We start from the raw sequence: 243793 nt of genomic DNA, 5'->3' as shown, positions 1-243793 counted from the left end.
TTGTGACGGCATGAGCATGCATGGCTTCCACTGGCACTGGGTCATTGGTGTTTATTGATGATGTGACAGAAGACAGAAGCAGCCAGATGAATTCTGCAGTATTTAGAGATATAACGTCAGCCCAGATTTAACCAAATGCAGCAAAGATGATTTGGTGGCGCTTCACAGTACAGATGGACAATGATCCAAAACACACTGCAAAAGCAACCGAGGAGCTTTTAAGGAAATGAAGTGGAATGTTCTGCAATGGCCGAGTCAATCACCTGATCTCAACCCAACAGAGTATGCATTTCAGTTGCTGAAGGCAAAACTAAAGGCAGAAAGACCCACAAAAAGAACTGAAGACAGCTGCAGTTAGTGCCTGGCAAAGCATCAGAAAGGAGGAAACCCAGTCTTTGGTAATGTCCATGGGTTCCAGACTTCAGGCAGTCATTGCCAGTAAAGGATTCTCAACAAAATATTAAAAATGAACATTTTATTTATGATTATATTCATTTGTCCAATTACTTTTGGTCCCTTGAAAAAGGGGGGATGGCTACTCTTAAGAGCTGTAATTCCTAAACCCTTCCTCCAATTTGGATGTACATACCCTCAAATTAAACCTGACAGTGTGCACATTCAGCCCATATCCATTATAGAACTATAGCTTGAATATGCTTTGGTAAATACCTGAAAAAAATCTAAAACTGTGCCTGTGTCCAAATATATATGGACCCAACTGTACATACTCACAAACAACTGTAGTATCAAAGGCATATCAATATCGAGAGAGACCGAGTCACCAGGTCAGCTCCCAAACACAAGAGGACCCTCAAATGGCTGATGCCTTTCGAGGGGTGATCCCTCTTCCTCAGAGCCAATGACTCTGGCTCTGAGGAAGAGGGGATTACCCCTCTAAACGAGTCAGCCATTTGTGGGTCCTCTCGTGTTTGGGAGCTGACCTGGTGACTCAGTCGCTTTGGATATTGATATGCCTTTGATACTACAGTTGTTTGTTAGTACATATCTCATTTGGATATAATAAAGTTACTTCTCAGGTAATGCACTAGGCAGGTGCGCCCTTTCTTCATTTGTTTTACACATAAAAAGGTATGCTTGCTAAATGGTGACAGTTACATTTATTTGCCAGAAATCTAGCAATACTAAATAGAATGATGGATGATATATTAGATAATGGCGGTACATGACCATAATGTTCCAGACACATTTATTCATTTATCACATTAACATATAGCTGAAGAATAACTCCAGGAACGTATGTACATTAAAAATGTGCTGACTTATAATGGGTCAAGTCCAGCAAGATGTAGGCTGCCTTGTGAACTTATCTTTTGTTTACACTTTTACAGAGTGTTGAGACTATAGCTATCGGTATACATTCGGATCTAAGACATTGGACCGTCATGTCTCTTCCACAGAAGCTGTATATTGTTTGGAGAAGCTCTGCCCGCCCCTCCTTTCTTCCTGTCCAATCACAAAGCACTTTACCTCATGTGAACCCATTCACAAAATATAAAGTATTCTGTGGTTATGCAGCAGAGGGGAGGAGAAGCAAGCAGAGCAGCTGCTGTGTAGCAGAGTTGGGAGTATAGTGATAGTATACTCCTGGAACTCTATAAAAGAGCAAATTGTAAATAAAAGATAAGTCCATGAGGTGGCTTACACATTCTTGGACTTAAACCCATATAAGCCAGCACATTTTTAAAAGTGCATACTTTCCTGGAGTTCTTCAATTTACACAAATCTAATAGAAATCATCATCTCCTTTCTCTGCAGTTGTGTTCTGTATTTGTTGTTGTTTCTTATAAAGCTCAGCAACCTGAAATAAAAAAAAATATAGGAAATGTTATATTTCAATGAGAAGCCAGTTCTCAATAAAATAGTTCACAAATAACCCCCCCCCCCCAAATCTTACATAAACAACAGGTTTACATTAAGCGTGACCTGCACAGCAGCATAGACACCCCTTTCCTTCACTCACCCACTGTTCATTTGCCTATGGTACCTTAGAGAGAAACATTGGGTACTTCTAGGTATGTGACTTTCTCCCCTTCCTCCCACATGACAGCACTGATACTTGTCAAGTGGCAGCTTAGGCATCCAGTGTTTTCCCATTGGGGCAGGAAGATAGTCTGCAACCTTGAGAAAGCTTAGACTAGACCTACTTGCTGCAAATGAAAGAGTATAAGCTGCTGTGGGTGGCTGGCTTTGAAGCAAACTTACTGCTTTGTCCGAAGAAAGCACAGGTTCACATCTATGCAGTTTGCGGGTTGATGCGTTTTCATTTTTTCACAATAATTTTTAATGCATTTTGGGGAGGTGCCTGTTGTCTTGTGGGAGAAACCAGCAAAAACATGCAAGCACTGCATTTTGCTTTGTTTCCATTAAAGTCTATGTATCCAAGAGCAGAACCAGAACCTGCTGTGGGAAAAAAGTCCATGATCCTTTTTAACCACTTCCCGACTGCGCTTTAGCCATGGATGTCCTCCCAGAAGGAGGACTTGTTGCTTTGTCCGAAGAAAGCACAGGTTCACTTTAAGCACTTTTATCCCCTTCCTGTCCAGGCCAATTTTCAGATTTCAGCGCTGTCACATTTTGAATTGCAATTGCGCAGTGATGCAATGCTGTACCCATATGAATTGTTTTGCATTTTTTTGAGCCAGATAAAACTCTATTTTGTTAGTATTTATTCACCACTGGGATTTTTATTTTTTTTGCTATATAAATGAAAAAGTCCAAAAATTTTAAAAAGAAGTGTTTTTCTTATAAAGTTTTGCAAATAATCTTTCTTCATGAATCTTGTCCAAAATTTATTCAATTATCTTTTTAGTAAAAAAAAAAAAAATAACCCAAATTAGGTTATAACCAAATATTAAAAATTTTCAAAAAATTTTTTTTACATTTTTATATGTTTTTTTTTTACATACTGTCACCCTAGCAGTAGAGTCATCATAGGGACTGTACTACTTGTGGGAGGTGATGAAGATTTTTTTTTTTACACTGATTGCTTTTATACCCATAAAGGCTGTAAAAGCAATAATTTCTCCTGATCTCTGGCTGCATTCTTGCAGCCATTGAGAAATGCTGTGTGAGCTGGTGATTGGTGAATAGCCTTGTAGCATTGTAGCATGTGATCTCTGTGATCATTCACAGATTTCACTAGTAGTAAGCAATGATGTCAGAAGTGACATCATTGCTTACTACTCTTCATGTGATCACTGATTGGTCAATCAGTGATCACATGATCGGGACCTCACACTGAGGTCCCGTACAACGATCGGTGCTGTGCGCTCCCAGGGAGTGCGCACAAGCAGGGAGGACGTTTATAAACAGCCACCCTCCCCTGCACTGCTCCCGTCCAGCCGTTTATATACATGGGCCGGGTGGGAAGTGGTTAAGGCCTGGTTCACATCTATGCAGTTTACGGTTGATGCCTTTGCATTTTTCTACAATGGTTTTTAATGCATTTTGGGGAGGTGCCTGTTGTCTTGTGGGAGAAACCAGCAAAAACATACAAAATGCTCTTGTATTTATTTTTTGTATTTTTGTACAATTGCAATAAACGCAACTGATTAAAAAAAAAAAAACATAAAAAATGCAAGCATTGCATTTTCGATGCGTTTCTGGTGCGATTTCCATTAAAGTCTATGTAACCAAGACCATAACCTGCTATGGGAAAAAAGTACATGATCCTTTTTAACCACTTCCTGACTGTGCTATAGCCATGGACGTCCTCCCAGAACCCCCCGGGAGTGCCCATCAGTGCCTCCCTAGTGCGGCCTCCTCAGTGCACATCAGTGCCGCCTCCTCAATGCACATCAGTGCCGCCTCCTCAATGCACATCAGTGAAGGAGAAAAGTCACTTATTTACAAAACTTAACACAAACTAAGAAAAACTTTTTTTTTTTCAAAATGTTTGGCCTTTTTTTGTTTGTTTAGCAAAAAATAAAAACCCCAGTGGTGATTAAACACCACCAAAAGAAAGCTGTGTCTCAAAAAAAAAAAAAAAAGATAAAAATTTAGTTTGGGTACAGTGTTGCATGACGACGCAATTGTCATTCAAAGTGTGACAGCGTTGAAAGTTGAAGATTGGCCTGGGCAGGAAGGGGGTAAGAGTGCCCAGTAGGCAAGTGGTTAAAGAATGTGACCCATAGGAAACCATGTTAAATGGACTGTAGTGCATTTCTGCAATGTTGAAAATGCACTGAAAAAGGCATAGGTGTGAACCAGGCCTTAAGCCCATTCAAAGCTTAAAAAGGGAGGTAAATGCATTCAATCAAGTAATCTTGAACAAAAAACTAAACATAAATGTGTCAAAATTCTATGTAGGTAAAATTTTCTGCAGCACAAAAACTGAAATCACAGAAAACAGGCTACAGAAACGGACTACCCTGAGTGAATGCAGTGTTCTACCTGCAGTGGTCCAACACACCCCCTGCTGCATCCAGAGCTAAAGCACTGCAATGAGGGACATGTCAGACTGCTGCAGAAAGACCAATACTCTTAGGGCTGTTCACACCAGGTACTTTGTGACTGTGCTTGAGTCATATGAGACCAGTTCAAACCATTGTGCTTTGGTGGTATGTGCTGAAAGATAGTACAACATGCATGGTGCAACGCGACCCACCACACTGCACTTCGGTCAAAAGAACATAATAAAAGGAACCAGCTGATGCACAGGAATCGGTGCATCAGCATTATTCCTTCCAGCACACACAATCAGTTGTGCATTTAAAACAGCTGCTGGTTTTAAAATTTAAATTTAGGATCTTTTATAGATTAAAAAAAGCATGCAGATATATTCCGTAGTCTTTAAAGGGATTTAAAGATTTCTCTATACATAGTTATCAAGTCATTTGTGTGCACTTTTTTTATGCAGGAAATGTTTTGGATGCAACGGTTAAGTCATAAATGTGAAGAAAAAAAACCAAACACAAATGTGTAACTATTCAAAAGCAACATTTTAGCTTAACACTTCCCCAAATAGATATAAAACTGTCCAGTCATAGACTGGAAGAAGGCCAAGGCCTGTAAGTGTTACTTAACTTCTTGCCGACCAGCCACTGTAGAAATACGGTGGCAGGTCGGCACGACTGGGCAAAATCACGTTTTAAAACGTGCGTTTGCAAAACAGGTAGAGGACGCGCGCAAGGCGCGTGCCCGCCCTACCCGTCCCGCTGATCACGGCCGTGGGTGTCAGTCGCCGGGTCACGGCAATTAGCGGCAAGCACTGACAGAGAGGACAGCTGCAGTGTTTACACTGCAGCTGTGCTTTCTGTCAGTCCCATCAGCTCCTGACATGCTGATCCGGAGAGAAGAGTATCTCTCCGGATCAGCCTTGTTCCTGTGCAGTACACACCCCCGCCCCCTAGTAAAACACTCCCTTCACACAGTTAACCGTTTCAGTAAATAAAAAAGTTAACCCCTTCCTCCCCAGTGCCATTAGTACAGTGTCAGTGTTTTGTTTTTTTTGTATTGATCACTGTATTGGTGTCAATGGGGATGTCAGTGACCCCAAGTCAGTTCCCCCCTCAGTGTCAGAATGTCCGCCGCAGTCCTGCCATAAGTTGCTGATCGCCGCCATTATTAGTATAAAAAAAAATTAAAAATCCCAGTATCTTTCCCGCCATTTGTAAACGCTATAACTTTCACGTAAACCAATTAATTTACACATTGTTTTTGTTTTTGTTTTTTTTTTTTAGCAAAGACATGTCACAGAATACATTTTGGCAGAAATTTATGACTAAATTTGATTTTTACATTTTTTTTTACTGGACATGTTTTATAGCAAAAAGTCCAAAATATTTTTTTTCCTCAAAATTGTCAGCCTTTTTTTTTTTTATAGCGCAAAAGATAAAAACCGCACAGGCGATCAAATACCACAGAAGGAAAGCTCAATTTGTGTGAAAAAAGGACGTAAATTTCATTTGGGTGCAGCATTGCATGACCGCGCAATTATCAGTTGAATTAGTGCAGCGCCGAGTAGCAAAAAGAGGCCTGGTCATTAAGGGGGGTAAATCCTCAGGAGGGCAAGTGGTTAATTTCAACAAGCAAAAAACAGGTCCCCTATCCTGTCAGATAGTGCTGTTCTGTGTGGCAGAGCATGTGTAAATCTCAGAACTGGATGGACAGAAGTACAAATCCTGTGACAGATAAAAGCACCATATATGTATACAATGGGGAAAATAATTATTTGATCCCCTGCAGATCTTGTAAATTTGCCCACTTAAAATTAAATGAAGAGTCAATAATTTTTATCATAGTGTTATTTTAAATGATAGAGGCAGAATATCAACCAAAAATCCAGAAAACACACACGATTCAAATGTTAAAAAACTGAGTTGCAGTTCAGTGAGTAAAATAAGTATTTGACCCCCATGCAAAACATGACTTAGAACTTGGTGAAGAAACCCTTACTGGCAAGCACAGAGGTCAGATGTTTCTTGTAGTTGGTTACCAGGTTTGCACACATCTCAGGAGGGATTTTGGTCCACTCTTCTTTAGAGATCTTCTCTAAATCATTAAGTTTTCTTGACTGTCACTTGGAAACTCGAAGTTTCAGCTCCCTCCATAAATTTTCTATAGGATTAAAGTCTGTAGACTGGCTAGGCCACTCCATGACCCTAATGTGTTTCTTCTTGAGCCACTCCTTTGTTGTCTTAGCAGTATGTTTGGGTCATTATCATGATGGGAGACCCATCCACGACCCTTCTTCAGTGTTGTGGCTGAAGTTCTCATCCAAGATTTTACAATACATGGCTCAGTCCATTGGCCCCTCAATGCGGCAAAGTTGTCCTGTACCTTTAGCAGAGAAACAGCCCCAAAACATAATGTTTCCACCTCCGTGCTTGACTGTAGGGATGGTGTTCTTAGGGTCATTGTCAGCATTTTTCTTCCTCCAAACACGGCGAGTCGAGTTAATGCCAAAGAGCTCAATTTTGATCTCATCTGACCACAGCACTTTCTCCCAATCCTTCTCTGAATCATTTAGATGTTCAATCACAAACTTTAGAAGGGCCTGTACATGTGTCTTCTTGAGGAGGGGGACCTTGCAGACACTGCAGGATTTCAATCCATAGTGGCGTATTGTGTTACCAATGGTTTGTTTGGCGACTGTGGTCCCAACTGTCTTGAGATAATTCACAAGCTCCTCCTGTATAGTTCTGGCTGATCACTCACTTTTCTCATGACCATCCTTACCCCATGAGGCGGAACCTTGCATGGAGCTCCAGACCGAGGGCAACTGATCACTATTTTGGATTTCTTCTATTTGCGATCGTTCCAACAGTTGTCTCCTTCTATCCAAGCTTCTTGCTGATGGTCTTGTAGCCCATTCCAGCCTTGTGCAGGTCTACAATCTTGTCCCTGATGTTCTTTGACAGCTCTTTGGTCTTGCCCATGATTGTGAGGTTTGAATGGAAGAAAGATTCTGTGGACGTGTCTTTTATACACATAACATGTTGCTGTTAGGAGCAACTTCTTAAATTAACAGGATTAATCTGTGTACCACATGAGCACATAGCCAGTCTGTGGGAGCCGGAATTATTGTTGGTTGGTAGGGGAACAAATACAAATTTTACTCACTGAACTACAACTCAATTTATAACATTTGTATCCTGTTTTTTTCAGTATTTTTGGTTGATATTCTGTCTATCATTTAAAATACACCTGTGATAAAAATTATAGACCACTAATTTCTTTGTAAGTGGGAAAAATTACAAAATCTGCAGTGAATCAAATAATTATTTTCCCCACTGTACTTAGCCGTTTGCCATGAGTTTAGCTTGTATTAAAAAAAAAATCCTGATCAGTTGCATGCAAATTACTATTAATACATGTGAAAGAAAGCATCATACTGTATAAAGACAAAACAGTTCAACAGAGTACACATACAGTAGTCCACACAGTTCCTCTATCTAGATAAACTAGAATATATTTTTTATAGATCACGGAAGAGATCAAAATAAAAAACCCAGAAAAAAAATCTTCAGCTCACATGCGAACACTCAGGATGAGGGAGAGGCAAACCTCTCTCTCAAATGAGATTACATTTTCATTTCTATATTTAGGAGGGCAGGACTGTAGCCACTGGAAGTAGAAATTGACTTGGCGTCAGTGAGAGTAAACAAGTCATCTTTGATATTAGGGGGAGGAATAGGGCTCCATTGTTGGTGTCCATGGGAGAAATAGTGCCCAATCATTGGTGTCATTAGAAGAAATCGTGCCCCGTTGTTGGTGTTAGTAGGAGAAATGGTGCCCTGTTGGTGTCAATGGGAAGAAAAGTTCCCTATTGTTGGTGTCAGTATGCAGAATTGTGCCCTATTGTTGGCGTCAGTAAGTGAAATAATGTCCCACTCGTTGGTGTCAGTGGGAGGAATAGTGCCCTATGGTTAGTGTCAGCAGGAGGAATCATGCCCTATCGTTGGTGTCAGTGGGAGGAATCATGCCCCATTGTTGGTGTCAGTGGGAAGAATAATGCCCCATTGTTGGTGTCAGTGGGAGGAATCATGACCCATTGTTGGTGTCAGTGGGAAGAATAGTTCCTCATGGTTGTTGTCCGTGGCATGAATGACGACTCATGGTTGGTGTCAGTGGAAGGAATAGTGCCCAACTGTTGATGTCAGTGGGAGGAATCATACCCCAACATTGGTGTCAGTGGAAAAAATAATGCCTGTTATTGATGTCAGTAGCAGGAATAATACCCCATTGTTGCTGTCAGTGGGATGAACTGTGCCCCGTTGGTGTCACTGGGAGGAATAATGCCTCATGGTTGGTGTTGGTGGAAGAAATTGTGCCCCATCATTGGTGTCAGTGGGAGAAATAATGCCTCATGGTTGGTGTCAGTGGGAGAAATAATGCCTCATGGTTGGTGTCAGTGGAAGAAATAATGCCTCATGGTTGGTGTCAGTGGAAGAAATAATGCCTCATGGTTGGTGTCAGTGGGAGAAATAATGCCTCATGGTTGGTGTCAGTGGGAGAAATAATGCCTCATGGTTGGTGTCAGTGGAAGGAATAATGCTCCATCGTTGTTGTCAGTGGGAGGAATCATACTCCATCATTGGTGTCAGTGGGAGGAATCATGCTCCATCATTGGTGTCAGTGGGAGGAATCATGCTCCATCATTGGTGTCAGTGGGAGGAATCATGCTCCATCATTGGTGTCAGTGGGAGGAATCATGCTCCATCATTGGTGTCAGTGGGAGGAATCATGCCCATTGTTGTCAGTAGCAGGAATTATGCCCCATTGTTGGTGTCAGTGAGATAATTCATGTCTGTAGTTTGGAGACCACTACAATATATGGTTCCAGCAGCTGTATTCATGTAATTACCCGCTTACACACTGATGTTGTGATTTGGGTGTGCATTAGCTTACCATTTGTTTTACTATCACTACTTGCACCAGAAAGCATACTGTACTTTTAGCCTGTTTACTTCTAAAAAAAAAAATCACGTTAGGTTTAAGTTATTTGGCACGAACTAAAAAGTGTATCTAAGCCAAATACAAAAATGTATTATTGAGGCTTATCAGTCTTTAGATGTGACAGTTGTACTGTTTCCCTTTTAATAAAATACAAATTGCTCTTCATCTATGAAATCAGTCAAAATTATTGTGTATTTATTTTAAATCCTGCTGTGTCTGAAATGTACCTGTGCTAGCCTCCCATAATACTCTAAACATCAGAAAAATGGAAGAATGGACGTGGGAAGGTTTACATGGAGACAATCCTCCAATTGCACGGAACAGAACGGTCAATCCGACCTGTATTACATTATTGGAGCTGAATAGGGTATTTAGGCAATGGGCAGTTGGGGAAGTACACTGAAGGGACAGAACTTCACCTGCATGGCGTTGCTCATTAACAATGCATCAAATAGGTTATATGTGAAGCTGTGACACAATAAGCTGCAGAGCAGCGAACACGAAATAGTGTTTATGACAGGTAAAACCGTTCACATATATGAACTTTGACCATGTATTCAACTGCATAAACGAAAACTCTGTTTTTACATAGTTACAATCTGTGATGCTGATATAAAGATTCCAGTCTCTGAGACCCAGCAGGAGTGAGAGTAACTATGGAACAGTATAGAGGCAAGAAAGATCACATACACAGATATTTTACAGTACCTGATAACTGTTTGTTGCTTCTTCTGGTTTCTTATCATCTCGAATTCTAAGGAAACGTGGGAAACGTAGTGAAATTCCCTTTTCATCTTCCACCTAAAGCAGAAAAAAAAATAAAATTACTCTACCCACTAATAATTTTTTAAAATGACAAACTAAATTCAGAATCTGCCTTACAGATTAACACAATGCAAATACACATGGAAGCAATCAACTCCAAGGGAATATATTGAATACAAAATTCAGGTTAGTAATACTGTAGACAGCAGCAGCAGGACTGAGCTACAAACCTAATCTCCATGGTTCTAGATCAGAAGTTAATTCTTCACAACGTTCCGCACCAAGTACGTCCTCTGACTTACGAAAAAAAAAAATCGAGTCGGGATACAAAGGCAGTAGCTGTAGCTGGAATACAGTAGAGGTAACCAGTGCCACCTCTTCTAAGGAATCAATTACTGCAATGGTTGCACCCCATCTTATCTGTACGATTACCAAGACTGGAACATGGAACTATATACAACCCATGTATATGGTATACAATATTGCCATATTCTAGGGATGGAGATCCAGTAGCCAGAATTCCAATGCTAATGATCATCATGGCAGAAGCTAGTGTCATCAATATGTGCTGTGAACAATGCTTTTACAATTCCCTTTGTTTTTAATAGTGCTCTCTCACTATGATGATAGCTGGTGCACCATGCTGGTATCTTTGTTAGAGCCAACCAGAGCAATCAAACTGCTTGTCGGGCAGAATTTTCAATTGTTCATTCACATCCTTTTATGAATTTGTTTTCACCTTTACTAATAGGTAATTCTACTTACAGCGAGCAAGAAATAGTTAAATCTGTCTCCTAATGTCATCTGACTGGATGGCCCCTGCAGCTGTACTATAAGCTGCTGTCAACACGTCGCTCAGCAGCAATGGTATTCCAGGCCTCCATGTTCATAGAAGCAGAAGACACAAAATTTATTCTGACCAGACCAAAACATGTTTATTCATGTTTTACGAATATAGACAGTTCTGTAGTGCACTTTTTTTTATCAGGTGGTACAAAAGGAGAATAACGAGGTAAATAAGAGGTGCATGTACTGCATAGTAACAATGCCATAGTATAGAATATCCTACTTGCATTCCATGAATATATGTTCAAAAAATACAAAACATTAAAACAAAACTTTATTTAACAGGTTTTCGGAATGCTTTCCACACGTCATACTCAGATTTAACACTATATTAACAATGACTGTAAAGATACTGCTAGGTGCGTCTCCGGCTGACCTAAGATCTCTCCTCATAAGTCTGTACAAAATAGAGTGATTAAATCAAATGGACAGATTACAAACGATTGCATATTTTACAAGACCTTCTGGGCAAGTCCTTGTGAGTACAGATACATAGTAGCACTGATGTTAACAATCCAATATTATTTCATTACTGGTAATGCAGATAATGCAATTTTTGGTTGACATGTAAAATCATTTTTTGGGAGTACACCACGGGACACAAAGTCTTTCTATTCATTATGAAAAGAGTTATGCTGCCACCTTCAGGTGATTGGACACTGGCAAAAAAGCCATGAACCATAAAGAAAGAGGGGTGGGATCTCTGTGTCCTGTGATGTAATCCAATAAAAAGATTTTATAAGTTAACCAAAATCCCATTTTCATTCTCGTACATTACAGGACGCAGGGTGCCTTTATATTTATTACAAATAGGGATATCCCAAAGCACTGAATAGAAGAGGAGAGCAATATGGGAACAAGCCATCTGGCCCCAAACTAAACCAAAAATCAGGCTAAAATCCTTTGCAGTATCCTGCTAACACACTGATCAAAGGTAGTATCCTAAGTGGTTTTAACGTCCACGTGGTCAACACTTCATAAACACCAATTTTCCCCAGACCCTTTCACTAAGCTCTGGGGAAAATCCCCATTGCATAGTACACTTCCCTTGTAAAACAAACAGTCTATTTGCCTTTAATAAATCAACCCCTGTGTGCGTAGGCAGCGTTTTTCAACTGTCAGGGGCCACACCTGGCCAATGCTATTTGACTGTGTGAATATAACCTTAGGCCTCTTTCACATGGGCATTCCGTATGTCCGTTTTTTACCTGTCCATTTAAGGATGAAAAATGGATGTCCGTGTATTTCTATGGACTAGCAGATGTAAACAGATGATCATCCGTTTAGATCCGTTAATGCCCGTATCCATTAACATCTGTTTTTTGAAAGAAAGAAAACCCTCTTTTTCTTCCGGGAAAAAAAAACGGAATGGATGTAATCAGACAAAACGGATGAAATTGAATGAAAACACTAATGTAAACTGATGAAAAAAACGGATGTTAATTGATCCGTTTTTTCTTTGAGAAAACATGACTGAACTGATGAAAAAACAGGAACACCCATGTGAAAGGATCCTTAACCTCCCTGGTGGTATTCTCGAGTGTAGCTCGGGGTAAAGTTTCAGTACCACAAGCGGTAACCCCGAGCTACACTCGGGCTTACCATGCAGCGCTGCTCCGCGATCCCTCGGTCACTTACCTTGTCCTGCGCTCCCGCGATGTCCCTGCTGCAGTGTCCCCGGCAACGTAATCCGGCGGATGCCGGCATCTGTCATCTGGGTTCCGTCCTCTGCGAGCATCGGGACGTACAGGGGACGGAACGGCGGGAAATTTGAAAATTACAAAAAGTGACAGTCACAAAAATCACTAAAATCACATAGTAAAACATTACTGTACCAAACCATTTCACATACATTTTGTCCCTAGTGCTTCGTCCTGTGCCCTGCCTGCATTTTAACTGTTCTTTCTACCTGGAAACTGAGAAATGTCCATGGCGTCCAAAAAGCGTCCCTTTAGGTCAAAAGCAGACCAGCTAGAGAACAGCGATAGTAAATTAGAACCACTTGCAGAACTGAGTGATAATGATTTGTGGGGAAATTCGTCATCAGACACTGAAAACGATTTTGTGACTTTGCTCAGTGATGTGCGAACTTGGCGCTATATTTCAAATTTCAGTGTGTTTGGTTTGATTATATTATTGAATTCAATTTATTATTATTATATTATTTTTTATGATTATTTATTAAATTATAATTTATGATTTCGTGTTTCAAATTTTATCATACCCGGGATGTTTACTAGACTCTTGTTCGGACAGATTTCAGTGAGTTATTCCTAAGAATTACAGGCCTACAATATAAAACGCCAAATTTCCATGCAAAATAATGGTACCGCTTTCAGCACTAAAAATCTGAAATAATCATACAGCCAGGGAGGTTAATCCTCACAATAGGTGGTTGCTGTTCAGCTAAAGCAGCAAGTTCAGAGCCGCAAAGCAATAAGGATGACCAAAGCTATATGGAGATGCATTTCTGAGTCTGCCAAAGGATGATGCAGAGCTGGCCTGAACTTCATGTGCATTTTTATGTACCATAGGGTTGAATGGCTGCAACTCAGCAAATGTAGACCTGCATTTGGGTACGATGTACAGGATGGCATGCCATATTCTCCAGTGACATGCCTTTCACATATATCAAGGGTCACATGTCACAGAGGTCTGGTCAAAAGACTTTTATTCCAGCGGAGTTCCAAATCTCATGTTTGTGTGATGACTCTTCACAGGCCCCACTCCACCAACCCCCTTACATCAATGTCCTCAGCTCCACGTCCTATTAACCAATCACCCATGTGTTACCTGAAAAAGATTGGCACCTCCAATCCTCTCCTCTGCCCTATCATGGAGTCAATAGCAGCAGTAGGGAGACCCGGGAAAGGACACCCAGGCTGCTAAATGGTGCAGCTGCAACAGTCCTGATTAGACTGTCCCTCAGTCTGGGCCTGAAACACTATTTAGTGATCCCTGGTAGATATAGAATTCTTCCCTGTTTTATGCAAACTAAACAAAATACATACCAATCCCACTGCAGCTTTATGAACTGGAGAAATTGAAAGATCTGCACACTTCACTTCCCAAACTTGCATAGGTTCAAACCAGTGATCTGGCTGTGCTGCACTGTCCCAGCGGTAGTAGCTGCGTGGTCCGTCAATGACATAGTCCTACAATGAAGATTTATGGAGGAATAGTGTTAAGATACATAAATGATCTCTGAAAACGCTTAACAATTCAAAGTTGTTACATCTTAACTGTACTTGCTTGCTTCTATTCAGTGAAGTCTAGAAAAGCATCTCATTGTTTTACATATTGGATTACCTTTAGGAAATTGTAGTGGTTTTCTAAATCCTCATCTGTAAACCCTGTTCCAATCTAAAACAAAACAACAAACATAAGTACATTAATTATGGCACAATAGAAAGCTCAATTATAAATGTCTGCATATGTAGAAAGTAAAGCTCATGTAAGTAAATACATAAGTAAACTTAGGCCAAATCAAGACAACACTACTTTAAACTTTATTTTAAAACTGAAGTCCAGGCAAATGTAAAAGTAAATACATGAAAACAGGCCATTTTAGTTACCAATGGATTTGCATTTCTGTCTATTCGGCCCTAAAATTTACAAAGCTCTAAATGACATACACTATATTACCAAAAGTATTAGGATGCCTGCTTTTACACACACATGAAATTTAATGGCATCCCAGTCTTAGTCTGTAGGGTTCAATATTAGATTGGCCCACTCTTTGCAGCTATAACAGCTTCAACTCTTCTGGGAAGGCTGTTCACAAGGTTTAGGAGCGTGTCTATGGCAGGGGTAGGCAACCTGCGGCTCTCCAGCTGTTGCAGAACTACATGTTCCATCATGCCTCTGCAAGTCAGTCTTAGCTGTAACTGTAAATTTTGCAATGTTTAATGGGAAATGTAGTTCCACAATAGCTAGAGAGCCGCAGGTTGCCTACCCCTGGTCTATGGGAATGTTTGACCATTCTTCCAGAAGCGCATTTGTGAGGTCAGGCACTGATGTCAGACGAGAAGGCCCGGCTTGCACTCTCTGGTCTAATTCATCCCAAAGGTGTTCCATCGGGTTGAAGTCAGGACTCAGTCAAGTACCTCCACCCCAAACTCGCTAATCCATGTCTTTCTGGACCTTGCTTTGTGCACTGGTGCGCAGTCAAATTGGAACAGGAAGGGGCCATCCCCAAACTGTTCCCACAAAGTTGGGAGTGTGAAATTGTCTAAAATGTCTTAGTATGCTGATGCCTTAAGGGTTCCCTTCATTGGAACTAAGGGGCCAAGCCCAACCCCTGAAAAACAACCCCACACCATAACCCCCCCCCCCCCCTCCAAAAAACTTAACACTTGGCACAATGCAGTCAGGCATCTACCGCTCTCCTGGCAACCGCCAAACCCACACACATCCACTGGATTGCCAGACAGAGAAACATGATTTGTCACTGCAGAGAACACATCTCCACTGCTCTAGAGTCCAGCGGTAGCTTGCTTTACGCTACTGCATCTGACGCTTTGCATTGCACTTGGTGATGTAAGGCTTGGATGCAGCTGCTCGGCCATGGAAAACCATTCAATGAAGCTCTCTGCACACTATTGTTGTGCTAATCTGAAGGCCACACAAAGTTTGGAGGTCTTTAGCTATTGGCTCTGCAGACAGTTGGCAACTTCTGCACACTGTGCGCTTCAGCATGAGCTTACCCCACTCTGTTATTTTACGTTCTTTCTGTTGCTGTTGTCCCCAGCTGCTTCCACTTTGTTATACTACCACTAAATGGAATATTTAGTAGCAAGGAAATTTCATGGATGGACTTATTGCAAAGGTGGCAACCTATCATGGTACCACGCTTGAACTCACTAAGAGAGCAACCCAATATTTCACAAATGTTTACAGAAGCAGTCTGCATGCCTAGGTGCTGATTTTATCCATGGAGGTGATTGGAACACCTGAATCCAATGATCTGGAGGGGTGTCCCAATACTTTTGGCAATATAGTGTAGCACCGCCCTTTCTGGCAAGGAGGGATATCCAGGGTTTCTTTATTGCACCTAAGTAACCCTTAAAAGGTATTTACACCCCCCCCCCCCCCCCCCAATGTGTAACTGTACAGTGACTGGAAAAGCTGACTGATAAGCTCATCTCTTTGTCACTGTTCTCTTCTCTGATCAGCATCCCCCTTATTAGCCCACAAACAGTGCAATACTACTACTACTTGTGCTGCTTTTTCCATTCTCAGTCTGAATTGTACAAGGACAGTAAGGTGCTGAAACCAAGTCAAAATTCCAATACTTATGATGGTTGCAAAAAAATATTCCGGCTCTCAAGCTATATTTATGATCGCAGCTCCACTACCTAATGAGTCACTGATCTAGAATGGGCACACAGCAAAAGAAGGCAGAATGTACATCCTACACAGTGTTCCCAGATAAACACTAGATAGTAAAAGAAAAATCAGCATAGTAAACCTACTATGGCAAGTTTTTATTTTTTATTCCTCACAGAATCATTTTAAAGGATACTTCATATATGTAGATATCCTTTAGGTTACCTCTGCAATCCACCAGCACCACTCCAATATTTTATACTAATTTTTCCATGCTTCTGGCAAATCTAGGCAGTACAGCCCATGGGGCACTACACAGCCACTGTTCCAAAATTTCCCAGATGTTACTTTACTTCTTTTGTGCATGCATGAAAATAAATCAAGTAAATTCCCATGGAAAGGTCATCTATCCTTAAAATACATAAGAGTTGGCTTCTCCTTTGTAATGAGTGGGATTTTTCCACAAAACAAAAGAGGATCCCATTGAACACTGTTGCCCTTAACTGACCTCTGGATACAGTAATATTTCCAGGGTAGAAAGGTCACTATGAATAATACAGCTCAGGAAATATCACTGCTTCTTGATGTGTAATGGCAGCTTCCAGTACTGGATTGCAGCCATGGCTTCCTTCAAGACATTTGATAAAATAAGCACATCTTTGAACATTTGAAACGCCTATGTTATTAGATATATACAGTTATACTGGCCGGCAGATTTATTTTTAAAATGTGGCATAGATCATGTTAAGTGATTAGTCTCAAGTTCATTACACAGAAGCCATTTAATATTAGAAAGTATCAGTCCCAATTTTTTTTTTTAAGAACGTTTAAACAGAAATTTATCTTTAAATAACTTTAATACACTCTCTACTCTATTCAAAACTAAAGAAAAAAAATTATATATATATATCTGGCTTTACACAAACGTTAAAACTCCTTATCCGCTACATTCCCAAATTTGTGGTTTTAAAAAGTGTAAAGCTGGTAATACATTTAAAATTTTTTGTCTGCAAGCTGAAGGAAAAAAAAACACCCGAGTCCTTCATCCATGTTATACAGTCTGGATGGACGACACTCCCATTGTGCTTATTCTATATTGACAGCCAGCCCCGCACGCTGCCAAAACACCCGAACAGTGGCTACATCTGATGAACCAAGAATTTTTTTTTAACCCAGCTCCTTTGTTTTTTCAGTCAAAAGATATCAGGAGGGAGTGAATTCTGGCCAGCTTAATCAATGCTAAGCAAGCCTTGGATTTACACATATCATGCAGTTTGACTGAGCAATGTATTAAGAAACATGTAAACCATTGCAGATTCCAGCTACATGGTATGTACAGTATATTTGGTTTTATTTTTATAATATATGTTTATTTCTCAAAAGTATAAAGAGGAATTTTGATGTACATGTAAAATATGTATCTTTGAATACAGTAGAGGAATAGACCATGGGTTATATGCCACTACCATCTGGTGATTGGACACTCAGAAAAGCTTTGCTGGGACTGCTCCTTAATGTCCCCATATAACTCAGCCCACTCCACAAGACTTCAGTTTCGTTATCAAGCAATAGAGAAATCACAGAGAAGTGAGGGGAGGGACCCGTGTCCTGTATATATAGATATCTTAGCTTATTAGTACAAGACATGTCCCCAAGCATACAGAAGGGGAAGGCAACAAGTCAGTTAAGCAGTAGCAATAGGCCCACAGGAGGAAAACAGGAAGAACAGTGGGCCCCAAAACAATCTGTTAACAGAAACACCTTGCTGCATGAGCAAAAGTAGAGACCAAACAGCTGTTTAGCAACCAAAGATAAAGATAAATGCAAAAGATAGAACTTAGGTGGTGACTCCGCTCAAAGGAGGACTGCAGAACCCTAGATGTTGTAGAGGCCCGAGAACCTGATTTTAACAGAGCATACACTAGGGAGGGGGAGGGTTGGACTCATTCCCAGAGGGTAGAAGCCACTAGAAGAAGAAAAACAAGGGAATACAAATCATCACACAGGTGGGTAGGAGGAGCAGTCCCAATGGGGATACTCTGTTAAGAAAATAAAAAAAAGTGAGAAGCAGGTTCACCTAAAGACTCGGCAAGGCCATAGATTTTAAACTTTATCCCAACTGTTAAGGGGATTACTGGTGAAATGTTGTGCTGGTCAGCAGGACATGTCAAGAAAATGAAGGTGGTTTTAAGAGAAAAACCAGAATCATCATGAAGGTAAGAAGAATTCTGGTCTCCAGGCTACCTTTTCCCCAAGTGGAAAAGGGGTCTAAAGAAGGCCAAAGCTCTTGGACAGAAATAGAAGCGGATTGGATCTTATGAGGTTCCCCCAGATGTGAACCCCTCTATTTAGAGTGATAGGTCTTGATGGCCACAAGGACCTGTAGGTGTATCATTAAGTGACAAGGAAGAATAATATGAAGTAGAATATTGCACAAGTGCAAGGTGTCAAGAGATAAGATAAGAGATTTTTAACCTCACTAGGCAAAGCTGTTTTCCTAAAGATTGTCAAGCATTAGAAACATCTTGTGTCCAAACAGGGATGTTAAAAGGAGGCATCCAATGTAAAGCTAGAATCCACCTGGTGCTAAGGAAATTAGTCAACTGCCTGCCCTGACAGTCATGCACCCTTAGGCTTATGAGGATGGCTGAGCATGGGAGGGAAAGTGCAAAAACTGCTTGTGAGCCATAGGTGGCATGGAAGGGGAACCGCCCAACAAAACATGGGAAAATTCAGATTTAAACCAATTTTTGATACAATTTGGCAATAGCGTACCCCATATGGAGGTCAAGACAGAATATTACCCTATTCAGAAGTAACTGGCAAACTGCAGCCATGGAAGGGATGGGTTAAGCCAGGGAGGTCATATCATGGCTGAATGGGATTCCAGGATGTTTAAGTAACTTAATGTAGAGGGGATTAGGGGCCGTTTGCCGAAGAGAAAGAACAATCTCATAAAAGGACAATGGAGCATGCCTAGAGGAAGGGATAATTAATATGAATTAGACAGACAAGATCGTCATGCTGGAGAAGTTGCCTGAAAAGATGGTAATACTGTCCACCATATGTAGGCACAACCTTTGGGGAATATGCAAAAACAGCAGCTGTCAGATTTTGGATGACTAAATTTTGACATTTGGAGGCCTATAACCACAAAATCAGAGGGATCCTACTAGCTAATCCAGGGGTTGAGAACATTGATGACAATCAGGGACCCCAAAGATATAGTGAATGGCAGTAGTCATTCATGTCAACAGGAAAAAATGGACAAGAAAGTAAAAACATCCTCTGGCATCAGAGAATTTAATGAAGATGAACAGGAGTATCATGAGGTTAGCTATAGATTAGATAAACGGCTGGGCCAGGGGGCACTTAGTTAAAGCCTGACTACCAAGATAATCATACTGATGCATCTTGTTCAAAGAGGTAATTGAACCTTTAAAGGCAGGAGTTCCTAAGTAATGGTTGGTGACCCCTGAAATCCTTTCATAAGTAGGAAAAGGAGAGAAACACTGATTGTACCAATAGGAGAAAATAGAGCTGGAAATCAAACAGGATCATCCACAGGATACAAGAATTTGAAATTACCAAGAAGAGGACATAACCTCTCTGGGTTTGGCCAGTCATTGTACAAGACCCAACTTGCCTGATTCAGAACGGGAAAGGACTTTCTTTTACAGTAACTTATTATGTGATTACATAGGACATCATATATTTTCTTCTTACAACAGGGTAGAATAAAGAGGAAAGAGAGGCAGTTATATCATTCCAAGATAACAATATAGTAAGTTGAAAACCAAGGTATCCAGGGTATTCAGACATGAACACGGACCTATCATTCCACCGGCCTAAATGTTGTCATAATAGATGGAATTACTCAATTGCGCATTTACACTGAACCAACTGACCTTGCTGTAATCAAGGTCAATTTCGGATCATAGGTAAGGTGTATTCCAACTTCTGACAGCCCAATTAGGAGTTCGCCACAATACCAAAAGTTATTGCCTAGAATCCCTGCTCCCCATCCCACATATGCATCTTGTATTGTCATCCCTGAGCATCAAGGGACTGGACAAAAATAGGTGAAAAAGTAGAGAGAGGAAAGAAGAGAGTGTACAGGGGTGTGCAACCCATCCAATCCAGGTACGTGCCATCACAAGCATATTAAGTGGTTTCAGATGGAAAGGGCTTTCTACAGAAGGTCCTCTTCCTAAAACATTGTTGAGTATGTGGGGCTTGTGCAGTGCTAGAAATATATATTCACCATCATACTACACACTGGCTTGGTCAATGAAACCACAGTAATCAGCATATGGCAAGAAGTTAAGAAAGTTAACTTCCTTAACCACTTGATCCCCAGAAGGTTTTACCCCCTTCAGAGCATTTTTTTTTTGCTATTCAGCACTGTGCTACTTTACTTTTTCATACAAACAGAGCTTTCTTTTGGTGGTATTTGATCACCACTGGGTTTTTTTTATTTTTTGCGATATAAATAGAAAGACTGAAAATTAAAAAAATAAACAATTTCTACTTTCTGTTAAAAAAAAGATCCAATAAAATCAAATGTCTTCATAAATTTAGGACAAATCCCAATAAGTATATATTAATTGTATTGCATATAAGTTATAGCATCTACAAATGATTGTATATATGTTTGAAAATTGATTAATCCTGATGTACTGACCTGTTTGTTGCTTTTGTGAGGCCCTAAAAATGCCAGGACAGATATTTTTCACCTGATCTGGCCAATAGTGCCCCCACTTTGGATGAAGGAGCACAGGGGCACCTTTGGAAAGCAACATTGTCAGAATGAGGGGGGGGAGAGTGTTAGATGCACTAGCAGATTTAGATACACTAGCAAATTGAAGCTAAACTCCAGCTAACACTTTTTATGCAATTACAGCCACAGTTTTGTTCCTTTTGGGATTTTCTGTTCCCCTAAATAAATAAAAACTGACCATTGTAAGAGACCCTCAGTGGTAAATAATTTGTCTCAAATTTCTAACTGCTACATCTGCAGGACAGCTTGTTCTTTCAAAAACAACAGACATACTTACAGGATCAACAAGTTAAAAACAAATGTAAAGAAAACCTAAAAAAGCAAACTAATGCAGCCATCCCATCTAAGAATTGGTAAGCTGCAGTATAACAAATGTTTGCTTTTGGGTTTAATACCACTTTAAATATTGGAGGAGAGAAATCTAGAGGTGCCGCTGGTGGAAAAAAATGCATTCCCTTTGGTATATATGGCAGCAGGTGCATCAGGCAATTCTACTTTTTGGCTAAATTATATTCGGGGGAGGCGAGACAGAGAGTGCTTGCAGTTAATAATCCCCTTTGATTTCAGAGGTGGCAACAGCTTCCAGGATAGGTCAGACATGGTGGCTGTGAATTCAGCCTTCGCCAAACAGGTCGCATGCAGCGAGTGTGTAACAAAGCTGGAGTTTCGCTTCACGTGAAATTGATTTGACAGAGTTTATAAAGTGCTAAACACTAACCAAATGGTATTTAAATTGCTATAGCACTTAGTTTAAAGTTATTTTTTCATCTTTTGTTGCATTCTCAGCACTGTTGGTTTTCTACATCCTCCTTCAGCTACTTCTGTCTACATACAATCCCAACAACTACAGATTTTCATTTCTCAATACAGGTTTCCTGATGGGGATAACAGCAGAACATGCCTTTTCAATGTGTGATAGCACATCTTCTTGTCCCTCTATAGCCGGGAAATGACAGGTCAATCTTGTTATTTTAGTGAAAAATGCGGAATTAAATATTGAGAATAACTTTTTAAACTATATTAACACATTAATGCTTATATGGGATTTTAGTAATTGGGTTTACACTGTAAAATTAGCAGAGCAGTAACTTTTGATTAAGGAAAGAAAAATCAACAGAGCGGACTTTCAGTTTAGAACTGAGCTGCAAAAGGAGCTGAAACCACCTCAATCTCAGGGCATACTCTTGTTGTTCCACCACAAACAGCTGAGGTGGCAAAGTTCAGTTATAGGATTAAACTTGCATTACCGAAGCTTACACAGCTAAAACCGAATTTTACAAGACTGACATATAGGAAGGTATATTTTACAAAAATATAGACAAACCTTGCAAATGGTTTGATATTCTTCACTCTCTTCATCATATGATGCTAGTAAAAAGCCTCCATATTTTCCAGTTCGCTTTCCTTTTCCCAAATAAGCACCAATAACAACCAGATCCAAAGTGTCTCCTACACCATCCAAATAATCTTTCTTTAGCTGGAAAGGAAATAAGTTGACCGTTAACAGAAGCCTTTAAATACAGTAGAATGAGAGTAGAAAAGAACCATACTTGGTATAAGAAGAAATATCTGCTGCTTCATAAGGACTCTTCATAAGGCCGCATGCACACTGGGACATTATTCCTGAAGCGTAAGGGTTCAGGAGGTTTAGGTGTGGGCCAAAGGGACAAGTGCACCATCTAACCCTGCTACCAGAACCAGAAGCCCCTCAATCTCCATGAGAGACTCACAGCTCCTGGGGCTTGATGGCGCACCCAGGGATGAATGCTTGGACCACAAGCTGTCTTCATGCTAAGCATTCGTCCCTGGGTGCATACTGCCCTAAACACAAATACCGCTAGGTGCACCGTTCAGCACTGTCCAGCAACAGCAACTATTACCCTCTCCTAGAATTTGGCAGGCTGCTGGCAGCATGGCCGGATGGTGCACCTTTACCTCTGCAAGCACCTAAGCACCAGAGCCTCATGCTAAATGTCCAGTGTGCATGACGCCTAATACTTATACTGTTCATCTGCTCTATACCTTCAGGAAAAAGACATACAGGCACTTCTGAAAATGGGATTTTTGGTTGACCTATAAAATTCTTTCTTGTCCTTGGAACACATCCCAGGACAAAGGGTATCCTCACATTCATTACAATAGGATTATGCTACCATCCTCAGGTGAATGGACACTGGCAAAAAGAAGGGAAAACCCCTCCCAACTAGGCAAAGCTTCAGTTTATGTAGTAAATCATAAAGCACAAAGGAATAAATTAGGGAGAACTAATCCCACGGTGTCACAAGACTAATCACTGCAAATGAGAGAGGATCACTAGTCCCTAAAACAAATCTGTCCAGTTTTGTATTGAACCTGGAAGCAGAAGATCCACATCCAGGTTTCCCCACCTTTGACAAAGCTCCTTGAATACCTCTGGGTGGAAACCCCACTCCCCTGAAGACAGTTGCTGACATATAAGAAAATCCATCTGACAATTTTCCACATCTGAAATGGGGAAGGCTGACAGTGCGGGAACTTGAAGCACCACCAAAGACAGAGCGCAATACACTTCCTTCTGAGCAGTTTGACCTCTTTTACCTTTCTGATGATTTATGTATGCCACCACTGTGGCACTGTCCAACTGAACCTTTACAGGGAGGCCCCTCAGCTATACCCAACAATGCAGCAGGCCAGGGTGAATTTCCCTAAATTACAGGATGTTGATGAGCAATGGTCTTTCCTGCAGTGACCAAGATCCCTGGACCATGAGATTGTCCAGAACTCCACCCTAGCCCAACAAGATGGTGTGCATTGTCAAGACCCTCCAGAACAGAGAAAAATGACTTCCCATCTACAGCATCTTTGAACGGATCCACCCATCCAGGAACAGCATTCTTCTGGGGTGTAACTGCATTAGGGAGTACAAAGACTGTGCCCTCCTGTCCCATGTCAACAAACATTCCATTGGAGGGGCCTGAAATTAAACTGGGCAAAAGGAACTGCATCAAAGGAAGCTACTATCTTTCCCAGAACTCTCATGCAAAGTCAAATAGAGGGATTTGTCATAGCTCGGAGTAACTCCACCTGAATTCTCAGACCAAGGCATTTGTCTTGAAGGAAGAATTCTCTCAGCTGGGTTTAGGAGTCCAGGGTTTTTTATGAAACTGGGAACGGGGCTTTTGCTTTAAGCCCAAGGCTTGAAGTTTGTGATAGGGTTACTTTTTGGAAGTGGAAGGCATGGCATGCTTTTACACAGCAGCCTTAAACGTCTTCTTAAGAGTCAACAGGGCACTCATACTCACGGTCACCTTATGGATGCAATCATCCAGAGAAGGACCAAACACTTCAATTGAAAAGGCAAATGTTCAACATGCTTCTTACAGGGTAACTCCGCTAACCCACACCGCGCAGGTGACAAGAGACCAAGAATAAAAAGCTGCTGAATAGAATTTTTTAAGGGGTCCACTGAAAGCCTAAGGACACGTTCTGTCCCCTACATACTACATAGCACTCAAGTAGCAGTTTTGCTGTGCTAAAAACAGGAAACATGTAAAAAAGAAGCTTAACTAAAATGGGAAGCCTACAGAATAGCCCTTGGCCCATCACTTGGGCAGGGGGAGGCTCAGGTGGAGGGAGACAGAACTAGAAATGCCAACCACCAGGGCACTCACCATTCTTGGTTGCAGGACTCCCTTAGGGGGACTTTAATCTTTACACATCACAGTGGGCCATGCCAAGGGACTTAATTTTCCCAGCTAGGGATCACTGCCGTGGACCTGTATAGCACCTGCTGGTTCGCAAGGCGATATAAAATTGCTTCCATCACGCAGAGTCCAGTGTGGACCGGCAACATTACAGGCCATCCCTGCTTGTCTGGTGCCGGGTCCAGGTGCCATTCCTCTGGGTATAAGGCAATGGATTTGGAATAGCGAGTCTCCTAATCCCAGATGGAACTGTTGAGAAGCAAGCGGATTGCATGCAAAGGCTGCACAAACATGGCCATCAACTAAGACACTAACAAAAAAGTGAAGCCTCACCTAGCTGGGAGGAGTTATATCCAGAGGGGGATTTTTTTGCCAGTGTCCATTGAAGATAAAGAAAAATGTTTTCTTAATCAAACATCACAGGACACATAGGATTTCATATTCATGATTACTTATTCTGCCACCTTCAGATGGACATCAACAAAAAAAATTAGATCAATAAATACAAAAAAGGCACGATTCCTCAGGCATAACCTGTCCTAATTTACCCAAGCCTGTTTTTAGCTAGGTTCCCAAGATGATGGGTGTGCCTACAGATGTCTCTCTGAAAATTTACTTTCCTGGTCTTTAGTTTCCTACTCTTGGTCTCTTCTAAACACCCCTGCTGGGGCAGAGATGGGCTTTATCTGTTTTGGCCACCTATGGCCTAAAGGCAAAGAGGGACTGTGTCTGGACCCCGCGGACAAAAGCAGGACAGCCTGTTGTGTTGGAGGTTGGCTCCGGTTGGCAGCTATATCCAAATGTAGTTTGTACCAGGTAACTTGATGGCAGGATGCTTTACAGGTCCAGGAAAGTGATCTTCCTAGGGGACCAAGAAAAACATGGTATGCACACATATACACTTTTTGGCAGATAAACACAGGGCTCTTTCAGATTGGCCACATTTACAGTCACGGGGTCCGACGGCCCATCCTGCTTTACAGTCGCTGGTGTGGATAGCATGGCTTTTCAAGTCCATATCCTGAGCAAACGGGTGTTTTTGACTCTGTAGTACCTACCCTCATCAAGGTAAGAAAGTCCACCTCCAGGAAGGTGTGCCATCGTACATAGAAGGCTTGTTTGGCTTGATGTAAAGCTCATGCAGTTCATCCCTGACAGTATGTGGTGGGATGAAGTTTGGCTTTTCTCCAGTAAGGAATGCATTAAGGTAAAACTGTTTAGACTTTATAACCAGTTGAAGGTGGCAGCATAACTCAAGTAATAATGAATATGTAGTCCTCTGCGTCTTGTGATATACTCTAACAATAGAATTTTACAGGTAAACCAAAAATCCTAATATTTTTTAATTTGTGTACTCAAGGTAAAGCTATAATAGTAGTAACAGCTCTGTTATCATGAATGGAAACAAACTAAAATGAAGCTATATTACTTTAGCAATATAATGCAATTATTATGTGCAGTGCTATGATCACAGTTAGATCACTCCCGCCTGCTCTGGGAACCCCCTGTAAAGTAGTGACCAGGGTATCCAATATAGCAAGACAGAGCAAAAGGGAGCAAATAAGAGAAGCTCAATATTAGGGTTTACATACACTTTAATGCTACTGACAGACTGCATCCTATATGTCATGTTTGATTTTACACACAGTTCCAGTTTAAGTTTGAGAAATTATTTTGGTGCGATTTAAAATTATATTATTTACCTTTAACCAATTGTGAGAACGCTTTGCTATTTCATATGTGGCATTCTGGTCTAGAGTTTTTACCATCAGACCTTCACAAGAATCTAAAAATAAACAATATTAAAAGCATTCATCATTTGCAGTTATTTTTGGATGCAAAATATTAAAATGTTTGCCTTGCTGCAATACCTTTAATTGACTGATCAAGAAACTCTGAAATTTCATCTGTGTTTGATGTGTCCATATACGTAGCAAACATGAATTCCCCTTCCACCTCCTGAAAAGATTCTCTTAGTAGCTGGCGTCTTCTAGAAAATGGTTCTCTAACTAAAGACTAAAAGCAGATAGCAAACATTAAAATTTTCTTTTTTTTTTCCACAAGGCTAGATGGTATTCAGTCTTAAGTCTATTTTCACACATTCACCACAAGTCAGTAACCCAGAAATATAAGTAGGCATGAGGTGAGACATGTCTAGGGGAGAGTAATTCAGACAAAAACAGATAACGCTGAAAGAAAGATGGGGAAAGAAATGGCGGAGAAAGAGACAAAGGGAAAAGTCACAGTCGTTTGCCTCCCATGTCACCACAAGTCATTTTAATAGCAAGAACTTACCTCCCCATTTAAATACAACATGTCAAAAGCATACACGCACACTTGGACTTTAATTTCTGAAGCTTCGACATCCTAAAAAAAAAACAAAACAAAAAAAACAAAAAATGTTATTTTTCTATGAAAACATGTTTGTAGAGTGGACTAAAATAAGATTATAAAAGCTCAGCTATTTTAGATGTTATTGCATATATCAATCAGTGGGAAAGCAAACGTATCTAAACTACAAAATATGCAGAAACAGAATGTCAAGAAAAATGGTTGGAAGGTCTGGGCCAGAAAGATGCAACCCTACGTAAAAAGGCAAAAACAAAAAAAAAACACAGGAATTTTTACTTGACCTGTAAATTCCTAATCTTTAAATACAGTACAGGACACAAGACGTATTCATAAACCAAGGATTATACAGAGGCTACATTCAGGTGATTGGACACAGCTAAAAAGAATGCAAAGGATGCCCCTATTACACGCCGATATAACTCTGCCTACTCTGTGAGACTCCAGTTTTTTAGCAAGCAATAAGGAATGAGCAAGACATAGATGGGGGGGACCTATATCTTGTACTGTACTGAAAGATAAAACATTTCCAGGTACGTTTCTATTGTCTTAACCAGCTCAATACCAGATACTTTCATCCTCTTCCTTCCCAGGCCAATTTTCAGATTTCAGCGTAGGCACACTTCGAATGACAATTACTCAGTCATGCCACCCTGAACTGAAAATACATTTTTATCATTTTATTTTTAGACAGATAGAGCTTTCTGTTGGTGGTATTTCATTGGGTTTTTTATTTTTTCGCTAAACAAACGAAAAAAAAAATACTGAAAGTTTCTGAAAAAAATGTTTTTTCTTAGTTTGTGTAATACAATTTTGCAAAAAAAAAAAAAAACTTTCTTCATAAAATGTATTATGCTACATTTCTCTGGTAAGAAATAACCCAAATCAGTGTATATTATTTGGTTTGTGTGGAAGTTAGAGTCTACAAACTATGGTATAAATATTTGAAAATTGATCAGTCCTGATGAACTGACTGCCTATCTCATTTCCTGAAGCCCTAAAATGCCAGGACAGTACAAACAACCCCCAAATGACCCCTTCTGGAAAGCAGTCAAAGGTAATTAGTAAAAGGCATTGAGTTTTTTTAAATTGTATTTTTGTCACAATTTTTTTGAAAAATAAAGCAATTAAATAAGATTTTTTTAAAAATTTTCCATTTTAAAGTTATTTCTAACAGACATCATAGGCATACATAGACTTACACCCCAAATGCATTCTGTTATGCCTCCAGAGTATGGGGATACCACATGTATGAGTCTTTTTCACAGTCTTGATGCACAGAGTGTTCCAAAATCCAAAGAGCACTTTTAGACTTTCAGGGAGCATAAATTACACATCTAATTTCCTGACTACCTATTACATTTTTGGAGGCCCTGGAGCAACACATGAATAGCAGTAAACAAGATGTCACTTCCTCACATCATTGCTTACTACTTGTGAAATCTGTGAATGATCACAGAGGTCACATGGTACAAGGCTATTCACAACAGCCTTGTACCATGTGACAAGCTGTGACCAATCACAGCTCACACAGTATTTCTCAATGGCTGCAAGAAAGAGAGAAAGAGAAATGATTGCTTTTACAGCCTTTATGGGTGTAAAAGCAATCAGCATAAAAAAAAAGAAAAACACTTTTCAAAACTTTTGGACTTTTTCATTTATATAGAAAAAAAATAAAAACCCCAGTGGCGAATAAATAACACCAAAATAAAGTTTTATCGGTCTCAAAAAAATGCTAACAATTGAACTGAACTTTCTTTGTAATGTTTACACATTTGGCAAGTGCTTACTGAATCTTCTTGTCATTTTACTTGGGTTTGTGAAGGACTTTCAGTCTTAACTGCTGCTATTTTATTAGCAACTATTCATCCCTATTTGCAATACAAGTGAGTAATTTGTTTGTGTAAATTATATACGTCAAACAAACCTTTCGTTTTCTAGTAGTGAGTATTTGGAAGGGTTGGATCTGCTTTTTCTGTGGATCCCATGCAACAGCTTCTGAATCAATGATACAAGTCTTCACGCTGTCTTTCTTTACCTGCAGCAATGAAATGACAAACATCTATAGTACAGTTGTGACCAAAATTATTCAACCCCCAATGCTGTAAAGGGGTTTAGGGACTATAGTGTACATTTGGAATTGTATTCAGAATCAAATCCTACAAGGACGTTGTAACTACCCAAATGCAACTAAAATGACATCAATTGTTTATGTAATACAGTAGTAAATGGTTCTTATGTGGTTTCTTCATTGCCACAATTATTCAACCCCTTAAAGACTACCACTCTGAAGAACAGAGGTTCATACAGGTGCTTTCCATCAGGTATTGAAAACACCTGTGGATGTCACCGAGCAGCAATCAAGCATAATAAGCACCAATTAGGCAGCTTTAAAATGACTGTGATACTCAGCTCCTTCTAGACATTTACTGGTGTGGTTACAAACATGGTGAAGGCAAGAGAATGGTCCAGGAAGACAAGAGAAGAGGTGATTTCTCTTCACAGGAAGGGCAATGGCTATAAGAAGATTGCAAAGATGTTAAACATACCAAGAGACACCTTAGGAAGCATCATTCGCAAATTCAAGGCAAAGGGCACTGTTGAAACGCTACCTGGTCGTGGCAGAAAGAAGATGCTGACTTCGACTGCTGTGCGCTACCTGAAGCGTAGAGTGGAGAGAAGTCCCCGTGTGACTGCTGAGGAACTGAGAAAAGATTTGTCAGATGTGGGTACAGAAGTTTCAGCCCAGACAATAAGACGCACACTGCGTAATGAAGGCCTCCGTGCCAGAACTCCCAGGCGTACCCCCTTGCTGTCTCCAAAGAATAAGAAGAGTCGACTGCAGTATGCCAAAAGCCATGTGGACAAACCACAAAAGTTGTGGGATAGTGTTCTGTGGACTGATGAAACAAAATTAGAACTGTTTGGGCCCATGGATCAACGCTATGTTTGGAGGAGGAAGAACAAGGCCTATGATGAAAAGAACACCTTGCCTACTGTGAAGCATGGTGGAGGGTCAATCATGCTTTGGGGCTGTTTTGCTTCTGCAGGTACAGGGAAGCTTCAGCGTGTGCAAGGTACCATGAATTCTCTTCAGTACCAGGAGATATTGGATGGAAACGTGATGCAGTCCGTCACACACCTGAGGCTTGGGAGACGTTGGACCTTTCAACAGGACAATGATCCCAAGCATACCTCCAAGTCCACTAGAGCATGGTTGCAGAGGAAAGGCTGGAACATTTTGGAGTGGCCATCGCAGTCACCAGACTTAAATCCGATTGAGAACCTCTGGTGGGACTTAAAGAAAGCAGTTGCAGTGCGCAAGCCTAAGAATGTGACTGAACTGGAGGCCTTTGCCCATGAAGAATGGGCGAAGATACCCGTAGATCGCTGCAAGACACTTGTGTCAAGCTATGCTTCACGTTTAAAAGCTGTTATAACTGTAAAAGGATGCTGTACTAAGTACTAAGATTGAATGTCACTTGGGGGTTGAATAAAACTGATAATGCTGTGAGCACAGAAAAGACATTTGTGGTTATTTCATTATAACTGTTATGTTATATTTGTCTGACCTACAAGTGCCTCTTTAATGTAAATGTAAGCAAGATGACTGAATGATCAAAAGCAATGTCAAACTGGCCAAAACACTCAATTTCAGTGGGGGTTGAATAATTTTGGTCACAACTGTAAATACATTTGTTTTTTATACATTCTATAGATTTACATCACTGCAAAGAAAACCAACAGCCATTAGGGGGACCTAGCCGCAGCTCTATGTGTTTTATGGACACATAGAGCAGCCACTCGGAGACGATGCAGCGGTGCCCCCAGGGCATACGGCTTTCCCTGGGGGCAATTCTTGAGGGAGAGGAGCCAGCCAGCTCCAGCTATCTTCACTGCTGTTTAAAAACAAGAGGATCGGGGCTGCTCTGTGCAAAACTAATGCACAGAGCAGGTAAGTATAGACATGTTTGTTATTTAAAAAAGAACAATAAAAAACACACAACTGAACTTTAGTGTCACTTTAAGCCTATAAACCAAACAAAAATCATTTCACGCATCTTTGCTGAACACACCCAATAAACATTCACAGTCCTGGAGGAAAAAATGAACCCAAAGACTTACTACTTAAAGGAAAGCTAATCGGAGTAATAAAAACCACTCAGACATTTTAAGACTGCTGTTCATAAGAAGCATCAGCTGATGTGACCCATGTTTTGCAAAAAGGAGCTCTCTGAAGACATATGAACAACAGCAGTAATCCTGTATAAGGCTGGAAAGGGATACAAAGCAATCTCAGAGTGTTTAGACATCTATAAGTCAGCAGTTCGACAAATTGCTAAAAAACAAAGACAGTTTATTACTGTGGAAACGCTTCCAAGAAGTGGGCGCCTAGCCAAGATGACTCCCAAGGCACAACACAGAATCCTCAATGAGGTAAAAAAGAACCCATGATTAACAGCTAAAGGCTTGAAGAGAGCACTGAAACGGTTATACACCCCTGTTCATGAGTCTACCATACGTAACAGTCTTTCAACAGTCAGCGTGTCCATGGCAGAACACCACAAAGCAAGCCGCTGCTCTACAAAAAAAACCCATTGCTGCATGCATGAAGTTTACCAAAGAGCACCTTGGCATACCGCAAAAATATATGAACGAAAAAGTGTAAACAGCGCTCAGGAATGAACAATGCAAAGCTCAAACAAAACCAATTATGTCAATTACTAATTACGTGTATTGAACAGCATTTTAATTGTACACACATTTCTGAGGCACTGATATTAGACATTTACACGCTACTGGGAATATGTTTTATGGAATGGTGAAACTAAAGTTGAAATGTTTGGGCCTGTGGATTCAATCCCGCTGTAGCCAGATTCAGCAAGCTGTTGTTCTGTCACGGGCCCGAATGCTACTGAACATCTTGACAAATCAAAAGCAGCAGAATGGCTAGCCGCAGTCGCCCCTTCTGACATCAGCCCAAGTCTGCAAGTGTACTTATATAGTATGTACCACTCATATACAGTATATAATTCCCATTATGTAAAAAGAAACCAACAGATTATTACCTTTGGAATTCTGCTGATTATGTCAGGATATTTTGATGTATTGCTTTCCTGATTTCTGCTATATATGTGTACTTCTCCATTCTCCAGGATATGTACCTATAGTAAAACAAACAATAAAAATATTAAACAAAGCAGACACTGCTGTTTTGGTGATATGCCAATAAGGTTTTAATTTCACGTTTCTGTTCTCTTGGTGAAACGAATAGTAGCAACTGATATAACTTTCATAAACATCATATTTGTGATTTAAACAATATCATTATATACTAGCAACAAAACAAATGCGTTGCTATCTTTTCCATGCTAGGGCAAGCACAGGTTTGCAGCACAGCAGTCCAAGGTTTGATATTTTGAAAGTCCTTTGCACAGGGACAAAAATGGCCACTCCCTAACAACTGCCAAACTGTGGGAGACAGGGGAACTGTCATTAAGTGTTCTTGCATGGCAAGACCACTTCCTGTTATCTCACATATATATTCTTATTATTATAGCCAATTTACCACCCTAACTCCTCCCACAGTTTTTACACTACATAGACAGTAATATACCGAAACGTTCGGATTGTTCCCGATTGGTGTGCTATTACTTTGTGGAACGTTTCGCCGAATGGTTCACGAAATATCGGTGTTTTTGTGGTGAAATTGGTCCCATAGGAATGAATGGTGGAATGTTCAAAACTAGAGTGAGAGCTGACAAAAGCTAGAGTGTGAGCCGAAAAATCAGGACATGATTTCTAAACTGCCATCACTCCCTCATTTTCAAGCCCACCTACACATATCTTATATCACAATGTTCAGCTATCCCTGCTGCCACTAAAAATGTCCACGGCTAAGCCATAGTCCTTAAGGTTTTCACAATATGACCATTTGTTTTCAACTCACGCCGCCCATTGACATTCATTGAAACTCCACTCTAGCCATCTCACATTTGAAGGGCAATTTCTAAACTGTGACTGTGCCTTCATTTTTAAAATTTCAGAGACATACTATCCATCAAAATGTAGGTCTGGGTCTTGTGATTCTCACAAAATAAAGCTCTTCGGTGTAGGATTTACAATTTTTAAACTACAACCGTTTGATGTGCTATATAAATAATTAAAAGTTGAAATGCATTTCTCACTCTATCAAGCTTGCCATGTGCACTTTTTAAATTTGATCATTCAATTGGTTAGTGTAATGTTTACTATCTTTACTCACTCCAAACACTCCACACAGTTACTCTGCCCACTCCATAAAGTTACTCTGCCCAGTCCAACCTTTTCACAGTTAGTTCCAGCCACTCCAACCACACAACAGTTACTCAAGCCACTCCACCCAGTTACTCCGCCCACTCCAGTTGTAGACTACTGGTGGAGGCAGAACACTTCACACAAATTCCCCAGAAATTTTAGCTTTTCTAGTTGATTTTGCATTCTTCCAAAAGGTATAGATTTGCTCCAGATGAGGTCATATTCATGACCACTTGGGTCATCCCAAAGCACTGAACACAATGGGTGGGAACAGCACAACAAGGTCAAAAACTCAAAAACAGAATGGGGGGAACCCCAATACAAAGCTGCCTGCAGGACCTTTCACTCAAAGCAGACATGCCCAGAGGCATAAACATCTACCTACTAGAACTAGTTACTGTGTTAAAAGAATAGTAAGTAGCAGCCTAACAAACATGAACAACAGAAGCTTGATGTTGAAAAACCCAGAAAGGAGTCATAAGGACATGCATCACAAACGCTAGAGGATCTCAAGTATGGGACACAAACCTATCCAGCTTGCTGTTGAATCTGGACACCAGAAGATCCAGCATTCCCCACTGCAGATAAATATCTGCAAATACCTCCAGGAGACAGGCACATTCTCCTGGATTCAGCTGCTGAAAGCTCAGAAAGTCCACCAGTCAATTTTCCACACTGGAGAAGGACAGCACACAAAGCTCAGCCTACAACAAGATCGGGTATGCTTCTTCCTGGAAAGCTCAACTTCTTATTTCTCATTGATGGTTGATGTATACCACAGCCATGGTACAGTTCTCTGCACTCTGACAGAAGACCCAAATGTAAAGAGATTAGTATAGGAGGGTCAGTTGAATACCAAGCTACTTCGGTCTTGGGAGTCTGATGCATTGGCAGATCCAAGGCCTCCTAACATTTATCCTATGCCAACAGAATACGAAGCTTTAACATTCTGGAGTGAACCTGGGGGAATGCATTAAAGGCGGCTACCATCTTCTTCAGCACCTTGATGCAGGCTCAAATGGAGGGAATTTTCAATGACCTCAGGGACTCCACCTGGGATTCAAAAGACAGGCATTTCTCTTGCCAGAACAAGGTTATCGCTTGAGTCCGAAGGACTAAGCCTAAGTACTCCAGGTGTTGAATCAGAACCAAGACTGATTCTGAAGATTCAGTATCCATCCAAGTTCTCCAGAACTTGTACCGTCTGGTGGACACTGCATGCCCAGAACTAGTGCCAACACCTCGGTAAACACTCTGGGGGGTGTAATTAGGCCAAAAGGTAATGCTACAACTTGATGGTGGCAATTATCCCCTGTGAAAAGCAGAAAATGTTTATGGGGCCAGGAAATCAGGGTGTGTATGGAAGGCAGCAGTGATATTCATTGACGCCAGGAAATCCCCTTGATGAAGTGAGGCAATCAATAAGAAGGGAAACTCCATCCTGAATATTGTATTTTCAGTAACGCGTTGAGGCCAGGTGGCTGCAAAGGCCAACAGAAGTCCCCCCACTACATGACTGGGAGCATTCGTTGCATTAAGATAAAAAACATTTTCTCTCTGCTTCCCCCCCTTCCCTGTGTGAAGAGGAAAAGAGAGAAGAATAGATCCAGCACTATGCATGGCTGCATCTCTTCTCCCCTTTCTTCCACTTCACACAGCACTCGAGCAGCAGCAGGAGCCATTGGCTCCTGCTGCTGTCAATCAAATGCAGTTAGGGGAAAGTGGGGGGCGGGGCCAAGTCCTGCTGTGTAAGCATGGTCTATAGACACACAGCTCAGGAACACGCAGACACTGTGTGCCTCCACAACAAACTGCTTGCAATGGGGACACACTAAGAAAAGGAGGAGCCAAGACTGTCGGCGGGGGACCTGGGAAGAGGAGCATCACGTTTTTTATTTTGATTATTTTTTTACTTTGGTAACACTTTAAACAACAGTGTCCTGAAATGTAATTCTTGCATTTCTTTTAGAAATATGCACAGATCGTTGTTCTGTTCTGATTGTATTTAAAGTACCTGTGCACGCTCTCCATCATATTTATATTCACAGGTAAAAGCAGCTTCCTCAAACCTCTTCAGCACTTCTGTAACTCCCTTGGTTGGGTGTGCCAACATTGGCTTTAATGGGACTCCTAAGAAATAATTGCAAAAACTGGTTAAACTGAAATTTACTAACAACAGACTACTTGAAGTTCTATGTAAAAGATTAAAACCTGGTGTAAGGTGGCAATGTTGAGGAAGCTCTTTAATTCCATGCTTCAGAAGAGCTGGGATAACTGCATCATAGTTTGGTAACTCACTGAAACAAAAAGTAGAAAAAAAATTTCACTTTCACATATGACCAATACGTTACAAAAAAATAATTATAAGGCTGTTTGTCTACATACAGTATATACATGAAAAATGTTTATCAAATGCAATGTGAATCTGTCAACAATTTTAAAACACCTTGTGAAACCTTGCTCTTTAGCACACAAGTAGATTTAAATGTTTACAATAGCTGACAAATTCACTTTAGCAAGCAAGTTCACATTAAAATCACATATACGTAATACAAATACAGTATAACTGAGACACATCTCAACAATGTTCTATAAACATGGTGGAAAGATACAAGTGGAGAAAACAGATATTGACTTTCTTAACCATTTCAATACCGGGCAATTTTACACCTTCCTGCCCAGGCCATTTTTCAGGTTTCAGCGCTCTCACATTTTGAATGACAATTGCGCGGTCATACAACATTGTACCCAAACTAAAATGTTATCATTTTCTTCACACAACTAGAGCTTTCTTTTGGTGGTATTTAATCACCGCTGGGGTTTTTATTTTTTGCTAAATTAACAAAAAAAACCCAAAAATTTAAAAAAAAAAAAAACACGTTTTTCTTTGTTTCTGTTATAAAAGTTTGCAAATAAATAATTGTTCTTCATAAATTTAGGCCAAGGTGTATTCTGCTACATGTCTTTGGTGAAAATAACCCAAATTAGGATGTATTATTTAGTTTGTAGGAAAGTTATAGAGTTCACAAACTATGGTATAGATCTGAATATTGATAAATCCTGAAGTACTGACAGCCAATCTAATTTCTTGAGGTCCAAGAATGTCAGAATAGTACAGATATCCCCAAATGACCCCTTTTTGCAGAGTAGACAGTCTGACGTACTTCATAAGAGGAATGGCGAGTTTTTTGAAGTTGTATTTTTTTTGTCATAATTTTTCGGAAAATGAAAAAAATTATTTTCACTATTTTTTTTTTACATACTGTCACCAGTGCAGTACAGCGTTACCATATAACTGGCATGGCGGTGAACAGGGACACTGACTGACTTTTTATTTTACTATGACCAAAGTAGTACAATGTTACCATAGTAAAGTGTATCACAGTAGGAAGTGATCAGTATTTTTTTTTTTTTTTTTTTTTTACACAATTTGCTTATAGCAAAGAATTACTTTGCTATAAGCAAGCATTTACCAGAATGAAATCGATTCATTCAGGTTTTTTTTTTTTTTTTGTGCTTAGCTGTGATTTGGTCACAGCTAATCACATGACATGTGCATGTGATTAGCTGTGACCATTCACAGCTAGGCACTAGTATACAATGGATGGCATGAATTAAGCCATCCATTGTATACAAGTGTCATGTGACCTGCTGTGATTGGTCACAGCAGGTCACATGGTACCAGGAACGGGGGCTGGTACTTAGATCTGTCATTGGACGTGTCCGAGGTACACGGCTGGTGACAGATCGCGCCGCTGCGCCTCTCAGCACCTACATTGTGCTGAGAGGCGATTGTGGTTCAAAATAGTGCAAAAAAAAAGAAAGTATCACAGACAGTACTCGTGTTTTTGCTAGCTTACACCAGAAATGATAAATACCAAAATTTTCAAATCCAATTTGAGAGATTCAGCATTAGCAACAAATTAGAAAAGGAGTTAATTTATACCTACTGAGCCAAAAATATTCTCATAATGTTGCAAACAAACATTAGCACGGAACATTATTTGAGTCACCACTGACTTAAATGTGCTCTAAATAAGACACTAACCAGAATGTCTGTTTCAGGATCAAAGCATGCTCCTCAATCCATGCTTTTTTGGCCTCTGTGCTCATTCCCTTCGAGGCATCTATCACAGCTGGTGGAAACTCTGTGGAAAGATAAAACAACTGATATGTAAAATTAAAGTATTTTTTGTTAGGTAAGTGAGCACTAAAGTCTAGAGGTAAGTGAGCACTAAAGTCAACCGAGCAGCTGGAACACCAAAAAAGGTACCAAAAAACCTCCAAAGCATCAGTATGAAATGGGTGCAGCGCTAAAACCTTAAAATTGCCAAGTGTCAAAATATAACCACATATATAATAAATAATGAAAATAAATAAATGAGAACATTCAATAAAGTGAGCAGTGATAAGGTGCTCTTATATCAACAAAATAAAGTGACTTAGTGGTAACGTATATCTCTGTCACTAAATAGTGACCAATGGTGCTTAATATAGTGCTGGAAAAATAATATTAATGTCCAGAGATAGGTGTATGGAAGATCTAAATCTTCAATTGCTGGTGTTCTATAAGGTATTATGGTGATGTGTCCAATAATGTAAAGACTGCGCACTCACCAGATGCGCAATCAAATAGCGCATTTAGAGATAACACTCTCAGTAGATCAACTGGAGGCCCCTTAAAGGTGAGTATGGTCTGGTCTGATGTTCCCTCACTGCTTCCTCTGCTGTCAGCAATGGCTCTGTCACTCTCCTCATGCAGCTCTGTGGGTGGTTAAAAGCTCACAGGGAGCCAGATTGAGGCTCGAGCACACCTCTATCCTATAAAGGCCTTTGTGTAAGGATAGAAGTGTGCTCGAGCCTCAATATGGATCCCTGTGAGCTTTTAACAACCCACAGAGCTGCAAAGAAGGTCATTGATGGAAAATATACAGTTGTGTTCAAAATAACAGCAGTGTGTTGAAAAAAGTGAATAAAGCTCAAAATCCTTCTAATAGCTTTTATTTCTATACACTCAAATGCATTGGGAACACTACACATTCTATTCCAAATCAAAACATGAAGAAAAATATATCAAATTTGTGTTGTTCCTCTAAAAAGAAAAGTGAATATTAGACTGTTCAAAAAAATAGCAGTGTTTGTATTCTTCTTTACAAACTCAAACATTCACTATATAAACTGAAAAATGTTTGAAGATTTTGCTTTCCTTTGAATCACTTAATATTTAGTTGTAGTCGCACTGTTTCTGAGAACTGCTGTACATCTGTGTTGCATGGAGTCAACCAACTTCTGGCACCTGTGAACAGGTATTCCAGCCCAGGATGATTGGACTACATTCCACAGTTCTTCTCTATTTCTTGGTTTTGCCTCAGAAACTGCATTTTTGATGTCACCCCACAAGTTTTCTATTGGATTAAGATCCAGGGATTGGGCTGGCCACTCCATAACGTCAATCTTGTTGGTCTGGAACCAAGATGTTGCACGTTTACTGGTGTGTTTGGGGTCGTTGTCTTGTTGGAACACCCATTTCAAGGGCATTTCCTCTTCAGCAAAAGGCATCATGACCTCTTCAAGTATTCTGATGTATTCAAACTGATCCATGATCCCTGGTATGCGATAAATAGGCCCAACACCGTAGTATGAGAAACATCCCCATAGCATGATGCTTGCACAACCATGCTTCACTGTCTTCACAGTGTACCGTGGCTTGAATTCAGTGTTTGGGGGTCGTCTGACAAACTGTCTCCGGCCACTAGACCCAAAAAGAACAATCTTACTTTCATCAGTCCACAAAATGTTGCGCCATTTCTCTTTAGGCCAGTCAATGTGCTCTTTGGCAAATTGTAACCTCTTCAGCACATGTCTTTTTTTCAACAGTTGGACTTTGCGGGGGCTTCTTGCAGATAGCTTGGCTTCACATAGGCATCTTCTAATTGTAACAGTACTCACAGGTAACTTTACACCTTCTTTGATCTTCCTGGAGCTGATTGTTGGCTGAGTCCTTGCCATTTTGGCTATTTTTCTATCCATTCCAATGGTAGCTTTTCGCTTTCTTCCACGTCTTTCAGGTTTTGGTTGCCATTTTAAAGCATTTGTGATCATTTTAGCTGAGCAGCCTATCATTTTCTGCACTTCTTTATATGATTTCCCCTCTCCAATCAACGTTTTACTCAAGGTACGCTGTTCTTCTGAACAATGTCTGGAACAACCCATTTTCCTCAGAATTTCAGAGAGAAATGCACTGTAACCAGCATGTACAACATTTGCTGCCTTCCTTCCTTAAATAAGGGCAATAATTGCCACCTGTTTTTCAAAGAATGAATGACCTCACTAATAGAACTCCACACTGCTATTATTTTGAACATGCCCCTTTCAATTAGTGATTCAATTACACAGAATCAGCAGCATGCATGTCATGACTGTTGGGTCTGTTGGATTTCTATTACTCTACTACACCTGCTAGTAAATTATTTGCCATGTAGAAATATCATTTCTACCAAAAACAGTGTTTGATCAGGTTAGTGATTTCTGACTGCTATTATTTTGAACACAACTGTATATCTCCTGGCATTACCCCACTTGTTTTGGACCACAGATGAATACCCCAACATGCTGCTGAAGAGTTTCTGATAAAACCTGAAATCGAATGGTTCGTCAACAATTGCAAACCAACCAGGCTCTTAGTCATAAAACAGCTTTGCGTGCCCTCCATCATGTTTAAACCTTTCGCTGCCAGGTCCGTTAGGTGTACAGACCAACAGCACAGCTTCCAGAAGGCCAGGTCCATACACCATACAGACCTACATTCTTCCTCTGCAATAAGCTTATAGCAGAAATGTTCAGCAGATTCTGAACAAAACGATAAACATTTACCAGCCCCTTTTATTTCTTAAATTTACAAAGCGATCAGTAGCGATCAATCTGTTCATTCATCACTGACACACACAAAAATATGTACAAATATTAACAAAATCAAAAGAAAATATGTAAAAAATAAATAAAATTGTAAAAAAAAAATAATAAAAATAAAAAACATAAGTCTAAATCTCCCTTGCCGCTGAAGCCAAATCCGCGTTCGGATCGTGCTCCAGAGGCTAACAGGCGGTGAGGAAGCGATTCAAGCCTTCTCACCATCTGTTTTTACCCCATTTTTGCTGAAAAATGCCCTGCAACCGCTTGCACTGCACACAGTCGTGGGGCCTTTGTGGCACTTCCCAATTGACTTGAATGTGTTGCATTCGGAAAGGGGCATCACTGCAAGTCGGGTCAACTTTGCCATGGGCGCAAAGCGAAGCTTCGCAGCCGTAGCATGTAAACAACCCCCATCACTGCCTATTACAGCTTATGGGGGGCGGTTGCCGGGCGGAAGAAACTCAGCTCAACCTTGCATTTGTAAACAAGGCCCACGGCTTTGTTCATGTGGGTCATACTGGTTTGAGGGGTCTTTTACAAACTCTGCAAGCTGTAAAAGAAAAATATCCTGATTTTTTAGAGAAATTTGGTTATTTAGAGTTTTGCGTACGTTCGATTTTCACCATTTCCAAAAAAGGCGCAATTTAAAATTTACAAATATTTGTTTTTTACTACTCAATAAATACAGGTTAAGCCTTTATATTTAGTTAGAACTTATCAGGAATTGTGTAAAATTTTCTGTTTTTATCTGCAAAGAATGATTTTAGTGCATTTTTAACAAAATAATTGATTTGAAAATCACTTGCGCAAATTTCACAGGCCGTAAAAAATCAGTAGCACCTTGTTTTTACTCTGCTGGTCATGTACTTTAAGAAAATATATGGTTTGGGGGGGGCTTTCGGAAATTGTAAAAGAAAAAGAAAAAAGCACTGGAAAAATTTTAAAAATGGTCTGGCCACCTGAGTTTAAAAGTGGAGAGCAGGGCCTGGCAGCGAAAGGGTTAAAAGAGCATGAGTGTTTATCTGAAATGATTTCCTTACTTCGAACATAAGCCTGTTGACTTATTCAACTGTCCATAGCAGTGACACAAAACATCCAGGTGGTCCTTAGCCAACAGTGCCTTCCTCTTATTATCTCTCATTGGCTACAGTTGTCCTATGAAAGCCACATAAACATTATCAGGTTTTAGAGATGTCTGTCACCCTAGGGTTCTTTATATCTAGTTTAGGATTGTGCAGTATTTCCTTGCACAGGTGTGTAAGGTATTCATTTCCAAAGGAAAGTAGTAAAGGTGCTGATTTTTTCAGACTGTAGACTACCAATGGACTGATGGAGGCCCAAGTCTTTAGAAAGCGTTTTAAAATATTATGAGCTTTGGCTTGTTCTTCAAAGTCCATCCTAAAATCTTTTGAGATCAGTTAATTTTAAAATCTAAATAGCTTTGCTGTGAGTAGTAGGTTAATGAAATTCTGTCTAATTATTTGTAATTCAGTAGGGGATTTATGCTGGCCATACTCGAACTGAAATTCAGACGGTTCAGCATGAGTCAGCCAAATTTTGATCAGTGTGTAGCTGTCCCCGGTTGACTGAAATCAACCGAATAATCAACTTCTGTTGAAGAGACATGCTGGGAAAACTATTAAATAAATATTCACTCAGCAACTTACAAAACTAAATAAAACTCACATAGTGGATACCCAACTTATAATCTTCAGAAGTCCGGAAGTGACGAAACGCGTCAGTGGACGTGACGTCTGCCGTAATTGCGCAAAAACCGGAAGTGGTGGCCGGCCATTTTGATTACTGGAAAACGTGTTTTACATCCTAGGAAGCTGCTGTGGCTGAGTCATGGGAATATATTACAGATTGTTCAAGTCCCTAATGTAAGATGCTATATTAAATGGTTTGGTACCTATTATATCATGCTATATGGGCTCTTTTCTATCTTTTATGAGGATGATGGTGTATTAAAGGCTTACCCTATATACAGCTATTGAGAGCCTGAAAGTGACTGCTAAACATCTGAATATCCCTTAAGGCTTGATATTACTCCATGAGGGTAATTGTGTGCATTTTTGCCCTATAGAAGTGTTCACGGAGTGTTCACCTTTATTTATATATATATTTTTTATTTTTATTTGCTTTATATTATTTTTCTTGGTGTAATTAATTTTAATTAATTTGGTTTGTTTATTTATTTTATATTTTTTTAATTGTATTTTTATTTATTTTTTGAGTGTACACAGCTTGTCACTAATTATTAGTTTATTATAGTGTACACGGAGTGATTTGCACGATTCATGTGTTACAGTTGAATCTTTTTTTGTTTTTGCACAGATTTAAGTATATGCTTATTAATTGTGAAGGTATATACCTATTTGAAGGTAATAAACTATTTTAGTTTTATTCTATCGAGGTATGCTGGGAAAACTGCTTAATTAGAAACGGGTCCCTGGTTGGGTACCCGGGAAAGGGGGGGGTAGGGGGTTACTGGATTTTCCACCCACCTTGATGAACCCACTGGCTGAATTACAAAAAAAATAACTGTCTATGGCTGGCTTAAATTACGCATTCCAAGATGCCGTTATTAAAAATATCCATACTTTTTTCAATCAAGTTTATTTAAAAGATTTAAGAAAGATAGGGCAATATAAATTATGTGTATGTGTTTATCATGACAGAGGTAGAGCTTTAGATGACATTTTAGGTGCTGTTCAAAGCACAAATCCAGCAAATGTCTAATGGTTATGCACACTGTATTTAAAACTGTAACCTCAAATCTATAAAGAATTTCAATGTAAACAAAATTTTTTATATAAATATGTGTGAAAAGCATCACAAATTTAGCAGCACACTGTTCTTTGAAGTAACTAAAATGAGGCAAGTGACACAAATCACATTAGTTCTCCTACTTATGAATTTACTCGTCTCTATCAGAGCAATAAGTGTCATTTCTGTCTGGTGCCTCGTTCCTCTGCTATCAGCATAAATCACTTCTGACAAGTTTTCTGGACACCAAAAGAAAAATGGTGACAGGAGGGACATCCAGCAGATTGACAGCCTCAGCTCTGTTCCTGTGAGCTGAGTAAAGGCTCCCTCCAATCAGCTGTCAGAATTCTCCTCTGTGAGCTCTGCACTGTGTAAATTCAGCTCTCTGCCCGGTTTTCTGACCTCTCAGACAAGTTTAATAAACTCAGCACTTTGAATGAATGTAGAGAAGAAAAGGAGGATTTGTTTCATCTCTGTGTATCACCTGAGGCCAGTCACTTCACTGGGTATATGCAAGCGTTTACAACTGCTTTAACAGCTGTAAATGACAATTATCCTTCTAACTGTGATATTTTCTATTATTGGGTATATTTATGTTACAGAAACTTAGTCAACAATGCATCTGTGTTTGTCTGTGTGGTGATCTTGAAAAAGGACATTGAAAACTACGCAAAAATCCAGTGCATTTGACATTATCTCACTTTTGTCAATTAGTCATTTGGATAGGGCTCCTGAAATTCATCACTTTAGAACTAAAACACATACGAACTTGAGAACCATCTCTCTTTATTTCAATACATACGACAGGACCCGGAAGGCCACTAAGATTATAATAAGGGGATAGAGGTAAGTAGGCAACTACTGATGGAGCAGGATGTCACATCACAAGCATGTTCACAGAGAAGCCTGAACACTGAAATCATGCAATAGAGATGCTGTCTCTCTACAACAGAGCATGCGTGTGTCTAGTACTGCAGATCATACCTTGGCCTGGTGGTGTAAGGCACACAGCTTGTGCGATAGCTGCCAGAACAGACAGCTCTGCCAATCCTATTCGAAGTTTCCCTCCTAAAGATCTGAATGAAACAAAAAAAAAAAAGCCTAATAATAAGAACACAAAAACAGTTTTATAGATATACAATAGTTGTCTAGCAACTTCAGAGAAAACCTGCATACAACAAACATGCCCCTGAATGGGATAAAATAATGTCTACAACTATCATCCAGATTTTTAGGAAATCTGTATGCTGCATTAGTGAACATCTCAACAATGACAAAACATAGAATCCAGGGACAGCCAGGTAACTAGCATTTTCTGGAAGTAAGCAAAACAAGCTGGATCCTTCTCTCTGTAGCAGGTGTTCTTTATGCTCTGTTTCCATAGCTCCTTTCCCGCCTTAAACAAATCTCTAGCTCCTTAGCTCCTTTGAACAGGAGAAATTCAACTTAACCCCTTCACGCCTAAGGGTAAAACAAATCTAAATGCCTAAGCACAATTCTGCAACATTGACATGTGTTAGTAAAACCGTACATATCATCACAACTACTTTGTACATCCAGGTGGATTATATCTTGACTTTTTCAGGACAAATTGGGCTTTCATTTGGTGGTAAATGGTAATGGATAGCTCCTGATTTTTTTTTTTTATTATCAAAGGAAAACTGGCCCAAAATAGTAAAAAAAAAAAGTTTTTTTTTCATTTAGCTGTGTTTCTTGTTACGACCATAACCTACCACCAAAGAACAACCCAAAATAAATTCTCCAGCTCTTGACGATCGCAGCAATACAACATATGCGTATGTTATTTGTTGTTTGTACCCGTAGTACAGCCCAGAAACAATAGTGCGCATTTTTTTGTCTTTTTTTTTTTACCTAAAACACACTGACACCAATTTTTAAATCCTGAACTTTGACCTTGACCCAAACACTAACCCTGCCACTGAACTAGATCAAACTTTGATCTAGGTATTTTTCTTTATTTTTTAATATTTATCTTTTTTTTAAACAAACTTTTTTTTTTCTCTCTATGTCAGGAGTTAGAGAGATACAATGTATCTCTCTTCTCCATTCATAGAGAGAGAAAAAAGCAAGGGGGCCGGGCTGTACAGTGACTGATCACTGTGATAGCCATTCAGAGGCTATCACAGCGGTCATGTGACCCAGAATCAGGAGTCCTGGTCGTTAGAACGAGACCCGGGGCTCTCATTGACACCGCGTTATTTGTGCTGGGAGCGCGCCAAGCGGCGCATTCCCAGCACAAAGACAGGTTAGCAAATATGCGGCCCTACGGAAAAAAGCCCAGTTCCGTGAGGCCGCATATTTGTGTGACGTTGGCGTCAGGGGTTAAACACTGCTGCCATTAACTAGCTTGAAGATGGTCATGCAACCCCCCATCAGACACAATCTTATCTGAGGCTTGAGTCCATGCTAACAAATTACGCAACCTTGAACAAATCAATGGGCAATAAAAGCAATCGCACACATGCTGATCTGCTGGGGAAAATGACTTACCTAGCAATGTACCGTGCTTCAGAACACCTGCATGCCACAAACAAGCCTTTAATAATATCAATCTTCTTATTCATAGACTGAAAACAAGGAGATATGCATCAGTCTAGGTTCACACATTATATACATTATAGGTAGCATAAATATAGTATCCCACTAGTGTTACCTTAGTTATGCAACAAACAACGTTTTATATATTTTTTCATATACAACCTGGAGATATTAATGCAAAATAATGGAAATGTCTATTTTTGTCTATATACATGAAAAGAGAAAACAGACACATGCAGCTAAAATGTAGACAGAAGTGGTGTAACACTCTACAGAAATACTGTTTGCAGGATGTTAAATGGACACAACATGGCAGTGACCTGCAGCCCAGTTGCATAGACTCTGTTGAAAAACTTTGTGGAATCCATAGGCTGAATTGCAGGATTTCACAAGAAAACCTAGCTAAAGGTGTGAGGAGAGGATCGTGTGGGACGCTGGGCCAGACCAAGAATGGAGAAAAGAGGGAGAGTTGCTGACTGCTGACAAGTCTGAGAGCAAGCGAGCTCGAGTGATGCTATCTTAAGTGATCTCTGAAGGAGGACCACAAGGAAACGGGGGGGAGTCAGAGGTGCTGGCCAAGACAAGCTCTCATATTGCACCAAGTCAAATAACACTGTTCAACAGGTAAAAAGTTTTGGGCATAAAATTAGCTAATCTTACATAATTTTGGGGTGCTGAAAACGAAAATGACCCTAAAAAATGTTGATTGGCTCTAGTTTCCATGATATATTCACCCATCTAATGACGTAAGCCATTCAAAATTATGATGCAACTTCAGCTGCATATTGCGCAATTGATACTGGTGACCAATAGAAAATTGCATGTATACTGAGATGATGCAATATTAGCCTTTAATTGCATCACTTCACTGCATAAAAGCTGCAGTATCTGTAGCTGATTGTAGTTCGACAGCGTCTTTACATTTCGTTTTATGCTTATATAGGCTACTCAGTAATGCCTCGAACTTGTGTGAATAAAGCAGATAATTTCTGCTATATCTGCGGTGAAATAACTTTTATCTCACAAAAAAGGAGGATAACAGGAATGATTAAGAAAGCCTACAACTTGTATTTTGGCTGCAAGATAGGAGACCAGGACAAGAGCTGGGCACCACATATATGCTGCAATTCTTGTGGGACGGCACTGGAGCAATGGTTGAATGGAAAAAAGGCATCTATGCCTTTCGCTGTGCCAATGATTTGGAGAGAGCCAACAGATCATGTTAGTAATTGTTACTTTTGTATGGTGCCTCCAATTGTAAAAGGGCTAAATAAGAAGAAAAAGTTATCTGTGCACTATCCAAATATTCCATCGGCAATACGTCCAGTTCCTCATGGAGAGGGGCTACCAATTCCTAAAGCACCAGAATCCTTCGTGGTTGAGTCAAGTGAGGAAGAACCTGAAGCGTGTAGTCACGTGCAGTTGTAAGAGATAGCCCTTTCCTCGAATACAAGAGAAAAGCCAAGAGAAGCAAAACCGACACAAACTGAAGACAAAACTAGTGAGAATCCTAAGTATTAAAATGATTCAACTTAGCTTATGGCTATAATTTTTCTTGGTAATCCTATGCAATATATTATGCCATTTAGGCTTTGTTATGTAGTCAATATCACTTGCTTTATATTTGTGGAAAGACATCTATCTATATAATTATTGTGCATTATGTAGTCATTACGCCTATAGTAGAAAACTTTCCGTTTACAGAAAAACTAGAGCCAATTGACAAATTTCATTGTTATATTTGAACTCAGAATGTGAAATTCATTAAGAAATGGATCCTTTTGTTTCCAAAACTGGCAAAAAATAAAAATTTGTTGAACAGTGTAATCAGCAATAAAAAAAAGTTATTTGGGAGAACAAATGCTATACATTATCATCCATTGCCTCTGTGTCATGGGAACATTAGTATTCGTATTAGTACCAATTTTCATTACACAGGTGTCTCCAATATGTAATAGTACTAACTTATTTTTCTGTGGCTTAATTAACCTGAATACATATTGCTAAAGAGCAGTGGAGATTCTTTTGTTTGATAACCACATTGTATAAATGAGTGATCTCTAACATTTTTATATTTCAATGATTTTTATTAATTTTAAACAGTATAAAACAAAGGCAACAAAACACGCCCACGCAGGGGCTATCAATTGCACCGATAAAAAAAAAAAGGGGCATAATAGAGAAAACAGTGCTCAAACTCCAACAAGGCAAAAGGTACGCCCACACAGGGGCTAGCAATGGCACATAAGTTACAATAACATTAACGTAACTCTATCACAACTAAAGACAGCTGTCCACTGTCACACCAAAAACAAACAGAAAAAAAAAGAGAAGAAAAAAAAACCCAAAACACCAAAGAGCAGGGGTCCAAGAGCGCCAATACCAAACGCCGTTACATCCCCAGACTAGCCGGGGGGAGCGTGGGAAAGGCGTATTGCAACCATGGCTCCCATATTTTCAAAAATGTACGTTGGGAGTTGTTGCATATACTCGACATCTGTTCGTTGATCATCATAGTGGTCATATGGTCCCGCACCCCCTGAAAAAGGACAAACGGACTCCTCCAGGCCTGAGCAATTGTTCTAGTGGCCGATAAAAACAAATAGGAAGCCAACTGCTGCTGATGAGCCAAGAGGCCCGGTATGGGGCAATGAAGCAAAGCATACCGAGCATCCCGGCGTATGGAGAGATGATACAAAGTAAAAAGGAGGCCAAACACACGAGACCAAAAACGAACCAACCTCGGGCATGACCACCAGATATGCAATACATCGCCACGAAGGCCACAACCCCGAAACCATCGATCACTACAGGCAGGGTTAGCCTGGGCCAGACGAGCCGGAACCCAATACCAACGAAAAAATACCTTATAGGCAGCCTCCTGCGTGGTTGTACTGAATGAGCATTTAGCTATGAGTGACCAGGCCCTATTCCAGTCCTCCGGATCCACAGCCACTCCCAAGTCGTGCTCCCACTGAACAACATATGAAAGAGAAGTATGCGACGAGTGTCTGTTCAGAGCTGCATAATGAAGGGATATAAGGCCCGGGGCGCCCGGACGCTGCTGGCAAAGCTGTTTAAAGGCAGATTTCTGGTATGGGAAAGCAGAAGTGCCCCGCAGCGAGAGCAGCCAGTGCCGCAATTGAAGATATTGAAAAAATTCCGCTGGGGGAATATCCCGGGACTCCCGAAGAAAATTCCAGGTGGGGAAGGACCGAGAAATCAAAAAGTGTCGCACCTGATCTCTAACATTTTTGATAAATATGATTGCTTGAACTTGGCTGACTTGCCAATTCACCATATTGATTCTCCACTTCTTTCTAGACCTAAAGTTTCACCCAAAGTTCTTCATTGAGTAGAGAGTAAACATGGTCTAAGAGATGCCTAATAAAGTTTTTGGTACCCAAACAACTGAGGTTCTCTACACAGAAAATCCAGACTACCTTCAGATCCAGTGCTACTTCCCACTAGATCTTTCGGCTTCATCTTTAAGGGGCACACACTTCTGTACTTTTACAACAGTGAAAGCATTGACCAAAGCACCCAAGTATTAGAGTAGTGTAGTAGCATCTAGTAAGCAAAAAAAAAAAATAGTTGATAGTGTCTTTAGATTCTTACACAACACATTTCCCATCTAAAATGTCATGGAATATTTCTCCTGGAAAGCCTTACTGGCAAGTACAGATACCATGCAAATGAAATGTTGTGTATCTGCTCATTACACTAACATGAAATCCTATTCTCCCCACACGAGCAACTGTGCGTCAACTATTCCATTTACATTTGTGCTATTTGAAACCTCCTGCAGCCAAGCCTTAACCTACTGCGTAGTAATTTATGTTTGGTACGTACCAATATATTCAAAAGCAGAACAATATTTATGGCAGCTATATGATACTGCGTACACTGCCAGTTAAAGTGCAACTGAACCTTACTGGAGTTTGTACAACAAAATATCTTTACTGCCTCACTTACGATAAATACATGTAAACCCAAGCTGATGTTTACATATCTGCATTACAAGGTACACACCCTGTACAGTAAGAGTTTAATAAACATCTCTTGCGTTTACCAAGTTGTAGAGGACACCTTGCTAACAAGACAGAACGAGGAAACAAAAATACTGAATTTTATAATCCATAAGATTTCAAGTATAATCTGATTACTCACAATGGGGTTTTTTTCCTGTTAGTTTTTTTAAAACATGGTGTACATAGAAAGGAGCAAAACAGTATCCCAGGTAGAGACTTAAAAAAAAAAAAAGAAAAGCAAGGCCAAGGTGTATAAAGCCCCAAATACACATTAATCACATTGAAAAAATGAGTGTGTCCAAGTGAGGAAGCATAATAACTGAACCTCGAATCAGAGGTCAGAGACGAGAACCTTAGAAATGACCTGATGGTTATAGGGCCTGGGATGGTGACCAACAACTTAACAGACTAACTATTAACCAAATGGAGACAGAGGTGGGATTTCGCTCTGGGATAAGGTGGTGTAAGTGAGCCATAGGTTGGGGGTTACGTTGATCAAGAGGCTAAAGAGATCATAGAGATAGGGGGCAGGGGGAGCTGAAGAAGAAACAGAAAAGAGGAGAAAGAGAAGATAAAAGAAAAAAAGGACACAGGGTAGAGGGAGGGGACAGGGTAATGGTGAGCCAAATATCAAACCCAGTTCCCGGTTGGTTTATGGAAGTAAGTTCGTAGGTCACCCAGAGGGAACACATCTTGAGAAATATGTCATGCATAGATGATAAAAATACTTCTCGATGAATATGAAACCATGTAAACAGATTATCTCACCGATCATAAAACCACGTAAACAGATTTTTATCTCACGATCATAAAACCATATAAACAGATTTTTATCTCACGATCATAAAACCACGTAAACAGATTTTTAGCTCGCCGATCATAAAACCATGTAAACAGATTTTTATCTCACCGATCATAAAACCATATAAACAGATTTTTATCTCATCAATCATAAAACCACGTAAACAGATTTTTTTCTCGCCGATCATAAAACCATGTAAACAGATTTTTATCTCACCAATCATAAAACCACGTAAACAGATTTTTATCTCACAATCATAAAACCGTATAAACAGATTTTTATCTCACCAATCATAAAACCACGTAAACAGATTTTTATCTCACCAATCATAAAACCACGTAAACAGATTTTTATCTCACGATCATAAAACCATGTAAACAGATTTTTATCTCGCCGATCATAAAACCATGTAAACAGATTTTTATCTCACGATCATAAACCCATGTAAACAGATTTTATCTCACCGATCATAAAACCATGTAAACGGATTTTTATCTCACCGATCATAAAATCATGTAAACGGATTTTTATCTCACGATCAGAAACCCATGTAAACAGATTTTTATCTCACGGATCATAAAACCATGTAAACGGATTTTTATCTCATCGATCATAAAACCATGTAAACAGATTTTTATTTTGCAGATCATAAAACCATGTAAACAGATTTTTATCTCACCGATCATAAAACCATGTAAACAGATTTTTATCTCACCGATCATAAAACCATGTAAACAGATTTTTATCTCACCGATCATAAAACCATGTAAACAAATTTTTATCTCACCGATCATAAAACCATGTAAACAGATTTTTATGTCACCGATCATAAAACCGTGTAAACAGATTTTTATCTCACCGATCATAAAACCATGTAAACAGATTATTATTTTGCAGATCATAAAACCGTATAAACAGATTTTTACCTCATGGAAGATTAGGTGTTGTGATTTCCACACTGAGGCTATGCTTTGTTTTCCAGCTATAGAAATGTTGGCATTTAGATATGATGTCTGTCTAATCGAACAGGAAAGCCATCCTTGGATCGTGCTGTAAACTCATATAGTAAAGAGTATGAATGCACCGTAAATCCTTAGACCAAATTGTGGTGAGAAAGGGGCATGTCCACCAGATGTGCTTCACTGGCCACTTTATTAGGTACACCTTGCTAGTGCCAAGGAAATCTCCCCCACACCATTGCATCACCACCAGCCTGAACCATTGATACAAGGCAGGACGGATCCAAGCTTTCATGTTGTTTATGCCAAATTCTGACCCGATCATCTGAATGCCGCAGCAACCAGTCTGCCTATTGACCTCCGATATCAACAAGGCATTTTCGTCCACACAACTACAGCTCACTGGAGATTTTGAAATGCTCAAACCAGCCCGTCTGGCACCAACAACCAAGCCCCATTCAAAGTCATTTAAATCCCCTTTCTTCCCCATTCTGATGCTCGGTTTGAACTTCAGCAAGTCATCTTCATCATGTCAAGATGCCTAAATTCATTGAGTTGCTGCCTTGTGATTGGCTGATTGGCAATTTATGTTACCAAGCAATTGAACAGGTGTACCTAATAAAGTGGCCGGTGAGTATACCTTTGTATGCAGACACCTGGAAAATATCGGAATACATTTTTGACTAGTCTTCATAGGTTTTAATGGCAGGGAAGACCAAGAGACATTTATTAACATGAGGGATAGGCCGTGGGGGAGGAGAGGGCTGTGAGCTGGGCTTAAAGGATATTAATTGGGTGAAACTAGGGTCATTATTATTTTATTATTATTATACATTTATATAGCACCAACAGTTTGCTCAGCGCTGTACATTATAATGGGAGACAATACACGAGACAGTACAGTAACAATACAATACACGAGGGGTTTGAGGGCCCTGCTCATTAGAGCTTACAATCTAGGAAGGAGGGGAAAGTGGTATAGGAGGAAATAGCTGTGGGGGGATGGAGTGGTGGGAAGAGCGGAGGAGATCGGCAATTAGATGAGGGTGGGGTAGGCTTCCCTGAAGAGATGGGTTTTCAGGGTGCGCCTAAAGGTGAGGAGGGTAGGTGACAGTCTGATGGATTGGGGTAGGGAGTTCCAGAGGATGGGGGAAGCCCTGGAGAAGTCCTGGAGACGGACATGGGAGGAGGAGACCAGGGAACTAGAGAGTAGGAGGTCTTGTGAGGAGCGGATAGTACATTTTGGGTGGTAAATGGATATCAGGTCGGTGATGTAGTTTGGGGCAGTGTTATGGACAGCTTTGTCGTCAATGACAGTAATTTGAATTTTATGCGTTGGACAATCGGAAGCCAGTGGAGGGATTGGCAGAGGGGGTGGCGGATATGGAGCGGTTAGTAAGGTGGATGAGTCTGGCCGCAGAATTCAGGATAGACTGAAGCAGGGATAGGCTGTGATGAGGTAGGCCGGTGAGGAGGGAGTTACAGCAGTCAAGTTGTGATATAATAAGGGAGTGAATGAGTTGCTTAGTAGTTTCTGGGGTTAGGAACGGACGTATTTTGGAGATGTTGCGGAGGTGGGAGTCTAGTCATCAGAGCACATACGTTCAAAATGGGTGAAGGAGCTGCAGTGAGGGGTCAGGGGATAAGAAACTTGATCCAGTGCCTTATCTGTATATTGCAACAAGTTTTCCGGGAGAATATGTGATTGTGGTCTCTCAGGGCCTCTCAAGATATAAGGTCCAAGGAGTAAACTTGATAGTGTATAGTCATAAACCCATTGTCAGTTTTAATTCCTCTAATCAACATATGAGCATTTTGTAACATATGTAAATTGGCTAAACATATTTCTCATGCATTAAAACAAAAGGTGTGCAAAGTCCTATAGTTGGTTTTATTTAAAAAGAAGGCACATCCTGAGTAGGAAAGCCTGTCTCCTGCCAGCAGCTACAGAGTGAGACATATGCTCTCTAGGCGTAGTGATTACTCTGTGGAGGGATGATCTTTCACCTATAAGTAGCAGCGCCTCACATTTTTTCTTTTGTAAAGTATTCAAAGACCCTGGGATGTCCCCAAGAAATGGATGAGAAGGGTGAGCAATATTTAGGCAAACAGAACTGTGCCAACAGGCTTCACAAAAAGGGTAAAAAAACCCAACTTCAGAGAGCAGATGCAAGAAGCTTGTGGCTGAAAGTTGAATCTGGAAAAGACTTTGAAAATGCCCCAAGGACCAGGTAGCAGCCTTACAAAGTTCGGCTATGGAGACCTGGTGCCATATTGCACGGGGACTCTCCCATCGATCTGGTGGAACAGGCATGCAAAAGCGCAGCAGGAGATTTTGTGTAAGCTCTAGCGATCAGAATTCTTATCAATGGAGTGATGGTGGACTTTGAAGCAGTGTGTCCTTTGCGAGGTAATGAGGACAGATATGTCTAATCAAAGCTGTTGCTTTGAGGTAGGCTCTTATGGTTCTAACTTTGTCCAAGCAAGGAAGGAAAATGTTCTTTGAGTGCTTTGGAGTAGGGCACAAGGATGGAAGGACATCATTGAGGCCGATTACTGATACCACCTTAGGAAGACAGAATGGTCTTGGGTGTAAGACTACCGGAGAAAGCTGCTAACATGTCTGACAGATGTGATAGCTACCAAAAAGCCCATTTTGCAGGAGAGGTCATTTAAGTAGATATTGCTGAAGGTTTGTAAGGGTGGTTTCTGCAAGGCAGAGAAAAGCAAGTCGAAGGATCCCAAGGAAGCACAGGGAGCTGGCAGGCGGGATTGATGTAAGATACACCTTGACTAAAGGTTTTAAAAAGAGACAGCAATGCAAGAGGTTTATGAAAAAGAGATGGACAAGGCTGAAACCAGACCTTTTAGAGTGCTTAAGGCCAACTTCTGGTTAAGACCTGACTGTACAAAGGCCAGAATGAAAGGTACATCTCTGGGATTTAAGTGCCTATGTCCACAGCAGGCACGGTAGTTGCTCTTTCTGGAAGTGGCTTTTCTTACTTTTAAACAAGGTAGGAATAACCAACTCAGAGCCCCTTCTATTTCTTAAGACTCGAGCTCCATCAACCATGAAGTTAAAGACAGAGACTGAGAAGGATAGAAAAGGGGGGCCGTGAGAGAGTAGGTCTGGCCTTCTGGAAAGAGGTCAGGGGTCCTTCTCCTAAAAGAGTAAATTAATTTATGTGTACCAGGTTTTTCTAGACCAGGTTGGTGAAATAGCAGTCACTGGCTACTTCTCTCACTATCTTGTTGAGCAGACAAGGTAGAAATTACACAGAGGGGGAAAGTATATATTAGCCTGAATGGAGACCAGTTCCGAAGTAGCAGTAGAGAGCCCTTGATCCTTTTGACCCAGAGTCTATGAATATTTTGCCTGTGCCCTGTACTGTATGATTAATGAATAAATAATCATATGGAAGGAAAAGTGTATTAAAACAAAAAAAAAAGGATGTTTGCTTGCACATTATTTGATGATTGAAATCATAGCTTCATCTCATTCACTAAGGTAAGTAAAGTTTCAATTTGCAAAGAAATCCTTTAGTCAAAACAAAGTAAAATGTGTGTATATTCATTATTAATGTGCACATATGAATCTTATCACAGAAATGTTAGTTCTCTATTCTCCCTTGCCTAGTAGTAATCACTAGGACAACTATACAGTATGCTGAAGAAAGTGAGCACTTCCTTCATGTTCCCAACTCAATGACAGCTAGTTCAATGCCAAAAAGAAACATGACGTGCTTGTCCAGTCACCTGCTCACCATCTCAGACTGAGCTAGATGGTGCTGACAGGCTGTCTCAGTCCTATGTTAAACTCCAACAATCAGGACATATCTGCAGGGTTCATTATTAATCCTCTTGCTATCCCCCATATTGGTCTGCCTCCATATTTACAGCAAAGTGTCTGTCAAAAAGTTTCAGAAATAAAATCTTTGGTTATTGCCTTTGTACTTTCTACCCTAGACACACAACTACAGTTTAATTTATGCTCAATATAGGCCTGGTGCTTGAAAGCTATCATCACACTGGTCTGAGCTAGCAAAAAAGTGACAGTAAACATTTAAGGCAAGTTTCACAAAATGTACTAGCATGCAGTGCATACTAGCACAATATGACAAGGTTTTTTTTTTTTTTGGGTTAAAAGTTTGTGGTTTACTTCTGCTCTAAGTAGAGCATGGGTATGGATTATTCTTGGAGAATAAGGATATTGTTTAGTGTCACTTTAACAGACTCTAAGATTACTGGGGAAAATTCATTATCCAGAGATTTTGGTGCAACTGCTCATAAAAAGGTGATTAGTATAAAGATAAACATCTTTATAGCCGATTTCCAGTTTTAATGTCACTTATATAAACATGATTTTGCATTTCCACTACTAGGGGGAGCGCACCTGCTGCCAGAGTGCCGCTTCTGCTGTGATTGGACACAGCAGAAGACGATCAACAGGTGCCGGCAAATGGATGATCCCAGGCACCTGTTGATCGCCGAGGAGAATGAAATAATACAGCTCTGCCTACGTAAACAAGGCAGATGTAAGGGATTTCCGGCAAGACGAATCGCAATTAGAAATGCGCATGCACATAGGAACTCCCGGAGAAGAGTTGTCGGTTGTGCGCATGCGCGCAGAAATGCGCAATCGCACACACGCACGGCAAAGATTGGCGCCAGACGGCCTATTTAAAGTGTCTCTGCCCATGTTAGATGCTGACTGGTCTTCAGCTCCCCCGTGTCCTGCTTGCTCCTGTGTGATTCCTATGTTGCTGACCCGGCTTGTTCCTCACCTGACTCTGATTGCTCTCCTGATTGATACTGGTTCCTGACTTCGGCTCTGCTCCTGACCTTGGCTTTTCTTCTGATTCTGTACCGTGCTGCCCGACTGTTGAAGACCCTGGCTATTCCTATGACACTGCTCCTGTCTCTTACCCTCACTACCTGCCTTGCTCTGGTGCACGCCTGGAAATCTACAAGACCTGCTCTGCTTGTTACTACTGTGCCTGAATCAGAAGATCATCAGTCTTCCAGGGTCATCATCTGCAAAAGCTGCAAAACAACAACTACTGGCGCTCTTGTCCCCCTGGTCCTAGACTCCCTCTGTTGCAACTCCAGTGGGGTCAGGGCTAGTGACACAAGTGAGGCCGACCTTGTCATTTCAGTCTCCCATCAGGTACGTGACAGCAGAGCTGTGTTATGTAGATGACGATCTGCTAGATTTTATTCAAGGAATAAAATCTAGCAGATTGCCTAGTAAAAATAGCACAGTTAACACGCTGGCTATGCATACAATTAACCCGTTGATGACCCTAGATGTTTAACCCCTTCCCAGTGTCATTAATACAGTGACAGTGCATATTTTTAGCACTGATCACTGTATTATTGTAACTGGTTCCCACAAAGCGTCAATTAGTGTCAGACTGTCCACGCAATATCGCAGTCCTGCTATAAGTCACTGATCGCCATCAGTACTAGTTAAAAAAATTGCTGTATATATACTGCCATTTGTAGACGCTTTACTTTTGCACAAACCAATCAATATATACGCTTATTGGGAACATTTACCAAAAATATGTAGCAGAATACATTTTGGTCTAAATTTATGAAGAAACTTGATTTAAAAAAAAAAAAATTATTGGATAGGTTTTATTGCAGAAATTATAAAATATATATATATTTTTTTTTAAATGACAGTGTTTTTTCATTTATAACGCAAACAATAAAAAAACCCAGAGGTGATCAAATACCACTAAAAGAAAGCTCTATTTGTGGGGAAAAAAAATGACAAATTTCGTTGTTGAGTTGCATGACCGCGCGATTGTCAGTTTAAATAATGCAGCGCTGTATTGCAAAAAATGGCCTGATTATGAAGGAGGGTAAATCTTCCACAAGGTCAAGTGGTTATATAGTTCATTTGGACCAAACTGCCCCAAACTATTTCCTACACCAGGGGGTCCCCAAATTTACTAAACAAAGGGCCAGTTAACTGTCCTTCAGACTTTAGGGGCACCAGACTGTGGCCATTGGGAATGAAGAGGGCCTTATGTCAAAGGGGAAAAAATACCATCTTTGGTGTCATTATGAGGATTTGTGCCCCAACGTTGGTGTCAGCAGGAAGAATTGTGTCCCATTGTTGTCAGTGAGGGGAATTATAACCCGTTGTTAGTATAATTGAATAAAATAGTTCAGAAAATGCACGGTCCAACAGGTGCGCACCTAAAACTGCACCCAAGCAGCAGCGCACTGGTGTGAACCCATTCTAAAGCTAGATATCAGGTTTGACAATTATGTATAGATATAAATTGAATTACAATTTCCTAATACAGAGTTACATTAGATGTATAACACTGTAAGGAACAGCATGATGGTTTCGTAGAAGACACTGAGGCCTTATAAAGTTGGGTTCCAAAATTAAATTCCCACAAGTGAAATTAGAGAGACGGAATTTCTATGTTCTAATATTCTCCTCGTGTTCACGGGAGTTTTAACTCACAATCCAAAACAAAGAAAAGAAAAAAAAAACATATGGCAGATTAAAGGCCAAAACCAGCAAAAAGCAATTTAAACTTCTGAGTAGGAAGTTTTCTTTCTTTTGCTTCTCCGTTGTCAAGATGTTCCTTCATTCGCTGTCAATCTGCTGGGTGCCAAGGCAGAATAGAATTTGGCAGCCAAGGCAGAATAGAATTTGGCAGCCAAGGCAGAATAGAAATTGGCAGCCATACATTTTTTGCCCTATTAGGATCATCAACGTGTTTCCTCTGTTTTAGGCAGATTGGGGTTAATTTACTAAAACTGAAGAGTGCAAGATCTGGCACAGCTGTGAATAGAAATCAGTTTCATTTTATTGTCAAAGCTTAAAGCTACTTTCACACTGATCCGCTGCAAAAACGCATAGGCGGTTTCACCGCGCTTTTTGAGCATTTTAAAAAACTGCACCAAAAACCCTTCTCAGAGGCATTTTTGAGGTACTTTTCAGGTGTTTTCCATTTATTTCAATAGGAAGAGGCATTTTTTTTAACTCACCAAACATGCCCCAAAGATGCTACAAGCAGGAGTTTTTACACCGCACTGCAAGTGCAATGCCTCAGTGGAAAACATACATAGATATACATTCACATAAATACGGAAGCATTTCTCTTGAGCTTTTCAGGTGCTTTTTTTTTTAACGCAAAAGCTCCTCCATGTGAAAGTAGCCTAGCTGAACAAGCTGAACTTAGAAGCTGATTGGTTACCATGCACAGCTGCACCAGATTTTGCACTCTTTAGTTTTAGTAAATCAACCCCAGTGTGTTATTACGTAACTCCTCCAAAGAGGTTAATTTATGTGTCTGAAGACAGAGATGGTTATGGACCATATATAGACCCTTTGAGGTGTAGGATACAGGGTGGACCAAATTTTTAATGTTGTACAGTTTTGTTTTTAATGTTTTGGACAATAAATATTTTTATAGAGAGACACAGCTCCAGCATCACATTTATTATGTTTATTCAGTAGATGTGGGAGAATTTATATTCACTGATCAGCCATAAAGTTATGAACACAGCTAAGCTGAATAAGATTATTTGAGACCACTAAGTCCTAACGATTGCCCTCTGGGATTAATAAAGTATTCTGAATCTAAAAATGTATATACACATGCATCAATTATTTTTTTTTTTTTTTTTTTTTCTTTACAGGAAGGTTAAAACTTCTGTTTGGTCAATAAGTTTCCCATGTGCACTTTACTGCAAAGGATGGTTATAAATTGGGTTAGTTGCCATTTTTTGTATACCTTGTTCGCTAATATGGTGTGGTGACACAATGGATGCCTTCAGCTATTATTGTGCTTTTGCTGGGTATCCAATGGGTCCCTCTGCCTTTAAGGAGGAGTGAACTCCCTCCAGGCAAACCTGCCCACAGTAGTGCGCGAACAGCAGCTCCATGTCGGGCGACGTACTGGCACGTCACAACCTTTCTTCCAGGTTTGGGGTGTACGTGACTGGACACAGCACAAGTTTGGCAGCTAATTTCAGCCAATGATTTTGGCTGAAGTCAGCTGATTAGCTGTGTCCAATCATACCCCATTACAAAACACAGAACTCTGTGTACTGGGAACAGCAAACTGGCTGTTTATTCTCCCTGCAAAGCATATAGAAAAGTAAAAGCAGCACTTATTACACATTGCTAGGCACACAGTTATCACTTTGATTGCCCCTAGATGTTAATCTCTTCCCAGACAGTGTCATTAGTATAGTGAGAGTGTACAGTTTAGCAATGATCACTGTATTAGTGTTATCGCTGATCACCACCATTACTAGTATAAAGTCATAGCTGTGTAAATTCCAGTATATATATATATATTTTTTTTTATTTAAACTTAGTTTATTGAAAAATTGCACATACAAATTATACTTGTCAAGCCAATACAATGGCAAAATACTATACAGCAAATAGTGTATACAAAGGGAATTGTCGCAGCTCTGGTGTATCAAAGCCTGTAAATTCAATACATACCACAGCAACAAATAGGTAAATCCATGTGTAAGAACAATCAGAAAAATCAAACAAGAAGAAAAAAAAAAAATTTACATTAAACAAGTAACAAAGAAAAAGAGAAACGAAAAAAAAAAAAAACCCAGAGTAAGCAATCAGACATAAGAATACTGTACACATACTGTACATACTAAGGCGCCCAACACCATAAAAAGTTACGAAAGGAAAAAGAAGGGCAGCACAATGTTAGTAGTTGTCCCAAAAATCATAACAACACTCTGACTTCCAGCCCAAACAGGGGTAGTAGCAAGAACAGTGCGGAGGGTTTGACTTGAAACAGAGGGTAACTAAGGTATGGGGGTCAGAGACCAAATGTAGAAGAGAGTCACCGGTGTCTTGTGTGTCCAGCCAGGGTCCCCAGAGTCTAGAAAACTTCCCTGGACACCCTCTCACCTCATAAGTTAGCTGATAAAGTGGGAGGTTCTGATTAATTAAATGTTTCCACAATCCAATGTACAGGGGGTCAGAACGTAACCAGTATAATGCAACGGTTTTCCTGGTGTAATAAAGCAATATTTGTAAAAATCTTTTAGCTTTAGCAGTCAGTTCAATGTCAAATACCCAGAGAAGACAACACTTAAGACTACAGACATTGTGAGATCAAAATGAACGGAAACAAATGCAGTAATCCCACACCAAAACGTAAAGTCCCCTTGTTCTAACTCACATTTATGGCATGTGGGGGTGTCACGTTTGTGCGTAAGAAACAAACGCTTAGACGTATAATACATTCTTTGTAAGTAGCTCAATTGTATGAGCTTGTCCCTAGCAGAGATTACAGTATTGGGATATGAGCCATACCACCTCCTTCCAGTCATCTGGAGAGAAGTCCGGGATATCATCCAGCCACCTTTCTTGTACTTTAGTTAGCTGAGCGGAAGGTCTGTCCAATAGTAAGGAGTAAGAAGTAGAAATAAGTTGTGTGTTCCAGTTTAGAATTACTTAAACGTACCTCCCGGAGTCCCAGCTGTGCCTCTGTCACGGCGTAATTGTAAGTACCTGAAGTGCAACACCAAGGGGATATGTAGCTCTCTCTGCAATAGCCCAAAGCAGACTATCTTGTAATTCGTAGAAGTGTGGCAAATGGGGATTAAATCATAATGGCTGGTTGGGGGAACAGAGGTGCTTGGCTTCATCTAAAATATTTAAGCAGTGATAGCAAATTCGCAGAGAGGCCTTTAGAGTTACTGCCCCTGTGGTAGTGCAAATGTTCATCTGTAAATAAGATTACCCAAAGTTTCAAATGAGGAGACCACTGCCGCTTCGGCCACAGTGGCTGCGTTGCTCTGTTGGAAAAGCCACCAATGGATATAAACTAATTGGGCAGCATAATATTAGACACACAAATTAGGCAATGCCAGACCCCCCCCCGGAGACAGGAAGCTGCAGAGTCTCCAAGGAAAGTCTGGGTACATTAGGATGCCAAAGGAAGGCAGTGAGTCAATTTCCTGGAAGTAGTGTTTGGAAACATATACCGGCGAACTAGCAAGAATATACAGAAATTTTGGCAGGAACACAATTTTGAATAAGTTAACATGCCCCAACAAGGTGAGAGGTAGCTTTAACCAATGACTAATTTGATTGCGAAAGGAAGAGACGCAGGAGAGGACATTGTTATCAAAATACTTTGCCAATGGAAGCTGGATGTCAATACCCAAATATCTGAATTTGTAGGTAATTTGTAACGTGAAAGACTGGGGTAACTGGAGAGGTGAATCTTCATCAATAGGAAATAAACAAGATTTCAACTATTTGACCTGAAACCCAAAGTAGTGCCCAAACTGCTGGATAAGAGTCAGAGCAGCAGTAACACTATGCAGTGGGTCTGAAATATACAGTAACATATCATCTGCATATGATACTCTTTCCTCCAGAGAGGCATTTTGAATCCCTTTAATCAGAGGGGAAACTCGAAGAAATTCTGCCAGGGATTCAATCGCGAGCACAAACAAAAGGGGCGACAATGTCTAGCGCCTCTCTGAATGAAAAGGGAGCAGATATATAGCCATTGACCCTTATACGTGCTTAGGGGAGCGTGTTTAACATTTTTATCCAAAAAATGAAGGTGTGACCAAACTCAAATTTCTGTAGCAGCTGAAAGAGATATGGCCATTCAATGGAGTCAAAAGCTTTATGGGTGTCCAGGGCCACAAACACCACTAGGAGAATTTGAGATATTGGGAACCTGCAAGTTAATGAATAGCCTCCATAAATTAATATAGGTAGACCTGCCCGGAATAAAGCCAGTTTGATCAGATTTAATCAGATGGGAAACTACAGAGTTCAATCTGGTGGCAAATGTTTTGGGTAGGATCTGTATTAATTAAGGATATAGGTTGGTAGGATTCACAATATTGGGGATCTTTATTAGGTCTGGGGATTAAAACAGTAAGAGCTTCTCTTATAGACTAAGGGAGAGTTTGCTCCTCTAAAATGTACTAATAAAGAGAAAGCAAACGAGGAAGGATGAATTCTTAGTGGGCTAAATACCATTCGATAGGCAGGCCATCTAAACCAGGCGTTTTATGTTTAGCAAGCCGGCTAAAAGTATGCTCCAGCTCATCAGCAGAAATCGGGGTGTCCAGGTAGTTTCTGTCCTCAGGAGTAAGGGAAGAAAGGGTTACAGACTGCAGATAACCCAACAGCTCATCAGGTGTAAATTGAACCTGGGAGGTATAAAGATCAGTGTAAAACTGAAGGAAAGCGGCCTTAATAGATTCAGTAGTTTTCTACATATCACCCACACTATCCACTATTCTAGGGATGATAAATGTTTCATGAATCAGTGTAGCCAGGAAAGCCAGCAATTTCCCATTTTTACCCCCTTGTTCAAAAGCATGTTGTGCTGATTAAAGGAGTTTTTTCTGTGTTTTATCCATAAGAGCTAAAGCATATTCCTGTGCAGCAGGTTTCCAATGTCAGTAGATAAAACAGAGGAGGTATATAGACATCCATTAAGGTATAGTAAGCATCCTGATATTTCAATACCAGGAGGACATAACAACGCTCCAAGAATTCCTCCTCAATCTGCACCGATAAGGCCCTGGTAGTCAGAATGGAGACCCCTCTTGAATATGTGGAAAAGGTAGCATGGAAGGCGTGAGCTATATCAGGGCATTTTAGGAAATTCCTGTATATATACACCATACTTTATAGATGCTATAACTTTCGCATAAGCCACTTAATATACACTTATTGAGATTTTTGTTTTACCAAAAACATGTAGCAGAATACATTTTTGGCCTAAATTTATAAAGAAATTAGATCCTTTTTTTAAAAAATGTTTTATAGCAAAAAGTAGAAAAGGTTTTTGTTTAATTTTTAATTATCTGTATTTTTTTTAATTTTTGGTATTGCAAAAAGTAAAAACCCAGTAGTGATCAAATGCCACCAAAAGACAGCTCTATTTGAGTAAAAAATAATAAAATTTTCATTTGTGTACAGTGTTGCATGACTACGCAATTGCCAGGCAAAGTAGCACAGTGCTGAATAGCAAAAAAATGCTCTGGTCATGAAGGGGGCTAAACCAGTCAGAGCTCAGGTGGTTAATTTTTCCACTGCTATATACTTGGAGGCTCTTAAATATATAGAGTTAGGACCGCAATAGACAAGAAGCCTTGATGTGGGCTCTGCTAACTGTTAGATAATGTCAATTCATTTTTTTTTTTGCAGGTTGCTGGTAAGGATGCTGGGAAATTAACTGCTGATTGATTGTGATGTTCCCATTCCTCATGCCACCCTGCCCTTTATTTTCTTTCCAGTTGACTATTTTCACAGGAAATGAGGGAAATTCTCTATAAAATGGACGTCATTTAATACTGTGGTTCTCATTTCTTTGCTACTCTATCCAAAACAAAAAAAAAACATTTCTGCTAGCTGTATTTTAATGAACTACCGCTGACAGATGGCCGCATGCGTATATATGACTGTTGTAGGCATGATATATACAGTTCTATGTTCTCCATGGAAGTCTTGTGCAATCAGGAAAACATTATCTTCACACTACGCTGTCATCAATCTTGTATGTTATTTTGGCTCTTGACCTTGCCTACCAGGTGCAGCTTTCTGCCAGCATCTCATAAAACAAGACTACAGTAGGCCTCAGAGGTATTTGTGCAAAGGCAGAACAACCACAATAATAAAGTAGAAATATACACAAACAGCAGCTCAAACACACAGTACAGAAAGTTATTTGATATACTAGACGAATTTAAATGCTATTATACACACTTGCAATATAATGCAAAGAATTAACTAAAGATTCCAAAAACAAATAAAAGGTAACAATCCTTCTCACAATAAAAATAAAATAGCAAAATATAAAAATTACCTAATGATTCTTTAAATACTCTGCACCTTATAATTTAGGTGTAACTAAGGGCACACTCTAAAATAGAGTCTGTCAGTAACATTAAAAACAGAATTTTTTAGTTTTCTGAGCCTCATTATACAGGTTTATTACCTGTTAATGCTGCCAGTATATCTCTTATATTTCCACTTTGTGTAATAGGGTGACAATAATGTGTTCTGCAGTGAAATTACACAATGCCATACATCGGTGATGTCGGAGGGGTTTTACTAAAGAGAACCTGACACTAAAAAAAAAAGGGGACAAATTGGACCTATAAGAAAAAAAAAATAAAGTTTAAAAAGCGGGAAAAAAAGTGTAAATATATGCACATATGAATATACGATACATGTTACATATTGCTGTGCATGGCGGAGTGAGACTAATAAGTCTAAAGTACCAAAGTTTGTCACTGTATCACAGCCGCATACAATTTTAAGTTTTTCACGTGCTGGATATTTACTCAGCGCAACCTCATCTTTTATATTTTACCAAATACTGTATGTACTATATTGTGTTTGTGTGCCCTAAAATTAACACTAGTGTATTTTTTTACTGAAAATCTTTGTTTCATAAACTGTGCTAATATCATATGACATAAAAAACTGGAGCTACCGCTATTTTATTCTCCAGGCCTCTTCTTTCAGAAAATATGTTTGAGGGTGTTAACTAATCTTCATGCCTAAAATGATTTTATAAACATATGCAAGAAATACAAAAACAGCTCTGGCAACGAAAGGGTTAAGTAAAAAAAAAACAACTTAAACCTCAACTGCAGCTAACAACTTAAAGCTGTTACAGTAAATGTTTTTGTTTTTCTTTTGGAGAGAAGGTTTAAGCCGTATGAATCAAGCGTTACTGTTTTTGGCATCTACTGCCAGTGTAATACTGCATGGTTTTTCCCAACCCTGTAACAGCCATTTTTGCAGGACAGCTTGTCCTCCTACAGAAAGTGGAAAAATACACCACAAGAAGTCTTTAACCTTCGAGTTATACCGCCTACAGAATGATTGGAGATTGGCTTGCCAAAAAGTGTAGGCCATGCCAAATAACCCCCCCCCCACACACACACACACACGCACACACACACGCACACACACACACACACGCACACACACACACACACGCACACACACACACACACACACACACACACACACACACTACTAGCACTCCTGTGTTAGTAGCAAGGAGTTAGTACCAAGAGCATGATTATCAACACAGAGATGGGATCCGTGTCCCTCAAGGGACTCCAAGAAAAAGATTTCATGATGAATACAAAAATCCTATTTTCGTCATACCCTTTCCTATTGCTTTACACAAACAGTTGTCCAATCAGTTGAACTCCACAGTGCACTCTTTTATATGGTCGGGCAACAGATTCCATATAAGTTTGTAAACTTTAACTAACCCAAAGACTGCCGGAGGTATTAGTCTACCTACATTTTTACACTACTATTATGCAACCCATCTGGCAAGAATATTTGAATGGAACTGTAATGCGAGCAATAAGGACTGGGTCAATCTAGAGGGCCTTCATTCTGTCACACCTCTACAGTTTTTGCCATGGGTGCTCTGGGAAGTTTGCCCACCAAATCTTAAAACACATCCCTTGATAGGGACAACACTGATTAGTTTCATGGACACGGTATGAAATACAAAGAAACTAAATCTCTCTTCTTCCCTTGGGCCCGGAACTCCACTAACACGCAACCCCAAATTTTCTTTAGAGCTAACGGATGAAACACTACCACAAAGGGAGGACCTCGTCCCTCTAGTTGTCTCTCACTGTAATACACAAGGCAGACAAATCATATGAACAACTGCAGGAAGAGAAGCCTGCACAGCATTTCTCCCATTGGCAATACTTACAACTCCATAGTTATATCCATTCCTCTATTAGGCATAGACATTTCTTTAGAGCACTGACTTATTTTGAAACCATGTGCCTTAAGGGCACAAACAGAGAAGACAACCTCCCTGATGTATAATTGACTACAATCCTCTACATCAGATGCAACCACTAGTCATCGTAAGGTGTGGGAATCGGCCTTTAAGATGACTTTCACTAATGAGCAATGCCTTAATGCATGCATCTTAGCCCATAAATGCTCTATTGGAACTAATGTAGACATCATACAAGCTTTTGACTAGATTGCATACATGGTACCCAACTGTCTTTGACCTATGTTGGTGTTGCAGCCAAAACAAGGGTACTATGTTGCATATTTGGTGGGAATGCCCCCTTTTGGGGAACTTCTGGAAAGCAGTTTTTGACTTGGTATACCATATCAAGGAGACCAAAACGGAAACTCTCCCCCGAATGCTGTTTATTACAGTGGGGCAAAAAAGTATTTAGTCAGCCACCAATTGTGCAAGTTCTCCCACTTACAAAGATGAGAGAGGCCTGTAATTGGCATCATAGGTAGACCTCAACTATGAGAGACAAAATGAGAAAACAAATCCAGACAATCACATTGGCTGATTTGGAAAGAATTTATTTGCAAATTATGGTGGAAAATAAGTATTTGGTCACCTACAAACAAGCAAGATTTCTGGCTCTCACAGACCTGTACCTTCTTCTTTAAGAGGCTCCTCTGTCTTGGACTCATTACCTGTATCAATGGCACCTGTTTGAACTTGTTATCAGTATAAAAGACACCTGTCCACAACCTCAAACAGTCTCACTCCAAACTCCACTATGGTAAAGACCACAGAGCTGTCGAAGGACACCAGAAACAAAATTGTAGACCTGCACCAGGCTGTGAAGACTGAATCTGCAATAGGCAAGCAGCTTGGGGTGAACAAATCAACTGTGGGAGCAATAATTAGAAAATGGAAGACATACAAGACCACTGATAATCTCCCTCGATCTGGGGTTCCACGCAAGATCTCACCCCGTGGGGTCAAAATGATCACAAGACCCGTGAGCAAAAATCCCAGGACCACATGGGGGGACCTAGTGAATGACCTGCAGAGAGCTGGGACCAACGTAACAAAGGCTACCATCAGTAACACACGACGCCACCAGGGACTCAGATCCTGCAGTGCCAGACGTGTCCCCCTGCTTAAGCCAGTACATGTCCGGGCCCATCTGAAGTTTGCTAGAGAGCATTTGGATGATCCAGAAGAGGATTGGGAGAATGTGATATGGTCAGATGAAACCAAAATAATACTGTTTGGTAGAAACCCAACTCGTCGTGTTTGGAGGAGAGAGAATGCTGAATTGCATCAAAAGAACACCATACATACTGTGAAGCATGGGGGTGGCAACATCATGCTTTGGGGCTGTTTCTCCGCAAAGGGACCAGGACGACTGATCCATGTACAGGACAGAATGAATGGGGCCATGTATCGTGAGATTTTGAGTGCAAACCTCCTTCCCTCAGCAAGGGCATTGAAGATGAAACGTGGCTGGGTCTTCCAACATGACAATGATCCCAAACATACCGCCCGGGCAACGAAGGAGTGGCTTCGTAAGAAGCATTTCAAGGTCCTGGAGTGGCCTAGCCAGTCTCCAGATCTCAACCTCATAAAAAACCTTTGGAGGGAGTTAAAAGTCTGTGTTGCCCAGCGACAGCCCCAAAACATCACTGCTCTAGAGGAGATCTGCATGGAGGAATGGGCCAACATACCTTCAACAGTGTGTGCCAACCTTGTGAAGACTTACAGGAAACGTTTGACCTCTGTCATTGCCAACAAAGAATATATAACAAAGTATTGAGATGAACTTTTGATATTAACCAAATACTTATTTTCCACCATAATTTGCAAATAAATTTTTTCCAAATCAGCCAATGTGATTGTCTGGATTTTTTTTCTCATTTTGTCTCTCATAGTTGAGGTCTACCTATGATGCCAACTACAGGCCTCTCTCATCTTTTTAAGTGGGAGAACTTGCACAATTTGTGGCTGACTAAATACTTTTTTGCCCCACTGTACATATTTCTAACTATTCCTTGAGTAAATATAAGATATCATTAGTGTGACTTCTGCTGAGTGCAGCTGCTCATTCAAAATCCGTCATACCCAGATATTGGAGATCTACATATATTCCTAGTTTTGGATTGGCTGCGTTCAGTAGGTTATATCAGTGAGATGGAAAAAACAGTAGCAATTGCTACAGATTGTACAAGAAAATATCATAAATTATGGAGACCATGGTTTCTATTTAAATATTCAAATACTTATGCCCAATTAAGTGCAGGCTGAATGTCATAGGAATGCATAAAAGGCTAGTTTCTCTGAAGGATACTACAGTTGTGTTTATAATATTCAGACTGTTGTATACCTAACCGGATGACAATTCATTCTATTCCTTTTTATTTTTTTGTTTCTATATAATTTCTAATTCCTTCATATGAAGTACAGGATTAACATGGCTTGTTTGTAACCTGGTTATAGGCTGTCTTATGCTTAAAGTGGCATTGGACTTTGCTTTGATAAGCATTTGTTAGGAATATGTTTTCTTGATTGTCAAAAATGTGCTTTTGGTCAATATGTTAAACCTATATTTTTAGATTTCTACTCAAAAAAGAACGATTTTCTTTTTTGTCTAGTGAGGGACACAGGAAGTCTTTAAAATGGTAGTAAGCCTGGGGGAAAAAAAAATATTTTTCTCCTGCAAGGCGAAGTTATAATGTGCTAATAAGTATCGCATACTAGCAGATTATGTGAAACTTACCTTGAAACGAAGCCCTGCAGCAGCGCAATGTCATCACTGACAAGGCTGCCGTCTTCGCCTGGTCTTCCTTCTGGGTTTGCGGGCTCTGGTTCTTTGAATGGATGAATTGGGACGATGTCACTCCTACACATGCATGCCATTCCTCCAGACCTTCCGAGCACGTCACAAGCAAATATGTCCTAAACCGTGCACATGTAGGAGATATTTACAGTACCTACAGGTAAGCCTTATTATAGGCTTACCTGTAGGTAAAAAGATAGTCAAAATCATTTACTACCACTTTAACCTTCAGGAGGTTCAAACTGAGTGGAAGGGCCAAAACAGCAAACATACACGAATAGGCCTAAGAAAAACAACACAGAACCGGACAGTCTGCAGCTCAAAAAGCTGTCTAAAGGACCTTACACTCAATGCTGGCATCAGAGGAGGCCACAATGTCCACCTGGTAGAGAACATGTGAACAGAAGATCGTGGGGCAGCCTTACAAATATAAAAGATAGTTTATTCCCGAAAGTCCCAAGAACCACTCACCCTCCACAGGAAGAATACTTGAGACACTAAGCTTGGATACTGGTCTGACCTGGCTACCTAGAGATGGTGGAAAGCGAGTCCAGTACACCACTCATGTGGGCCAACCAGGATTACAAACAGGGTATTGGTCTTTCAGAAAGAAATAGTGGCTAAGGGATGGAGGCAAATTTGTCTTTTGGTCATTTATTCACTAGACTACAATGTCTCTGTTGAAATGAAAGGCAGAAACTCTCTTAGGAAAGAAGTTCTGGGCCTCGACACAACCTTGTGCCTATGCAGAACAAAAAACAACTCCTTGCAGGGTAAATCCACCAACTCAGACACTGACCTCACAGAGACGGGAGCTACAAGAAACACTGCCTTGTTCATGAGAGCAGAGAGGATGTCACTAACAGGTTCAAAAGCCAATTTCTGAAGCGCAAAGAGAGAATCCGGTTTAGATTCCATGGAATTACAAGGGAACAGACAGGGGGAGCTACATGGGGACACGCTGTACAAAGGTTTTAATCAAAGAGTGAGAGGTCAACGGTCTCTGAAACAGAATAGAAAGGGCAGGAACCTCACCTTTGACAGTGCTCCAGATTTCCTCAGAGACTTCATCCCATTGAAAAACTCCTTGGGTGTAAGGCCCAAGACTCACACTAAGTAAAGTATGCCTTTCATGTCTAATAATAGAGATTTAAGAGTAGAATTCCTAACTTTTAGCAACATGGGATGAACAGACTCAAATTTGCCCGTCCCTAAGAACCTGAGCTTCAACAGTGACTTTGTCACCATAAGGCAGCAGTCAGAGTGAATGTCCAGGAGAATCATGGTGTGGATGCAGCTGAGGAAATTTTGTGAAGGCTGAGAAAATCCCAGCTCTAAAAAAATGGCATGCACATATGGAGTAATTCAACCTGAAGGGAGGCTGCACAGACTCAGCAGGGGTGCCCAGGCAGTAAACTGGGCACTATTTTCAATAGCAATGCATCACTTCCCACCACTGGCTCATGAGCAAAAGTGTTGCAGCTGGTACTTCAGAGTGAATCCCCTAGGGGCATTCAAACACACATCAAGCTCCTACAAATACATGGGCAAAGCACTGAGTTACCTCAATTCTTGACACTTTCCATTTCTATTTTTTTTTTATTGCATACAGTTCTATAAATTACAATAGATAACTGCAAGGTAAATATTCACTGGCCATTCCAATTTCAAGATAGCAATGCAGTATGTTATCCCCTTTGAACAATTCACCAGAGATGTCCTCTACAAACTGTGACATGTATGGGGATATGGGATATTTCCATTTGACTGTCATATTATTAACATCTGAATACAAGACTTTATGGCTGAAAAGTAAGTAATATTTGCTCCAATTGCAACTGAGTAGTATTTTATTGCTTAAACCTTCAGGTCTGAAATTACATGGATGTAATCCACAACAAGAATGACAGCTATTGGTTTGAATGTAAAAATAATATATAAATAGTAATACAGTTAGTTCTATTTTGTACTCAAATACCTACAGCATTACCAGTCATCTTGGCAATCTCTTTCAGCTTGTTAAAGACACTTGTAACAGTAAGTTTTGGTGGTGTGAACATGGTGCGCTGGTTACTGCGGCTGCTTTCTGCAACAAGCCCGAGATCCCCCTTCTCTTGTGCCTCAGCTTTAATTTTGTCTAACTGACGTCCTGCCAATAAACAGATAAGACAAGTATGGAAATCACCATAATTAATAATAAAAGTAACCACAGCGAACCTGACAGGATATAAAATATGGGAACTACTAATAATGACTTGTTTTTAAAAGTGAATACTCTATGGGAGGACATTGCTAACTCTGTATTCAGTCATGGAACAAGAACAGATATGTTGGAATCCAATGTCCCAACTAGCTCACATGCTGCTTAGTTGTTCAGCGTGTTATTTATTCACTAGCTAGTGTAAAGCTCCTTTAAAAGCTTCAAATTAAGTTCCAGAAAAACCAGCCCATGAAAGGTAAAATGTAGACAGAAGCTCTGCAGTATGGTTTATAATGCTGCACTCGTATGGAGAATCTAGTGGTGGTAGATTTAAATTGTCATAGGTTTAGTAATCTGTAGTTTATGCTGAGCTCAGCAAATAAGATATTAAATCACGTAAAGCCCAACTCCATCTTTCCGTTCACTTTAAATAGTTTGTTTGGGCAAAGGAATCTTCTTTAGTAATCATGATGGCTGCTGTCAGCACTGTATAAACTGTATGTAGCATCAGCTAAACAGTATACAGTGCTGTGTCCTGGCAACAGTAAAGGAACTTCCCTTCTGCTGCTGGAAGAAAATCAACTTGGGCTGATGATCAACCATTCACAGGAAGCCTAGTGATTTTATCAATGAATACAAGGCTTCCTCCTCTGAGGTGGAGAAGCCAGCAGAGGACTTCACTTCCTGTGAATGACTAAGGCTCAGTTCACACTGTGTCAGCAGGCATCAGGGAAGTGTTTTTAACGCTTCTCAAATGTCTATGAAAATTCTGCACATGGCAGCACACAGTGCTGTTCACACTGAAGTGTTAGCGTTGTGGCAAAACTGACGCCTCGTGTAGAGTCAGGAGGAGTTGAAGCCTCCCATTCAAGCCTATGGTGCTGCTCCGCAAGCGCCTGGCATTTCCTCCTTAAGGTAAAACTTTGGCTTCAGATACCTAGCCAAGATGGCCAACTTATGGTTCCGCTTAGCGTAATTATGTCATCCGGCAACTCCCTTGATGCTTTTCGAAATCCAACATGACTGCTTCAGAAGAAGCTATAGCTACCTGACCCCTGTCTATGACAGATTGTTTTATGTTTCATGAATGCTAAAGTCTTGCGACTCTTTTTTTTCATAAAAAGTCTAAGAATGGTTAAAAAGAGAGAAGAAAAAGTTATCAATTTACTTTGGGGCCTGGTGCTCGCTCTCTCTCTCTTTACCCTGCTGCCCCAGGCGTTTGGTCCATGGATGCTATTACCATAAGTACAGCCTTGGCAGTGGTGTTTACATGAAGGAAGTTTCAACTCAGTAAAAGCAGCACCCTGATGTATTTAAAAAAAATCTAGACTTTTTCTTTGGTGCATCCTACAGGTGTGTCAATTCAAATTAAAGTTTAAAGTGATACTAAAGGTTCACTTTAAAAAAAAGAATTTATATACAGTCAGGTCCATAAATATTGGGACATCGACACAATTCTAACATTTTTGGCTCTATACACCACCACAATGGATATGAAATGAAACGAACAAGATGTGCTTTAACTGCAGACTGTCAGCTTTCATTTGAGGGTATTTACATCCAAATCAGGTGAACGGTGTAGGAATTACAACAGTTTGCATATGTGCCTCCCACTTGTTAAGGAACCAAAAGTAATGGGACAATTGGCTTCTCAGCTGTTCCATGGGCAGGTGTGTGTTATTCCCTCAGGTGCGGTTGAGAGGCAGTTGTGGAGCGTTAATACCATTTAACTTCATTATAAGCGTTTGTGATGCAGTTTTAATGCTTGGCAAAAGCCTATCAACCGCTTCAAAACCATGCATAGGGCGTTTGGGGAGCGTTAAAAACACTTCCCACACGCCTGTCTAATGCTATATGGGCGTTTGGCAAGAATTAGAAATAAAGTTAAGTGGGAACGAGTCCTTAGAAGCACTCAGCTCTGCTCAATTTTGTTCTGGCGCAGACAGGAATCCCGGTACCGCTTCCAGACCACACAACTGTATACCGTATGTAGCATCATTATATACAGTCTTCACAATAGCTGCAGGAATTAGTAAAGGCATTCGTGTGTTTGAGCCACCCTGGATCAAACAAACCATTTAAATTGAAAAGAAAAAAGGAGCTAGATTTTAAATCTCTTCTGCCTGGTTGTATAATTATAGTTATATCTATTCCCAACTCCCTAATGTATTTATTTAGTACTGCATAATGGAAGACAGCACTAAGACATTTAAGAGTTTTATACAGCGTTTCAATATACATAGAGAATCTACAGTCTTGCCAATGAGGCCAGATTTAGGTGAAAAAAATAAAACAAAAAAAAATGATGGTCTATTAAAGCATAACTTTACCCATTACAACTTGATAAAAATAATGTTCTTTAGCAAGAAACATACAGAGGTTAGGCAAAAAAATGGAAACACTACATGACTTGCAGGTGTAAAAGTGACATGTTTTGCGTTGAAAACGGAAGTGTTGTAACATTCATTTGTTTTCACTGTGTGATGAGACACCTAACTAACAGGTGGGAAGCCTCACTTTCGTCATTCACTGCATGCGCTGCTAGTAATACCAAGTCAGGTCAGAGCTTACTGAGCTTCATAGAGGACAAATTGTTGGTGCTCGCATAGCTAGTACTGAGGTGACTGAGCTCTGCAGTCACTTTTGCAGTTGTTTTCCTTTTCCAGGTCACAATCCTGCACAATGCCCTTTAGTCTCTTTTGGTCAGCTGACCGTGTCGACCGCGCTTATGCTTATCAGACGACGTTTTCAAAGAAACTGTATTTGCTGTCATAACCTTTGATACTGGACCTCGCGACATGGCAAATAAATTGGCAACTTCAGTCACAGAGGAACCAGCTAAGCGGTGCCCTCTTTGAAGCTCAGTAAGCTGACATGACTCCATATTAATAGCAGCACAAAAGCTTGTGATGTCCTGTGCACTCTGCTGCACTTTCATCAATTAGCATTGTTTCCAGTTCTCTCTACCCAACCCCTATGTAGATGAGGAGAGGGAGGTGTTCTGTGGCCCTAGCACTGTTAGTCCTAGTGTGACAATGCTATTCCTCCATAGATACAGTCACCCTAGGACAGAAAGTATGGAACTAGCAAAATCACCATGTGAAAAAGAAAAACAGCCTGAACAATGAAAACTAATACAGCCTCCACATGTAAAAAGCAATACGCTGCAATACTGTATATTGTTGTTCTTGGGTTTACATATACTTTAAAAAAAAATATGAACTCACTGAATATATGTAGTACTATCACTAAAATTATACTCCTTTATGTTTAAACAACATTATGTGTTCTTATGTTACAGCGTAACCAATAAAAAAAGTAAATGTGCTGTATACTTAGAAATAAAATTAAGATTATTTAAAATTCAGTTGTTAAAAGAAAAAAAGGTTTATTGAAATATATTCATACCAGTAGCTTGTGCAACAGCTTTCATCAATATAGTTTCTCCAATACCAAGTTCAAGCCCTTCATAAGCAGGACCCAAGCGATTCAAACACAGGTAGATACAAGGCAAAAGATCCCCCGGAGACAGGCAGATAACAGAACGCAGCAAATTACTAAGCGTCTCTATGTTCTTCAAGCTAAAATAGAAGATAAGTGGAATATTAAAACCCCTGAAAAAAATACATTTTAAAAACATGCATACTAGTAGCACTACTAGCTGTGAAAACATACTGTAACTTATGTAAGAAGATAAAAGCTAAGCGAGCGCTGCAGAGCACAAAGCAGCTGAAGCATCAAGGCAACCAAAAAACCTCTAAATAAATAAATGTATAAAAAAATGGGTGCAGCGCTAAAAATCAATGTGCAAGGATCCTACCATGCTCAGATGAAGGCAAAGGCCCCTTTAACTTCATTTTCCACAACTCCCTGGGTTTCTGGGCACACTCATGAAATCTAGGTTTCAATGCTCACCTTTCTTAGCAACACAGAGAGACCATACAGATTCACATTGCACATGGGCAGAGACAAACAGCTATTTCTTCAGAGTATCAAAAGTTCTTACCTCAATTGGCGGTATTTCTTATATTCGTGGTGAGTTCCATGTTCTGTGGCCATTTAGGAAAAATTGAATTGGATTCCATTACGCTTGCTACAGCTGCTCCCTGTGAGTCTCACCATTCACAGAGCCCATCTCAGAGGAAACCTGACATTACTGGTACCATTTGGAGGACCCTGAAGGGAGCAGGAATCTGGCTATCTCCAGAGTGGATGTTTTGGCTGACCTAATGAGACAGTATATCTCAAATGCGTGATTAATTTGTGCATCTGGTGAGTGCGCAATTTACCTAACACCATTAACCACTCCGGATAAAGAATTTGACTACTTCTTGGAGATCCTATGATCCTCACGTTCAATAATATTGGACATTCACTTATCACTTCAACCACTGTCTGTGGTTCTTATTTGTGCACTTTATTTACTGTGTTTACATATGTCCTAACACTTATGTCACTTTATTTGTTATTATCGGCACCTTATATGCAAAAGTCATTGTCCATATTTAGGATCCTTGGACATTGATTATTAGCGCTGCACCCATTTTTTATACATTTATACTGTAACTTATATCAAGCTTGGAATTTTCAGCCCCACCATCATTAAACTTCTACTACTGCTGGAATGGGGGAGGGATTCAGATTTCAAACAAAACAGCCATCGGCACAAGGGATTCTGCATTGATAGTAAGTACTGTCCCTTTTGCAGATTTAAAAAAAAAAGAATGTTTGAATAAACAGGCATTATTGCGATGTTAAGCTCAACAGGAAAGCCAAAACGACTCTTAGGCTAGGTTCACATAGATGCAGTGCGATTTTCCTTCCGGTTTCAGTAGAGTTGTTGTTCAGTAATTCAGGTGCGATTTGGCAGTATTCTCTGTCTTAAGATAAAACAAATGTTTTATCTTAAGACAGATAAGCATTTTCCATCTAAGTCTATGTAGCTACAAATTGCAAAGGACCCTTTTTAACTATTTCCGGACCAGCGCTGTAAGCAAACACTGTTGGAATTTTAGTGGTTATACAGAAGTGATGCTTGCAGCTGAAGGCATCACCCCAATACCGTTTTTTAGAACAGGCAGTTGGCTCTCTTGTACAAGCAGAGTGGCTAACTAGCTGCTCGATTGCTTGTACAAGCAGCGGGATGGGACGTCCCCCCCCTTCTGTGCCTTCTGTGGCTCTCTCAAGATTTCCAGTCTCACCGGGAGTCACAAGTGACCAGTAGGCACGTCCGCCGGCTGCCTGGACAGCCAAACATAGCCGGATTCGGCTTTGATCGGCTCTCTCTTATAGTAAAACAGAAACGATGACCAGACATCATTTCTGGTTTGCTCGGAAACTTTCGGCGCCATTTTTAAAAATTTGAAAACATTCAACATTGGTGTTTTGAATGCTTTCAAGTGCAGAGGAGGGATTTGGGGTACTTTAGACCCCAGGCCCCTCCATAAAAAGTACCTGTCACAAGTCTATTGCTGTCACAAGGGATGCTTACATTTCTTGACAGCAATAAGAGTGATTAAAAACAAATTAAAGCGACAGTGTAAAAAAAAAAAAGACAAAAATTTAAATTAACGTGCCCCAGTCCCCCCGTGCTCATATACAAAGGTGAACACATGCGTCGGTCCCACACGCACGCAACCAGCGATCATCACATACATGTGAGGAATCGCCGCAAACATCAGATCATGGGCAGTAATTCTAGCACTAGACCTCCTCTGTAAATCTAACGTGGTAACCTGTAAAGGCTTTTAAAGCATCGCTTATGAATAGTAAAATTTACATAGTTTGTCGTTGTTGCACGGGTGTGCGCAATTTTAACGCATGACATATTTAGTATATATTTACTTGGCTTAACACCCTCTTTTATAATTTACAAAAATAGGGTTATGTATCTTTTATTTTTTTATATTTCAAAAAAAATGAATTTTTTCCCAAAAATTGCGTTTGAAAAACTACTGCGCAAACACAGTATGACATAAAAAAAGCAAAAAACACCAATTTATTATCCAGGACCTTTGCATTATAAAAAAAATATATTGTTTGGGGGTTCTAAGGCATTTTCTAGCAAGAAATACTGGTTTTAAAATGTAAACAAAGAGTGCCAGAAATGGCTTGGGGCTGAAGTAGTTAAAAGCACATTGGAATCACACTGCATATATGTGAATGGCCTGTATAGAAATTCAAGTTATTTCACTTGCCATGTGATTCCATGCATTCTGGAACACACTGGAAATCGCATGTGTGTGTGAACAAGGGCTTAACATGCCAATTTGCATGCCAATGCAGCCATTGTTAACACCAACTCTAACTCTAGACTGTTTAGAGATGCAGTTTGCAATGAAGGTCCATGCTGCTTATGCATGTTTTGACTGTATGCATAGTATGAATTTCCCATGTTTATGTCAAACTGAAATGCTGTTGGGCTTGCAGGCTTGCGGCATTTGAGCTGTTAAAATACATGTAACAGCAAGACCTGTTGCAACCTGTAGTTACCAAGCTGGAGTAGGAGGAATTCACTTAACTAGTAATTAAAAAAGATGTAAAAATAAGCATCTATATCTCCAGTTATGGTCGGATTTTACATAATAAATCATTAGAAGTCTCCTATAAATGCATTACCGTGCAGATTCATCTTCGATCATTTCAAACGTGCGTGCAACTGCCAAGTATGGAACCCTAAAAAGATAAAGGAACAAAAGTCACACATTACAGATGTTCGAGAATATCTGAAAATAACTTAACATACCCAAACCTATTATAGTCCGTCAACACGCACGCAAGCCAGTATTACAGGTAGAGCAGTAAATGAGCTTTTCTTCAATTTCTTTGTTTGTCAAAATAAAGCCCTTCCTTGTGCAACTAAGTTCCACCTCACCCACATAAGATTAAAATGTCATATGCCAGAACCACTGCTGTCCATAGAGATGCTGTTATTTCAAAACTGAATGAAAGGAATGGGGTTTAGCGCAGGGAAGGGCAGGTTGAATCAGATTAGAGAAACTGAGGCCCAATACACAGCCAGGGCCTAGCATCCATGCACCTTCTACACATAAGAAACATTAAGCAAGATACAGTACATTATGAATAAAGCAAAAAATGATGTAGCGCTTAACAAGGAATGGATAAATAATCTGATAACATTAATAAATCATACTAAGCACAGGGTCAGTACAACAAAACAACACACTCCTTAGCATGTGAAAGGAGAAATTAGTGCGTAATGGAGCTAGATATGTGAGATCTTAAACACATGTGAAACCACTGCACACAGTGCACATATAAAAAAGTCCAGTGATCCGTATCACATTCCTTCCGCTCATGCAAAATCAATGGACTGTGTATAATCCCACACACCCCGAAGTGCAATCCAAAACCGGCTGAAATGGCCTCTCACCTCCTATCTGCGACCCTGCAGGGCCACAGAGCATATAATATCACCAATGGATCAAGATAACCTTCCTCTTGAGTAGATGACTTGAAGATATATCCCCAGTACACTGATTCCACCTCTCCTATAATATCCTTAATGGTCAGATGAGCAGGATGGATCCCAACTCAGATCCCAATAGGATAAAAGAAGAAGACATCCTCCACAGTGTAAAAAAGCTTTAATACTGCTTAAAAACTAAGTCAAACGCACACTTACACCAGCAAGATGAAATACAGCTTGTTCCCATACCATGGGTGTAAACATGTGGCTGAAGGGTGTTCCAAGATGGCGCCGCGCCGGAAGTGCGTCACCACGTATTGCCGTCGACGCGTTTCGTCACGTGACTTCGTGACTTCCTCAGGACTAGGCCATTTCAGACGGTTTTGGATTGCACTTCGGGGTGTGTGGGATTATACACAGTCCATTGATTTTGCATGAGCGGAAAAATGTGATACGGATCACTGGACTTTTTTATATGTGCACTGTGTGCAGGGGTTTCACGTGTTTAAGATCTCACATATCTAGCTCCATTACGCACTAATTTCTCCTTTCACATGCTAAGGAGTGTGTTGTTTTGTTGTACTGACCCTGTGCTTAGTATGATTTATTAATGTTATCAGATTATTTATCCATTCCTTGTTAAGCTCTACATTATTTTTTGCTTTATTTGTACACTTTATTAGATCTATTGGTACAGGATCAGATGTTAGCAGCTACAGGTGCATATTCACTGATTATTTAACATAAGAGCACAAGTAGACTTTGTACATCATTTACAGTACATTATGAGTCTCTTTAAGTGGTATAGTATTCACTGTACCCACATGGAAGAAAAATACATTTGAAACATATTTTAAAAATATTCTTTGCAAATAGATCGCCATATATTTGAAATGCAACAATTTGAGCCATATTCAATATATTTAAAACAAAAATAATATATATATATATATATATATATATATATATATATATATATATATATATATATATATATATATATATATATACACACACACACACACACACATATATACACGTACACTCCATATTGAAATGTATATTTATTACAAAATATATGAAAATTATTTTTAGAAAAACATTTCAAATAAACTGCATCTCTTTAAAAATTCAAATATACATTTTTGGAATACATTTACGAATATATGTAAAAAGATATGTTAAAATGACTTTACGTAAAAAAAAAAAAACTGAATATATTTAAAAAACATATTTTTAAAATATATTCAGATTTTTTTAACATAAAGTCATTTTAACACATCTTTTTACATATATTTGTAAATGCATTCCAAAAATGTAGATTTGTATTTTTTAAGACATACAGTATATTTGAAATGTATTTTTAAAAATATTTTTCATATATTTTGTAATAAAAACACATTTCAACATGCAAAATATATATATATATATATATATATATATATATATATATATATATACCGTATGTGTATATATATATATATATATATATATATATATATATAAAAATATATTTTGAAATGTATTGAATGTGGCCAAAATTGTAGCATTTAAGATAAATTTGGGAAGAATATTTTTAAAATATATTTCAAATATATTTTTCTTCCATATGGGTAAGGCCACACCCAATTGTCTGTGGCTACATTTTTAACAGGTTTGCTTTAAAGTTGTTGTTAAGCCTTAATGCCTTGAACGAGCCACAACATCCCTAAGCAATCCCCGCTAGGAGCGCCAAGACTCATCATGGTACACGGAAGTGTCAGTGAGCAGCCACATTCAGCTACACGAACCAAGCATTGATGGTCCAAGAGAGGAGGGGTCTTGAATGGATTGATTAGTTAGCTGTTTGCAATCAACCATTTATAAAACTAAAAAGTGGATAAACACAGAAGTGGAAATCTGGGAGAGATTATTTTTGTATTTTTTATTATTACTTATTTCAGGTATTTAAAGTTGTGTTCAAAATAACAGCAGTGTGTTGAAAAAAGTGAATAAAGCTCAAAATCCTTCCAATAGCTTTTATTTCCATACACACAAATGCATTGGGAACACTACACATTCTATTCCAAATCAAAACATGAAGAAAAATGTATCAAATTTATGTTGTTCCTCTAAAAGAACTGAAGAAAAGTGAATATTAGACTGTTCAAAAAAATAGCAGTGTTTGTATTCTTCTTTACAAACTCAAACATTCATTATATAAACTGAAAAATGTTTGAAGATTTTGCTTTCCTTTGAATCATTTAATGAATATTTAATTGTATAAGCACTGTTTCTGAGAACTGCTGTACATCTGTGTTGCATGGAGTCAACCAACTTCTGGCACCTGTGAACAGGTATTCCAGCCCAGGATGATTGGACTACATTCCACAGTTCTTCTCTATTTCTTGGTTTTGCCTCAGAAACTGCATTTTTGATGTCACCCCACAAGTTTTCTATTGGATTAAGATCCGGGGATTGGGCTGGCCACTCCATAACGTCAATCTTGTTGGTCTGGAACCAAGATGTTGCACGTTTACTGGTGTGTTTGGGGTCGTTGTCTTGTTGGAACACCCATTTCAAGGGCATTTCCTCTTCAGCATAAGGCAGCATGACCTCTTCAAGTATTCTGATGTATTCAAACTGATCCATGATCCCTGGTATGCGATAAATAGGCCCAATACCATAGTATGAGAAACATCCCCATATCATGATGCTTGCGCAACCATGCTTCACTGTCTTCACAGTGTACTGCGGCTTGAATTCAGTGTTTGGGGGTCGTCTGACAAACTGTCTCCGGCCACTAGACCCAAAAAGAACAATCTTACTTTCATCAGTCCACAAAATGTTGTGCCATTTCTCTTTAGGCCAGTCAATGTGCTCTTTTGGCAAATTGTAACCTCTTCAGCACAAGTCTTTTTTTCAACAGTGGGACTTTGCGGGGGCTTCTTGCAGATAGCTTGGCTTCACATAGGCGTCTTCTAATTGTAACAGTACTCACAGGTAACTTTACACCTTCTTTGATCTTCCTGGAGCTGATTGTTGGCTGAGTCCTTGCCATTTTGGCTATTCTTCTATCCATTTGAATGGTAGTTTTTCACGTTCTTCCACGTCTTTCAGGTTTTGGTTGCCATTTTATAGCATTTGCGATCATTTTAGCTGAGCAGCCTATCATTTTCTGCACTTCTTTATATGTTTTCCCCTCTCCAATCAACTTTTTAATCAAGGTACGCTGTTCTTCTGAACAATGTCTGGAACGACCCATTTTCCTCAGAAATGCACTGTAACCAGCATGTACAACATTTGCTGCCTTCCTTCCTTAAATAAGGGCAATAATTGCCACCTGTTTTTCAAAGAATGAATGACCTCACTAATAGAACTCCACACTGCTATTATTTTGAACATGCCCCTTTCAATTAGTGATTCAATTACACAGAATCAGCAGCATGCATGTCATGACTGTTGGGTCTGTTGGATTTCTATTACTCTACTACACCTGCTAGTAAATTATTTGCCATGTAGAAATATCATTTCTACCAAAAACAGTGATTGATCAGGTTAATGATGTCTGACTGCTATTATTTTGAACACAACTGTATATAGCGCCGTCAATTTACACAGCGCTTTACATATACATACACATACATATATATATATATATTGTACATTCACATCAGTCCCTAACCCTCAAGGGGTGTACAATCTAAAGTCCCTAGCTCACATTTATACATACACATATTAGGGCCAATTTAGACAGGATCCAATTAACCTACCAGCATGCCTTTGAAGTGTGGGAGGAAACTGGAGTACCCGGAGGAAACCCACGCAGACAGAGGGAGAACACACAAACTCCAGGCAGGTGGTGCCGTGGTTGGGATTTGAACCAGCGACCCTGGTACTGCCAGGTGGAAGTGCTAACCATTTAGTGAATTATATGCATACAGTGCCGAACTCCCTTCAACTTATGTTAATACAACAAAAATTGTGAAATGGTGACTGTAAATCATTAAATAAAAAAAAATTAGCTAAAAAGTGCTTTCTTCAGCTTGAATACATTTCATATTTTATCTTCATGTGATTAAATCCTCCACCCAAAAACAACAGATGTGCCCTCACCTGGAATTTTTGACCTTACAAAATGTTCGTTCAAATAACGCATGTGTCCCTTGAAGTGGACATGTATTAGCCGGTGTGTCCTGACAATGGAATCTTCCTTCACCGATCACCACTCTCCTTAATTTCTCATCCTCCAATCAGCATACATGGTGAAAAAATATAAAACCTAACAGTGCTTTATCCTTTAAAAACTCTATTTTATTAAAACATAAAAAGTGACCACTCACATAATAAAGGTGCTAAATCACACCAGATATATTGTGTAGAAAGATCCAATAATGTGTGAATACAAGCAAGCAAAGATCGGTCCCACTCATCTGCAATCACACTGTGGTGTATCAAGAGCGTCATCACATCTGATGTTGTTTTTGGGTAGAGTATTTAATCACAGAAGATGAAATATGAAATGTATTCAAGCTGAAGAAACCACTTTTTAGAGACTTTTTTTTTTGTTTTTTTGTTTAATGATTTGCAGTCACCATTTCACATTGACACGTTTACACAATTTTTGTTGTACTAACATAAGTTGCAGGAAGCGCGGCACTGTATGTATATAATTTGTATTCGTGATCATGTTATGAATATGTTGTAGTGCGAGTCGCTTGAGGATTGTAGTTCAGTTTGTGATATACATTGCTCATGAGAGATTGTTTATTATAGTTGTGCTACCCATTTAGCGACTGTGCTGCCCCATCATCAGCATTCTTGTCTGGAATTCTGCATTAATACTTTAAGGATAAGTTCACCTTTCATAACATGTTACACCCATATTCAGGGTGTAACATGTTATGAATACACCAGCCTTCGCTCCCCAGCTTTGACAGCTAGCAGGGGATCTTCTCCTCTTGCTAGCTGTCAAATTTAAAAAAAACATGGCCATGCTATGTCCGCCCAGCTGCATCACTCATTCACATCTCTGTAAATGACAAACTAAAAGTCCCGACACAGCCTTAGTGGTTGTTGGCTTGTAGTTCTCAATTAACCACCACAGCGCTGTGGAGCGCCTAGGCAGTTCATTGATTCTTCCTGTCAGTATATCTACTTGCTTGTACATCCCGTACGGGCAGGCAGATATACTGACAGATCTGCAGGAAACCTGCATGGCACCAGCGATCTGTTGATGGCTGGTGCAATGGTTTCCAGGCTCCTGCAACCAAAAATAAGAAATTCACATTTTTTAACCTGCCAAAAAATGTTCGTGTATTATTTTTGGTAAAATGGTGAACTCCTTTAAGTTAGGAGAAACCAGTAATTGTGTCTATAAAAGCAGCAAGGGCCAGCAACTAGATCAAACTCAATGGGGATCATTCTTTCCCATGAATTATTAATAAAATTTCTCAGACTATATAAAGTATGGGATTTGTGTTGGTAAGTTAACAACGGTGAAGTTACACATGTAGCAGACCATAAAGGAATACGTGAACTCAAATTTACTGCAGTTTTTTTTTATTAATAGCAGCCATTTTATTTCCTTGGTGTGTCACTAATTTAATGCCTTATCACCACAAAATGTTTCTGAAAATACTGGAACATTTTTTAACCGGTGAAAAATGTTCTCTACTGTTGACAAGCCATAATCAATTATTTAAATAAACACTAGGTCATGACCAAGATTGCTCCTAATTACCAGATGCAGTACCACCATCCCTACACCAGCCTGTATGTTCTTCAGCAAGGTGACTTCAGGTGGCGAGATTGAGAAATCTAATCCTAGCCATACACTAGTTGAAAAATGGTTTGAATGCATTTCCAAAAAAAGAACACATGGCCGTTAGAGAAAGCGATATTGCCATCATGTAATGATCGCTTTTCAAACATTGAACCGTTCAACGGACATTAATGAATCAGTTTTCCATTTGTTTTGTCACATATGCACAGTATGAACAGTTTGATCTTTAATGGGCGAGAAACACATTAACCTATCAATTTACCGTCCGTTTAGCAGGGGTTTTTCAAACATATCCTTTTATTTTTCGGCTCAAAAACATCACTACCGATTTTCGATTTGTGCCCATTAACTGGCCAAAAAACAAACGAACTGTCCAAATGACAGATTTTCCAACGATTTTTTGTCTAGTGTATGGCCACCATAAGAATGAGACACCAAAAGTTGGTCCATCATGAGCAGTAAATGTATGGGCATAATACCTGGCAATACTTACATCTGCCCGTTCGTCCAGCAGGCATCATTTACAGGATGATATCTACTTTTTGCTGGATTATAATCTGCCTGTTTGTCTGGAACATCTTGCTTGCTGGCTCCAAAGAAACTAAAATTTAATAAAAAGTATGTGAAACAGAATGGTATAATCTTTAAATAATTAAATAAACCAGTCAGTAAAATACACATTTTTGTCAAAAGTCTAAAACTCAAAATGCCTCAGGTCTATTATAAAACCTAGTGCAAGTGAATACAGCCTATGGGCATCTACTGAAGGATTCAATGACCTCTGGTTACAAACGAGTTAAAGAATCTCTCCACTGAGCATGCTCAGACATTCAGTAAACACTTGTCTACTTTCCCTGCCTTAACCTAAAGTTCTTTCTCCTTTACAGCACTGCGCCATTAAAGTACAGGCTCACCACTACCACCTTTACAATTCATTGGATGTGCAGAAATAGTATTCCGGGACTATTTACAGCTACAAGATTACTAGTAGCCATTACTGTACAGAACAAGGGAGCAATAAAAAAAACTTAAGAAGATAAGTGGTAAAACCAATACTGGCACTGCACTCTAGCAATTACTAATTAAATGGAGTCTACTGTATATTAGCACATTTCTTGATCCTGCTCATGTACCCCCATTTGTAGCTTGATAAATATGGAGGATATCTTACAAAGTTACCACAATACGAAGTTATATTTAAGGAAATATATAGATATCACATAGTCCGTTTCCAATCTGTAAAAGGAAATCCGTGTTTTAAAACTTGTGTATATAGATTTCTCTTTATTTTTTACAAACAATCTCAAGTCTTGTACCTGGAAATATTTTTTGTGGGCTTTGCAGGAGTATTAGGAGATGGCTTCTCTGAATCCTTTTCAGAATCTCCTTTTTCAGAAGGTTTTTCAGAGACTTTACTCTCTTCCTTTAAGGGTTTTTCAGAAATGTCTTTGCTGTCTTTTTCAGTTTCTTTTTTGACCTTTTTTTCAGAAACTTTACCCTTCTTTTCAAAGAACTTTTCTGACACTTTTTTGCCCTTTTTGGAGTTGACAGAGGATGGACTTGTATCTGAGGAAGAAAGTGTATGTTTAAAACGAGCAAGATTAAGAATGAGACTGTCATATTACCTGTAATGTATTCAAAGTACAGACTTTTCAATGTATTTTATAACAGTATTCTTAAACTGGTAATAAATGGGTCATCTTTTTTCACTCAGCTGAACAGCACCCCCAATCCCTTCCTTTCATCTTCACCCCTCTCTAGGACATTGTATTCTGACAGCAGGACTGGCTGTTGTCAGAATACACCACTCAGAGGCTGAAGCCACTGACCAAGAACAGTTTTCCAACATTCCCGATTAACTTCTGTTAAGTGCGGATGGCCACACATGAATCGAAACTTGGCCAGTCTCTGCTGAACCAGCTGAATTTTGATCCACCACAGGCAAGCTTTACAGGTTTTTTTTCTAGTATATCTTACAAAAATATTGTAACAGTAGCACATCTGTACTTTGGATACCCTCAAATTGTTCCAACAGCTAACAAATTCCAGCTCAGTAACAATCATTCTTTTGATAGCAGTAAATCCAGCATGCTTTAAAAACACAGGATCCTAACCTAGATGTAGCCATTGCACCATTTGCACTGCTAAAGATCTTACAAGCCGATTTCATTAAATGGTTGATATCAAATGTATACACTCACCTTCTACATCAAGGGTTAGTTTACCTTTACCAAAAAACTGCCTATGTAGATAAGGTGTATCTGTAGATAAAAAGAAACTGTGCAGCTCTGATCAACGTTGAATACCATTTACTACACTATACTTACTATAGGTGTAGGCAGGGCTTTTATCGGCTGGAAAGTGGTGGAACTCTGTTCCACCACCTCCAGCACTGGCCCTGTGCTTGTGGCTCACTATTGTCACTTGTACACACAGAAGCGTGGCTTTTGTGTGTACAAATGACAGGACTCTTCTCCTCAGAACTCTTGCTGCCCTCCCTTCCATCTCCCTCCAGCGCTGACTCTCAGTACCTCAAAAGCTGGCTGGAGAAGGAGCTCGGAGGTGGAGCATCCCTCACACCGGCTGCTGTTATAACATATGCAGACAGAAAGGTAGCTCACTGATTTGGCTCAGAGATACAACCATAATGGATGTAACCTCCAGTAGTTCATTCCCAGATATGTATAGAGGGGTAAGCCTGAGTGATGTTGCAGGATAACACGAAGGTGGCAAAGTGTTAAGGTGTCAGGTAGGCAAGCTGTTAATGTGGCAGGGAGGCAAAGTGCACACCTTTCCTGCACATTCCATCATACACACCGCACACCTTTCCTGTACATTCCATCATACACACCGCACACCTTTCCTGTACATTCCGTCATACACACCGCACACCTTTCCTGCACATTCCATCATACACACCGCACTCCTTTCCTGCACATTCCATCATACACACCGCAAACCTTTCCTATACATACCGTCATACACACCGCACACCTTTCCTGCACATTCCGTCATACACACCGCACTCTTTTCCTGCACATTCCGTCATACACACCGCACTCTTTTCCTGTACATTCCATCATACACACCGCAAACCTTTCCTGCACATACCGTCATACACACCGCACTCCTTTCCTGCACATTCCATCATACACACCACACACCTTTCCTGCACATTCCGTCATACACACCGCACTCCTTTCCTGTACATTCCGTCATGCACACCGCACTCCTTTCCTGCACATTCCATCATACACACCGCAAACCTTTCCTATACATACCGTCATACACACCGCACTCCTTTCCTGCACATTCCGTCATACACACCGCACTCCTTTCCTGCACATTCCGTCATACACACCGCACTCCTTTCCTGCACATTCCGTCATACACACCGCACTCCTTTCCTGCACATTCCGTCATACACACCGCACTCCTTTCCTGCACATTCCGTCATACACACCGCACTCCTTTCCTGCACATTCCATCATACACACCGCAAACCTTTCCTATACATACCGTCATACACACCGCACTCCTTTCCTGCACATTCCGTCATACACACCGCACTCCTTTCCTGCACATTCCATCATACACACCGCACTCCTTTCCTGCACATTCCGTCATACACACCGCAAACCTTTCCTATACATACAGTCATACACACTGCACACCTTTCCTGCACATTCCGTCATACACACCGCACTCCTTTCCTGCACATTCTGTCATACACACTGCACTTCTTTCCTGCACATTCCATCATACACACCGCAAACCTTTCCTATACATACCGTCATACACACCGCACACCTTTCCTGCACATTCCGTCATACACACCGCACTCTTTTCCTGCACATTCCGTCATACACACCGCACTCTTTTCCTGCACATTCCGTCATACACACCGCACTTCTTTCCTGTACATTCCATCATACACACCGCAAACCTTTCCTGCACATACCGTCATACACACCGCACTCCTTTCCTGCACATTCCATCATACACACCGCAAACCTTTCCTGCACATTCCATCATACACACCACACACCTTTCCTGCACATTCCGTCATACACACCGCACTCCTTTCCTGCACATTCCGTTATACACACCGCACTCCTTTCCAGAACATTCAGTCATACACACCGCACACCTTTCCTGCACATTCAGTCATACACATCGCACACCTTTCCTGCACATTCAGTCATACACACCGCACTCCTTTCCTGCACATTCCGTCATACACACCGCACACCTTTCCTGCACATTCCGTCATACACACCGCACTCCTTTCCTGCACATTCGTCATAAACACTGCACACCTTTCCTACACATTCCGTCATACACACCGCACTCCTTTCCTGCACATTCGTCATAAACACTGCACACCTTTCCTACACATTCCGTCATACACACCGCACTCCTTTCCTGCACATTCCATCATACACACCACACACCTTTCCTGCACATTCCGTCATACACACCGCACTCCTTTCCTGCACATTCCGTTATACACACCGCACTCCTTTCCAGAACATTCAGTCATACACACCGCACACCTTTCCTGCACATTCAGTCATACACATCGCACACCTTTCCTGCACATTCAGTCATACACACCGCACTCCTTTCCTGCACATTCCGTCATACACACCGCACACCTTTCCTGCACATTCCGTCATACACACCGCACTCCTTTCCTGCACATTCGTCATAAACACTGCACACCTTTCCTACACATTCCGTCATATACACTGCACTCCTTTCCTGCACATACATCTCACACACATATCTCCATACTTAGATGAATGCCCCGCACATGAAGTACATTCTGCTATGGCTTGCAGAACGCACAACTGAAAGAAAACCGAAAGAAAAGGTGTCTCATGAACTCATGAACTCTGCACTCTGTACACTGCGCATTTCTGAACTCTGCACCCTGTATGTAGCACACTCTTGAACCCTCTACTCTGTATGCATTTCTCTCCTGAACTCTGCACATAATGCACTCCTGGTATTTAACAATACCCCTTTAAGACCCTTACACTGTTTGTGCAATTTGGCCACCCACCATCTGATGCAGTTTGTTCACCCACTGTGACCGGGAGAGGGGGTTGCGTAACTGCACCTATTCTCTGAGAAAAAAAGCCATTGCTATAGGCCATTTATGTACCTCATGAAGCCTGACTGGAAAACTTTTAGGAAGTGGCTAAGAACATTGCTAAGAGAAACCTGTTATTGTTCACCATCACAGCAGCAAGCTCTCAAACGCTACTGCATCTGGAGTGAGAAAGCACATGTGAAGGCATTTACATCCGAGAACAAGCTTTCTCTTTCGGGATGGGGGGAGCAGACAGGTGCTGAACATGTTACACCCAAAATATGGGTGTAATATGTTCACAAAGGTGAACTTAACCTTTAACTCCATTATTTGCATAATGTATTAGATCCATTGCTAACCATATAAGGGTTAATATATCACGGAGTTTGAAAATGTGTGTGCATCATTTGTGGTTTTTGTTTTTTTTTGTTTTTTTTAAAACCACCGAATTGTACTTGTAATGTAGTTCTTAATGCACTGCATTTAAAAAAAAATATGTTCCAGATTTTATTAAGTAATTTACTGCCACCCTTTAGGTTTTTGCTATAATCAACATTACAAACAATTTAATGTCTTAAGAGTGTAGTAGGTACATGCAGTCAAATTGCCGAAGCTGTGGTCACCAAAGGCAGTAATAATATTCAGAAATATTCACACAACGGTTAGAGAGAAATCATCTGTCACTTTGCCTCAAAAACACCCATCTGATTACCATGCTGTCATGTGAGTATATCCTAAACCATTTGCCATCCACACGCTGTTTGTAAACAACCTGAAACTCAAGTGGTTAAAACAAGCTCATGGCTGAAGAAGCAACTGTGAGCTTTGTACCATTTTTTCAGCCGGCTCCCAGCTATTTTATAAAAGAGATCTGGATGGCTGTAGAGCCGCCTGATCTCTTTTATGGTACTATGAAGGTGCTGCCCTACATGCTTCATGTACAAGTTATTTTCCTTTACAAAACGAAGCATAAAAATCTTATAACTAAGAAAAGAGTAAGTCCTTGGATAAAAATGCAGATCCCTACTTTTTTCTTCCATCTTTTCTGGTGATGTGTCCATGGCACATTGCTCAGTCTCTTTTTCAGGTTCAGACTTCACTTCAGATTTTTTAACAGCTGTTAAAAGAATTACAAAATAACATAAAACTATATGTATAATTACTTTAATTACCTTAACACTTTAAAACTTTTAGTATTCTAAGGACCATTTATTCTGCTACAAAACAGGTGTAAAGCCCAATTGTTTCAGAGCTGAGAATGGTTAAACCTGTAGTGAAGCTTTTAATCCAAACATTCCCTCTTGTGCTGACAGGGTGTCAGTGGGACAGGAAGTTAGGGAATTCTCTCCAATAGCTAAATAAAGTAATACCATTTTCCTGTTCCCCTGATTAAAATCTCTGAAGTGGATTTGCAGACAGCAATAAAAACTGAAGAAAAAAAAAGAATGGCGTAGAGAACATAGGAGACAGCACTCCAGTGAACTAGCAATATATGTATGTCTTATGTATAAAAAGTCCAACAGTCTGTTGTAGTTGTACTGTATGATGGCTGACAGCTAATGGAGCTAGAAGCGGCTCTGTAGAGATTTAAAAAGAATAAAAAAGCAGCGCCATCTGAGTGTAGTATAACTTTAATCACAAGTAAAGCAACTCACAAGAACAAGACTTGTAGCAGGCATGTAATGTATCTCACTGCTATAATCGCGTCCAGCTAGCTGTGTGGGATGACGACTCTCTGCATTGCAGTACTTAAACACGAGAAATGCACTGCAACAATGAATACACATTTTTACCAAACATCCGCGTGACTGGGCCACAATAGCCAAGAAGCAAAATAGCAATTTGCTTTGGATTAGGGAATTACTATAAATCAATGTTATGCCTTTGGATTCTTTGTTCATCCCAAACGATCTGAGAGCTATGTTCACTCTTTTGTACACTGTGGAGTGTATTTTGAATAGGTCCAAATAAAGGTGATTTTATCAGAACTGTGGCCGATCGGATTTTTCTTCTCTCTGCTGTCAGTATGAGTCTCTTCTGCCATGTTTTCCTGACACCAAGAGAAAAAAGGTGACGGGGAGGGAGCTCCAGCAGATTGACAGCCTCAGATTTGCTCCTGTGTGCTGTGTGAAATGGGGGTTTGCCCTTCTCTCCAATCAGCTCTCAGAGCTCCTGCACAGTATGTAACTCCAGATCCCTGCTTATTTCTGAGTTTTACAAGGATATACAGGACACATGGCTGAAAACAGACAGGTACAACTTATGTAGAGGATTTGTTTCACCTTTGTGTATCACCTGAGGCAACTCACTTCACTGGTTACATGTAAGGGTTTACAACCACTTTAAACCACACAAAAAATAATGAAACTGCTTGTCCTATGAACAGACAATACATATAAATGTTTTTCCCTAGCTATAGTACACATTGGTTAGTGGGAGCCAACAGCCTCACATCATTTGCTTGGCAGGGTAAAGGTGCTACCTCTTCACAATATGGTAGTCCTAGTTTCCATTGTGGCACAGGTAATTACTACTTCCTTTTTCAAAGAAAAAGAGGAATTTTGACTTACCTATAGATTCTATATCTTGAAGTACAGCACAGGACATGGGCAAAAAATTCCCAGACCATGGGTTATACTTTTGTACCTTCAGGGACTGGATACTGACAAGCTTTTGGAGACACACCCCCTGGGCACCTCCCCTATAATCCTCCCTCTATGATTCCTCATTTTTGTGCTAGGGTCCTAAGACGATGGACCTCTTTTGCAGTAATGGTCAGAAGCATACAAGGTGACCCTGGTCTTACCTGTTCACAATCCTGTACTGTATGTAAACTTCAGGCTTGACCCATCAGAGTGGGCATACCACTGAAGGGTTCTTCAGGAATTGGGTCCCATTTGTAAGGACCATGAACGTGGACCTGTGTAGCACCCTGTGGCTGACTACAAGCACTGCACTAAGTGCCAAGTTAAATGCCCATACAGGATTCATTGCCTGGGGCAAGATTAAAAGCTGTTCCCACAACTCCCAAGGTTTACCAAGGTTGCGCCTATCTGGATACACTGCTTCTGTTGTGGCATTAGAAGCACTGAGGATTGAAGAATCCACAGACAAAATAATAAAGACAAATAAAATATAACTAGCTAAGCTAAGAGTGATTTCTCTGTGAAGGAGAAGAGGTCCCTCACTTTCATAAACTAGAACAAAACAGAGGATCCACGGAGTAGGGTAGGATTATAGGAGAGGAGTCCAGGGATGGGTCCTCAAAAATGTTGCCAGCGTCCAGTCACTTGAAGGTACAAGCCTATAACTCAGGCTCTATGAACACTTTGCCTGTGTCCTGAGCTATACGATGAAATATGGTCATTTTGACTTGCCTGTAAATTCCATAACTTGGAGTACAGTACAAGACACAGAATCTGTAGTCCTAGATCAAGAGGTATATGCAGCTACCTTCAGGTGATCTGACACTGGCAAAAGCTTTGCTGGGAATGCCCAACAGTGCACCCTTATAAAAACCCACACACAAAGGTACACCAGGTTTGTAGAAAACAATAAGGGAAAACTGAGGGAGAAGATATCCGTGCCTGTACTTTACTCCAAGATATGGACTTTACAGGCAAGTCATAATTCCCATTATCCTAATCGTATAGAAAAGAATACATGATCTGTATTCACATACCATGGGACATCCCCAAGCAATAGACTGAAGGGTGGGAAAGACAACGGACAACAGGGCTAAAAAAACAAGGGTCAACAGACTCAAAATACTCAGATGACAGTATTAAGCTCCCTGCAGCTAAAGCTCACAGAAGCAGAGGCCTGAATCCAGATGTCAAGCCAGTTAAACTTTGGAAAGGTATAAACAAAAGGGGTGGCAGTTTATCAGACCTGCAAAACAGATACTTGTTGCTGAAAGACCCAATTTGCACAGACATACCATCAAGGAACATAAAGAAGATGACTTTTGCACACCTGTGTGACACCATTTCGCACAACCAGGCCACATTATGGAAGACCTCAATATTTTAGTTCTTAAAGGAAATTTCAAAACTATTCAGGAAAGGAAAACTTTTGAACAAAGAATGATAATTCTATTTGACACAAGAGATAACGGCCTTAATTTGGACATGGGATTCCTCACTCATTAACCAACAGTTTTATGACCCCCTCTGTAAGTGTTGTTTCCCCCCCCCCAGTCTTTGCCTTTGCTGTGTCTTATCTCTAGTCTAATCCTAGTCTTTTAACCATTGCTGTGTACATTTGTTTGTGTGTGTTTCTTTGTTTTTATTAGGGGTTTTTTTTGTTTTGTTTTTTTTCCTCCCTCTTTCAACATTTCTTCTAACATTCTGATAAAACTTTGTAGTAGTACTGCCTGGACCTTGAAGAAGGGGACATACCCTGAAAGCTTGTCCTCAAAATTGTATGTTAGTGCAAAAAAAAAAAAAAAGTATAACGTCAGTACTCAATTGTTTCTGAAAGACCCAAGAAACACCAACAGGCCTTGTGAAGTGCACCTTTTCGTAGAAGGCATGAGCCCTGAAAATGAGTTGCCTGAGCCACCTAGCTATGTTGGAACAGGAAGCAGGATGACTCTTCTCAGGACCCCCTAAGGGAACTAGTTTTATGAAAGGAAAAAGTGTTTTGCAAACCCGGTAAACCCGAACTACAATAATGTTCTTCAGTCAACACTTCCATTTGGGCATAATAAGCATCTGCTAAATATTCATTTTAATATACTATGGTGTATCAGAATATGAATCTTTTTCTTCAGTTCAAAACAGAAAGAATTTAAAGAGAAGCTCATGTGTAAGAGCCTCTGCAAAGCTGGCCAAGCATATGAGCACACCTGATGAATAATTAAGCTACATTGCCCATATAAAACCATCCTACAGACAGTAGGTCATCGAGCACAACCCTACACAGTTGTTGCCTACATAAACAATATTGCTGCAGCATAACAAATTTGAACAAAGCTTTTTCCTTTCAGCTTACACATTTCTTTTGTAATTTCAGGTAACGTATCCACGGCACATTGTTCAGTCTCTTCACCTGATTTCACGGGAGACGATCCTGTAAAAATTAAGCGGCACTCTAGATAATGTTTCTTTCTGGTTAACAGTATAAAAGAACAAGAGGAGGTCAAGGGAAGTAGAAAGAGGAAAAGAGCACAAAGTAAAACCTAGGTAAACATGAGTTTAGAAAAATATTTTTTAAAGGAAACTTGTACTGAGAGGCTGTCGTTCCCTGTACTTGAGACACTTTTGGAGCATACATGTTACTATTGAAGTCAAAACCGCTGATCTGAATACTTCTTACAGTCAAATGATTTGATGCATTTGGGTAATCATGGTAGCCAAGCAACCAAAAAGATAGCCCACATATATTCTCAGTACAGGTTTCATTTAAACACAAGCTGTCAGCAAAGAAATATGTGAGCTGCCATCATCAACTTGTTTGTCAAAAGGTGCATACCCCGGGGCTGCCATCCTTATACACAGTTTGCTATTTAACAAGTCACTGTCCCAGGAAGAGCTTGTGCATAACAGGTGCCCTAACATCAGATATGTATATACTTGTTCCAGGTTAGTGATTCACCATGAAAAAAAAGTCTGTGGATGACAGCCCCTAAACAACCAACTCATCAATGGCAGCTCCTCTAGCTCTCTCCTGACAAGTTCCTTTAAGCATCACCTATACCACTTCTAGGGAAAAATGACCCTGACCCTGAAAATACTTGACTGTGAATGAGGCAGTCTAGCAGAGAGGAAATGCATTCTTTGCCTGAATCCCTGTGGTGAGAGTAACGCACATCCATGTCACCTCCAACTTAAAAATGTTCAATTTTATAACTAAACTTAGAGTCTTTTTATGTTTTTACCCAGACTGACAACTTTCATCCAGGATTAACACATTTACTAATCAGAAATATGATTCAATTTCTTAAGACTTACCTGGAGAAAGGGGTATTGTATACCCTGAAATGCTGGTCTAGGGCTGAATTTATCTGACTGAATAGCCACTTACCAATATCTTTGGTATGCTGTTCATATCTCTTTGTCTGCTTTTTTTCATCATTAGGGATCATGCACATCTACTAGAAGTTGTATTTTTTAAAACTTTATATATATATATATATATATATATATATATATATATATATATACACATACATACACACACACACATATACACACATACATACACACACTTTGATATATTTAATGGGAACATACAGTACTCAGGCCACTACTTATTTTCAAATATAGTGTTTTTTGCATGATACAGATCAAGTGTGCTCTTCATTAAACCACCAGATAATGAACACATCAGCAGCACTACATCTAAGGAATGGCTACTGCTTAACTCTACTGAAGTCAGAGAATGAACACAATAATAGCACACAAAATAACCACAAAATTTAGGCAGTGGCTGCCACAGTAAATATTAGAAAGTGGAAATCCTTCATACTAATTTGTTGGGTCAAATCCAAAAAAATAGGCAGTTTCGACAACACTTGCAGAGTAATTTTCATGAAAAATTTTAAAACTGCCTTTAGGCTCCTTAAAATTGGAAGCACATACCAATTTTCCATGTAAAATAGCGTATGTTGTGATACTTACAGAGAATTACAATACTCTTATCATGTATCAATGAACCTCAAATATCAGAATGTCTCTGAAAGACATGTTACCCTTCTCATACTGCTATATCCTATGGATTATTTCACCCATTTTGCTTAATTCTGTATGTGCAATGTACTGTGTGAACTTCCCTGGTTTATAAATAATTGAACAAAAAAACTGACATTAGAATAAATGTGTGGTGGGTCATGTGTTCTTTCCCAGTAAGTGGAAAGCACACTTCCATAAGGCCTCGTTTATGACTAGAGATGAATGTGAAACCATCTCGCCTATGAACCGTTTTAAACCTCTAAGAGGGGCTACAAAAAAATGAAGTAATGGCATGCAAAAACAGAGATGTATTGAAGAAAGGCAGGCAGTGATACAAGTATAACCACCATTGGCGGCTTTCATAGAAAGAAGGGTTTGGTCCACTGACTTGAAGACTCCTATTTAGAGAAGATAGCATATATTCAAATATTCTGAAGGATTACCATCTTCTGCTTCTTTCTTTTGGCGCTTGGCAACTTGTTCTTTTTGTGTAGCTGGCTCTATTGAAGTATTTTCTAATTTTCTTTTGGTTATTTGCTTGCGAGCTGTATAGAAACAGGGAAAAAGAAATATCAAGTATACATTGGGAGATAGGATTTATGTAACCTGCATTTTTGTATTCCAACATTGTTATTAAATGCAAGGTCATACCCGTTTTGCGTATGGGAATATTGGAAGAAGTTACAGAAGCATCTGCTGAAGCAGCATTGGCTGATCTTTCACTGGACCCCCCATTTCCAACAGAGGTACTTTCCCCAGAAATGGTAACTGTTGGAGTAGCTGGCTGAAAAACAATGTAGAGAACATAGTGAAATAATTCTATCTACACTAAAAAGAGCTTTGAATATAAATGAGATATTTATGACATTCTTAAAAAAAACAAAAAACACACAAGATAGGGGTAGTTAAGTAGTATTAGACAGCCCTGTAACTTACCTCACCCCTGGCCCTAATATGTGTAGTTTTACAGGAATGTTTTTCTGATTTACAAAGTACTTATCACCATGCATTCACTACTTGCCCAATACATAAGCAAAAAAGAAGCAATTCTCCATTATAAAAGCCTTGTATAAAATGTATTAAAGGCTAAGCTCACTTTCTTTCCTCCAAATTCCAGCCTCCCTATGTATACCCTATATAATATACCATTAATGTACCTCTGATGCAGAAAAGAAAAAGGCTTTCCTTTAGGGCAGGCTTCACTTCAGCCTCCAGTTTCTTCTACAAAAAACTCCATGATGGGAAAACGGTTAGTCGGATGAGGAAGTATTTCACCAGTTGACCTCAATAAAACACACCCTGCACCTGCCCTCTCCCTCCAGAAGATTGCTACCGCCCACCTCTGTAGTTCCATGCTTCTCCAATGCAGATATTGCCAGTGAGCACCATTCTCCTGCAATACACATTCTGATTGTTTACTTGTCAGAATGTGCAGGAGCTGAGCATTCACATAAAAGCCTATGTGGAGTCATAGGCTCCTGCTGCCGTCATTCAAGTTCTTGTGAAGAGGGAGTGGGAGTGCCTTGTGGGTTAGTAGAGCGAGGAAGGTCTCTCGAACAGGCGTCTCTGAAGAAATAGAAGGAGATAGCCCGACTGCCACACACCTAACCGCCCTGAGTGGTTAGCAGGTAAAAGCAGACTCAGCTCGATTCATGGGGGTATAGCTTGGATGAATCGAGCTGAGGCTGCTTTAATCTGCTAACCACTCAGGCCAGGCGAGGTGTGCAGCAGCCTGGCTAACTCTTCTTATTTCTACAGCGTGCTTTGGATCTGGACGAACCTTTCCCCAGCCTGCACACTCTCACTAGTCAGCAGCATACAATTCATTGGACCTTGTTAGCTTGAGCGGGGGCCGCTAAGCATTTATTGTGGGTCAAAGCAGTCTCTGAAGAGTAGAAAGAACCCGATTAAGATTCCATGGAAACACATGGAAATGGATAAGGGGAGAACCCCTATACAAAAGTGTTAATCATGCAGTAAGGGGGCAACCGTCTCTGAAACAGGATAGAAAGGGCAGCAACCTGGCTCTTGATCGTGTTGAGAGCTAAACGCTGGTCCAGACCCAGCTGGAAAAAGCAAAGGATTTATTCTCTGGAAAAACTCCTAAAGATGAAATCTCAGACTCACAACAAGATCAGACATTTCTTAGATGCAGGTTCCTCTGTCCAGCATTTCAACCAAAGGGTCTTGGTATGCTTGTGGCCTCTACAGCCAGCAAATATCTTGCTGATTTAAGTCAAAGTTTTTTAAGAACTTCAGCTAAGAGGGCAGAGGAACCAGCCACACCCAACAAAGCAAACTAACTGTAAAGACAGGGAGTAACAGGACTCCATGCTGCAGAGAGTAGCTACATCTAAGGTTGCACCACAGTCTTCTGGCCAGTTAGATGCAATGAGAAACAGATGACCCTTTCCTCCTCTATCCTGCACAGCAGTCATGGGAGGACCTTCATCTGATCAAAGTCATAAACCAAGTTGAACAGAGTTTAAGAAATCACCAGAGAAAATCTACTGGAAAGGACAGATGATCCTTGGTCTTGCCTAAAAACTTGTTAAGCTTGTTGTTGGAAACTGAAGACCACAATGTCCACAACTGGATTTCCTCACCTTCGACAGAGATTTTGAAAGACTGGTGGGTGCAAAGACCACTTCTGTGGGTCTAGGTGTTGAAGCCTAGAAAGTCTGCCTGACAATTGTCCACTTGAGAATATGAATGGTGAAAAGAGCTGAAATGGGAATTTCTATCAGGACAGCCTGACTTAAGATGTGCCTCTGATGGTTTGTGTAAGCCACTGCTGTGGCACTGACTGTCCCCTGAGTGAATGACCTTAGAAAAGAGAGGTTCAATGTTGTAGAAACAGCTTGATGGCTTTCAGTTTCAGAATGTTGATGGGAAGTTTTGGCTCTTGTGGGAACCAGGTCCCCTGGGTAGTAGAATAACTGTAAACTCCACCTAGCCTGTAAGGCTGGAAACTGCTGTCACCACCTTCCAAGACATGTGAAAGAAAGACCCAACTCCAGAGAAGGTTTGAAGATCAATCATGTCAGGGCAAGCTTTGTCTGACATAAGCATTGTATAATCAAAGGATTGGATTTAATTGCTCCATGTGCTAAGTATGCTGGAACGAAGAGGTCTTGAGTGAAACTGTGCAAAGGGAACTGCCTTGAAGGAGGCTACCATTAAGCCCAGGAGCCTCATGCACAAGTAAACCAAGAGGTGCCGTTTTGACCTGAGGGTCCTCGTGTAGGACACTATGGGAAGCAACATTTTATTGGGGGAAAGAAAATTATGGCTTGGGTTGTGTTCAACATTACACCCAGGTACAGTACTCCACAGTTGGTGTGAGGCATGGAAGGCTTTGGAAGGGTGATAATCCAGACAAAGGTATGAAGGTATTCAATCGCCCTCTGGACATTTATAACCACGTTTGTGGTAGAGAAATCTGTCAGTAGGAAAATATCCACATAATCTGTAACATGAACGCCCTGAGATCATTGAAGAGCCAGAAGCAGGGCAAGCACATTTGTGAACATTGGGGTTCAGAGAAGAGCCTGAATTGAAGTGTTACAAATAGCAAGCATTGTCTCCCACATCAAAATGGAAAAGCTTTGAGGTGAGGGGAAGATGGAAAAGTATAGACAGGTATCTTGTAGAGTATGTTTACTGATGCCAAAAATTCCCCTTGTCTGGGAGCAATGTCAGATCTTGTTGATTTTACCCAAAATTTTGGTTCACTAATAAATCAGTTTAAAGATTTAAACCCAGCTGTCCCCATTTGGTTTTGGGACTGTGAATATTTAAATAGAATCACTGAAACCTTTCATCTGAAATTAGTGCAAGGCAGTCAATAAATCTGCCTTCTTTTGTTATGAAGTTGACTGATTAGAAGGCAAAAAAACGGGGGGGGGGGGGGGGGTTATAGAGAAACTATTTTGTACTCCTTTAAAATGATTGGACTCCATGACATATCAGATCCAAATGAGTGCATATGCCAACAGATGCCACCTCACTCATAAGAGTGGGTTTGGCAGTCCAGGGCATGCAAAGAAAGAGCAGCCAGTTCTGAAGCTCTGTGAGCTGAAGTAACAGCAACCAGAAGTATGACTTTCCAAGTCCAAAGGATTAAAGAAATAACCCGGAGAAGTTCAAATGGAGAGTTCTACACTACAGGATGTACCAAGTTGAGATCCCCCAGATTCAACAGAATCTGGACCAGTGGAACAATACGAGTAACACTTTGCATAAAAGACACACACCAAGGAATGTGTAGAAATCAGTCTATGAAAAGGAACGGCTGAGGCCAAAATATTACTCTTTATCGAACTCTAGGCCAGTCCCAGATAAACACCAGATTGGAAAAAAACAGGATACAACCTCCCTGACAAGCTTGCAAGGAGAAAACACTCTAGCCTCACACCAACAAAACTTATTTCCAAGTTCTGAGGTAAATCTTCCTTAAAGTCACCCTCCAAGCCTTCAGTAGGGTAGGAATGACCAAAACAGCAACTTCCCTGTGTCACAAGACCCTGGCTGTAACAGCCATGCCGTCTAGCCCATGGCTATACAAATAATAAAGATAAATGATTGGACTATGCGACAGACAGTAGATCCAGAAGATCCAAGGATTGTCTGTGGACATGTTCACAATATTAGAGTACCTAATCTTCCTTGGCTAAGACCGGAATGAGCAACACTGGCATTCCGTCCACTCTAAGTGTGCAAACAGACTAGGTAGAAGCTATAAATTGCAGAAACGCAAAGTAGGGAGAATGGATCTCAAGGCATCTCATGGAGAGCATAAACCACAAGTACTCAAGATCTCTGGTTCTAGAGATGAACTTGTTCAGCTATGCATTCAACCTGGATGCCAAAAAGATCCACATCCGTGGTGCCAAATCTTTGACAGGATCTCTCGAATCCCTCTAGGTGAATAGCCCACTCCCCTAAAGACAGAAGCTGATGGCTGAGGAAAAATCCACCTGCCAATTTTCCACACCTGGAATGCAAACAGAAGACAGTATGGGAACATAGAGTTTCACCCAGGACAAGATCCACTCGCCTTGAGAAGCCCAACTTCTGGTGCCTCCTTGATTAAATATGTACGCTAACAACGTTGCATTGTACAATTACCCGTCATACCCATCTGGATTTGAATCTCCTGGATTTTTCTGCCACTGGATCACCTCAAAGGTGACAGGGCTTCACACCTTGCTAACCATGAAAGGTTTCAGGTACTTTGTGGATCTGCAGTTTTCACAGCATCTGTTGTGAGTTATTCAGGTACTTACAGGTCAGACATTACGCAATGTCCACAATACATATAAGATGGAAGCCCTTTGACCCTTACACTTTTCCAATCCAAATGATCTCCATTCAGCGGGGTTGATATCTCTCCTATACAATCTCCTGACTACCAAATGAACACCTCACTCATTAAATTACCTCTGTAAATGGGAACGGGACCTACAGAAAACCCCAGACCAAATGCACTGGATCCTGACCAGGGCTAGCACAAAATCATACTATTGAAATGCAGCAGCAGTGGAGACCAAGTACAAACTGCTGCTTCGGTAGTATATAGTCCCTAGTACACTGGTACAGGTCTGTGCGGATTCATCCGCACACTGCTTTTCTGGCTGCCCTGACACTAGATCCCTTTTACATGTTTGGTGGATCTGCCTAGTGGCCCAACATTTTTGGCAGAAGGTGTACAAACTTCTTGCACTTGCACTCTCTTTTGCCTAGCGCCCACATGGAACCCATTTGCGGTCTTACTTAACTGTAAGCACAAAGATCTCCAAATCTCACTTCACCCGTATGACTCATTCTCACAGCCACAAAATGAGTTATAGCAAAGGCCTACAGAGATTTTGACTGCAGGTTATTGTAACTGTCATAACCTGCCTCATGGCACCCTGGCACCAGCAACCCCAGAATCCCTCTCAACCAACTTTCCCTGCACATCGTATCTCTCTTTTTGCCCTCTTCCCCCCTTACTTCTTCTATACCCTTTCCAACTTTCTACTCTCTTTCCTTTCCGCCATATAAGCTCCATAAGCAGTCAAGATAGAGACACCTTGTCTAAAATGATGTACTCTTATGTTTGACCCTACTACCAAAACTGTTAACTTATGCACATATTTATTTGTAGAAAATGCCTTTACTACAAACCTCAGTTTCTACTCTATACCATTTGCTGTGACTATGGAGCGTCCTCTCATTTACATTCTATTTTGTCATTCTTGGAAACACAATAAAAATGATTAAACAACCCCCCCCCCCAAAAAAAAACTAAAAATGAGGAACAATTTTCCCATCTACAGAATCTGTGAGGAGATCCACCAGGCCAGAAACAGTCTCATGCTGGTGTTTAACGACAACAGGGAATCCAACGGCTGGATCCATCTATTCCAAGAACTTAAGACACTCCATTGGAAGGGACTGGAAAAAGCTGGACAATGGCACTGCCTGAAAGGATGCTACCATCTTTCCCAGAACCCTCATGCAAGTCTGAATATAGAGAATTGTTATATCCTTGAACACATCTTAGCCCTCAGAGCAAGATATACTGTATATGTCCAGAAGGAGAATTATTCAAACCTGGATGGTATCCAGGATCAGGGGACTTATCCGAACCTCTCCAGAGTGGATGTTCCTTTAAAAGTTAGTCATCCAAATATCTACAACAGGAGTACCCCTGGTACACAGGAGCTCCCAAAAAGTCAGAACCTTGGAGAACACAATGTGACTTGAGGACAGAGTGAACAGCAGGGCTGCAAATTTGAGTGGCAGTCCTCCACTGCAAACCACAGAACCATTGGTCAATTGAAAGGATTGGAATGTGCAGGTAAACATCTTGCTGTCCAGCGATGTCAGGAGTCTACCTGCTGGAGAGATTCCATCCGGACTTCTGCACTTGGAGAAACTTGAGTCCCTGGAGATCAAGAAGGGAAATGATGTCTCCATTTGATTTTGGAACCAGAGAAAAGGTCTGAGTAAAAACTGTGAAACCTTTTGTGCACTAGGACCAGATGGATCACTCCTTAAGATAGAGGATGATTAGGAACTTGCAGAAAAGTGGGAATTTTTGTGGTCTCTACAAAGGCCTGCAGACATTTCTCCCCAATCCCCCCCCCATTCTCCTGAGCAAGTGGGGTTACATTTCATTGTGAAGAGGGAATGCTTCCTGCCATTGCCGACTGTGGAGTTCCTGAGTTCCCATTCCCACAGAAAGGAACTAGCCCAAGGCCTGAGGTGGTGACAGGAATGTGTTTTTTTTCGTTAATTAGAAGGAGCGGCAGGTTTTCAAGCCATAGACCAATTCTTTTTTTGGACCACAGGTGGAAGGAAAGAAAACTGCTTGATTCCCCCATCAACTCAGTCAGTATTCATGGGGGAGTCCCTCCCGCTACTCTACTGTGTTCTGCCGGCAGGGAACCTTCCCTGCCGGCAGAACATAATAATTAGTGTGGCCAACTATGGCCGGCAGCACTCATGTGTACAATCAAGGTGCCCACAACTAGATATTAATTCGGCCAGTCCTTGCTGAAATGGGTGAATTTCAATCCATGTATGGCTGCTTTTAGCCTTCTATTCTAAGCAGTAACCCTTACCCACAGTCACCTACTGGATGTAAGCATTCAAGCAGGAATAGACAAATATTCCCTTTAAAAAGGTGAATGTTCCACATGTTTTTAGCAGGGCATTTTAACTGACAACAGTTCAACCATAAAATCTTGCACAAGTGTCATTCTCCATTAGCAGAATCCCTCCACTCATCATGTGACAAGCCAAAACCTTTATGCTTTGGCACACGCCAACAGATCTAACAGTTGGATATATATATGTTCCAACCAGCATAAATGAGGCCTAGAATAAAGTCTCCAGACGTTTGAGGCATCGCTCACGCTGAAACCTCATCCAATGGGTACACAACATTCTTAGAGACCGTCAGATCCACCAAAGGCATACACCATTTTAGTCAACTCACTTTCCTTGGAGTTTTGCTGAGGGAACCTCTTGCTGACAAAACAACCTTTAATGAGTTTGTATAAGAAAGAACTGTGGATGCTGTGACAGATGCCACCATACCGCTTTACATTAGTCCAAACAACTACCGTGAGAAAACTCACAAAGGCTCCTTTGGGTCTGATATAAACCCTAACCTTGGGGTTCTTCAGGAGTAGATTCCTCAGATGATCTACTAACAGTGAATTCAGGTTGCTTAAATCCACTCAGTGGATTAGGGATGACTGCTAAGCCTATTATTCTGCTGTTGATGTTCAAGAATGAGAGCCTTAAAATGTTTGTTATAGTGAGACTTTTAATACTAGAATTTTATATAATATATTCCCTATGACATATATTTGCTAATTCTATTTTTATATATTTATATGTTATAAGATAACTGGTGATACATTTAAGCTTATTTTATTTGTTTTGTCTTAATTCTGATTTGAAACACAGCCATGACTTCACTTTTATACTAGTTGTTATAATTACCTTTGTTCCCCCAGCTGCTTCTGGAACTCTGAGTTCCTTTTCTTGCTATGGAAAATACTTCATTTTGGGTTTTACCCTTTTCTCCAATACCTGTACTTAAAGGGTTAACCATAGACAGCTGATGGACATGTATTTATTCCTGGAGACATGGGCAGTAGTTAGACTGAGGAGGGAGGCAGGTCCTAGCCTCCAAAATGTATTTCCTGATAGACCTTGTGACTACACATGTCCTGGCAGTGTGAGCACATTATATGGCAGTGTCATCTTTTCTAGAAAGGAGGATCCATCACCTGAAGACACTAGTGGAAAAACTGAGGATCACATGGGGAGAGGGATTATATGAGGAAGGGAGCTTTGAATGGCTTTGCCAGTGTCCAATCACCTAAAGGTGCAGCACATATCTCATCTGCTATGGTTGAAGACCAGTGTCCTGTACTGTACCATAAAGAAAACAAATTTTGGTTGGTCATACACCTTTAAGTGCATCAACACCCCCCCCCCCCCCCCCCCACAACCCCACCCATTTACTTTTTCTTTAATCCCTGCATACCTAATGCTGGGGTTGTCCTCAATTCAAATATTAACTCCCTCAGGAGGACCACTATTCTGTCACTGCTCGGGTCCTGCACTGCCATCTCTTCTGGGTTCAGGCAGTCACCTCCCAATGATGAACTGCTAGGCTCGCGCCCCCCCCCCCGCTCCTTTTATGAATGGAAAAGTATGCCTCCTGGGATATACGACATGCACATCCCAAGAGGCACCAGAAGCACTGTGCATCATTTGCCTAGAATGAATGAGGGGGTGAGAAGGAAACCTGTACACTGAAGAAAAAAAAAATGTATGTAGCAAAGTGTGGGAGGGTTGGAGAGGAGGAATGTTTATTTTCAAGGTAAAGTTGGGCTTTAAGTCCCCCGCAGAAAGCAAATTCACAAAGACATTAACAGTGAACAGTACAGCTTTTCAACAAATAAAAAGCTATGTGGCATTAATTTGAATAAACTCATATCCAGGTATTTAACCAGAACCATCAATGAACAGTTCATGTTGGTTATTTTAAGGCACACACATTTTAAAATCACTGCTGCTGATTTACACTCTGCAAAGTCTGTACATGAACACTTTAGTCCCACAAGGGAGAGGTCATGAACTGATGGCCTCCAATAATCTCAGGCACTTGTGTCACACTCTGGGATTGGCATCTCAGCCCTCAGATACATTTCATCCACATTAAAGAAGCTGAAAGCAGTTTGTCTAGGGAACTTTTCTTCTTCTAAACAGGATGTATACTGTCCATACATATTACACGCATGAACTTGCATCAAAGGAAAATGTTGAATAATATGTTTAGTTTTTTTTTTTTTGGCCAAGAGCCCAGAAACAGCCAATGATACTCTGCAAGGATCTCCTGGCACAAGCCCAGATTTCTGAGTTATAAAGAGACATGGTAATCTTTACCTCCATAAGACTTGCAATATCAGAGCTCGGACAGCACCTGCTCCAACAAGTGGTTAGAGATAAACAACGGCCAGTGATCATTTCATTAAGAACTAAAAGCAGAGTGTAAATGACATACTTGGGGTATTTTCAAATGTGTTAATGCTTGTGTACAATGAGATGGATTGTAGCTCCCTGCGATACAGACTGGAAAACAACACAAGAAAGTTGGATATAGCCGTATGAATACTGAAATGTAGCCATGCGTTTCCTTGGGTACCTTCACAGGAAAAAAAAAAAAAAAACTACAGGTTTCCATTTCCTAATTTGCATAGTAAGATACTATTAGAGAGGGACAAATCTATATTTGGTTTCATATTTTTTAACTTTTTCAACAAACATATTTGGAGAGGTCTTTCCAGGTCCACTCTGCTTCCAGCCCCAGTAAAAAAAAAAAAAAAAAAAAAAAATAGAAGTTGTAAATGCCAGTAAAATTGAACCCTAGGCAACCTAAATACGTAGTTCAAATGCATGTCATTTGCTGTTTTACCTGCCTAGAGGTATGTAATTTTGACAGCATTATTGGTGATAACTATTCTAATCTCTAGTTAACCACTTCTTGACCACGTTATATAGTCAAATTATGGCTATAGCACAGTCGTCCAGTTTTGGGAGGGCATCATATGACATCCTCCCAGAATTACCTGTTTGCAAAATCTTATAAAAGAAACAAAGAAAAACTTTTTTTCAAAATGTTTGATGTTTTTTCATTGAAACCCAGTAGGGAATACCACCAAAAAAAAGCTCTATTTTGAAAATAATTATAAAAATTTCATATGGGTACAGTGTTCCATGACCGCACAACTGTCATTCAAAGTGCGACTGCAGTGAAAGCTGAAATTGGCCTGGGCAGGAAGGGGTAAAAGTGCCCGGTAGGCAAGTGGTTAAGCAATACTGAGCTTAAACTGAGCAGACACAGACTTGTCATCTGCCTGTTCTGCTCTGATCAGCAGGCATGTGAAAGGGGTCTAACTTCATTGGCACCTAACAAAAATGTAATCTCTATAGGATATACACACACACACACACACACACACACATATATATATATATATATATTAGGGATGCACCGATTAATCGGCAGAAAATAGTGTTATTGGCATGGTGCCGATACATGCAAAATTACGTCTCATAGATTTTCATGCAAAAACACCCCCTAGTGATTTCAATGCAAAACTGCGTCTCATGTATTTCCATGCAAACTCGTGTCCCTATTGACTTTAATGCAAAAACGCCCCCCCCCAGTGACTGATGCAAAATTGCATCTCAGACTTTTATGCAAAGTCGCGTCCCCATTGACTTCAATGCAAAAACGCCACCTAGTGGCTTCAATGCAAAATTGTGTCCCATACACTCTCATGCATAATCGCATCCCCATTAACTTCAATGCAAAAACGCCCCCTAGTGACTTCAATGCAAAATTGCCAGCCACATTAAATATAAAAAAATAAATAATTAAAAACTGCCTGCCTTTTGGCCAAGTGTATCCTGAATTTTCGGCTTCGGTACCAGAATTTTAATTTCCGTGCACCACTAGAATATATACATACTCCCTAGTATAAATAATATTTGAGTCACGATGGCGTCTTACATAAAGGAAACCTGTAAATTTACAGTGATGAAGTACAGTGAACACCACAAGGTGCCATAACTACAGTGCTACTCTTCCCAATATCCGACTGGAACTACATAAAGAACCTATTCAAAATACGAAGTATCTGAATGTTATTTTACAGAGGAAGGAAGACACTTCTACAAGGCACTCCACACCTTAAAGTTCCGTTTCATCAGGTGGTTCTAGCAGCAATTGGAAGAGGCAGGTGCAGCTGTCAAGTTACGACAGAACACCTTACAGTGCCTACTAGACAGTATGATTTATTGTGCTAGCTACACATTAAAGGCTTCCTTTAAGCGACACTCCCAGTCCAAAATAAATATCTGTTCAGATCTGCGAAGAGAAAATTCACATACTGTCCCACAGTAATGCCAGGGACCTCATCAAGTTATTTTTCTCTGACAAAAAAAAATGCTAACTGTGGTCAATAAAACAAAACAAAATAAACCTACCCAACATACTCCAGTATCAGGCTATGTTCAGCATCAAAAACATCCTCCATATTCCCAATACATTAGTGCGTTCAAATCAATCAGGTAGGCTATAAAGACAGCACAAAGTAATATACAGGGGTTGGACACACACAAAAAGAATGGAAACACTACATGATTTGCAGGTGTGAAAGTGATGACATGTTTTGTGTTGAAAGCGAAAGTGATGTAACATTCTTTTGCTTCTGCTGTGTGATGAGACACCTTGCTACCAAGTGAGAAGTCTCACTTTCGTCAAAAGTACAAAAGGACATTGAGCAGGATTGTGACTGCAGAGCTCAACCTCAATCTTCACAGGACTGAGATTGACCTCTGGAGTCACTATTGCACCCGTTGTTCTCTTATTGCAGGGGAAGGCTACCCACAATTTGTCTCTTTACATCAGCTGATCATGTCGACCGCGCTTATGCTTATCAGACAAAGTTTTTCCAAAAACTGAGCCTACCATACAGGTGGGAAGCCTCACTTTTGTTATTCACTGCATGCACTGCTAGTAACACAGAGTCATGTCAGAGCTTACTGAACTTCAAAGTGGGCAAATTGTAGATGCCCACTTAGCTGGTCCCATGAAGACTGAGATTGAGCTCTGCACTCACTTTTGCAGCAGTTGTTTTCTTATTCCGGGTCACATTCCTGCTCAATGTCCTTTTGTCTCTTTCGGTCAGATGACCATGTCAACTGCGCTTATGCTTATCATGCGATGTTTTCCGACCTGTTAGCTAGGTGTCTCATCACACAGTGGAAGCAAAAGAGTGTTACATCACAACTAACATGTCCTCACTTTCACACCAGCAAATCATGCAGTGTTTCCATTTTTGGTCTCACTCCCTGTAAATGATAGTTATCAAAATTGATTAAGTCAAATTTCTGCGAATTAGAAAAAAAATGACTAGCAAAAATGCAAACCCCAAGCTGTCAAATCTGAAAGACGTATTTAGGAGTAATTCATACCCTATGTTAAGAGCAAAGAATCATAAAAAATGAAACTGCCCCACCTAGTGGTTCTATTGACCACATAAAATCATCACCGAAAAAACAACTAGGTCACAGTGACAATAGCTTAACCAACCATTTTATTGGAACTTGTTTGTGTTTTACTATTTTATGTTAGAATGATTGTCTGAACGTATATATACACACAAACACTACACACTTCCAACAGTTGCTAATTAAAGTATCTCCAACCATAAAGCATTTGGCTTTACCTTTGCTTTTTGAATTGCTTCAGAGTTATCTTTTGCAGTTTTTGTGGTTTCAAAATCCATAGTGTCTTCGTCATCACTGTCTAATACCCGTACAGTCTTCCTTGGAATACGTTTTACAGGAGATTCGGAATCATCAACTGGGGCTGTACCATTTCTCTCTTTTAAAGGATGTTCACTGGCACTGTTAAATATACAAGATCTTCAGAAACCAAACAAACCATGTTTACACATACTGTACATGTCAGATTTGAAAATGGCACCAATAGCCCAAAATGCAGCAATAAGGTGCTTCTTTGTTAGGATACAGTTGCAGGTAATGTACATCCCTGATGTCCATGATATCTTAAGCCTTCACAGATGGACCTCGTCAGAAGGGCAACATGGGATGGTGTCTACTTTGCTAGGAAGCGGAACCCCGACTACCTCCAAAATTCTTTTGAGAACATTTGTCTCGGCCTGACATTGCTCAAAAGAAAAATGTATGATGTTTCCTGACATTTCTCAGCAGAACTGAAAATGTACACTAACCTAGTCTACAGTGTGTTGACTTCACTTGGCTTTTACATTGAGGCCTCATGCACTCTGGATGTTATAAAATGCAAATTTTGCAGCATTTTGCCACTTTTTTCATTAGCAGTTTTTAGCATTTTGCCACTTTCCCACAATGCATCTCTGAATAGTCATTGTGTTGTTTAATCACCGTTTTCAGAGCAGAGAGAGCACTGTGTTGTTCCTGAGCTATCTTTCTTTTTCTTGCTGAATCCATTAAGGATCCTGTAATGCAGAAAATTGACGAGGCTATGCTACAGATTCTGTTAAGGATGGTGAGGAGACAGAGATGGTTGGCGAAGAGAAGCAGCCGTTGACAGCAATTCTTGACCCATCCTTTGATATCATGGCGTGTATCTTCCATATGTCTATAAAAGGAGTTTCCTATTTGCACACAGTTCTGCTAGCGTAGACAATGAGGCAACAAAGGATATTGGAAAATGTCCATAAAAGGAATTTCCTGTTTGCACACAGTTCAGCCAGCTGAGACAATGAGGCAGCAAAGAACATTGGGAAATGTTCCTGTCTGCACACAACACAGGTCAGACAATGAAAGCAAGGACAGCAAAGCACACTGGGTAATGTAGACATTTACTGTAGAAAAACGGCACTGTCCAAAGATATTGCTTTAAAAAAAAAAAGCTTGAGTCTCAAAAATGCTCATAAAATGTCGGATAGCCGCGTTTTTCAGCATTAGAGAATTTTTACAACTGAAAAACTCCTTTCAAATGCAGTAATTCTGGGGGGGTTTTTCCAGTTTGAAAACACCCTTGCCAAAAAATGCTGATAAAAGCCTATGTGTGCATGGACACACAGGACAACAACATGCTGGCAGTTTACTGGTTGCAGAAAAAAAAAGCCCCGACACCAAAAACAGCATCCATAAATGCCCATAAGGCCTCATGCACACTGGACATTTTAAAGCTGCTCCTGTGGGCATCTGGCGTTTTATTTTCCTGCCTCTAAACTCCCCTGCATGTTAGCTTGTGTGTCCATGCACACATAGGATTTTAGGAGCGTTTAGTGGCAGGGGCTTTTAGAGGCAGGAAAAAAAAAGACAACTGCCAGTGTGTCCAAGAGCACCAGAGTTTGGGCAGAAAAAAAAAAAGCTGCTAAACGCGCCTAAATGCTAGGTGTGTTTAGCCCTTGACCAATAATAATTTCAATGGTTAGAATAAATTATTTATTCTTGCCAATAAAATAAATTACCACCCAAGAGCTTTTCTCCTAAAAGCTTGTAAAAGCTTTAGTCTTCTGACAGGAGAAAATCAGCTTTAAAAACTCACCAAAGCTGCATTTTTCCAAACCAGTTTAGGTGAGCTTAGCAGAGCTTAGCAGCATTTGGCGTTTGGAAGTTTAATTATTTCACTGGCCAGAATTTTTATTTATTCTGGCAATGAAATGAATAAATGCTGAAGTGCTAAACGCGCCTAGCGTTTACGCACGTTTAGCATTTTAAATGCCAGTAAACTCTTGTCCTGAATGCAGTTTTTGTGCTTTCAGAGAACTGCCTGTAAACTCCTCTAAAGGTCTATGTGTATGGGCACATAGGATAATATACAGGTGAAACTTGAAAAATTAGAATATCGTGCAAAAGTTAATTTATTTCAGTAACGCAACTTAAAAGGTGAAACTAATATATGAGACTCATTACATGCAAAGCAAGATAGTTCAAGCTGTGATTTGTCATAATTGTGATGATTATGGCTTACAGCTCATGAAAACCCCAAATCCACAATCTCAGAAAATTAGAATATTACAGGCAATCAATAAAACAAGGATTGTACATAGAACAATATCGGACCTCTGAAAAGTATACGCATGCATATGTACTCAGTACTTGGTTTGGGCCCCTCTTGCAGCAATTACTGCCTCAATGCGGCGTGGCATGGAAGCTATCAGCCTGTGGCACTGCTGAGGTGTTATGGAAGACCAGGATGCTTCAATAGCAGCCTTCAGCTCTTCTGCATTGTTCGGTCTCATGTCTCTCATCTTTCTCTTGGCAATGCCCCATAGATTCTCTATGGGGTTCAGGTCAGGCGAGTTTGCTGGCCAATCACGCACAGTAATCCCACGGTCATTGAACCAGGTTTTGGGGCTTTTGGCAGTGTGGGCAGGTGCCAAGTCCTGCTGGAAAATGAAGTCAGCATCCCCATAAAGCTCGTCTGCGGAAGGACGCATGAAGTGCTCCAAAATCTCCTGGTAGACGGCTGCATTGACCCTGGACTTAATGAAGCACAGTGGACCAACACCAGCAGATGACATGGCTCCCCAAATCAACACAGACTGTGAAAACTTCACACTGGACTTCAAGCATCTTGCAGTGTGTGCCTCTCCATTGTTCCTCCATACTCTGGGTCCTTGGTTTCCAAATGAGATGCAAAAGTTGCTCTCTTCAGAAAAAAGGACTTTGGACCAATGAGCAACACACCAGGTCTGTTTTTCATTAGCCAAGGTAAGACCCTTCTTATGTTTTTTTTGTTCAGGAGCGGCTTGACAAGAGGAATACAACATTTGAAGCCCATGTCCAGGATCCGTCTGTGTGTGGTGGCTCTTGATGTACTGACTCCAGCCTCAGTCCACTCCTTGTGAAAGTCCCCAACACTTTTGAATGTCCTTTTCCTTGACAATCCTCTCCAGGCTGCGGTCATCCCTGCTGCTTGTGCACCTTTTTTCTTCCACACTTTTCCCTTCCACATAACTCTCTATTAATGTGCTTTGATACAGCACTTTGGGAACATCCAACTTCTTTTGCAATTACCTTTTGAGGCTTTCCCTCCTTATGGAGGGTGCCAATGATGGTTTTCTGCACAACTGTCAGGTCAGCAGTCTTTCCCATGATTGTGATTCCTACTGAACCAGACTGAGAGACCATTTAAAGGCTCAGGAACCCTTTGCAGGTGTTATGGCTTAATTAGCTCATTAGAGTGGGACACTTTGAGCCTAGAATATTGCACCTTTTCACAATATTCTCATTTTCTGAGATTGTGGATTTGGGGTTTTCATGAGCTATAAGCCATAATCATCACAATTATGACAAATTAATGAGTCTATCTCATATAATAGTTTCACCTTTTAAGTTGCATTACTGAAATAAATGAACTTTTGCACGATATTCAAATTTTTCGAGTTTCCCCTGAAGAGGTGAGTTCAGCAGCGTAAAAAAAACCAACAAAAAAAACGCCCAACCGCTCCTAAACGACTGTTTAGCAAAAACACTGCTGGCTTCTATAAGAGTTAAATAAACGTCTTGTGTGCATGGGCATTTTGCCTGCAACTTTTAGGAGCATCAGATTTTTTTTTCACTGCTTCCAAATGCCCCTTTATTTTATTCTATGTGTCTGTGCACGCTAGGGATTTTAAAAGCTTTTAGTGGCAGAGGCATTTAGAGGCAGTAAAAAAAAAAAAAAACACTACCAATGCGTGCAGGAGCAGCAGTGTTTTGGCAGAAAAAAAGTGCTTGAAAATGTGTGTTACACCCCGGTCACATCAAAGCCGATTTTGAACTTGTGCGACTTACAATGACGTTACACGATTTTAAAGTCAGGTGACTTACCGATTTGAGGTGCGATTTGCAAGACATCTGACACAGATGTCTATGCAAATCGCACCAAAAGTAGTGCATGCACTACTTTAAAAATCGGTGCAGCTCCAACCAAGTCGGAACCACACTGATATAACTGTTCTAATAGCGGACAATTGGGTGCGACTTGGCATGCGATTTGCAAGTTGTGTGGCATGCAAATCGCATGCCAAATTGCACCCGATGTGACCGGGGTGTTACTGCTAGGCGCGTTTAGCGCTTGAGCTTTAATTCATTTCAATGGTGAGAATAAATTATTATTCTGGCCAATTAAATATATTAACGCCAAAGTGCTTGACGCCTGTAAATGCACCTAAACACTTGTAAAAGCTTTAGAAACTTTTACAAGCATCGGGCATTTGTTCTGAAAAAACGCTGCTGCCAACAGGAAAAGCTTCTAAGAGAGTTTTCAAAACATCCAGTGTGCATGAGGCCTAAGTCTTCTAACCAGTCAAATGAAGAGTTCAAACAGATGGAGTTAAATATTTCAGCCACATCATCCCCACTTGGTGAAATAGGATATTGCAGGAAATCTATAAAGCTCGGTTAGCTTGCAATGTATGCTAGTGCTTGAGGTCAGGTGAAATTCAGTTCAGGCAGTAACATTAGCATTATTTAAATACAATACTATCTGTACTAGGTTTACATCACAGTTCATTACAGACATAACTGTTTAGTGCAAGCATGTACACTGTACTAGCTTTGCAAACCCACACATTCTAGAAAGCCTGACCTTAGACAAACTGTGATAGAATGGTAGCTTAACATTTTTGCCTTAGAGCTCTGCCTTCCTTCCAGGTTCCATTCCCACCAAGATCTCTCACCGCAAGGAGTTTTTATGTTTTCCAATATTAGTTTAAGTTTCCAGTGCATGCTCTTGTTTCATCTACAATGTCAAGTCATACGATTTACTAGCCCTAAATTATGTGTTAAAGTGCGTGACGGTGCTAAGGACATTAGAAAGTGAGCTCCTTCCATGGGACAAACATGACATAAAATGTTCAACTTTCTTCGAAATACACTATCGAAAAGTGTGAATGCTTAATAAACAAATAAAAAATAATAGAGAAGTAACTACTGTCCTTAAATGTCATAAATATTTAAAATTGTAAGAGAAAAATACATAACATACAAAATCTCAAAGTGTTCTCTTGAAGTGTACGTATATTGACATGGTTTCTTTTTTGTTTTGTTTTTTTAAGTTAGGTTTTGGATAGAGTATGGAGGGGTTAGAACTCCTGTCAAGTTTTTATTGCCATCTGCATCACCACTACGTAGACACTTTCTATATATGTCCCAATGGTTATTGTCACCTAAACAGAAAATTAGGAAAGATGCAAAATCATAAGAGTTGTCTCCAGAAAAAAGAAGCAAAGGTAAATCTTTAAAATGGGACACCTGTTCTGTTGACAACTTCCCAGGAGGAAAATTCTCCTCACTAGAGATTTCCTCTCATTTCCTCTTGCTCCAAGAGAGAAATGCAAAACACCCTCCCTAATGGGACACAAATATCAAAAAACAAACTAGCAAGTGGTTGAACCCTTCCCTTTCCAATCCAAAACAAGCATAAAAAAATTAGGCTATACAAAATGCCTATAGGAGTCCTGAATCCAGCAACATCCTCAAAATCCCCATACATTTAGGTTAAAATAAATATATCCTGTATATATCAAGAGAAGCATCCAGTTAGAAGGGCCCTTCTTTCTTCCAGCTGGACAGCCTCAGTGCTCGCCTGGTAGACTATTTGATGATGGTGATCTGTAATTTTCAGCACGCTTACTAAAACTTATATATGAAATTCTAAGGTGGGACCCCCTGCATGATTTTCTTTGTTTGACATACATGATTGGTCCTAATGCATCTTATGGTACGCACAATTTGCAATATGCTTTTTATTTTGATTCAGACTGTAATCCGGCTTCCTGAAGAAGCAGAACATGATTCCGGGAAACGTTTAGAGCCTACAGCTAGTCCCAGCCCCAGCTGATATGCTACACATACTGCTTTTCAATGTGGACTGGATGTATAGAAGTATATGGTCATGTACGCTGGGAGTGTGACATACCGTCCAGATGAGGTCTAATTATGTAATGTTATGAAAGAATGTGCAATGATTTTATTATTTTTATATTTTAATCATATGTATACTAATAAAATAAAGTGTTTCAAGAATTTTGCATGGGTGCCTTAAAATCTGCCTGGTCCATTTTTTTTTTTTTTTTCCAATATCCTTCCGAACAGGATGTGACCCCCATGGTACCACAAGTCCCTAGCCTACGTTTAATTCTAAAAAATCTGACTTAACACATGTAAAGGATGAAATATGCAAAAACAATAATGAACGCAAATGCTTACTTTTTACTGGTAGAAGAACATTTCTCCTTTTTAGAACCATGATCTTCTGTTGTCCCCTCTTCTTTCTTTACAGCTCCTCCTGGTTTGGGCTGGAAAAATGACCTTGCAATGGAGGAAAAAAAAAAAAGGAATGAAACTGGACATTCAAGGTAGAAGACACATGTAGCACACGCAAATAAGGGGTTATAATGCAATAGGGTTGATTTACTAAATCTAGAGTGCAAAATCTGGTGCAGCTGTGCATGGTAGTCAATGAGATACTAACTTCAGCTTATTTAATTACGCTTTGACAAAAAAAAAAAAAAAACAACAACACATCATCTCTATAAAGCAAAAGGACCGCCACAAAAAAATATCGGTAAAACAACACAGATCAGATACGAAGGTTTGACAGGCAAAAAAATGGTTACATATGGCAGACACTCAACACCAATGCTTTCTGACAGGTCGAATGGGGTCATTATAGGAAACCTGTGTTGCGAGTATATGGAAGCTGCCTCTGCTGACCTACCCTTCTGAAAATGCTTCTGTGCCTGATTGTCATGCTGACTGCCAAGTCAAGTAGGTATTCTTGCTTTACTGTGACATTCTCCACTATTATTAGGCAAGTGCCTTAAAGAGAAGCTCCACCCAAAGTTCCACTTTAAGGTCTGGTCCCCCACCCCCGTGAGGAATTGGCACCTGATTTTGACAGGTACCCGCTTCCACTTCCGCTTTGACCGCCTGGGCGATTGGAAGCAGAAGTTTTTCCAGGGAAAACGACAGGACCATTCACAATGCACAGTGCAACTTGCGCACACACAGTGGTCACCTAGTTGTGAAGCCGCAAACTGTCCCAGCTGGGTGCCCACACTTAAGATGCCGGCACCGGGAAGAGAGGATGGTCGGTAATCACACCGCTGGTTCGTAGGACAGGTAAGTGGCTGTTTTTTCAATGTCAGCAGCTACAGTTTTTGTAGCTATGGACTTATAAAGCTTCGCTTTAAAGTAACAATGCCAGAGAAAACCAGGCAAATCACATGTTCCTAAGGAGCTCGGAAACGGAAGATTCCTTTACACTACAGGTTATCTTTTAAATACACTCTGTTATGGGAACAGAAACAGGTGTAAAGTCCATATACCTACAGCAACCTCACAAATCCTTCTTGTAAGGCAGAATGTCAGGCTGATGAGCAAAGCTTCAGCACCTACTGATTGTGGGAACACCTTCCCAGGCTCCAACATATTCCTATTGGCCAGAGAGTCTGCCCATCATAGTGATCAACTGATGGTCAATGGAAAAGTGTGTTGAAGGGGCATATCTGCGAGTTCTGATACTACTTGGAGATCCAGGGCTTTTACAATAGTCTGGGATTCAGCAGTTAAAGGACAGTAGGTTGCTGTGGCTATGTGCATCACTAGGTGCCTGCACTTTATCCCTGCAGCAGTTTTGTTTTTTGTTCCCCAACACAGAATCTCTATGCTGTGTTGTCCACATCTGACAAACCGGATTACTGTGCAACAATTCTGATTTTTGGTCTTTTCTCTGGTGTATTTAAAGAAATATTTTAGTTCTGCACTAGCAGTGTAAACCCCTGAACTGAATTACTTCTCAACACTTTCTTGTATAAATGATAGATAAAAAGCTATTAGTTTTATGCCTTGTGCTTTGCACCCACTACTGTGATTTGTTTTCAAAGAGTGTTAACTAGCCTTTAGATTTGTGAAGTCTCAGGTTACTGCAGCTGTCAGTTGCTCTCTCCCTCAATCCTTTCTGAGTGACATGAAATCATACCTCACATGTACTACTTCCCATATCCACTGTGCTTTTTATAAATATGATATGCAAGAGATCCTGGCGATGAGAGATGGACGCCCACACAGCGGGAGCAGACGGCAGCATTCATATGTGTGGTATATTGGAATATGCCAATTTTCAACCATGCTAAACATAATCTGACATTTAGCACATATTTAGCAATTAAAGCCCAACTACCATTCCATAGAATGAGAAGATTCAGAACTGTCAAAATGTTCATGCTGTCTATGCCCTAATTAAGGATATTTCTCTCAGACGTCTATTATCTCAATCTACAGTATATGTCATTATAACACAGAGAACAGCAAAGTATTCTATACTGTCATCATATTACAGAGCAAGTACTGGAACCTGGAATATAAAAACCATCTCAAATGCAGTCTAGTATCACAACCAATTCCGGTGTAGGTGTACCCTGCCATTCCAAATTTAAAAAGTTACTTTTTTATGATAAGACTTAGGAAGAGCAAATACTTCAGTCAAGTTTTTATGCTTTTCTGTTAAGAAGATTTCTCCTCACCTCCTGCCCCTGTGTCAGTAGAAAAACAAAAGGACGATGGTGGTCATCATCTGACCCAGAAGAGATAGACAGTAATAGCCTGACATATTCTAACCCTTTCCCATTTCACTACAAAAGAATTTTGTTGCAGTCTTAGTGCCCAGTGATTTTCCATATCTTCTTGTCTATTGAAGAAATAAAAGGCAAATCTCTAATGTGTGAGTGACAAACCACAATAAAAACCTGACAGTGGTTCTCTATCCTTTCTTCACTCTAGCTAGACAAAAAAAAAAATTGGGCCCCCATTTTTCTAGTTAGGCAGTTTATAGCTGGAGGACACTTAACACCACTGCTACTCTACTTGAGAGTGGACCTCCTAAAATATCAGTTTAATGAGTTGCAGATTTTGGGTGTGCTACACACGCCCAACAAAGCTTCATCATTGCACACAGAGCATGACTAGCACATCCAGTCTCTCTGGCCAGCTTTTCGTATCCCCTCCCAGTATTCCATAATTTTCATCTATGTTTAATCATAGCCAGAATTACAATATACTCAGAGAAGTTGGCAGCTCTAACAGTCAAAAAAATAAATCTGACAGTGTTTATAAATACTGCTTCAGACTGTGATTACACAAAGATACAAAATTACATATTGTTACATTTGTATCTTTGTGTTCATTCATCCGTAGATCAAAGAAATGGACCAGATCTAAAAATGTCAGTTAAAGTGTTACTAAACCCAGGACCCTGCATTCACTATATCTGGTCTCTCACAGTACACACAACATGGAAATGCAATTATTGTAGTAAATATAAACTGCTAAGTACCTTTCATCAGCAGTATTTAGCAGTCTTGTGACTTCTATTAACCACATGCCGCACAGCCACTGTAGAAATACGGCGGCAGGGCGGCATGGCTGGGCAAAAGCACGTTTTAAAACGTGTGTTTTGTAAACAGGTAGAGGGCGTACGCGAGGCGTGCCGCCGCCCTACCTGTCCCGCCGATCACAGCCACGGATGCCGATCACAGCCAGCGGTCGTTACCGGTTGTGTCCCGGCGATCGGCGGCAAACGCTGACAGAGAGCACAGCTGCAGTAGCTGTGCTTTCTGTCAGTTCCCTGACAGCTCCAGGACACGCTGATCGGGACAGAAGAGTTTCTCTCTCCCGATCAGCGGTGTTCCCTGCAGTACACACCCCCGCCCCCTAGTAAAACACTCCCCTCACACAGTTAACCCTTTCCCTGAAAAATAAACTTAACCCCTTCCTCCCCAGTGCCATTAGTACAGTGTCAGTGTTTTTTTTTTTGCACTGATCACTGTATTGGTGTCACTGGGGATGTCAGTGACCCCAAGTCAGTACCCCCCAATGTCAGAATGTCCCCCGCAGTCCCACCATAAGTTGCTGATCGACGCCATAAGTCGCTGATCGCCGCCATAAGTCGCTGATCGCCGCCATTATTAGTATAAAAAAAAACCTAAAAATCCCAGTATCTTTCCCACCATTTGTAAACGCTATAACTTTCACGTAAACCAATTAATTTACACATATTGGGGTTTTTTTTTTAGCAAAGACATGTCGCAGAATGCATTTTGGCAGAAATTTATGACCAAATTTGATTTTTACATTTTTTTTGTACTGGACATGTTTTATAGCAAAAAGTCCAAAAATAGTTTTTTATCCTCAAAATTGTCAGCCTTTTTTTTTATACCGCAAAAAATAAAAACCGCACAGGCGATCAAATACCACCAAAAGAAAGCTCAATTTGTGGGAAAAAAAGGATGTAAATTTCATTTATGTACCGTATTGCATGACCGTGCAACTGTCCGTTAAACTAGCGCAGCGCTGTATAGTAAAAAAATGGCGTAAATTGCAGTATCTATACCATAGTTTGTAGACGCTATAACGTTCACAAAAAGCAATCAATATACACTTATTGGGATTTTTTTTTACCAAAAACATGTAGCAGAATGCATTTTGGCCTAAACTTATAATTAACTGAGTTTACTTTATATTTTCTATAGCTGAAAGTAAAAAATATTGTTTTTCTTCAAAATTTTTGGCCTTTTTTTGTTTATAGCGTGAAAAATAAAAAGCGCACAGGTGATCAAATACCACCGAAAGAAAGCTCTATTTGTGTGAAAAAAAGGACGTAAATTTAGTTTGGGTGCAGCATTGCATGACCGCGCAATTATCAGTTGAATTAGTGCAGTGCCGAGTAGCAAAAAGAGGCCTGGTCATTAAGGGGGGTAAATCCTCTGGAGTTCAAGTGGTTAATGTCAGGCCGAGCACTGGTTAAAACTTGTAGGAGAAGTTTTCATTCTGCTCTGACTGTCCTATGAGGCTGTCCCTCTGTCTGGACAGCACCGATTGGCCCTGTGCTGATCACATGCACCCTCCCAAAGAAAAAAAAAATCTTTCCAGCAAGCGACCCCTAGGGCTCTGAACTATAAGCTGATGGATTGGGGACAGAAAAAGAGGAGGATCAGAGAAATCAGGATCAAACAACCTTTTTACACAATGCAACAGATTAACCCCTTAGGCTCCACAGAGTATAACAAGCATTCTTTACTGCATATACAGACCGATTTTACTGTAGTAGGTTTAGTAAAACTTTGAAGCAACTCTTTTCAACAATGAAATGTTCCGCTGTTTAATCCTATATTAACCCTTAGTTTACTTGAGCCAACCCTAATTAATTCCTTAGGCTCCTCTCTTTAAACAATAATATTCTTAATGATTTTTTTTTTGTTTCTTTTTTAATTAACCATTAAAGTGGTTGTAAAGGCTGTAGGTTTTTTTACCTTCATGCGTTCTATGCATGAAGGTAAAAAACCTTCTGTGTGCAGCAGCTCCCCCAGCCCCCTCAATACTTACCTGATCCTTATCATGATCCAGTGATGTGAATGACATCCTTGGCTGCCCTAGGTCTCTGCCTCCTCATTGGCTGAGACAGCAAGAGGGAGCTACTGGCTCCTGCTGCTGTCAATCAGAGCCAGTCAGCCAATGAGGAGAGAGGAGGTGGGGCCAAGCCACGACTCTATGTGTGAAAGGACACAAGGAGCAGCAGGTTCCCCCATAGCAAGCTGCTTGCTGTGGGGGCACCCGACAGACAGGAGGAGCCAGGAGAGCCTGCGGGAGACCCGAGAAAAGGAGAATCCACGCTGTTCTGTGCAAAACCACTGCACTCAGTAGGTTACTATAGACATGTTTGTTATTTTACAAAAAAAAAAAAATTGAACTTTTATAAATCGCTTTAATATTTAAACTTTGTTTTTGTTGTGTTTATTAATATTTTTACATATTGAACATACACAGGGTTGGACAAAAAAATGGAAACACTATATGATTTTCAGGTGTGAAAGGGAAAACATGTTTTGTGTTGACAGCAAAAGTAAAATTTTTGCTTGCGCTGTGTGATGAGACACCTAGCCAACAGGAGAGACGCCTCACTTTCGTCATTCACTGCGCGCGCTGCTAGTAATACAGACTTGTGTCAAAGGTTATGACAGCATATACAGTTTCTGACAAAACATCATCTGATAAGCATAAGAGCAGTCAACATGGTCAACTGATGGAGAGACAAAATGTGGGAATCTTCCTTCTGAAATAGGAAAATAACTGCTGCAATAGTGACTCCAGAGCTCAATCCTAGTCCCATGAAGACTGAGAATGAGATCTGCAGTCACTTTTGCAGCAACAGTTCTCTTATTCCAGGTCACAATCCCACGCAATGTCCTTTAGTCTCTTTTTGTCAGCTGACCATATCGACCGCGCTTATGCTCATCAGTGTTGTCCCAAAAACTGTATATGCCATCATATCCTTTAATAATGCACGGCAAATAAATAGGCAACTTTGATCACAGAGGCACGAGCTAAGGGGGCACCAACAATTTGCCCTCATGAAATGGGTTGTCAAACCTGCAAATCATGTAACGTCTCTATTTTTTTGTCCAACCCCTGTATTTACACATTTCCCATTTAAAAAGTGCAAAATTTAAAATAAAAATTAAAAAAACGTTTCATTTTTACATTTTGCAATACTTTGTACCAAAATCATAATTTTAGTGTCATTTTAAACAGGACAAATTACAGAACAAAATGCACGCTTTTTATGTGCAGTAACACTTATTTTAAAACCAACATTGCTCAAAAATAATAATAAAAAAAAGTAAATTTTGTTTAGATTTGCTGCGTTTTATTGTCAAGGGATTAAGGAAAAAAAAATCATTGTTGCAAGACAATATCATGAAAAGAAAGCTGTACTTGTTTGTCCTTAAACACAATATATGTATTACCTTGTTATCTTTAGTAATGACCAGGGTGGATAAAAATTGATTTTTTTTTTTTTTTTTTAATTTAAAAGATCTGATTTTTTTTTAAATTTCAATCAGATTTTTTTTCTTTAAATCTGATTTTTTGTATTTTTATCAAATTTATTTTAATAAAATGCTTTTGAAGTAAAAATCTTTCTAAAGATAGTTTTCTATTTAAGATACGTTAACCACTTCCGGTCCGGACACTTTCACCCCGTTCCTGTCCAGGCCAATTTTCAGCTTTCAGCATTATCACACTTTGAATGACAATTGCGCGGTCATGCAACACTGTACCTATATGAATTTTTTAGCATTTTTTGAGACAGATAAACCTTTATTTTAGTGGTATTTATTCACCCCTGGGATTTAATATTTCATCATAAATCTTGGCCAAAATTTATTCCGTTATCTTTTTAGTAAAAACAAATGAACACAAATTAGTTTATAACCAAAAATTATAATTTTTTTTAAAAAATGTATTATATTTTTTATATTATTTGTTTTTTTTGTTTTTTTTTTCACATACTGTCACCCTAGTAGTACAGTGTCACCATGGTGACACTGTACTAATTGTGGGGTGTGATGAAGATTTTTTTTTTTTTTTTACACTGATTGCTTTTACACCCATAAAGGCTATAAAAGCAATCTATTCTCCTTCTCTCTGGATGCATTCTTACAGCCATTAAGAACTACTGAGTGAGCTGTGCTTGGTCACAGCTTGTCACATGGTACAAGACTGCTGTGAATAGCCTTGTACCATGTGACCTCGGTGATCATTCACAGATTTCACACGTAGTAAGCAATGATGTCACAAGTGACATCTTGCTTACTACTCTGCATATGATCACTGATTGGCCAATCAGTGATCATATGATCGGGACCTCACACAGAGGTCCCATCTGACGACTGGTGTTCCACTGTGTCCGGAGCACACAGCGGGCACCGGATCGCGGTGCTGTGTGCTCCGAGGGAGCGCGCACAACTAGAAAATGCGGGTGCCGTTTATGAACGGCAACCCGCCCCTAGAGTGACACCGTCCTGCCGTTTAAAAACAGTAGGCGGATGGCAAGTGGTTAATAATCTTGTTTATTCAGCATGAAATGGAACTTAGCTATGTAACATGAGGCTGTATATTCTGCAATATTTACATTCTTGGTTAAACTCATTCAATGAATCCAAGCTCTGCAAGCTAAGATAACATGCACTGCATTGATGCATTCACACAATTTCACATTAACCAGGAGAAAAAACATGAAATAAAAGAATTTGAATAGTTCACCAACTATGTGTGATTAACCTAAAATCGGTTCTGATATCACTGTTTTACTAACCTGACAGCTTATTATTTTAAAAAGGAAATCTTCATTTGGTTCGCAAATATTAAAGATTTTAACTACCAGCAAGAATGAGTTCTATTCCTTACATTTAAAGAGCATCTGTCATTTTGTGGGCATCCACTAGCCTACTGCCGCCACGTCCCTCACCTTCTGGTGTCACTGAAGCATCCCCAGCCGTCCCATTAAAGTGAATGGGACTGTTGGTGAGTCAACGGCGGGTCAGAGGAGGAGCAGCTGCGGGACATATCGTAGATGGCAGTTGCTCTTATGATTATTATGCTATAAATCGAGACTTTTTACTAGTGATTTAAATCAAATCCACCCTGGTAATGACAAAGGTATTGCTTAATAAACGAGTCCATTGCAGAATTGTAAAAATTGCTCTGATCCAAAGCGGGTGAACAAGAGAGAGGGACAGGCAAAGTGGTTAAGCATGCTGCACAGTCCTCAAACAGGTGAAAGCTGAAGATTAGCAGGCATCTCGTGTTGTATTCATGGGGTTAAAAAAAAAGGAGCAACGTTTATCAGATGATAGCTCCAATGAAAGCATTATTGAAAGGAAAAAAATGTCTCTCTCAGATTTGATAATGATTACTTTGATGTTCTTCAGCATTTCTAAACAATGATCTGAGCACAGATAAAATAAAATGTGAATTTCTAAAAAAAAGTACTTGCGCTGCAAAACAAAGAATTGCAGCGCATGCAGAGAGTGAATGGGGAAGATGAAATCATTGAGTTTACCTACAATATAGCCTAACACTAGTCACACTTTGTGTCCCTGTTAGAGAGATTTCCAATCACTTCCTCCTCAGACAGTAAATTAGTAAATATCCCCAGGCAGCAAAAAAAAAAAAAAAATCTGGAAGAGGCTTAAATAACTTTTTAGCTCTATCCAAAGAAAATAACATTTTGGCGAGATGGACTTTCATTTTTAACTTGTATTACAATTTTCTGCAATTCTTAATTCAAAAATTGAATAGGGTATGCAACACAAATGATGCAAAACAAGACTAAAATAACAGTTATTGAAATAAAAGTATCTCAAAATAGCCAAACCTGACCATAAACCCACAAACACTGCAGTGTGATACTAAAATGGTATTAAATAGTGCTGCACCGAAATTAAAATTCTGGTACCAAAAACCACAATTCAAAATGCACTTGGCCGAAAGCCAAAACCGAAATGCGCAGTTTTTAAAAATTAATATTTTTTTTTTTGAAAAAAATACACGGATTAAAAAATAAATAAAATAAAAATTATATATATATATATATATATATATATATATATATATATATATATATATATATATATATATAGGATGTTATGGCGAGTAAATAGATACCCAACATGTCACACTTTAAAATTGTGCACGCTTGTGGAATGGCGTGAAACTGTGGTACTTAAAAATCTCCATGGGTGATGCTTTAAAAAGTTCTACAGGTTAGCAATGTAAAGTTACAGAGGAGGTCTAGTGCGAGAATTATTGCTCTTGCTCTGACGTTCGTAGCGATACCTCACGTGTGTGGTTTGAACACCGTTTACATATGTGGGCATGGCCTACGTATGCGTTCACCACTACGTGTGAGCACACAGGCACGGGGGTACGTTAAACTTTTTTTATTATTTATTTTTGCACTGTCCCTTTAAAAAAAATTGTAATCACTTTTATTACTATCACAAGGAATGCATGCATCCCCTGTGATAGAAATAATTAGTGACAGGTCCTCTTTATGGAGAGATAAGAGGTCATTAAGACCCCACATCTCTCCTCTGCAATGTAAAGCATTGGATCAAAAAGAAAGCATTTAACTAGTGCTTTAGAAAAAAAAAAATGGGCAGAAAGGGAAGTGACATTGCTCCAGTCCTCCAAGGGCATAGAGATGAGTGGTGGCCATCTTTCCTTCACTCATCTCTATGCCCAGAGCCGGGATTGATGGTTTCTCAGGTAAGGCTGAGAACTACCAGGTGACAATGGCGGGGTTTTTTCGGCACCTGTATCAGTGCTTTTTTTCATTTCGGCCAATGGCCGAAAGGGGTGTTTTTGGCTACCGAAAATTCGGTGCATCCCTAGTATTAAAACCAAAAATGTAACATATAGCAGCTTAACAATCCTTAGAAGTGGTGGCTTCATTAGCTTTCCTTTCTTAGGCTTTCTTCTCTCTGTTGTCACCTGCCGATATGGCCAGTAACAAATAGAAGCCAAACACCAGCTCACACTTTATAAGTGGATACACTGCATGAGGTTTTGTTCCATTTTGGCTTAAGGTTTTAAATAAATCAAATAATCATCCTTGTAAGCACCACTGTCAGTGGTAATTGATTTGTTTCAACCCTCTTAAAGCGGAACTCCACCCAAAAGGGGAAGTTCTGCTTTAAGACATCCTACCCCTTCCTCTGCCTAACTTTGCATGCAATTTTGGAGGGGGGGTACCTAGTTTTGGCAGGTACCCAGTCCCACTTTGGTTCGTAACGCCTAAGCCATCCAAGCTGAAGTTCTCCTTCCCCCCTCCCTCCCCACAGTCTTCTGGAACATGTCACAGGTTCTAGAAGACTGCAGGACCATGAACAAAGCGCAGCATGGCTCATGCATGCCCGGTGGGCAGCTGGCTGTGAAGCTGAAAGCCACACGCCTGGCTGCCGGAGGCAGGAACCCAGACACTAGTGAAGAATTAGCCCGGGTCGGGATGGAGCTGGATCCCTGAACAGGTAAATGTCCATTTATTAAAAGTTAGCAGCTACAGGATTTGTAGCTAATTTTAATTTTTTTTGTTTTGTTTTACAGACTGAACCTCCTCTTTAACTGATACAGGACAGCAGTTGAAGAAAGTGTTTGAGGTTACTGGCAATAAAGAACACAACACTTGTTACTAAATAAGAAGATTTATATACTTTATTGTCCGCTGAAGAACAGAGGAATTTAGTAATTAGACATTTGGGTTATACTGCTTTTGGTCAGGAGGTTGGGAAACTGACAAACAAAAAATGTCAAGCTAGCCCCTGTAGAGCTCCACCTCCAATCATCATGCCTCACTTTTCTGCTAGTTCCCTCGGAGGTTGGATGACTTTTTTCAACTCTGCTGAAATAAAGTCTAACTAGATTTCTTAGTGTTATGTTTAGATTTTTTTTTTCTTCAATGAAGATATTTTAGACAATTACAGATATTTTGTTTTCTTCGGAGACTTCAATCAAGACTTCAAAAAGCATAGCTTGAGCTAGTCTGTACATGGTAGCTATCCAGATTGGCTTATAGTCAGCAATAGCTTTGGAGGCTGTATACAGACCCCACTGGAATAGAAGATTGCAAGGCTAGTCTAGAATGTTCCATTCACATTCTGCATTATGGTGCTTTCCAGACTATTGTATACTATGTTAGCCGCAAAGTGCTCCCCAAGTCCAGATCCACAGGGCAGCCTCTAGTGTAATCCAGTCTCTGAAGTCCCATGTAGTAAGTAGCTCACTTGAAAATAAAAAATTGTGCTAAAGGGTAAAATCCCTAAACCAGCAGCTGGCACACATTAAGTAGGCCTCTGGACATGAAATGGCTGACCTTCAGACACTGGGCTACGCATTGTGACTCTTTTCCAGACTATTATGTACTATGTTTGTTATCTGCAGAGTGCTTTCCGAGTGTAGAAGCCATTGATACAGGCCCTGGTGTTACTCAGTCGCTAAAGACTCAGTGAGCAAAGCCAGGTTGGGCTGAACACAGGGAGCCATCTCATGGTCGGTACTGTTGGGTCTTATTTTTCAAATTCCCCCCACAGCCAATTTTAGAGAAGCAATGGTTGAAACTGAGGGAGCTAAGCACAGAGCTGAGCACTAACATGACATTCTAGATGGAGTGTTGTGCACACTCCTCAACCTAAAAGACATCCTTCTGTTTAATATGGTTCTGAAAATGCTTCATGAATCAAGCAGTCTCCAGTCTCATTACACTGGCCACCTTCAGTGACTTGTTCCCGTTCAGCCACCTACAACCATCTTTAGCATCAGCTGTTTCAGATCGAGTATGGAAGGCCTTGCTTCACTTGAGCCTAGAGGCTTTTCTACTACACCGTGCAACATGTCTTTTTAAAAAAGACACACAGAGGGCAGTCCCACGGCAACAATTGACCCGAACCCACACTCATCCATGGATTCTAAAGGGCAATTTCTCAGTATCACAGGAAGGAACCAACATCCGTACCCTAGAATCTGTGACTCCTTTTACTATAGATCCATCCCAGGGGCGGACTAACCATTTGGAAACTCGGGCACTGCCCGAGGGCCCGGGGTCAGTAGGGGGCCCCATGAGATGCCCCTGGTACCTTTTTCATAGGGTTTTTTGAGTTTGGGCAAGGACACAGGGGCCCCATGTACCCCTATTGCCCGAGGGCCCCATGAGTTGTCAGTCCGCCCCTGGTTCATCCTTTTCGGACAGGGATGTTCAATTCCTATCGCCCAAGACATGCAGTTCCAGGCGCTGGGCAGGTAGGGTTTTTTTGCCTTTAGCCCTGTTGCGGGCTCACCTGTCCGGAAGAAGCAATTGGGCTGCAGTGGTGCCACCCGATTGCTTCCACACAGCCTACAATGTCAGCCTCTCCGCTGCTATATGTTCTGGGCTCTGCTTGCCAATCTGCAGGCCGGAGACTGGTTCGGTGGGTGCGGCAGGATGTGATATAGGGGAGGGAGGAAAAGAGCAGACACATCCACTCCCCTCCAGATCCGGAAGTGATGTGACGTCAAAAAAAGAATTCTAAAAAAAAAAAAAGAATTCTAACCTGCCTGTAAATTACTTATTTTACACTAGCAACAAACTGAGGGGTGGGCAACAACATAGCAAACAGAACTGCCAGCAGGCTCACAAGAAAACAAATGTTAAGGAACCCAAAACAAAACAGTCCATTAACAACTTTAATCACAGTGCGAGCAAAGTACGCATCAGCTGCCTGGTAGAACTTGAACATATGAACAGAGGACCAGGTGCTGCCATGCAAATCTGGGAACCAAAAGCTTGATGCTGAAAAGTCTATGAGACACCAACAGCCCTGTTGGTATGAGCTTTGATAGGAAAATAAAATTCTGTCCCTAAGTGCATAGGCCCTGGATATAGGTTGCCTCATACAACAAGCAATGGTGGAGCAGGAAGCAGGATGTCTTTATGAAAGCTCACAGGTGGGACAAAGAGGGACTCAGTCTAGATAATAGAGGCTGTGCCTGCCAGGTAAACCCTGATAGTCCTGTCCACATCAAGGCAATGTAAGGCAATTTCCTTGCCATTGGCAAATACATTTTTCGCTCCTATATAAACAACCTCCAAAAACCTAACAGGTATGAATCTCACCAAAGTTATTGGCAAAGAATGTATTACTTTTTATTTATAGATTATAGTATGTTTGATTACATTTTTTTCTCTTTTTGAACATTTTCTTCTTTTATTGATTACAATAGGTATGTTGTAATATTATAAATTGCCATTAGGGGGAGTCAAGGTAGAGATACACACAGGACTGGATGATAGGATTTGGTATAATAATGGCCAAACCCACAAGACTACCGATGGCCCCTAGAAAGCCTACAATATATATTACCTTCCCAAGATATACAAGAATACGACATGCCCCCCAGGAAGAAAAATAGTCAGCAGGATAAATTCTCTGTCATCTAGACTAGGGGAATATATTTATGTTTACTAGCAACCACTGAAGTAAAAAAACTTGATCATTTTTGAAGGTTAGTAGATACCATATTGTATTGCTTACAGAGATACTTTAGGAAGAGAATTACATCTTTGCTACAATTTATGTAAATTCAATATAAACAAATAAAATATAGCTCTAAAGCAGAGGAGTTAATGTTAAAGAACCAGTCAAGAATGGAAGATAAACAAATGCAATGTTTGGGGCAATGTTTATTTTGCCATTAAAAGGATGAATTGGCATAAAGAGCACTTTTATTTACCAGGAAAAGGTGTTGCCATAGGGGTTCAGTATGTCCCAATTATGGCTAATTTATGTCAAAATGGAAAGGAGATAATATTAACATGGATCGGCCCAAAATATTTTATATTGGAAAAGATTTATTGATATTTTCAATATATGGAGGAACATACCAAAGTCTATGGAAATGTTCTTTCAGTATGTAAATGATTGTGGTATTGCACAGAGCGGCCCCAAACCCCCTCTTCTGGTATCCCCTGTAGGTGCTTCTGTTCCTCATCTGTATGCACCACCGCAGCAAGCTCCTTGCTATGGGGGAGCATGTGCAGGCTCGCCCCCGAGCCAAGCTTTGTACATTCGTAGAAACAGAGCGAGGCTCAACCCCACTCAATCTGATTGAGAGCAAAAGGAGCCAATGGCTCCCACTGCTGTCTCTCTGTCCTATGAGGAGAAATACACAGCAGCTGCAGCAAGGCACAGCGCTGGATCGAGAAAGGCCTCTGGTAAGTATGGTTTTGGGGTTGGGGGGAATACGAATGTGGCCTTCCCTGCATTAAGGTGAAAAAAACAAATCTAACCTTTACAACCACATTAACACAACCTGAGCTTGCCTGTCTTGAGTAAAGACATGCCTGTTCTTGTGGTAAATTAAAGTTTGAAAAGATCATTAAGGAATAGTGTCGATATAGATGAAGATTCACTTGAACAGTTTTTTAAGGAACATTAAAGAGGAAGAATTTCATTATACTTTGTATTATCTCGGATACTTTTTTTTTATTATTCTTGGTGTGTTACATGGACACTATTTTTGTTAGCATCAGGGGCGGACTGACAACTCATGGGTCCCCCGGGCAATAGGGGATCATGGGGCCCGTGTCCTCGCCCACACTCAAATCACACCCAAAAAAGCCTATGAAAGGTACCAGGGACATCTCATGGGGCCCCCTACTGACCCCGGGCCCTCGGGCAGTGCCCGAGTTCCCCAATGGTCAGTCCGCCCCTGGTTAGCATTAAACTTTTTATACTTTTTTTTTTTGCACATAAACATATTATTTTGGATTCTATGATGTGGTTTCAGAATGATGACATAGCTTTCTATAAGGGAACCTTTTACTCCATATTTTGTTTCAAGCTGTGTTGTGTTCTATATCTGATGGAATATATGCAAGTGCTTACAAATATATGAGAACACTATGTTGATCATTTGACAACTACAGTGGCAAGTAAAAGTATGCAAATGAATTGGTTTGCTGCAGTAATTTGCCATAAAATATGATCTGCTCCTCATCTAAGTCCTAACAATATAAAAACACAATGTTCTTAAGCAGATAGCACACAAACAATTCCAATTTCTTCGGTCTTTATTGAACATACCCATTAAACATTTAGTGTTGGTTCACATATATGCAAATTGGATGCAGTTTGAACTGCATCCAATCCACATGACATGTGAAAAAACATTGCATCCTATGGTACTTGTTCACATATGTCTGGTGCACTGGCGGTTCAGATTCAGTGTGGTTTGAAAAAGAGTCCTGTCCAATTTCTGAGCAGTGCAGTCAAGTTCAGGTGTGGATTACAGGCTAGTGACTAAACCGGAACCATTTCTAAACCGCATGTGTGTGAACAGGATAATCCTTACAGCTAATCCTGTCCTAAACCAGATGTAAACCTGACATGAACTGCTGAACAACTACTGCATCACTTAGCTGTGAAAAGTGCTAAAGGTATAAGTAAGTGAATCCATAGACTATTTACTTCAGCTAATTGGGTTCAATAATTTGCACACCTGAAGTCCAATTAATGAAATGAGTTTGGAAGTTTGGTTTACAGCTACCTTGACTGAAAAAAAAAAAAAAACACTCAAACATTTTAAGATTTATGTTCATAAGAAGCATCAGCTGATGTGAACCATCCCTTGCAAAAAGGAGCTCTCTGAAGACATACAATCAAGAATAATTGCATAATCTGCATAAGGCTGGGAAGGGATACAAAGCAATCACAAAGTGTTTAGGTATCCATCAGTCAACAGACAAATTGTCTAAAAATGGAGACAGTTTAGTTCTGTGGCAACTCTTCCTAGAAGTGTGCTCCCAGCCAACATGACTCAACAGGCACAACGTAGAATCCTCAGTGAGATAAAGAAGAACCCACAAGTAAAAACTAAAGCTTGAAAATATCACTGGAACTGGCAATCATCTCTGTTCATGAGTCTTCCATCTGTCCATCTTTGAACAGGCACGGTGTTCATGGCAGAACACCTGCTGCGCACCTGAAATTTGCCGAAGAGCACGTTGGCACACAACACTAATGGGAAAATATTTTGTGGAATGAGTGGACTGATAAACCAAAAATTGAACTACCATTTTAGGTGAAGCATGTCACAAGAAAACTGGAGGATGTTCAGCAGATAATTGTCTATTTCACACTTTGATATATTTAAAAGTGGGACATATACAGTTTGCATTAGAGCACCACATCTATTTATGTACATGAAGTTGAGACTACTAGAGGTCAAGGCTTTACCCAATATTATTTATTTATTTCAGGTTCGTATATCGCGCCGTCAATTTACGCAGCACTTTACACATATATATTGAACATTCAGATCAGTCCCTAACCCTCAAGGGGCGTACAATCTAAGGTCCCTAACTTACATTCATACATAAACATATTAGGGCCAATTTAGACAGGAACCAATTAACCTACCATCATGTCTTTGGCGTGTGGGAGGAAACCGGAGTAGGCACAGGGAGAACATGCAAACTCGCACAGGCACAGGGAGAACATGCAAACTCCAGGCAGGTGGTGCTGTGGCTGGGATTCAAACCAACAACCCTAGGCGGAAGTGCTAACAATTTAGCCACTGTGCTGCCCAATACTGTCAGCATAGACTGGAAAGGGTCTTCAAGGGCCAAAAACTATGGCCCTGGACCTGTGTAGCACCCTACAGCTAGCTACACACACTGCACTTCGGACCAAGGTGACAACCTAATGCAGGACCCCATTAAGTTTCGTCAGGTACAGTCCCCAAGGTACACCCCAAGGGTAACAGATTTGGAAACTGCTATTTACCTGAATGCAATAAGTGGTCAGATCTTTATTAAAGCTTCTGGAAAAAATGAATGGTTTAAATGAAAAATATTTCTTCACAGTACAGTTTCATCACCTGAGGACACTAGCAAAAAAAAAATGTATCATGAGTGGGCGAGGTTAAATTAATACTCTCTAGGGGCTGCCCTTGAAAGTTCTTTTTAAATGTCTAATCACCTGATGGTAGACCGCCGGTATAATGGCCGAACAGGAAAGTTTAAGATTTAATTGTGAAGAAAAGGTAAGCATTTAGATGACCAGATCAACCACCAAAAGATGGAATCAAAATTGAAATGGTTAAATCCGGGAGAACAAATCTGCTCACGTTCGACAAAATTGCCATTGTATTTCCGTTTTCATCCATTTTTCAATAAACTTTATTGAGGCCATTAATTTATTGCCCGATTCGATCGACTGAATTCAGGCAATAAATTGAACATGCGAGTAGTATATTGCTTGGTTTTAGGCAACCACTGGATCATACGCTCAATTTATTGTTGATAAATGGTTGAAAAACCATTATTCATTACAGAACAATCCAATAACACTGATGTGATCTGTTTAACAGATAGAAAACAAAAAAATATATGAAAAGTGTCTTAAATCCTTTGGCAAGAACGTGTCCTATAAATTCTGGTAATCCAAGGGCTACAACAGGATAGGATATCACCATGCAAACCAACCCTGTGCACAAACCATAGAAGGTGCTCCAGGAACTGAGCTGTAGCACACCCATGGAACATGATTTAATATGAAAGTGCCCCATGTTCTAATTTCTTCTTCATACCAAAAAGGCAATATCATTTTTCAAACTTACTTTATGGACCGCTGCATCTTCAAATTGTAACAACGAATAAAAGTTTGAATCCAAAGATCCCTGTTACCAAAACAAAAAACAATGTTACTTCATTTATATGTAACACAGCACTACAACACAGTGCACAAGACAAGGTTGTCATATCATTCACCTATTGATAATGTACTTTCTAATATATTCATTCTCAAGGTTTGCTACATTTGACATCCAGATGAAGGACAATAAAACCCATGGAAGAAGAAACCCTGGAACTGTAAAATAAATGCTGGCATTTGCTCTACCATTTGGAACCCATCAAATAGTAGAGCAAATACGGGTAGTGAATATGAACTGTCTTTATATCATTAAGAACATGCTTACTCTTTTTAAATGAAACCTGTAGAGAAAAATATGTAGATGGTCATCGTTGATCTAACCTTCCAAAAACAGAATATGCCTAACGCCATGCTTATCCACTGTGGTACCCCTTATCCCTAAGGCAGTGTTGAAGGACATCCAGGTGGCTTGGTGGGATGGCATATCAACTCAGGGTAGAATTCTTGAATTTTTAGGAGTGAAATAATCTGGGCACCAGTCACTTTAGGATGTTAAACAGTTTTCCTAGGCACCATGAACTCAAGGAGAGAGGGGATAAGGAGCTTGACACCCAAAAGCGACCATAAAACGCAGTCTCCTGACTCTCTTTATAGTCAATACATGCAACCAAGATTCTGTATTCCCTAACCACTTGCCTACTGCGCACTCTTAACCCCTTCCTGCCCTGGCCAATTTTCAGCTTTCAGCACTGTTGCACTTTGAATGACAATTGTGCGGTCATGCAACATTGTACCCGTATCAAATTTTTATCATTTTTTTCACACAAATAGAGCTTTGTTATGGTGGTATTTAATCGCCACTGTTTTTTTTTTTTTTAGAACTATAAACAAAAAAAGAGCAAAAAAATGTGAAAAGAAGAAAGCTTTTCTTTGTTTCTATTATAAAATTTCATGCCCCGTCGTTGGGGTCAGTGGGAGGAACAGTGCCCCGTACTTGGCTGCTGTGTTCACTGAGTGGCCCACCGCAACCAAACATAGCGGATTATGGTTCCCGATCACAATGTCAACAATGCTGTTATGAATGTATTTCATTCCTAACAGCTGTAATTCCTATAGTGATTGGGCAATCACAACACCCTGTACCATGTGATAGCTGTGGGCCAATGACAGCATCGAGTAAGCACAGCTGTTATGAATTATGAAAACATCATTCATGACAGTTCAAACAATTGTTGTTTCAGAGATCATTACTATAACAGCATTCACAGTGTAAAAAAATGACAATATGAAAAAAAAAAAAAAAAGGTAAAAAAAAGAAATATGTGAAAAAATGTTTTTTTTCTTAAAAAAAAAATCACAATTTTTTTCATTTATTTTGCATACTGTTACCAGTCAGTATCCAAGACCACCGCCACACAGTCATATGACGACGCTGGTAAGCTGATCACGTGATATGGTAAGCAGCCTTTTACCACGTGATCAGCTGTGTCTAATGACACAGCAGATCACCAGATAAATACAGTTGCCAGTTATCGGCTACACTTTCCTCACGCTGTCACAGTGTTAGGAAAGTACTGCCGAGAACCGGCAATTGTCAGAGAAGTGATCAGTGCCCAGCAGTGCCGCCCACACGTGCCACCCACCTGTGCCCAGTAGTGCTTAGCAGTGCTGCCCATCAGTGCAGCCTCATCAACGCACATCAGTGAAGGAGAAAAATTACCTGTTTGAACAATTTTATAATAGAAACAAAGAAAAACTTTTTTTTTTCAAATGTTTTGCTCTTTTTTTTGTTTATAGCACAAAAACTAAAACACTCAGTGGCAAATAAATACCACCAAAGGAAAACTCTATTTGTATGAAAAAAATGAAAAATATTTCATACGAGTACAATCTTGCATGACCATGCAATTGTCATTCAAAGTGTGACAGCGCTGAAAGCTGAAAATTGGCCTGGGGACGAAGGGGGTGATAGTGCCCAGTAGGCCAGTGATTAAAGTAGCACAGTGCTGAACAGCAAACAATGGCCTGGTCATGAAAGGGGGCAAAACCCTCTGGAGGTCAAGCAGTTAAAGCCTACGCACTGGTGTGCTGCGTACAAGCTGTGCACAGAACACACAACACCCCACCTGAGCGCAGGGTCATAGGGTGACCAGGGAACTCACTTTCAGCTCAATGGGGATGGTGTGAACCACACAGAACATGGAGTGAAAAGAACTGACGCAACCGTGCATTGCAACCAATCAGCTTCTAGTTTTCATTTTCAAAACTTAGCTGTGGAAGTTGAAGACAAAAGCTGATTGGTTACTATACGCAGCTGCTCTACGTTCAGTAATTTCCCCTGAAGTGTGTATGGATAGGAGCTGAACTGTGCTTTACAGGGTGTACTGCCCCCTCCTTAGTCCTATGTCAGTGTACTGTCCCCTCCATACTGCCCTGTCATCAGTGTACTGTCCCCTCCATAGTCCTAATCAGTGTACTGTCCCCTCCATAGTCCTAATCAGTGTACTGTCCCCTCCATAGTCCTAATCAGTGTACTGCCCCCTCCATACTGCCCTGTGATCAGTGTACTGCCCCCTCCATAGTCCCATGTCAGTGTACTGCCCCCTCCATACTGCCCTGTCATCAGTGTACTGCCCCCTCCATACTGCCCTGTCATCAGTGTACTGCCCCCTCCATACTGCCCTGTCATCAGTGTACTGCCCCCTCCATACTGCCCTGTCATCAGTGTACTGTCCCCTCCATACTGCCCTGTCATCAGTGTACTGCCCCCTCCATACTGCCCTGTCATCAGTGTACTGCCCCCTCCATACTGCCCTGTCATCAGTGTACTGCCCCCTCCATACTGCCCTGTCATCAGTGTACTGTCCCCTCCATACTGCCCTGTGATCAGTGTACTGTCCCCTCCATACTGCCCTGTGATCAGTGTACTGCCCCCTCCATACTGCCCTGTGATCAGTGTACTGCCCCCTCCATACTGCCCTGTGATCAGTGTACTGCCCCCTCCATACTGCCCTGTCATCAGTGTACTGCCCCCTCCATACAGCCCTGTCATTAGTGTCCGAACTGACTGACAGACACTGTTCCAGGAAGGGAGACCTAGAAGGGAGATCTGGAAGGAGGCCGCACACTTCCACAACAAACCAGGCCAGAAGCCCGGCACCCCGATATCAGGAGGGCCCCCCGATCCCCGCACTCACCTCCCGCCAGCCTCTCTCACAACCTCGCTATTTTTTCGCGCGAAAAGTGGATACAGAGCGGACGCTCCCGCCCCCCGCGCCTGTCACCCGTACCACGTGACCACAGCCGGGTGACGGGCCGGTTGTCGGAAAGCACAGCACTCCGACTGCCTTGTCTTCTCCCTGCATTTACATTCTATGTATGATCTGTGCAGTGGTGGAGTGCTGTGTACACAGTCTGCTGAACTACGCGTTCAATAATTGTTATGGTTACCTCATTCCTGGGAATGTCTCGGAAATGTGCCACTATAATAATAATACACACACCGTGCTGGGCCCAGTTCACATGTACAAACATTCCTCTTCATCAATGTCAGACCCACATTCTATGGATCATTTCTCCTCATCATCATCATTGCATCCTATTGTCCTCATCATTGATAAACCCGCATTCCAGGTTCTAACCCATTGTCCTCATCATTGATAAACTTGCATTCCAGGTTCTAACCCATTGTCCTCATCATTGCTAAACCCACATTCCAGGTTCTGTCCCACTGTCCTCCTCAACATTGATAAATCCACATTCCAGGTTCTATCCCATTGTCCTCATCATCGATAAACCCGCATTCCAGGTTCTAACCCATTGTCATCATCATCGATAAACCTGCATTCCAGGTTCTAACCCATTGTCATCATCGATAAACCCACATTCCAGGTTCTGTCCCATTGTCCTCATCATCGCTAAACCCACATTCCATGTTCTGTCCTACTGTCCTCCTCATCATTGATAAACCCACAATCCATGTTGTGTCCCACTGTCCTCCTCATCATTGATAAATCCACATTCCAGGTTCTATCCCATTGTCCTCATCATCGATAAACCCGCATTCTAGGTTCTAACCCATTGTCCTCATCATCGATAAACCCACATTCCAGGTTCTGTCACATTGTCCTCATCATCGCTAAACCCACATTCCATGTTCTGTCCTACTGTCCTCCCCATCATTGATAAACCCACATTCCATGTTCTGTCCTACTGTCCTCCTCATCATTGATAAACCCACATTCCAGGTTCTATCCCATTGTCCTCATCATCGATAAACCCGCATTCCAGGTTCTATCCCATTGTCCTCATCATCGATAAACCCGCATTCCAGGTTCTAACCCATTGTCCTCAGCATCGATAAACCCACATTCCAGGTTCTGTCCCATTGTCCTCATCATCGCTAAACCCACATTCCATGTTCTGTCCTACTGTCCTCCTCATCATTGATAAACCCACATTCCAGGTTCTATCTCATTGTCCTCATCATTGATAAACCCACATTCCAGGTTCTATCCCATTGTCTTCATCATTGATAAACCCACATTCCAGGTTCTATCTCATTGTCCTCATCATTGATAAACCCACATTCCAGGTTCTATCCCATTGTCTTCATCATTGATAAACCCACATTCCAGGTTCTATCCTATTGTCCTTATCATTGCAGAACCTGCATTCTATTTCTATCCCATTGTTCTCCTCATCATTGCTAAACCCACATTTCATGCATTATCATATTTTCCTCATCATTGCTAAACCCACATTCCATGTTCTCTCTCATTGTCCTCCTCCTCATTCCTAAACCCACATTCCATGTTCTGTCCTACTGTTCTCCTAATCATTGCTAAACCCACATTCCAGGTTCTGTCCTGCTGTCCTCCTCCTCATTGTTAAACCCACATTCCATATCCTATCTCATTGTCCTCATCATTGCTAAACTCATATTCCATGTCCTGTCCTACAGTCCTCATTATTGCTAAGCCCACATTCCAGGTTCTGTCCTAGCTAAACCCACATTCCATGTTCTGTCCTACTGTCCTCATAACTGCTAAACCTACATTCTGTATTCTATCCCATTGTCCTCATCATCATTGCTGAATCCACATTCCATATTCTGTCCTACTGTGCTTCTCATTATTACTGAACCCACATTCCATGTTCTGTTCTATTGTCCTCATCATTGCTAAACTCACATTTCAGGTTCTATCCCATTGTCTTCATCATTGCTAAACCCACATTCCATGTTCTGTCCTTTGTCCGCCTCATCATTGCTAAACCCACATTCCATATTCTGTCCTACAGTCCTCCTCATCATTGCTGAACCGACATTCCATGTTCTGTCTCACTGTCCTCATCATTGCTAAACCCACATTCCATGTTTTGTCCCACTGTTCTCATCATTGCTAAACCTGCATTCCATGTTCTGTCATACTGTCCTCATGATTGCTAAACCCACATTCCATGTTCTGTCCTACTGTCCTCCTAATCATTGTGCTAAACCCACATTCCATATTCTATACCGTTCTCCTTATGATTGCTAAACGCACATTCCATGTTCTCTCTTATTGTCTTACTCATCATTGCTAAATCCACATTCCATTTTGTGTTCTACTTTCCTCCTAATGATTGATAAACCCACATTCCAGGTTCTATCCTATTTTTTTCAACATTGCTAAACGCACATTCCATATTCTGTCCTACTGTCCTCATGATTGCTAAACCCACATTCCATGTTGTATCCCATTGTCCTCATCATCACTAAATGCACATTCCATCTTCTATCCAATTGTCCTCATTATTGCTAAACCCACATTCAATGTTCTGTCCTACTGTTCTCCTAATCATTGCTAAACCCACATTTGATGTATTATAGTATTTTCCTCATCATTGTTAAACTCACATTCCTGGTTTTGTTCTGCTGTCCTCCTCATCATTGCTAAACCTACATTCCATGTTCTATAGTAATTTCTTTGTCATTGCTAAACCCACATTCCTTGTTCTGTCCCATTGTTCTCATCATTAATAAACTCACTCTCCATGTTCTGTCCTACAGTCCTCCTGATCATTGCTAAACCCACATTCCAGAGTCTATCCTATTGTTCTCATCATTGCTAAACCCACGTTTCATATTCTATTCTACTGTTCTTATAATTGCTAAATCTACATTCCGTGTTCTATCCCATTGTCCTCATCATCATTGCTGAATCCACATTCCATGTTCTGTCCTACTGTCCTCCTCATTATTACTGAACCAACATTCCACGTTCTGTCCTATTGTCCTTATCATTGCTAAACCCACATTCCAGGTTCTATCCTTTGTTCTCCACATCATTGCTAAACCTACATTCCATGTTCTGTCCTGTCCTCCTCATCATTGCTAAACCTACATTCCATGTTCTATCCCATTGTCCTCATCATTGCTAAACCCACATATTAGGTTCTGTCCTACTGTCTTCCTCATCATTGCTGAACCCACATTCCATGTTCTGCCCTACTTTCCTTCTCATGATTGCTAAACCTACATTGCATGTTCTATCCCATTGTCCTCATCATTGCTAAACGCACATTCCATGTTCTATCCCATTATCCTCATCATCATTGCTAAACCCACATTCCATGTTCTCTCATTGTCCTCCTCATCATTGCTAAACCTACATGAGATATTTCATGACAACAAGTCATTTCCTCAGGAGATAGTTGAATGCATCTGGTGAAAAAACAAATAAACATATACTGTAACTTTGATCCTTAAGACATAAAGGCTATCAGCCAATGGAGACCAGGATACAAAAAGTGGAATTACTTACAATTGAATAGATACTGAATACAATCAAATAAAAGCAACAGCAGACAAAAGAACTGGGAATCGCCAGGTTAAGATGTCTGGATATGGAGGCTATCTGGAGGCTGCAAGGGGCACCATAGGAGTTTGAGATGAGGCAAGATATAAGGATATAAATGAACTTAAAAATATTTTTGTACATGATGTAAAGATGTATATACACTGCTCAAAAAAATTAAAGGAACACTTTGAAAACACACCAGATCTCAATGGGGAAAACATCATGCTGGATATCTATACTGATATGGACTTGGTAATGTGTTAGGAACGTAAGGATGCCCCATTGTTTGATTGAAATGTAAATTATCAACCTACAGAGGATTGAATTCAAAGACATCCTGAAAATCAAAGTGAAAAAATTATGCAGCAGGCTAGTCCATTTTGCTGAAATTTCATTGCAGCAACTCAAAATGGCACTAAGTAGTTTTTATGGCCCCTACGTGACAACATTGGGGCACGCGCCTAATGAGACCACAGAGGGTATCCTGGGGTACTTCCTCCCAGATTTGTACCAGGGCATCACTGAGCTCCTGGACAGTCTGAGATGCAATCTGGAGGCGTTGGATGAACCAAAACATGATATCCCAGAGGTGTTCTATTGGATTTAGGTCAGGCGAGCTTGGGGGCCATTCAATGGTATCAATTCTTCCATCCTCCAGGAACTGCCTGCATACTCTAGCCACATGAGACCAGGCATTGTCATGCACCAGGAGGAACCCAGGTCCCACTGCACCAGCGTAGGGTCTGACAATGTGTCCAAGGATTTCATCCCAATACCTACTGGCAGTCAGGGTGCCATTGTCTAGCCTGTAGAGGTCTGTGCGTCCCTCTATGGATATGCCTCCCCAGACCATCACTGACCCACCACCACAACGGTCATGCTGAACGATGTTACAGGCAGTATAATGTTCTCCATGGTTTCTCCAGACTCTTTCACATGTGCTCAGGATGAACTTGCTGATTCTGGCAAATGCCAATTGAGCTCTACGGTGCCGTACAGTGAGCACACGGCCCACGTGAAGACGTCAGGCCCTCAGGCCACCCTCATGAAGTCTGTTTCTGACTGTTTGGTTAGAGATATTTATACCAGTGGCCTGCTGGAGATCATTTTGTAGGGCTCTGACAGTGTTCATCCTGTTTCTCCTTGCACAAAGGAGCAGATACCAGTCCTTCTGATGGGTTAAGGGCCTTCTATGGCCCTTGTGACAGGAGTGACTTTGGATGGGGGGCCCATGGAACACAGACCCCTTTGGAGAGGTGGGGAGACCCCTGTCTCAGCTCCCCATATTCCTATTATGTGTAAGTCACCCTGTGCCTGTTAGGGGTACAGGGTGGAATGTCCTGATATTGTGTAGACATGTATAGGTGGGGTGTGGGGGTTGTTCATTGTTTACTGCCATGTGGTCCCATTGTTCTATTGTGTCTTGCTTGTGAGCAAATTATTATGGGATGTATGTGTTTATGTGTATTGGCTTGGTGGGAGGTGTCAGCTGTGTGTCTCTTGTTACTAGATTTGTCCTTATGCAGGGAGGTGGGTTGTTTCCTTGAATGTTTTATATCTTGTGTCTGTGTTAAAATAAAGCAGTCCACTTCCTGTTTTAATACAAGTCTGGTGCTGTCTCATCTTGTATGGCCAGCGGTGGTGTCTGTGGATCTGTGTTTGGACAGGGAAGCAGGAGTCTAACGGAAATACCCTAGTGCAGTTGGGGTCAGGTTCCGTTACAGCCCTGTCCAGATATCGTAGAGTAACTGCCTACCTCCTGGAATCTCCTCCATGCTCTTTAGACTGTACTGGGAGACACAGCAAAACTTCAGGCAATGGCACGTATTGATGTGCCATCCTGGAGGAGTTGGACTGCCTCTGCAATCTCTGTAGGGTCCAGGTATCACCTCATGCTACCAGTAGTGACACTGACCCTAGTGAAAACAGAAAAGATGAGCAGGGAAAAAAAATGTCAGTGGCCTTCACCTGTAAAACCATTCCTGTTTCGGGGAACATCTTATTTTTGGCCAGCTAGTGCACCTGTTGTCAATTTCATTAATACCAAAGCAGCTGAAACTGATTGACAACCCCCTCTGCTACTTAACTGACCAGATCAATATCCCAGGAGTTTAATTGACTTGATGCTATGCTCTGATTAAAAAGTGTTCCTTTAATTTTCTTGAGCAGTGTATATATTGTGACAATATGAAAGGCAAGGTGATTGATCGACGTTGTGTGTCAACTCACATGCATTCATATCTGGGAGCTTAAGGTGGAATCCAGTCCAGGTTTTCCTTGCTGTATCAAGTGGTAATGAAAGGGGAGGAGGTGGTAGAACAGTTAGTGGTCCCCAAACCCTTTTGCCGGATGGTACTAGATTTATCCCATGGGCATATAATGGGTGGACACCTCGGTATAGAGAAAACTAAGGAGAGGATAACCCAGAGATTATTTTGGCCAGATTTACATGGAGATGTCAGAGTATTGTGAGTCATGCTCAAAATGTCAGTATTCTGCACTTTCGCCCCATTTTCGCAGTCCACTGGTACCTTTACCCATAATTGAAGTACCTTTTGAAAGAGTGGGCATGGATTAGTGGCCCGGGGCCATCAGCACATACTGGTTATACTGGACTATGCCACCCGGTATCCTGAAGCCATTCCCTTGCGTAATATCTCTGCTAAAACTATTGCCAGAGAGCTTGTCTGGGTATTTGGTTGTGTGGGTACTCCAAAAGAGATATTATCGGATCAGGGCACACCATTTATGTCCAGAGTCATGAAAGAATTATGCAAGTTGTTCAAAATCTCCCATCTCTGTACCTCAGTCTACCACCCCCAAACCGCTGGTTTTGTGGAAAGATTTAACAAGACACTCAAGAAGATGTTAAAAAAGGTGGTGGACAAAAATGGGAGAAGTTAGGATTTTTAGTTACAGTATCTCATGTTTGCTATACGAGAAGTACCTCAGGGTACTCGCCTTTTGAAATACTGTATGGTAGACACCCCAGAGGGTTGCTAGATGTAGCAAAAGAAACATGGGAAGGAGAGACCACGCCCTATAGAAGTGTCATCGAGCATATCTCAGAGATGCAGGATAGAATCGCAGCCATTATGCAGCTTGTACGGGAACATATGGAGCAAGCCCGGGAGGCCCAGAGAAGGGTTTATAACTGGGACACCAGGATCCGTACCTTCAACCCTGGGGATAGTGCTGGTGCTAGTTCCCACCATGGAAAGTAAATTCCTCACAAAGTGGCAAGGGCCCTTTGAAATTAGGGATAAAGTAGGTGAAGTAAACTATAAAGTTTACCAGCAGGGAAAAGGAAACCTGAGCAAATATATAGCGTTAATCTCTTGAAACCTTGGAAGGACAGAGTTTACTGGCAGTACTAAGCCCCCAAAAGGACATGATCCCCATGGCACCTTGGGTACCTATAACTGAAACCTTGTCAGTAGCCCAACAGAATGACTTTAAGGCGTTTGTGAGGAAAAAATTTAGATTTTTTCTCTCACCTACCTGGACTGACCATCGTAATACAACATGACATAGCTACACAGCTGGGTGTCCGTGTAAATGTAAAGCCCTATAGAATACCAAAGGCCAGGTCGGAAGCCATGGCAAATGACATAAAGAACATGTTATAGTTGGGAGTGATCGAGGAATCTCACTGATTGGTCAAGTCCTATAGTGTTGGTACCAAAGCCAGATGGGACAATTAGATTTTGTAATGATTTCAGAAAATTGAACAGAGTGTCTAAGTTCGATGCTTACCTGATGCCTCGGGTGGATGAGCTCATTGACAGAATGGGAGCAGCTAGATACATAACTACCTTAGATCTGACCAAAGGCTATTGGCAGATACCCCTAACGGAATCTGCACAAGAAAAGACAGCATTTTCTACCCCCGAGGGGTCCTTCCAATATAAGCGGATGCCATTTGGTTTGCATGGTGCTCCTGCCTCATTCCAGAGAATGATGGACAGATCGTTAAGACCACATCGCCAATACGCAGCTGCCTATTTGGACGATGGCCAACATCCACAGTCCAGACTGGAAGTCTCATCTGTCCCGGTTGCAATCGGTAGTAAATTCGCTTAGGAAAGCAGGTCTTACCGCCAACCCCAAAAAGTGTGTGTGTGTTTTATATATATATATATATATTGTGGCAGTGCGGTATCCTGCCACGGTGGAAAGCACGATGCTGACCCAGGATTCTCAACCATAGAGGTTGAGGGGCTCCAGGCAGATCTCCTAATGCAGAGGAAACTGGTTTATCGGTTTCCTCTTTGGTTGGTAAAGCCTGTTTTGGGACCTGTAGCCTGGAGATTTCTTAGAGATTTGGGAGGGATGAAATCTCCAATCCTGGGCCCATATTTTGGGAGCAGCCAGCGTGCTGATTGCACAGGTGTGTGCAGGCCTTTTAGGGGAAGCCAGGCCATGATTCTGGGCTCCACCCCGGCAGTTAGGAGGGCGCCACCCAGGCAGACGGGAGGTCTCTGCCGTGGAGTCAGGTGGGCTACACCTAGGAGAGGTGGAAGCCAGACTAGCTGTGTGCTAGTGCCATACTTTGGGAAGAGTCTGCAGGAGGCAGACTTAAAACTGCGTACAAGCCAGGAGGCTGAATATTGTTTTGTTTGATGGTGGATACCCCTGCGTGGGAAACCTTTATGTTATTGAACTGTCATTTAAATAAAAGTGGGCAAACAGGCCCTTAAAAAATAAGCGAGTTACCGTGTGCTTTGAAGAAGCTCTACCACTTGAAGTGAGTTCCCACATATGGTGGAGGATGCGGGCATAATTGGAGATCCCTGCAAAAGTAAGTTCATCAGTTATATGAACTGTGTTTCTGTGCAATGGACAGCACAATTTGGTGTGTGTGCAGGTGAGGAGAACCTGCCTTAAAGAGACAGTGCTTCATTTCTTGGTTGTTGGACTGTGCAAAAGTGTTGTGAAGTGACTGTGAAGATGGGGCGGTCAAAGCAAAGAAAAGAAGCAAGATTTGCTGATATGAGAGACCGAGCCCTGTGGCTGGAGGGGTTGTTATCCCCAGAACAAGCCCCATACATAAATGAACAAAGTTTGCCAAAATGGGAAGTGCATGTTGTTGCTGCTGGCAGCACTGGTGAAAGGAGACCAGCTATGAATGTGCAGAGTCCTAAGCTGGAAAAAGGCTGCAATGTGGGGAGCCTGGACAAGACACGCTGGCAAGAGCGATGCTTGCGGTGCAGGGAGTGGGGGCACACTGTCTCTAAATGCCCTTTGTGTCAGCCTCCATTGCAAAGTTGCATATCAAAGCAAAGGACTGCATCTGTGTTAGGCAAGCCGGCTCTGAGTGCAAGGAAGGAGCGACAGCCTGACCACAAGTTTGAGAAGAATGTGGTTGCCCATAGCAACACATGTGACTTCAGGCCTGCGGACCATGTAAGAGGAGTGTCGTCTGCAGAGGATTGTGACAACGCAGAAATGAGAGTTCAGCGCATCTGGAGGAACCCACAAAGTTCAGCTGGGAGAGTGCCATCTCCCATAGCAACAGGAGAAAGCCTGCCAACCAGGAGAAGGGGCTACAAGGGAGATGTCGTTCCGTATCCCAAGAAGGTAATACCCTGCCTGGAATGTGGTCAGTTTGGGCATGGTATCTTTTCCTGCCCCAGATTATGGAATACCACTGATGAGGGTGCTACTGAGCAAAAGTCTTCATCTGCAAGCCCAGATTCGTTTTTAAAAATGTTGGCAGCCACCTATGGCAACAGTGAAAAAGTACCTGTTGTGCCTGCAGGGGGTGCCAAGGAGTCAGAAGTGCCTGCCACGGTATCATCCTATAGCTGTATGGATGAACTGGGTGGCCAAAGCCAAGCAGAGGAGAGACTACGCACTCAAGTGAAGGCTATGACACCTGCTTCAGGAAAGGGTAAGACTGTTTCAGTTTGTGGGACTGAGTCCAAGGAAGCCCAACGATCAGCAGGACTAAATATGGAAAAGGACATGGGGACTCTGCATGTGCCTGCTATAATCCAGCAGAAGGCTGGGGAAGGTAAACTAGGGGTGACCAAAACTGTCATGGCACCGTGTTCCCTAGTGACAGGCGCTGCAGAGATGCCCAGGGAAACCTCCCAGGAGCCCGCAGTGATGGAGCAGAGGATTTCCCATGTCTGCTATGGAGCTGCTAAAACTGAATATAGTGTCCCTTTAAAGAGAGAGAGTGCTGTGAAGCATGGCTCACAGGCTGCTCAGCTGGGTAATAGCCAGGGATTACCTGCAAAAACCACAGTGATGTCTATATGCAATGAGAATGCTGATGGTCATGCCGACAAAAGTGTTACTGTTGGTAAATATAATGTTATGGTTGGTGATGAGCTAGCACAGCTCACTAAAGATAATAGTGTTTATATGAATATGATTGAAGATATGTTGTTGCCCTTGGCAACAGTATCCAAGGCTGCAAAGGTGTCCATGGAAACCTCCTGGGAGCTCTGTGTGTTGGAGCCAGAGGTTGCCTTGGACAACTATGGTGCTGCTCTGGACAAGAGAGTACTTGATAATTTAAATGCTAAAACTGGAATTTTTGAAAATGCTCCTGGTGATAATGGGTTAATGGAGTCTGTCAGTAATGACAATAGGTATGGAAGTGTTCATGAGGTGAATGAAGCGCCATCAGAGTACGGTGGTGAGGGTGTGGTATTGCAACCTGTTGTGGTTAAAAATTTAGTGCCACAGTTTTGGTTGAACAAAAGTGATATATGTGATGTGTCTGCTGAGCCACTCTGTCCTGTGTCTCCTCCGACAGTTGGTGCGGTACTGCGTAGTACCTCTGATTGGAGCGCAGAGAAAGTAGACTGGGACAGATGGGCTGAAAACCTGTTGGCTTTGTTAAAAGGGACCTCTGCTTCCAACAGTGGAGTGGACATGACTTCTGCTGTGCTAAATGGAGGGACGGCAGATCAGCTTATAGACAAGGGCACACTTGCTGTTGCTGCAGATGGTCTCCGTCCCAATATGGACGGGCCAAGTGAGATTGAGCACATAGCAGAGATCGTGCCCACAACCCACAAAGGATCCAATGGTGTAGGATCGAATAGTGTGATACCAAATGAGCCAGTGTTGGTGGAAGTGTCAGATGGCACAAATCAAGTGATTGGGGTCAGTAAACCAAATGTGGAATTGTGTTATGACCGTCAGGTGTCAGGACAGTTGCTGGAAGAGGTACATGTGCCAGTGGAGCTGGTGGATAGCGACGTTGCCATGGGAGACAACCACTCCACGCTGTGCACTTGGTCTCCAGACATTGCCCTGCCAAACTTTGAAAATAATTCTGACAAAGGTGTGGATGTTTCTGGCCAGGAGGAAAAATGCAAGACCCGTGTAAATGTTGATGATGAGGAAAAGTGCGATGCACTGGTAAATTGTAAATATAATGATGTGGTAGACACAGCTGAGGAAAAAGCTGCAGTTGAATTAGGCCCCCTACAGGTTCAGGAGGGTAGTCTGGGAAGGGAAACTTTAAATAGCTTATCTGCCCAGAGGGAAAACTTTAAGGAAGTGGATAATTTAAAGAGGTCCCCTGACATAAAAACATCTGAAGAGCAAGACAATCGGTCTGTCCTTCAGAAGGATAGTAGGACATTGCTGTCATCTGAGACTGTCAGTGACCAAAGGAAGCATGCAGTGTACGGGGGGAAACCAACCGAGCTAGGTTTTGTCAGTAAGAAGATGCCTGTACATAGAATGCAGCGAGGGTCTAAGGTAACCCCAATAAAAGAGCCCACACTTTTTGTATTTAAAAGCGTGACCCCTTCAAAGGTAAAGGGAAACCGGCGGTTGAGAGTGCAGCGTAGCTGTAATGTTATCCAACACCTAAAACTCAGGCGTCAACCTCATCCTCAGAAATGTACCAAGTTTTGGAAGTTCCTTAATGGGAAGGTGACTTGGGTGGCCCCAAGGAAAATAGAGAGGCAACGCTTTTGGAAGCGTACCTGTAAAAAGGCACGGAGTCTTTATAGGGCCCAAGTCCATGTAATAGAACACAGGGAAAGTCGTCTCATAAGACAGGAAGGAAAGTTTCCCTTAGAAAGCAAGGTCAGTCAGGAATGGGCTCATATAGGTGAAAGCTGGCACAGAGGTGCCAAAGTAAAGAGTTTGGGCTTGTGTGTTCTGCCCCCTACGGGTTCAAAACAAAGGGGGGGGATATGTGGCAGTGCGGTATCCTGCCACGGTGGAAAGCACGATGCTGACCCAGGATTCTCAACCATAGAGGTTGAGGGGCTCCAGGCAGATCTCCTAATGCAGAGGAAACTGGTTTATCGGTTTCCTCTTTGGTTGGTAAAGCCTGTTTTGGGACCTGTAGCCTGGAGATTTCTTAGAGATTTGGGAGGGATGAAATCTCCAATCCTGGGCCCATATTTTGGGAGCAGCCAGCGTGCTGATTGCACAGGTGTGTGCAGGCCTTTTAGGGGAAGCCAGGCCATGATTCTGGGCTCCACCCCGGCAGTTAGGAGGGCGCCACCCAGGCAGACGGGAGGTCTCTGCCGTGGAGTCAGGTGGGCTACACCTAGGAGAGGTGGAAGCCAGACTAGCTGTGTGCTAGTGCCATACTTTGGGAAGAGTCTGCAGGAGGCAGACTTAAAACTGCGTACAAGCCAGGAGGCTGAATATTGTTTTGTTTGATGGTGGATACCCCTGCGTGGGAAACCTTTATGTTATTGAACTGTCATTTAAATAAAAGTGGGCAAACAGGCCCTTAAAAAATAAGCGAGTTACCGTGTGCTTTGAAGAAGCTCTACCACTTGAAGTGAGTTCCCACAATATATATATATATATATATATATTTCCAAATCCACACATCTTGGCCTGGTGATTCCAATTTCTTCTGTCTGCTGTTGCTTTTATTTGATTGAATTCAATATCTATACAATTGCAAGTAATACCACATTTTTGTATCCTGGTCCATTGGCTGGTAACTTTGATCATTAGGACATAAAGGCTATGTTTATTTGTTTTTTCACCAGATGCATTCAACTATCTCCTGAGAAAGCGACTTGTTGTCGCGTAACACATTGAGCAAATAATTCTTTGGAATTAGGGTTATTTGCCAATGAGACATATTATCCATTCCACACTGGTAGCTCTATGTGGCAGACATAGTCCATTGTATTCTTTACATATGGGGGTAACTCGTTCCAATGCAATTTTCTGATTTCATGATCTGGTGTTTACTGTGACTAGTAATGATGAGCTATTTATCGCTATGCATAATTGTATACATCTTTTGGTTTTAACCATTCAGCTGTAACGTGTCCATGTTACATGCTTCCCTGAAATTTCTTGATTCTAGTATGTGGCCCATATTGTAGTTTCTTGGTTTCCATAGCACCACCCTACGGGAACACTTTCACTTATTTGGCTATTAAAGTGGAGCTAAACCTATCGATTTAACCATTTCACAAAACCGTTACATTCCAGGCATGCCAACATGCTGTCATATTTGCTTGTGCTCTCAAAACTGTCAAACCATCAAATGGCTGGTGTCATAACTGCCTCGAACTATTGAGCCTTCTCCCTCTGTTAATCTCGCACCTGCACATGACCTCCACACTTGAAAAGTGGAAACACAGAAAGCTGTACAGGGGCCTAACGTGTCTTTAGCAACCAATGACATCATCAATTTGTAGGATGCAGACTAATCACAGAGGCCTGTGTAGATATGATGAGGGGTTAAAATAGACCAGACTGACATGGGATGTGCAAAAAAGATGTCCAAGGATTAATTGATATACTATAACTGTATTCTTTACTTGTGTCAGTCTTTAATCCTTTGCTGTGGCAGTCCTGAAGACTTTTCACGGCATCCCAGGGTGCCATGGCACTCCGGTTGAAAAAAGTTGGCTTCTATCCTATTGTTTGCCTCGTCATTGCTAAATCTACATTCCCTGTTCTATCCATTGCCCTCCTCATTATTGCTAAGCCCACATTCCCTGTTTTATCCCATTGTCCTCATCATTGCTAAATTCACATTCCATGTTCTACAGGTTAATTTGTACCTACAGTATATGTTCCTCATAAAACGCTTAGCTGTGTACATATATGTAGAGGTGCATATGTGCATAGGTATATACTGTATGTATATGTACATACTGTATGTATTTAGTGTGTACAACTTCCTGGCCATACAAACTCCTGATCATTTGAAGAACATCTGTATGTTCCTTACTAAACAGATATAATCATGTAACTTTTTAGCCATGTGAGGTAGAGTTGATGAAGTTTCTGGTCATATGCACACAGTTTCACAGATTACTGGTCAAATGAGTAGGGAAGTAAAATGCCTTGTCCAGGGGTGGACTGACAACTCATGGGGCCCCCGGGTAATAGGGGATCATGGGGCCCCTGTGTCCTTGCCCAAACTCAAAAAAGCCTATGAAAAAGGTATCAGGGGCATCTCATGGGGCCCCCTACTGACCCCGGGCCCTCGGGTAGTGCCTGAGTTTCCAAATGGTCAGTCCGCCCCTGGCCTTGTCATACCGATAGCATATTTCCAATACCTACAAACATGGGTCATGTTGTGCAAGACATAGATATCCTTGCTAAGGAAGTGATTACACAGGGACATCTGCCTAAGATCATACAAATTTTAGGTTTTTATCGAATGGTACTATGCAAGCCTCTGGCCTTACATGTAGAGCTGTATACATTTTTGGCTGTATGGGTAGAGATGTACTGTACATATTTCTAGTCATAGCAGTATGACCGTGAGACTCCTTGTCTATAAAAAGAAGAGTTGGACACAATACTGGTTCCATAAAGTCCCAGCCTAGAGAGAGATGGTGGTATGGCAGCATGTGATAGGAAAGTGATCAACACTGGGGGTGTGTTAACTTTCACTGCCATGACCACCAATGCGCGATGAGGGGGTTAAAGTTCACCATAACCACCAATGCAAGGGGGCGGGGGGGTTAGGTTTCTCTGCCACGGCCACCAATGCAAAAGGTGATGTTATGGTTAAAGCAGTATTAAACCCAAAAGCAAACATTTATTATACTGCAGCTTACCAATTCTTAGGAGTGATGCTGTATTAGTTTCCCTTTTCCGGAGTTCTTCTATTTTCATCTGGTGATTCAGCCACCAAGTCTGGTGTTTTTCAGAAGCTCAAGCTCTCCAGCAGAATGTATCCGTTTACATGGATGAGACAATCCATTTACCACTGACAGGGGTGCTTACATTGATCAGCTTTTATATATTCATGTAAAACCTTTATCCCCAAAAGGAAAGAAAACTGTTACTGTAACTGATTTATGAAGTGTGAGCTGGAGTTGGGCAGCACAGTGGCTAAATGGTTAGCACTTCTGCCTGGCAGTACTAGGGTCATTGGTTCAAATCCCAGCCAAGGCACCACCTGCCTGGAGTTTGCATGTTCTCCCTGTGCCTGCGTGGGTTTCCTCCGGGTACTCCGGTTTCCTCCCACACTCCAAAGACATGCTGGTAGGTTAATTGGATCCTGTCTAAATTGGCCCTAATATGTGTATGTATGAATATAAGTTAGGGACCTTAGATTGTACACCCCTTGAGGGTTAGGGACTGATGTGAATGTACAATATATAGGTGTAAAGTGCTGCGTAAATTGACAGCGCTATATACAGTTGTGACCAAAATTATTCAACCCCCACTGAAATTGAGTGTTTTGGCCAGTTTGACATTGCTTTTGATCATTCAGTCATCTTGCTTACATTTACATTAAAGAGGCACTTGTAGGTCAGACAAATATAACATAACAGTTATAATGAAATAACCACAAATGTCTTTTCTGTGCTCACAGCATTATCAGTTTTATTCAACCCCCAAGTGACATTCAATCTTAGTACTTAGTACAGCATCCTTTTACAGTTATAACAGCTTTTAAACGTGAAGCATAGCTTGACACAAGTGTCTTGCAGCGATCTACGGGTATCTTCGCCCATTCTTCATGGGCAAAGGCCTCCAGTTCAGTCACATTCTTAGGCTTGCGCACTGCAACTGCTTTCTTTAAGTCCCACCAGAGGTTCTCAATCGGATTTAAGTCTGGTGACTGCGATGGCCACTCCAAAATGTTCCAGCCTTTCCTCTGCAACCATGCTCTAGTGGACTTGGAGGTATGCTTGGGATCATTGTCCTGTTGAAAGGTCCAACGTCTCCCAAGCCTCAGGTGTGTGACGGACTGCATCACGTTTCCATCCAATATCTCCTGGTACTGAAGAGAATTCATGGTACCTTGCACACGCTGAAGCTTCCCTGTACCTGCAGAAGCAAAACAGCCCCAAAGCATGATTGACCCTCCACCATGCTTCACAGTAGGCAAGGTGTTCTTTTCATCATAGGCCTTGTTCTTCCTCCTCCAAACATAGCGTTGATCCATGGGCCCAAACAGTTCTAATTTTGTTTCATCAGTCCACAGAACACTATCCCACAACTTTTGTGGTTTGTCCACATGGCTTTTGGCATACTGCAGTCGACTCTTCTTATTCTTTGGAGACAGCAAGGGGGTACGCCTGGGAGTTCTGGCACGGAGGCCTTCATTACGCAGTGTGCGTCTTATTGTCTGGGCTGAAACTTCTGTACCCACATCTGACAAATCTTTTCTCAGTTCCTCAGCAGTCACACGGGGACTTCTCTCCACTCTACGCTTCAGGTAGCGCACAGCAGTCGAAGTCAGCATCTTCTTTCTGCCACGACCAGGTAGCGTTTCAACAGTGCCCTTTGCCTTGAATTTGCGAATGATGCTTCCTAAGGTGTCTCTTGGTATGTTTAACATCTTTGCAATCTTCTTATAGCCATTGCCCTTCCTGTGAAGAGAAATCACCTCTTCTCTTGTCTTCCTGGACAATTCTCTTGCCTTCACCATGTTTGTAACCACACCAGTAAATGTCTAGAAGGAGCTGAGTATCACAGTCATTTTAAAGCTGCCTAATTGGTGCTTATTATGCTTGATTGCTGCTCGGTGACATCCACAGGTGTTTTCAATACCTGATGGAAAGCACCTGTATGAACCTCTGTTCTTCAGAGTGGTAGTCTTTAAGGGGTTGAATAATTGTGGCAATGAAGAAACCACATAAGAACCATTTACTACTGTATTACATAAACAATTGATGTCATTTTAGTTGCATTTGGGTAGTTACAACGTCCTTGTAGGATTTGATTCTGAATACAATTCCAAATGTACACTATAGTCCCTAAACCCCTTTACAGCATTGGGGGTTGAATAATTTTGGTCACAACTGTAAGTACCTGAAATAAATAAATTTCTAAGTGCATTTAAATCTGCTAATACTTTTAACATCCCCCCTCCCCCAGACTGACAATGCTGCCGTCTGCTATGCCTCCTGTGCTTATTTCTTCAGAGTTGTGCCTTACTAATACGAGTAGTGGTGTAGTTAGATGTTGTGCTGCCCCAGGCAACACAAAAATTTGGGTGCCACTCACCGCCAACCTCCACCCCCTGGGCACCGTCACTTTCTGCAAACACCCCGCCCCCCCCCCGGGCTCCACCGCCACCACTCTCTGTTAACCCTAGCCCCTCCCTCCCCCCAGGCCCCTGCTGCCAACCACTCATCTTAACCTCTCCTCAGATTCTATGATGGAGCCCTACTAGCAGGGGCGGACTGACAACTCATGGGGCCCCTGGGCAATAGGAGATCATGGGGCCTCCTGAGTCCCCACCCACACACAGCTCCACCTACATATTTCAGCTCAGCTGCATAGAGGGGCATTTAAATATCTAACACAGCATAGCCTGCATGGAAGTTCCCGGCTTATTTCTGTAGAAGATGCTGGGCGCTGCCAGGATTAAAGATGGCCACCAAGCAGTAGCCAATTTTATGTTGCAACCAGGGGCAGAGAAATGGGGGAGATGGGAAAGTAGGAGAGAAATGGAGGGAGGGGGAAAGAGAGGGGGTGTGATACTCAGGACACACAGGTGATTTCCAATATAAGACATATAGTGCCCCACCCTCAGGACAAACAGGGGGTCCCCCATTATAGGATGTATAGATCCCCCATCAGGTCACACAGGGGGCATGCCATTATATGATGTATAGTCCCCCCTTTCTCAGGGCACACAGGGGGTCCCCCGTTATAAGACATACAGAGCCCCTATCAGGTCACAGAAGGGGCACTCCATTATATGATCTAGAGTCCCCCATTCTCAAAGCACACAGGGGGTTATCAAGTGCAGAGTACATGCTCATCTTCAGGTCACAGCGTGGACCCCTCATTATAAGGCACAGAGAGCGCCCACTCAGGGCTAATTATAAAGCACAGTAAGCCCTAATTCTCAGGTCACAAAGTGTGCCTTTCATTACAAGGTGTACAGAGCCTTCTTGCTCAGGTCATACAGGGGGTCACCCATTATAAAATATACAGAGCCCCCATCATCAGGTCATACAGGGGGCACTCCGTTATATGATGTATAGTCCTCCCCTTTTTCAGGGCACACAGGGGGGTTCCCCATTGTAAAGTGCAGAGTACATGTTCATCCTCAGTTCACAGAGTAGACCCCTCATTATAAAGCAGAAAGAGCGCCCACTCAGGACAGAAGGGGGAACTTTAATTATAAAGCACAGTAAGCCCTAATTCTCTTGTCCCAAAGTGTACAGAACCTCCATTCTCAGGTCATACAGGGAGTCCCCCATTGTAAGACGTACTGAGCTCCCCATCCCGAGGTCACACAGGGGGTCCCTGTTATAAGTACTGTGTGCCCCATCTTCTGTTTCAACATAATTAAGAAAGCTTTGTTTTAAGTATACAGCAAGCTCAAAATACGCTCACGTAGGGGCAGAGCAGAACAATAACACATAAACAGAGACAACCTGCTGACTTGTATTAGTCAAATAACAAAATGTCCAATGACATCAAGGAGGGTCGGCAAAAAAACCGAACCAAATAGCAGCAGTAATCCAACATAATATCGGAAAAAGAAGAGGAAAGAAAAAAGGTTAGAAGAAAGGAGAAAAAAAAAAGGGGAATCAGAAAACATGGAAGAAGGGAAACTAGAAAGATCACAGATCCAGGGCTAGTACAGGCAGCGACTATAAGAGGCCATAACTAGTAGGAGGCAGGGATGGCAAGGAATAACATATCCAAGATTCCCAAACCTTAAGTTATCTCGGATGAGAATCATGAAGAATGATAGACATCTGTTCATTGAACAACATAGCATTCATCTGGGTCTTCACCCCCTGGAAGACAACTGAAGGGGTTCTCCAAGCTTGAGCTATAGCACGTTTGGCCGACATAAATAGGTAGGACTCCAATTTCTGCTGAGACCTAGACAGACCCAAAATTGGGCAATGCAGGAGGGCCACCTTTGCATCCCTACAGACCGTAATATGAAATAGTGTTTGTAGCAAACCAAAAACCCTAGACCAGAAGCCTATCAATCGCGGGCACGACCACCAAATGTGTAAGACGTCCCCGCGTAGACCACAGTTCCAGAAACGCCTATCTCCACCAGTTGGATTAAAGTGAGCAGTCTGAGCCGGGACCCAGTACCACCGCAGTAGAACTTTGTAGGCTGCCTCAAGAGTGACTGTATTGAATGAACATTTCTCCACCATCCCCCAGGCCCTACGCCAATCCTCCGCCGCAATCGAGACACCCAGATCTCGCTCCCATTGAGAGACATTAGACAGGGGTGGTGAGGAGGACCTACTGCTAAGGGAGGCATAAATTACAGAAATGAGACCAGGGGACCCTGGGGAATGCTGATAAACGTGCTCAAAGGGCGTTTTGTGGTAAGGGTATGTAGAGGTACGATGGAGGGATAGGACCCAGTGGCGCAATTGCAAATCTTGATAATATTCCAATGGCAGGACCCCCCTTGATTCTCGAAGAGACTCCCATGATGGAAACGTACGAGCGCTCAGAAAATCATGTACAATAACAAAGCCATGGGAGGTCCACCAAGAGAAAGAAGGGGGATGTCCTAGACCCGGCAGAAATAAAGGATTATGCATATTTGGCAACAGAGGTAGAAATGATGAAATCAAATTATTCGAATATTTTACAGAATCCCAGGTTCGTAAACTGTGAAGCATGATAGGGCTCAAATCCGGAGGGTGCAACTTAGGCAGGAGCCAATGCAATGTAGTTAAGGAAAGCAGAGCACAGTTGGGTAATTCTAAGAGTACCCATAACAGGATATCTGTCGTGGCATGAAGCATAGACAACTGGGAAATCTGAGCCGACAAGTAGTATCTAGAAACGTGTGGAACTCCCAAACCTCCCTGTAGTATACAGAGTGGCTCTAGGCACTCTGGGACGTTTATGAGCCCAAATAAAACTGAGAATCTGGCTCTGTAGTACATGAAGAAAATACGCAGGGACATGAATAGGGAGAGTACGGAAAAAGTACAGGATCTTCGGCAAGATAGTCACCTTGACAGTATGTATCCGGCCAATCCATGATAAAGAAGGAAACTGCCAAGAATGAAGCAGGGAAGTGACAGAGCGCAATAAGGAGTAATAATTAGCTGAAAATAAGGCAGAGTAGGAGGAAGTAAGTGTAACGCCAAGATAAGCCAGAGAATGGGATGCCCAAAGGTAGGGAAATTGTGCTGCAACCGTTCAACCAGGTCGGCAGGGAGCGTAATATTCAATGCCGTGGTTTTAGACAAATTGATGCGAAGGCCAGATATAGTCGAAAAATGGTCCAATATGATCTGGAGGTTGCGGAGAGTGATGAGAGAATTCGTTAAAACCAAAAGGGCATCATCCGCATAAAAGTTGACCTTGTATTGAGTGCCAGCATAGGGGACACCAGAAATATCCGGGTGATTTCGAATGGCTGCAGCTGAGGGTTCAAAGGTTCAAGAGCGAGAACAAAAGGAGCAGGTGATAATGGGCATCCCTGTCTCGTGCCCCTGAAAATAGGGAAGGATGAGGAAAAAAAACCTGCATATTTAACAGAGGCCGAGGGAGATGAATATAAAGCCGAGATCCAAGCCAGAAATGTGTCACCAAACCCCCATCTAGACAGCGTTCATGTCAAGTACTCCCAAGAAAGTGAATCAAACACTTTATAAATGTCTAGGGATAAAAAGAACCCCGGTATCCTGCGGAGATGTAAAATATGAATGAGATGGATGACTTTACGTATGTTATCAGCAGCTTGTCGCCCCAGAACGAAGCCAACCTGATCTCGATGGATAAGTGAGACTAGATACTTATTAATTCAGGTGCTCAGAACCTTTCCCAGAATCTTCAAGTCCATATTTAGCAGCGAGATCGGTCTGAAAGCTTGCGGTTCAAAGGCATCTTCAGTTTTCTTAGGGATCATAGTAATATGCACCTGAAGAGACTCCAAAGAAAGCCGGGAACCCTGCTTCAAAGAAATGAAAAAGGCCGTCAAATGAGGAACCAGAACGGTGGCAAATTTTTTATAGTAGAGCCCAGAAAACTCATCTGGGCCTGGAGCCTTGGAGGGCTTCAAAGATTTGGTGGCTTGGTAGAGTTCATATTCAGAGATATCCGCATTCAGGGCATCTTGGGCTGCAACAGATAAATAGGGTAGGTGTAGCTCAGCAAAAAAGCTATCGGCATGTTCAGCGACAAAAGTGTTCAGTTTTTGGCAAAGAGAGGACAAAAAATCTGCAAATCTTTGAGTAATCTTCCCAGGGTCCGAGGTAAGGCCACCGCCCCTCATTCAGAGTTGAACAGGTTTATGTGTGCGACCAAGCGAATTAAGTTTCTTGGCCAACATTGGCCCCAGTTTATTGGCGCATGTAGAAAACCTATGTTCAGCCCAACGTAAGGCCTTCTCAGCTTGTGCAGTGCAGAGAAGATCAAGTTCAGCAGCCACCACATCTCGAGCTTTCCTATTAGCCGTAGTCGGGCAGGCTTTCCAAGTAGTTTCTACCACGGCCAATCTCGAGGTCAATTCCAACATCCTCTTCACTCTGGCCCATTTCCTGGATGAGGTAATTTGAATCAAATGACCCCTAATGGTGGCTTTGTGAGCCTCCCACAGAGAGACGGCCGAGGATACAGAAATCACATTGTCCATAAAATAGGATTGAATGTACGAAAGAACCTGGGAGCAAGAAGCAGTGGTGAGCAGGGATTCATTGAGTCTCCACAGAAAAGAGGGCCGAGCCATACCAGAAAAACACAGTGAAAAGACCAATGGGTCATGATCAGACCAGTGTGAGGTCTAGATGACAATCTTTTGAATTAAAGATAAATGTTGGAAGGAAATGAAAATGTGATCTATTCTACAAAAGCTAAAATGTGGAGCCGAATAAAAAGTGTATTCCCGCGATGTAGGATTCATTTAAAAGCAATCACCACGCCCCTATGTTTCTCAAGGGCTGAAGCAGAGAAAAAGGTTGGATAATAGTGGGAGAGGTAGCGCGGTGAGGAAGATTGAGAAAACCTTGTCTCCTGCAGGCAGACTACGTCCACGTCTTGGGACTTAAGAATATGGAACACTTTAGAATGCTTGGTCGGAGAATTGAAACCATGGATATTTTGAGAAAAAATCTTCAAAGGTTTTAAAGCCATACTGAGTCAAGGGAATTCAGCTGCCAAAGTACGCTAGGAATAACGGTCCAATCCTCAAATGCAACCTTACCCTAGGCTGCCCCGGATCCGTGAGAAAAAAGAAAAAAAAAACAGACAAGAAACAAGAGACAGAAGAAGAAAATGTACACTCTAAGTGTCAGGGACCATCGCGACGCATGGGTCTACACATGCATAGGTGTCTGTCAAGACATGCAGGCAGCAGGGCACTAGGAAACAGGTGCACCCGTCGTCTATGACAGTACTGGGCAGGCACTAGGACCTAGGCTGCGCCTGTCAGGTGCAGGGTGGGTTACTTACAGTTGTGACCAAAATTATTCAACCCCCAATGCTGTAAAGGGGTTTAGGGACTATAGTGTACATTTGGAATTGTATTCAGAATCAAATCCTACAAGGACGTTGTAACTACCCAAATGCAACTAAAATGACATCAATTGTTTATGTAATACAGTAGTAAATGGTTCTTATGTGGTTTCTTCATTGCCACAATTATTCAACCCCTTAAAGACTACCACTCTGAAGAACAGAGGTTCATACAGGTGCTTTCCATCAGGTATTGAAAACACCTGTGGATGTCACCGAGCAGCAATCAAGCATAATAAGCACCAATTAGGCAGCTTTAAAATGACTGTGATACTCAGCTCCTTCTAGACATTTACTGGTGTGGTTACAAACATGGTGAAGGCAAGAGAATGGTCCAGGAAGACAAGAGAAGAGGTGATTTCTCTTCACAGGAAGGGCAATGGCTATAAGAAGATTGCAAAGATGTTAAACATACCAAGAGACACCTTAGGAAGCATCATTCGCAAATTCAAGGCAAAGGGCACTGTTGAAACGCTACCTGGTCGTGGCAGAAAGAAGATGCTGACTTCGACTGCTGTGCGCTACCTGAAGCGTAGAGTGGAGAGAAGTCCCCGTGTGACTGCTGAGGAACTGAGAAAAGATTTGTCAGATGTGGGTACAGAAGTTTCAGCCCAGACAATAAGACGCACACTGCGTAATGAAGGCCTCCGTGCCAGAACTCCCAGGCGTACCCCCTTGCTGTCTCCAAAGAATAAGAAGAGTCGACTGCAGTATGCCAAAAGCCATGTGGACAAACCACAAAAGTTGTGGGATAGTGTTCTGTGGACTGATGAAACAAAATTAGAACTGTTTGGGCCCATGGATCAACGCTATGTTTGGAGGAGGAAGAACAAGGCCTATGATGAAAAGAACACCTTGCCTACTGTGAAGCATGGTGGAGGGTCAATCATGCTTTGGGGCTGTTTTGCTTCTGCAGGTACAGGGAAGCTTCAGCGTGTGCAAGATACCATGAATTCTCTTCAGTACCAGGAGATATTGGATGGAAACGTGATGCAGTCCGTCACACACCTGAGGCTTGGGAGACGTTGGACCTTTCAACAGGACAATGATCCCAAGCATACCTCCAAGTCCACTAGAGCATGGTTGCAGAGGAAAGGCTGGAACATTTTGGAGTGGCCATCGCAGTCACCAGACTTAAATCCGATTGAGAACCTCTGGTGGGACTTAAAGAAAGCAGTTGCAGTGCGCAAGCCTAAGAATGTGACTGAACTGGAGGCCTTTGCCCATGAAGAATGGGCGAAGATACCCGTAGATCGCTGCAAGACACTTGTGTCAAGCTATGCTTCACGTTTAAAAGCTGTTATAACTGTAAAAGGATGCTGTACTAAGTACTAAGATTGAATGTCACTTGGGGGTTGAATAAAACTGATAATGCTGTGAGCACAGAAAAGACATTTGTGGTTATTTCATTATAACTGTTATGTTATATTTGTCTGACCTACAAGTGCCTCTTTAATGTAAATGTAAGCAAGATGACTGAATGATCAAAAGCAATGTCAAACTGGCCAAAACACTCAATTTCAGTGGGGGTTGAATAATTTTGGTCACAACTGTAAACCAGCCCTGCACAGACACTTGTTGCCGAATGGTCTTTGCGTATCCTGTTGCCTGTGTTGTGAGTACTCTGATCTGGATTGTCTGACCTTGTTGCCTTCTCCTGTCCTGACCCCTTGGCTTGCCTGACTCTGCTCCTGGATGCTCCCTTATAGATCTGATCTTCTGGTATTGACCCTGCGTGTGACCCGACTATCCCTTGCCTACCGTTTTGTACCGCACCGACCCGCTAGTTACCGACACGGCCTGTTTGATTCTGATCTTGCTCATTCATCCATCCCTCAGGGATCCCCGGGCTCCCTCACATCAGACTCTTAACCCACAGGAGCCTCTGGCAGACTCCTCTACCTCTGGTAGAGATACCCGGTAGCTGCGACCTGGTCCCGGAACGCTCCAAGCCCATCCCCACCATCAGGGGCCCTGGTGAACAAGTGTTCCGGTACTTAGACTCCGCACTCTGGGGAGGCTCTATCAGGGGACTGATAGAGGTGCTGTCAGGTGGTCCGTTACACTAAGGTAGTGTAACAAAACCACAATCAGTGGAAGTTGTGTCCTTATCGTAAGGACACACATGGGGGTGGCTCTACCACAGGGCACATGGGTGCGTCATAAACAACATAATACAAAAAGAACCTTCATGGGGAGGGGAAGAAAGGGGGAAGGGGAAGGAAAAGGAGAGAGAAAAGGGGAAGGGAAGGGAGGAGGGGAGAAAAAAAGGGGGGGACATAACAGACAAAAAGACAACGTCAAGTAAATTACCTTAAGAATGCATAATATGACACCATAATATATAAAGAAAATGTAAACAGGTACACAGACATATCAGCAAAAGAGAAATGAGGCATTCCCGGGTCACGGCCCCGTTAGATCGGAAGCCGGCACCAATCATATAAGGCATAGGACCATGAGCCAGGGAGGATGTATATACAAAAAGGTACAATAACCCCCCCCCCCAAAAAAAAAGAAAAAAAAAACCCAAGGAGCCGGCTATCCACATAACCAAAATCCTAGTATAACAAAAAAATTAGCGGAAATTAAAAAAAAAAAAATGAAAGATTCAACTCAAAATTGGACCGTGAGGAGCCGGCGGGGAATGAGGATCACCACCCGTGCAGACCAGTATTGCATAGAAGAATATTTCAAACTCTAAAACCAAAAAAAAAGCAACATACGAAAAGTTCACCCAACAAGGGCCAGTCAAGGTCCCCATCAGAAACACGGAGAATCAAGGCAGTGGATCAAGCCATCTGAAAAGTGAAAAATCTTACCCCTCCCCATGAAGGGGATGGGTAAGAAAAATCTTACCCATCCAACCGTACTCAACCTGGATCGAAGCGGGAGGATCCAGACAATGGAGGGGTACCAGGGAGGGAGTGTGTACGGCTACCAACTTTCTCCCATATACGTCCCAGCTGAGATGAAGGAGGATGGGAACCGAAGGGCCGCACTGGGCCATCGGAGGCATCCCATAAGGCAGAAGGTGTAGCGCCTCCAGGATCGACTTGGCCTCTTCCGGATTGTGGACAACATGGCTCCGACCTTGGTACGCGAACGCAAGCTTAAATGGAAAGCCCCATTGGTACCCAATGGGACGGTTCAAGAAGACTGACGCGAAGGGCCTCGTCCGTCAACGTTTCTGTATGGAGGATGGTGCCAGATCCGCAAACAGCTGGTACGGATGACCTTGAAAGCGAAGATCCTGCTTGTCTCGTGCAGAGCGAAGGAGCGATTTATTTCGTACGGTAATAGGTGAATTTAATTTTGATGTCCCTGGGAGGACCCTCAGAACTCCTCGGACCCAGGGCCCGATGAATGCGATCGGACTCCAGACGGTCTATCGGTATCGCCGGATCCAACTCTTGAAAGCGCGGTAGCAGTGGACGCGAGGTCAACGATGGCTGCGGGCAGGCCACGCAGGCGAAGATTACCCCGACGGGACATATTTTCAAAATCTTCCAGGCGTTAGAGAGCCGTGTCAAGCTCTCTTCTCAGATCTGAAAGGTCCTGTTCATGATTTTCGAAGAGAAGAGCACGGAGATCAGGCAGCCAATCCCTGCGCTGCTCAAGAGTGCCCCCCAGTGTCCCCCATCTTCAAGACACACAGGGATCTCTTAATATAAGGAGTGCAGTTCCCCCATCCACATGAATACTGTTCCCAGTAAGGACACACAGGGACCCCCCATTATATGAAGTAAAGTGCTACCCCCCCACACACACAGGGTCCCCTCCATGTTCTATCGATGCACACATGTTCACCACTGACAGTAAACAGGGTTCAGTGTACAACTATGGCAAGAGGGGCTACTGGCTCTTGGCACTCTTGCTCCAGCAGACATTTAATTTACCAGGCTGTACATTTTACTTCCCACACAGCCTGGACATCAGGAGGTGGCAGGTGCAGTGCTGAGTGGCAGGGCATCAGACCAATCAGCTTCTAGCTGCATTCAGATGAATCAGCAGCCAAACATCCTACTGAGAGCTATGTAGATAGTGGTGCAGGAGAGGCTTCAGCGGCAATTGATACAAGGGACATGCAGACTACAGTTGCAAGAAAAAGTATGTGAACCCCTTGGGATTACGTGGAGTTTTGCATGAATTGGGCATAAAATGTGCTCTGAACGTCATCTAAGTCACAACAATAGAAGAACACAGTCTGCTGAACATAATACTACACAAACATTAGATGTTGCCATGGTTTAATTGCACATAACATGTAAACATTCACAGTGCAGGGAGGAAAAAGTATGTGAACCTTTGGACTTAATAACTGGTTGACCCTCCTTTGGCAGCAATAACCTCAACCAAACGTTTCCTGTAGTTGCAGATCAGACCTGCACAACGATCTGGAGTCATTTTGGACCACTCCTCTTCACAAAACTGTTTCAGTGTAGCAATATTCTTGGGATGTCTGGTGTGAATCGCTCTCTTAAGGTCATGCCACAGCATTTCAATCGGGTTGAGGTCAGGACTCTGACTGGGCCACTCCAGAAGGCGTATTCTGTGCTGTTGCAGCCATTGTTTTGTTGAATTACTTGTATGCTTTGGGTCATTGTCCTGTTGTATCACCCAGCCTCTGCGGAGCTTCAGTTGGCGGACAGATGGTCGTACGTTTTCCTGCAAAATGTCTTGATAAACTCTGGAATTCATTTTCCCATCAATGACAACAATCTGTCCAGGCCCTGAGGCAGCAAAGCAGCCCCAAACCATGATGCTCCCTCCGCCATGTTTCACAGTGAGGATGAGGTTTTGATGTTGGTGTGCTGGGCCTTTTTTTCTCCACACATAGTGTTGTGTGTTCTTCCCAAACAACTCAATCTTGGTTTCATCTGTCCACAGTATATTTTGCCAGTAGTGCTGTGGAACATCCAGGTGCTCTTTTGCAAACTTCAAACGTGCTGCAATCTTCTTTTTGGCCAGCAATGGCTTCCTCCGTGGTGTCCTCCCATGTACTCCATTCTTGTTTAATGTTTTCCTTATTGTAGATGTGTCAACAAAAATGTTAGCATGTGCCAGAGATTTCTGTAGGTCTTTAGCTGACACTCTGGGATTCTTCTTTACCTCATGCAGCATTCTGCGCTGTGCTCTTGCAGTCATTTTTACAGGACGACAACGCCTAGGGAGAGTAGCAACAGTGCTAAACTTTCTCCATTTGTAGACAGTCTGTCTTACCGTGGACACATGAGCATCAAGGCTTTTGGAGATACTTTTGTAACCCTTTCCAGCTTCATGCAAGTCAACAATTCTTGATCGTAGGTCTTCGGAGAGCTCTTTTCTGCGAGGCATGGTTCACATCAGACAGTGCTTCTTGAAACCAGTAAACCCAAAACAGGTGTGTGTTTTTTAAGGGCAGGACAGCTGTCAGCAACACATCCAATATCATCACACTGATTGGAGTCAAGGTTGGCTCACTCCTGGCTCCAATTAGCTCTGGGAGAAGTCATTAAGCTAGGGCCTCACATACTTTTTCCTCCCTGCACTGTGAATGTTTACATGTTATGTGCAATTAAACCATGGCAACATCTAATGTTTGTGTAGTATTATGTTCAGCAGACTGTGTTCTTCTATTGTTGTGACTTAGATGACGTTCAGAGCACATTTTATGCCCAATTCAGGCAAAACTCCACGTAATCCCAAGGGGTTCACATACTTTTTCTTGCAACTGTATGTGTCGGCGGCGCTGCTGAACCAATGCCTACCCCTGCCATTAGTTCTCTCACCAGTTTTGGAAGTGTCCTCCTCCTCCTCCTCCTCCCTGGGCTCTCTGTCTCTGCCAGTCTCTCTCTCTTCTCTCAGGACTAGATCCTGCCCCGTCCTCCCAGGAGCCTCTCATGGGTCAGTCAGCCCCTGCTCACCAGGTCCCTTTTTCTGGGGGATGGCGCTACCTCCCTAAATGCCGCCCTAGGCAAATGCCTTCAGAAATTAAAATATATTGAATAACTACAGCGCTAACTATGGTGAAATAAAAACAAAAAACTACAATTAAATACTGCAGCCGTTAGTGCACACAACCCATGTCTCCGTGGGGCAAATCCCCTTGGTAAAGTCATGTGACAAGTGACGAAACACGTTGGGAAGGTGTGTGCGGATGACGTCACAACGTTGCCATTCATCGGGATAGTGGCTTGTAGTACTCTACAAATGGCTCTTAAAATGGCATTACAGCAGGCAATAGCATTCATTGAGTGTGCAAGTGCCTTGCAATATATTATGGATGGTGTCTGTTTTGAGCGTGTGCAGGACTCTGGTGCTGAGATGATACTGCCATCTTGTATTTAATCAGTACATCACTGGATCTTCATCATACCTGGTGCAAAATACACATCCGGAACAGGAGTGTATTTCATATGTTTTAATTGATGAATAATAGTTTAAAAGGATAAAGTTCTTTTTAATGAGGAATACGGCTGATACAAAGACGCTTCTCAGGAGGGAGCTTACTTTGGAGTCTTCATTCAGCAAGCTGATCTTCTGAGTCCATATGGGACCAAAAGTGCAGTTAGACTGTAACATTGTATAATGTGAGGTCACACTGTGTGAGGTGTGCAGATATATGGTGGAGGCTGTCTTTGCACAGGAATTGATAACAGCTGCACATATTTTTCATTTTCCAAAGGAGGGTTGTCTGAAGGAACACTTTATTGATTGAACTTGATTTTTTGATTGACTTTTATTTGATTCATACTTAAAATATTCTTAATTTTTTTTTTGTGGGCTTTTTTGTGTTATACATCTTTTTTTATATACAGTGAAGGAAATAAGTATTTGATCCCCTGCTGATTTTAAATGTTTGCCCACTCACAAAGAAATGATAAGTCTAACAATCAAATGGTAGGTGTATTGTAAAACTGAGACAGAATAGCAACAAAAATTCAAAAGAAATGCATGTCTAACAAATGACGCAGTGATTTGCATGTTCATGAGGGCAATAAGTATTTGATCCCCTATCATTCAGCAGGATTTCTGGCTACCAGGTGTCTTTCATACAGGTAACAAGCTAATATTAGAAACAGTCTCTTAAAGGGAGTGCTGCTAATCTCATTTTGTTACCTGTATAAAAGACACCTGTCCACAGGAGCAATCAAACAAACAATCAGATTCTAAACTCTCCACCATGGCAAAGACCAAAGAGATGTCCAAGGATGTCAGAGACAAGATTGTAGACCTACACTAGGCTGGACTGGGCTACAAAACTTCTCACCAAGCAGCTTGGTGAGAAGGTGACAACAGTTGGTGCAATCATTCGCAAATGGAAGAAGCCCAAAACAACTGTTAGTCTCCCTAGGTCTGGTGTACCATGCAAGATCTCACCTCATGGAGTGTCAATGATCATGAGAACAGTGAGGAATCATCCCAGAACTACACGTGAGGATCTTGTCAATGATCTCCAGGCAGCTGGGACCACAGTCACCAAGAAAACAATTGGTAACGCACTACGCCGACAAGGATTGAAATCCTGCAGTGCCCGCAAGGTCTCTCTGCTCAAGAAAGCACATGTCCAGGCCCGTCTGAAGTTTGCCACTGAACATCTGAATGATGCAGAGGAGGACTAGTTGAAAGTGTTGTGGTCAGATGAGACCAAAAACGAGCTGTTTGGCATCAATTCAACTCACCGTGTTTGGAGGAGGAATGCTACCTATGACCCCAAGAACACCATCCCAACTGTCAAACATGGTGGTGGAAACATTCTGCTTCGGGGGTGTTTTTCTGCTAAGGGGACAGGACAACTGTACTGCATCAAAGGGATGATGGACGGGGCAATTTAAAGTCAAATTTTGGGTGAGAACCTTCTTCCCTCAGCCAGGGCATTGAAAATGGGTCGTGGATGGGTGTTCCAGCATGACAATGACCCAAAACACACGGCCAAGGCAAAAAAGGAGTGGCTCAAGAAGAAACCCATTAAGGTCCTGGAGTGGCCTAGCCAGTCTCCAGACCTTAATCTGATTGAAAATCTGTGGGGGGAGCTGAAAGTTCGAGTTGCCACGTCAGCCACCAAACCTTAGCGACTTGGAGAGGATCTGGCAAGAGGAGTGGGTCCAAATCCCTCCTGAGATTTGCGCAAACTTGGTGGTCAATTACAGGAAATGTCTGACCTCTGTGATTGCGAACAAGGGATTTACCACCAAGTACTAAGTCATGTTTTGTGAAGGGGATCAAATACTTATTTCCCTCATGAACATGCAAATCAGTGCATAATTTGTTAGACATACATTTCTTTTGAATTTGTTATTGCTATTCTGTCTCTCAGTGTTACAATACACCTACCATTTGATTTTTAGACTGATCATTTCTTTGTGAGTGAGCAAACATTCAAAAGCAGCAGGGGATCAAATACTTATTTCCTTCACTGTAGGTGTAATGGTCTAGAATAAGCATGCAGCAAGTGAAGTCTAACCTGCTAATTTGCCTGTACGGTTTCCCTATCTTGCCCCACTGTATGTCTGTAAAATAACGGGTCATTATATTGTAATAAAGGTCGCCATTGTACTGCTTTTGATTTGGTTTGTAGTACCCACATTTTACCACAAGATGGCATAAAAAAATATCCCTTTCAGATTGAAGAGCTCATCCATTTATCCAGGGCATGGTGTATCTAGCAGGTAGCAGTAACATTCAGATTGATTTAAAGCAGAGTTCCAGTGAAAAAAATAAAATAAAAGTCAGTAGCTACAAAAACGGTAGCTGATGACTTTTAAAAAACAGACACTCACCTTTCCCTTGATCCCGTGGTGTCCACCCCCACCCCGCAGCCCGTTTCACCGGCGCCAGCATCTTCAGTGTGAAACCGCAAGTTGTCACAGCCGGGTGCACACTGCGCATGCATGAGAAGTGCTGCGCTTTATGAATGATCCCGTAGTCTTCTGGGACCTGTCATGTGTCCCAGAAGACTACGGGGGGGGGGGGGGCACTTCCACTTTCAATCACCTAGGTGAAGTGGGACGTAGGAGCAGGTACCTGTCAATTTCGGGTACCCGCTCCCCCCCCCATTCCCAAAAGGTGCCAATCCTTAATGGGGAACGGGGGACCAGTCCTTAAAGCTGAACTTCCCCTTTTGGGTGGAGCTCTGCTTTAACCCTTGCCTACTGGGCACGTCTACCCTCTTCCCGCCCAGGCCAATTTTCAGCTTTCAGCGCTGTCACATTTTAAATGACAATTTTGCGGTCATGCTACGTTGTACCCATATGAAATGTTTATAATTTTTTTCACATAAAAAGAGATTTCTTTTCGTATTTAATAACCTTTGGGTGTTTTATTTTTTGTGCTATAAACAAAAAAAGAGCAAAAAATTGAAAAAAAAAGTTTTTCTTTGTTTCTATTATACAATTTTGCAAACAGGTAATTTTTCTCCTTCACTGATGTACGTTGATGAGGCTGCACTGATAGATAGCACTGATGGGCACTCAAGAGGTGGCATGAATAGGCAGCACTGATGGGCACTGATAGGAGGCATTGATAGGCAGCACTGATGAGCTGGCACTGATGATGCTGCACTGATAGGCGGCACTGCTGGGCAGCACTGATGGGTGGCACTGCTGGGCAGCACTGATGGGTGGCACTGATGGGCACAGGTGGGCAGCACTAATGGGCACTGATCGTCAGTGCACTGATCATCAGTGCCGATCCCTTTCCTGACAATTGTCTGTTCTTGGCAGTACTTTCCTCACGCTGTGACAGCTTGAGTAAAGTGCAGCTGATAACCGGCAACTGTATTTACCCGGTGACCTGCTGTGTCATTGGACACAGCTAATCATATGATAAAAGGCCACTGTGATTGACCGTTTACCATATGACGTGATCAGCTGTGTCTGTAGAACACAGCGATCACCGGCGGCGTGCAGGGAGGTATGTTCTGGAATGACGTCCATGGACGTCGTCCCAGAACTAGATAACCTCGCTGTATCCTTCCTTCAGCTATAGTGCGGTTGAGAACTGGTTAAGCTGGCCCTGTGTTATACAGTGTTCTTATTCAATTTCCGTTAGATCTAGTGCAAGGGCCAGCCTGATTGCAAACAAATTGAAAGTGTTTAGGTTTGACCTCATATTATATGGTTTTGCTAAATCTAAAGGAAAATTGTACAAGAAAATTGTATAATGTATGGCCATCCTAATTCTGTGATTAGCGATGAGCTAAGTATGTTCAGATCCTAGTCCAAACCCACCTGAGCAAGCCCTCCACAAAGCTGTCATTGCGATCAGGACATTCCCTGCCCTGCAGCCACACTTATGTGATTGACATGTATATACACGGCTGTGGGGCAGGGAATGCCTTGGCTCATCCCTATCTGTAATGTTGAAGACATTGCACATCTTACTAAAGTGCTTCTTCACTGGTAATGAGTGTCTGTCAGGAATATACCCCAGCATCTATGCAGTCACCGTGTACTCCGGGTGGAGTTGGTGTCTTTTGACGTCACAAGTTGCTGTCTAGTTAGTCAGCGGTGTTTCTGTAAGTGTATTGATTGCTTTGGTATATTTTTTTCTATGCACTTTTAATAAAATACTTTTATATACTATATTATAAGGGCTTCTTTCCCTGTCCTGTTTGAGATCCATCCAGCCTGGGACCACCTGGAGCTATAAATCTCGACTGGTGGGGAGTGAGCTGTGCCTGGAATGAGAGATCCATCCAGCCCGGGATGGCTTATACTCTACATGCCTCTGAGGCTATACATTTGGGTAAGTGTAGTACTTACCTCCAGGTGGTGGGTTCTGTATTCCTAGCTCCTACAAATTGGATTCTAGAAGTGACAGTTGTAGCACCCTCCTAGTGTAGTGTAGGCTGCTAAAATTAGCTAGCTCCTCTGTAACCAGACGAGCAGGGTTGATTGTTTTAGGGCTGCTTGTGGGCGGGTCGCCCTGTGCATGCGGGGTTACCTGCCCTTTTTTCCTGTATGCACTCAACAATGCCTGGGACCAGGTGGGGCCTCATTCATGTGAAAGTCAACATTAAGGTGGAACCCCCGCTTAGAGATGATACATACACTGTGTGCACTTGTGTGACCTACAGAGTCCCTTCGTATCGAGTCCTGTCCCATGTCGCTACACACCTTCACCTTGTGAACGTTGCATTTGGGAGAGACACTGCTGAGCTTGTGTCCTCTCTACCAGTCCAGCGTAACTCAACCACCTCACTCCCAATGACAGAATGGGGTCCCAACATGCACTATAATGAACTCCTCTCCTGTGCCATGCAGCTAGATACCTGGGGGCATTGTACTGCGGATTTGGTCTTGGTTACTTTACAGGGGAACCAACCGCTAGGGAGGGAGCCAGACCACCAAACCCCTCACTACTGAAAGTCCTGTCATCTATGCCAGGTACTGCTGTTGACCGGCTGCTATACTTTCCCACCAGTTCATGGTTACAAACTACACTCCTCCGACTCTGCTGCCAAGTAACCCCCTTTTCTGTGATGGCCTTCCACTTGTACCACGTGTGTGCGTTACAGGCCCTGTTCTTCTAGATATGCCAGTTACTGTCATGCACTTAGATGACTTCAGACCAGGCTTTTCAATGGTTAAGGAAACTTTACTCAAAGAAAGAGAAGAGAGTGGTGCCAGACTAAGTGCAGCATTAATTGTGGTTCATTTATTGCAAGGTAAACAATTGGCAACTCACTAGAAGTAAAAACATAGAGAGCATGTCACCCTGGACGATGTCCTGTGGCAATCCCGGGAGCCAGTGGAGGACAAATGGGAGTCCTTGCATCCAACTGGCAGCTGGAACAGATCTCCTAGGTCTTCTGGAGCGGCTGGGGCAGCTATCAATGTAAACGGAGTAGCTAGTGGTGATACTTTTCATAGCTGCCACTATGGGGTGGCCTGGAGGGTGGTTTAAGTCCTTATGTACCTTAGGAAGGTGATAGAAATAAGGTGTTTTGTAGATATCTCTGCAAAAAAAATCAGCTTCTAGTTTGGATAGTATCCCATTATGGGTGGCATTTGTGACATACTCTTTCCATTTTTGGATGATGGATTGAACAGTGCTCCATGAGATGTTCAAAGCGTGGAGTATTGTTTATAACCTAACCCTGCTTTAAAAGCCACAACTTTATCCCTGACCTGTCTGGCATGTTCCTTGGCCTTCATGATGCTGTGTGTTTACTAACGTTCTCTAACAAACCTCTGAGGGCTTCACAGAACAACTGTATTTATACTGAGATGAAATTACACACAGGAGGACTCTATTTACTAATTAGGTGACTTCTGAAGGCAATTCGTTCCACTAGATTTTAGTTAGGGGTAGCAGAGTAAAGGGGGTTGAATATAAATGCACACCACACTATTCTGATAATTATTTGTAAAAAATGTTTAAAACCATTTATCATTTTCCTTCCACTTCACAATTATGTGTCACTTTGTGTTGGTCTATCACATAAAATCCCAATAAAATACATTTACGTGTTTGGTTGTAACATGACAAAATGTGGAAAATTTCAAGGGGTATGAATACTTTTTAAAGGCACTGTAAATAGTGCATTTTATATAAAACTATATAGATCAGACAAAAATGAGGGAGAAATGAGGAGGAAGGAGGGACAGGAGGTCCCTCGAAATCAGGAACAGTTGGAAGCTATGCATTTACCTACCTTGTGACGCCTGACCGTAAAACTCCCAGGACGTTGCTAAGAGAAGCCTAACTGTTACTGTTCTTATTCACCATCACAGGAGTGAGCTCGTTCTCTGATTCTAACCTTCTCACGTGTTCTTTCTCTCCTCTGATGCAGTAGCTCTGAGCTCCGTTTTGTGATGGTGGAGGTAACAGCTGGGCTTCCCTTAGTAACATCCTAGCAACATCCTGGGAGATTTCCAGTCAGGCTTCATGAGATATGTAAATGACCTACAACCATAGCAAGGGTATTGTTCAACTCTGGTCACAGCTGTACAGTTTGTTTGAACTAGGCCTTTAAAGTATAACTAAAGGCAAATGTTTTTAGTTTCGGATAAAGTGGAGAGGAATTAGAACGTCTGTCAGTTTTTATTGCTGTTTTTACTCTGGGAAGGGGATTCCTCCTCTCTATTTTGTCCTGTTTACTATTATTATTGAAAGTGAAAATAAAAGAAAATCCTAAATTTTGCGTTGTCTCCAGAAAGGTAATAGAGGAAACATGTTCCAATGAGGACACTGGTTCTGGTGACCTGGGGGTCGCCCAGGGATTCCCTTAATTTGCAGGGATTTTCTCTCACTTCCTGTTTGGCTCTGGGACAGGAAGTGAAGGAAAATCTTCCCAACAGAAAACAGATAGAAAGTAAAAATCTGTCAGGGGTTATAACTCTCCCTTGCTCTATCCAAAATGAAAAAAAGTTTTGTCTATAGTTGTACTTTAAAGAAAACAAACGAACAAGTATTTGGTGGGGAAAGAAATACATAGCGAGGAAACATTTTACAGATAAAAGAAAATATGTGAACGCTCATTAACTCATGTGAGTTTAATCTGCATCCACCTGCTGCAAACACATTGCAAATCCGGCAATGTAGCCAATGGCTTCTCATAATCAAACTCTGGTTTAGCAGGCACTTTGTTCAAGACTCCAGAATTGTTACTATTTAGGCAATTTGAATCAATCCACGACAAAATGGCCGCAACCGTAGCCCTACTTTGAAGCAAATGAGGACATTGTTTGAACTGCCTTTGATACACGGTTTGAACTCTTTCAAACGGAAAGAGAATCGTGCTGCTGCTGACGTCAGGCCAGCCTGTCCATTGGCTGGCCTGTGTTCGCCACTAGAGGTCCACCCCGCGCCTTGTTGTGTGCTATGAGGGCGAACGCTTCGGATGGAGCAGCATTTGAACGTCATTCACCGGAAGCCGTTATCGGATAGGGAAGTTGCAAATGTACCGGGAAGCGGCTGTGGTATGTGACCTCGTGACTGTAGTGGCCGGCTCTCTAGCGGCTGCGCAGGCTCTGCCTGTAGTGTACGGAGCCTGGTGGAGGGCGGTGGGGTGGAAGAGTGTGGAATGTCCGGTGTGCACATGTCCTGGACGGTGATGGCGGAGACGGGTGACTCCACAGCTGGTGAGGAAGTGCAGAGTCCAGGAAGTGAGGTGGTGCCCCGAGGGCTCTCCGTGTCCTGGACTCTACACCCCTCCCCCCCAAATCTGATATATTGAACACCATAGAAACCACCCCACACCCCTTACTGTGTAATTCTCATTCTGGAAGTCTTCCTATAGCCCAGCTGGGTTCTGTGTAACCACTTGTCTGCTGTGTGTATACATTCTAGAGGGGAGCGGTTATACCATTGCAGGTGACCATGACCTGAGTGGCTCTACAGCCACCTGATCTCTACAGCTTGGAAGCCCCCCCCCCCCCACTCCTTGCCCTTTCTGGGCTCTCCCGTTGCACTAGGGAGCCCATGACCATTGTAGTCGGGCTGGCTGCCTACAGAGGAGAGGGAGGGGCAGACTGACAACTCATGGGGGCCCTGTGTCCTTGCCCAAACTCAAAAAAGCCTATGAAAAAGGTACCAGGGGCATCTCAAGGGGCCCTTTACTGGCCACGGGCCCTCAGGCAGTGCCCGAGTTTCCAAATGGTCAGTCCCCCCTGGGGAGGAGCTTTCTTTCCCCTGTGACAAATGAAGCCGGTAGCGGCAAAGATTTTGTCCCTTTCGGTTTCTGTGCTGTTTCCCTGGCTGGAAAACCTCTGATCAAATTGGTATAAAGGGTCTTAACAGAACCCAGATCTCTGTATATAGAGTACATGTCGCTGCCAAAAAAAGTTGAATTGGAAAAAAAAAATGTAAAGTGGTATTAAAGGCAATAAAAAAAAAACCACATAAACGTGTGATACTGCTGTGTGCAGTGGGTTTTCACAGAGCAGCCCTGATTTTCGTCTTCCCGAGTCCCCGGTCAGTGCTCCTAGCTGCTCCCTCCTGCCGAGTGCCTCCACAGCAAGCAGCTTGTTAAGGGGGCACCTGATCAGGCTAACTGCCAAGCCGCTGCTCTATGTGTCAATTTGCACACATGGCTGTGGCTCACCCCCACTCCCCCTCTTCTCATTGGCTCACCCCCACCCCCCCTCTTCTCATTGGCTCACTGGCTGTGATTGACCCGGTGCTGTCTCAGCCAATGAGGAGGGAGATTCCCCAGCAGCCAAGGCTCTTGTGCACATTGTTGGATCGCAATGAGGTTCAGGTCAGTATTAAGGGGGGGGGCTGCTGCACACAGATGTTTTTGTACCTTCCTGCATAGATTGCATGAAGGTAAAAAACCTTGAGCCTTCACAACCACTTTCAAATTGTAAATAAAAATTAGAGTCATAGTTCACCTTTTCCAACAAAACAACTGCCTGTGCAGATAAGGGGCATCTGTAGATGAAAACAAACTGTGCAGCTCTGTTCAGTTGAATAATGCTTGCTATAGGAGCAGGCCAGTTACGTACAGTACTGTGCAAGGTGAACCTTGATATAGGAGCATGCCAGTTACGTACAGTACTGTGCAAGGTGAACCTTGATATAGGAGCATGCCAGTTACGTACAGTACTGTGCAAGGTGAACCTTGATATAGGAGCAGGCCAGTTACGTACAGTACTGTGCAAGGTGAACCTTGATATAGGAGCAGGCCAATTACGTACAGTACTGTGCAAGTGGAACCTTGATATAGGAGCAGGCCAATTACGTACAGTACTGTGCAAGGTGAACCTTGATATAGGAGCAGGCCAATTACGTACAGTACTGTGCAAGGTGAACCTTGATATAGGAGCAGGCCAATTACGTACAGTACTGTGCAAGTGGAACCTTGATATAGGAGCAGGCCAATTACGTACAGTACTGTGCAAGGTGAACCTTGATATAGGAGCAGGCCAATTACGTACAGTACTGTGTAAGTCGAACCTTGATATAGGAGCAGGCCAATTACGTACAGTACTGTGCAAGTGGAACCTTGATATAGGAGCGGGCCAATTACGTACAGTACTGTGCAAGTGGGACCTTGATATAGGAGCGGGCCAATTACGTACAGTACTGTGCAAGGTGAACCTTGATATAGGAGCGGGCCAATTACGTACAGTACTGTGTAAGTCGAACCTTGATATAGGAGCAGGCCAATTACGTACAGTACTGTGCAAGGTGAACCTTGATATAGGAGCAGGCCAATTATGTACAGTACTGTGCAAGGTGAACCTTGATATAGGAGCAGGCCAGTTACGTACAGTACTGTGTAAGTCGAACCTTGATATAGGAGCGGGCCAGTTACGTACAGTACTGTGCAAGTGGAACCTTGATATAGGAGCGGGCCAATTACGTACAGTACTGTGCAAGGTGAACCTTGATATAGGAGCAGGCCAATTATGTACCTCATGAAGACTGACCTGAAAACGCCCAGGATGTTGGTAAGTAAGGCCCAGCTCATGACAGGAATGAGCGCTTTCTCTGATTCAAATCCTATCACATGCGTTTTCGTTTCCCTCCACCAACAACCTGTGATGGTTCAGGTGAACAATAAGAGCTGGGCCTCTCTTACCAATGTCCTGGGAGTTTTCCAGTCCGGCTCCAGTGAGGTACATAAACAGCCCACACCTATAACAAGGGCATTAGTCAACTTTAGTCAGAGCCACACAGTTTTGTTTTTTTTTTTTGTTTTTTATCTACAGATGCATAGGCAGTTTTTTGGTAAAGGTGAACTAACCCTTTAAAGCACCCCTCACCCCCTGTGCTGGAAATGCAAATGCGCATATAGGTCCGGCAATATGTAAACAGTGTTTGGACTTTACATGAGAGGTATCACACGTCAGATTTAGAGCAATCATTCTTGCTCCAGAGCTCATGTTTAAAGCGATTTCTAAAGGTTCATTTTTTTTAATTTTTTTTTAAATAACAAACATGTCTGTACTTACCTGCTGTGTTCAGTGGTTTTGCACAGAGAAGCCTGGATCTGCCTCTTCTCGGGTCCCCCGCAAGCTCTCCTGGCTCCTCCTTTCTGTCGGGTGCCCCCACAGTAAGCAGCTTGCTATGGGGGCACCCACTGCTCTGTGTGTCCATTCACACACGGAGCTGCAGCTTGACCCCGTCCCCTCTCTCTCCTTATTGGCTGACTAGCTTTGATTGACAGCAGCGGGAACCAATAGCTTCCGCTTGCTGTTTCAGCCAATGAGGAGGCAGAGACCCGGGGCAGCAGAGGCTGTCATTCATATTGCTGGATCGTGATGAGGCTCAGGTAAGTATTGAGGGGGCTGGGGCAGCTGCTGCACACAGGTTTTTTTACCTTCATGCATAGAATGTACGAAGGTAAAAAACCTTGAGCCTTTACAACCACTTTAACTCTAAACTGGTGACCTGTAAAGGCTTTTAGAGCTTCACCTATGGATCATTTTTGGTACAATTGTTTATTGCCATTTCACAGGCATGCTCAGTTTGAAATCTTGACATGTTTGTTGTCTCTTTACTTGGCTTAACGTCATCTTTTATATTTTAGCAAATATTGGGTATTGTGTTGATGTGCACTAAATGCATTTAGCTGTATTTTTTCCTGAACATTTGTGCTTAATAAGTAGCCGTGTAAATAATGTGTGACATAAAAATATTATTTTACAGAACCTCTGCTATCAGGAAATGTATAGTGTTTGGGGTTCTAAGTAATTTTCTAGCAAAGAATGCTGATTTTAACGTGTGTGAGAAATGCCAAAATTACCCTGGACAGCAAATGGTTAAGAGTTCACACACATGGACATTTTCAGGCATGTAGTGTAAGTTTCCTGGCACTTCCCGTGCCCGGGGTGCCCCATATAGCCTGTATATAGCCCCCATATGGCTGTACTCTTACCCATGCATGCCCACAAGATGTATTTCCTGAATACACAGAACTTTTTTGTTTGCAAAATACATCTGATGTGCATATAAATGCCAACTGAAAGAAGCATCTGGGTTTAAAACACTATAGCCATTCATTTGTGTGGTAGACTATAGATAGACGACACCTATGTGTGCAGGAAAGCATCGAAAATGTACACTATGCATATAAAGTGCCTACAGATGTTCATGAGCATGAATGCTGATTACATCAAAGCAAAAGGTCCTGCAGTTTTCCTTTAGTAGGAGTGTGGCAAGGTATAATTCCGTCAGCAGAGCAGAAGTATTGCAGTTGTGGCATGTGTATACGGCCACTACCCTTCTAGATAAAGGGGGGGGGGGGCAGGGGGTGGTAAACCTGCAGCTCAAGTGTGGGGGTTATACCACCTACCAACTACTAGTGTAAAAAGCCCCAGCTGTGTTAGACTGTAGCTTGGCCATAAGCATGTTTTGATGCATCTGGAATGTAATTAGCCATTTTAATTTGAAAGTGGAACTGAAGCCAATTTTCAACAGACTGCAAGCAGGCAGGCTATTATCGCAGTATTGCAATGTCTTTTTTGTGACAAAATACATCTACCTGCCTGCCCGCTGTCTTCTACATGTACACTGAGTTGGGCATGCACAGCTCAGCTTACATTGCCGCACAGTCTCTGTCTGGCGTGATGACTGACTCCTTTGCATGCGCAGGAGTTACATCATGCCACACCGGTCAGTGGAGATGCCTACAGACTGACACCAGGGAATAAGATGCAGACGAGTGGCTTGGAGCGATAGAGAAGATGTACTGTACGTAAAATGCCTTCAGTTCTGCTTTAAAGTTGGTATAAAGCCTAAACATTGTTTACTTTAATGCATTACATTCATTAAAGTGATTCTAAAGGCTTGTTTTTTTTTTTAAAGAAAAAATAACAAGCATGTCTATACTTACCTGCTGTGTGCTGTGGTTTTGCACAGAGCAGCCTGGATCCGCCTCTTCTTGGGTTCTCCGCAAGCTCTCCTGGCTCCTTCTTCCTGTTGGGTGCCTCCACAGCAAGCAGCTTGTTATGGGGGCACTCAGTGCTCTGTGTGTGAATGGACACATGTAGCCATGGATCAGCCCCTCCCCCTCTCTTTTCTCACTGGCTGTGATTGACAGCAGTGGGAGCCAATGGCTCCTGCTTCTGTCCCAGCTAATAAGAGGGAGTCCAAGGATAGCTTAGACTCCAGTGCACATCGCTGGGTTGAGAGCGGGCTTAGGTGAGCATTAGGGGGGTCTGGGGGTGATGCTGCACACAGAAGGTTTGTAGGCATAGAATGCATGAAGGTAAAAACCCTTGAGCCTTTAAAACCACTTTAATGTAAATAATATTTAGGCATCAGTATTACCCCTCACTCCCCCCTCCCCCCCATCTTGTACTTCTCTGAACCCTCAGTTGATCCAGCGCTGTTGCATTTACAATCACTTTAAATTGAATGCTCATTAGAGCTCACATGACTCCACATACCACATTCAGAAGTGAAACACAGGCAGTGTACTGCTGCAGCAACCTGTGAGAAGCAATATCTAAAGCCTGCAGTTCAGCAAGAAAATGTACATGTCCTGAAGTGTCTGAATGTGTGATCTCTGTGTCATCAGGGTGCCTCTGATACAGTACAGAAATGTCAGGAGAGAAACACTGACAGCAGGCTTACAATGCAGCGAGTGTTTCCAGGCGGGAATGCTAACAGTTAAGCTACTAGAGAGTGGTGCTACTCTGATGTAGGTGCCGGGTAGGGGGGTTGCTGTGGCTCAAAAATCAGATCCAGTGTTGCATCTGATACCTTTTTTTTTTCTATTTAGCCGATATGTATACTGATATCTCTTCTCCCTTTATATCTGCAGCAGGCAGGGAGTTTTTAAGTACACTTATTAGAGATTTCTGCCTGTGTTTAGTATGTGGTGTGCGTATCCCAGTTGTGCTTCATCGTTATCACCCTGTCACATGACACCCTGATGGAGTCTACTAGCATCCATTCCAGCACGCATTGTGCCGGCATGTTCCACTGTTGTCACTGTTAGGTAGCCAGGTTAGCACAGTGATGTCCAGCCAAAACTTACATGTGCACATCAAGTGGCTGAAAGGGTTGGAGAAAACCAGCAATGGTAATTGTTTATGCACATTGCTTTGGCTAACTAAATGTCATTCATTTAGGGCCTGTTCACGCTATGTTGCTCTGAACCAATGCATTAAGACGGCTCATTCATTTTGAATGAAATGGTAGCACACCTTATTTCAACTAAAATCGGAGAAGCGTAATTTGTTGTTCAAAGCACACCATGAGGTTTATGCATGAAAAGTTTCTGAACAAACGAAACTTGCTGTATTCTTTGTAATTCTCATAGGATTGCAAATACTATCTAATGGCCACAATGTGTTTTGTTATTTTCCTTTCCTGATTGGGATATTTAAATTCTGCTACCCCATTATGGCTTCTGGATGATGCTTACAATCACAAAGAATCTGGCAAGGTTTGTTGGAGCTGTTTTGATTTGTGTAAAATTCTTTCAGCATACTTTGTATAAACAAACCCCATTGTGAGCTGAACCATACTGTACAGTGCACTGTACCATGGTGCATGCGTTGCAGTAACTGACAGTAGAACACTCCCCTTAGCACCCTACTGACAGTAGAACACTCCCCTTAGCACAATGGATAGATTTAAGTGAGCCCTTAGAGTTGCATCTGCTTTAAATTTAAGTGAAGCTATACCCTCCAATACTCGTCTCCCCTCCAACAATACCACATCTGTGAACTTCCTTGCTGATATTTTCTCTCTGATTTCTGGAATCATTAGCCATCTTTTTTGAATAGGATGTTGTAACTACTGTGCATGAGCAGCTCGGTGTGTACGCTAAAGCAGTGTTTCTCAAGTAATAGGTCGCAACCAGGGGTGGAATGGGCAAGTTCCCCCCCAGGCCTCCCTGATGCTTCAATAAAATGGCCGATGCCCTGACAACATGGCTTAATAAAAAATGCCGGCCTTAACATTTCTATTCTTGTGGACAGACGGTCCCATTAGGGTGGTGTGCACGGTGTACTTAAAAAGCAGTCCCACGGCCCTCGCGCTCATTTCTCCTTCCTCTGCGGAAGCGCTGGGAGGAAGTGACATATAACTATACTTCCAGCCAGGGAAGAAAAGCACCACTAGACGCCGGGTACTTCTCCTGGGTTATGGCAGGGTGATGGAGAGCACATTTTGAAAGTAGTGAAAGAAAACAGGAAAGCGATTGTGATTGGGGGGGGACTGAAAGTGTGCATGAAAGGGGAAGGCATGAAAAGGGGGTCAAGGTGGGTGTGAAAATGGGATAGAAAAATAGCATAAAAGGAGAAAGGAAGAGGGGAATTAAAGTGTGGACTAAAGCAGGGCATGGAAGGGGGGATTGAAGGCGTGCATGAAATTAATGGGGGGGGGGGCACTTAAAACCCTCCCACAAATATTACACAAACTATATTGTTTATTTAAAAAGCCATTGGAGACATTAATACTCCTAATTTAGTGTGCCTTTGCGAGATTGAGAGGTAGAGAAGACATTGCTCAGCTTATACTGCACAATTTGTTTTATACAATAAATTAGTGTTTCTGAAATTCAATTATTTTTGGGTCACAACTTAATGACTAAGGACAAATGTGGGTCCTGACGTTCCACAGGTTGACAACCACTGCTCTAAAGCACCTTGGGAAGAGGAAGGTAAGAATCAATTATTGCAGAAAACAAATAGTAGGGGATCAATTCACTAAAGGTTACCGTATGCGATAACACGGTCACATGACTCATTTGCATAAATGATCGCATGAGATAAAAGTAAATTCTTCAAAATATCGATTGTGAGGTAAATATTGCACATTTTGTTAAAATAATGATTTATCTCTTTTTTTTTGCAGTATTTATCTCACTAAAGTCAATTCATTAACCGCTTCCTGTCCGCCATGTAGCAGTAATACGTATGTATACGTGATTTTGCATTTCTGGGTAGGGGGCATGCGCTGCTAGTCGCGGCCTTGGTTGTCAACCACCGGGTCTGGCCGGTGATTACTCACCAGCACCCAGTGATCGAGGAGCATTACCGACAGAGGGAGAGAACTGTATGTAAACAATACAGCTCTCTTCGCTTCAGCTCCTGCACACTGTTTTGCATGGCTCTGCATAGCAGAACCATGCAAATCAGTGTGCTTACAGTTGAAAGCACACAGTTTAGCCCTTTGATTGCCCCACAGGTTAACCTCTTCCTGCCCAGTGCCAATAGTACAGTGTCAGTGCTTCTTATTAACACTGATCACTGTATTGGTGTCACTGGGGATGTCTGAGTGACACCAAGTCAGTTCCCCCCATTGTCAGAATGCCCGCCACAGTCCCGCTATAAGTCGCTGATCGCCGCTATTACTTGTATAGAAAAAAAAAAGAAAAAATCCTAGTATATATATCACCATTTGAAAATGCTATAACTTTCACATAAACCAATTAATTTACATGTATTGGGATTTTTTTTTAGCAAATACATGTAGAAGAATTTTGGCTTAAATTTATGATGAAATTTGATTATTTTTTAATTTGTTTTTACTGGACATGTTTAATAGCAGTCAAAAATATAGATTTTTTTTTTTTTTTAATAGTGCAAAAAAAAACCTCACAGGCAATAAAATATCACCAAAAGAAAGCTTAATTCGTGGGGAAAAAAAGGATGCAAATTTAATTTGGGTGCAGCGTTGCATGACTGCGCATTTGTCAGTTAAAGTAACGCAGCGCCATAACACAAAAAATGGCCTGGTCAGGAAGGGGGGTAAATCCTCTGGAGGGCAAGTGGTTAAAAAACACACATTTGTTATTTATCACCTGGTATTTGCTGGCGGTATTTAGAAATGTACAAAATAACAATTAGAGGAACTCTGCACTGACCAGACCGTGAAAAGTATACAATGTATCAATGTGAAAATGTTCTCCTCTGAGCTCAGGAATGAAATAGACTGTAACATTTCATCAGAGGGAGATCACTTTGTAAATGAAAGCACACTACAATGTTTTCCTACTTTCTCAGTATTAGCCAGGGTTCACATATATGCGGTGCGGTATATGGCATGTGATTCGCACAGGAACTGCACCGCATACATTTTGTATGGCTCTTTTCGCACCGTACCTACACCAAATACGTGTAGGAACTTTTTTTTGGGTCCGCACTAGAATTGGATCACATAGGTATTCACACCTATGCGATCCGATTCTGCACATCACACCACTTTTTGCGGACCACTTTCGGGGTATGTTGTTAACTTAACATACACACCCACAGCGGTTTGCATGAACGGGGTGCGATTCTGATGCGGTGCGGAATGCGCACTGAAAACGCTGCAAATTCCACACCGCATCAGTGTGAACCAGGGCTTAATGTGAGCAATGTTAGCCTGAAAAAACACCAAAAATAACACAAACTTTAAGTGCTAAATATCGCAAAACATAATTATTTAACACATTTGGTAAATAACGCATGTTTTTTAGTGCATTGACTACTTTTTAAATAAATACTGCTCTAGTTTTTTTAACTCAAAAATGAATGCTGTATTTATCTCTTAGTAAATTGACCCCAATGTCTCTTCTGCAATAAAGATCCTTCCTGCGCATAAGTTTTTAATTGCACGGGTAATGTACACTTTAAACTTTCCAGGCAGACTTTTCTGTTAATACAGTGTACCAAAAAGTTTCTGTAAAATAATAATCATCCCCTTTTTTTATATGTTTACTAATCAGGATTTAAAATACTTACAAATATTTTGAATGCTCACCTGTACACGCATGAGGCTTCATGCACTCTGGACGTTTTCTTTACTCTCCTAGAAGCATTTCCTGCTGGCAACAGTATTTTGGCAAAAAACAAAACAAAACACCTGACGCTTGTAAAAGTATGTAATGTTAGGCATTTGGGCATGAATTCATTTATTGGGCAGAATAAAAATTCTGTTCATTTAAGTGAATTAACACTCAAGCACTAAACGCCTAGACTTAACTCGTGTTTATACGCGTCATTTTTTTTCTTCCAAAACTCTGCTACTCCTGGGCGCCCTGCCAGTGGGTTTTATTTTCCTACCTCTAAACGCCTCAAAGTTTGTGTACATGGACACATAGGCTACCATGCAGGGGAGTTTAGAGGCAGAGAAAAAAAAAACAGACGGCCCCTAGGAGCGGCTGTAAAAATGTCCAGTGTGCATGAGGCCCAATTCTAAAAGCTAGGCTAATATGAATTTAGTAGACTAAAATGCAGTGGTCCCAGTACAGAAATAGTTCTTGCCAGCTAAGTGCACCTGTTCATTGAATGGCAAAAATGTGGGAGTAGTGTTGGTTCAGTGCTGGCAAGTGAGGAAGTGTGTGAAATGTTCACCTGCAATCTCAAAGTGGTTCTTCACCCTAGAAACAAAAAAATTAAGTTGGCAGCTACTAATACTGTAGCTGATGACTCTTATTAGGAGACTTATCTGTTCATGGATCCAGCACAACCTCACATGAGCTGACTGTTTTGGTCCTCGGCGCTGGCATGTTCACTTTGGGAAGCCGGCTGTGACTGTGGCTTCACAGCCAGCTTTCTACTGTGCATGTATGGGCTGCACTGCGCTTTATGAATGGTCCCATGGCCTTCTGGGACCTGTGGCGAATCCCAAAAGGGTGCGGGGGGAAGGGGGTGCTGAACTTCTGCTTGGATTTCCGTGGCGATCCATCTGGATGTCGGAGCGGGTACCTGTCAAAACCAGGTAGCCACCCTCCTCCAAAAAATATAAAGTTCTAAACCTGTTGGGGGGGGGGGGGGTTAGGAGGCAGACAAATGGAACTTCCCCTTTTGGGTGAAGTTACACTTTAAAGACCTGGATGACATGAAATGATAGACTAGAATTCAGAGCCACAATTTGCTAATTGTATTTAAGGGTGCCAGAATATTGTTTAAGTTAAAGAAAAACATGTATTTTTGTTATACTCATTGTAACCAGTTTTATTTTTTAGACATGTTTTGTACAAACTTTGAAAAAAACGACTGTCTAAAACAGTTTCTCAGCCTGTGGCCCTCAACCTCAAACCAGGAAAGCGCATGCCTGGAGTAGGCACCATGTGATTGCGATCTGGGCTTGCCAATCCATCATCCCAGAGCATCAGAGTGCATCGAGCCAGCACCAGCAGCGGAGGAAGCAGGCGGCCGTAGAGCAAGCAGGAGCCACATTAGCTGATGCTTTCTCTTTAGCACCGCCCCCTATCCCAGGCAGAGTGATACCAAGTGCATTTCACCTGGGACCTTTCTAGCAGCCAGGAGAGCAATGACAGCAGGGAAATAAAGGTCAGTGTATTAAATAGCACTTATGCTGCGGTTTTGCAGTTGGCATGTTTGCACCTATAAAAGGGTTAACAACTATTAAGCCGCTTTCACACTGATCTGTGGGTGCAGCGCAGTTGCATTGAACCATAGATGTCTATTATATTCTGTGGGTTTGGTGCGCTTTGTGAAAGCGCATCAAAACACCTGAATGCAGGAGTTTTGATGCACTTTCAGAAGGTGCACCACACCCACAAGACATAATAGAAATCTATGGCAAAGCGCAGCTAACCCCCAGGAAATTTTCAGGTGCACTGCATCCACATTGCAGGGTAAACTGCAGCACATCAGGGTGAAAGCAGCCTTATAGGGGGCTCTGGACAGTAAGGGCTCTTTTACATTTGTGGTTTGGGGGAGTATCAAAACCCCATAGCTGAGACATGATTTTACCACACACACACCCATCACTGGTGTAGGGTCAGGGAGCACACTGGAAAAAGATAAAAAGTGAGCGCTCTCCAATCAGCAGCCAAAGCACATAAGGTAATCTCAGCAAACCTTCAGAAAATATACATAAATAAAGTGCGGCGCTAATGAATAAGATAAATAAAGAAATAAATATTCAGATGATCTGAAAAGCACAGTAAGGTATGTGACACAAACTGTGATAAATAACCCAGAGAAAAAAGTGGTGACTAATACATCAGGTGAAAAAACATATCAATGTCCAGACAAGATGTCGCAGGATCCTGTGTGTGAAAAGCTGAATATGTCAGGATCAAATGGTAAAATTGCGCACTCACCGGACGCGCTAAGGATATGCGCATATGACAACAGACCACCGGAAATCCCTCATCTAGTGGGGAGAGTAGATATCCATCTGGGCACAGATAATCCTGATGCTCCCTCTAATTGGTGTGTAGTAAGCAGTTTCCAGATCCAGGAGTCCCCTCAGGGCTGATTAAACCTTTCCTTATAGGTATGGAAGCTCAGGGAGCACACTGGCGACCCCCACCCCCTGCTCCAGTGGGCCCATGCAGCCTCTTTGTCACATTCTAATTTAGACTTGGACAGGAAGGGCGGCATGTACAGGAACCAATCCTCTCCGTTTTACATCCTGCAACTGTTGAAAGCCAGCTTCTCCTCCAATCCCTCTCACCGGCATTCAGTGACTGCAAGAGAAGAATGTTCTTTATGCTATTCAAAATATTAAAAAATGTCCGTACCATTTCATTGTGGCCCATGATCAATTTTTCAATCACTTAAGTGGCCCTCACTTTTCAAAAGGTTGAGCACCCCTGGTCTAAAACCGTTAAATAGTTTTTCTTGGTCACATAGTGCATCCTTCGCCTTAAAATTACACTAAAAAGAAAAAAAATATTTTCCAGTATGTATTCTTAAAGAAGAACTCAGGGATAGGCAAAAAAAACCCAAATCACTCATTTGTACACCTCCCTACACTAAACAGATAATACAATTTTGAAAGTCTAACTGAAGTCTCATGACCTCATCTCTGTAATTCAAAAGATAACCGCATCTGCTCTGCCATGGAGGAGGTGTAACAGCAGGGATTACATCATATCCTCTCCTGTCTCTCTGCAGTAAAAGAAAACTACAGTTCTCATCAACCACAGGGAATTGTAGTGAATGTGGGCAGGTACACTAGGTCTGTACATGTTGAATGTGTCTGAGAGTCCCGGTCTGCCCACCACTGCATGTGGCGCTGAATTACTTCACTGTTTCCTGGAGAAAGAACTACAGAAGGGCTGTGCCAAGACCAATGGCTGGGGGAATAGGATGCATAGCAGACACCAGTCTTACAAAGAGGAAACTAAAAAGAATTAACTGTTTGATTTGAAAATGAATAGGCTATTTCAGAGTTATTTTCAGAGCAGAGTGAACCAGAACATGGGTGACATTCAGTGAAGGTAGGAAATCGGCAACCAGAACGTGTAAAGATGTTTTGCCAGGAGTTCTGCTTTATCTCAGAAATATACCTTCTATTGCTCTCCGCCTCCTTCCAAATTTCCAACTTTCATTTTTTTTTTTTTTTTGCTGTTCTGACTTCCTCTTAGAGCAGCGGTTCTCAACCTGGGGGTCGCGACCCCTTTGGGGGTCGAACGACCATTTCCCAGGGGTCGCCTAAGACCATTGGAAAACACATATTTCCGATGGTCTTAGGAACCGAGACAGCGCTGCTCTGTCTCGCGATCTGTGGGCGGGATGATATGCTGCCCCTGTAACCTGGCCACACCTCCGGGATCACTCAACAGCTCTGCCTCCTCGCCGCTGATTGGCCACCGGAACTGTAGCTCAGGAGAGGCACACAGGCGGCCAATCACCGGCGAGGAGGTGGAGCTTGGAGAGGAGGAGCCGAGCGGCAGAGCGCGCAGATCGAAGAAGATCGAGGGAGCTGCAGGACCGAGTGAAGAGGAGAGAGGCCAGAGAAGGAAGACAGCTGACAGGTAAGTGCAAATTTTGCTTCTGCAGGCTGTAGATGGGAGAGGGAGAGAGCGAGCCCAGGCTGGAGCAGGGGTCAGCAAGGTAAGTATCATTGGTGTCAGTGGGAGGAATAGTGCCCCATCATTTGTGTCACTAACACCAACGATGGGGCGCTATTCCTCCCCCCACTGACACCAACGATGGGGCGCTATTCCTCCCCCCACTGACACCAACGATGGGGCGCTATTCCTCCCCCCACTGACACCAACGATGGGGCGCTATTCCTCCCCCCACTGACACCAACGATGGGGCGCTATTCCTCCCCCCACTGACACCAACGATGGGGCGCTATTCCTCCCCCCACTGACACCAACGATGGGGCGCTATTCCTCCCCCCACTGACACCAACGATGGGGCGCTATTCCTCCCCCCACTGACACCAACGATGGGGCGCTATTCCTCCCCCCACTGACACCAACGATGGGGCGCTATTCCTCCCCCCACTGACACCAACGATGGGGCGCTATTCCTCCCACTGCAAAATTACAGTTCTGAAGTAGCAACGAAAATAATTTTATGGTTGGGGGTCACCACAACATGAGGAACTGTATTAAGGGGTCGCGGCGTTAGAAAGGTTGAGAACCACTGTCTTAGAGGGTGGCTACATTCTTTGTCCATGGTTCCACTGTGTGTAGGAACAAAGCTACCCTTTCTTGCTCACTCCTGAGATAAGCTATGGAATATGGTATTTGTAGTGTGCATAGAGCAGTGCGTATGACCACAACTAATGTGCACTGCTCACTCCAAGCAAACAGAGGGGTAAAAGAAGAGGTTTGGGAGATCAAGGGGGACATTGCAAATAGGCAGAAAAGAACATAAAAAGCAAATTGATGATTACTGGGCCATTAAGCAGTGTATGTGTATGAAGAAAAGAATAATATATATATATATATACACACACACACATACACGCAGTATCTCACAGAAGTGAGTGCACCCCTCACACTTATGTACCGTAAGTATTTTATTATATCTTTTCATGTGATGACACTTTGCTACAATGTAAAGTAGTGAGTGTACAGCTTGTGCAACAGTGTAAATTTGCTGTCCCCTCAAAATGACTCAACACACAGCCATGAAAGTCTAAACCACTGGCAACAAAAGTGAGTACACGCCTAAATGAAAATGTCCAAATTGGGCCCAAAGTGTCAATATTTTCCAGCACTGCCTTAACCCTCTTGGGCATGGAGTTCACCAGAGCTTCACAGGTTGCCACTGGAGTCCTCTTCCACTCCTCCATGACGATATCACGTAACTGGTGGATGTTAGCGACCTTGCGCTCCTCCACCTTCCGTTTGAGGATGCCCCACAGATGCTCAATAGGGTTTAGGTCTGGAGACATGCTTGGCCAGTCCATCACCTTTACCCTCAGCTTCTTTAGCAAGGCAGTGGTCATCTTCGAGGTGTGTTTGTGGTTGTTATGTTGGAATACTGCCCTGCGGCCCAGTCTCTGAAGGGAGGGGATCATGCTCTGCTTCAGTATGTCACAGTACATGTTGGCATTCATGGTTCCCTCAATGATCTGTAGCTCCCCAGTGCCAGCAGCACTCATGCAGTCCCAGACCATGACACTCCCACCACCATGCTTAACTGTAGGCAAGACACACTTGTCTTTGTACTCCTCACCTGGTTGCCGCCACACACGCTTGACACCATCTGAACCAAATAAGTTTATCTTGGTGTCATCAGACCACAGGGCATGGTTCCAGTAATCCATGTCCTTAGTCTGCTTGTCTTCAGCAAACTGCTTGCAGGCTTTCTTGTGCATAATCTTTAGAAGAGGCTTCCTTCTGAGATAACAGCCATGCAGACCAATTTGATGCAGTGTATGGTCTGAGCACTGACAGGCTGCTCCCCCCCCCCCCTTCAACCTCTGCAGCAATGCTGGCAGCACTCATATGTCTATTTCCCAGAGACAACCTCTGGATATGATGCTGAGCATGTGCACTCAACCTCTTTTGTCGACCATGGTGAGGCTGGTTCTGAGTGGAACCTGTCCTGTTAAACCGCTGTACCTTTTGAGGCTTTCCCTCCTTTGGAGGGTGTCAATAATGGTTTCCTACACAACTGTCAGGTCAGCAGTCTTTCCCATGATTGTGATTCCTACTGAATCAGACTGAGAGACCATTTAAAGGCTCAGGAACCCTTTGCAGGTGTTATGGCTTAATTAGCTGATTAGAGTGGGACACTTTGAGCCTAGAATATTGCACCTTTTCACAATATTCTAATTTTCTGAGATTGTGGATTTGGGGTTTTCATGAGCTGTAAGCCATAATCATCACAATTATGACAAATCAATGCTTGAACTATCTTGCTTTGCATGTAATGAATCTATCTCATTTATTAGTTTCACCTTTTAAGTTGCATTAAAAGTCTGGCAGTCCTTTTAAGTCTGGCAGTTAGTCTTTGACCTGTGATTACACAGTTCAAAAATATAATGCAGTGTATCCCTATAAGTAGCCAGATGTATGCAGACTCTGCTCAGGTTTGTTGGCCTGAAAGCAGAAAGTTTGTGTCCAGGTCTGCTTTCACTAACTTGAATGGATGTGGGCAAATATAGGCAGATAAATATCTGTTTATATCCAGTCACCCATAGGGATTAAATGGGTCCCTTTGTTAACGGCTGTAACATATGTGACATCCGTTTCCGTTCTGGTCTTATTCGGCAGGAGATCAGTCCAGGATCCCCTGCTGAGATTGAATGGAGGGTCACCTTTGTGAAAGTGGCCTAAAGCTGGCCATACATTATACAATTTTCTTGTTCACTTTCCTTCAGATTTACCTTCAATTATGTAGTGCAAGGGTCTGCCTGACTGCATACAAATTGAAAGTGTTCAGGTTTGACCTCATATTATATGGGTTTGGTAAATCTAAAGGAAAATTGTATAATATATGGCCAGTCTAAATGAGGCCCATAAAGCACTTTTAGGTCCATTTACTGTAATGTGAGAAAAATGGAATGTTGTGGTATTATGAGGGAAAGACAGAGGTAACTAATTAAACCTGAAATTTTGTCAAGTGGGAATGGCTATCTGACCAGGCCTTGCTGAATCGGCTGAATTTCAATCAGTGATCTTATTTAGGTTATTTGATTATCATGCTACCTTATCTGTTAAACTGCTTGTCAGTTTTCTTGTCATTATTATTCAGGAAGGTGTAAGCTTTGTTTTACATGTGTAGGTTTACAAAGTCACTATGTGATGTCACTCTTGCTAAAAAAAAATAAGGTTGCTCCTTCATACAACCTGTGAAGGCCACATTTCAATGAAGATTAACAAATCTAACTCTAATTTCGGCCAGAAACACTGGAGGACAAGTCTCTGGCGATAGTGTCTGCAAATGCCCCTTAGACATTAGATCCACAACCCGACCAGCAGTCTGTTGTCATTTTGCATATGAGAACCTTAGAGTAGAGCTCCACCCAAAAGGGGAAGCTCCATTTGTTTGCAACCCCCTCTCTACTGCCACATTTGGCACTTTTTTGAGGGTGAGGGCAGGTACCTGGTTTTGACAGGTACCCTTTCCCACTTCTAGCTAAGTTTGCCATGGTGAACTGAGTCGGACGTTCCTCCCCCCGCATGGGACCATTCACAAGGCACAGGGTGACCCATGTATATGCAGTAGGAAACTCGCATGGCTTCACTTAGTTTCCCGTACTTGCAATGCCAGCACCTCGAACCTGGAGGCTAATGAACTAGCTCAGGTGATGATGGCATTGGACCGTTGGACAGGTAAGTGTGCTTATATTAAAAGTCAGCTGCTATAGTATTAGTTTTTTGTTTTTTTTCGGGGGGGGGGGGGGCTGGACTCCTCTTTAAAGGAAAAGTTCATCTTTTTAACAAAAAATAATAAATGCATATTTTTTTTTGCAAGTAAAAGGGGCAGCGGAGTGGCTAAAATTTTAACACTTTTTCCTGGCGGTACTAGGGTCGTGGTTTCGAATCCCAACCACGGCACCACCTACCTGGAGCTTGCATGTTCTCCCTGTGCCTGCGTGGGTTTCCTCCGGGTACTCCGGTCTCCTCCCACACTCCAAAGACATGCTGGTAGATTAATTAGATCCTGTCTAAATTGGCCCTAGTATGTGTATGTATGAATGTACGTTTGGGACCTTAGATTGTACACCCCTTGAGGGTTAGGGACTGATGTGAATGTACAATATATGTGTGTGTGTGTGTGTGTAAAGTGCTGCGTAAATTGACAGCGCTATACAAGTACCTGTAGTAGTAGTAATAATAATAAAACAAATGTGTGTTTACTGTTTTTTTGTTTTAGGAGCCTGGAAAGCATTGCATCAGCTATCAGCAGATTACTGTTGCCATGCAGGACTCCCGCAGACTGTCAGTGTAATATGTCTGCTTTCCTTGTACAGGCAGGCAATTTTACACTGACAGGAAGAATCAATGAACTACTACAGCACCCAACAGCTCCGTGGTAGTTCATTGGGAGCTACAAGCTGACAGCCTTTGCAGAACTATGTGAATGAATGAATGAAGTGGCTGAGCATTTTTTGTTTTTTTTTTTAAATTGTGAAAGCTAACGGGGTAGAAGCTTTCACAATGGGTGATTGGGGGGGGGGGGGTCAGTTCTACAGTAACATGCTGCTCCTTTAGTATGTAACATGTTACGAAAGGTGAACTTATCCTTTAAAATATAGGCTTACTTTTGACTAAACGTTCACAACCAACCCCCATCTTCACCTTAAATCTTTAAAGATGGTCCAAACTTCTCTTCAGCACACAGTGTCATTTAGCAATGTGTATGTGGGCATATACACAGTGGTAAATTACACTAACTCCATGTCCTCCTATTGCTAAACATTATGAGGACAGGAAATAGTATTCTGATTTTTTACATTCACTAAGAAACTCATGAAAAAGCTTTAGTTTTATTATAAATCCGTATTAAATATAGCAAATGTAGTTCCTAATGCCTGTAAAATTTAAAAAAAAAAAAAAAGCCTTCTTTGCAGATGTCATCTGAACAAAATGAAAGCTAGTGTCAAAATTCTCTGACTCTGCCTACACCATATTAATGCACAAATAATACACATTTGATGTTCAGTAAAGATTTTACAGGGCGCTATGAAACAGTTTTTTGATATTCATAATTTAATTTGATTTGCTCTTCTGAAATGGTTTTCTTTTTAGTCATGTGACTGGCACAGCACCAATCAGGGCTGGCCAGACACAGACTAAAGCAAAGCTCACGCTAGCTTTGTTAGCAGGCGTTAGGCGTTTGGGAAGCGGTTTTAACGCCTCATATCCAGTCAGGAGTTGAAGCCTCCCATTCAAGTCTAGGGTGAAGCTCCTTAAATGCCTGGTGGGCTTTTGCGAGGCGTTTGCAGAGCGTTAATACCATTAACTTCATTATAGGCGTTTGTGTTGCGGTTTTAATGCTTGTAAAACACCTATCAAACGCCTCAAAAACGCATATAGGGTGTTTGAGGAGCGTTAAAAATGCTTTCCAAACACCTGTCTAACGCCTGTCAAACACTATAGGGGTGTTTGGCAAGAGTTAGAAATTAGTCAAGTGTCAACGAGCCCTTATAATGTAGAATCCACAGAATCAGCAGAGTAATAGAAGCGCATCCCAAGGAGGCTTTCCTGCAGGAGGCAAAGAACAGGGAACACACAACAGTTCTGCAGGTATCAGGTACTTAGAAAAAAACAAAATAAAATGGCACGAGGTATATAATTTGTGAATGAATTATGGCAATTAACACTTCTATGATTAGTATCACTTCAGGTCAGTGGGGACTTGAAGTCAAAATAGAAACATGTCAGATTTGTCTGTAGACCCAGGTTAAGTTTAGTGTCTTTGGCTATAGAGGTTAGTTTGACAGGTGAACATTTCATTAAAATTATTTTAAGGATAATCTAGCAAAGAAAAAGCTTTCTCCCATACTGTGTAGAGAACATACAGATGGCAGGTTCCCTTGGAGGAAGGGATTGATAAGTATGAGTTGGTGTTCTTTGTGAAATTCTATTCAAGCCTTTCTTGCTGTATAAATAAATGTGTAGCCAGCACTGCTGTTCTAGACATGCTGTACCCTTGGCTCCTTTTAACATCTATTTATTCATATTTTGTTTTTTTTTCTTGTAGACTGAGTTCAGTAGTGTGGGAATTGAACCTCCAGCAGAAAGCAATCTACACAAAGCAGCCGAGATTACGTGGAACTGTGTTGCTAACCAAGCATGGCTTTACAAGAGCCAAGAAAGGCTAGATCACTCAGCCTTGCAGGAATTGCTCAAATCTCCAATGATATCTCTAGAAAGTTTTTGGATCGCAGTGACCTGTCCAGGCTCTTACGAATTGCTTCAAATTTCCTTAAAGACCATACTCAGGTGTTGGTGGAACTGGACAGCTTCTTTCTTCATGATCCAAGTGCCAAAATAAAGTTGGTGTTTGTGGAAGACACTGTATTGGTGAAGAACATTTTTGTTATGTCCTCTTCTATGCAGGAACTTGCTCAAAGGTCACCTGAAAATCTTTACGTTGATCTACAGAGTAATATTGGCCCAGGGCTGAACTTATACAGTGTGTCTTGTGAGGATGAGTCTGGTTGGAACATGTGTGCTAGTTGCATATCAAAAACCAACAACCAAGACACAGTGAGGTTTCTTATTGTTTCTGTTTTGCAAAGCATACCAAAAATGAAAGCTCAGATCAAATCCATCACAATTCATCCAGAGATCGCCGATTTTAGAGACCTGAATAACCTCGTACCTAATGCCACTATCAAGCATTGCATGTCACTGATTGTCAGAGTGATAGAGGGGAAAATTGCTCATTTATCAATTCCCACCCAGTCACAGATAAAAATTGTTTTACAAGCCCTATGTTTTTCCCGTTCCTTAAAAATCTACAATCGCCATCTCAATGAATTGAAAGCTTTATGTCCTGTAGATGTATATCAGTACTACATTGACACATGGCATCCTAGCAGAAAAGAATGGTGTACAAAGGACAGCAAAAGAGTAAAAAATGAAAAATCATTATATACCTACTCTGGGGCTCTACAATACACACTTTCAACAAAAATGGGGATTTTGCCATCATTGTACCAGTGCCTCCGTGTCCTTTTGCTTGAGACCCTCGAGTTACAAAGTGTACCAGAAACCATATTCGAGGTTTATACTGACCTGGTGCCTGTTACTTCAACAGAAACAGAAACAGCAACTACTACTACTACTACTACTAGTACTGATGCTTCTGAAGAGGTAAAGTTAAAGAAGTATTTCATGCTAAATGTACATCTTTGTAGAATTCATAGCGATCTGTTATCTCATACCTGAAAGATGTTGTGTTTTAAAACTAAAGAACACCAAGAAGTACTTTAGTGTACAGCTATGCCTTTTTTATATCGCAACTTTAGTAAAAAAAAAATTAAAATCTATTATATGTAACACTGAGGTGCATATCAATGTTCAGTGTTTAGAAGACTGAAATTTATTCTCCTCACATGACAGGTTTACACAAGCAAAGTTTTCTTGATCACTTAACATTAGAAGAATGCTGAGAGATGAAAGGTTTTGCAGGTCAGCAGAGCATGGGAAAGCTATTTAGAGATCCTAGACTGCTGATGTCATTTTTAAAGGATAAGTTCACCTTTCGTAACCTATTACTGTAGGACCGGCCCCCAAACCCTGAGATTCCACGTTGTAACAGCTAGCGGGGGATATTCTCCCCCCGCTAGCTGTCACAATTTCAAAAATGAGTTCTGTGAATGGGAAACTACAAGTCATTTGCGACTGTCAGTTGGTAGTTCTCAATAAACTACCACGGCGCTGTTGAGTGTTTGTGGTAGTTCATTGATTCTTCCTGTCAGTGTAAAACTGCCTGCCTATACAATGTACAGGCAGACAGAGCACACTGACAGTCTGCAGGAGCTCTGCATAGCTCCAGCAAACTGCTGACCGCTGGTGCAATGCTTTCCAGGCTCCTAAAACATAAACTAGTAAATGCACGTTTTTTTTTTTTCCCCCTGAAAAATGTTTTAATTTTTGTTAATAGTTGAACTTATCCTGTAAATCAGTGGTTCTCAACCTGTGGGTCGCGACCCCTTTTGGGGTCGAACGACCCTTTCACAGGGGTCCCCTAAGACCATCAGAAAACACATATTTCCGATGTGTAGAAAGCAGCTGCTGTGTTGAAAGCAGCTACTCTGTTAAAAACAGCTACTGTGTTGAAAGCAGCAGTATTGGAGGTAAAAGGAAACTCCTGAATTATGATTACTGGGTAAATAATTTTATGGTTGGGGGTCACCACAACATGAGGAACTGTATTAAAGGGTCACGGCATTAGGAAGGTTGAGAACCACTGCTGTAAATGATTTATCAGTACCTGGTGTAGCTTTTATAGTACTTTTTTGACTGTGTAGGAGACTGAAAGCAGAAGTACTAAAGGTGATCAGGAGGCACTACACCAGACATGCACAGGGTGGGCAGTGCAGGAGAGAAGAGGGGCTCGATAGGGAAGGCATGGGTAGAGGCCTCAAAAGACTTGATGGGGAAAGTACAGGTATATTCTCATCTATATACAAGTAGTGTATAAACCAAACCTAATTATTGTTGAGCTCAGCCACTATGTGATTACCCCTTACACCACAAAAAAAAATCATCAAACGTATAAATATAAGATTGCATATGGATCCGTAATTAAACATAAGGTTGCTGCGTGCACCATAAAGTGGTTTCACTCCACCCCTCAGTAAATAATGTCACAAAAGATGACACGCAACCCACAAACCTTTAATATAAAATGATAATGATGATTGTGGATTTTAATACCATTTTATAGTGAAGGTTTGTGGGTTGCGTGGCATCTTTTGCTGAATTATATGCAAGTAGTATGTGTAAGGGCATTAGGTGAATGATTTGCCTGCTTCTGCATCTGAAAAACATGGTGCCTTTGAGGAAACTGTGGACCTAGAAAATGTGTTCATGGACATACTCAGCTGGGCCATATTCATGTGCAAGAATCATTTTTATTACTAAAAAATAGCATGTTTATATCACATATGATATAATTACTAAAAGACTGCTATTCACTAAACTTCTGCTTTAAAATGGAAGTCCTTGTGTGTATTATAAATCCAAAAACCAAGGTATTTCCATTCTCTTAACAACACATTTTTGTTTTAACTTTTTTATTCTTTACAATTTGCTTTATTAGGCAGGGCATGCTGATTGGCTCTGTCAAAGTACCTTTCCCTGTGTAAGACTGTTTGTAAATAATGCAGTTTGATACCTGTGATATCATAGCGATTACATGATTGAAGGCCATGCTGTTTGGTTCCAGTTGCTGCGTCTCATGTGGTCACTGTCAGATAAGTGATGTCACAGAACTAGCAGCCAGCACGGGTACTAGCTGCTAGTTCTTTTGAGGATGCTTATTAGCCTTTCCTTAACATGAAATAATGTGCCATTGTGAATGTTATTTCGGATTAGGGAGAATAGATGGGATTAGTATTCATTTAAAGTGTCCCTTTCATTTTGAGGTCTAAACTAAAGTTCAGACAGCTTGGGAAAGGAGATGCTGTATACTTACCTTTTGGCAACACAGTGTCTTAAAACTTGCTGACTATTGCAGGTATCCAATATTTCCCTGTATGTTGAATACCTGGTCCTCTGTTACATTCTTTGTTTCCTTCCTTTGGCTTGTATGTCCTGCATTTACAGCAAGAGGAAGCTCAGTGCATGGTGAAGGAGCAGGTGATCACTACTCTGGAAGTCTTGGATATGAAGTTAGAGAAGTGAAGACACAGGATGATACTGCAGTGCCCTTGTGCAATCATTGGGGATTGCACATTTCTACAGACAACCCCTCCATGTTTAGCTACAGTGTAGAGAGCATGTCTCTAGAGCAGGACAAATGAATTCATAGGGGATCCCTCTCAATGTGTGTTCTACTTTTTGTGCTAGGAAATCTGGAATGATATGGGCTAGACTTACTTGAAGTAGTGTTGAAGTAGAACTATAAGCAAAACTTTCATTTTGGATAGAGTAATGGAGGGTTATAACTAGTGGTGCCGAAACTGATACTGAAAATTCAGAATGCATGTGACTGAAACCGAAATGTCTGCGTATGTGGAGGCTCAACTTTTTTTTTTTAACTTTAATGTGTATGTTTATTTTTTGTTAAGTTATGATTTTGCTATCACATAGGGGACCAATTGTCCCCTATGTGATGGCATATGAGTGACAGGCCCTCTTTGTAGGGGGTGGGGGGGGGGGCAGTGTTTTTGAAAGGAGGGGGCCAGAGAGGAGCAGTGTATATAATGAGGAGCAGTGTATACACTCAGGCTCACTCACTGGCTGTCCCTATGTCACTGCTGATTTTTAAATGCAATTGCCGGCTTTTTTTCTTCACTATAGCTCCAATAATGAGCTGTCATCCTCTCCTCCACTAAGGGAAACTAAGGGGCGGGGTCACTGGGTGACCCCGCCCTTTAGCGGAGGAGAGGATGACAGCTCATTCTCCTCTGCTAAGGTAAACTAAGGGGCGGGGTCACCCAGTAACATTACCCAGTGACCGCACCCCTTAGTTTCCCTTAGCGGAGGACAGGATGACAGATTCTCTTGGAGCTATAGCAAAGAAAAAAGCCGGTAATTGCATTTAAGAACAATACCAGTTTTTAAATGTAATTACCAGCTTTTTATTTTCCCTTCACTATCGCTCCTAGAATGAGCTGTCATCCTGTCTGCTAAGGGGGTGGTCACCCAGTGACATTACTCAGTGACCCCACCCCTTTGTTTCCCTTAGCAGAGGAGAGGATGACAGCTCATAGTGAGGAGAAAAAAAAAACACACCCCGGTAATTACATTTAAAATCTGGCAGTGACATTTAGCGGTATCTCACTATGTACACTGCACCTCTCCTGCCATTCTCTGCTGCACCCCCCTCCCCCGCCATATGCAGTACAAACAGTCCCCTATCAGTACCTGTATTGGCTAAAATTTTCCTATAGGGCTATTGTCAGCCGATTTTGTTTCAGCCGCCAAAATTTCAGTGCGTCCCTAGTTATAACCCGTTTTTTTTTTTTTTTTTTTTTTTTTTTTTGGCATTGGAGTCCTAATTTCCCTTCCCTGCAGAAACTTCCCTTCACTTCCTGTCCGCTAGCCAAACAGGAAGTGAGCGGAAATCCCTGCAAATTAAGGAATGTCCTTGAGGACCCCCATGTCACCAGAACTAGTGCCCTTATTGGAAGATTTCCTCTCTCACTTTTCTGGGGACAACCCAAAATTTGGGATTTTCTTTTACTTTCACTTTCAATGATCATGGTAAATAGGACAAACAGAGAGGGTGAATCTCCCTAATGGGGGTACAGACAACAATAAAAACTTGCAAGTGTTCTTAATCCATCTCCACTCTTTCCAGAATTAAAAAAAAAAGTTTTGCCTTTAGTTATACTTTAAACCCAAAAGCAAACATGATGCCATTTCTTAGATGTGATGTCTGCATTCGTGTTTCTTTAGGCTTTCCTTTATATTCATCTGCTGATCCATCCAGTAAGTCTGTTTTTTTCAAAAGAACAAGTTCTCTTCTAGATGTATCAGTTAACAGGGATGAGACAAATTATTTTATAATGACGGGTGCTTAAAATTATCAGCTCTTACTTATTCATGTAAAACTTTTATCCCAAAAGGAAAAGAAATGTTTGCTGTAACTGATTATAAAGTTTGAGCCGGAGTTTGGCTTCAATTTGTTTTTGTATTTAAATTAGCTAGTACATTTAACACTACTATGCAGTATGGGCTTGTTCACATCATAGAAACGCAGTCCGAATGCATTCAAGATGCATTTCTGCATGTGCGTTTTTTGATGTGTTTTGGTGCATTTTCCCCTCTTCGTTTTTTTTATTATATAAATTAGGACATGTACGCTCTGCTGTGTATAGGTGCAGTGCAGAAAAAATGCAGCATGTTTTCTTTTTTTTTTTTTTCTGGAACGCACTGGAACTTACCACACTGGTATGAACTATGCCATTGGAAACCTACTATCCATTGTGTTTTTGATGCAGAAAAAAACCCTCACTGCACTGCATGTGATGTGAACTGGCCCTTAGTGTGCAGGTTTCAGAGAAACTGATTGTAAACAAAGCAGTGTTAACACTGATCTGGATTACTATGATGGCTGACAAAACATTAGGAAAAGAATAGAGCTGACAGGTTAAATTTGCAAAGTTGTCTCGTGTTCCTGCACATAGTGAAAAAGCTAACCCATTTTAAAAGTACAACTGTCCTTACAGATTAAGCATTTTAATTCACTGTTCTGATTTTTAGCAGGTTTGTGGAGAAGAAAAAAATGAACTGGAGCAAATGGAGTTTTACAGTTGGGATGATTTTCAGTCCTTTCTAAACATTTGGTGCGAAGAACAGAAAATCCTATTTGTCATTCGCAATTCTGTGCCCTTGAGCAGTGAAGATATGAGCCCTGAGTTAGTGCAAACTCTGAAGTACAGTATGGTGAACCTTGGTTGCAGCAGCTATACCAGGTAACGTGGTTCTTGATATTAAGGTGACACTAAAGCTTTGTTTTTTTTTTCTTGTAGTGATTTTGCACAGAGCAGCCTCAATCCTCTTCTTCTCAGATCCACTACAGTGCTTTTGGCTCCTCACCATCAAGCAGTGTCCCCAGGGAAAGCCACTCGCCCTGGTGGCACTGCTGTGTACTCTTCCCCAAGCCTCTGCTCTGTGTCCATAATACACACAGAGCTGCAGCTCAGTCCTGCCCCCTTGTTCTCTCCTCATTGGCTAGGATTGACAGCAGGGGGAGCCGGTGCGCTCCCGTTGCTGTCTCCACAAATGAGGAGGAAGAGTCTCCAGACGGCAGAGGCTGTTCAGAACGGCACTGGATTGGAGGGGACTCTGGTAAGGATGGGGGGGGGGGGGGGTGCTGCACACAGAAGGTTTTTTACCTTCATGCATAGAATACATAAAGGTTAAACCATGAGCCTTTAGAAGCACTTTAAAAGTGATTGTAATTAACCACTTGCTGCTTGTATGCCTCCAGTGTCCACATTTCCCGTCTTTGCTCCTCCTACCTTGAAATCTTGCTGTTCGTGATATGGCAAGGAAAGTCTCAGTCCTTTCTCTGGAGTCTCCTTAAAATGAATTCAAAGAAAGAAAAAAAAAAAAAGGAATAGAGCAAGTGACGTAATTGCTGTATGTGGTCAGATCTTTAAACGAAAGAGATTGTTTTCTGAAGTCCTAAAACATCTGCCAACAGTTTTTAATTGATGTCTCTTTTAAAGAGAACCTTTTAAGCAGCGTGGATGAAGGGACGTTCCCTGCTGGCTTTTGTATTTAGACAGCTGCAGCACTTGTGGCTGTTTAAGTAGTCGAACAGTGAGTGCTTCTGATAGGATGCAGTCACTGTCTAGTCTATACTTTTTTTTACTGGGCTCCTTCACTGTTTTTTGGTCGCCATTTTGTGGCGTTGGGGGGTTGGTGCCACATCTCGAGTTTTCGCAGATGCAGTAGCAATTGGATGAAATTAAAGCTGTGTGTAGCCATCTTTAGGCTGTTTTCCAAGTCTAAAGGTTATGATTACCTGAATTGTTTGCCAGGAGATGCCCTTCACTTACAGGCTACTTGTAATCAGCCTTAGGACAAGTTGTGCACATTATGATCTAAATGTAAAAAAGCACATAAGTGGTATAGTAAAGCCACCTGATCTGTGTGAAAAAGAAACTAATTGTGGTTTCAAAATATTGCTTCTATACATTTCTTTAACATTTTGTTCTTGCTGGTTCAGGTCATACAAGGGTGCAGTGTGGTTTGTATTTATTTATTTTTTTAACACAGACATTATTAGGTTGTATCAATTTATTTTCCGTTATGTCCTTTTAACAGAAAGCGCTGCCCAGCTACTATTCAGCTGCGACTGGGTCCAGAAATGGATAAACTAATAATCACGAAGACTGACCTCCAGCATAGTCATGATTCAGAGATAGACCTTCCATCTCGTTTTACAAGAAAACCTGAATCCTTTGTGGAAGCCCCAGCAACGTTGTTTTTTGAGATCTCTGATAAATTCATGGACAGAACTGATTTGACAAAGCTTCTACGTTTACACTTCCCATTTGGCAGGGAATCACAATTTCTGGATGAACTGGAATCCCTTTTTAATACCGATCCTGGTGCAAAGGTGAAATTGGCTTATGCCGATGAAAAGTTTACAATGAGAAATCTCTTCTTGATGACAACTGGCATGCAGAATTTGCTCCAGAATTTTTCAGAAAGCCTGTTTATTGCCCACCTTCCAAGTCTAAATCAGGAATATGCTTTGTATTCTGTCTTGTGTCAAGATGAGAATTTTGCCTGGAGAGTCTGTGCTCATTGTATTGCCAGGAAAAACTCCACAGACCCCTTACAGTTTGTTCTGCTTTCTCTTTTACATGTCCACCCTAATTTGAACACGCAATTAAAGTGTTTGACACTGAGCCCAGACATTCAGAACTGTTCAGATACACAGGCTGTGCTCCCCAATGTCATAATAAAGCATTGCTTACCGTTTGTGTTTGAATTCATGCATCGTAAAATCTCCTTCTTAAGTCAGATGGAGCAGTCTCAGATTAAAAACTTGCTTGCCAACCTCGCTCAAGCTTCCTCAACTGACAATTACACACAGTACCTTAGTGACTTGAAGTCTGCCTGTCCTGATGAAGTGTTTCAGTACTATTTTGACAACTTTCATCCATGTTGGAATTCATGGTCTGGGAAGGACAGCCAAACAATTGATGCAGAAAACTCTATTTGTGATTTTGTGAAATTCTTTCACCAAGAATTAAGGACACATTTGGGAACAATGCCTTCTTTAAGCCAATGCCTGCATGCCATACTCACTGAAGATCAGGCACATGATCAGGAGCCCTCAGAATCAAGCAATACATGCATGATGGATGAAAGCACTTCTACCTGTCAAACAGATACTACAAGTGTACTGAACACACAGGAGCAAGATGGTGTAAGCACGGAGATAATTACTACTGAAGTGCCTAATAAGGTAATATTTTAGCTCTTTTATTGCTGCTAACTTTAGTATTAACCACTTGACCTCTGAAAGATTTACCCCCCTCCTTCCTGACCAGGCCATTTTTGGTGATTCGCACTGCGGTTTTTTAACTGATAATTGCGCGGTCATGCAACACTGTACCCAAATAAAATTTATGCCATTTTTCCACAAATAGAGCTCTCTTTTGATGATATTTGATCAACACTGCGTTTATTTTTTGCGCTATTAACAAAAAAAAAGTTTTTTTTTTTTCAAATTTCTGTTTTAAAACCTATCCAATCAAATTTCTTTATAAATGTAGGCCTATATGCATTCTGCTATATGTTTTTGCTAAAAAGAAATCCCAATAAGCGTGTATTAATTTGTTTGCACAGAAGTTATAGCGTCCTACAAATGGTGGTATACAGTGCCTTGAAAAAGTATTCATACCCCTTGAAATTTTCCACATTTTGTCATGTTACAACCTAAAACGTAAATGTATTTTATTTGGATTTTGTGATAAACCGACACAAATGGCACATATTGTGAAGTGAAAGGAAAATGATAAATGGTTTTCAAAGTTTTTTACAGATATGTGAAAAGTGTGGTGTGCATTTGTATTCAGCCCCCCCGGAGTCAATACTTTGTAGAACCACCTTTCGCTGCAATTACAGCTGCAAGTCTTTTTGGGGATGTCTCTACCAGCTTTGTACATCTAGAGAGTGAAATTTTTGCCCATTCTTCTTTGCAAAATAGCGCAAGCTCTGTCAGATTGGATGGAGAGCATCTGTAAACAGCAAATTTCAAGTCTTGCGACAGATTCTCAATTGGATTTAGGTCTGGACATTTACTGGGCCATTCTAATGCATGAATATGGTTTGATCTAAACCATTCCATTGTAGATCTGGTTGTATGTTTAGGGTCGTTGTCCTGCTGGAAGGTGAACTTCTGCCCCGGTCTCAAGTCTTTTGAAGATTCTAACAGGTTTTCTTCTAAGATTGCTCAGTATTTGGCTCCATCCATCTTCCCATCAACTCTGACCAGCTTCCCTGTCCCTGCTGAAGAAAATTGTCCCAACAACATGATGCTGCCACCACCATGTTTCACAGTGCACATGGTGTGTTCAGAGTGATGTTAGTTTACCACCACACATAGCGTTTTGCTTTTAGACAAAAAAAAGTTAAATTTTGGCCTCATCTGACCAGAGCACGACCTTCCACATGTTTGCTGTGTCCCCATGGTTTCTTGCAAACGGAAAATGGGACTTCTTATGGCTTTCTTTCAACAATGGCTTTCTTCTTGCCACTCTTCCATAAAGGCCAGATTTGTGGAGTGCATGACTAATAGTTATCCTGTGGACAGATTCTCCCACCTGAGCTGTTGATCTCTGCAGCTCCTCCAGAGTTACCATGGGCCTCTTGGCTGCTTCTCTGATTAATGCTCTCCTTGCCCAGCCTGTCAGTTTAGGTGGACGGCCATGTCTTGGCAGGTTTGCAGTTGTGCCATACTCTTTCCATTTTCGGATGATGGATTGAACAGTGCTCCATGAGATGTTCAAAGCTTGGGGTATTTTTTTATAACCTAACCCTGCTTTAAACTTAACTTTATCCCTGACCTGTCTGGTATGCTCCTTGGCCTTCATGATGCTGTTTGTTCATTAATGTTCTCTAACAAACCTCTGAGGGCTTCACAAAACAGCTGTATTTACACACAGGTGGACTCTATTTACTAGTTAGGTGACTTCTGAAGGCAATTGGTTCCACTAGATTTTAGTTAGGGATATCAGAGTAAAGGGGACTGAATACAAATGCACACCACACTTTTCAGATATTTATTTTTAAAAAAATTTTAAAACCATTTATCATTTTCCTTCCACTTCACAATATGTGCCACTTTGTGTTGGTCTATCACATAAAGTCCCAATAAAATACATTTACGTTTTAGGTTGTAACATGACAAAATGTGTAAAATTTCAAGGGGTATGAATACTTTTTCAAGGCAGTGTATATACTGGAATTTTTATACTAGTAATGGCGGCGACCAGCGACTTATAGTGGGACTGCAATATTGTGGTGGACACTTTGTGGGATCTAGTGATGCTTATACAGTGATCAGTGCTAAAAATATGCACTGACACTGTACTAATGACACTGGTTAGGAAGGGGTTAAAAATCTAGGGGTGATTTAAAGGATTAACTGTGTGCCTAGCTAGTGCTTTTGTGTAAACTGTGTGCTGCTTTTAATAAGGGAAGAGATGGATCTTATTCTCTGCTTTGCAGGGACACACTTTTCATAACTGCTCTCCTGTCAAAACTGAGCTCTGCCTTGTTTACATAGGCAGAGCTCAGTTCTGTCTCTCTCCCTGACGATCAGCATGCGTGCCCCCTATTCGGAAATGCAGGATTACGTTTATATACATGATTCAGTACAGGAGGACTGCCCTGTAGCAGTATATTCGTTATGCAGCAGTTCTAAACTGGCTAAAGTCATTGTAAAGGGAAAATTTTTTTGATTTTGAAATAACAAACATTTTCTATTTACATACGCTGTAAATTGTTTTTGCACAGAGCAACCCGATCCTCCTCTTCTCAGGTCCTCCACTGGTACTCTTAGCTCCTCCCCGTGCAGCGTGACCCCATTGCAAGCTACTTGCTATGGGGGTACTGATCGATCCATGCCCTATGTGTCTATTGAGTGCACCATAGCCCCACCTTCACACCCCCCTCACTCTTTTTAACCACTTCAATACTGTGCCCTTACACCTCCTTCCTGCCCAGGCCAATTTTCAGCTTTCAGCACTGTTGCACTTTGAATGACAATTGAGCAGTCATGCAACACTGTAACCATATGGAATTTTATAATTGTTTTCACACAAATAGAGCTTTCTTTTGGTAGTATTTAATCACCACTGAATTTTTTAGTTTTTTGTTAAATAAAACAAAACACACCTTAAACTTTTGAAAAAAAGCACTTTTCTTTGTTATAAAATTTTGAAAATAACATTTCTTCATAAATTTAGGTCAAAATGTATTCTGCTACTTTCTTTGGTGAATTATTGAATTTGTATTTTTTTCAAATATTTCACAATTTTATTTTTCAGCACACTGTAACCAAAGCAATACAATGTTACCATAGTAACATTGAACTACTTTGGGCAAGTGATCAGGATTTTTTTTTAACACATTATGATTGCTAATACCAATGTATTTCATTGATATTTGCAATCATTGTTACTGAATGAAACTGATTAATTCAGTCTTTTGTTGTGATTAGCTGTGATTTGGTAAACCTGATCACATGATACAGATGGGCTGTGATTGGCCCTGTCTGTATCATGTGATTGCCTTGACCAGTCACAGCTAACATAATTGTATACAGTGGATGGCATGACAGGGAGCCATCCATTGTATACAATTGTCATGTGATCTGCTGTGATTGGTCACATGACACTGGCAATGGGCCGGTGTAGTGAAATGTCATCGGCTGTGTCCCGTGGACACAGCCGGTGACAGATTGCGCCACTGCGTGGCCCCATGGCTGCGTGAGCGGCTCGTTTTTACAGGACGTCATATGATGCCCAGTCATAATGGCAAGTGTCTCGCCCGGCTGTCAATCTGCAATAGGCCGGGCGGGAAGGTGTTAAAAGACGTATGGGCTGGAAAAAAAAAACATACTCGCCTACATGGATGCAGCAACGATCAGATGCTGCATCTGTCTCCCGCCAGCTCTGCACAGAGAACTGAGCATTCAGAGACCATGAATCCTCAGTTCTCCCCCCTCTGCTTCAAGCAGAGAGCTGGAACTGTCAGTCTCTGGGTCTTTGCTTTGAAGGTGTTCTATGCATGAAGGGAAAAAAGTTTCTCTGTGCAAATTCCCCCAGCCCCCCTAATACTCACCTAAGCCTCCTCTCGATCCAGCAATGTGCACTGGAATCTTGGCTAGCCCGGGACTCCCTCTCCTCACTGGCTGGGAGAGAAGCGGGAAGCATTGGCTCCTGTTGCTCTCAATCACAGCTAATGAGCCAATGAGGAGAGAGGGGTAGGGCCGAGCCGTGGCTGCATGTGTGAATGGACACATAGTAGTGGCACAGGAGCGTGCCTGCTTGGGTGCCCCTTGCTGGGGGGGGGGGCACCCGACAGGAGGGAGAGGCCAGGAGCGCTGGCAGGGGACCCGAGAAGAGGAGGATCAGGGCTTCTCTATGCAAAACCATTGCACAGAGCAGGTAAGTATGACATGTTTGTTATTTAAAAAAAAATATGCCTTTAGCATCACTTTAATGCATGGAATGCATTAAGGTACAAAAAAAAAAAACCTCACGCCTGTAGAACCACTTTAATACTACTTTCCTAATTCATGGGGACAATATTTTCGTTCCCTCCCTCTCAATTACCTTCCATCCTTGCATATTACTTCCCAATTAAACAGTAACTCCTGACAACAGGCAGCAACATTTAGCTGCTAGTGTAGAATGCACTGACACTACACTGATTTAGGTATTATGTTGGCAGTGGGCGCTGAGAGGAGTTTGTTCACTTTTCTGCATTTTCACAAGCTCAGATTTGGGGCCATGTAGAGGAGGATACAGGCAACCAATGGGTTTAGCTAGACAGCCAGCTATGTACAAAATATGAATGCCAGGATAGAAAATAACTATAATCCATTGAATGGGCTATTCTAACTGAATTAGTTTAAATACAACATTTGCACACAGTATTGGCATGTACCTAGTGGTTCACCTTTTGCAGTCACATTTGTGTGGTCCATAACATTGGTGGCTCTGCCTATTTCAGAGGGAGAGCTCAGCTGATGCATGAATCATTTTTGGAGCACTTTTTTGCCTTTTTTTTTTATTGGCAAAACACTAAAGATATGACTTGAGGATTGATAGCTGTGAACATTTAACTGTTGGGTTATTTTTTATACAGCTTTTAAGGACTTGTATTGCAGATTGTATTGTCATTCTGTTTCATTTTATGAGTGAGGTATGAGCACACAGCGTGTTGTATATTTGGCATTTATTCATACTGGCACTTTGTGTTTAGCTTTTCTAAATGTAGAAGTCATTTAGGAAGTATAACCCTGCGCTTCCCAGATCACTTTCTTGTGTTTAGATGTTCTTGCTTTAAAATGGGTTTACAATGTTTAGCGTGTCTAATCAGATCCTGAAGGCACAGAATTGAATTTTCTTTAAATGCAGCTAAACTGAACACAACTAAACGCATGTAAAATGCTCAATGTGAATGACACCATTAAAAAAATATTTCTTACATTTTAGTGGTGCACCGAAATGAAAATTCCAGTGCCAAAACAAATAACAAAAATTCAGAATGCACATGGCCGAAAACCGAAACAGAAATGTCTGCATATGTGGGGGTGGGGAGGCTCCAATTTTTTTTTTCCTATTTTAATGTATATTTTTATTTTTTTAACATGATTTTATTGCTATCACGTAGGGGACCATAGTGTATACAAGGAGAGGAGCAGTGTATACAGAGAGGCTCCCTCACTGGCTGTCCCTATATGTCAATACCGTTTTTGATTTGTAATTGCCAGCTTTTTTTCTTCACTATAGCTCCAAGAATGAGCGGTCGCTCTCCCCAAAGCTAAAGGAAACAAAGGGGCGGGGTCACTGTGTGACCCCACCCCTTTGTTTCCTTTAGCCCTTCGAGAATGACAGCTCCTTCTCTGAGCTATAGTGAAGAACAAAAAAGCCGATAATTACATTTAAAAACAGGCACTGACATAGGCAGCCAGTGACCGTATACACTGCTCCTCTCCTGTCTTTCTCCACCGACACCTCCTCTCACATCTGTAGTACACAGTCCCCTGTATCGGCTACATTTTTCCTTTCGGCACATTGCCGATAGGGCTATTTTTGGCCGAAATTTCGGTGAATCCCTAATTTTTATATACATTTAGAAATGTCCTTTAAATGCAGATTTGATGCCATTGTGAATGAGACCTTAGTTGTTGAAATCTAGTGGTGGTCGCTGTTATAAGCAATCATTTTCATAAATGGCAGTACAGTGGAGTTAAATTAAAAAGCATACATTTTATGCAGAAGGGGGTTTGTGGTTTATTTGCTGCTCCATTCCATGAAAGGCATTGTGCTTGAGACCCCAAAAACCTACTTCAAATGCCAGAAGTCCCTGAACATTTTTTTTTTTTCACAGGATTATGAAGACATTGCAAATATGCAATTAAATGGCAGGGAGTTTCAGAGCTGGGATGACTTTTGCGCTTTCCTGCAAGAATGGAGTAAAGAAAAGTACATTCTGCATTCATCTTCAATCATAGAGGAGGGCAGTAATGAAGAACCCGACATTCGAAGCATTTCCGAAATATTGAAGTACAGCTGGGCACAACTTTCCTGCAGTTGGTATGACAAAACTACAGTTGGTATGGTGTGATAATTTCCTCAGAGCTGAAATATCATAAATGAGATATCAGCCCTGCCAAACAGAAGAGCAAAGTGCATATTTTTCACTGTATGTACACTGCATTCTACTTTAATATTTTATGCTGTTGATGTGAAAAGCAAAATTGTCCTCATCTGAGCAGGAGACATCATGGGATGTAACAATATTCATTATACAATGTGTGTGTAGTGTATGTTATTAAAAGCATGCTGGATTTTATCACCACATTAGAATGCTCCTGTATAACTTGGTGTTACTAAACCTGCAAGAGTAAAATCAGTCTGGATATGCAGTAAAGCATGCTTGTTATACTCACTGTGGAACCCAAGGGGGTAATCCTCTGCTTTGTGTACAAACGCTGTTTGATCCTGACTTCTCTGATCCTCCCCTTCTTCCAGTGTCTCCCTCTTATCTCCTGATAAAACATATTGTGTGGAGACAATTTTTTTTTTCTGCTCCTAGATGCTGCAGTTCAAAAAACGCTAATAGCTTACAGTAGAGTGTATGGACATATAGAAGAACACTATTTTGTATCTAGGAGCAGGAAAAAAAATTATAATAGCTTCTAGGAGCTTAAATACAATATTGTGCATGGAGCTGTAAAGTGTCTAAAGCGCTTATAAGCTTTTAGGCATGTTTACAGGTGTCAAGAGCTTGGATAATAATTTCATTGGCCATAATAATAATTTATTTTGGTTATTAATTGAATAAACCCTCAAGTGCTAAACACACCAAGCACTTAGACCCGTTTAGGGGTGTTTAGCAGCATCCAGCCATTTTTCTGCCAAAACTCTGCTTCTTCTGTTTGCACGGACGTTTTTTTTTTTTACTGCCTCTAAAAGCTCCTGCCACTAAATGCTGCTAAAAGCCCATGTGTGCATAGACACCTAGGCTAACATGCAGGGCAGTTTAGAGGCTGGAAAAAAAAATATGCCTGATGCCCCTATAAGCAAAATTATCTAGTGTGCATGTGGGCTAAAAGTAAATTGGTGGTATGGGACTGGGTCTGCAAGGTAGTGTTAGCCCTGCAATTATGCAAACACCATCAGAATTCAGGCCAGTCAACCACAGCTCAAGGAAGAATGGCAGCCCCAGGCTGTAAATGTGACATTTAATCACAAAATAGTGGAGCTCAAGAGGTTCAAGACTGGTCATTGTGCACCAGTGACTACTGACTGACCTCTGCATAGCTCAAGACTGGAAAGAATTAATATCCATGAGAAGAGGCAGTGCCCCCTCACAGTCACACAGGATAAAAAGCAGAGCGTGGTAGCACAGAGCCAGTGTTAAGCATGGCGTACAAGCAGATAACAGAGATAGTTGAGTGAGTGGTGTGGATTCTACTACTTACACATAATGGCATTCTCCACAAGAAGTGATTGATGCAGAATGGGTGTTTCTCCTTTGAACAGAGAGTGACATGGTAACATGCCTTGTCTAGAGGAGGAGAAAGTAACTTTACTTAGTGATCCATTTAAGAAGGATAGGATTGATGTATGTTTGATGAGAGGAGCATAGGAATGGCTCGTGTATGCGGTGTGTAGGGGGCTGCACTGTCACTCCACTTAACCTACTATGGGCAGCTCAGTGGTTAATTGGTTAGCACTTCCGCCTGGCAGTACTAGGGTCGTTGGTTTGAATCCCAACCACGGCACCACCTGCCTGGAGTTTGGATGTTCTCCCTGTGCCTGCGTGGGTTTCCTCCGGGTACTCCGGTTTCCTTCCACACTCCAAAGACATGCTGGTAGGTTAATTGGCTCCTGTCTAAATTGGTCCTAGTATGTGTATGTATGAATGTGAGTTAGGGACCTTAGATTGTACACCCCTTGAGGGTTAGGGACTGATGTGAATGTACAATATATATGTGTGTGTAAAGTGCTGTGTAAATTGACAGCGCTATACAAGTACCTGTAGTAGTAGTAGTAATAATAAAAGAAATGTGCGTTTACTGTTTTTTTTGGTTTGTTTTAGGAGCCTGGAAAGCATTGCATCAGCTATCGGCAGATTACTGTTGCCATGCAGGACTCCTGCAGACTGTCAGTGTAATATGTCTGCTTTCCTTGTACAGGCAGGCAATTTTACACTGACACGAAGAATCTATGAACTACTACAGCACCCAACAGCACCGTGGTAGTTATGTAAAGCGCTGTGTAAATTGACAGCGCTATATAAGTACCTGAAATAAATAATAAAATAAATACTATATAAGGCAATCTCTTAGAATGGACAGGAAGTGAAAGAGTATCAAAGAGTAGGAACTCTTCTTTCATTTGAATCATTCATGAGGGACTATTTTACTCAAATTTTAATCCTGTTACATTTTAAAGGTATTTATTGAAGATTTTTTTTTTTCTTTAGGAAAAACTGCCCAGCATTCATTGAGCTGTCACGAGGTCCCCAGAAAGACAAACTTATTGTCACACAGTGCAGCCCAAATCACAGTCATGTCATGGAAGATTCCAGCGATGCTCCTCCCGAGAAGAAGTTTAAGTCCTCGGCTGCTGTAGGATTGCCAGCACAGGTGGCAAACAACATATCTAAAAAGTTTCTGGAACCAAGCGATTTAAAAAGGCTTCTCCGCTTCCGCTCTGGTGCATTTGAAGACCGGACACAAGTTCTCGCGGAGCTGCAGTCCCTTTTCTTTTCAGATCCAGATGCAAAAGTCAAGCTGGTGTTTGTGGAGGATAAATTGCATGTGAAGAAAATCTTTCTAATGACCTCTGCTATGAGAGATCGAGCTCAGAATCATCCTGAAAATCTCTTCGTTGATTTGTTTACAGAATTCAGCCCAAGTTTTAACTTGTATACCATTTTTTGTGAGGTGAAGGGAGAAGGATGGATCCCATGTGCTTACTGCATTGCTAAAAAACAGTTGGACGGTATCATTCCCTTCCTTACAGGTTTGCTTTGTGAGATTATTCCCACATTAACTAAAAAGGTAAAACATTTAACCATCAACCCTGATATTCTAGAACCAGTTAACCTGGAAAGCCGTTTACCACATGCCCATGTGAGATACTGTATGCAGGCAGTTTTAAATCTCTTGTACAGTCGTATATCCTACTTGGATACTAGGTCTGAGGCCCAGATCAAGAACTTCCTTCATATCATTTCTCAGACATGTTCAGTTAAGGTCTATGACCGATATCTGAATGACCTGAAGGCTATTTGTCCAGCAGAGGTGTTTAAATATTACCATGACACATGGCACCCTCGCAGAAAAATGTGGGTAAAGAAGGATAACAGGACTGAAGAGTCTGAGCGGCATTTATATGATTTAGTTTCTGCGAATCATGCAAAGCTTAAAGCCGAAGTGGGCTTTATGCCCTCATTGTATCAATGTCTGTGTTCTGTACTTGGCAGCACAGTGAAGAGCTCAGCTGATGGGCTACACCTTCAGAATGCTGACATCACATCGTTCTGTGATTATGAAAAGTCTGCTCCTTCACCTACATCAAATCAGGTAAATTTCTAATAGATGTGCTGCATATTATTATCTTACTAGATGTCTGTTTATCCCGAAACTCTGGAAATTACCACCATCCAGCTGTTACTCAAGTTGTGCAGGTTTTTTTTTTTTTTTTTTTCCAAGCAGATCTAAAAGTCACTTTTTAGGCATCTCTGTAATCACTGATCCATCTTCACCATGCAGAATGATCTACAGCTGCCTGCTGAGTTTGGATGTGCTTTTTAATTTTTTTTTGCTGGAAATACATATGCTTTAGCACCTTTTAAAACCCCTTCTTTGGTTTCTATATCTGTCTGGCTGATGTTTGTATTCAACATTTAATTCGAAAACTCAGGTTTATGTTTTCAACAATTTAAAAATTGTCTATCATATTTAATGTCCATGCAGATGTGCAACTGACCCGGGCCTATGGCCTTAATCACACAGTTAGGTACTCTTGTGCCTGTGACCAAACCCAATGCCCACTTTTACTGCTGGTGTTTATTGAGGTATATTTCAGATTACTAAAGGCTGTAAGCTTAGAGTGGAACTTTCTGTCCCATAGTCAAAACAGAATGTAAGGGGAAACCCTCCAAAGTTAGGAAATCACTGGTTGTCACCAGGGTCACCAAAACTAGTGTCCCCATTTGAAGACTTCTACTTTATTCCTGTTCTGGAAACAACCCAAAATTTGGAAAATCTTTCACTTTCAATGATAAAGGTAAACAGGACAAATGGTGAAGGTGAATCTCCCTACCAGGGGCACATACAGCAATAAAAACCTGACAAGTGTTATCCTCCCTCCACTCTATCCAAAAAAGAAATATGTTTTACTTGGCATTATAGTTGGCTGTCCTGGCTTGATATAAACTTATATATTTTGTTACCTATACCACATGCAGTGGTCAGAGCTAAGGAATGTAGCTGAGAGCAGGGCTCGACAGATCCCAGGCACCAGGTCTCCATGTCAACATAAACTTGCATCCTGGTGCCTGGGTTCACACACTGCCTTCCACTGACCTCAATGCAAAATCGCATCCTGTCAGTAGCAATCCAATGTTAATACTTATCTCTGCATGCCACTCTATCACTTGCGTGTCTGGAACACGCCGCTACAAACTCACACAGGACCTTTATCGCAATGGCATTCGAAACACAATGCGTGTGGATTTCACCTGTGTGAACCACCTCAATAGGAACACATAACATCTAGCCTGTCGTGCGCATTTGTAAGTTTGGAAACATATCCGGAATCATATATGTGTAAACCAGGGCAACTCTATTCACACCTGGGCGTTTTGGGATCACGGCAGAATTGCTGCGAGTACAAAATGCAGGTTTAGGTGCCATTATTTTCAATGGCACCTAAAACGTGTGATTTTGCCGTGATTGTCACACGGCAATTCGCATCACGTGAAGCTTGTTGCCCAAAAGTTGCCTTGCCCCAGGCGCTGACAACCCACATTACGCTAAAAAAAAAAACTTGCTCCTAACTTTTTTTAGCTGACACCTAGATTCAAAGCAAATTTGGCAAGCACTGTCTGAGAGGTTGTTTCTTGGAGTCACGTGACCTTCAATATCCTATGCACTGAAATAAATATCTCTCAGCACATTGTCACTGTCCTCACGGTGAAAGATGCAGATCAGGCCACAGAAGTGGTAACATGTTAAATCGTTCACAGTTCACCCACTGCAGGAGTACAGGCTAAGCTTTCATGTATAAGTGTGTGTAAAGCTGGATATCCGTTTGGAAGAGGACAGGTGCTAGACCAGCAGAGGATGCTGCACTGAAACTTTAAAAGGGCAAATATCATGCAGTCAACTTTTTCCATTTATAAAGGAGAAAGTTTAATAAATAAACTGTGGTTGGGCTTTAAGGGCTTGTTCACACATCTGTGGAGACCTGCGTTTTTCAAGTGCGATTGAAAAACACAGATCTCTGCAAAGAGAAATCTGAAAACCATTGTTTTTTATGTTTTCTGTCCACACCACAACAGAGCTGTCAGGGGAAGAGGGGTGGGGGCTGAAAAATGCACCATGTTTCTTTAAAAGCTTCTTCTGTTTTTCTTCTAGTTACAGCTGGTCCCATATAACTGCCAAAGCTTTCCTGTTTTAGGGTGGCTACATTTCCTTGCAGGGTCCTTTAGAGCCACCCCTGTATGTGTGCTCCGGGATGTAACTTGAGTCAAGTGTCCCTATACTGTGTGTATCAATACAAAGAAACCTCCTCTAAGCCTAAGATAACAAGTCACTCCTCTTCTCCTCCCATTCTCTGTCCCTGCTCCTCCATCCTCCAAATCTAATACATTGACAGCTGCTTGAGGCTGTGCTGTCCCATTTCTTCTTCTTGTGAACTACTCTCTGCTGAGAAAGCTGGAGCCTGCAGCTTTGGAAGTTCTAAACTGTTAAGTGATTAGACAAAAATATTAGGAAGTGGTTTCCTGGGGAATGTGTGCGTGTGAGAAGTTAATACGACTTTAACCATGCCTTGCTCTACCAAAAACTTCATTTAGGGAAAAAACGTTGTACTTATGGCGGTGTAATGTGTATGAGTTCACCATACATGTTACCATCTGATTTAGATTTACCAAGACTAGGAGGATCTTCCTAAACTGTAAGCAATATGTATCCAGCCAGACAGGCCCTGGAGCGACATAGTTAATCTCAATACGATTGTATAGCCAGAATGAAAGTATGTGGTGAGCTTTATAGCTTATCTGCTCTTTTACAAAATGCCTATATTTGTTTAAAGCTTTCTTGTTGTGTGTGCATTTTTTTAAAGGGACAAGATGCTCCTGTGTTGACATCCATTAATGAAGGAACTCTCCATACAACTGCTTCTTCAGAAAATTCTACAGATGAGGTATTGTGGATTGTTGTTTACTCTAAATACACCAATTAAGTAATCAAATAAATTATTACAACTCAAACTACAAATGTGCTTTTGTGTTTTGTACTGCGCTAGTACGATGACACTGGAACTGATTAGTGGTGTCTCCCTGCTCAGAACTCCCTTTTAACAACTCCAACAAAGGGCTTTAAGGCTACCACTGTTCAGAGCTGACTTGCTTTCTGTGACATAACAAAGCCTGACCTCACAAAACACATTCACCCCAATGAGTGTTGAATTTCTAGCAAAGCTCATTGCAGTGAACTTGTTTTGTGACAACCTCATCATTATTCAGTAGAGATATAGTGTCCAGCCAGTAGATGGCAGTGTTAATAAGTTTATAGCTGCATCTATGGTATACTCTCTTTTCTCTGACTAAAGTTTTCTGCTTCATTGAAACAAGGAAACAGGAAATTTTCTTCAGAGAGAGTATACCATAGATGCAGCTAGAAACTTGTAAACACTGGTTGAACAATTCTTTACTGAATAAATGATGAGGATGTCACAAAACATGTTCACTCCAATGAGTTTTGTTAGAAATTCAAAACGCAAGTTTGTAGCTGCATCTATAGTATACTCTTTTCTCTGAATACAATTTCCTTTTTCCTTGTTGCAGTGAAGCAGAAAACTTTAGTCACAGAAAAGACAGAGTATACCATAGCCGCAGCTATAAACTTATAAACACTGCTATCTACTGGTTGAATACTATATCTCTACTGAATACTGGTATAGTTGTTGCACAGAATACACGAACACTGTATTCCAATAGGTTTCCAATACCAAAGCAGTGGATTAAAGAGGAACTGTGGGCAGAATAAAAAAAATAACATATATGATGCTAATTGTCAGTAGCCTTCATACAGGATTGTTTTTGTTTTTCTGTGTTCCCTCTGTAGCATAGTGATATTACCTGTTGATCCGACCAGCAAGCCTATTGATAGTCACTTATGTAAAGGCCATTTAAGTCCACTAGTCCATCTAACACAGCCCTCTCCACAGGTTTGCAATGCTGCTTTCCAAGGGTGGCTAAGTTGCTGCTTCATAGATAGTGGAGCAGTGAGTGAAACTGCCCTAAGACATTCAATGTGTTGCTGGCTGAATCATCAGGTTAAAATAAAACGGGCAGGAGATGAAGGGGTGGGTGGGAGTTTTTAAAAAGACAAATGTAGCCACCACATCTATGGATTGGTAACCATATTATATTAAATTTTGTGTTTGTGGTTAAGATGCACTTTTAAAGGCCACAAATATCAAGCTTCCTTCTGCATAGTGAGCAACATACTATATATACGGTGTGTTACTATTACTATCAAGCAAATTAAAACTGTAGTTGAACGGACAGTGTTCTGAATTGGCAGCTCTATGGAACCTTTATTTTGGTATAGAGGATTGTGTAGATACATAATTAAGCATGTAGTGCTATAGTGTCAAAGTACATAATTCAGACTTAGATTACACTGAACAAGCTGAAGTCCAGCTGGTCCAGTCTACTTTTATATTTTGATTAATAATTTGAATGTTTCCTTCAAGAGAAACATTGTATTTTCCATTCTTAAGCTATTAAGTTAACCTAAAAATCTTTTATGTAACTTTAACATTTTTACTTGCTTTCATTGATATTTTATTTTAAGCGTACATTGAGAAAGCACAGTAAAAGTTGCTAGCAATAAAATGCAGGTGACCCCAGTGGGAGCAGTCACATAATTGCTTTCCTAATGAGCTGAAACACCTTAAAGTGACAATAAATTACGTATTGGGAGTATCCCTACTCCTGAGGCATTGGTGTGTAGAGTGGAGATAGTCAGTAGGCAGATGAATGAAATGGAGGGAACAGGGTTATGTTCTGGCCAGCTTGTCCTCCCATGGTAAGTGGTAGAAAAGGCAAAGAGGAGGAGTGAAAAATGAAAAGGAAGAAAGCTAAGGTCTGGGAAGGGGCACCAGGGGCAAGTAAGGAAGGGCGGTGGAACCAGTGATGGATCCCTACAGCCAATAACATTGAGGCTGGTGAGTTATCTGTCAGAGGTCTGATAACATGCGCACAAAGTAGGCTTAGAAGATGATGGTCAATCCAGAGTTCTCAGACCTGTTTAAATTTGGAGATGGCGTTGCAGCCATTTTTTTCATTAGGGAAGAACCAATTCATTTTCTGCTTCACTTGGGTGACTGTGGGCGTGGTAGCGACCTGCAGTAAATAAAAATGGGTGAAGACAAAATATGATGTTTGTGCAGGTTACTGGTTTTAAATTCAGTAAAGCTTATTTGGGGTTTTACTCGGTCATATCTTTACTGTGCTCATTTCATACTGAAATTGTAGATTTATTCTCTAGCAGCTATGTGTATGTCAGACACACCAAGCAGTATCTTTACTGTACAACTGTGAGGAGTTAATTGCGGGATAAACCATAGTATTGTGTTCAGTAAAACATGTGGTTCCTTTTTAGAGTTAAAAGTTTAGTGTGGGGCTTTTATGGCAAAAAAGTGGAAAGATAAATACACAATGCCTAACCAATCTCTATAATGTACACTTAAACATCTAACTGTCCCTCTTTTAAGCCCTAAACACGAAGTTGAACCCTTAAAGTGATATTGAAGGCCTTTCTTTTTTTTAATAACAAACATGTCATATTTACCTGCTCTGTGCAGTGCTCATGTTTTTGTTATTTTTGTAAAAAAAAATTAAACCTTTAGAATCACTTTAAAATGACCTAACCTACCTCCAATATTACTCTAAACCTTTAGCCCTGGTTGACACCAGTGTCACTTGTCATGTGATTTTACAGTTTCAAATCGTATGACAAGTCGCGTCCCATTACCAGCAATGGAACCGTTCATTTCACCACGGCTCATGTCTCGGTGATTATGAAAAAGGTTCCTGCACTAGACGTCTGTTAAATGAAGTCGCGAGCTGCAATCAGATCGGCAGTGCAAATCACACTGATCTGCAGCTTTGAAATTTCGCTAAAGTAGCACGATTTCAAAGATGCACTGGAGTGAACGAGGGCTAAACCTAAAAGTTGAGCTAAATACCCTTACTTCTGACCCTAATGCGTAGTTTTTGAAGACAATAATTTCATCCTGTGCCAAGCTAAGTGTGAACCACATACCTGGTATTAAATGCTGGATAAAACAATGTGGAATTTGAGCTAATGTTTTTCTAATACAATTTCCTTTCACTAAAAGAATTCTTGGGAACTGATTGTATATAGAAGAGTTGTATGGTCGACCTTGGGCCAGATGTCTTCATCTTTATGCTTGTTGTCCTCAGATCCATTAGACCATTACTTTCAAAAATTTTCCACAAGTTTCACCCACAGTGTATATTGTGAAGTGTAGTGATTTGTGTTTCAGTAATGCAAGTTGGATGAGATACTACGTAACAAATTGTAATGAGCCTGGCCTAAAAAAACTACCTCTGCTAAAGAGTTCCTGTAGAGTCCCTTCGGTCCTAAACCCAGGCTGTAAATAGAGGCTTGACTTCTTTTCAAATCAACCTGAAAGTATTGCTAATGGAAAAACATTTCCATTTTGGAAAGAGTAAGGGATGTTTTTTTTTTTTTTTGCCATCTGTGTCCCATTGGGGAAATGTACCTTCACTTCCTGTACTGTAGCCAAAAAAAGAGGAAATGGGAGGGATTCCTTGGTTGTCCCTGGCACCATGGCACACTCAGGGGTTCTGCTGTCAAATGCCCCAAGTCTCAGTGGATAGTAAAAGATTTTTAATGACAAAGTCAAGCTCACCTCTAGATGTTAGTATCTGAGACACCATTAGCTCTTTTCTTAACGAAATGTTCTTCTAAAGAGCAGCATGGTGTGCTGGTGGCCTGGTAAGTTCTCCATACGTTACAATCTTGCTGTGAATCTCCAGTAGACCTACCAACAACTAAGTAGCGCAAGGGCCTGCTTGCTTGGATAGTTTAAGTAGGTCCCTATGTTATATAGTTTTGGTAAATCTAAGGAGATTGTGCAAAGACTGGCCGGAGAGATTTGTAATGTGTATGGTGAACTTTAGACACATCTTGATTGTTGGCAGAAACGACTTTGGTACATACTGTGTTTATGGGATTCTCACTGATGTCACTTCCTGTTAGTATACTAGAAGTCTGAGTGTCCCAGCACTCAGCTGTGTTACTTATTCAGCCAAACCTGAAAAGAGAAGTAAGCTCCAGTTTGGCTGCTTCAGCTGAATAGAAGTCTTCATTCTGCTCTAGACCTCACCACACTTTTGTGAATGTTCACAAAAGCAGCCAAAGAAAGGTTTCCCAGTTACGCTTCCATGATATGGGCCTGGCACTGTCTTATCTGTTACCAGATTACATTACAGCTGCCAAGGCTTTGAAGCTTTAGATCAGATGATTGGCGCAAAGTTCCATTTTATGTTCCATCCTTGGGTCTCCTTAAAAGTAGATGTCAAAGCACTGTTTCCTTCATATATCTGGGAGAATGTTTATAGCAGTGAGAAGTGCTTGCATTTCACTTTTAGTCACACACCTATTGGGTTGGAGACGGCATCTCCCATTGCTTCTTGCTAATGTTGCTGTTTCAGGAGGTGGAGCATGGGAGACAACGCAGTTCCCTGTACCACTTGGTAATCCATGGCTGCGATACTGAGTGTTGCTCCCTTAGCAATGGTGGGCAGGTCCAAGTTGTGGTGACATCTTTGCCATAAGAGTGCAGGTAGTGTGATGACTTTGTTGTGCAGCCCAGCACAGGTGCACTTGAGGGATTGTTCACAGCAGATGCTCTCAGATGCATTTAAGCGCATCTTGAACACATGCACTATAAAATTGTTTTCCGGTCACCCTAGTTCACACCACTGCGTTCAGTTCCAATGCTTTAAGAAAAAAAAAGTATAGCACATTGCATTGTTTTTCACCAAGACCCATGTGAATTCACCAGATTGCACATAAACAGGAGGGGGAGGAAATAATCGGTAACTTCTAATTTGGCTCCTCTGGCGATTCATGCTCCCCTGTCCACTTCTTGGTTTAGTAGAAAATGTATGCAGATTCCTGTGGATATCTGGAGATGGCTGAAAAAACCTGGGTAGATGTTGAGGCAAGCCCAAGGAAGAAGCAGGAAGTGGCCTAAAGAAAATGCTAGCATACTTTTTAAAGTCCAAAGATTTTTCAAGTGAAAAAAAGGCACTGGAACGCATTACTAATTCCATTATGAAGCATTGTAAACACGCATGTGAAAACACTGAATGTGGGGATTCTGTTGTGAACAATCCCTGAAAAATGAAAATGCTGGGATATATTCAGAAGCTGTTTGTAGCTTTGTCATTGACTATAAGGCAATGAAGTGTTATAATGGATCAAATGCAGCTGTTATACATTTCCTAAAATTCTGACTTTTTGCCCACACTTACAGTAAGAATTTTTCATTAGTAGATTCACTGCATACCAAACACTGAGGACTTTTTTTTTTTCTATTTCAAAAATTTGTACTTACACTATTTCATCTTCCATCTGTCCCAACAGAAGCAAATGGACCAAATATGTTAACTGACACTTCGTTCGACTCATGTCCATCCTGCGCTTGCTGTGTTTTCTGGTTGATCTGAAGCATGAATGGAGTCTGTCATCTCTGAACATGATCATGGCATTGGGCTTGTCAGGTCACCTGACAGTTTCTGATTTACTGTTAACTTTCTACGATTCTTTCTCCTCTCTATAGTCAGTATTTTGGGAGTGCATGTAAATATAGATTGTTTTCCAGATGCTGTTGTTGGAGTCTTTCTTTCCACTTAAAACAATGCTGTTTTATTAGAAAGCTAATGTGTTTAGTTACTTTAGGGGCTTTTCTATGTAAATATTTACTTTTATTCAAACATTTAGTAAGGGACATCTTATGCCATGCATAGGTGTTCCCGGGAATTAATAATGTTTAGTATTTTTCTCCTAAAATTTTATTTAAGTGTTGCTTTTATTTCCATTATTAAAGAAAAGTATATATTTTACAAGTAAATTAATCATGACTGCTGTTATATGCTTGGTCTTTAAAGAAAAAAAATTGTGTATTTTCATTATTTGCTTTGATTCATTATAGTAAAATTCACCTTAAAGTAATTTCTTTATACATTTTTCACATTTTATATGCTTGCTGTTTCATTTTGTTATGATCATATGTTATGATCATTTTGTTATGATCATATCCCATACTTCTCTGCTTATGCTTTCTGTACCATCCATTTGTCCATTCTACATTAGGCAGAGCAGCTAGAATACTTGCTGATCGGCTATGAGATACAACTGTATAACCTGGTATGTCTTATAACAAATTCTATTCCAAGCAGACCTTACATAAAATGCAAATTCAACTTATTACTGTGCCCCTCAAAACACACTAACTCAAATCTAAAAATAACCAATTAAAAGAAAACTAAAAAAAAAAATTCTAACCTGGGGCTGTGGCTTCCGTAGGTACTAGTTAGGCCATTTTACCTGAATGTTATCTCCTCCTGCACAGTGCTGGAGCACATTCTTCTGGCATGTGGAGTATTCAGTGCCATCTCAAATATTTACACAATAGAAAACAATTCCACCTTAGTTGTCATTTTAACAGGTGTCCCCATTAGAAGACTTGTGATCCCCTTCACATTTTATTCCTGAACTGGTGCCAACTCCAAATTTCTTTCCTTCCTGTGAATTAAAGAATTGCAGTTTTGATCAAAAAAGATAATTTTTCTTGAGGAATGATTACGTTTCCTGCAGTGTAATGGGTGGGTGCTTGCAAAATAAAATAAAAAACAAAAGTCCAAAGAACGCAGGAAAATGTATTTCCCTTTTGAAAGTAATCAGCAAGTCTAGCATGATGAACTTGTTCCTGTTTATGGATTCTACACTTCAGCAGGAAATTGATCGATGCAATAAGACCAAATCCAGTTCTAAAAAATTACCAGCAGCCATGCTGTTCTTGGACTTTTTAGCTAGATGTTCAGTTATTTAATGAGCTCTCTTCTTCTCTATACTGTCCTTTGCTGTTTTGTATATCTATGTATGCATTTATCTGTTCTTGAATTCCTAATATGATCAGCAGGTTGATACAAGATTAGTCTACATGTCTTTAAGTCTTGGTGGGTACATACTGCATAAATACAACAGAACAGCTATAGGAGTTAGAGGAAAAAAAATGGAAACATGATTTGCAGGTGTGAAAGTGACATCATTTGCATTGAAAATGGAAGTGATGTAACATTCTTTTGCTTCTGCTGTGTGATGAGACACTTACCTAACACGTGGGAAGCCTCACTTTCGTCATTCACTGCGTGTGCTGCAGTGAGAGTCATGTCAGAGCTTACTGAGCATAAAAGAGGGCAAATTGCTGGTGCCTCTGTGACTAAAGTTCCCAATCAGTGTTGCAAGGTACAGTATCAAAGGTTATGAGGGCATGTACAGTATCCAGGATCAAAGGTTATGAGGGCGTGTACAGTACCCGGGATCAAAGGTTATGAGGGTGTGTACAGTACCCGGGATCAAAGGTTATGAGGGTGTGTACAGTACCCGGGATCAAAGGTTATGAGGGCGTGTACAGTACCCGGGATCAAAGGTTATGAGGGTGTGTACAGTACCCGGGATCAAAGGTTATGAGGGCATATACAGTATCCAGGATCAAAGGTTATGAGGGCATATACAGTATCCAGGATCAAAGGTTATGAGGGCATATACAGTACCCAGGAAACCGTCGTCTGATCAGCATAAGCGCAGTCAACAAGGTCAGCTGAAAGAGATAAAAGGACATGGTCCAGGATTTTAACCCAGAAAAAGAAAACTGCTGCAAAAGTGACTGCAGAGCTCAATCTCAGACCCTTGAAGACAAATCAATGCAAATCATGTAGTGTTTTCATTTTTGTTTTTTGTCCAACCCCTGTATCTCTTACCTTAAAGAAACCCTGGTCTCTGAGAGAGCTAGACTACCCTTGCTAACCTGAAAATGCTGCTTGCTTTGCTGTCTCTGGCTTCAGTCTGTTGAGCCGCAGACTGGGGATAGGATTGGAAAACAGGTCCCAATCTTACTGTTTTTGTCCTGGGACGGAAAGTATTGAACCCAGGGTGCCTGGATCTTTCATAAGCTCAAGAATGGGAGCTTTAATATTTCTCACGTGTCCTGTTTTTGGCTCACTTGCTAGTTGGCTGTCACTTAATTATTGTTATGTCTCATATGCCCAATACCCTTGGTGTAGAAGCCATTTCAAAATTTTCTTTCTATGTAGGCCACTTAACCACTTGAGCTCCTGAGGATTTACCCCCCTTAATGACCAGGCCTCTTTTTGCTACTCGGCGCTGCACTAATTCAACTGATAATTGCGCGGTCATGCAGTGCTGCACCCAAACGAAATTTACGTCCTTTTTTTCACACAAATAGAGCTTTCTTTCGGTGGTATTTGATCACCTGTGCGCTTTTTATTTTTCACGCTATAAACAAAAAAAGGCCAAAAATTTTGAAGAAAAACAATATTTTTTACTTTCAGCTATAAAAAATATATAGTAAACTCAAAGTTGGTTATAAATTTAGGCCAAAATGTATTCTGCTACATGTTTTTGGTAAAAAAAAATCCCAATAAGTGTATATTGATTGCTTTGTGTGGAAGTTATAGCGTCTACAAACTATGGTATAGATTCTGCAATTTACGCCATTTTTCTGCTATACAGCACTGCGCTAGTTTAACAGACAATTGCGCAGTCATGCAATACGGTACATACATGAAATTTACATCCTTTTTCCCCCCACAAATTGAGCTTTCTTTCGGTGGTATTTGATCACCTGTGCGGTTTTTATTTTTTGCGCTATAAAAAAAAAGGCTGCCAATTTTGAGGAAAAAAAAACAATATTTTGGACTTTTTGCTATAAAACATGTCCAGTAAAAAAAAATGCAAAAATCAAATTTAGTCATAAATTTCTGCCAAAATGCATTCTGCGACATGTCTTTGCTAAACAAAAACCCAATACGTGTAAATTAATTGGTTTACGTGAAAGTTATAGCGTTTACAAATGGCGGGAAAGATACTGGGATTTTTAATTTTTATTTATACTAATAATGGCGCCGATCAGCGACATATGGCGGCAATCAGCGACATACGACGGCGACCAGCGACTTATGGCGGGACTGCGGCGGACATTTTGACACGGGGGGGGGGACTGACTTGGGGTCACTGACATCCCCAGTGACACCAATACAGTGATCAGTGAAAAAAAACCCACTGAAACTGTACTAATGTCACTGGGGAGGAAGGGGTTAACATTTTTAGAATTTGCTGTGTAAGGGGAGTGTTTTACTATGGGGCGGGGGTGTGTACTGGACGGGGGAGGGAGGGGGGAGCTGATGAGGGAGAGAAACTCTTCTCTCCCTCTGCAGCTTGTCGGCGAACTGTCACAGAGCAGGGCTGTGTGTAAACAATGCAGCCCTGCTCTGTGTCAGTGATCACCGCTCATTGCGGGAAACCGGCCGGTAAAAACCAGCCGTGACCTGGTGGCGGACACCCGCTGCTGACACCCGTGGGACAGGTAGGGCAGGCGCGCGCCTCCTACCTGTTTTGAAGGCAGCCGTTTTAAACCGTGCTTTTGCCTACGAGTGCCGCCCTGCCGGCCGTTAATATATGCGGTGGCTGGGCGGCGAGTGGTTAAAGTGATTGTAAAACCTTACATATATCCAGTGAAGTGACACACAGATTAAACAAATCTTCCTACATAAGTTTGTACCTATCTGCAGTCCTTTCTTCTCTAGATCCATTCAAGGTCTAGAGTAGATTCAGCTTGTCTGAGAGTTCAGAAAAAAGGGGGCAGAAGCTTGAGGTTACTCTCTGCAGAGCTCATTGAGGAGAGATCTGGAGCTGGTTGGAGGGTAGAGAGAGACCCTCTCCACACAGCTCACAGGAACTGCCAGCGGAGGCTGTCATCTGCTGGAGGTCCCTCCCTGTGACATTTTTTTCTTGATGTCAGGACAACTTGTCAGAAGTGACTCATGCTGATAACAGAAGAACTAAGCAGCAAACAAATGACACTAAGCCCTGGTTCACATTGATGCGATTTGACTTCAAATCACATGACAAATTGCATCCAATGATCGGCAGTGGAATCGTTCTAATCAGTGCGACTCTGACTTTGTTGAAGTTGCATCAATTTTAAAAGTAGTTCCTGCACTAATTTTGCCGATTTTCGGGTGCGACTTGCATAGACATCTGTGCATGAAGTCATTCGACTTTGAAATTGTGCCACTTCAAGTGAAGTCACACGATTTCAAAGTCGGATCTATTGTGAACCGGGGCTTAGTGCTCTTAAAACAGTAGTAAACTGCCCAAAAAAAATTCTTAAAAAAAATCTCACTGCAAGTTAAGAGCATAATGTGCTAGTATGCAAGGCACAATAGGAAAGATATGAAAACGAAGACCTCCAGCGGAACGCTGTCACAGCTCTCCGAGGCTTCCATCTTTGCCAGATCCAGGCTTCCAGGGTTGTGAGCTGTGGCCATCTGAATGGCAGAGCCGCGATGTCGTCACTCCCGTGCATGCGCAAATGGAGATTCGACCATGGCACATCTATTAAGAGTGCAGTGCACATGCGCCGGTGACATCACCAATGCTTCTACAGTAAATATCTCCTAAACCGTGCAAGTTTAGTAAATATTTACAGTACCTCAGGTAAGCCTTATTAAAGACTTACCTGTAGGTAAAAGTTACCAAAGTGGGTTTACTTCCACTTTAATTGAGACACATTATAGAGGGATATGCCTTGTTCATATTTCAGGGCTGAGGTTTACAACCACTTTAGGTTATTTGCAGAGCTCAACTGTTGCTGTATTCTAGGAGCTTAACTCTGCCCTTGTCCACACTTTGCTATTGCTGCTGCTGCTATTAACCCCTACAACACTGGAATATCTGTGATCTGGGCAGTATTTGGCAGCATGAAGGACATGGGATACCCCACCATTATAGGTATGTGTGTTTGGCGCTGTGTTCTTCCCCTATCCCCCCAAAAAAATCCTAAGCTTCGACTTTAACCTTCACACATAATTGAGGCTACATAAAAAGATATAAATAAAAGATCATTTTTTCTTTCTTTTTTTTTATAATTGTGCTCCAGCCCCCTCCAAAATCTTATTCCCCAGCAATCTTATTCAATATGAAAGTGGAAATAGTCTGCATCATGGAGGGTACTTGCCATAATAGCTTTTAAAAAAAAAAAAAAAAAAAAAAAAGCACAATATACTTGAATAATTTGGCACGTTTATCTCTCAAAATGTTCCCTCTGACAGTGTGACATCCATGCTCTACGTGTTGCTCTGCCTCTGCTGCTGACATCTTCACCCAGTCTTCTGGATTTGGCATCATCACCGATCTTGATTGACCAGCTTGGGATGATATAACCAGGTCTTGTGCACAGAAAAGTTAATTCCTGCAGCACCCACAGCATTGAAGAACATACACCAATTTGGAAATGCGCTCCAAAAATTGGTAGCAGGTAATGTAGAAACGTTTATGGCAGAGAAATACTGGATCTCTTCTGCAATGGATATAAGAGCAATACACATAATGCTACACAGATTGTGCATGTTTATATTGGTATATGAGCCATGCACACTACCCCACGCAAGGTGTGTTTGAATATATTTATATAAGAGTTGTGGACACAACTTATGTATGCATATATCGTTCTAAAAACCGTGAACACTTCACCACACAGCCTACATATGTACATATAACGGTATAAGATCCGTGGGCCATGCACCACACAGCCTGTTAGCGTACAGTATATACACTGCTCAAAATAATGAAAGGAACACTTTGAAAACACATCTAATCTCAATGGGGAAAAATATCATGCTGGATATCTATACTGATATGGACTGGGTAATGTGTTAGGAATGTAAGGATGTCCCATCGTTTGATGGAAATTAAAATTATACACCTACAGAGGACTGAATTCAAAGACACCCGAAAATCAAAGTGAAAAAATTATACAGCAGGCTAGTCCATTTTGCTGAAATTTCATTGCAGCAACTCAAAATGGTAGTAGTTTGTATGGCCCCATGTGCTTGTATGCATGCCTGACAACATTGGGGCATGCTCCTAATGAGACAATGGATGGTGTCCTGGGATATTTCCTCTCACATCTGGACCAGAGCAAAACTGAGCTCTGAGACAGTCTGAGGTGCAACCTGGTGGCGTCAGCTGGACCAAAATATGATATCCCAGAGGTGTTATATTGGATTTAGGTCAGGCGAGCGTGGGGTCCATTCAATGGTATTAATTCCTTCATCCTCCAGGAACTTCCGGTATACTCTCACCACATGAGGCCGGGCATTGTGGTGCATCAGGAGGAACCCAGGACCCACTGCACCAGTGTAGGGTCTGACAATGAGTCCAAGGATTTCATCCTGATACCTAATGGCAGTCAGGGTGCCATTGTCTAGCCTGTAGAGGTCTATGCATCCCTCCATGGATATGCCTCCCCAGATCATCACTGACTCACCACCAAAACGGTCATGCTGAATGATGTTGCAGGCAGCATAACGTTCTCCATGGCTTCTCCAGACCCTTTTATGTCTGTCACGTGCTCAGGGTGAATCTGCTCTCATCTGTGAAAAGCACAGGGTGCCAGTGGCGGAGCTGCCAATTCTAGTGTTCAATGGCAAATGCCAATCAAGCTCTGTGGGGCCAGGTAGTGAGCACAGGGCCCACTTGAGGACATTGGGCCCTCAGGCCACACTCATGAAGTTGTTTCTGATTGGACAGAGACATTCACACCAGTGGCCTGCTGGAGGTCATTTTGTAGGGCTCTGGCAATGCTCATCCTGTTCCTCCTTGCACAAAGGAGCAGATACCGGTCCTGCTGATGGGTTAAGGACCTTCTACGGCCCTGTCCAGCTCTCCTAGATTAACTGCCTGTCTCTTGGAATCTCCTCCATGCTCTTGAGACTGCGCTGGGAGACACAGCAAGCCTTCTGACCTTTTGGCAAGTATTGATGTGCCATCATGGAGGAGTTGGACTGCCTGTGCAACCACTGTAGGGTCCAGGTATCACCTCATGCTACCAGCAGTGACACTGACCCTAGCCAAATGCAAAATTAGTGAAAAAGTCAGAAAAGATGAGTAGCGAAAAAAATGTCAGTGGCCTCCATTCCTGTTTTGGGGGTCGTCTCATTGTTGCCCATCTTGTGCATCTGTTGTTAATTTCATTACACCAAAGCAGCTGAAATTGATTAACAACCCCCTCTGCTACATAACTGACCAGAAGTTTAATTGACTTGATGCTATACTCTGATTACAGAGTGTTCCTTTAATTTTTTCGAGCAGTGCACCTATGTGCACCTCACAGGCTGGGTATGTACAGTATATATTGGTTGAAGAACTCTGCAGTCTGTGCCACATAGCCCGTGTATGCATAAATTGGCATAAGCCATACACACTGCACCACACAACCCATGATGTATGTATAAATCGGTATAAGAGCCATGTACACTGTGCTACATAGACCTTGTATCTATAACTTGGTATAAGGGGCCGCACACTGGGCCGCATAGCCCGCATATGTATCTATATGTATAAGTGCCATGCACACTGCGCCACATAGCACATGTATGTAAAAACAGGTGTAAGTCATCTTCACACCGCCACCTAGCCTGCGTATGTATATATCTGTATGAGCTGTGCATGCTGCACTATACCACCTATGTCGGTAAATCAGTATAAGAGCCATGCAAACTACCCCACATAATATGTGTATGTATATATTATATCGGTACATGGCTACATTTGCAGTGGATGCTGAGCCTGTACACTTAAAGTATAGGTAGGTCATCAGCGGCTACAGGGATCACCCATGGTGATTGCACCTTACATGTGTCTAGCAGGGATCACCGCAGATAATTGCAGGTTGTACAAACAGCCAGGAATAACTGCAGCCATCATCAACCTTTCATTAAAGTGTACAGGCTTGATGACTGCAGCTAGCCCCTCACACCTGTCAAAAATTGCAGCAGATTCTTGCTGCTGCACCATGACAGAAGGCCTGTGTGAATGCAGCCTAAGGAGAAAAGTGCCCGTAAAAAAATCTGCTTGTCGTCTTCTCTGAACTGTGCATGCGCAGTTCCTGAACTAGTCAAACGGTGATCTGCCAGGCTCGGACGTGAATTGGGCAGTGGGGTGGGACTGGGCAGTGACATTATGGAGCACATTGGGCATAGCTTTTATTCACACACCCTGGTCTGAGGTTAATCCTGACAGTTCACCATTCGACTGGCTCTGGAACTGCATATGTGGGTTTTGTGGGTCTAAGGACTATATGTGTGCAGTGTATGCAGCAGACACAGGTTCTGTTCAGTCCTTAAGACCCACCCATTGTTTGCCGCAGCGCCCTGCATCTCCCGCAGAACCTTTTTTTCTGTTCTGTCCCAGAGTGCCCCATGTCTTTCACAATTCTAGTCTTGCTCACATTTTGTCAAACTGTTTTGATGTTAATTGTAAAGCCAGGCAGATTTCTTGCTATGAGTATTCTTAATATAGTTAATGTTTACATATGGTCTGTACTGTTGAACCCTTTCGCTGCAGGTACAGACCAGACAGCGGGGGGTTTCATACACAATCTAAAGGCTGCAGCCTCCGGGATTATGTAAACAAGTTATAAGCTGACTGCTGCCTGTCGGGTAGAAGAATTCCGGCGACTGGGCTACCGCCTGCTTGCTTTCACCCCCCCCCCCCAGTAATCTGCATTGCAATACATTCAGTGGAGCACAGAGGAGACATGCACCTGTCACCAAAAAATCATCACATAGGAAACTTTTTGTCCCTTGTGTGATGAAAAAGTTTTTTTAATTGCAAAAAAATAAAGTTACACCCAAGCACATAAAACCCCCCTCCCCCCAAAAAAATTGAGGCCCCCCCACATATACGAACATAAATGTATGCGTCAGGGGAGCCTACATATGAAAACGGTGACTGCGATACGTGTTACATATTGTCGTGACCGCCGGAGTGAGAGCAGTAATTCCAACACAAGACCTCCTCCGTAACACTAAAATGAACAGTTATAGGGAGCTTCTGAAGTGTTGATTATACAGTTGCAAGAAAAAGTATGTGAACCCCTTGGGATTACATGGAGTTTTGCATGAATTGGGCATAAAATGTGCTCTGAGCGTCATCTAAATCACAACAATAGAAGAACACAGTCTGTTGAACATAATACTACACAAACATTAGATGTTGCCATTTTTTAATTGCACATAACATGTAAACATTCACAGTGCAGGGAGGAAAAAGTATGTGAGGCCCTAGCTTAATGACTTCTCCCAGAGCTAATTGGAGCCAGGAGTGAGCCAACCTTGACTCCAATCAGTGTGATGATATTGGATGTGTTGCTGACAGCTGTCCTGCCCTTAAAAAACACACACCTGTTTTGGGTTTCCTGGTTTCAAGAAGCACTGTCTGATGTGAACCATGCCTTGCAGAAAAGAGCTCTCAGAAGACCTACGATGAAGAATTGTTGACTTGCATGAAGCTGGAAAGGGTTACAAAAGTATCTCCAAAAGCCTTGATGTTCATGTGTCCACGGTAAGACAGACTGTCTACAAATGGAGAAAGTTTAGCACTGTTGCTACTCTCCCTAGGCTTGATCGTCCTGTAAAAATGACTGCAAGAGCACAGCGCAGAATGCTGCATGAGGTAAAGAAGAATCCCAGAGTGTCAGCTAAAGACCTACAGAAATCTCTGGCACATGCTAACATTTTTGTTGACACATCTACAATCAGGAAAACATTAAACAAGAATGGAGTACATGGGAGGACACCACGGAGGAAGCCATTGCTGCCCAAAAAGAAGATTGCAGCACGTTTGAAGTTTGCCAAAGAGCACCTGGATGTTCCACAGCACTACTGGCAAAATATACTGTGGACAGATGAAACCAAGATTGAGTTGTTTGGGAAGAACACACAACACTATGTGTGGAGAAAAAAAGGCACAGCACACCAACATCAAAACCTCATCCCCACTGTGAAACATGGCGGAGGGAGCATCATGGTTTGGGGCTGCTTTGCTGCCTCAGGGCCTGGACGGATTGTTGTCATTGATGGGAAAATGAATTCCAGAGTTTATCAAGACATTTTGCAGGAAAACGTACGACCATCTGTCCGCCAACTGAAGCTCCGCAGAGGATGGGTGATGCAACAGGACAATGACCCAAAGCATACAAGTCATTCAACAAAACAATGGCTGCAACAGCACAGAATACGCCTTCTGGAGTGGCCCAGTCAGAGTCCTGACCTCAACCCGATTGAAATGCTGTGGCATGACCTTAAGAGAGTGATTCACACCAGACATCCCAAGAATATTGCTACACTGAAACAGTTTTGTGAAGAGGAGTGGTCCAAAATGACTCCAGATCGTTGTGCAGGTCTGATCTGCAACTACAGGAAACGTTTGGTTGAGGTTATTGCTGCCAAAGGAGGTCAACCAGTTATTAAGTCCAAAGGTTCACATACTTTTTCCTCCCTGCACTGTGAATGTTTACATGTTATGTGCAATTAAACCATGGCAACATCTAATGTTTGTGTAGTATTATGTTCAGCAGACTGTGTTCTTCTATTGTTGTGACTTAGATGACGTTCAGAGCACATTTTATGCCCAATTCATGGAAAACTCCACGTAATCCCAAGGGGTTCACATACTTTTTCTTGCAACTGTAGATAAATAACAATCGGGTATACCATCTCATAGGCACACACAAATTTAGGGTTTGACATGTTGGGTATCGAATAACTCAGTCCAACCTCATCTTTTATATTTTACCAAAAATGTGGGTAATTTATTGCATTTGTTTGCCCTGAAATTCATTTTAGTGTTTTTGCCTGAAAATTTGCATTTCCTAGACCTTTTCGGTAATATCGTTTGACATAAATAATTGGACCTACTACTATTTTATTTCAGAAAATATATGTTTGGAGGTTTTCTGTAATCTTCAGGCCTACAATTATTTTTTAAAAGCTAAGTTCGCTTTTAGGAACATGTCACACCTGTATTTCAGGAGTAACATGTAATTTGTTGCTAAGCACCCCAACCCTCTTCCCGAGTCCCCCCCGGAGCTGCTGAGGATTCCTTTCCACAGCAGGCACTGTCAAATTTAAAATTGGTGTGACTGTGCAGGGCTCTTAGAATGAAGAAACTATAAGAGCTATCTTCCACCATGGCAGATGACTTGTAGTTCTCAATGTACTACTAATGCGCTAATCATCGCACTCGTAGTCCATTGACACTTGACTAGCTTACTACCTGAAAGCTCCTATGGAGGTACGATCTGAAAGCTGGAGGCAGTAACTGCATGAGCCTGACATTGCACCTGCAATCCACTGATCTGCTTTGTGGGCTCCTGTGGGGAAAAAAAAATTCTATGGTGAAATTTTCCTGCAAAATATGTGTATTTATTATTTTTTACTTATAGGTCAATGTAGCCTTTACAAATTGATTGGTGATCCAGTCGGTAAGTCTGTTGTTTTTCAACAGAACAAGCTCCCTTACAGTCACAAGGATGAGACAAACCATTTAACACTGGCAGAGGTGCTTTAACCACTTGCTCTCCGGAGAATTTACCCCCTTCCTGACCAGGACATTTTCTGTGATACGGCACTGCGTTACTTTAACTGACAATTGCGTGGTCATGCAGCTCTGCACCTACAAATGGAGCTTTATTTTGGTGGTATTTGATCGTTTCCGCATTTTTTATCTTTTGTGCTATAAACAAAAAAAGGCCGACAATTTAAAAAAAACCAAAAAAACAATAGGGACAAGAGTAGTAATGTTCAGAGAGGAGCTCAACAGCACCACATCCCAAATTAGAACAAAACAACAAGAAAAGAAAAAAGAGGGGAAAAGGGGGAAACCTTCCCACTTTAAGTGGTGGGATTTTTAGGGTGCCATACAATAATAGAGCAACAACAAAAGCTAAAATGTACAATATTTATTAATGAATCAATTTAAAATGCATCATACATATATGTAAAACTAGCAACTTCAAAAGGTGATGGAGGGCCACTTACCAAACAATTCATACATATCTCTTGAATTGAGAATGATATACGAGATAATAATGGCTATAGTGTGGTATAGTTTGATTGGACATTCAATCGTCTGTATAGCCCAAAAAAATGAGGCTTCAAATGGGTGCTGGAGGGACACACAAGCTGGATAGGGCAATGAGATAAAGAAACTATAAACTTAATCTGCATACATTGAAAACTAACAAAAGTGCCCTAAAGACCAGTAGGAGGAAATATACCTTTAAGAGATGAAATTTGCACCACTAAATTAGTAAGCAGCATGCATGGTTGTTAATGTCCCATTTAGCTTACATATATCTTCAAAGGAGCCAAGAAACAAGTCCCAAACTGGGTACTAAAATATGAGTACAAAATAAAATAGTAAGAACCTATAATGCTGCAATTAACATGGTGCACAAAATATAAATATTTTATGGAATGAGAAGCTTAGCTCTATCAAAACTTTCAAACCACCATTGGGGGGAGGGGGTGACAAAAACTATATATCTCAACAAATGGGTACATTTCCTTGTGGGAGATGTAACTTCTGTTGTTTCCTCCCAAAAGCTAGTACAGTGAATCTACCAAATGGACGTGTATATACACCATGCCGCTCAGTATATTGCCAAACTATGGGCATTGTATACCTGATGCAATGTGATCGTGGGGCATTCTATGTGGGAAAGACAGAGGCATGGAGGAGCTCAGCTATGAGGAAAGATTAGATGAACTGAATTTATTCTCTTGAGAAGAGGAGATTAAGGGGGGATATGATCTCCATGTATAAATACATCAGTGGTTCATATAGTGAACTCGGTGTAGCAGGGGCGGACTGACAACTCATGGGGCCCCCGGGCAATAGGGGATCATGGGGCCCCTGTGTCCTTGCCCAAACTCAAACCACACTCAAAAAAAGCCTATGAAAGGTACCAGGGGCATCTCATGGGGCCCCCTACTGACCCCGGGCCCTCGGGCAGTGCCCGAGTGCTCGAATTGTCAGTCCGCCCCTGCGGTGTAGAGCTATTCACCTTGAGGTCATCACAGAGGACAAGGGGGCACTCTTTATGTCTGGTGGAAAAGAAATTTAATCTCCAAACACAGAAAGGTTTCTTCACAGTGAGAGCTGTGAAAATGTGGAATAGACTCCCTCAAGGGTTGGTTCTGGCCAGTGGATTGCTTTAAAAAAGGCCTGGATTCTTTCTTGGATACACAGAATATAAATGGATACCAATATTTATAGGTAAAGTTGATCCAGGGAATATCCGATTGCCTCTCGGGGGATCAGGAAGGAATTTTTTTCCCTGCAGGAGCAAATTGGATCATGCTTTGCTGGGTTGTTTTGCCTTCTTCTGGATCAACTGTGGGTATAGGATTATAACTTTTTTTTTTAATGGTTGAACTGGATGGACTTTTGTCATTTTTCAGCCAGACTAACTATGTAACCATGTAAGACCATTAACGGATGTTTTTTCAACGCAGCCGTGACCATACATCACTTATTATCAAAAAAAGACCAGAGAACCCCATTCCAAAATACATTTTTTTGCATTAGAGCACATGAGAGAGGTGGGGATGTGGACTGTCTTTTATTTCAACAACAAAGTGAATTTTCAGTTTGCAAGCCACTAAATTTCCAGGTTTAAATGATTCCATAAGTTTTAAGTCCTTTCTATAGATAGAACCAATGAGGAACCTGATCAGGATAATAGCCACCCATAATTGTTTCTGCTTGTTAATATACTAGGTTTTATATATGAATTATTGTAAAAAAAATGTGTTGGAGGGTACCTATGTTCTAATTAATTGAGGTTTTAAATAATGCGCAAAATTGAATATTGAGTGAGATACATACTTAGTTTGTTTTTGGCCTGGATATGTGATGCTTTAATGGCTACACGGATGTTTTTTTAGGATGTTTACATTGCCCATCATATGTAAGGGAAAACCTCTATGTATTGAATATTTTTGCAATTTACTACAAATCCTCTAGATGGCGCTACTAGCATTGTAACATTCTTAAATTAGTTAAACCTATTTTCATGGCAGCATTTAATATAATGTTGGTATTTCTGATGTGCTCTCTTTTTAGATTTTTCCCGTTTATGTGCAATGAAACTGGTTGTATTGCACTTTGCTTGTGTTTCGTTGCTGTTGTGCCGCCATGTCTTGGTTGGCCCTGTGTAGGTGATGGGCAGAAGTGATGTCTGATTTTTTTTTTTTTTTTTTTAAGTCCGCAAACGTGCAAACTACAACAAAAAACCCGTAAGTGATCACAAAAAAAGTGCAAGTGCGAACACCACACGAAAAAGTGCACTTAGGGGTGTGTTTGTCCTACCCCCGAAAGGGTTGGACCGTTCGCCTGATCCCCCGGGGCACGAAGCTCCTGACAGGGACAAGGTTCCCATTTGGTCCTCCTGGCCAAAAGGCCTGGTGGACCACCGTTCCTTATGCCCAGCCGAAGCCGGACATCCAGTACTAGGCGAGGGGGTTCTCCCGAAGAGAAAACCCCCCAGGGATCAGGGGAGGAAGGAACCGTATGGCCACACATCCTCCCCCTAGACTTCAGGTAAGGCCCGAGGACCCACACCCTCCATCCGTGAAAAACACACACATAAGAACAGAAAAAGTGACAAAACGTGGGAGTGGTAAATAAATAAAAAATAAAAAAGTGGTACCGTGCCTAATAGTGCACAGACCAGGCCCTGAGGCCTGTAGCAAAAATTGCCCCGGACTTAGCCAAAAGACCTGGTCCTTAGGGCGCTGTGCAAAAAGAAGTGAAAAACAGTGGCCATGTGTCATCTTCACACCGTGGGGTCCCACACCCAAGTGTTACTAGTGACACCCCTGAGAGCGTCTTCCCCAGGGGGCACTGAGTTTGCGGACTTTTTGCGTCCCCAGCCTCCGGCCAGACCAAGGCAGCATGTTCAGATCAGGAGGTACTGGGTCTTTCCGGTCTCCCCAGAGGAATTACTCCCAAGGCCCCAGAACGAATCATGGCGCTCCCTGGTTTCTGTCCCTCCGGTACTAGCCTTCCGGACCCCCATCATACCAGTGAGGGTACTATACAACAACCATCCCCGTAAACTAGAATGGTCGGGAGCACCCCCACTGGACACTGATAAGAACAGATACTACACTTGATCTTAGCCAAAAGGCCGAGAAGTGATGTCTGATGGCACATCTGCGCCACGTTGTGACGTCGGGCACGGTGGGAGGGGCCCACATATAAAAGTGCTGGTGTGGTCTATTGTTTGGTAGGCTGATGGGGAGGTGGTGTTTGTGGTGCTATATTGGTGAGACTTTGCAGATATTAATGATTTAAGCCTGTGGCTGCCACTTCATGATTTGTGGTCTCTCATAGATATTATTGTTATTTCCATTTAATAGTGGCTTTGTGTGTTTCCACTTGTGGACTTTTCCCCCACTTGTTTGAGGGTTGTTTGTCTCATTCTAATTTTCTAATTAGGATCTGGTTTTTGGCCCCCCCCCCCCAATGGTGGTTTGAAAGTTTTGATAGAGGTAAGCTCCTCATTCCATAAAATATTTAGATTTTGTGCACCATGTTAATTGCAGCATTATAGGTATTTACTATTTTATTTTGTACCCATATTTTAGTACCCAGTTTGGGACTTATGTTTCTCGGCTCCTTTGAAGAGATATATCTAAGCTAGGCTATACAGAGGATTGAATGTCCAATCAAACTATACCACACTATAGCCATTATTATCTCGTATATCATTCTCAATTCATGAGATATGTATGAATTGTTTGGTAAGTGGCCCTCCATCACCTTTTCAGGTTGGTAGTTTTACATATATGTATGATGCATATCACGTATAGTCTGTAAAGATCTGAACCTCAAAAGGGGAGATGTCTGTTTAGACCCCTGATATCTCATCAAAGCCCCCCAACAGGGCTGATAGAAAAAAAATATTGTAATTTTAAAAACTTTAATTGTAAAAATAAAATTGTAAAAAATAATAAAAAAAATAAAGAAACTACTGACACCATCCACTACCCTCCCCCTCCTCCCCCCAGAAAAAAACATTGTGGAAATTTATAAAAAAAAATGCTAAAAAATAAACTGAAAAAATATATACAGTATAATAAAACTACTGGCACGATGCACTGCCCCCTCCCCCCAAACAGCATTGTGAAAAAAAATTACATGTGTAATAAATAAATAAAAATCCCTCCCCAGAAGCACTGCGAAAAAAATAAAAGATAAAATTAAAAAACCACTGCCATACACTCCGCACTGTTCTGCACATACTACCCACCGCCATATACTCCTCATTGTTCTCCTGCACATACTACCCACTGCCATACACTCCGCACTCTTGTCCTGCACATACACTTTTCACTCCTCTCCTGCACAAACTTCCCACCACCATACACTCTGCACTCCTCTCCTACACATACCACCCACCACCGTACACTCTGCACTCCTCTCCTGCACAAACTTCCCACCACCATACACTCTGCACTCCTCTCCTACACATACCACCCACCACCGTACACTCTGCACTCCTCTCCTGCACAAACTTCCCACCACCATACACTCTGCACTCCTCTCCTGCACATACCACCCACCACCGTACACTCTGCACTCCTCTCCTGCACATACCACCCACCGCCGTACACTCTGCACTCCTCTCCTGCACATACCACCCACCGCCGTAAACTCTGCACTCCTCTCCTGCACATACCACCCACCGCTGTACACTCTGCACTCCTCTCCTACACATACCACCCACCGCCGTAAACTCTGCACTCCTCTCCTGCACATACCACCCACCGCTGTACACTCTGCACTCCTCTCCTGCACATACTACCCTCTGCGGTACACTCTGCACACCTCTCCTGCACATGCTACCCTCCACCGTACACTCTGCACTCCTCTCCTGCACATACTACCCACCGCCATACACTCTGCACTCCTCTCCTGCACATACCCACCGCCATACACTCTGCACTCCTCTCCTGCACATAATACCCTCCACCGTACACTCTGCACTCCTCTCCTGCACATACTATCCACCACCGTACACTCTGCACTCCTCTCCTGCACATATTACACTCCACCGTACACTCTGCACTCCTCTCCTGCACATACTACCCACCGCCGTACACTCTGCACTCCTCTCCTGCACATACCACCCACCGCTGTACACTCTGCACTCCTCTCCTGCACATACCACCCACCGCTGTACACTCTGCACTCCTCTCCTGCACATACTACCCACCGCTGTACACTCTGCACTCCTCTCCTGCACATACTACCCTCTGCGGTACACTCTGCACACCTCTCCTGCACATGCTACCCTCCACCGTACACTCTGCACTCCTTTCCTGCACATGCTACCCACCGCCATAAACTCTGCACTCCTCTCCTGCACATACTACCCTCCACCGTACACTCTGCACTCCTCTCCTGCACATACTATCCACCACCGTACACTCTGCACTCCTCTCCTGCACATACTACCCACCGCCATACACTCTGCACTCCTCTCCTGCACATACTACCCTCCATTGTACACTCTGCACTCCTCTCCTGCACATACTACCCACCGCCATACACTCTGCACTCCTCTCCTGCACATACTACCCACCGCCATACACTCTGCACTCCTCTCCTGCACATACTACCCACCGCTGTACACTCTGCACTCCTCTCCTGCACATACTACCCACCGCCATACACTCTGCACTCCTCTCCTGCACATACTACCATCCATTGTACACTCTGCACTCCTCTCCTGCACATACTATCCACCACCGTACACTCTGCACTCCTCTCCTGCACATACTATCCACCACCGTACACTCTGCACTCCTCTCCTGCACATACTACCCACCACCATACACTCTACACTCCTCTCCTGCACATACTACCCTCCACAGTACACTCTGCACTCCTCTCCTGCACATACTACCTTCCACAGTACACTCTGCACTCCTCTCCTGCACATATTACCCACCGCCGTACACTCTGCACTCCTCTCCTGCACATACTACCCACCGCCGTACACTCTGCACTCCTCTCCTGCACACACTACCCACCGCGATACACTCTGCACTCCTCTCCTGCACAAACTACCCACCGCCATACACTCTGCACTCCTCTCCTGCACATACCACCCACCGCCGTACACTCTGCACTCCTCTCCTGCACATACCACCCACCGCCGTACACTCTGCACTCCTCTCCTGCACATACTACCCTCCACAGTACACTCTGCACTCCTCTCCTGCTGTTAGGAATGGACTGGCCAGCAATGGTGGGACTCACCTGCCTTTTGATCTGCAGTACCAGGGCTGGCCAGCGGGTGCTCCCAGCAATCAGAGACTCAACCTTTCAGCCAGCTAACACCTGGAACTGATGATACTGGGGTATTTAAGGGATGGCCAGACTTGCAGACTCTGCCTTGGTGTTGTGTTTGTCCTGGGCCCTGTATCCTGTTTCTGTTCCTTTGCTGACCCTGATCTGAACTGCTGCTGACTTCTCCTGCTCTGATCCTGGCTTGTGACCCTGACCACCCCTCTGTCTGACCCTCTGTACCTCGCTGCTTGCTACCTGCTGAACCTGGCCTGTGACCCCGACCATTCTCTGCTTGCTCCCCCCGTACCTACCTGCCCAATTGATATTGACCCGGCCTGCCTGACGACGCTTGCTTGTATGTACTGTTATCTGTGGGTGGTTGGTTTGGTTTGTTTGCACTGTATTATGTTTAGTATTGCCCTGCGTTTATGTTTGTATGGTTAGTGTTAATAAATTATATTGTTTATCACATATCTGAGGTCTGCGTTTCCCTGCATCAGTCACACATCTCTGGTCATACCTGGGAGCCCTGACATTACACCAAGGCCAATCCTGACCAGAAGTGGCTGCACAGGGAAGCCATCTTGGCTTGTTGATGGGAAGGATGGATCTAGATGAGGTTGAGTATTTATCTCTGCTAGTGCTTGATGACAGAGAGTATGCTTATCAGACTCTGAAGGAGTATACCCGGGATGAACTGCTAGAATGTATACGGCTCGCTCATGTTCTAGTAGATCAGGGCACAGTTTTCTCTATGGTGCAGCCATTGATTCAGGTTTGTGTTGAGTTGGTTTCATCTGGTTTCCCCGAATGCAGGGATGAATTTTTGCCACCATTTAGTGCAGACCAGGTAGAGTCCCTGGTGTGGTTATTAGAGGATGATGTGGGTTACTTTCTGGAGCGTTATTCCACATGTTCACCACAGACACTAAGAGATTGTATAAACGCAGTGCAGTCATTGACCAGACAGACTTTGTGTAAACTCAGCTTTGTTCAACCCCTACTGCAGACATGGACAGATTTGTTGCACCCAGCCTCAGTCAGCTTACAAAGACCCAGTCCTGCTTCTAACTCTACTCCTGTATTCCCACCAGCTCCTCCAGTTACAGCCCAGTATACTTGGCTATCTACCGCATGTCAGTACCCTGTTCCCACTCGCTGCACCTATCCTGCCTTTAACCCTGTAAAAAAGCCCTCTGTAGCAACTGCTCCCTCTCCTGTTCCATCCTCCAGTTTTTCTCTGTCTCCAGCTGCTCCATTCGTTTGCAGACCTGCGTTTACTTGCAGTGCTCCAGTAGTTAAAACCAGAAAAAAGCGAAAATTCTTTCCAACCAATACCATCCTGCCAGTATCCAAACCGGTGAGCCTGCCTTCCGTGACTCGGCCTGAAGCCTCTACTCGGCCTGAAGCCTCTACTCGGCCTGAAGCCTCTACTCGGCCTGAAGCCTCTACTCGGCCTGATGCCTCTCTTCAGCCGGATGCCTCTCTTCAGCCGGATGCCTCTCTTCAGCCGGATGCCTCTCTTCAGCCGGATGCCTCTCTTCAGCCGGATGCCTCTCTTCAGCCGGATGCCTCTCTTCAGCCGGATGCCTCTCTTCAGCCGGATGCCTCTCTTCAGCCGGATGCCTCTCTTCAGCCTGAAGCCTCTCCTCAGCCTGATGCCTGCATTCAGCCTGATGCCGCTACTCAGCATGATGAACTGATCCAGCCCGACGATCCTATTAGGCCAGTTGACTCGATGCCCGCTGTTGATCCAGATGATCCGGTACCTGATCCAGTGCCCGCTGTCGTGCCAATTGACTCAGAGCCCGCTGTCATATCTGGTGACCCGGTGCCCACTGCCTTGCCAGATGACGCGGTGCCCGCTGGCAAGCCAAATGACCTGATGCCTGGTGACCCAGTGCCCGCTGTCATACCTGGTGACCCGATGCCCGCTGTCGAGCCAGACGATCCAATGCCTGGTGACCCGGTGCCCACTGCCTTGCCAGATGACGCGGTGCCCGCTGACAAGCCAAATGACCTGATGCCTGGTGACCCAGTGCCCGCTGTCATACCTGGTGACCCGATGCCCGCTGTCGAGCCAGACAATCCGGTACCTGATGCCCCGGTGCTCACTGTCGTGCCTGTTGACTCGGAGCCCACTGCCTTGCCAGATGACGCGGTGCCCGCTGTCGAGCCAAATGACCTGATGCCTGGTGACCCAGTGCCCGCTGTCCAGTCAGACGATCCAATGTCTGACCCAGTGCCCGCGGTCATACCAGTTGACTCGGAGCCCACTGCCTTGCCGGATGACGCGGTGCCCGCTGTCGAGCCAAATGACCTGATGCCTGGTGACCCGATGCCCGCTGTCCGGTCAGACGATCCAATGTCTGACCCAGTGCCCGCGGTCATACCAGTTGACTCGGAGCCCACTGCCTTGCCAGATGACGCGGTGCCCGCTGTCGAGCCAAATGACCTGATGCCTGGTGACCCAGTGCCCGCTGTCCAGTCAGACGATCCAATGTCTGACCCAGTGCCCGCGGTCATACCAGTTGACTTGGAGCCCACTGCCTTGCCAGATGACGCGGTGCCCGCTGTCGAGCCAAATGACCTGATGCCTGGTGACCCGATGCCCACTGTCCAGCCAGACCATACAATGTCTGACCCAGTGCCTGCGGTCATACCAGTTGACTCGGAGCCCACTGCCTTGCCAGATGACGCGGTGCCCGCGGTCGAGCCAAATGACCTGATGCCTGGTGACTCGATGCCCGCTGTCCGGTCAGACGATCCAATGTCTGACCCAGTACCCGCGGTCATACCAGTTGACTCGGAGCCCACTGCCTTGCCAGATGACGCGGTGCCCGCTGTCGAGCCAAATGACCTGATGCCTGGTGACCCGATGCCCGCTGTCCAGCCAGACCATACAATGTCTGACCCAGTGCCTGCGGTCATACCAGTTGACTCGGAGCCCACTGTCGTGCCTGGTGACTCGGTGCCCGCCGCTCCGCCTGGGGGCCCGAGACCTGTTGCTCCGCGTGGGGGTCCAGCGCCCGCCGCTCCGCCTGGGGATCCGGCGCCCGCCGCCCCGCCTGGGGGCCTGAGACCTGTCGCTCCGCCTGAGGGCCCGAGACCTGTCGCTCCATCTGGGGGTCCGGCGCCCGCCGCTCCGCCTGAGGGCCCGAGACCTGTCGCTCCACCTGGGGGTCCGGCGCCCGCCGCTCCGCCTGAGGGCCCGAGACCTGTCGCTCCATCTGGGGGTCCGGCGCCCGCCGCTCCGCCTGAGGGCCCGAGACCTGTCGCTCCTCCTGGGGGTCCGGCGCCCGCCGCTCCGCCTATGGGCCCGAGACCTGTCGCTCCACCTGGGGGTCCGGCGCCCGCCGCTCCGCCTGAGGGCCCGAGACCTGTCGCTCCTCCTGGGGGTCCGGCGCCCGCCGCTCCGCCTGAGGGCCCGAGACCTGTCGCTCCACCTGGGGGTCCGGCGCCCGCCGCTCCGCCTGAGGGCCCGAGACCTGTCGCTCCACCTGGGGGTCCGGCGCCCGCCGCTCCGCCTGAGGGCCCGAGACCTGTCGCTCCATCTGGGGGTCCGGCGCCCGCAGCTCCGCCTGAGGGCCCGAGACCTGTCGCTCCTCCTGGGGGTCCGGCGCCCGCCGCTCCGCCTATGGGCCCGAGACCTGTCGCTCCGCCTGGGGGTCCGGCGCCCGCCGCTCCGCCTGAGGGCCCGAGACCTGTCGCTCCACCTGGGGGTCCGGCGCCCGCCGCTCCGCCTGAGGGCCCGAGACCTGTCGCTCCTCCTGGGGGTCCGGCGCCCGCCGCTCCGCCTGAGGGCCCGAGACCTGTCGCTCCGCCTGGGGGTCCGGCGCCCGCCGCTCCGCCTGAGGGCCCGAGACCTGTCGCTCCGCCTGGGGGTCCGGCGCCCGCCGCTCCGCCTGGGGGCACGATGCCTGTCGCCCCGCCTGGGGGCACGATGCCTGTCGCCCCGCCTGGGGGCACGATGCCTGTCGCCCCGCCTGGGGGCACGATGCCTGTCGCCCCGCCTGGGGGCACGATGCCTGTCGCCCCGCCTGGGGGCACGATGCCTGTCGCCCCGCCTGGGGGCACGATGCCTGTCGCCCCGCCCGGGGGCCCGGTGCCTGCTGCTCCGCCCGGGGGCACGATGCCTGCTGCCCCGCCCGGGGGCCCGGTGCCTGCTGCCCCGCCCGGGGGCCCGGTGCCTGCTGCCCCGCCCGGGGGCCCGGTGCCTGCTGCCCCGCCCGGGGGCCCGGTGCCTGCTGCCCCGCCCGGGGGCCCGGTGCCTGCTGCCCCGCCCGGGGGCCCGGTGCCTGCTGCTCCGCCCGGGGGCCCGGTGCCTGCTGCCCCGCCCGGGGGCCCGGTGCCTGCTGCTCCGCCCGTGGGCCCGGTGCCTGCTGCTCCGCCCGGGGGCCCGGTGCCTGTCG

The 243793-nt window shown here is 42.1% G+C and overlaps 2 protein-coding genes and 1 pseudogene across 4 annotated transcripts; 1 reads left to right on the top strand and 2 right to left on the bottom strand.

Moving 5' to 3' along the window:
* Nucleotides 1-1005: 1005 nt before the first annotated feature.
* LIG1 (DNA ligase 1) lies at nucleotides 1006-137248 on the bottom strand. Its single transcript, XM_089678536.1, has 28 exons — nucleotides 137095-137248; nucleotides 133863-133922; nucleotides 116079-116180; nucleotides 109592-109772; nucleotides 96936-97068; nucleotides 96728-96829; nucleotides 94606-94683; nucleotides 90638-90727; nucleotides 85829-86078; nucleotides 85006-85113; nucleotides 77938-77994; nucleotides 74728-74900; nucleotides 71102-71268; nucleotides 45661-45737; nucleotides 44134-44225; nucleotides 37517-37616; nucleotides 35680-35765; nucleotides 35483-35598; nucleotides 32241-32336; nucleotides 29099-29209; nucleotides 27118-27189; nucleotides 26694-26838; nucleotides 26526-26608; nucleotides 22464-22616; nucleotides 14341-14394; nucleotides 14043-14186; nucleotides 10129-10221; nucleotides 1006-1819 (listed from the first exon to the last, which is right to left on the bottom strand). The coding sequence occupies exons 2-28, from the start codon at nucleotides 133877-133879 to the stop codon at nucleotides 1745-1747; spliced, it is 2955 nt and encodes a 984-aa protein (XP_089534662.1). The 5' UTR covers nucleotides 133880-133922; nucleotides 137095-137248; the 3' UTR covers nucleotides 1006-1744.
* Nucleotides 137249-173379: 36131 nt separating this feature from the next.
* On the top strand, nucleotides 173380-221102 carry ZSWIM9 (zinc finger SWIM-type containing 9). 3 transcript variants are annotated; one of them, XM_089678534.1, is made up of 9 exons: nucleotides 173384-173534; nucleotides 184472-184799; nucleotides 193383-194500; nucleotides 199565-199776; nucleotides 201137-202289; nucleotides 208451-208656; nucleotides 211055-212159; nucleotides 214927-215007; nucleotides 220515-221102. In XM_089678534.1, the coding sequence occupies exons 3-9, from the start codon at nucleotides 193475-193477 to the stop codon at nucleotides 220536-220538; spliced, it is 3807 nt and encodes a 1268-aa protein (XP_089534660.1). In that variant the 5' UTR covers nucleotides 173384-173534; nucleotides 184472-184799; nucleotides 193383-193474; the 3' UTR covers nucleotides 220539-221102. The 3 variants fall into 3 exon arrangements, with proteins under 3 accessions (XP_089534661.1, XP_089534659.1, XP_089534660.1); XM_089678535.1 differs by lacking the exon at nucleotides 184472-184799 and having other exon boundaries at nucleotides 173380-173534; nucleotides 199568-199776; XM_089678533.1 differs by lacking the exon at nucleotides 184472-184799 and having other exon boundaries at nucleotides 173380-173534.
* Nucleotides 221103-236108: 15006 nt separating this feature from the next.
* On the bottom strand, nucleotides 236109-236223 carry LOC149461211 (U2 spliceosomal RNA; annotated as a pseudogene).
* Between the last annotated feature and the right edge of the window lie 7570 nt (nucleotides 236224-243793).

The sequence above is a fragment of the Staurois parvus genome, unplaced genomic scaffold (assembly GCF_062004578.1).
Source record: "Staurois parvus isolate SC_StPar_1 unplaced genomic scaffold, SC_StPar_1.0 ptg000207l, whole genome shotgun sequence".
NCBI classification, from domain to species: Eukaryota; Metazoa; Chordata; class Amphibia; order Anura; family Ranidae; genus Staurois; species Staurois parvus.
This window is presented reverse-complemented; position numbering and strand designations above follow the sequence as displayed.

Bases quoted from the DNA above. Each gene is read 5' to 3' on its own strand.
- LIG1 (XM_089678536.1), bottom strand. The intron at 90,728-94,605 runs GTAAGCTGAAAG...TTCTTTTAACAG, and splicing joins TGAAATTACAAAAGAAATGT to CTGTTAAAAAATCTGAAGTG. The intron at 14,187-14,340 runs GTAATCCAATAT...TCTTCATTGTAG, and splicing joins ACCACTACAATTTCCTAAAG to GACTATGTCATTGACGGACC.
- ZSWIM9 (XM_089678533.1), top strand. From the start codon at position 193,475: ATGGCTTTACAAGAGCCAAGAAAGGCTAGATCACTCAGCCTTGCAGGA. The intron at 199,777-201,136 runs GTAACGTGGTTC...TCCTTTTAACAG, and splicing joins GGTTGCAGCAGCTATACCAG to AAAGCGCTGCCCAGCTACTA. The intron at 202,290-208,450 runs GTAATATTTTAG...TTTTTTTCACAG, and splicing joins CTACTGAAGTGCCTAATAAG to GATTATGAAGACATTGCAAA.